Source organism: Cucurbita pepo, chromosome 12 (genome assembly GCF_057944985.1).
Source record: "Cucurbita pepo subsp. pepo isolate OVF chromosome 12, ASM5794498v1, whole genome shotgun sequence".
Classification (NCBI taxonomy): Eukaryota; Viridiplantae; Streptophyta; class Magnoliopsida; order Cucurbitales; family Cucurbitaceae; genus Cucurbita; species Cucurbita pepo.
In genome coordinates, this window is record NC_141809.1 from 641,422 (window position 1) to 912,559 (window position 271,138).

The following is a 271,138-nucleotide window of genomic DNA, read 5'->3' on the forward strand; positions in this document are numbered from 1 at the left end:
AAACTGAGTTTGGATCACTTTCAAACATGCCCTAAATCGAACCCGAAACCTCTTGGAAGTTTTTAATTTCTCATCACTTACATAAATCCACTCATGTTTCAACTTAATTAAAATCAAATAATTGAAATGGGGACATATATAGTTTTTAGCCATATTACCCTTTAATTTTTTTAAAAAGTTTGAAAATACGGTTGTACTTGCTAACTTTAAAAAGTAACATTAATACTTAAAGCCGTTCTAATATATATATATATTATTATTATTATTATTTTTTTTTTTTTATCATTCCTACCCTAAGAATTGAAGATCCAAATAATTTATGAGGTGTAGATAAACGGTTTTGATCTCATCTACCCAGTAAAACCTTTTTAGGATAAAAGGTTAAAATGTTAATATTACTCCTAAAAGTTCTTAGACATTTAATATTGGTAAACACATTTTACATTTTTTTTAAAATTGAAGAGTATTAATGAAGCCTAATTAAGTTCATGATTATGTATGAAACAAAATACTAACATTTTTAGTCCAAAACTAACCGAAATTATATTTTTAATTTAATTTCTTGAAAATTTTAGGACAATGGTTGAAAGTTTAGTTTAGAGTATTTTTAAGACAGAGTACAACTTTATTTTTATTATGTTAGACCTGGTATCCATAACATTTATTGGCTAAACCATGACGTGAATAAAAAGTGTCTCAACCGAACCGACTCGAAAAGCCAATTGAATTCAATATTATTATCGGAGGCGGCGCTCAATTTTGTAACTCTATCACTTTTGGCAGCAACAAAATTGAAAGAGTGGAGGAAAGCATTTCCCTCCCAAGAACCCAAGTCTTTTGCAGAACTCATCACAATTTGGCTCGTCCTCACACTTGCTCCTGCACTCATATCCCGCCATTCCTGCAAAAATACAATACATTTCAACCACGATCCGATCGATATTGTTCGGTAATTACTTCTTTTTCTTGTTTTCCAATTTGAATAACAGATCAACTGTTTGATAACGTTTTCGTTTCTTATTTTTCATTTGTTGAAAATGTTTCGATTTTTAAAACAACACAAAATCTGTTTTGTTGTTTATGTTTCGAGTTCTTTCCAAGAACATAAATTAAAGTATCGTACGATCGTTTTTTACTTAAAAAAAACTAAATGATTATGAAACGAGAAGAAAAAACTTACCGAGCGAAGAAAAGAGGAAGATTGCAAAGATCAAGAGAACCAATCTAAGAGCAATGGAAGGTGCATATCCATAAGCCATTTTAAGTGATTGCTTTTAGAATATTGCAATTGAAAAATGTTGAAAATGGAAGATATATATAAGAAAATGACTATGCCTAAAATGTTGAAAGAAAATCTAACTAATAACAATATTCATTTTTGGGTATTTTTTGTTTTTTGGAAAATGTTAATGATTGGAAATAAATGGTTTGATCCAATTTTAAAATCATTTTTATTATGGGAAGAGATTTAAAATTTTTGGATTAGAAGGAGAAATTGGGGTCAATATTTTTCGACATTATTGTGATAGATGTTCAAATTTCATAATTTTTGACATGTATGATCGGTAGTCAGTATACCCATAAGCGGTTTCGCTCCCGACCAAATTTCGACTGTTTTTCTTCCATATTTTAGGGCAGCTCCCAAAAGCTATTTTCTCTTTCTAATATATTGATATTTACATAGGAAATAGTAGTAGAAATTAAGTTTCGAAGGTATAGAGCCTGTAGCCTTGCATCTATGAGCTTAAAGCTGAAACCATAATTTGAAGAACGCGGTAAAAAAAATTGAGTCGCGTTCAATATTTTTCGACATTATTGTGACGAATATAAATCTCCACATATCTTCATAGCAGTATGAAATCGCAATTACACACCATCTATTTGGAGTGTTCATAGGTGAGTTAGGTTGAGTTGAGACTTTTTTTAAATTCAGTTCAATCTTGGCGCAATCTGGACGACTATTGTTTGTTTTTATTTGCTTATCTATTTACCATTGAAGTATCAATTAAATTTATAGCCACCCAATCAAAATAATTTATTTTATAAGCTGTTCAAATCAACATGATTAGTGTAACGGTCTTAAATTGGTCGCATCATGACATTTGTTTTTTACGGCTATCAAGTGGTCCGAGGGCGCCATTCGCATGTTGTCTTCTTGTCTATCGTGTAGGTCTTCACATACTCTCTTAGATATGACATTTTCTCTCGGAGATCCCACATCCATTAGAAAGGTGAACCAAACATTTTTTATAACGGTGAGAAAAACTATAGCATAAGCGTTTTAAAACTTTGAGGGGAAGCGCGGAAAGGAAAGCCCAACAATAGACAATATCTACCGGCGAATTCGACATTTTAATCAAAAGTACATACTTTATAACAATGGGAATGAGATTATACTCTCGACGATAACCCGATCATAATTTAAATGGTAACTCATTCTCGACGATAAATGTATAATTTAGATAAATTTAAATGTCTAATAAGCTTTTAATCTTACATGATCTTACACGCTCTTTATGTGACCCTTCATCGATCGGAGAGGAGAACAAAATATTCCTCATAAGAGTATCGAAACAGGAGAACAAAACATTCTTTATGAAGGTCTGAAAACCTCTCCCTAGCGCGTTATAAAAACCATAAAGGGAAGACCGAAAGGGAAAGCCCAAAGATGATAATATATGCTAACGGTGAGCTTGAGCCGTTACAAATGGTATCAAAGCTTGATACCGGGCAATGTGTCAACGAGGAGGCTGAACCCCAAAGAGGAGTGGACACGAGGCAGTGTGCATGTAAGGATGTTGGGCCTCGAAGGAGGATGGATTTGGGGGGGAGGAGGGTCCCATATCGATTGCAGAAGGGAACAAGTGCTAGCGAGGACGCTGGGCCCCGAAGGGGGTGGATGTTAAGATCCCACATAGTTGGGGAGGAGAATGAAACATTTTTTAAATGATGTGGAAACAGGAGAACGAAACATTCTTTATACCGGTTTGGAAACCTCTCCCTAGCTGACATGTTTTAAATACCTTGAGGGGAAGCTAGAAACGAAAATACAAAGAGAACAATATCAACTAGCAATGGGCTTAGATAGTTACACTTTATATGGTATGTTCTTACTGCAAATAACATTTAAATGTCCAATAAGAATTATTATTAAATTTATTATTATCATTTTTTTTAATAGAAACTGATTTTTTTTTTTAGTAAAAATTTATTTGAAAAAAAGTTCCTGGTCAAGATCTCCATGAGGAATCTTTTGTCTAATCACATAAAAAAAAATGGAAGATTTCGCAGCAAATCTCCTTAGAAAATCCTCTCACTAATACCTGCAAAAATAAATAGAAGATTTTGCACTCGATCTCCATAGAAAATAATCTCTTTGAACCTCCACGAAAACAAACCGAGAATTTTGCAAGAATAAAAAAATTAACGGAAATCAAGAAAGCTTCCCTAACACAGGCATTATAGACATCTCTAGAAACAATAAACAATAAGTGAAAATGTTATCAAATGATCGATACAGCTCATCATTTATGACAAGAATAGGAATATTGAAACGTCTTAAACATACAATTTCACTTTTGTCTTCCATTACACTATTTATCAATTGTAAAAGTGAAATAAACCAAGCACAAATGAGTTTATATTTATCTCTTTTTCTCTCTCATTTCAATAAAAATAAGTTTACTTTCAACTCTTGGGCTTTCTCTCTTGATGTCATTGTTGATCGCTAACCAATTTTCTATCATCGAAGGATCAATCTTCCATAACCCAGAGATTATGATCAAAATAACAAATGCTTTAAAAGTTCAAAATCAACTCACTGTTTACTGCAAATCAGGGGATGATGACTTGGGAGTCCACAAGCTCACACCTCCGCTATGACTTGAGTTTTCTTCCAAATTTATGGGACTCAACATTGTTTTACTATTCCTTCCAATGGCCTTGCTCGTTTCATTAATTCGATATATACATAGATAAGAGAGATAGAAAGAGTTGCGAAAATGTTCTATGTTCGTGGTCTGTGAGTGAGCAAAATGTGTGTATGTTCAACTATAAAACCAATCATTATGATATTTACCGGTTACATGTATGATCGAACAAATCTTAGTTTCTGCCTAAATTATGTTCGATTAGTGGAAAAGAACCTTGCCTAAGGTCTAACGAAACCACAAAGTCAGTACGAACATTCCATTTATTTTTCCTAACTTTGAGAGAAATTAACAGAAAATATTTCGATTTATATAAGGAAAGGATAATACAAAGATATGATATAAAAGACGTTTTAAAATGTGTCATATATGATAAGGTAATAATATAAACATTTACATTAAGAAATGATATTAGAGGAGGGAAATATGAACATACCACTACAAATCGACATATCAGTCTTTCAAGACCCACAAATTACTGTTAATATAACAAATGTTCTAAAAAGTCACAATCAGCTCATTGTTCACTATAAATCTGGCAATGATGACTTGAGAATCCACTAGCTCCCATCTTTTGGCGGCTAGGCCTTCACCTTTCGACCAAACTTCTGGGGCTCAACACGGTTTTACTGTACTTTTCAGTGCCTTGGCTTTTCGCATTACTTTGATATCTACAAAGATAACAGAGATAGAGCCAAATGCAACAATACTATATGTTTGTGGATTGTGGAAGAACAAGGTCTCCGTATGTTCGACTATAAAACCAAATTGTATGATATTTGCCACACTTAACTGTCTAAATGAAATATGGTAGAGATAATATGAGTTTAAGTTCCTCTCATTGGCTTTGTTCTGGTGATCTTCCCTTATATTATCCAACATTGAGAATGGTTCTTGTTTGAAAGATGAGAATGCCCTTCAACCCAACTCTAAAAAAAAAGACAATAAAATATTTTTCAAAAAAATAAAATAGATAATAACATTTTCCTCATTTATGGAAACGGGATAATTTTTTAAACAATAAAACAAACTCAAATATGGTAAGAATATGGTAAGAATACAGAACAGAATTAACTTTTTTTTAATCCGTTTTTAAATTTAAAATTTGGTTAGCTTTTAATATTTGCCCAATCTTACTTTTAATCTTGCATAATTTTATACTCTTTAAATGGTATGTTCTTTGGACATATAAAATTTAAATGTTATTATGATTATATATATTAATAGAAACGGTATTAGAAAATTAAAGCTTTTGAAAAAAAAAACGTTTGAACAAAAAAAAAATCCTTTTTGGGAATTTGATCTCTAGGAAGAATTCTCTCTCTAATTCACAAAACAAGAATAAATCGAGGATTTTCCACTCAATCTCTATGGAGAATCCTTCCCCACAAAAAGAAATAGAGAATTTTACACCCTACTTCTATGGAAAATCATTTGTCTGATCTCGATGAAAACAAACCCGAGATTTTGCAGGAATAAAAAAAGAACAAATCCAGACAAAAAAAAAATCATCTATCGACATCTCTAGAATCAATAAACAATAAATTAAAATGTTATAAAATGATCAATAAATGTCATTATTTATGGCAAGAATACAAATATTGAATCGTCTTAAAGATACAATAACTTTCAGCTTCTATTTATCGACTATAAAATGAAACAAACCAAGCACAAATGTATTCATGCCTATCTTGTTTTCTCTCCCATTTCAAAAAAATGAGTCTATTTTCAACACTTGCACTTTCTCTCTTAATTTCATTGTTCTTCGTTAACCAATTCACTACTATTGAAGGATTAACCTTCAAAAATCGAGAGATTCACCTCAAGATAACAAATGCTCTGAAAAGTAGAGAGCAGATCACTATTCACTGCAAATCTGGCGACGATGACTTGGGAGTCCACAATCTGACAGCTTGGACCGACTTCGACTTCAAGTTTCGTCCAAACTTCTGGGAAACAACATTGTTTTACTGTTCCTTCCAATTGCCTGACGCGTTTCATTACTTTGATATCTACGTAGATAAGAGAGATAGGAAGAAATGCAATTTAACGGAATGTTTGTGGCTTGTGATGGAGCAATATATGTGTATGTTCAACTATCTAACCCAAAAGTATGATTTTTGCTATGAGTGGTCACCTAAAAAATCCATATACCTATAAATGGAAAGGTTGGATTATAATATTGAAATAAATAAATGTTCTTCATATGTTGTTTGTTTCAGAATTTTTTTTTTTTTTTTTCTTTTTTGAAGCTTGATATGATTAGTATAAGTCAATTATAATTGCTATCGATATAAACTAAGATATTAAGAATTGTTACCTTATTTTGGTGGTGATTGATGATCAAAACATCTATATTGGGCTAGAGTAAAGGTAAGGTCGAGCCTTAGGACTTGGTCGAGAGTAGAGGCAAGTCGGTTAGAATTGCTATCGAGTGAACGTATACACGTATTGGCTACATGTATCATTGAACAAAGTTTAGTTTTTGCATAAGTTATGTTCGATTAGCAAAGAAGCACCTTATTTAAGATCTAACGAAGTAGCCAAATTAAAAAAGGTTCTTCATTTATTTATATAAGGAAAGGATAATACAAAGATATGATATAATAGGCACTTTACAATGTGTCATAAATGATATGGTAATAAAATAAACATTTTCATTATGAAATGACATATATTAGAGGAGAGAATGATCCTGAGATTATACTCTCGACGATATCAGAGGTTTAAATCGCTCTATACTACACGTTTTTAACTCATTTTTATTCCATATTAATGTGATAGCAGGTCTGTTACAAAGGCTCGATGAAGCTTACAAGCAAAAGGGTAATAAACTAGTTTACATACAAAACTGACCTGGAGTCTAATGGCTCTAAACTGCAATTATTTAGAGTATTCTAAGATGTCAAACGTATAGTACTTGTATACAATTAGATATCATTTTGGTAAAGAGTTTATCAAATTGCAACAAAAATAGTCATAGAGTTCTTTCTAGGGTTTCTTCTTCCTCCCGATCATCCTTATCAAAATCGAAGGTTATTATCCTTTCATAGGTGTTTGTGGATGAGTTGGTTGTTGAAGTTCAAGCGAAGAGCTCGACTTTCAACCTCTAAAGTTAACTTTGGTGGATGCGAACTGAACTCTATTTATTTTGACCCATATTAAACAAACGACTTGTTGTATTATGGGTCAAAAAATTATTTAGATACATAACCATTAATATGAATAAGGTATGAACTATCATAAAAGTTATTTAGTAGATACGGTACGAATTAAGATCACAAAGTTTGATATTTCAATTTCTTACTCCTGAAATGTTGAACTAAAAAAATGAAAATTTAGAGATCTATTAGACATTGTCCTAAGTTTATAGACAAAATAGATATAAAGTTGAAAGTTTGCGAGGGACTAAATATATAATTTAGATAAATTTAAATGTCCAATGAGCTTTTAATCTTACGTGATTTCACACACTCTTTATGTGATATTACATCGATTGCAGAGGAGAAAAAAATATTCCTCGTAAGGGTATGTAAACAGGAGAACGAAACATTCTTTATAAAGATGTGAAAATCTCTCCCTAGGGAAATCTGAGAGGGAAATCCCAAAGATGATAATATATGGTAACGGCGAGCTTGAGCCATTACAAATGGTATCAGAGCTTGATACCGGGCAATGTTCCAGCGAGGAGGCTGAACCCCGAAAAGGAGTGGACACGAGGCGGTGTGCATGTAAGGATGTTGGGCCTCAAAAGAGGATGGATTTGGGTGGGAGGAGGGTCCCATATCGATTGCAGAAGGGAACAAGTGCTAGCGAGGACGCTGGGCCCCGAAGGGGGTGGATGTTGAGATCCCACATCAGTTGGGGAGGAGAATGAAACATTCTTTAAATGGTGTGGAAACAAGAGAACGAAACATTCTTTATAACGGTTTGGAAACCTCTCCCTAGCTGACACGTTTTAAATACCTTGAGGGGAAACTAGAAACGAAAAATACAAAGAGGACAATATCAACTAGGAATGGGCTTAGATCGTTACACTTTATATGGTATGATCTTACTGCATCTCCCTCGTATAACATTTAATGTCCAATAAGAATTATTATTAAATTTATTATGATTTTATACATTTTTTTTAATAGAAACGATATTATAAAAGATTTCTTTTAGTAAAAATTTATTTGAAAAGAAATTCCTTGTCTAAATCTGAGGAATCTTCTGTCTAATCACATATAAAAAAAATAGAGGATTTCGCAGCGGATCTCCATGGATAATCCTCTCGTTAATACCGGCAAAAATAAATAGAGGATTTTGCACCCGATCTCCATGAAAAATAATCTCTTTGATCCCCACGAAAACAAACGAAGGATTTTGCAAGAATAAAAAAAATAACGAAAATCGAGAAAGCTTCCCCACCACCGGCATTATAGACATCTCTACAAACAATAAACAATAAGTGAAAATGTTATCCAATGATTGATACATCTCATAATTTACGGCAAGAATAGGAGTATTGAAACGTCTTCAACATACAATTCCACTTTTGTCTTCCATTACACTATTTATCAACTATAAAAGTGAAATAAACCAAGCACAAATGTGTTTATATCTATCTCTTTTTCTCTCTCATTTCAATAAAAATGAGTTTATTTTCAACTCTTGCCCTTTCTCTCTTAATTTCATTGTTCTTAGCTAACCAATTTACTACTGTCCAAGGATCAATCTTCCAAAACCCAGAGATTATGGTCAAGATAACAAATGCTTTGAAAGTTCAAAATCAGCTCACTGTTCACTGCAAATCAGGCGATGATGACTTGGGAGTCCACAAGCTAACACCTTGGGCCCGCTACGACTTCAGCTTTCATCCAAACTTGTGGGGCTCAACATTGTTTTACTGTTCCTTCCAATGGCCTGGCTCGTTTCATTACTTCGATATATACAAAGATAAGAGAGATAGAAAGAATTGCGAAGATGTTCTTTGTTCGTGGTTTGTGAGTGAGCAAAATGTGTGTATGTTCAACTATAAAACCAATCATTATGATATTTGTTATAAGTGGTAAGGTTGGATTTTCATTTTGAAATAAATTAATGTTTTGATATGTTGTTCTTATACACTCTCTCTCTCTCTCTATATATATATATATATACACTCTCTCTCTCTCTCTCTCTATATATATATATATATATTTAGCTTGATATGATTAGTATAAGTGAACTATAAACTGTCGACATAAATTACGATATTAAGAATTGTTAACTTATTTTAGTCGTGATTGATAATCAAAACAAGTATATGAGATAAATATTGCATTTGAAGGATTTAGCCCTGTAGTAATAGTAAGGTCGAGTCTTAGAACTTACTCTAGAGTAGAGGCAAGTCGGTTAGAGTTGCTATCGAGTAAACATATACATAATAGGTTACATGTATGATTGAACAATCTTAATTTCTGCATAAATTATGTTCGATTAGTGGAAAAAAACCTTGTGTAAGGTCTAACGAAACCACAAAGTCAGCACGAACATTCCATTTATTTTTCCTAACTTTGAGATAAATTAACAGAAAATGTTTCGATTTATATAAGGAAAGGATAATACAAAGATATGATACAAAAGATTTACATTAAGATAATAATATAAACATTTACATTAAGAAATGATATTAGAGGAGGGAAATATGAACATACCACTACAAATCGACATATCAATCTTTCAAGACCCACAAATTACCGTTAATATAACAAATGTTCTAAAAAATCACAATCAACTCATTGTTCACTACAAATCTGGCAATGATGACTTGGGAATCCACCAGCTCCCACCTTTAGACGGCTACGCCTTCACCTTTCAACCAAACTTCTGGGGCTCAACACGGTTTTTCTGTACCTCTCAGTGCCTTAGCTTTTCGCATTACTTTGATATCTACAAAGATAACAGAGATAGAACCAAATGCAACAATACTATGTGTTTGTGGATTGTGGGAGAACTAGATATGTGTATGTTGGACTATAAAATGAATAGTGTTTATAAGCATAAAAATCAAAAACAAAAAATCGAACAATTATCAAACGAGCTTTAATGGGTATAAAGATTATGTGAAGCATTATAATTTTTTTTTTTTTTTAGAATGGCATCTCTTTCATCATCATTGGGAGCTCCAACAACCCTCTCTCTTGTATTTATAAAGGAGAGATTGTAACGTCTCAAGCCCACCGCTAACAAATATTGTTCATTTTGGCCTGTTACGTATCGTCGTCAGTCTCACAGTTTTAAAAAAACATTTAATGTAGAAAGGTTTCCACACTCTTATAAGGAATGTTTCGTTCCCTCTACAACCGACGTGAGATTTCACAATCCACCCTCTTAGGGGTCCAACATCCTCACGGGTGTCACAATCGCACTTTTGATGGCAGCAGACTTGCGATTGTGCGGCACTCACTTTCCAACGACAAGTGAGCTAAGCCAATTCGTTCTTACGTCGCCTACGGCCAAGCGACGTATGCTCGAGCCTTTGACCTCGGTTTAAGAGAAGGTTTTAGAAAATGAGGGCAGAGAGAGATTTTTGAAAGAGACGTTGTATAAGCAAACAAGAGAGTAACAACAACAACTCACAGTATATAACCTTGGGTAGAGAGAAGTTGACAACTAGTCATCCCCCTACAGTACATTCATTTCATGTCTGGTAGGCCTAGACATGATTTTTCCGAAACGTCATACTTCCTAGAAATAAAAAAAAGTAAAACATTAGAACATAGAAAGACATAAAGGGTTTGGCTTGTCATGGGCATGCGGCCATGAGCAACATGTCTTGGACGAGCATGACCGTGACAACTAGCACACCACCTAGTGTCTAGCTTTGATACCATTTGTAATGTCTCAAGCCAACCATTAGCATATATTTGTCTGTTTTGGCCCGTTATGTATCGTTGTCAGTCTCACTGTTTTAAAACGCATCTTCTAGGGAGAGGTTTCCACACCCTTATAAGAAATGTTTCGTTCTCCTCTCCAACCCCTTTTAAGCACTAAAATTAGGTCTATCAGATATGGATAGCAAAATAGAGAGCGATAGATTATTCTATATCAATCGTATGCAAAACTATACAAAGAACACTTTATTCAATCCTAAAACAAATGCAAAATCTAAGCAATAGTTGGGTAACATAACCATTACCGCATATGTTACAAACTCTAAAAATATATATTCTACGTTAGAAAAATGCAAGAACTATTCAGTTATCCGAAAACGAAGACTGCCCACCCGGAATTTCACGAGGCTGCGTCGTCCTTTGGGGCTAGAGTATAAGTTAAAGCTGGAATATTATCGTCGTCAGGCTCGGTCGATTCTAAGAGCAAAGATACAACTTCCCGCATCGATGGCCGATGAAAAGGAGACGAACTTGTGCACATTAGAGCGATTTTTAGGACTGTCAGCATGTGATTGACCGTGCCTTGATCTCGAAGATTCAGTCGCTGATCTAGCATTTCATACGACATCGAGTGGTCTCGCATATAGTTTTTGACCCACGTGACGAGATCACCTCCCTGATCGATCGGCTGTACCGGAGTTTTTCCAGTTAGCAGCTCTAGTAATACGACCCCATAGCTGTATATGTCACATTTTTCTGTGACCTTCATGGTGTATGCATATTCTGCAACAAATTAGGTGAGGTGGGAAGATTTAGTATTTCATTCACTAAAAGTCTATAAACGAACAAACGAATGAAACGATTACCAGGAGCGATGTATCCATACGATCCCGCGACTGCTGACATCGACTTAGACTGAGGCATGTCCATTACTTTTGCTAAACCGAAATCACCAACATGAGCCTCGAAGTTATAATCGAGGAGAATGTTATTCGATTTGATATCGCGATGAACGATCCTTGGTTTGCAGCCATGGTGTAGATAATTAAGTCCCTCTGCAGCTCCAACGGCGATTGTAAACCGAGTCGGCCATTCCAAGTTACACGCCGTCCCGTGAAGCAACTCACCCAAACTACCCCTTTCCATGTACTCATAAAGAAGAAGATTTGAGCCTTGATGATTGCAAAAACCGTATAGTTTAACGATATTGCGATGTCGAATCTTTCCTAGTGTCGAAATCTCAGCTCGGAAGCTATTATCGATGTTGCTCCCTTCTCTGTTCGATGCTAACTTCTTGACAGCAATCGTCTGTCCAGAATGCATCACTGCCTTGTATACAGTTCCACATGCACCTTTTCCCAATACGCAGCTCTCGTGAAAACTATTAGTCGCTTCGATTAGATCTTCGAAAGTAAAACCTTCCTTAGGTGGGAAATAGACATCCGAATCCATAGATTGTGTTTCCTTGTTTTGCACGATTTCTGATGGATGTCTCATGCAATATAAGATGATCATAATAAGAACAATCGAAACTCCGCCTATAGCAGCTGCAATCCCGGTTATGATTCTACCTCGACGTGCATTTACGCTCTCGAAAGATGGAATAGATGGAGACGATGAATCTCCATTACAGTTGCCAAGAGGTTCGCCACAGAGCCCCTCGTTGCCAACGAAGCTACTCGTGGGCATATTCTGAAACAAGGGTATCGAAGGGATTGGCCCGTGAAGGTCGTTGTAGGAGACGTTACAGCTCATTAAACTTGAAAGATTCGCAAAGGAGATCGGTATCTCACCGGACAAATCGTTGTTATTAAGCAGGAGATATTCCAATAGATTCAAACTTCCAAGCTCTGGTGGTATTGAACCAGTTAGCATATTGAAACTAAGATTCAAAGCAATTTGTAAGCTTTTCAAGAACCCCAACTCAAAAGGAATGCTACCAGAAAATGAATTGCCACCCATTTGCAATTCAGTCAAATGGGAGAGATTCATGAGCTCTTGAGGTATACTTCCAGAAAATTTATTCTCTGAAACTCTAAGAATCTCCAACTGTAAGAGAGATCCAATCTCCTTTGGCAAAGCGTTTTCGAAGCTATTGTGGCTGAGATCGAGGCGTTGGAGGATCCTACAGTTGACTATCTCAGGTGGAATGGACCCCGTAAACCGATTTGACGAAACATTGAAAGTCACCAGCCGTACGAGGTTTCCGATCTCGTTCGGCAAACTAGACATAAAGTAATTATTTGCAATATGTAGCCTTTGCAACTTATGGCAATTTTGAATCTCTGGAGGAAGAGGACCACTGAATCTATTGTGGTCCAAGTCAATAGCAGTAAGGTTCACCAAGTTACACAGCTCTACCGGAAAGCCACCGGTAAAGCGGTTAGCAACGAGACGAATCTGCGTCAACGGTTTGCAGTTCAAGATCCCGGTAGGTATGTTTCCATAAAGGTTATTGGACTCCAAGTTCAAGATGGAGAGGTTAGAACGATGACATAGATGGGGAGGTATTCGTCCTGTCAAGAAGTTGTCTGAAAAGTCGATATCCGATAGGTAGCTATATCGACCGAGTCCTTTCGGAATGGTACCGCTCAAACTGTTGCTGAAAAGCTGCAATTGAAACAATGCAGGCATATACTGAAACCCGAAGGGAACAGGGCCGGTGAGGGCGTTGATTGAAAGATCAAGTTTAGTCAAGTTAGTCAAGCTACTAAGTTCATTTGGTATAACACCAATCAGCTTATTTTGAAAGAGGTAAAGTAATTGGAGACCTTTTACGTTACCGAGCTCTTTCGGTATCTCACCGGTCAAATAATTCTCGGAGAAGTCTATCTCCGTTGCCAAAGAAAGGTTCCCGATCTCCCTGGGAATAGTTCCGTTCAATGCGGTTCGGTATATATACAAATACTTCAAAGAGATTAGGTTCCCAAACTCTTTGGGTATAGGTCCACCAAGATTGTTCTCATACAGAGCAAGCATAGTTAAACTTGTACAATTCCCAAGCTCTTTTGGTAGAATGCCAGAAAGCTGATTCTCCCAAAGAATCAACTGAGTCAAGTTTGTAAGCATGCCAAGCTCCTTTGGTAACTCCCCTTCTAACTGGTTTTGAGCAAGCCCAAGTATTTCCAAGTTCTCACACCCACCTATTTCACCCGGTAACCTCCCCGAGATCGCGTTTTGTCCTGCTCTAAACGTTCGCAACCTCTTCAGATTCCCAAAAGAACGAGGCAACGAACCCGTGATATTGTTCGTATACGCAACTAACTCATACAACGATTTCAAGTTTCCCATCTCTTCAGGAAAAGAACCACGGATTCGATTATTACATATATTCAACGTAACCAAAGAACTCAGTCGTCCCAATTCATATGGAACTTCACCATCAAATTTATTGTTGTTCAAACCAAGATATTCCAACTCCATACAATTTCCAATCTCTTTTGGTATTCTTCCACTGAATTCATTCCAGGAAAGATTGAGATGAGTCAAGTGGATTAAGCTACCAACGCTCGAGCTTAAAGGACCTGACAGATTCTTTAAGCTCAAGTCAACAGACAAAACCACTCCTTCCTCGCCACAACTACACCTTACACCACTCCATTTACATGGCGTTTCGTCGCTCGAGTTCCAGTTTCTTAGCCAACTAAATGGATCAGAAACAGCGCTTTTCAACTCTAATAGAGAATGCCCTTCTGAATTCAACCCATGTGACATACTAAACACAAGACCCAGTACCACCAAACTCCCCACCACTTTCCAACAATACAACATCTTAACTATCATCCCACCAACCAGAGGTAAGAACACTTCAGTAGCTGCAAAGGATTCAGACATGAAACACTAATACAATGTTGACAATCCTTCAAATCTCATTACATTCTTAAACAGAACAAGAACAAGGGAATTCTTAAACAGAACAAGCACAAGGGAATCCAAACAAACAAACAAACATCAGACAAGTCTTGTCACGGGAATCTATGAAAACCATATACGACAAACTGCTAAAATCTATGAAAAAACCGTAGAAATGAGTGAGGAAAAACAAAAGTACCTGTGGACTAGCGATTAAAATCATCATCAGCCGCCATAAATGAAGCAATAAAAGCATGAAATCCACCACTGTCTCTGTTACAATCAGGTAGAACAGCGAAACAGAGGCGAAACAGAGGCGAAACTTTCAGCTCATGAGCTGAAATCGAGGGCAAGATTTGGCGCCTTTATTTGCGGCTTTTTGGAACCCCAAAAGCTCGCGATTGCGAAAGAATCGCAAAATCAACGCAGAGATTTGAAGTATCTTACGAAGTTAATGAAAACCCATCAAAGAATCAAGAACAGAGACATGGAGTTGAGATCCTTTAAGAATGATGTTAATCGAAATGATGAAGAAAAGGGGTGGTTTCATAAGATGGGTATGATTTGAAGAGCTTATTTAGGTTGATTCTTGAGGGAAGGGTGAGATTAAAGCATAAAATCCTGCTCCGTGGAGTATGATGGAGCTCCTTCTGCTGTGCTGCCATTCATTACTAACCAATTCTTTTTTTGCGTTCTTCACTTTGTGAACAGAAACAACGCTTCGAATTTTCTCGGGATTTTTTTTTTTTTTTTCAATTGTTTCTTCTTTTTCATACTTCTCTGTGATTTTCCATTTCTTTATCAACTCAATTTCTTGTTCTACAAACTGCAAATTTAAACTTCAAATATTTTGATTCTAGATCAAGTTTTTATTTAATTCTTGTGAAATGTGACGTTATCGTCTCGTGTCCACCCTCCTTTGAGGCTCAACCTCATCGTTAGCACATCGTTTAGTATTCTAGTATCATTTGTAATGACCTTAGTCCTCCACCCGTAAATATTATCATATTTGTATTTTCCATTATACGTTTTCCCCCACAAAGTTATTAAAACATGTATGTTAGGCTTGTATTTTTTGTAACGAGGTGTAATAATATTCTTGGAGAAGAAAATAGGTTAATTTATATTAAAAAATCAGGATTAAGTCAATTACGTGTATAATATATCTCAATTATGAATACATTCCGTCTTCAAATTTTTATCGTGGAACAAAAATAAAATATAACTAGTGGAGTGAGAATTAAAAAATATTATTTATATGAGTTTAAAATTTTATACCGTAAATGAACCGAGATTATATTCGAATGAGAGAACGATGGCTTAATCATAGAAACTTGTGTTGGTGTGTGAAGATAACCTTGACTCTCGAGAAGCTAGGAGGTGGAATATTGGGATACTGAATTTGGATCTAGAAATATGATTCAAATGCTGGCTCAATCATAGGAACTCGTGTTGGTCTGTAGAGATAGTCTTCGCTCTTATCCTGGGCATGGGTCGTTTCATCCCCAATTCTCCACCTAAACAAAGTGTAACAGTCCAAGTTCACCCCTAGTAGATATTGTCTGTTTTGGTCCGTTGTGTATCGTCATCTACCTCACGGTTTGAAAACGCGTCTACTAGAGAGAGGTTTCCACACCCGTATGGGGAATGTTTCGTTCATGTCTCTAACTGATATGGGATCTCACACGAAGATTCTTCAATCCATTTGTTTATTGAATAATTTCAAAATTAAATATTGGGAAAAATAAAAATAAAAGAAAAGGAAATAGAAGTTATTCCTTGCAAGGAATTTAATGGAAGAGAATTGTGGAGAGGAGAAGGGAAGGGACAGAAGATTGGACCGGGCCCAAATAGATCAGAGAAATGGGCCCATTATAGGGCCCACAGAATTTGGTGGTGGGCCCACCCAAACCCACTAATAAAAGTATAATATTAAAAATAAAAATAAAAAAAAGCCGACGTCAAAATCAAACGGCTCACATTTGCTTAAGAGTCCAACAAACAATCATTCACCGTTGAAAGAATGGGATAGGATGTGAGAAGTGCCCACTTTGCTGGTACTCACTATAATTATTGGTTTTTTAATTTTTAAATATTATTTTTCTTCCACATTGCTTTTATAAATGTCCAATTTTAATAATTGTATTTTTTTTTTTATTAACTTTAAATTTTATTTTTTTATTTATAAATTTTAATTCGTACTCGTGATCTCACCAAATGTGTATAATTTTATGTTTATACTAAAGTCTCAAACTTTATATTATGTGTATTAATGTAATATAGTTGTTATGCCTAGATGCTTACAAATAAATAAACATGATAGAGACAAAAAGGAGAGTGACATCTTTCTAGAAGCAATGCAAACCCATGTCACCTCTAGTGAAGGTGGTAGGCAAAATTAGGACTAAAGAGAGAAAAATAAATTAAGCTCGAGAGAAGTTAGGTTTATCTGGCTCTGGCTCTCGTGTAAACCACCTTTTTCATGCAAGCTGTGGAACCAAAAATTTAAACAGTGACACTCGAGTAAACGAAAGGTACATGAATCAACTGAGACCGCGTTCGAATGAGAGTAATCATGATGATGGGATGACTAAGAATTGAGGACAATTTTTCTAAGATGCATATGTGTGAGGACAATTCATGTCGTGTTGGTCAGTAGGGAATAATTTTCACTCTTAGAATCGAGGAGTAAGTAACGTAACCATGTCGCAGGGAATGTAGAGAATGTCGAGATCGGAGCCCTTGAGTATAGAATAAAGATTCTAAATCCGAGACATGGGTCGTTACAATATTACAGGTGTTCTAAGTCAAAGCATTATAATTAGAGTTTGAGATAACTCACACTTTTAGGCCTAAAAGTTTAGCATTTGTGGGATATATATATATATATATATTAATAAGCACGTGCATAGCTCATGGTTAGAAGTAATGGTTTGGTATATGCTTCTTTATTTTATTCAATGCAAATGATGCTTGGAATAAAGGAGTAATTCTTTTAGTTTTTTAAGAACAAAAGTTAGTGAAACATATTAAATTATTGTTTTTATTATTAAACTTAGTCTATAAATTTTAAGGTATGATTTTATGTAGTTTTCGAGAGAATAATAGTGTTTATCTATGAAAAAAATATGTTCATTTGACATAAAAATTGAATAATTTAACGAAATAAAGTGAATTTGTATATGCTATGTTGTAATTGAAAAAGAACTCGAACCCACTTCTTGAAACCGATATCAAGTCACTTTTGTAGGTCAGATCTGACTCTGCTTTATTTTGTTAACGCCTCTACAATATGTTGTGGTTGAAAGTTTCGATCTTGAACGTATGTGCTATGTTTTGATTGAAAGAAAACTCGAACCCATTTCTTGAAACGGGATATCTAATCACTTTTGTAAGTTACATCTGACTCCGCTCTATTTTGTGGACGTCTCTACAGTATGTTATTGTTGAAAGTTTCGATCTTGAGTGGAAGTGGACAACGGATTTGTGTATGCTATGCTATGGTTGAAAGAAAACTCGAACCCACTTCTTGAAACGGGATATCTAATCACTTTTGTAAGTTACATCTGACTCCGCTCCATTTTGTGGACGTCTCTACAGTATGTTATTGTTGAAAGTTTCGATCTTGAGTGGAAGTGGACAACGGATTTGTGTATGCTATGCTATGGTTGAAAGAAAACTCGAACCCACTTCTTGAAACGGGATATCTAATCACTTTTGTAAGTTACATCTGACTCCGCTCCATTTTGTGGACGTCTCTACAGTATGTTATTGTTGAAAGTTTCGATCTTGAGTGGAAGTGGACAATGGATTTTGTGTATGCTATGCTATGATTGAAAGAAAACTCGAACCCACTTCTTGAAACGGGATATCTAATCACTTTTATTAGTTACATCTGACTCCGCTCCCTTTTGTGGACGTCTCTACAGTATGTTATTGTTGAAAGTTTCGATCTTGAGTGGAAGTGGACAACGGATTTGTGTATGCTATGCTATGGTTGAAAGAAAACTCGAACCCACTTCTTGAAACGGGATATCTAATCACTTTTGTAAGTTACATCTGACTCCGCTCCATTTTGTGGACGTCTCTACAGTATGTTATTGTTGAAAGTTTCGATCTTGAGTGGAAGTGGACAATGGATTTTGTGTATGCTATGCTATGATTGAAAGAAAACTCGAACCCACTTCTTGAAACGGGATATCTAATCACTTTTATTAGTTACATCTGACTCCGCTCCCTTTTGTGGACGTCTCTACAGTATGTTATTGTTGAAAGTTTCGATCTTGAGTGGAAGTGGACAATGAATTTTGTGTATGTTATGCTATGATTGAAAGAAAACTCTCAACCCACTTCTTGAAATGGGATATCAAATCACTTTTATAAGTAACATCTGACTCTGCTCCATTTCGTTGATGTCTCTACATTATGTTATAGTTGAAAGTTTCGATCATGATTGGAAGTGTAAAACGAAGTTGTGTATACTATACTATGATTGAAAGAAAACTCGAACCCACTTCTTGAAATGGGATATTAAATCACTTTTATAAGTAACATCTGAATCCGCTCCATTACGTTAATGTCTCTACAGTATGCTACAGCTGAAAATTTCGATCTTGAGTGGAAGTGTACAATGAATTTTTGTATGCAATGTTACAATTGAAAGAAAACTCAAACCCACTTCTTGAAACTAGATATCTAATCACTTTTATAAGTTACATCTGACTCCGCTCCATTTTGCGGACATCTCCACTGTCTATTATAGTTGAAAGTTTCGATCTTGAGTGGAAGTGGACAACGAATTTTGTGTATGCTATGCTATGATTGAAAGAAAACTCGAGAGCCCACTTCTTAAAACGGGATATCTAATCACTTTATAAATCACATTTGACTCCGCTCCATTTTGTTGGCGTATCTACAGTATGCTATGGTTGAAATTTTCGATCCCGACTGACCTAAAACGCTAAGAAGAAAGTGTAGCTTTTCAAATCAAACTCCACAAAATACCACAATAGGAAATGGGAATAATAAAGAATGAAAAGTAAGTAAAAAGATGGGGGAAAAGTGAAGAACAACAACACACATTTGATAGCTTTTTTAAGTGTGTGGGGTCTTTTGTCTTTGAATGGGCAGTGGAAAACCCACAAAAAAGAAGACAAACCCTTATCTCAAGCTTGCACCAATGAATGTGGAGGTTTATTATCAATATCACTATAAATACTAATAATAAAATAATATATATACAGATATTCGTCGATATTCGTCGATATCCATCAATATATCGATATCGACATTAATATTCAATGCTCGGTCAAAATTCAAAAGTTTGACTTTCCACACGTAGAGATTAAGAGTCGAAGTTTTGGTGTTTTTTTTTTTTTTCTTATCCGTTCATACTCGTTATGTAACAGCTCAAGCTCACTGTTAGTAGAAATTGTCTACTTTAGTTCGTTACATATCACCATCAACATCACAGTTATAAAACCCGTCTACTAATGTTTTGTTTACCTCTCCAACTAATGTGGGATCTCGTAACCTACTCCTCGCCCAGATATTGTTCATTTTGGCCCATTATATATTGTCATTAGCCTCATGGTTTCAAAACACGGCTACTAAGGAGAGGTTTCCACACGTTATAAGAAATGTTTCATTTCCCTCTCCAAATGCGTCTACTAAATAGAGGTTTTCACAGTAACAAATGTTTCATTTTCCTAGATCTCACAATCCACCCATTTGAGGCCAACATCTTCACTAGCATACCGCCCGATGTCTAGCTCTAATACTATTTGTAACAGCATAAACACACCGCTAGCAAATATTATCCACTTTTTAGCCCATTATATATCACAATCAATCTCACGATTTTAAAACTTGTCTAGATTATGTATCACAATTAATTAAAATATTTTTAAAAAAATTAATTATCAAAATAAAGGCTATTATTAAAACCTCCATGAACTTGGTTAAAACAAATTGGGCCAATACTATTGGGCCGAACCGGGTCGGGTCGGGTCGGGTCTACATTGATTCTCTTTCATTGCGTAACATAATAATTTCTTGAAAAATAATAAATAAAATCGCGACTAATTTAAATTAATAACATTTTTATTTCTCTCAATTTTTAATTAATTTTATGAATGATCGATCACGTGAAATTGAAAAGAAAGAGACTAAAAAAAGAGGATATCCTTTTTACATAAATCTGGACACTGACAAAATTAAATAAAATATTTATAAAAAAAAAAGACACAAATAATAAATAAATAAAAACAAATTATTTAATTACATTAATACACATAAAAATAAAATTTTGATTTGATATTGGAATACCCATTATAACCTCAAACCCAAATAACGAAACACAAAAATCGATTCAATTCTTCAAATTTTTGCACTAAATTTTCCCGCCTGCCAAACACAAAATTCATTGGCAAACATGAATTTTCTCGGGAAAATCAAACCCAGAAAATTTCAAATTTTTACTGAAAAATATGAACAAAAACCCTAAATTTCTATGCATTAAAAGAGCTGTATAATGAATTTTCAGCATCAAACAGAGAAATTTTCCACTAATTTTTAAATCTCTATCCCACATAACAAACAAATGCCTAAAAACTAAGCTAAAATTAAGGGAAAAAAAGAGGATTAATGAAGAACGGAACCAAATGGCTCATTAAACTCAACCAAAAAGAGAAAAATCCCCAAAATTTAAACTTACCCTTTATCCATTGGATTCACCACCATACCAAACTGCTTCTGTTTCCTCATTTCCATCACTTTCCGGTGAGAATTCGAGTGCAGCTCCGGCGAGAACGTCGGACTACTCGCCGGACGGTACTCCGGCACCAGCCGCCCTGATTTGTATCTAACTCCACAAGCATTACAGAGCGTTTTCGGCCCATATGGACCAGCCCGCCATTGCGGCGTTTTTTCTGCTCCACAATGTAGGCATTTTCTCCCAATCGCTGTCTTCGCCGTCGTCACCGCCGCCGCGGTGGTGGCGGTGGCGGTGGTGATGGGTTGTATTTGTTTCACATTTCTCGAACTGGGTTGTTGTTTAAACCAGAGATGGTGGCCGGAAACGTGACGGCCACGACGGCGTTTGCTCCGTGCCTTGCCGGGAACTTTCAGGCCGTCGCAGCAACTCATCAGAATGCTACCATGGGCACTCGGTTTATTTCCGCCGTGGCTACTGATTGAAGTGGTTTCGAGAACCGAAACCGGACTGTTCTGTTTGGAAACGCTCATTAACGACGGCGGCTGCGGGTGGTGGTCGGAGAGAATGTCGACGAACGTCTCAACGGCGGGAAATACATCTTCGTTTGATAGCCACTCGAGTTCTTCCTCAGCGTAATCCTCCTCCTAACACCCAAAAAAAAAAAAAAAAACCAAAAACGAGTTATTTCAGCAACTCGGCCTAAAAAAACCGAGTCAACTCGGTCCGTACTTTGTTTTTGGTCCACCAATAATTATAATAACAGTAGCAAAAATAATAAATAATAATTAAATTATTGCCTTTTTTTTTTCAAAATTAGGATGAGAAAAGGCGTGACTGCGGGAGGCTAAAAGCAAAAGGACGAATAAGCCTAGTCCTATTCGATAAAGGAATGTTGGAGGATAGGGGCAAAAATGTCATTTCACAGGAAGACAGGAGTGGCAATATTAAAGATTGATTGATATTTCCACTCCCTGTCCATCGGATATTATTATTATTTATTATTACAAGCATACAATTCTAAACCTAACGGACGACAGCTCAGAACCACATAAAAAGGACCCCCATTAACAAAATACCCAAAATACCCTCAAGTTTCCTAATTCAACTAGTGTACCCAGGGCCATATCCGTCTTTTCAACTGACCCCCACCCACCCCCACCCACCCAATTAACTTTCTCTTCAACTTTTTCCCAACTCGGGCGAGTCAACTCAGTAACTCACTCCGTGTGAGCCCATTTTTGACAACCCAACCGGAATAACGAAACCCACCGGCGAAAAAAAGGACTTACAGGCAAAACACGGCAAGAGGAGGAATCTTCCGGGTGGAAACCGGCGTTGAACTCCGAGGAGTCAGTCAGCGCCGCCGCCGCCGTCGTCGCCGCCTTGGGCTTAAGGGAAAAGGGTGGAACGGCGTCGTCTTCCTCGTCTTCCCCACCGATGTCGGAAGAGAAATCCAGAAGGTCATCCATGAAAGCCAAAGAAGACTCCATTTTTTTTTTTTTTTTTTGTGCGAGTTTTTAAAAGAGAGAGAAAGAGAACCCGTTTTCTAGAGAGAGAAAGAGTGTTGTTGTGAGTCTATTATTATCGTCAACACGATGTCTTCGTGAGGGTTTTTGGGTGTGGTGGGGGAAACGCAACCAGGGGATGTCAATTTTTTTCTTCTTTTTTTTTTTCTTTTTAATTAATAATAACAATTAAATATTCAAAAATATCCTTTTTCGTGTGCGGGTGGGTGTAGAGTAAGAAAAAACAGAAGAGTGTTTGACTTTGACTTGGAAGTGAAAGGAGGAAGATCAACTGTCGGAGTAAGTGGGGCCCAGTGTGAGTTGGCGAAATACTAAGGGAGAAAGTACACCGTATTTATCGTGGATCAGAGGGGTAGAATGGTATTTTGAGGATTTAGTGAGGGGTAAATTAGGGAGAAGGAAAAAGGGTAATATTGGACGACGTTCACGATGTCGCGCTTCATCCAATGAGATTCGTCCACGTAATTTACCCAATAAGAGTCCGACACGTGGGAGTTTCTTTCTTTATTTATTTTTTTCGTTTCGAGATTTATTTGGAAAAATGTTTGAAGATGGTGGGGCCCGCAGAGACACCGCATGTGGCGGCGATGATAGTGTTTGACTCCACGCGCTGAGTTATCAATTTTTATAGTACGAGTGTAGGGTCCACTCCAGGGGTAATATCGTAAATTCATTGTTAGGATATGGGAATATTAGTGTGTGCATGTGAACGTGAAAGTGGGAGCCTCGACACCCCCACTCCTAAAAAAATGTAAAATTTGAGGCCACCATACAATAATATATATAATTTAATCTATTTACGTTCATTTAAGCCGATAAAATTAATACCACATATTTGTTGTACTAAACAAATGCTCGAACATTTTTGTGTATAACTTACAAGACACGAGATCAACGAATTCGATAGCTTTTTTTCACCTCATACTCCAGATCAGTAGGAGTGCATATGAGTTGAGTTACGGTTGGTTGAGCGGGTGACCTGAACAACTTGAATAGGGTTCACACTCCAACTCAACTCCACCATCTATTTCTGAGTTTGTTATATTAATAATTAAAATGTCATAAAACTCAAATATTCAAGAGTCACAGTGCATCACTACCATTGATTACAAAAATCTAATTTTCATAATCTTCAGAATAACCCATGACCCGACCTTAATTTTTTACTATTTAAAAATTCAATCCAACTTAATCCGAAAAAAAATCTAATGTTAAAGTTTAAATTAGTTAATTCGAGTTCATCAGGTTCTTAGATCATATGAACACCCCTATAGTAGAGATATCCAAAAGATGGGACGGGTACGAGAAGACTTTCCTGTCTTCCTCTTCATCACCCATCTCAATCTCGAGCCCACGAAGTTTCTCAACTAGAGCCATTGGAGGGAATATTCCTCAAAGGAATTTTTCTTACCTTTTTTATTTTTAGGTTATTTTTCAATTATTATTATAATTATTCCAAAGAAAAAATTAAATGGAGACTTCTCAATAAGAATATTTAAAGAAAGAACGGAAAATAAATATTCAATTATAATATATATAAATATATATATTGAAATTTGACTTAATACGTAATTAAGTAGAAATGAAGCCTAAAGACCAAAATTGGAAATTAAATAAATATTTTGAATTTTTTTAAGTATAAAAATCATTAGATTTGAAAAGTCAGATACTAAAAATAGAATTTAAAACAATAAATTTTATATTTTATTTTATTTTATTTATTAAGATTTGAAATGAGAATCTGTTTAAATTAAAAATATGTGATGGAAAACTATAGATTTATATTTTTAATATAAAAAATAAAATAAAAAAAGTCCACAAATTTAGGATTTGAAACAAGATTCCTTACCTAGATTAGGTGAATCTCATTCTCTCACTCTTGATTTGGGGTGGTCCCCACAATTTATAAATTATTTTAATTATTAATACCAACCTAATTAAATTCTACATACAACTTAATTTTCAAAATATTAGTATATATATATATACACATGAAGTAAATGTGAACTGGAAGTAAATATGGTATCCGAATTTAATGTAAAAATATGAAATTTCATTTTTATAAGAAAATTATAATTTAGGTTGGAGAAATTTTTTGGATCAACCCAAGCCGTTAGATTGGTTAGGTTGGTGACCCGAGTAACTGAAATAGAGTTCATAACCCAACCCTGTAAGTTTTAATTGGGTTGTCGGGTTATTTTTTTTTATAATTATTTTTTAAAAATATACTTACTCATAGTATATGTGTGACACTCAAGTAATGGAGATGTACATGAATGAACCGAGATTATATTCGAATGAGAGTGATCTTGTAGATAGTTGGTACCGAATCCAAATTCTAAATCCTAGGCATCGATTAAATACATCACTCAAATGTTTTTTGAAATTCACATAATTTTTAACATATATTAAAAAAATATATATTTACTTTAAGAAATATTTATATATTTATTTTTTACCTAAGTAAGTAAGCGGATTGAGATAACATGTTTGAATCTAGGGGTGTATATGGTCTGAGTTGGGTTGGGTTTAGGAATTTTTTTTATTTTTTTTACCCAAACTAACCCGAAAAACTAATCAATTCGAGGGTTTTGTCCTATGAACCTGAAATCGAACTGAGTCAGCTCAGGTTCAGAAAAAATGAACTCAAGCCAACTCGAAAAGCTAATCCAACCCAACCCAACCATTATAGTTTGGGTTGGGTTGGTTCAGGTTGTCGGATTGAATGTACACCCCTATTTGAATCTCCCACTGTATTCATATTCTTAACGGAATAAATTTATGTTTTAGACCCTAATAGTTATTTATTTATTTTTTAAAATTTAATATTTTTTGGTTTTGAAATTTTCAATTTAGTCCTTCATAATCGATGAAGTTTAATTGAGGGAATAAATTGAAAAAATAGAGCAAACATACATTTAGCCAAAAAAAAAATTGTTATATTTAATTTTCAACTAGGCCCATGGGCCTGTTGGATCCACCACTATCAGCCCAGCTCAGCCCAGCCCAACCCAGCACAGTCCAGCCCACTCTAGCCCAGCTCAGCCCAACCTAGCTCAGCCCAGCCCAGCCCAGCGTAGCCCAGCTCAGGCCCTCCGCCCAGCCCAGCTCAGCCCAGTTCAGCCCAGCCCAGCTCAGCACAGTTCAGCACAGTCCAGCCCAGCCCAGCTCAGCCCAGTTCAGCGCAGCTCAGCCCAGTCCAGCCCATATTTGTTCCGTTCTCCAGGAGACGAAAAAATAAGCAAAAACAATGGATAAGTCGTATCAGTCGTCAGAAATGGTGGTGAACGTTCAGTAGGCTTCTGCCGCCGGGGCTCTTACTGCCGATGGAGTTCCTTTCGAGCTGCGCTTCTTCTTCGTCCTCACAGCGTTTCGCTTTCTTCAATGTCCAGCATCAAAATACTCTTAGTTCTCGCGCCACTGTAAAGGTACTCTTTTCCTCCTCCATCTCTTTGTTTAAACGATCGCCAATGTCTTTTTCCGTCAATTATAGTGCAAAACTTATTCTGCCGGGGAAATTTCCGTCGTTGAATGTGGCGTTAAGAATTTATATTAATGTTTTAGTGGCGTGTTAGATTGAGCTAGCTTTCACAGTCGCAGGTATTGCCATGGAACTTTTCTGTGGTTGGTCTTGGTCGATCGACGAGGCTCAGTGCCGATGGTCGGGAGAGAATTTTGGGCTGTAATTGTGGATCAAATCGTGTTTTGTTGTTTCGCCAGTCTTGGAGATATCGTTCCTGTTTGGCTTCTTCGTTTGATTTGATATCCTTGAATTATCTGTATGTGTTCAATTGGAATATATACCAGGTGAATTTCCGAAGAATCAGGAGTTCTTTGGGAAAATTTAGACAGCGTTTCTCTGTAAAACTTGCTCGAGTGATGGTCTGCGTGATGCTAGTAATGTCAGTTTCTTCTACTTTTGGCGGCACTCCATCACGTAAGTTCAAATTTTCACGTAGTGTTTGCAATTTCTGAGAACCGAATGTTCTTCATTGTTCTTGTCATGATTAAATGTGTTTCTATTATTCAGAGGCCCTCACTGAAGAGAACCTACTGTTTTTGGAGGCGTGGAGGACAATAGATCGTGCATATATTGATAAGACCTTTAATGGGCAAAGTTGGTTTCGTTACAGAGAAAATGCATTGAGAAATGAACCCATGAATACGCGAGAAGAGACCTGTATGAAACTTTTATCTGTTTCTGATCATGCACGGTAGACCGAATATTTTCGTAATTATCATCTAAAAGCATGAATATACACTAAACAGTTCCAATACCCCAGGGTCGTAAATTTGTCCCAGCATTTGAAACTCTGATTTCTTCTTCTTGTTGTGAGAACACTACCTCTGATCCTATTGATTTGTTTATCATGCTTTCTAGTTATTCATGTGCTCTATTGTGAATTTAGCTTTGTGGTTGCTCTGCAAAGTGCCAATGCCAATGTTTTATCATTTACACGGTTTAATCATGCAATAATGTACAAGTTTGGGAAATATAAAAAGCTTATTATAAGTATGACGTCTACAGTAATCATCTTTCCATGAAATCCCAGACGAGAAATTTCTTGCTGATTTAGTATGGCAGACATTTTTACTCATTTTCCTGAAATGTTGCCACTCAGTTGATAATTTTGTTTTCAGATACTGCAATAAAGAAGATGCTCGCGACTCTTGGTGATCCCTTCACTCGATTTTTAGAACCTGAAAAGTTTAAAAGTTTGCAGGTAGGAGATGCAACTTTTTTTTAGGTCGGTTCATTTGTCTATATGGAGAAGAAATTCCATATAAAAATTTAGCTGTGACATTCACTTATAATCTCCTTCTGGGCATAAGAAAGAAATGCTCTAAACTCTAGTAATATCTTCTTTGAAGGCAGTCTGGTACTCAAGGTGCTTTTACAGGTGTAGGACTGTCCATTGGTTATCGCACCAATGTAGATGGACCTGCTGGGCTTGTTGTCATTTCAGCTGCACCAGGGGGCCCTGCAGAAAGAGCTGGTATTACTTCTGGTGATGTTCTTCTGGCAATTGATGATACTACCACAGAATCCATGGGCATATATGATGCGGCAGAGCGATTGCAGTAGGTTTCTCCCCTTACCATAAGATTAAACGGTGTAACATTACGTGTTGTCAGTAGATTAATAGATAAAAATTACTAAGGAGCTCGATATACCCTAAAATTTCTTTGATCTTAAATATTTTTATTCGTTTATGATTCATGTTGGTTAATGAAGTATGAAACATACGGAGTGTTTTGCTTTGTTACTTCATCATAGGCCATCACAATAAGCAACATTGAAGGCACACAATTTGATTATCTGTGAATCTATTTAGAAGCTTTTGATTAAGAAAGACCCAATTTTCTAACTCATATGTGTAGTTGGTTAAAGTTGTTCCTAGAATTTCTTTTGAAGCACTAATTTCTTGGTGTATATTTAATTGTATTTGAATTGACTTCTAACAAGAGTGATTGCAGAGGACCAGAAGGAAGTTCTGTGCAATTGACCGTTCAAAGTGGCCCAAGTGTAAAGCATCTTGATTTAGTGTAAGATTATTTCCACATTTTTTACATCTAAGTGACTATGACTTGATTCCTTCCTCCTTCCAGCAGTAGATTAAATTCTTTTTGTAACGCCTGGTAGTTCTTCGTCGGTATAGAATATTTCAGTTTACTATATTTGTCCTTTTATCTTACGTTTTTTTAACGTGGAGCTGAACTAGGGAGCCAAAAGACCTGTGTTCCTAAAGAACCTCCTGGCATGTTATAGCTTACTTATGAGTTATGCTGCATTAAGTACGTTTTTCCCTCAAATGTTCTGACGGTTCTAGAACTGATAGAATCATACCTTCCAGGCGAGAGAAAGTTGCAATAAATCCAGTGAAGTCCAGAATCTGTGAGTTGCCTGGCTCAGGGGACAACTCCTCTAAGATTGGTTACATCAAGCTTACGTCATTTACTCAAAAGGCATCTGGTAAGAAAGATCATTTGTCCTTTATTGCTGCGGCTCTACATTGTAGTGTGACTCTCAGAGACAATTTCTTCTAATAATTTAAACAAAAAACTTCCTTCATCCATTCTACTTATCTGCACATCATTTGAAAACAACAATATGTTTAGTACATTGTCTTGTATCATTCTCAGTCGTAAAGGGATTCCAAGGGGTAACGTGCTTATCTGGTTATGAGAATTATGTCCTTTGCAGGTGCTGTGAAAGAAGCGATTGATTATTTAAGGAGTAACAAGGTTAATGCCTTCGTACTTGACCTTCGGGATAATAGGTGATTAGTTTTCACTTTTCAGCACTTAAAGTTTTCCTTTTAGCACACCTCTTGAACTGTGGAACTTGTTGCAGTGGTGGTCTTTTTCCAGAAGGAGTTGAGATTGCCAAGATTTGGTACGTGCTATTTGAGTATATTATTTGATGTGTTATTCATGCTGTTCGTTTCATTAATGGTGTAATATGACACAATGGATAATCCAAGTATATTACATCTGTAAAATTATCACTTGGCATTTATGGAAAGGAGGTCTCTTATAGCAATAAAAAGGCTAGACAAGTTTGGAACTTGATGTCGTAAAGAGATTGTCTAAAATGGAAATCAAATTCTATGGGAGGTAGGAAAGTTGCACTTAGAGTTAAAACTGAATCAACTATTACGCCTCTTTTGAAATGTGTGATCAAAGAAGCAAGGGAATAAGATCCAAAGGGAATAAATCAATCCCAAATTTTCTCCAAAAACGAATGCGAGATCCATTTCCAGTTGAGAACTAAAGAACTTGCTTTGTTCAGCAATGAAAAATGGATTCCCATGTGAGATCCCACGTCGGTTAGAGAGGGGAACGAAACATTCTTTATAAGGGTGTAGAAACCTCTCCCTAGTAAACGTGTTTTAAATGTGCTTTTGAGGGGAAGCCTAGAAGGGAAAGTCCAAAGAGGACAATATCTGCTAGCGGTGGTCTTGGGGTGTTACATCCCAGGACTCTCAGATGTGCTTTTAGAAACCGCATGTTCTGTGGACAAACATATTTATCACGATAACCTTGTGGGACAAAGAATCTGACTATTGAAGGGAAAGTTCCATTACCATTTGACTAGGTCAGGTAGTTTCCTATATGTTTGATTCCTTGTTCCTGCCCTCGTTAAACCCCTAGTAGAATGGGCTGTCTTTTTAAGTTTGTTTGGATGTAGTTTAATGAATTGAGTAGACTAATATTATTAGGTGACATTGATGTTGTGCATGTGTGAGATCTATCATTTCCATCTTTTCTCTTTTCCATTAATCATTTCATTTGCGATTTGGTCGGATCTCAATAATTTATCATACTTTTAACATAGTACTTGACATACAAAGATTCAAACGTTGACAGTGAATCATTGTAGCAAGTAGAAATGTCCTCTTAACGCTCTGGAGCCTGGTTTCATATTATCTGTTCTTATTCAGGTTGGACAAAGGCGTTATAGTGTATATTTGCGATAGTCGTGGTGTCCGAGATATATATGATTCAGATGGAAGTAGCTCTATAGCAGCTTCAGAACCTTTAGCTGTGTTGGTAAACTTTCAGCTCCATTCTTTTTCTAAATAGAGGCTCCATCAACTCACATTTAATATTTCTGTGGATTCCTCATTAATATTTCTGTTACAATCACGATTATCCTCTTATTCCCCTCTGCATTCTTATGCTATTGAGTTCATAGCATTTTGTCTTATATCGGGACGTTTGAATTGTAGTGTACGAGTACGAAAAATGTAAGCCTTTTAAACTTTATTATGATCGTTTGAACATAACCCTTATATTAGGTGAACAAGGGAACTGCTAGTGCTAGTGAAATACTCGCCGGAGCATTGAAGGACAACAAGCGTGCTATATTATTTGGAGAACCAACCTACGGGAAAGGGTAAGAACTTTTGGCTGCGCCCAAAACATGATTAGATGTATAATATCCAATTTCCTTACAAGAATTCACATCCTTCTCTGCAGCAAGATTCAGTCAGTCTTTAAACTATCAGACGGTTCTGGCTTGGCTGTGACAGTGGCTCGTTACGAGACACCAGCTCACATCGACATCGACAAGGTCTCTCTATCTCTTATCCCTACGAACACTTCTCAGGAAGACACCGTTCTTAACGCGCCTGGATATTCTGCAGGTAGGAGTGATTCCAGACCGTCCGCTACCAGCATCATTCCCAAAGGATGGAGATGGTTTCTGTAGCTGCTTTGAGGATGCAGCTTCTGCTTGCAATGTCAACAGGTTACAACTATTTTCAAGATGATGTAGGTTTTTTTTCTTTTTTTAATTCTCGAATTGGCATTATTTGATTTGGATGGTCAGTTTATGTTGATTGGTAAAACATTCTTTACATTTATAATCCTATAGATTTCTGTAATAGCAATTATTCACGAGTTAAATACAAGCACAATACGTTTGATTTATATTATAATGAAATCAAGTCACAGGTCAAGATTCTCAATCCCATCTTTTATCGTTTTCCAAAACATAGAATTTATGATTCTTTCCTTGCTTTAATGAACCAAAACTGTAGGGTTCAAACTGCTTCCAACAATGAGCTTCAACCCTGAAAGAACATAAACTAATCAAAGTCGGGGGCCTAGCTTCGAACGAGGTGGAGATTGAAATAAGAGGCAAGAACTGAGAAAACCCTCCTAACGGTCGCCATGGACTTATATCTAATTATAATGATTGGAAATGGAAGACTAGATGAATTCAATTCAGTTTCAAAGGTTTCATCTGCGCTCTACTTCAGTTCTTTAATATTTACATCTTATTTTTTCATAAATATCAATTTGATTATTGTCATTAACATTTTTAATAAATAATTTAATAGAAATATGATATACAAATGAACGTGGTTATGAAGTAATATGCAGTTTCTAAACATAAAATTTCAGACATTTTTTAAGACAAAAAATTCAAAGACTAGATTTCCACCTCCTAAGTCATCAAGTGGTTAAGTTCTTGGGTGGAGTGACCTTTAGAACTGAACGTAGAAAGAAATTCTTGAGGTGGGGCTGTGACAAGAAACCACCATGGCTTTGCTGTATCCTGCAATCTTCCATGCAAAATCATGACAAAAACAAATTACACTTCATCATGTCCACCAATTCAATTCAAACGTCTGGGAATTTTAGGCAAACAAAGCACATACAATAAACTCGACCTTCACTTTTTTTTTTTTTTTTTCTTTTTTTTATATCTCATCTGTATATGTAATTCCAGGTAAAGATCAAATCATCTAAGCACCAGAGCAGTTTTAAAATTACAAACAGAAAAATACAAGCTTGTACAACAATGGTGCGCCATACTGAATTTTAGACATGCCTCTCTATGAGGGAATTTCCAGTAATACTCGGTGGATTAATCTGTTCGCCTTTGCTCCGAGGCTACTTGAAAAGCACACGCAAGCACGTCCACCCTGAATCACAGTTTAGACGTTAGGATTTACAAGTTTGGAGCTAACCCCAAGCCGAAACATATAATAATTGTAGTTTCAGGGAATCTATTGGGGATTTTGGCAGAGTCGAGCATGTACCAACCGAACGAATTATTTGAACTACCCAAAAATTTGCAATTAATTTATAGATGTAAGAAAATGGGAAATAGAAGATAAACAAAGGCTTCTTGAATATCGTTCACGGTGCTTAAACCATTTGGAATCATGTCCCAAATGCAGACCTTAGTACTTGGGGGGACTCCCATGAAAGGTTCGAGTTTTTTATCGGTTGAGTCCAGGAACTAGAATTAGATACTGAGATCAGAATGTTCTCGAAAGTCTATGAGCAAACGTATGGATCGGAGAGTTTCAGGCCTCTCTAGTAGCCTGAATTGTACAGCTGAGAATAAAGTTAATAACTCTTAGTAAATTAGTTTGTGAGTAGTAGCTAAAGGGTTGACTCAAAACATATGGTATCGATTACGAGGAAGCCCTTATTTACCCCACCTAGTCACCGTTGAGCTTGTGCACAAGAAGTTTATAGCGGGTTCAGAGAAAGGTAAGAGTTGGCAATGCATGTATGGGAGAATTTGAGGAACCTCTAATAATAGCCCGAGTTATACGAAGGTAAGGTGTTAGATACCTGACGATGATATACGCAATTTTTTAATAACGGAATATTCCATATGAACTCACTTTCTTTAGTTTGGGAGCTATCTCATGATATAACCTATAATTCATAACGAAGAAGGCTATATGTTTAATATGTTATGTTCGATCCTAACCGAAAGAAGTGATATTAACCAAAATAGATATGAAAAGTATGGTGAATAATAAGAAAAAAAAAACCTTGAGAATGTGAAAGAGACACGAACCGGTCAAGCTGCGCTGAATCTCATGTTGTGATTGACAATTACTAGCATTCTAAGGCATATGTCGGAACCTACAATCGAAAAAAATAAGAGAAACAAAACAAGTTACGACTTACTAGTCTTCTAAGATTATTACACACAGTAACTATATAGTGATCTGCCAGTAACTGAACTCGCCACTAAAAAGTAACATTTCAATGCAGAGAGGCTATGCTGGTACCAAGTACATAATATGTTATGGTAATATGTTCTACCTCAAGCATGTTTTCATCAAGAAAACCACCATATGTTGAATGATTAAAGGCTTGAGAACTATCATATTGAAGGATTCTCAACTTCCCCTCCTGTGTGGACAGCCATAATAATTGTATTAAAAAGGATTAAATAAATAAATAATCAATCTATAAAAAATATTTAGCAGCTGACCTTGGTCCCGTAGACAACACCGCCTCCCACCGAGGGATGAAAACAAGCCACATTTACCTCGTCCTCGGCACTCGGAAGAACTCTCACAAGTTCCATGTCAGAAACTCTGTAAACCTAAGTTGTCAAAGCCAACTTCAGTCAGTTAAGACGAACATTAAATGAACATAAAAAGTCCATATATGCTAAATATTATATATCGCATAATAAAACTATCTTAACCGTGTCGGGATTATCATATCTTAACTGGTGAAAATGGCCTTTGGAACAGTGCATTTTTCATCAGAGCTAAAGAAATATAATACATCTCTTCACTTTGTACACATGATTAAAATAAAATCTAGATCAACAATATGTGGGGCGGGTGATTCGAATATCTGACATTTCGGTCCAAGTTACCTCAATTAAACAAAAGAAATGAACTTTACCTCAAGTATAGTGTATATGGGCACAGTTGTCTCTCCATCTACAACAACACTTTTAAGAAGTGAACTATGGCGACGGCCGTAAGCAAGTAATAGATGTTCTGATGTGGGAGAGAACTGCAATTATTGCAAGTAGAAGCTTCAGTAAACTCAGTAAGTACAACTTATTGCCTCATTTTCACGATGAAAAAATTGGAGCTTTAGGGAAAGAAAGAATAAAAAAGGCCACAAAGAAGCAAGGCCCACTCGATATGGAGAATACGAAGGAAACAAAACAAGAAAGGAAAATCACAGAAAAGAGGCTAATGGGTTGACACAACTAGTTTCTTTGGAGGTTTTCAATTTTATACAAAGCTAAGCCCTCATTTAGATGAATCAAAGAATATACGTTTAAGGTGCACACTCATGATCGTTTAAGGTGCTTGAAGAAAAACAGTCCTTATCATTTACAAACCTGTATAGATGTTAGACAATGAGCAGCTCTTATTGCTCGAGATGCTAGTATCATACCAAACCTATATAAAGAAAACAAGGGTGAGAGATAAATTTAAGTTATAAAAAGGAAAGATATCAAGCCATCTTCAATCATAATGTGAATTGTGAAGAAAGATTACGTTGCCTCCTCCAGAGAGTATATTCGAAGCTCGTACATGACCTGCTGAGCCGAAACTGGGTGTCGTGTAGGTGATGTTGCAGCACCAGTTGCATCATTATTAGCATGGCTTTGGAATCCAGGATCAGCTTCCATATGTGGCAACATACATGCCACACATGCTGCCAAAAATCTCCCACAAGGTGAAAAATGGGCACCCATTTCACTGCAACATGATTGACGGATAAATGTAGAAGGTTAGCGAGACAAGAAACCAAGAATGGATCAAAATAAATTATTCGCAACATTCCATAATGAAAATCTCCCAAACAAGGCGCGTCTATATATTAAAACTAGTGGGAAGATACGGCCATCAGGATTCCAACTCCACAGTTATAGAAGTGTAGAAGTAAAATAGTGAGTTAAAAAACAGATTGATATTGCATGAGACTGCAGAAGAGCATACCTACAAAGAACGGCATGCGGAATGATTAACCGACATCTTTCATCATCCAGTGGAGCACAAGGATTTTTAACATCATGTGACCATATCCTGAGTTTCACAGTACAAGGTAACTCAGCAGCTGCTACTGCTGCCAAAGAGGCAGCAAGCTCAGACTGAATTCTACTGACAATAGGTTGTGGATCACTTTCATCAGGAATTGAGGTACTCATACTAGCACCTTCATCTGACCCACTTACAGGCACGGGCACACGAGAACGTAAAGAACGATTTCTTGAACCAGATCTCCTACCTCTGCTTTGGCTAACACTGCTAGGAATTAACGAAGTAAGTGGAGCATGAATTCCTCCTATATCAGATGCTGCAGAAGAATGTTCACGAACATCATCATTGTGTGGCCGAAGAGCAGGTTGACTAGCTTGACTTTGGCCAATTAACCACCCTTGCAAGAAAGGAAGTTCCCAAGGGTCATTAAAAGGAAAATTTTGATTATTCCTCACTTCGTTCTGCACTTCCATATTCTCTGAAGCATCCACCGCAGTTTCTGAAACTTCTGTTTCCATTTCATTCGAGTAAGGATTGGTTCCAGTTTCTTCTGGAACTGGTGATGAGCTATTAGGATCAATGGGTGACAACACAAGTTCATACTGTCCTGACGGTGTTGAATATGTTAAAAGCCGTACTGAAGCAGACGGATCAACTCTTTGTAATCTCCCTGCACCAGGTTCTGCTTCTGTTCGATGCATCGACATTCTCCTATTTTCTTTAGAAAATGAAGGCCATATCAACAGAGGAAAGGACATCAAAGGTAGGCCATCCACCAAACTAGAACGATCAGAAGATTGTGCATCGGCAAAATATACGGTAGGAGGTGGATATTGCACATATCCAGGAGATGTTGCTAATGTTATGGCAGATTCTGATGTATCAAGATCATTGACCTTCAGAACAGGTTAAGTAGAAAAATTAGGATGAGTGATTGAAATGAGGCAAATTTAAAGGCCATAAAAATAACATACCTCAGCAGTTAAAAGGAATTGGGCTGCATGTGGGTGAAAATGCACCGCACGCAACGATCGCCGTGTCCTTAAAACAATGGTTGGTGAGGGTGTCTCCCCTCTTTTGTTGTAGTGCCAAATGTAAAGCTGCATAAAATTTAAGATCAAGGTTGTAAATTAGAATACACTTACTTGGGTGGTTTGAAGTTCCTTTTTCGACATGTTAGGCTTTTCAAATTGTCAGACACATTGTAATAATGAAAATTATCGAGAAGTCCTTCTCCATCTGCCTTTTTGCAAGGAGAGGATTTAGTGGCAGGCGGGAATTTGTGTTCTGTTATGGGGTTTGCGGGGCGGGATGAATAATAGAACTTTTGGAGGGTTGGAAAGGGATCCTGGCGACGTTTGATCCTTGGTTAGATTTAATGTTTCTCTTCGGATGTTAGTGACTACTTTTTGTAAGTATTCATTCGGTCTCATTTTACTTGCTTGGAGCCCCTTCCTTCAGGTGAAATTGTTTTGTGGGCTTGATTTTTTTATATGCCCTTTTATTCTCAAAAAAGCTTGGTTCTTTATGGGAAAAAAAAAATGCAAAAACAAAGAATGCACTTACTGATTGATATATCTAATTTCCCATTTAAAACCTCACCTTATGACCCGATGCCACAGCAAGAAGCTCTCCTTGGGCATGGAAAGCTATGGATGCAATGGGACGATCTGCATAGGGGGAGAACAATGTTGAGCAATTACACATATAAGGCTATACAAAAAAGTTGGAGAAGGAAATTACAGAAATCACGAGAGCCAATGCATTCTGCCGTGTTTGCATCCCAGAGTCGAACATCATAATCCAAACTTCCACTAGCAAGAATTTCAGGGCGCAGTGGATGGAATCTGACCTGAAAGATTACCGGAAGATGAATAGAAGATTCGAGCAACTTGAGTCACACACAAAGATTTTTATCAACAAAGAGAGAGAGAGAGCTTTCACGCTTACCACCCAAGGGGTTCTCCGATGACCACTCAGCACCTTTAAGCAGGTCCCAGTTTGGCAATCAATGATTTTTACAGTATGATCCCCACTGCAGGCACGAAAACAAAAATAGTAAAGGAACGTCTCACTAAATTAAATTAAAATCGAGCTTCATCACATCACCATAGCAAAAAGAAAACAGGAATCGGCAACTCACTGTGTAGAAGCAAGCGTTCTCCCATCAGGGCTGAATGCTGCTGCAATTGTTGACCTTGGAGGAGGCAAAAGAGGACAATATTTAGCTGAAAGATGGCGTAGTGATTCAGCCTCAACCCTGACAAGATTCCAAGTTTAATACCGCATCCCAGGTAGGCAAAATATACTTCATTATGTTCAGATGCATTATGAGAACAAAATAACTACCATGAGATAAGTCCCTGCTTAGCATCTCTAGCTGCTTCACATCTCGGCCCAACCGAATCACATTGGCGGTCATGAGAATCTCCCCAAAATCTCCTTGATGCACATTTCGTTCGAGGAGAAACCTCCCTCTGGGCTAAAAGTTGAAAAACATTACTGACTCTGTAAAAGTGAGATAAAAGTTACTGTGTAAGATGAATTAGCTTGCAAAAACCAAGAACTCTAAATATTAAATGAACTATATGAATCTAAACTACACCAGTAGAATTAACTATTTACAAGCAGTAATGTTCCGTGTCCCCATGATGATAATCGTAACACTAACAACCATCACAATTAACTATTTACAAGCAATCATGGCTGCTCCCTCCCCTCCACTGACCCGCAAACGCAATGGCAACGATTCCATGCCAACATACCAGTACAGTAAAACAAGAAACTAAAATGAACAAATATATATAAACATTTTCCAAGTTAACTATCAGGCTCGGAGAAACGCATTAAAATCTCAGAAATTGAGACCCAAATTTCAAGAAATCTTGTCGAAATTAAGATCTTCACACGACATAAGAAAGACGGCAATCATCTACATAACCGAAATACGAATATCGCATGAAATAATCGTTCCAGTCGCATCCTCACCTTTGCCTGCTCGAGGGGTAAGCCGGACCAGGCTGAGAAATGCGAGGCGGCAGCGGTGGGGTCGATGTGGAAGGAGAATTAGAATCGTCAAAAGCCCCAAATGAAGCTCTCATCATTTACCAAAGAAAACGTCATGCTCCAAAATTCTCCGACATTTCGATCGGAAAAGAAGAAATTGCGAGGGAATTAATCCCAATTCAAAGTGAAATGGGAAAGGGACGGTGTTGTATTAATTTAGAAGCAATGATCGCCGGAGAAGACGGTGAAATTCAGGCGAGGAGGAGCTTCAAACTGGCTAGAAAAGATCTCCGGCAAGAAGACGAAGAAGAAGAAGAGGGCATTCTTGTGAAAAGGAAAACCTAGACGAACAAGAAACGAAACAGAGATCGAAGACAACACCTCCTCTGAAAATCAAAATGTTTTTGGACATATATGTTCCCCTTTTTTCTTTTTCTTTTATTATTATTTTTTTTATTTCTTTTAATTTTAAATCTTTTTTTCACATTATTTTTTTTTAATCTCATTTAAAATTTTGAAATTCTAATTTTTATTTTAATTTATCCCTATTATTTCCTGTTAATTTTTTAATTAAATATTTTAAACACATAATTTTGTTTTTAATTATGCCTAAATAAAAACATAAACAATAATTTAAAACACCCATTTGTTAAACTAACAATATTATAATAATTATTATTTTTAAAATTATAAACCCTCTTTAAACGATTCCCGTACATGGAAAAACCTTATTTCTTAGTTTCTATTTGCCACACCGATCGGGTATGGCGTAAATGATCTATACTCGTAATGATCCCCATTCTTATCTCGTACGGAATACTCGTACTAAAAATTAGAATTAAGGATTCCTCGATCTGATGCCCTTCAGAATCAAATATACATCCGGATTTACGACTAAATTGATTTAATTATTAATTAGGTGTATAAATAGTTTTTTTTTTCAAATAATATATTTTTGAAAAATGTGTATTTTATGCTCCAAAAAAATTGGAAGGGCCCATATTAGCAAAATTTGGCCCAAATATTAAAAGCTGTCACGGGTTGGCGGTATTGGACGCTAAATGGGCCGGGCCGAAAACACGGCCCAAAGTGTCTACTACCACATTATGTCATATTTATACATAAATTTAAATTTAGGAATCAATCATAAAAATGGGTTAAAATTATAAATATATTTTTTAAAATTTTGAAAATAGGAAAAAAAAAAATAAGCAAAGTGGAAAACCCGAAAACACCCCTCTCAATTGATCGAAATAATGTGTAAGTAATTGGTTGGGTGACTGATCTGAAATTTTGAATGGGTTGAATTAATGACCTGATTAACTTAACTCAGTCTTCTATTTTCGAGTTGGGTTCATTTGAGTTGAATTAAATTTTTTTTTTAATTATTTAAAAAAATTATATTTATTTATATGTTTATATTGGGTTAATAATTAAAATGTAAATCGATTTAAATTCTTCGATTCTCAAAAAATTCAATCCAACCTAAAAAGAAAAAAACTGGATTGAGCAGTCGAGTTGATTAGATCGTCAAATTACCTAAATTTATTTAAATTATTCTTAAATTATTGTTTCTTTAAATATTTGTATTTGGAAATAAAAGGAAAGTCTTGGATTGGACGTTAGCTTTTTTATGCCCTTACGGTACGTTACATTTTTCCACTTACACCTTTATTTATTTATTTTTAATTTTTTAATAAGATATTAATTCTCGTCAATACATGGTTCAATTCGTCATGGGAGAAGTTTCCACACCTTTGTTATAAGGAATGTTTCGTTTTTTTCTCTAACTGATGTAAGATCTCACAATAAACTCCCCTTAGGAAACAACGTCTTCGTTGGCACACTGTTTGATGTCTACTTCTAATACCATTTGTAACAGTCCATACCCACCGCTAACAGATGTTGTCCACTTTGTCCCCCTACCTATCTCTCATCAACCTCACAGTTTTAAAATGCGTCTACTAGAGAGAGGTTTTCAATAAAATATAATAAAATGTAAAATATAGGATTAAAATGTAATTTTAATAAATAATTAAAAAAAAAAAAAAGAAAAAAAAAAAGGGGTTAGTTGGGCATGAGATGAGGACAGGGCACCATAATTGAAGCGGAGCCTTTGAATCTTCCACGCAATGCATTTTGGACACTCATGACGTGTCATGATCCCGCCTTACGTGGCGCTACCTCCCTCCCGCGTTTCACCAGCCATACGATCTCCATAACGACATATCGAAAGACAGAAACCGAACTCCCCGACCCTCACCAACCAACTTTTCCTCTCCACATGTCGTTTAGTTTGTGGCTTTCTAAAGGGGTTTTAGACCTCTTAGTTAAATTATGTATGTATGTGTATACCCCTCGAACCACTTTTTCCCGAGAACAGATTCAATAAAGACGGGGTGGAGCTTGTAACTCAGAGGACTAGAACATGTAGCTACGAACCACAGAGTTCGACAAGATACTTTCTTAACTAGAATGCATCAACAAAACTGACGTTCTATATGGATTATCGAGTCCCATTATTTCAATTTTCATCTAACATTTTTTTAAAAAAACTTACTCTAACGATACAAACGTTTATGAAATATGGTTGATAATTTTGTTTATATTATTTGAATAGCAAAGTACGTGTAGGGGTATTTTTGTCATTTGGCTATCTAAAGACATAATAAGACAATATGAGAATAACCTTATTAGTTATATAACTAAGGAAAAGAAAAACAAAAAGAAAATGTTACTAATTCTCAATCTATTTATTTATGTAATTATTGTAATAAAACGTAATTTGAATTCTTAGCTAAATAAAAAAAAAAAAAAAAAATCACGCAATTTTTTAAAAAATTAGAGATTTATTAAATTTTAAAAATAAAAAAACTCGAATAATTATTAAATGGGTTGGAGAAATTAAAAAAAAAAAAAAAAAAAAAAAAAAAAAAAATCTATTCCAACCCGACCACGTGGCATGAACAATAATTGACATCCAGCTCATCGCATAGGTGGATTAGACTCCAATGGTCAGTTTTGATGCCAACTCTGCCAATGATCAAACCACGTAGGCCCTCATCTCTAATTTGGCCAAATTGTTGAACAAAAGAGATCGCCAACTTAATACACCTCCACTCCACACAAAATCAATCTTTTATCTCCCTTTAAATTACACCCTAATTACTATTAAACGTCCTAACAATCACGTACCAACAAAAATTACGATTTTACCCTTTAAAGTACACCCTAATTACTATTAAACGTCCTAACAATCACGAAACAACAAAAATTACGATTTTACCCCTTAAATTTAACAATTTTTCAAAAATTTATAATAGGTCCTTAAACTTTAAATAATATTATATTTATACGGAACTAATTAAATAGAAAATAAAAAATTAAGAAGCTTATTAAACTCAATAATGAAAGTGAAATATAACTAATTTACTATAAAAGTAATATAATTATTGAGTTTTATTCCATTTATATTTCCCTTATGCCAAACACTACCCAAATATTTAAATATTTTATTTGAATTAAACAAGACCAGGAGTATTAGGGAAAATAAATAAATAAATAATTGAAAACTCCACGTGTACTACACGTGGCCCAATTGTAAGGAAGACAAAAAAATATGGTTGTTTCGCAGTCCGTTTGAAACCTCTATAAATAACGCCGTTACTAATTCAATTTCAAATTCGATTAAAAACAAGAAGAAGAAGAAAATTCGTAAAAAATGGCGCTCAGATCAATGAATCAGATCGGTACTCTGTTTACGGCGGCGAAATGCAACGATCATTCACTTCGAGCGATGGTTCCGGTGAGTACGGCGGCGGTGAGGACGGTCCCAGCGGTGGGGATTTTGCGATCTAGGGTTCAGAATCGCGAAAGAGAGGAGGTGATGATTTCATCGTTTGACAGATTCCGGCGGAGTTTGGCGGTGTCGTGTAGAGCTTCGACGGCGGCTGAGGAGGCGGAGAAGGGAGGGGAAAGGAGAGGAGTGGCGGTGTTTGTGATGATGCCGTTGGACTGTGTGACGATGGAGAATAAGGTGAAGAAGAGGAAGGCGATGGAGGTGAGTTTTCAGGCGATGAAAGGGGCGGGAGTTGAGGGGGTTATGGTGGACGTGTGGTGGGGATTGGTGGAGAAGGAGAGGCCCGGCGAGTACAACTTCGGCGGTTATGAGGAGTTTTTTGCTATGGCGGCGAAATACGGCCTCAAAGTTCAGGCCGTCATGTCGTTCCATCAATGCGGCGGGAACGTCGGCGATTCTTGCACGTAACTACTTCCGCCTCCCATTAATTTGTTTTTGTTTAATTTTAAACGGTAATTAAAGAATCTTAGCCACCGAAATTTGCTTGATTAATTTTTAAATTAAAAAAATAAAAATTTATAAACTTTTAAAAATCTGAAATTTACTTTTTAGTTTTAATTACTTTTAAAAACCTGAAATATTTAATAAATTTATAAACTTTTAATTTTATATTTAAATTTTAGTTTCAAATATTATTAAAAACTTCTCATACATATTTATATTAATTTAGAAAAAATCAACATTATAATTATTTATATTAATTTAAAGAAAATCTAGGTTAGGCAACGACTCTCCACCAATTGAGAGTATTCTTTGTTTTATAAACCCATGATCAATCCCTAGGGGATCATCCAACGCCGATGTGGAACTTTTATCCTCCAACACCTCCCCCGAACAAAGTACACCTCCCCCGAACAAAGTATTCTTTGTTTTATAAACCCATGATCAATCCCTAGGGGATCATCCAACGCCGATGTGGGACTTTTATCCTCCAACACCTCCCCCGAACAAAGTACACCTCCCCCGAACAAAGTACACCTCCCCCGAACAAAGTACACCTCCCCCGAACAAAGTACACCTCCCCCGAACAAAGTACACCTCCCCCGAACAAAGTACACCTCCCCCGAACAAAGTACACCTCCCCCGAACAAAGTACACCTCCCCCGAACAAAGTACACCTCCCCCGAACAAAGTACACCTCCCCTTAATCGAACCTTTGACTCCTGGAGTCTTAGTCATTTTTTACTAAACATTATAGAATTTATAATTTGACAAATTATTGAATATTATTGAATGGTGTTATATAAAACTTATTTTATTAAATTTTTTTTAATATTTTCATTGAAGGTAAAAATTGAAATTAATAAGTTTTATTTCAGGCAAAATTTTATTTTATTAATATTAATTTTTTCATGGAAGGTAAAAATTGGAATATTTATTCAAATACAATCTAATTTAATAAAATTGTAATAAAATTGAAAGTTTTTTACTCTAAATTAATAGGAAAAAATTGTAAATAATTTAAAAAAATAAAAAAAATTAAATTAGTTAATTCATGAATTCAGATAAAATTATTTAATAATTAGTTAGGTAAAATTTATTTTTACGGAGAACTTTATTTTATTGGAGTTCTTGATAATTTCAAAATTATCAAAATTTCAACTGAAAATAAAAAATTAAAATTTTTATTTAAGCGGTTTATTAATACAATAAAAATAAATAATCAGTTAAAAGATATTATTGAAAATTTTGTGATGTGTTGTGACGATCAAATTCCATAAAATCTGTAGAATTCCATTACCGAGATGGGTGGTGGAGGAGATGGAGAAGGATCCGGAGCTTGCATACACAGATCAATGGGGAAGAAGGAACTTCGAATACTTATCTCTCGGATGCGATGATCTTCCTGTCTTGAAGGGCCGAACTCCTGTTCAATGCTACGCCGATTTCATGCGCGCCTTCAAACAAAACTTCGATCACCTTCTCGGCAACACCATTGTCGTAAGTTTCTGCAAATCTTTTGATTCTTTCCTAGCAAATCCTTAGGTTTTAGCGTTTCATCCTTCTCCAGTGGCTATCGATTCCAAGTCTTTTGTTATCATCTGAATTTAGGGCAGGTTGCTAGTGATTTTTAAATGAAGTAGTGGTTGAATCATTCAAAATCGATTTTGATAGATAGTCTAAAAATAGCTTAGAAACATGTTTGAGAACGATTTTGATGAACCTTGAATCACTCCCGAACGGTTCTTTAATCTATGGAGCATAATAGTTGGACTGATGATTAGCGATGATTATGCAATATTCTCTGTTTCATAGAATTGTTTTTTTGAAAATGTGAAATTGATGATGGTTTTTTTGTTTCCATTTCTGATAAAGGAAATCCAAGTTGGAATGGGACCAGCGGGAGAGCTTCGTTATCCATCATATCCAGAACAAAATGGCACATGGAGATTCCCCGGCATTGGAGCCTTTCAATGTTTTGATAAAGTATTCAAAACCTCCATTTCCTCTGTTTCATCACACACATATATATTTAGTTTGTTCTGAAGCTAATCTGCATATTTATTCCTCAATCTCATTACAGTACATGCTCAGTAGCTTAAATGCTGCAGCCAATGCCGCAGGGAAACCCGAATGGGGCTCGACAGGACCGACCGATGCAGGTCATTATAACAACTGGCCAGAAGACACCCGGTTCTTCAAGAAAGAAGGTGGAGGTTGGAACTCCTCTTATGGTGAATTCTTCCTCTCCTGGTACTCCCTAATCCTCCTTGATCATGGGGATACCATACTTTCACATGCTTCCTCAATCTTCAAACCTTCAAGTGTGAAAATCTCGGCGAAGATCGCAGGCATCCATTGGCATTACGGGACTCGGTCTCATGCCCCGGAACTCACTGCAGGTTACTACAACACACGGTACCACGACGGTTACATACCAATCGCGCAAATGTTGGCTCGGCATGGTGCAATCTTCAACTTCACTTGTATAGAAATGCATAACCATGAGCAGCCTCAGAATGCACTATGTGCTCCTGAGAATCTCGTAAGACAAGTCAGCTTGGCAACTCAAAAGGCTCAAGTTCTGCTTGCCGGGGAGAACGCATTGCCACGATACGACGAGCGTGCACACGATCAAATCGTGAGGGCGTCGTTGTTGGAAGGCGATAGAGAGATGTGTGCATTCACATACTTGAGGATGAATCCTCAGTTGTTTGAAGAAGACAATTGGAGAAGGTTTGTGGGATTTGTGCAGAAGATGAAAGGAGGGAAGAACAGCCATAGAAGTTGGGAAGACAAGAAGAAGAAGGAGCAGCAGCAAGTTGAAAAGGTAGTGCCTAATCTACAGAGTGAGAGTAATTTGGTCCAAAGAGTTTAGTTTTAATAGCACAGGTTTTAGTTTCCCACTGCATAGAAACATTAGGAGGGCCCCTTTGTGGAAATTATAGAAGGAAGAAAGTAGGCCTTGTTATTTAGTGTGTGATAGTTGCCCATATAGCCAATTTGGTAAGAAAATAATGGCAAATTTATTCATCAACATATTTAGAATGCTCCAAGTCTTTGGAATTTGAATACAAATTATTTGCTTGTTCTTGTAAATGCACTTTTTAATTTATAATTTCTTTTGCGCCTCTCATTTTCGTGTAATATTTGTTCAATCATGTAGTCTTCTTTTGATCGGATATCACGTGCCCCTCAACTATTTAGATCAATATCGAAATCTATTCTTAATTGCTGAAATAGATCATGGATGAGGCGGTTGTTCTTGTAGCTTTGTTTCTTCCCCTATTAAAATGCCTTCCTCTTACTCTTCTTCTAATTGTGACTATCACATGGGATTCAAATATGTTCTTTGATCCCTTTAAGAAAATAATATGGTATGTTCTTTGATCCCTTTAAGAAAATAATATGGTTGTTGATCGAGTTAAACTTGACGAAATCCCAATGTTGGTAGCTTCTCCTCTCTAATTTGCTTACTACTTTCTTCTATTCCTTTCTTCCACTATTTTTATAACTCTCACTTCTTAAACACTATTTTTATAACTCTCACTTCTTAAACTTTTCTTAAACTTGACTTGATGTTCCATTGATAGTATGTTTTTGATTTTACAATATTTGAGTCTTGAAGTTTACCAAGAAGATCGAAAATATAACAGTTCAAGTCTACCGCTAGCAGATATCTCTCCCTAACAAACGTGATTTAAAACCTTGAGAGGAAGCCTAAAAGGAAAAACCCCTAAAAAGAAAAACCCAAAGAGGAGTTGAGTTGTTACAGAAAATAGCCCTTATAATGATTCGAGAGGTTGAGTTAATCGTTCTCAATAGAGAAAATGCTTTAAATACTAAAAAGGTGTATTATACTCGTAAGTTTGAGTATTAGCGTCTCACGTACACAGCATGTATTAACCTCTGTAATGTCAAACTTTAGAGTATAACGAAATAATGTGATAATTTCATCATTGGGCTCAAAACTCAATCCCTTCAAGGTTCTCATGATGATTACATAAGCAATGGAAGTAAGAGTACAGATGTGCAGAACAACAATCAATAAGTACAACTGAAAAGCCTGTTAATACTAATTACTTCATTTCCTGTCTAAGTATCAAACAGCAATCCCATCAAAATTTGTGTAAGTCAAGAAAAAGGTGAAGCAATTGATGGAACCAGATGCTTTCACTTCCCTTTTTCTCTTCACATCTTCCTTGAGGAAATAACAATTTGGATTGGATTCCCTAAGGCTATCAAAGGCCTCGAAAGGTCGAGGTTAGCCTGCTTCTTTGATATAAAAAAAGAATAACGAACCATGCGTTCGACTCGAAATGTACAGCTTATAATCTCCAATGTATTACCTAGCAACTTGAAGAAAAGAACAATGGAAGCAAAGCTTCAAACATTGACCTTCCATTGACAACTCGACCGCCCCGCATCTTAAAGAAGTTTGCTGGTCCTTCGGCGTGATGGACCGCCAGGAAAGAGCTTCATAATCCATCCCAAGACTCTTTCAACCACCTAAGAATGAGAAGATTTATATGCCTGATCGAACTAATTCCATATTCATTTGCTAAACTAAAAGGAAAGGTAAATGATCAACACAAGCTCTAAACTAGCAGTATTCATTTGTACTTAATCCCCCCAGCCTAAACACACATACACACGCACACAGGACACATGGCAGTAAGCAAGGGTTAATGAAAGATGATAATACCTCGTCGCCTTCATCTGCAAGTAAAATATCTTCATCATGCACGGTGCGAGAATCATGTTGCCTCGCTGGAACAATCTCACCAGCCATACTTTGAGCAGTCAAAAGCTCTAATCTTTGAGTTTGTGTTTCCAGTTTCCTAGACAATTCTTTGTTCAACTCCTTCATGAAGGAAAAAAAAAAAGCAAAGTTGGTTGATTGTGCAATAAATAAAAGAACTGATAGTGTGTACAATATTCAGATTGGACAGAAAAGTTACCCTCAACTTAGAACTGCTAGCCAACTCAGATGCCAAAGCTTGTGTTAATTCATCTTTCTCTACAGCTAACTGCAAATAAATAAAATCCATCATCACAAGTCAATAATATTGGATATATTAAATAACTTATTCATAAGAGACAAACCGTCATATCATTAAGAGAAAAGATAGCAAAAAGAGGGCTATGACATCTCCTATGAGGGCGACAAAAAGGATGCACGATTGGCCTAACGATACTTTTTTCGTGAAAATTTCAAACTACTTTCTTTTAGTGGCTGAATCTTAATCGAAACCTAAATGTATGACAATCGAGAACAAGACCTAAAAGAATTGAAACAATAATCACACTAAAGAGGGAAAGCAAAAAAAAAAAAAAAAAAAAAAAAAAAAAAAAAAGACAACTTCACAGAGAATTCTTGAATCTTGAAACTAGACATAATTGATATTTATTTATTCTTTTTTTCTTGTTTATAACAAGAAAAAGATTCATATTAATTTACCGATGGGTACCTCAGCTATTAGAGCATTGATGTTTTGAATCATCCTCATATGATCTGGAGGAATATTGACCGCTGAAACTTCAGCAGTGGCATTTTCCAGCAGCATGAGAGTTCCAGAGGTATCATCTTCAGTAAGAGATTCTCCATCTTTTACTTCATGTTTAGAAGTACTTGGAGCAGTATCTGTATTTACTGCATAAATTTAACAATGAATACAAAAGTGAATGGAAAATTACTTGGTCATAATCTCATCTTAAGAAAAGGGATGGGAGAAAGGGAGCTCTCTTCACCTAAATCTTCCGTAGATGTCGCGATATCTTTTTTATTTTTAGGATTGCTAATATCAATGGACTTTTCACTTGCAGAAGCTTTGCGTAACTTAGACTGCAACAACTTCTTCTCTGTTAAAAGGAAAGGGATGAAACGAAAGAAAATTATGATATTGTTTAGGAGATGGAAGCCAAAAGGGTCTTAAAGAAGTGTACCAAATAAGGACATCATTACTTCAGAGCAATCATAATAGGAGGAAAACTGCTAAAGTATAATACAGAAGCAGCAAATAAAAAAATGGTCGATCTACTTGTTATCATTTCTAAAAAATACAAAATAAGCAGGGGATTAGTTTCAAGAACCATTACAGTTCCATTTAATTTGATTCATAAAAGAAAAATGTACTGGGGAAGGGGAAATTGTCCTCCTTGAAAGCTATGAATTTGTAATAGCCTAAGTCCACCGCTAGCAGATATTGTCCTCTTTGGGCTTTCCCTTTCGGGCTTCACCTCTAAGTTTTTAAAACGCGTCTGCTAGGGAGAGGTTTCCACATCCTTATAAAGAATGCTGTTCTCCTCCCCAACCGATGTGGGATCTCACAGAATCTGTCCGGGATTGAACATTTTGAAAAATCTGGGATGTTTATGGGAATGTGACACTCGGGTATTATATATTTGAGAATCCAGGGGTTACTATTCTCACGACCATCCACCATCCTCAATTAACAAATAACCAAAATGTATACTGCAAAGCAATCATCTAATTTCTCTTTATACTTTCTTGCATTCACTTGGCCATGCACTTATGGTAAATTAGAGAATTATAAGAAAATAAATAGAAAACATAGTAAAGCATTCAAATTAGCCTATTAAAATTTAAAATATTACTTTTACAACAATCCTCAAATAAGACCTTCTTTGTCACAAAGCCTATAACATATCAACCATGTATCAGTGACTTTTCGCATACTCATAAACTACAATACCGACTACACTTAAGGAATACCACCCTAGTTTTAACGTTCACCATTGACTTGAAATCTGCCAGATTGCGTTCTTATAGCTAAGAAACGATATTCTTAATTAGATTATGTTTACAAAAAACACATAACCATAACCTTTTATATTCTAAATAAAAGCACAAGTCTAATAATAACCATTACCTCTGACGACCCACATTAAGGGATGGGGAAAATTCATATTATCGGACTAATTTAAATTCAAACCATTATGTTTACCTTCCTGAAGAGCATCAATAGTTGATTGAAAATCATGACGTTCTCTCTCCATGCTAGATATTTTCTTCCTGCAAGTTCCAATAAAATTATAATTTAAACTCCAGTTAGTAAAAACAGCTCAAAGCAAGAAGGTATAATTGGATGCGAACCTCTACAATGGATAACTTTTCATTCATTGATTAAATGAGAAGTACAAATAAGGAAAACCAAAAAAAACACTCCCCAAGCGCTATGGAGAATACAATATATTACTCCAAAAGAGGTATTACTAATTACAGGTGAAGAGTAATTAAAAAGGCTAGGGGAAAGACATACAAAGTTGAAGTGGAAAATTAAACAAAGTTGAAGTGGAAAATTAAACAAAACCCAATTTCCTTTCATTATTTGAAAAAAAAAAAAAAAAAAAAAAAAAAAAACTATCATTTCATTCTAACCACAACCCTCGGAGTACAAACTTGAAGCACTCATGCATAAAATAAAATCTGCTTTCAACAGAAGCTTTGACCACAGCAGGACTGATAAATTCTCCCTTACATATGTATGAAGCACCAACGATATTACCGTCACTTTTGTTTTCCTTTTTCTTTTTGTTTGTGGGTGCTTTTGGTTGGTGAGGCTTTTTCCATTGTAGCCTATTCTTGTAATTCTCTCTCTCATACTTGTAATGAAGTGGTCTTTTTTGTCCCAAAAAAAAAAACATAACAAAACATTTTAAACAGATGCAATGCTTAGCCTAGTCATTTCAAAAAACTTGATCCATGAGTAGCCAGCCACTTATAAAACTAACCAAACTAAGACATAACCATGTCTACACATAAGGGATTTAAAGCAGTGATCGGTTTAAGAACCAGAGGTTATTTGTTAACAGCCACAGTATAAGATGACGTACTTGTACGAAGAGATTTCAGCTTCTAAGTTCTCCAATTGCCTCTCCAGCTTTAACTCATTAGACCTTAGTCTTAAGGCCTATATAAATAAATGGGAAGCATAATTTAGAAATCATAAATCGTCCACACAAGATGCAAGTAGGACTCCAACTCCAATCCCCATGATGGAAGGGTCGATGTCATACTTTCCATATGGAAGAGAACAATATAATAATATGTTAAATTCCTCAATTAGTTCCAAACAGAAACATATATATATATATATATATATATATATTCAGTCAAGTGAAGAGAAAATATACAGGCAGTTATTTATTTATTTTTTTTTTATCAATGTACAAAATATGTCTTTGAAAAAAGACAAAATATTTTTGCATTGGGAAAAAGAAACTTAGCAGGTACATTTTTACAAGATAATCATTTTATTTCAATATGAAGAAAAAAGAAAAGAAAGAAATAGCAACGTTCACCGAATAATCTATGTTTGTCAAGATCAAAACTACAAAGGAAAGCTAGAGCCTAATCACCTAGCTACAAAAACAAGTTAGGCAGTCCAAAAGAACAACTAGAAAACATTGTACTGGATTGATGGCCTTTGGAGAGCCACAATTTATTACCTTCTCTTCAAGACCAATTACTTCAGAAGCTATCAGCTTGGCACGTTCATCAGCTGCATTACACTCCAGTTGTACATTTGCATACTCAAGTTTGATAGATTCCAGTTCAACCTGTGGAATCGAAGGAGTTACACACACATACATATATATTGACACGATAATAGGGAAAAACTTTACATTTCAGAAACACATCTATAATATTTCAAAATTATCTGGTTATGGAGCATTGTTGCATCAAAAAGGACTTAGAACGTGAAATCTTCAAGTCCTCAAATTAATGAAAATATCCAGGTGTGAGAATGACATCTGACACAAACTATAACAGGAAGTTTATCAAACATCACACATAATGAAACTAAGGAAAGGTAAAAGAAATTCTATTTCACTAAGAAAACTCCAAAAGGAGTCGAAGGCAACTCATAAAGTCTCTAGACGAAACAGTTCCTCGAATTTATCAGGACAAAATTATTATAAATTATTTCAATCCCAATACTTAATCATGAGTTGAATCTAGAATATGAAACATGATCAAGTCCATTAAGAAGATAGAACTAGATTAGAAACTATTGATTAAAGATTGTATCCAGCCTAGACTGAATATCTGTCCATACTCTTGTACCAAAACTCATTCTTAAACAAATTTCTTACGCGCACACACTTCATGGTCCATTGTAGGAATGAAAACCAGAGTAATAAAGAAGCTGAGAAAGAAAATCAAAGTAACATTCACTGCGGAGGCTAATAACCGCATTCCAATTTGGAAAAATTGATCTTTGGTGAAACCTAACAAAAAGGAAGAAATTAACAGAGGCATAAGAAAAAGACTAACCATCTGGGTCTTCATTTCCTCCTGTAACATCTCCATATCCGATTTTAGTTGGTTGACAACACTTCTCTGAAGAATTACCAAAAGAAAAACGAAAATGGAAATAAAAGAGTTCAATCCAAAGCCATATACATTGAACACATGTTAGCAAAATAGTCACATTCGATGAAACTAGAAATGTCCAAATGATAAAAGTCCCAGATTATTACTTTGTCAGGTCTCAGACCAGGAAAATACAGAACAGTAAACCACGAACAAAAATGTTTGATCATCATACACGCGATAGAATTATATAATACACAAGAAGAATCTATAAACCAACCTGATTATTATAACTATCAGTAAGAGATGAATTTTCAGCAGCTAAGGACTCTGCTAAAGCCCTTGAAGCATCCAAAGCTCTTTGTAACGAGAATTTCTCTTGTGTCAAATCTTCAATATGCTGACCAGGAAGAAAGTTGAAGACCATAAAAATGTCAATGGAATTTAATCTTCACGAGAAAAAGAAAATGCAAAGAAAGCTCACATTGTCAAAATGTCAAATTAGAAGACGAGAAAGACATTTCCTAAGAAGCACAAAAAGGTATGAAGTTCATCATTTATTCAAACAAAATCAACTCTTTGCTAAAATCTTCATTCTATATAGCTCATGGAGTCCAATAAATTGCAATAATAACATCTCACCTTCTGCCATCTATTATGTAATATTTTGTAAATATGAACACTTTATAAGCTTCTGCAAAATTTAAATGATTCTTTTTTCCTTTTATGTATTGGGCCAAGGGTGAATAATATAAATCATGTTATATATATAAGGAAGTCAATTATAAAATTCAACAACAAAGAATTCTTGGAACGTAATTTTCAAAATCAATCGAACTACCAGTAGGACAGTAATATGACTAGACATGCACGATGACTCATCTTAGGATGACATGAACTTAGTAATTTCACGTAATCAATATGGCTCATCTTAGGAAAATTTTCTCCATGTGAAGGCGTGCAACAACTCAAACTTGACATTCTCAAGTTTATGTAACTCGCTCGGAACAGGTTTCACCAGTTTTTGGTAATTTCACATAATCAATGAAATTGTTTGTTACAATAATAATGATTAAGAGTGAGAGATGCTACTCAAGTTTATGTAACTCGCTCGGAACAGGTTTCACCAGTTTTTGGTAATTTCATATAATCAATGAAATTGTTTGTTACAATAATAATGATTAAGAGTGAGAGATGCTACTCAAGTTTACATAAACATCAGAAATAACTGATTCTAAACATGAAAACCAATGGGGGGAAAACCTTAGTACTCCAAGATGTATAGTAGACTAAATGTAAAGTATAACTGCATAATTTCTCTCATTGACTTTTCAAGTTGGAAACACTGTAGAAAGGGTTCGGACTCAACCCATCTCCATTCCAATTGCAACTACAGGAACACACTAAATTATCTTTTAAGTTTTTTATGAACGACTCAAATAAAACATTGAAAAGAAAACTACATGATCCTTCCTAGCAAAGAGGACATTATGGTAGCTTTACATATTGGATGGACCAATTCCAAATTCAATGACCAACACCAAATATAGAAGTACCTGTTCCAGAGCAGCAAAATCTTCATTTTGTTTGGATGAAAAGAGCTCGTGTTTCCTCTCCATAGTATTATCCTCTATTGGCTGGTTCACCTCCTTAACAGGAAAAACTGAAGGAGGAAATGAATTGCTATATGGCACTGGAGTGTTTTGTGAGGCAAAATCTGAGGATGTTCCCACTTTTTTCATATCAATTAGTGGCTTCTGAAGATTTAATGATTCTGAGCCATCAGATTCATCTGTTCTAAACCCATCAGATATTCTGGATCCCTTATCATGTTCAACATGTCCAAGAAAACTCCCTGAAGGAACCTTGGGTACAGTAATAGAATCAAGAAACGATGGGCGAGATCTCCTAAAACTGTTTTCAGATGATGCAGTGTATGGTTGTTCAAAGTTGAAGGGGCCTCTAATATCAGTAATCAAGCCAGCAGATTCAGAGGACTGCACATATACAGGCTTGATTCTAGTTAAATCAGTCACATCAGTGGGCTTTCGTTGCTCAAGAACAGACGTCTGTTTGTCAATCAATTCAAAAATTTTGTTCACATTTTCCCCAACTTCATCGGAACTATATCCTTTTCTAGTTGTACTATTAAAGAGGCCTATAGAACATACAAAACAATATGTTAGCACCAATCCTCTCAAGACAGAACAGGGAAGAGAATAAGAAAAAAAATCATATCATAACAAGATATGAAAATCCAGAGAACACTACCATCATAAGATGACGAGAAAGAATGTTCACTAGCCAAAATATTGTTACTACTGGAATCTGTATCTTGTAAATTGCCAGCAGTATTCTGTGGAGAAGTATTTGCAGAAAATTTATGCAAAGAGCCAGAGCTCTTAATTATAGAATTCTCTCGACCATCTCTTCTGTAGAGTAGTCCATCCACCCCATGCTGTGCAGATTGACTAGAAATGCTATCGATCCCTTCATTAGCTTGTGGGTTTATGCCAAATGCGCTCCCAAATGGAGTTCTATCCTGGGATCCACTGATTACTCCAGAGTCGTTATTTATTTCTGATATTTCATTTCTACTATAATCATCTGTGGTTCCAGCGAGTCTCGAACCTTTGAGTGTCTTAATTTCTTGACTGTTTGACGGTTGTTTCACTGGATACACAGAGAAACCTCCATCAACATTTCTTGTAGATGGATAGCGTGCACGACTTTCATTCAAAGCATTTTGATCAATATTCTGAGAAAAGTTATCTGCATGTCTGACATCTTTGACTAGAGCAGAAGATGATTCAACAGCAGATCTGCCTGTTCCGTTTGTTGTCGTAGCTCCATCAGAATCTGTAATTCGTTGAGCATGTTCAGATTCTAAAGGCTTCTTCTCCTGGGAACCACCATCTGAAATGTGATTTTGGATTGGTGGTGCAGCTTTCTTAACTCGCTCTGCTGCCTTTTTCTTTCTGAACTCCTCTAACTGCATGAAAAAGGAAGTAATCAAATTTTCACGTACAAAAGGAATCAACGAAGTGATTATGAAAGGGCACAAGGAAGAACATCCAATGATAAATTATGTTTTTTTTTTTAAAGGAAAAAAGGGGGTCTTAATGACAAAGCCTTGTGCAGACACACAGGAACAACCAATTTAGTGAGAGAAAGTGAAAGTCATTAGGAGTAATATATCAAACCATCTAAATGCATCTAAAGTATGAGCATCAGGAAGTTTACTATAAAAGCACAGGGCACATGTAACCAAGTGTCCAAGTAAAAGGTTCATCAAACTCATATCAACGACAAAACCTTAGTGTAACTGCACAACTCACAACTTCACTAATTGGAGGTTTTATGTGTGAATTCCTTTAGCTAGAGACCTTTCCACCTGCTTTGAGATGTAGTTCTCTTCGTTCCACTTAGTGAAAAGTCTATCGCTATTCATAAACGAAGCGTCTAGATAAAAACGCTTAGGAAATGTGCTTAAAGCAATCAAACATGCATTCAAATCGTCTGAGAAAGTAACAATACTCCAAATGTAATGCTGAACAAGCACCAGAAGGTGGGTCAATCTCCTATCATAGGTGCAATTGATATCAACCCCACAGCTTAAAACATTTGGTCAAAAGTGCGAGCATAAACAAGTTATAGCCAGATACTTGGCATAGGAAAACATAGGCATTTACGTTTTTCCCCTTCCACTCGAAAAACCTCACCCTTTTGACCATAAGAAGCTCTTTGTGCAGGTTGATAAGTCCAACTTACAATCTTCGTTCAAACCTCAAGTCCAAAGTTATAAACAATATATATAGCTCGAAAAATTACAGCATCCTTAAATCCATGGCTTGTCATAAGTCAGCTTATCAACCTCCATGAAATCATTCATCCAAAGCATTGAGTACAAACATTTTCTAATGAATATAACAGGTATCAGTTCCATGAATGTGAAAATTGAAACCAACGACTTCCCTAGCAGCTCGATCGTGGTCAATTAATCCCAACTCAACCAGCATATTGCATACAGAGTCTCGACATTAATAACCGACACTTCGATATAAAAACGTACAAAGCTACATGCTCAGAAAACATCCAATCCAAATTGAAGATTTGAATTACATTCAAGAGAGAGAGAGAGAGAGAGAGAGAGAGAAGAAAAATCCTTACCCGACGCTTGCCTGCTTCCAAATGCTCTAATTTACGAGTCGAGGCCATCGAATTGGGCAAAACCTGAGCCGAAGCCATCAAAACAACGACCCCCAGCTCAAGAAGACAAACACAAACAAACCCAAAATCCTCATGGTGACACCATTTCCAGGTACAAAAACACAACCCCACAAAACGAACCAAACAAATCAGCCCCGGCTAAATACAATGAATCTAAACCAAACACTGCGAGACTAAAGTAGCAGAAAAACAACCGAAATTGATGATAGCTGTCGGGAAATTGATGGGAAAACCACAGAAAATGAAGAATTGTGAATTGGGGAAGAGGAAAACCAAAAGGGGGCAGATTCCGATCGGATCGGACACGAGGAGATCTGTGGGAAAAATGAACAACAATCTGGCAGATCTCCTCTGCTAACTTCGTTCCCCCGTGTATGCGTTTGTAGATTGTTCCCCCAGAGAAAAATTTTGCGGATTTTGCTCTTGTAATTTCGGTGGGGCGTCAAAAAAAAAAAAATCCGCTACCCGCCGTGAGCCTGTCAACGGTGGTTCCCAAAAATATAATATATGGAAGCGTCAAACGTGTGTTTCATTCTGATTGGGTAGTTCGCGGCGGGTAAAATGTTTGGATTAATTAACTATTTATCTAATTGTTAAAAAAATTGTTATAAATTTTCTACTTTTTATCTTTCAAAAATATTCCTTAAACTTAAAAAAATAAAATAATTTTTTTAAAAAAATATTCTTATAATTAATTTTAAACAGAAATCGTCCGTACTTTAATACAAAAATATTCTTAATTTTTTTAAAAATGTTTTAAAAAAACATCTTAGCATTTAAAATTTCATTAGTTTTTTTTTTTTTTTTTTTTTTTTATAAAAAAAATACTCTTACTATTATGGTTATTATATGAAAATAACTATATGTAGCCAAATTAGTTAATTTTTTTTAATTAGAAAATGCCAATTTAAAAATAAATTTTCGAATATTTAAATTTTCAATATTATAAATTTAGTTTTTAAACTTTCAAAATTAACAAATATATTTGACACGAAATTTTATGATTTGATTGCAAATAAAATTCTAATTTATACCGAATCAATCAATTATTTTTATTATAAAAAAAAATCTTAGAATTTAAATACATAAATGAGTGTTTAAAGATGGGATTATAATTAAATGTTGTTCACCTTTTAAGTTAGCAATTTATTCGAAAGTAGTTTTAAGTTGAAATTCTTATCGTTTAAGGCACGGAACAACAAAGTCTGGGTGGTGTAGTTGGTTATCACGCTAGTCTCACACACTAGAGGTCCCCGGTTCGAACCCGGGCTCAGACATCTTTTTTAGAGTTTACATTTGATATTTATTTTAGAGTTTACTTATCATTTTACATTCATATCAAAATGTAATATTTTTAACAAGCACTTTAAATTATAATATTTATAGTAAAGAATTTAGTTGGTTTCTTGGTCCCTAACATTTTTTTGAGGTTTTATTTGATATCTACTAATATTTTTTTATTTTTGTTTTGTTCACAAATTTAATTTCAAAATTAGACGACTATATTTATAATTTTACCTTCACATAAATATAATTTGAAATATAATATTTATGATAAATATATGATCCGAGTGGTGTATTTGGTTATCACGCAAGTCTCACACACTACAAGTCCTCTGGGGTTCTATCAACTTACACATGCCAATTTCAAGTTCCTTCTAAGCACATTGTAGCTCAAAAGCCTCAACTTACTACGAGTATCGACCGAACCAAAGTCGCAACCGACTAGGGTAAGCATGCTGTTCAGCTTGGCATACAAGAAATAAATAAGAAGAATGAAGATAAATTGATGTCTAATTCCAAGTCCCAACTTTCAGTGAGATACATGGGTAAAAGGAGATGTTTACTGAATAAAGAAGACAGTTTTTGCAAAACATTTGAAGAAATTTTGACATGCTTCTTTTATTTTCATGAGAAGGGCCATGAAGAACCAGCAAATCAGGAAACAAACCCATATGAGGATATAAGTCGCAGCGCATACACAAACAAACTACATGCCAACCTCAAAGAAGTCCGTGTTCGAAACAAAATCACCAGACTTCGGGTCGTAGCTCACCGGTCGCTGGAGGCATCCATTTTCCAGAGTTGTAGACATTTTCACCAACTTTCCAACCAGGCACATCCTTCATAACTTCAGCCTCATATTCAAGGTAACTCTTCCACTCTTTGACGAATCTAGAAAGTTAGAAAGTTAGAACAGACACGATTAGACCAATGATATTAAACTTCGTTAAAACCGTCAAGGATCCAGTAGTTTCAACCAGTGTTACTGTAAGTTTGAGGGCAGCCTACACAAAAAATCATCCATTTACCTTTCATCTTCCTCGGCTTGAAGCACGGGCAATATTGCTCGTCGGGCTGCATATTTCTCTTCCTTTAGTGCCCTATACACATCGTCAATGCTCATTGTGAAATTCATAGTTTGCAACAAAAGAGTAATATAAACTTATTAAACCAATCATAAACAGTAAGAAACGACAGGTCGAATGAAACAGCATGACATCATCTTCACCATTTCCCCCAACCAAATGGGTCACCACTCTCACCTCGTTCAAGCAAAAGGAAAAGAAGGGAACAGAGGAAAGCAGGAAAGACTATTCCTTTAAACTATCTGTAAATACCATAAAAGGCCTTCAATGTACGAAGAAACTATAATCACTCCTCCTTTACAAATAATGTAGACTGATGATCAAGTCTAAACATGAATATGAAATTGAAATCACATTGAGCTCATTCTAGAAATTCTGTTGCAATAATTTAATGCGAGAACAACAGACCAGGCAAATTAAACAAATAAACAAGTAAGGTAGTAATTTAAAATTGAAATTCATGCCAATATATCTACCCAACTATATTTCACGTACCTTGAAAACAAAACAGGTGCATTTGTAACATTATACCAAAGGTTCTCTGATGTTAAATAGAAGCACATAAGACATCTACCTGAGATCTTTGTCCACCTATCAAGTCCTCAAATAACCATTTCTTGCAACAATCAAATAATTAGGGCAAATTTTACTTTTATCACCTATTCTAAACTAAATGAATCAATTTGAATATTTAACTTCCAATTTGCTCAGTTTCTTTGGGATCGTTGGAAATCCTTGTTTGGTGTGCGTTGTGCTCAGGGTCAGGATGGTTGCTTGTTGTTGAGGAGGTGCTTTTGAATCCTCTTTTAAGGAAAGAGGTAAAGTCTTGTGGCAAACTAGCTTCTTTGCTCTTTTGTGGGATATTTGGTTAGAAAAAAACATAACAGAAATTGTGAGGAGTTGAGAGAGTGGGTGAGGTGGTTAAATTTAAAGCCTTCTTTTAGGTCTCGGTCACTATGCCTGATCTTGGCCTTGTTCTTTTGGATTGGAGACATTTTTAAAAATTTGTTTAGGCTCGTTTTTTGTTTGCCTATGTATTCTCTTATTTTCTCAAAGAAAGCGCAATTTCTTACCAAAAAAAAGAAAAAAAAAACCAATGAGTTAAGTTACCCCATTTTGTGTAGTGTGAAATCCCACCTCGGTTGGAGAGAGAAACGAAACATTCCTTATAAAAATGTGAAAACTTCTACCTATAAAGGTAACATGAGGCTGACATCGATACGTAACAGGCAAAAACAGACGTGCGATGTGTCCTCACAATATCATAGCTAGGCACCGGCCAGTGTGCCAACGAGGACCCTGGGCCACCAAAGGGGGTGGATTGTGAGATCCCACATCCGTTGGAGAGGGGAACAAAACATTCTTTATAAGGGTGTGGAAAACTCTCCCTAACAGACACATTTTAAAACCCTGAGGCTTTTTGGCGATAAACAGGCTAACGCTGACAATATCTGCTAGCGGTGGGCTTGGGTTGTTACATGAAGAGAAAAAACTAATTTTGACAACATTTTTGTTGTGAGGACAACCAAAGTCGTAAGATAAGAAGAAGATTGTAAGTATATAAGTAAGAGTAACTATTTCCATTTGCATGATCATCCTTAACAAATGGTAAGAAAGGCATACCCCAAACTTAAACATGTCGATTAAATCCTTCGAATCTAAACATGTGGATAGTGATGAGCCTCAATGACATAGTTACGTGAAGATCAGTGATTAAGCTATATAAGACATGTGGTGTGCTTGAAGAAAGGCTCAGTGGTCCTCCGTTTGAAGATAACATGTATAAATGGGACAATTATCTCCAATGGTATGAGATAATTTTAGTGAAGTCAAAAGCAAAGTCATGAAAGTTTATATTCAAAAGTGGACAATACTATGCCAGTCTGAAATTATGGAGTGGTTCATTGTTCATAAGAATAGTTCTTATGAATGAAAAATGTTATTATGCAAGTATGTAATCTTCTAATTGTATTAAAGAAGAACTCCTTCGTTGGGCAATTTTCAAACTAAGTGTAGTTTTGAAGGTGTTTTAATGTATGTACGAAACTTAAACTTCATCATCAGATTCAAAACGGGATGCAAAAGAGGAATGGAGATGCGGCCTCAAACCACCCTCAATTAAAGTAGCTAAGAAAGTGTTAATTTCTTTTCAAAAAACCAAATGACTTGAAACTGAATCAAATCCAGGTATCAAACCTAAACTCTCAATGGAAATTCGCTTCAAGGCATCTACCCGGCAAATCGGTAAAATCCAAAACAGCCTAGCACAAAGCATGAATCTCGAAAGTCAATAAAAATAATCAAATCCCTAGCAGAAATCCTGGGTCAAGAAGTCTAATACATCCCAAGCTAACTCACCCCTTAATTCGCAGAAATCCTGGGTCAAGAAGTCTAATACATCCCAAGCTAACCCACCCCTTAATTCGCAGAAAAGAGGAAATCCAGATAGAAAAGCAGTAAATCCCATTACTAGTGGAATGATATAAAACAGGAAATGACCATGGATTAAACTAAGATAATGGGAGAGAGAAATCAGACCTTCGGATCTTGTTGCCTTTGCCGACCTGATACATTCCCCAAGAAAACGCACCAAACGCAGTAAGGAAAATCGCCATAGCGCTAGGGCCTTTGGTGGGAATCCGGCGAGCATAACGAACCGGAGCGAATCCACCCGGCGGTGGCCCGTCCTGGAGGATCGGCATGTCTTTGACGCTGGCCATGCCAGGCTTCTTACGAATCGCGGCCTCCGTCATCTCAGAGAGCTGCTTCGATGATCAAGTGAACGAATCAAGAGCTGGCTGTAATGGAGAACTGAGATTTGGGAATTGGGAGGTTTCGAGAACGAAAGAACCCGAAAGAGACGAAGTAAAGAGGCTCAAGTAGAATGCAGAGGGTGGAACCCGAGCGTATGAAAGCCCACTTTGCTGCCAAATAAGAAAACGCCACGTTGCTACCATCATCTCACCCGCAGGTGAACGAGTTATTGCCCGTCACCCAAATGGATGAAATAAAAAAATCAAAAAAACCCCAAAAATTGTTTTTCCATGACTTTCAATTTTATAAGAAAGTGGTATATAGGAATTATTATTCGCCAAACAAATTAAAATTACAATAAAAAAAACATATATATATATATATATAATATTAAATGATAAATGGTGAGAATATAATGCCCTGATAACTCAAGGGTTCTTTCGCAAGGTTCGTCCATAAAGGGTGAGTTATGGTCTAAGTTCAGGTCGAAGGGCGTAGTCGATGGACAACGTATTACCCTTTGTTGGTCTCAAGAGACGGAGGAAGATAAGTTAACTTAAAGATGGTTACCGATTTAAGGACATACGGTGCCCTTATTTTTTAAGGGTAAGAAGGATTGAGAAAATACCTCGAGCCAGCCGTGTTGAATAAAAAGTCAAATAGAATAATTATATAAAAAAAAATAGATATAAAGTTTTATAGGTAGAAAGTTATAGAAACATAATAATTATTAAAGAGAAAAAAAAAAGTTTAAAGTTGAGAGATGATAAAGTCCATTTATTAATTTTAAAATTTTTAATCTTATAAATATTAATTCCATCTACCAGTTTATTTATTATATAATTTAATTTTTAAAACATTATGAAAAATATTAGAAAAATAAACGCAAATTAAAAAAATTAAAAAGAACCGTCAGATAACTCGAGAGAAACTCCACGGTTGGACCCGGTTGGACCCGGTTCGCGCGAGGTGAGGAGTTGGACTTGTAAACCGTCAACCACGTCATCTGAAAAAGATGAGCTGTAATGTTTCCATTTTCTGCTAAACCCTAAACCCTAAACCCTAGAAGGCGCTATGGTTTGAGTTGTTTCTAGAACCTTCTTCTTCCCATTATTAAACCCTTTCAATCTCTTCCATTCATCGCCTTTCCCATTTCCTCCCACTGTTGTTGTTCTTCCTCTTCTCGCTGTTCCCATCTCCTTCGTTTTTGGGTTTCAGTGGACGTCTACAATGCACCGATTCGCCTCAGGCCTCGCTTCCAAAGCCCGGTATGTTTGGTTTGGTCTCCTTTAGATTGATAAGATTTGGAGTCATTTCTGTTCATTTCGTTTCTGTTTATCGGCTGTAATAGCTTGTGAAATGAACTGGTGGCATCAATGGGGTATCGTTCTTTTGAGTTACTGCCACGTTGGCTTTTCTGAATCGATAATTGATGAAGTTTGATGAATTAATAGTGTTTTGTATTCTATCCACTTAAAAATGTTGTTTTTTTCTTTCGTTTGCAGTCTTGCTAGGAACGGTGCCAATCAGGTGAGTTCTTATTATGTTTTGATTACTTTTGGGAGTTTGTTTGATCATTGAACTTCTGATCTATTTTTAACTATGCTCGTGTTTGTGTGTGTTTTTTTTTTTTTTTTTTTTTGGCGTTTTAGATTGCTAGTAGGTCTAACTGGAGCAGAAACTATGCGGCGAAAGACGTTAAATTTGGGGTGGAGGCTCGAGGTCTTATGCTCAAGGGTGTTGAGGATCTTGCTGATGCCGTTAAAGTTACAATGGGTCCGAAGGTACTGTCGACATTCATTTGTTTAATGAATGGCGAATTTAGTAGGTGCAGTATTTACTGATCTTCATTTATTTTTTTTCCTGAATCGAAGGTGGAAGGCTAATTTCCATTGATGATTCACTTTCTTCACTCTTTTAATCTCCGTGCTATATCGTCTTACGCTCTGTTGATAGATTTTGATTCTGTCATGTTGCTGCTGTAGGGGCGCACTGTAGTGATTGAACAAAGTTTTGGGGCTCCCAAAGTTACAAAAGATGGTGTGACCGTCGCCAAAAGTATCGAGTTTAAAGATAAAGTTAAAAATGTTGGTGCCAGTCTTGTGAAGCAGGTTGCTAACGCGACCAATGATGTAGCAGGCGATGGTAAGCTTCTGTTATAGTATAACCACTAAAAGAATGTGTATCAGTTCGTAATGAGTGGTTCTTTTGTCATTTTCTTGAATATTTAACCAGCGATTTGATGACCAACATTACACAATTGTATTACACGCTAAATTACCTAATCAAAGTGACGAGTTTTGGGGCTTTCAGGGACCACTTGTGCTACTATTCTCACAAAAGCAATATTTGCGGAGGGCTGCAAGTCTGTTGCTGCTGGAATGAATGCCATGGATTTAAGACGTGGTATCTCCATGGCTGTTGATTCAGTTGTGACCAACTTGAAGAGTAGAGCACGAATGATAAGCACATCAGAAGAGATAGCACAGGTTCGTTCTTTCGACTAGGATCACTTGGCGGCCTTGAAGTGACTTTGTATTGAAGAATCAGTCATGCAAATTGATTGTATTTCTATAGGTCGGGACAATATCTGCAAATGGTGAAAGAGAAATTGGTGAGTTAATTGCCAAAGCCATGGAGAAAGTTGGCAAGGAGGGCGTGATCACCATCTCTGTAAGTTGGTTACTAATATATTTGTATATTTGCCGCATGTTAATGGATAGCCGCACCCTATGCCTTCTTCTATATGTATGATCATTTTCGTGGCTGAATAAACTTTTGCTACTTGATTGAATGTGATTCTAGACTCCTTCCCTCACCTAACCTGAAATAATAAAAGTCCTCCAACAGAAAAAAACTTGATAGGGGTTTATGACTATATTCATGTGAGATCCTAGCCCCCCAAGGGTGGATTGTCAGATCCCATATCGATTGGAGAGAGGAGAACGATATCTGCTAGCAGTAGGCTTAGGTTGTTACAATTCTACTAGGAATATGATGGTGCAGAACTAGTGGGAAAGAATTTTAGAATCACTTCTTTAAAGTCGCTGCCAACTTGTCGAAGTATTTGTGTATGCTCCAAAGTTGATATCCTTCTTTAAGTTTTATTTTATTGGTCTAGATATCATTTTAGATTTCATCCTTATGCATTATTCATTACTTCAACAATGCTTCTCTGTCACCAGCAATGTGTGTCTCTAGTTTTTGTTAATCTGAAAATGGGATTCTTTTGTAATGTCCTGATTTGACCATTGCCTTTGGTGCTTATTTTGACTGTGTTCAATTTGCTACAGGATGGGAAGACAATGGATAACGAGTTGGAAGTCGTTGAAGGGATGAAGTTAGATAGGGGATATATTTCCCCTTACTTCATTACAAACCAGAAGAACCAGAAATGTGTATGTATCTTTTTTGTTAAAATACATTTCCCAATCTTCTAATCGTAAGCCTTATCATCAATGTTGTCCTGACTTTATCTACCACATGGGATACCTTGGCAGGAATTGGACGATCCTCTTATTATAATCTATGAAAAGAAAATCTCAAGCATAAATGCTGTGGTGAAAGTTTTGGAGTTGGCTCTGAAGGTAGGCTATCTATTAATGGTTGAGAGTTGTTTCTTACATTTGCAAATGGACGATAATATTGTAGTTTTCTTTAATCTCTTCAGAAGCAAAGGCCCCTTCTTATTGTTTCCGAAGATGTTGAAAGTGAGGCACTAGCTACTCTTATCCTGAATAAGCTTCGTGCTGGAATTAAGGTTCGACCCTCATATTCTTCCAACAATTGAAATTTATGGAACATATTAACTTTTGATTTGTTTTGGGCCTTTACTTATTTTCTTACTGTTTCCTGCAGGTCTGTGCCATTAAAGCACCAGGTTTTGGCGAAAATAGGAAGGCCGGACTGCAGGACCTTGCAGTTCTCACGGGTGGTCAAGTAAGTTTTTCATTTGTATTGTAATTCCTTTTGTATAATGTTTTCTGTGATTTCTCAAACTCTTCTGTGTGCTCTATATGTAGGTCATTACTGAAGAGCTTGGAATGAATCTCGAGAAAGTCGATCTGGACATGCTTGGCTCTTGCAAGAAGGTATGAGATGTCCAATAGGTTTGGAAACTAGACATAATTTTTGGGTATTCGACCTATGTTTCTTGGCCAGTTCAAGTTGCAGCTCTTCTTATATCCTGAATGTCAATATTTTCTACGTCTCTTGAAGGTTTCTGCCGCTTGTTGAAAATCTGCATTAACTTAGATTGATATTACAGATCACAATTTCAAAGGATGATACAGTTATTCTTGATGGCGCTGGTGACAAGAAGGCTATTGAGGAAAGATGTGAACAGGTTTGTAGCATTTTGAAACACAAGGTGGTGTAAATGATGAACTTTATTAAATATAGAAGCTAATTAGTGTCATGTTTTCGGTCTCGTGTAATTTACAGATAAGGTCGGGTATTGAAGCGAGCACTTCCGATTACGACAAGGAAAAATTACAGGAGAGATTAGCGAAACTCTCTGGCGGTGTAGCTGTATTGAAGGTCTATACCTTCCTCTGTGATTTTGATTTCTTCGCTCTTTCTTGAAAGATGGCTTGCAACCTTAATATAAACCAATACTTTTTGCAGATTGGAGGAGCAAGTGAAGCAGAAGTGGGCGAGAAGAAGGATAGAGTCACCGATGCTTTGAATGCCACAAAAGCAGCTGTTGAAGAAGGAATAGTACCAGGTAAGTTCATCCTCCATGTGCTAACTTTGATTTTACGTATTGCATCTGAAGGGCATTAACAGAATGGCGCCTTCCACAGGAGGTGGTGTTGCTCTTTTGTATGCATCCAAAGAATTAGATAAACTTCCAACTGCCAACTTTGATCAGAAGATTGGTGTCCAGATTATTCAGAATGCTCTAAAGGTCATAATCTCAAACATGATTGATCACTCACTGACATCAAGAGAATGTTTGGAGGATTTTGAATATACTGTTTGATTCTACTTTAAGTGGTTTTAACCATTGGCTTAGGACGATTTTGTTAGACATGTTTATAAGAAGTCATACTTATTTCTATCTGTAATGTTTTATTCAGACACCTGTACACACGATTGCATCGAATGCGGGAGTCGAGGGAGCCGTTGTGGTTGGTAAGCTCTTGGAGCAGGACGACCCTGATCTTGGTTATGATGCTGCAAAGGGTGAGTTCTACATATATTTCCGGGATGAGTAAAAGAAAAGAAATAAAATAGCCAATGAGTTTCATTTCTGACTAATTCAATGTGATTTGTACATGCACCACCAGGTGAATATGTAGACATGGTCAAAGCTGGCATCATCGACCCTCTGAAAGTAATCAGAACTGCACTAGTTGACGCCGCAAGGTAAGCCGAGCAAATAAAACCTTGCATTCATTAATATTTTGTTCTATAACTCCCCATGTTCTTGGATACTAAGGCCTTATGTTTTCGAATATAGTGTTTCCTCTTTGATGACAACAACCGAAGCGGTCGTAGTCGAACTCCCTAAGGACGAAAAGGAAGTTCCAGCAATGGGTGGTGGCATGGGCGGAATGGATTACTAACCAAAGCAGCCATCAATAGTTATACCTTCCACATATGTCTAGTAGCTCGACATACCGACATGTCGCGACCGATGTTGTTTGAAATTTCCCTGGTTCTTCTTGGTTTAGCTGTTGGAATGCCATTTGTTTCATAATTGGCAGATTTTAATCCCGTGATGATGACATTTTTTTTTCGATGAGTTGGAAAATTATTAGGCAAAAATGAATGTAGCTCAAGTGTTGAATAAAAAAAAAAAATCTTTCACTATTTCCTTCCTCATTCTGTTGTGAATATCTCTAGAGCTAATTCAAACACTTCTTACGAATATTACTGCTGGCGGAGAGAAAGAGACGTAATTAGTTTTATGTGTCCTCCGAGGAATCAATGATTATTGGAACCAAAAGTCAAAATTTTGATAGATAGAGATCCCGTAAAAACTTCTCTCTTTAGGTGACTTTCATATGGGAAGCAGTTAAGCGTGATTCAAACAATAAAAAAAAAATTGGTGCAAAAGTTTCAAACTCGAACACTAGGCTCAAGGCTTAATTGCTTCTAAACATCCGAGATTTCATCTGTCTTTTCTCTTCTTTCACAAGTGAGTGGTGAGCCTTTGAGCTTTTTTCTGTTTGTACTAGCCTTATATGAAGGTTCATCCTTCTAGAGTCGCATATTTTTTTCACACAGCTTCCAAGGAGTATTCTTCTAAAAATTTTGAAAGGGATAGTAGTTTTTTAAAGGATATGTAGTGCGCTGTGAAATCTCTATTTCCTCAACAATTTAGCTTTATTACTATTAATAATATTATTTTTACAATTTTATTAATCAAAAGAATTTATAAGAGCATGAGAAAATGTAAAGAGCATGAGAAAATGTAACTCCTGGAAAGGAAATTTCATAAAAATTTTCCAAAAGTGTTCATGTAACATGCATATTATCATTTTCTGGTTCATAGTCAAAGTTAATCCGGACTGAACTTAGAGAAGCCATATATGCTTATCGACATAGATTACTAGAAAGAAGTCGATAGCTATATGGTATATTAGATATCTTATCCGGTCTCCCGTCTCCCGACAGTATGTCGAGAGCAGTAACACGGTATTTCGGGTCGAAAAGGAAAAAGTGCTGTGAAGATAACAATAAATTTAAACAAGAAACTATGCTGGTTGCGTTCACTACCAAAATCTTCCATCAAACATAATCCAACAACAATTACCCATGTCAAAATTCACTCATTTAACTTCTCAAAGGTAAATGGGACTGTCACAATCGATCCCGTTCATACCGAGAATTTCGTTCCCACTTCCCCATGAGACTCTGGTTTCTTAGTAAGGAGTTCCTCTGAAGCAAACAAACTGCAGCAGCACAGGAAGATTAACTGAAGTCTAAGATCATGAAGAAGACATTTTGATCTGAATTTGGCGGTGTACATGAACAAGAAACTCGATGTATGAAGGGCCATTGGAACTTTTATCTTCTATCATATTCGAAAAGAATAGCATCCCTGAATAAGAGAACACAAAAGGAATATACAATCACCACAAACATCTATACACACAATGAAGCAAAACTAAACTTAGCGCCACATATTTCTTAAACAAGAGAAAGAGACAAAATGGCGGTTCAAAAAGAAAATATGCTCGCTTTATGTTGGCTTAGAAATGGAAAGAGATTATTATTATTATTATTATTCTTTTGGGAGGGGGGGTAGTAATCAAGTCAAAGAATACAAAATTGGGTATAGTTGTAATCTCATACTAGATAATAATAAAATTTGATATAGAACACTGACCTGACTGGTCTCCTTTCTTGCACAGCCTCAAGCTGCAAAAAGGAGGAGGAAAAGGTTAATGAACACTCAAAAAAGTAGATGAAAAAGGAAAATTTAAGCATCTATATAATAATTAATTTGCTCGGAGGCAGTTTTCGGAGCCCATGGAAGTTTTGACCTACTCTCCAGGGACACACCAAGCTAAAAAAAGTAATGGCGAGTCATATTTTGGGAGGAAAGGAGGAAGCTCCCTTATATTTCCATTTCCGACCCAAGCAGGCGACTCCTATGTGTCAAAATCCATTCCTACCTTGTTTGGCAGAGCATTCCTTTTGTATTTATTCATGGTGGTTAAATTTATTTCTCACCCACCACACACACACACACAAACACACAAAGGATCCACAACTTAAAAAAAAAAAGAAAATAAATGTATAATACGAGTCTTACCGAAGGTAGGAACATCTTTGACGTCGTATCTCATTCATCAAGTCATTGAGTTTCTTGGATGCAGGATTGTCATACTGCTGCAGCACAAACTGAACATGCGACGGTATTAGTGACAGATTTCATGCCATATTAGATTCCATCCAGCATATGAGTCCAATTGAGACATTTCATTACATATTTATAAGTTTGTAGCAATTGTATATATCAGAACCATGATAGAAAAAAAAACCCTAGTTTTCTTTTCCTTCTATCATCTCCTTTTTAGAATCAATGGCTTGATATTGTTTTCCTTCATCTATATTTTTGTCTAAAATCAAATAACCTTATATTCTACGCGATTTAAAAATGAAAACCCGGTGTGCACTAGAAATGATAATATGCAATATTTAACCAATTGGAGAAGTTTTAAGTAATTTCCTTTGGATGGGGTTGGCTTACCTCCCTTTTTATAATTTTATTATTCATAAATAACAAGAATGACAATTCTACAGTGTAGCGTAATACCTGGGCAGGAATTTCATCAACTGAGGAAATGCCAAATAACTGCTGCAATATGTCTCTATCAACCAAGTTCCCAACATATATCAAACAATCTTCACCATTCTCAAGAAGATAGATTCCCTCTTCACTCACATGCTCACTAGAAAGAGGAATTGGAGTACCCGGAGTTGAATCACCATCCTGCCAATAGGAGGAAGTAACATAAACTGAGAACAGTCCACCTCTGAGAAAGCAAGCAAGCAAGCAAAATAAATTAAGTCATACCTGTGTGTCAAGGTTATGTATAGCCAACATTCTAGGATATACCAAGGGAACAGCCAGAGGAATTGGAAGGGAAGAAACATGGTTGGCCCAAAAAGATCGATCATCAATTCTTCCTTCAGTTCTCAAACCAGTACTTTTTATTAATGCTGAAAGAAGCCAACAGAATAGTATCACTGACCCTATCTATGTACCACAATTTATCAGCACAAATATGCCGACTCTTCATTTTATGTTTGCTAATATGTAACTGAGTTCTCTCCATTAGATCAATTCCATTAAATTCTAGTAAAATCCCATGTTTTCCAATTTCCATAGGTGATCTAAAGATTATAAACTACTAAATCTTTATAAAGATGTTTCTCTGATAATTATTTATCCGCATAAGAGTTCAGAATTCATGTGAAAAAAAAAAAAAAAAAAAATCTCTAAAAACCTAATGGGGAGAAATTGGGTTTCGAAGGAAAGAAAATTATGGGCAAGAAAATCGTCGACCAATTAGACAGGTTTTGGTATGGATAAAATACACACCAATGGTATAAAGTGGCAGTAGCTTTAGAGCCTCCGGCAGAATAAGCTGTCCAGATGATGATACCGTTGCACAATACTTGCGGTATGAAAGTAAAACATTGACACACAGATTTGTAATACGCTCCCGAATTTGCAGGAGTGGGGATGAAGGAACTTCAGCCGCCGCTATAAAACAGATAAAAGATATATATAAGTATTGAGGCATATAGCATTGAAAGGGCAAAGGATGAGGTTGATGCCAGCGACATTAATAGTTTGTTCGCAGCTAATCGATCATCTGATCACAATGAAATAAACCACAAAGCGGTCCTAAATGTAAATATGAGATCAGTGATAATAACAGCAATCTCGTCTCTTATAAAAAAAACAATACAAAAGAAGCTGATTACAGCAACAAACTGCAAAAGAAAATTATTAAAATAAAAAACAAATACAATAAACCCCGACCAAAGTGAAAATACCTTGCTTTAGAAAACATGCGAACTGAGTGTCCAAGTCAGCTGATCGGAAGAGGTTATTCAGCATACTGGTGCAAGGTAAAGATATAGTGGAGACACGAATTCTCCGCTGACCAAATATTGTAGTGTAGAGTAGCGCACACTACAATAGAAATGAATGTAAAACAAATCATGGATATCAATCTTAACAAGCCGTTTCAATTTAATGGCAGAACACCAGTGCAAACACATCAATGAAATGTTCATGTTTCCTATCAAAAAATAATGGTACTTGTGCAAAAATATCAACCAAGTGTAAGACAGCCACCATCTCAACTACAATTGCAGTCTGGTTTAATTCTGTCCCTTCACTCATTGGGCATGACAAATTAGATGTCTCTTTGAATTTTTCTATTGAAACATCATGAAATTCAGCCCCCTGGGGCAGTTAATCGTTGAAGAAGTGGAATCACAAAGTACAGATAAGTCATGAATTTCTAAGAATGACATGCATTAAACGAGTATGAAATTCTGCGGTAGAGGAATTTTAACAACAAGATAGACCAAGAGGACCCTTCTTGTTTGTATAATGGTTCAATCCAATTTTTCTCAAAAACCTACAAAGTTTTGAGGACTTGGACACTTGTAACACAACCAAATCATACCAAGCAAGCCATTGAAACTAAATGCATAATATGTTTACGTATGTTGCCTATAATTTATAGTATCCTTTTGGCAGGGGCTGGGGGGTGAAGGAAAAAAGAGGGAGGGAGGGAGGGAGGGGGGAGAGAGAGAGAGAGAAACACTACCTGGAAAGCACATTCTGAGCCATCCTGTAACTTGTCATCATGTTTTAAAGTCACCATTATAGTCTTGTCACAATCAATCTGTAACAAAGAAGATCATGGTAAGAACAATCACAAACCAAAAAGCAGTACATAATTTTATGGCAGCAAGGAAATAATAGCATCATGCCATGCTAGTATACAACGACTATAAAGATTTAGTTTTAGCAAAAAAAATCATAACATACAAAAGCCAATGCTAATGGAACCAGTTTGATGAAACTGGAAAGGGAAAAGTACAGGTAATAAATAAATACAAATCAAAAGTTGGCCAAACCATCTAGACACGTGGGAATGATCCTTGATTGAGCTATTTGGTTTTGTCCATGGGATGAAGAGGTGATGGGTGAAAAATAGACGAACAGCCTTTCAGAAATATTGGGTCAAAGTACGAGATATTCCCCCCATCTTTGGATAATTGGGTTGGTTCAGTGATTGCTGGCTCTAGGTGGGGGTCCAACCGAGGGGGCAAAAAGGTTTTGGTTGAAGAGGAAGGGGATGAGGAGATTAGTTTAAAGCTTATAGAAACAACAATGGATTCATTTTGATGGGATGCTTCCTTAATCTAGAGAAAGGGGTTTTTCCCATAAGGTTCATACCCATGGACTGATATCAGGCAGAGATAGGGTTCTGAGATAGGGCTAACTTGAAGAAGTTGTACACTGAGGTGAAGGTCCCCGGCTGCCCAATGCTTCTAGCAAGAGATGACATGGATAATTCTCAACCACGTACAAAAATAGCCCTTTAAGGTAAACTCTCAAATAGAGAACAAGTGTTCATTTTTGGCACTCTTAGAATCCCATGACGTTTGGGCCTCTCCATGACTTGTGCCCAAATTTTCGTAAGAGAAAGGCTAAAGTCTTCCTCCGGTGGGTCGTCTTCTAATTTAGTTGGGCAATATTTTGGGTAGGGTACCTCAGTTTCTGGGTTGGGTACGCCGAATGTTGCAGGCCTTAAAAGAAAAAGGGAAGCAGATTATGTGCGATCAACTCGAGAATTCAATCATTACTTAAGCGGCCTCACAATTCTTTTAAGGTGTTCAGCTTCAGCTTTGTTAGCCCTCGAGTTGCAAGAAGGCGTTTGAGGAGCTTTTCTTCATCCGCTCTTTTGTGATAAAGGGCAGTTTTTGTAACAGGATGGGGTGCACTATTTTGGAGGGGCTTTAGGTTAAGAGAAAACAAACTCTTCAGAGTGCGCAAGAGATCTTCTTGTGATGTTTGGTCCCTTGTTAGATTCATTGTTTCTCTTTGAGTCTCTGTTTCTATGCTCTTTTATAACTTTACATTTGGTCTTATTTCTCTTGATTGGAGTCCCTCCCTGTAGTCTGACTCAAGTTTCTCTAGGCTCTTTTGTAACTATTCATTTGGTCTTATTTCTCTTGATTGGAGTCCCTTTACTGTAGTCTGATTCCTTTTAGTGGACTTTTTTTTTCCCATTTTTCCCTCAACGAAAGTCAAGTTCTTTCATAAAAAAAAGTTGATCCAACCATTTAACAAACCAAGAAATGAAATTTGCAAAATAGTGGTAGCATTGAAATATATAAATGTAGCACACACATGCTCTTGAAATTTTTTACTTTACATGGGAAAATATCATGGACAAGATTGGTTGGGATCAGTCACTATTCTAAAAATTTGCTTATTATTTTAGATAAGTAACAATGTAGAGAATAACTTACTCCCGGTAAGTCAACATCTGTAGGGATGCGTTTACAAAAATTTCCATGGTACTCTTGTACTTGAATTCCCTGCAAAAGGATAAAATTACAGCTGATTTCACAAAAGAGAGAAAATGAAAGCCACCAGATCTTTACTAGTTGAAAGTAAACAAAAATAATCACCTGGCTGCATCTAACACGCATCACAGCCTCAAAGCCTTGAGGCCTTGTGATATTCCATCTAAGATCATTGTAGAGCTTTGCTGGATCTGAAAGCACTGAGAAGGGGTAATAATAATATACCTGTAACACAGTGGATAACCAATTAAGTAGGGGAAATATTTAAGATGAGAATTACACTTTGCTTTAGGAAATTTGAAGGAACTGTTGAAAAGAAAAAAATATTTAAATCAATAACCAATGTATTATTTAATCCTGTTTAAAACTGAAGTTACGAACTCAACCATAAATATGAAACTGCTTTAATTGATGACTCAAAAAGGTAGTATAATTGGAATACAAAAGACATGAAGTAAGAAGAATAAAGGAGGCTGAGACTATTCTTATTTAACATTTGTTGGCTTGTTAACTAAAGGTAAGAAAGAAACTAACTGCCAGATGAGTAACGACAGACGACCACACCATGGCAAGAATACATGAGATTTCTCATCAGCAGAGATGCAGGACTATATTTGAAGTAGTAGTCCAAATGTATATCTCGAGAATTACCAAAAACACACACACATACCTGGCCCCCAGTAGTCCTTGCAATGACAGAAATAGAAGCAATGTCGATGTAACTCTGGGTAGTGAGGAACACGTCAACACAGACCTAGAACAATTGTGGAAGACAAGAATAGATCAGAAAACTCTGACCAGTGCCAGCAGATAAATCCTATCATATATCACCGACAACATGACAAGAAAGATCGCACCCACCTGATACTCCGCCAGTTCAATTGCCATTGTCTTGTAAGCCATATCAGCTGGTTGTAGTAATTTATGAGCCTCCTGAAAAAAAAAGTGTAAAGAAAATGATGGCACTAATTTTAAATTAGTCGTAAAATGATGAACTTCATATTTTTACAGTGAACAACAGTATGCTAATGCCTGAAACAAAGAAAAAAAACTATGAAGTTAACACAACAAAATAACGTAGGTTAGGATTAATCATTGATTGCAGCCTTTATGCGATTGGAAAATATGTTGTACAACATAACAATGATAAAACAAAAATGGGATCCATTGCCACCCAGAAAGGTTCAATTCATAATTAGAAAACCATAAAATTTTAATATGTTGCTGGGCATCTTTATATGCGGCTTGCTGGGCGTAGAATATTATTTACAGGCTAAAGGAAACTATTAACAATGTTCGAACTTCTAAGCTGTAAAGTCATTTACTTTCAAACAATAATTTCCTGCTAAAAATCTGACTTGGAAAAAGGAAGGCCAAGAATAAGACGAAAGAAAGTTTTCTTCCAAGGATAGTTTATCTATCCAACCACATGGTGAAGGATCCTCACACCCAGATCCCAATAGAACATTTGTACAATCGTACATCGGTGACTTTCTTTCAACCTGATAATATTATGCTCCTAAATTTAAATGCAAAAAGTGGCAACACAATCTTCTTAAAAGAAAACATAGACAGCACAAAAGTTCAGAAGAATACCTTGTCCCCAGAAGAAATATTTGTTCTTCCTTCAGCCTCCCTAGCAGAAAGAGCTCCAATTCCAATTGATGGCAAGACTGTATTTCACAAAAAGTAACTAAATTAGATTAGGAAAATAGTCTTTGCAGCATAACCACTAGGTGGTGCTAAATAAGAAAATAGTCATTTTCATTTCTATTTTTAGTTATTTCCTTTGTTTTAGGAGGATGCTCCTCTACGATTGAGTCATGGTTCCATTGATGTAGCAATGATTATTATACAACTTGTATAAATAGTCAAACATCAACGAAGATAGTACCTAAAAATTTACAACTTAGTCTTGAGTACTTTAACTCAGAGGTATTAAGGTTTTCTCTATTTGAGCCTTACAATTATTCGAAATAGGTCAAAAGAAGAATTCTACTTCTTCCCCCCACCACACAAACACCGTCTACCTTAACTCGATCGCGAACTCATCCTATCCACTTCTCACTCTCCAGCCCTACACTATCCTCATCCCTATTCTGTTATAAGCAACTCTTTCACAGTTTATGAGTGGCTTTTATCCAACCTATATCAAATAATGTGTATACCATTGTAGCCTTTTCACCTTGTTTCAATTTAATATAACAAAAATAAAAATATATTTGCATATTGAAATCCAACACTATTCGTCTATTGTCTAACTTGCTCAGGACACTTACTCGAGGTTGTCCATACCAAACGGTGCACAAATAATAGAAATAATTTTCATGCTAAAGAAAAAAATAGCAAAAAAATAAAAATAAAAACAAAATAAAAGACAAACTGCAATACATCCTTGATAAAAGAATATCCATTATGAACTTGCCTGACTGGAATACCAAAATTTTGCCTCCAGTATTTTTCATTGCCATGAAAGCAGCCTAACAAATAGAACAAGCAAACTATTATCACAATGTAAGTATAATTTTATTTTCAAGTGAGAAATTTTCTTTTTTACTGACCTAGAAAGCAAAAAATCAAAAAGGGGTAAAAACAAAATCTAGCTTTTGACCAGTTAAGTAACAGTACAGTCTACATGATGAGTGAATCTCAGCCAATTTTTTTTAATAAAGCTGATCAATATTGAGCAATCAGCACACACATCTACTCTTTGACTAATCTGTTAAATTAGCAACAAAATAAACACAAAGTTCTCTTCATGGAACTGTTTCATCATCAACCTTGGCATACCCTTAGAACACAGAAACATATCAATGCAAAGTACATGGGGTACTTTTTAGGTAATGTTTTTGAGATTCTAAAGCCTAGGACATTCTAAAGCTTTCTAGTTTATCTTTGTTAAGTTTAAAAAAAAAAAAAATCTTTTATTTTATTACTAACAAGTGGAGGGTCTACCTGTAAAAAGCTTTTGTATAGGTGGTTTGTGCTGACTTTTTTCTTCTCTGAAGACTACTATAATTTTGCAGCCGCCCTTTTTTCATTTGAAGGGTATAGAAGGGGTGCTTTTACCACTTGAAGTATATCTAACGTAAATATATAATAACTTAAAGGAATCATATAGCCTTGCCCAACTACTCTTTCTCTTGTTTTCTTGTCTTTTCTTTTTTTCTTGTTCTTTCTTTCTTTTTTCTTTTTTTTTTTTTTTTTTTTCCTTTTTGGCGTTGGAAGGAGGTTTTGATTGGCAAAAAAGAACTATTCTAAGACATTTTTGTTCAGAATATGAACAAGTACAAATTGAAGAGTAGTCAACGATAATAGTGCAACAGAAACATACTTTGATTGCAGCACCAAAGGCTGATTCGGTGGTTCTATTACTCTGAAACATAGTAGGAATACTTTCGAGCAACAACTCCAAATGTTGGCGGCACTATGCCCACAAAAAAGAAGTGACATTATTAAAGAAATAGGAAAGGTAAGAAAAAAATTAAATCTAGTGATCAACCTCATCAAAATCAAATATTTTGGAGAATCTAACCTCTGAAAGTTGAACAATGACATCAGACTCCAGAGGAGTATAAACATCTTGTACATCAGGAACTATGAGCATCAAAGGCTGAAAAGAAATAACAGAACATCAATAAACAAGTAAAAAAATCAGAGACTATCAGTTAGCCTTCTTAACAAAAACCATATGCATTCAAAGAATCTCCCTAATTAATTCCATTGAGGCCAAGGGCAGGGATTGTCCAAAAGTATTAGGAACAAATATCTTCTTTAACAAATTCTGGATGATACCTAAATTAAAAGTTGTACGCCCATTGATGAGCACTTATAGTTCATACTGTTACTGGAATTTGTTACCTAATTTGCAGCTGAAAGTTTATCTTGAATGGAATTTGTGTCGTATTAACCTTGACCAGATCAGGATCACTGGGTTTCAAAAGTTAGTTTTAGCTGTGGAGATTAAAGAAAAAAACCTGCCCTCTCAGTACCTTCTCTCTCCGATAGGATTTTTGTTTTCCTCTTTTGGAAGTTCATCTTCAGTTTCATGCTTATACGGAACTGAAGACCAAATGAACATTTGATACTTTACAGGATTTTCTCTTTTACAGAGGAATGCAGGTTCAAGAAAACGGACCAGATGAAAGCTTAACAACTCAAAATGGGATGCATGAAATAATGCTCATGGCTCACCTCACTAACACTCAAACAGGTTTCAACTATCCAAGGCTAGGTTCGAAAGAACAAAGATGAGTTAAATGTTCCAAAAACAAAATAATTACAAGAATCCGGAAGAGAAACAAGTACAACTAAATTGACAATACTTGTGTATTCGTTCATCTATTTTCTGAAATGATCTGATTTCCTTTCCATCTATCTGACGAATACCAGTTATTACATTCACCATCAAGATGCCTTAGTTTTCTTTTCACCCTCACAACAAAAGAAATGCCTAAAATGGAGATAGATAACAATGATTGAAATGTGACCTGTTGTAGTGCTCGTTTCAGATTGTAAAAGTGAATTGTTGTGTCAAATGTTGCAATCCCGACAAATGTACGAGGACCTTCCTGGAACATCACAGTGTCATCAGTCACTAAGATAGAAAAAATAAAGCTCATATACGGCTAAAAATGGACGAAACAGGGGAAAAAAAATATTTTCCAAGATCGTCAATATAGATCCTATTTGTAAACATCAATATAAGCCAAATCCAACAACCACTCACTAAAACATAAAGGAAAAGGACAGGAAAAATGATAAATAACACTCTAAATAGGGAATAGCAAATTATTCAGAAAAATACAGACAAGCAAAACAAATAAAAGCTTTTGCAAATGGCTAAGTTCCTCAACCTCAAGGTGACATCGTTTTTAGATTTCATACAGGGTCCAATTTATCAAGGGCATTCAAGAACTGAAAGATTTGCAGTAAAAGATTGTTCGATTACGTAGAAAGAATTTTACCAAATTTCGCAGCATTTAGATTGTTACAAAGAGTCAAATTAACAAAAATGGCAATCCATAACAGAAAAGAGAATGTAGTCACTTATAAGAGACAGAACAAACCCTGACAGAATAACATAACAACTATGCATAGGTCACACAAGGTAACTCCATCTGAAGATAGTGAAACAAAAGAGACAGAGGCAAACTTTAGAATGACATCCGTCCAAGGTTTAATTGCATAAACCAGATGTTGAAAGCAAAAAAAGAACAAAAAAAAAAAATGAAGTCTAGCGATAATAAACTGATACAACAGTTCCCAACGCCTAGGATTAAAAATTTTAATGGCAAAATTGAATTGTCAAAAAGAAATGTAATTATATCCAAACCTATTATTATTGCAGTTTCAGTTTATGGAAGACAAGAAAGCAGATTCGCAAGAAGTTTCTCTTCCACAACATACCAACCCAATGCTATTATTTCAGACTAGTTTAAATAGTTATAGAAACAAAAGAAAGGTTAAGGGTCATGTGAAACCAATTTTTTATGGTCATGCATCAAATACCACAAGGAAAAATCATAAACCCTCGTAAAAAAGTATAAATATCACAGAGTATTATCGACAGCTATGAATTATAAACACATACATGCATATATAATGCATCCAGTCAAATGTAGAACTTACTGGAAGATCCGAAATAACTTGACTAATTGCACTGCATGCTGCAGCAGTGGCACCAGTTTGTATAGCATTCATGGACACATCGATGAGGAAAAAATAAACAGCTGGCATTGGATCACGCACCTGGAGTCAAAATGCATCAGAAGCAGTATGTCAATATGTGTCTGTGTGCGCACGTGCATATAGTCAAAATAGCTTGGACTTAACAAACTAAAGAGAGGGAGAGAAAAAAAAAAAAAAAAAAAAAAGACCTAATCCAGCTTAACTCTAGCTCAATTAGTTTGTTTTTTTCTTACATTAGAAACATGATATTTCATAGATCAATGAAATATGCGAGAGAAAACCAACGCCAAAAGCCAAGAGAGGTTAGAAGAAAGCCCTCCAATAAGTCCTGATATCATTTAGTGAGCCTTAATGGCTTAGTTTTTGTTGCCAAGGGCCTCCTCATCCCATTCACTTGAGGCTGTTTCTCTCATATTTTGTTTATTATCAGTTTGTTTCTTATTGGCAAAAAAAGGAAGGTAACTGGTCTCCATCCATTAAAAATCAATAATGACTAAACACCTAAGATAAGAACGAAATTAACGTCCATGCTAATGGACTAACATAAACCAACTACCATACCATATATTCCTTAGAAGCAACAAATTCTACTGTTCCCCTGCACAGTTCGGGCCTTTCATCAGCATCTCTTCTTCTACCATCAGGACCAAGATTACAGTGGTATTCACGAGGAGTCTCATCAGTAAAACCTGAAAAAGGAATGGCACAGGGTTTTAGGTCACCACCTACAAAGGAAAGGAAGAATAGAATTCCACACATGCAAGAAATCCTTTGACATTCGACAAAAGGCAGTATTGTGTATTTTATAACAATAAGGAGGTGACTGAAAGAAATGAAGCCAGATAGGTAATGAGCTTCAAAGTAACGCCCTTAACTAAAAATTACCAAGAGTGACCTCACGAATTCAGAAAATATGCAAAGACAGTAAGTAAACCTAGTTGCAGAAATGATGAATGATAGTCCTATGTCAATCAAACAACAAATTTCCAAGCTTTAAGAGAAACAACATGAAAATATCCCACTAAAAAGGTAACAAACATCTTCACTGACCACATAAGTTACAGATGAATCGCCTTCCCTGATCAATGAACTTCATAAAAGGATTTATATAGCCTTTGCAGCGAGAACATCGGACAGGCCCACTTTCCCCAAAATCCACAACCTATAATATAAAATCCATTGAATAAACAAATGGCATCACTGTCTAATAAAATTCAACCACTTGACAAGATAAAAAACCAAAAGTTTGCAACAATATTCTCCTAATATGTAAAAAATTAAAGAAACAAGAGTGTATTTATAACCATTGCATAACAAATAAATCCATTTGAAGGCTGATGATAGAGTAAGATAAGGGTAATCGTGTAATTTCTGTTAAAGATTGTCGTTCTACTGGATTAGATTCTTCATCGGTTTTGATAGTTGTTTGTATGTTTAATTAGAGTCTAGGCATCATTACAGCCAAAGTAAAAATAAAAAAATAAAAAAATAAAAAAGTCACCTGACTATGATAAACTAACTCTTTGATGAGAAAATAATGAGATGTGAACTAAGTTTACACTCCATTAAAAAAACAACAATACTAACAGAGGAAAAAAAGCTAAATCTACAACCTAACTGTTATTTAAAAAAAATAAAAATAAAAAATAAAAAATAAATTAAAAAAACAAGAAACAACCTCTCATTGATATAATGAGAAGGAAAATGTTCAAAGATACAGTCTAACGATTATCATTGCATCTTTAGTTTATAAAGAATAGCAAAAAAGGGATGCATTACACACTTGGATGGGCTCCTCAGAAGGATGTAGAAGAGCAAATGGTTGGACTAGCAAAGCCAACTGCATGGCTGATGTATTCAAAAGATCAGCTGTGCATGGGATCTGAAAATTGTGAAAAGTCAGAGACCATAAGATATCAAGATACAGAGACTTCGCAAGGCAGCCATCAACGAAGATATGAAGCAAAAGATAAACAGGGAAAATGATGAAATGAAAACTAGTCCTTCACCTGGCCAATGGTGCACCTCATAAAACGTGGACTGCAATTCCCAGTGTCTCTTGCAATAAACTCACTTGATGCAGGCTTCACAAAGTTTAAAGAAGGAAACGATAACATTAAAGCTTGAAAGAAATAAACACCAGCTGAAGTAAATAAATTTGAAATTCATGTTCATGCAACAAGACTATCAGTAATATCCCTAGGACAGGATATCAAAGAAGGGGGAAATAAAAAAGTAGAACATAATTAACACCATGTAGATCGAGAAAGTACCGGGGGAAGAGTCGCCTGGTTGCCTTGACGAGTGTCAAACAGGACAACTGATGAATTTGGAACGGGCCTTGGTATTTGATTAGGATCAATTTTTGATTGTGTGGCTGCAGGAGATCCGGTTTGACCAATAGCAGGTGAGATGGTAGTCATAGATTGGTTAGGTGGAGGTGGCACCATCCCAAACATTCTAGGTGGCTGCAATTGACCAGTAATAGGTGGAGGAGCTGTCGCCTTGTGTTCAAAAAAAGAAAATGATCATATTTTTTTTTCCAAACAAGGAACCTAGCTTTCATGAAAACAAATGAAAAAACAAAAGTATGGGCGAGATGAAAAGGAAGTACTTGAAACATGTGTCTGAAAAACAAAATCGAGAGAAGCTGTACATGACACAATGGGCAACTTCTGCTTTTTTTTTTCTTTTTTTTTTTTTCATGCGTCTTCTGACTTTAAACAAATCAATCAACAAATTATTGACTTTCTGCAGTTCAAGATAAATCTGGAAACTCTCTCCTCACGTCTAAAATTGGGAGTTATGTAGTAGAGTAGGTACCATATGCCTATAAAGCGCATGTCCAAAAACTTGTAAATTCTTTCTCTAATTCAATCCCCAAAAAAGAATATGTATACAAGACACATTTTTTTACAAGTGTATGCAAGCCTGAGCATAGGTTTGCAACTTCACCTAACTACTACATAATGCATAAACTCAACAAGTTAAAAGTGAACGGCTACCTGACCAGCTTGCATTGGCCATGTTGGTGGCCCAAATGGGGAACCTGAAGGTGGCGCTACTCCTTGAGATGCCAACTGAAATGGTGGTGCTGGTTGCCCGGGAGGACCTGATTGAGCCAAGAATCCAGGGCCACCTGGAACAGAATGCATATATGGAGTCTGAACAGATGCTCCCATTGGTGGAGGACCAACGGATGGTGGAGGACCTTGTGGTGCATTGGCTGCTGGAGGAAAACGTGGTCCACCAGGGAAGTTGTTCTGAGCGAATGCTGGAGGGCCATTACTCAATGTACCACTCTGAGCACTTGGTGGAGGCATGCTTGGGCTACTACCAGAAGGGGGAAATGTTGCACTTGGACGTGCACCAAGTGGAGGTGCACCAAGGGGAGGCGCAGCTGAACTACTGGACAAACCTGAGGAAATAACAGTGTTTGAAGGTGGTGGCCTATGAGAGGGTTGGCCAGGACCCCCAACGCCTGGCGGAGGTGGCCTAGATACTAATGGAGATGGTTGTCCAACAGGCGGCCCACTGGGTCTCATTGGAGCCATGTTGGGAGGTAATGCAGATGGTGGAGGCCCTGATGAAGGCATATTAGGTCGGGTAATTGAAGCCGGGGGTGGACCTGGCCGTGAAAATTGAGGTGGCGCACCAGAAATCCCAGTTGGTGGGGGTGCCGACGAAGGAAAAGGTGGCGATTGACCAAATGGAGGCCTGGGAAATGAATTGGGCATTGAAGGAGGTCGATTGAGATTCATATTGTGAAAATTATCAGCTAAAGAACCTGGATTTGTCTGAGAATTGGGGTAGTAATTAGGCGGTGGTGCTGGAGATTGATTGCTGTTGCTTTCATTGGGCCGAGGTGCCCCTGGAGGCACAAGAGCTGCCATTGATCAACCAGATTTCAGGATTTCCTACAATTCAATGGAATCCCTCGATACAAACTCGCTCTGTGGATTCAACAACCCAAGTCAACTCTGCAAGAATACACCAAATCAACAATAAGATCAAGAATCCCAAATCCCCGAATTTCCACAGAAATCTAACACAAACAAGATTCAATTCTCATATTCATCACCCATTTCGCCTTCTTAAAAACCCAAAAGCCGAAAATGAAATCGATGTATGTTCTCTCGATCGACCATCGAGCAGATCAATAATAACGTTCAATCCGAAATTCCAGATTTCCAACAAAAAATCCAACAGAATTAAACAAATTTAAGATTTACAAGAGGAAGTGACATATCAGAATCAAAGATCCACAACATAAATTGGATCCCAGGGCGAGGAAAACGAACCTGGTGGGTTGTTGATGCAGCGGCTAGTCGTAAGAACACGAGACCCGGCACCGGCATACGAGGCCCCAAGTGAAAGAGAAACAGAAACGTATGATGAGCACATGCAACTATCAAATACCCGTTTGTATATTATTTACGGAAATTTTCATTTTTAAACCTATCTTTATTAAATAATATTTTATTTTTTCTCATTCACAAATTAATTTTAATAAATAAGAAAAATAAAGTAAAAATAATTCTGTAAAAATTAATAATTTTCAACCATTTATTTTAAACTTTAATGTCAAACGTTTAATATCTCATTTAATGCATAAGATTAAAAAAAAAAAAAAAAACTTATTTTACTATTTTTAAATAATACCTTAATAAATAGTTAATTTTCTATTTTTTTTTTAATTTAAAGTTATATTAAACTATAAATTTGTAATTTAACATTTACGTTTCTATTTAGTAATTTTTTTTTTTTTTTATAATTATTAGATTGGTCTTTAATCTTTTAAAATTTACAATTTTATCTCTATTAAAAAATAATCCACAATAGATATTGTTTTCATTGGATTGGTGGTTGGTTTGATTTCTCCTCCTCCATACTTTAGGGGAAGGATTCCACACCCTTATAAATAGTGGTTTGTTCTCCTCCAACGAATATGAGACATCACAATCAGTGGTTTGTTCTCCTCCAACGAATATGAGACATCACAATCCACCCCTTCGGGGCCAGCGTTCTCGCTGGCACTCTTTCCTTCCTCTAATCGATGTGGGACTGCCCCCAAATCCACCCCCCTTTAGGCCTAGCTTCCTTACTAGCAAACCGCCTCGTGTCTACCCCCTTTTGGGGAACAGCGAGAAGGCTGACACATCGTCCGGTGTCTGGTTCTAATACCATTTGTAACGGCTCATATCCACCGCTAGCAGATATTGTCCTATTTGGGCTTTCCATTTCAGGCTTCTCCTTAAGGCTTTAAAACGCGTATACTAAAAGAGGTTTCCACACCCTCATAAATGGTGGTTTGTTCTCCTCTCTAACGGACATCACAGTACTATTAGTTAATTATTTCGTTAATTACAATAAATAAATAATAATGTAATTAAGTATATATTAAATGAAAGAAATGTATTTATTTGCTAAAATTATTAATTAATTATCTAACAGGCTACAAGCCCAGTTTTTAATTAAGGCTGTTTCCAGCAAATTATAAGATGGGCCGTCTTACAAGTGGCCCAAGCCCAATTTCATATCAAGATGAAGTGAAAAGACGCCCAACACCTTCCTTCGAAAAAGAAAAGTATAAATAGTAACAGAGCATTAGTTTACTATTTTCCTGCCCTAATTTTTTTGCGTGTTCGTTTGGGAGCAAGTAGAAGGCGAGGTTGAAGATGACTGCGCCAGACTTTGTAGCTTCCTCTTCCCAAGTGAAGGTATAATTCTGTCCTCCTTTTCTCTTTAATGGCGGAAATCGACCTTCTGCACTCTTTCGCGCTTCGTTTTCTGCTTCCTCTTTTTCTTGAGGCTTACTTCGGTCTTCCGTTTTTTGTGGAATTTATTGGCGCTTTGTTTGATTCTAAGGATATGAGTAGTTTGCGCAGTGGCGTGACGGTGTTTGGAATACATTGGTGCTTTGTTTGATTCTGTGGATACGAGTAGTTTACTCAGTGGTGTGCCGATGTTTGGTTTATTCGAATTCTGATATTTTTTTTTGGACTGCAGTTCATAATCCTTGGAAAGATACTTCTACTGATTTTAAGAAATCTAGCTATTTGGTATACACATTAAATAGATTTTGGTTCTACTCTGGGTCTTACTTTTATTTACAGTGCCGTGGTTGTTAATAATAGGCTACTCGTTGAAAGTATTAGTTTTTTTTGTGTACTTCGGATTTGTTCTTACCCTCGCTTGGACTCGGGGTGCTCTTTTTAGTTTCGGTGTTGCTATTGTTGGAAATGATGGATTACGTGGTCCATAAACATTGTTCTGCTCTCATCTACTGAGACCATTCTTCGAACTTCATCTCAGTGAGTTAAACTAGCCGACAAACGAATCCAATTGACCCAAAATAAGTTAGCGTCTTTTCCTTAAAAATACCAAGTGCCAGCTTCCCTCCTTCTTTCTCCTTTAGACCAACGATCGGCTCTCTTTCTCAGAGTTTCACATCGAAAAAGTATCGGAGAAGGGTATGTATCTCATCACATCTCACTTGGTATATGTTCCACTTTGATTTCAACTCGGGACAGTAGGACTGGTTGAGTTTTGCTGGTTTATATTCATGATTTAAAGTCGTAACGTTAATAGATATTATACATTGGAGGCCCCAAAGGGGGTGGTCTGGTCGGCTAGACCAGCGGTATTTGAATCTTCTGGTGGGCCTTAGGTGCACACTTTCTTAAAAGGAAAAAAGATAGACGTAGTAGGTTGGCAGGCAAGTATACTGAGTGTTTTGCACCCGTTTGTTCATTTCCCTAATCTTAGCCCTCTCGCTCCCTCCGTCTCTTCTTCTGTTTTCCCTTTTTAGACTAGCAGTCCAGGATTAAACCCAACTAAACCTAAGCGCTTACACCCTTATTTGAAACTAGGCAGGAAAATCCTTCCTTTTGAGAGTAGAAAGTTCAATGAGTGCTTGTTAACCACACAAGCTTGGATATCTATGAATTTGGAGGAATGTTTAAAATGTTTTGTGATTGCGAATGCGTCTTCGATAAGAAAAAGACAGGTAAAAATCAAAAATTAATTTTACTCTCTACCGATGCCCTATTGCTCACTTGTTTTTATGCAAATGACCCAAGGGAAATTAAAATGGAGAATAATTGCTTTCAGATATTCCCCCCTCATTTTACTTATTCATTTCCCCCCCGTTTTTATTTAATGGTTTCAGGTGAAGAAGAAAAAGCAGAAGATTGCCGCAGTTTCTAATTCCGGCATTGATCTGAAGTCCATTATCCATGGGCATGCTTTGTTCTTTGACAAGTTAGTGGAACTTATCCCAGCGAGGTTCTACTTACCTACTGATGAAAAAGAAAAACCTTGGTTTCAGGGCCTTAGCAAGACGGAAAAGGCAACGGCTAAGAAGGAATCAAAGGAAAACCTTAAGAAAGTACGAAGAGATCGTATGGATCCGGAAAAGTCTTCTAAATCAACCCTTGATTTGCTTAAAGAAAGCTTAGAAAATGAAAAGTTGAAAAATGAGAGTGATGATGATGAAGAGGGTGTTAAGCCAATGGCATCTGGGTTGGGTGGTGACGACCGGTCAGTGACATATGAAGAACTTAGACAACGGCTTCGTCGAAAAATTGAGGAGTTCCGGGGGAATAGAAATACAGGATGTTCAAACAGGGAAAAGAAGAGAAATGAAAGAAACGAGAGAAGGGAACTTTTCCAGAAGAAGCGCAAGAGAGAAAGTGAGTCTGAGGACAAGAAATTAGACACTACCCAGTCGAGGGTCGAAATGGAGAGGAATGTAGAGGAGGCCACCAAAGAACTTGCGTTTGGTCATGTTAAACTAGGAACTGAAGAAGAGGACGGCAAGAATAAGAAGAGAAAACTCTCCAAGCTGAAGGAGCTTGAAAAGGCAAAAAAGTTGGATGAAGCAAAGAAGGACCCTGAAACGGGCGAGATAATATTGAAGAAGCATTCTTGGAAAGCAGCAACAAGTAGAGCTGCTGGGGTTAAAGTTCATGATGATCCTCAGCGTCTGATGAAGAGCTTACGGAAAGAAAAGAAACAGCAACTGAAGAGTATTGAGAAATGGAAAGGAAGGATTGAAACCACCCAAAAGATGAAATCAGAAAGACAACAAAAGAGATCAGGAAACATAGCTCAGAAAATCCATGATAAGAAGATGAAACGTATTGCCAAGAGGGAGAAGAAACTTATGCGCCCTGGGTTCGAAGGTCGCAAGGAAGGTTTTATCAACGAAAGCACCGGATAAAAAGTGGAGAAGTAAGTGCAACCTTTACAATTTCTCTCCCAGTTTTGCTCTCTAGCTTTGAGGTTGGAAATGAAATTTGTTGATTTATTCACATCCTTGATAACCTTCGCCTCATATATATGTTTGGGAACGTCATTTTAACATCAAAATCTGCGGACCCAATTCATCAATCAAATCAGTTACCACCCTAGTTTGAAACTTCCCTTGATCAGCATCAGGTTAAAGATTATTAGTTCGAGAATGTATTGTCTTTGGCAGTGTTCGTATTTAGTTCACAAATTACCAAGCAATGCTCGTTTGAGTAGTACTTAGTACACAAATTTTTGTCTAATATGTAGTTCTCTTACAACCAAAATTTAGACTAGCCAGTGTTCTTAGTTTTAAAGTTCGATTGGTCTATGTATGGGACCGATAAATGTGCTTCATGATTATGATTTTACAACCTTGATTCACCCTAAGATGATATCGCAGGTAATTCTATTTCTCAATCCTTCTAGACTTGAGAAAGTGTTGCAACCGCCTTCAATGGCGTTTTGCATTTTATTAATTAGTGTTCTATAGGCTTATCTTCTTGTTACGAAAATGGCAGTTCATTACTGGTTACATATATTGGTTTAGTGTTGCTCTGTACATATCCTTTGTTTCATTGTGAAACATCCCAATCTCTTATTAAACATCCTACATTGAGGTTTTGAAAGAGATGACAGAACCAGAAACTATGTCCTTACACGAAAACAAAGCAAGAGAAAAAAAAAACCAACTGATATCATACATAATAACCAACCATCTGTTCTAAACCACCCTGGTCCCGGCAGTTCCCTTGGGAGGCTCTCCAGGAACTGCACTTCCTCCGCCCATGCCATAGTCGGTATCCCAATAACCAGGGCCGTAGCGGCGGCTGAAGATCCCAGCGTGGAGCAGGAGCAGATACAGAAGCTGGGTGATTGTCAATATTATTATGAAAGCTTCCACAACTCTCAGCCTCCACCCTCTGTGGCCTCCTATGCTGATTTGCTTGCAGGCCAAGCTGCGGAAAGGGAAATGAAAAGGAATCTTAGAATTACGTCTCTAAATAGAAGAGAAATGGTTGTGGAAGTTATAGAAAGTTACCCAAAAGCTAGAACAGTTACGGCCCAAGTGAGCAATGAAGTTGATCCTGCGCCGGCGAGGCTGTCACTCCTCCAAGCTCTGATATGGTAGAGTCCAGCCAGTTTTGATGCCACTCCCATAACTGCTGTTAGCATTGCAAATGTCAAGAAAAACGGCGTTGCTCCGTTGCCTCCCATACCTTGTGCAGTCCAAAAACAAACGTCAATATCTTTTTTGGGTTAAAAAAAATGAGGCCGAACAATCTAAACATAGCTCATGATTAGCATAATTATGCTTGTAAAAGTTGACAATTTGTGTTCAGGAGAGAGATTTTGCATTTTCTCCCACAAGAACAAACATCGATCTCACGTAATGAAGTAATGAAGCATTCTAAAATCTCTCCCTGAAGTAATGGAGTAACGAAGCATTCCAAAATCTCTCTCAAGCATCTTCCTCCTTAGAAGACATGTTCCCGTGAAAATATCTTCCTCTTTTGAAGACATGTTTTAAAGACCTTGACGCGTCCTAAAATCTCTCCCTAACAGACGTCGTCTGGGAAAATATCTTCCTCCTTAGAGGATATGTTTTAAAGACCTTGAAGAAAAATCTCTCCCTAATCGGATGCGTTCTAAAAACCTTGAGGGAAAGTGTTGGAAGATGTTTTGAAGACCTCGAGGAAAAGCGTGTAAAAATCTCTTCCTAGATGCATTTTAAAGACCTAGAGGAAACGCGTGTGAAAATCTCTTCCTAGAAGCATTTTAAAGACAGGAAAAGCGTGTGACAAACTCTTCATAGCCTCGTTTTAAAGACCTAAGGACCTTGAGGGAAAGCATGTGAAAATCTCTTTCTAAAAGAGTCATTTTTCGTTTTAAAAACTTTGAAGTTAAACTCGAAAACGAGTCCAAAAAGGACAAACATCTACCAACGATGAGTTTGCCAGCGATGACGTTAGACTGTCAAGTACATTCTCAAGGACGGAAAATGATCAAAAAATCAAAAGAAAATGGTTGAAAAGACACCAAGAACTACATAACTTGATGCAAGACTCCAAACATTGAAAAGCAAAACTTACTAGGATGGTAGGTTGTGCCATTGATGTATCTATTAATACACCAACTAGCAAACCCAAGGAGAATAAAATACATGATCAAGTTGAGAAACAGCAATGGAGCTGCCATGTTCCTTCCCATGGTTTGAGCCATCTTCCTGTCTCCAAAAACCAGAAGTAAACAACAGCTGCAAAGATGATGATGATATTATCACAAACCGAAAGCAGATAAGGCAAAAGCTTTTAATACATTCCCACATCGACCAGAACATGTAGTAATGAGACATATATAGGAGAACAAAGGTTTGGACATTACGGACACGTGTGGACCATCTGTGTTGCATGCTTTGTTACAGGCACACGTGTTAGGACACTTGTCAATGGGGTTCCTTTCGAACCCCCTCTGGGAATGCCATCTCGAAGTTGATCAAACGGTGCAGATTTGCTATCCAGTGAGGCTCAAAAGTGGCTTCTTTTGTTGTGTGGTTTGATATGTATGGCAGCAGAAGAAAGAATAAAGAATAAAGAGAATTATGTCTCTCATTAGTGTGGGAGGTGAGGTGAGGTGAGGTGTGAGTTCTCTCTGTTCCCAAGAACACAACTACAAACATAACTGCATCTTATGCTCTTTCCAACTTACTGGAAGGTTTATGATTTGTTAACACTTTAAGATTAGATATGGATTTGTTCATAAATGGTGCAATAGGTATATGATTGGTCCTTCATCTTCATCACATTTTCCCCGTTTTGGCCGATTACGTATTGTCGTTAGCTTCACGATTTTAGGAAAAGGTTTTCTTCCCCTCTCAAATCAATGTGAGATCTCACCATCCATCCCTCAATGGGCCCAACTTCCTCGCTGGCACATTGCTCGATACATAGCTCTGATACCATTTTTCGATTTGTGCGTGTTATCTTTCCGCAGGGCCTACGCTAATCTTCACTGAATCATTCCAATTTTATCGAATGTCTTCGGAGTGTGAGATCTCATATTGATTGGAAAGGGAAACGAAGCCTTATAAGGGTATGGAAACCTCTCTCCAGTAGACACGTTCTGAAACTATAAGGCTGACGACGATACGTAACGGGCCAAAGCAAACAATATTTACTAGTCGAGTTTGTTTGTATGGAGTCTCATTACCGTGGGAGCAGTGAGTTTTCATTTTTTCCTTTTATAAACCCTTTTATATTAGATATGAGTTTCTTAAGACTTTTCTCTTGATGTTTATCATATTTTCCCATTTCATCCCTGCCCTTCACTGAGTGGTGTAGCTACGATGATAAGGTCTAATTTATCTGGACGACACAGTCAAGTCCACTACTAATAAATATTGTCCGCTTTGACCTATTATATATATGGCCGTCAACCTCACGGTTTTAAAACGTGTCTATTAGGGAGAGTTTCATATTCTGATAAGAAATATTTCGTTTTCAAAGTGAAAAAAAAAAAATTAAAAAATAAATAATATAATTATAGGTAATTATTAAAGTTATTTTACGGCTCAAATTAAATATTTGAAAACTTAAAAATAGAAATATAATATTAGCGGTTGCAATTGAATTTATAAACTTTAGTGTTTGACACTGTATTTTTTTTTTAAATTATAATAATTTAATTTATGAATTTTAGTAAATAATAATTTAATTTTCTATCATAAAGAAAATATTAAATTTAATGAAATTTCTTTAAATTAATAGCTTGATGATTAATGGTTATATTTATAAATTATAAACATTAGGTCATTGCGTGAAAAAAATTAACGCTTAATTTAAAATTTTTAATTTTGAGTATATCAAATTGTTATTTTTTTAAAAAATATTTTTAAGAAATAAATGTGTTTTTTTAAAAAACTTTATTTATATATTTATTTTTAAAATAAGAAAATGAAAATCTCTCCTCGAACTCATGGTGGTAACTGAGCGGCTCTCTTCGAATTTCAGTAAGCCGTAAGATAGAGCGGCCGATGTTTCTTTGAGAGAAGCACCCGCGTCGAACTGCGGAAGTTGATCGCGCCGGCGGCAGATTTTCATTTGGGTTAGTCTGGATTTCTTTGAACATCCCCTTTTATTCTCCTGTTCTCATTTCTGCTTGTGAATCTTTGATTGTTTCTATCATTGATATCGTTTTAATTTCTCTGCTGCATTGTTTCGTACCCCGCTTATGATGTGTGCTTCTTAATTTGATTTAAATTGCCTTCAAAGCTTGAAATCTTCATGGGGTTCTTCATTTTTAGCTGTTTTCGTTGATTTGCAGTTGTGTTCTTGAACTGTTTGATGCTGGAAGAAGATTAGGGACTACAGAAATGGCATTTGCAGCAGTGCGATGCATTCGATCTCAATCTTTGTTGCTTCACCCTGCTGCTTTGTTTACTCAAAGGAGGAAAGTTATGTATTTTTCTGTGAAAGCCTCGCAATCCCAAACAGCAACTCAAGGAAAGAAAAGGCCTACAGCGATTTCACCACATTTTGATAAACAGATTATTGATCAAATTTCCAAGAACTATGAAGCAATTATTGGTATTGAAACCCATGTCCAGCTCTCCACTTTCACCAAGGCCTTCTGTAGCTGCCCTTACAATTATGGTTCTTCCCCAAACACTAATATCTGCCCCATTTGTATGGGGCTTCCAGGTGCCTTGCCTGTTTTGAACTCAAAAGTGATTGAGTTTGCGGTGAAGTTGGGTCTTGCACTAAACTGCAGTTTGTCTTTCAGCTCAAAATTTGATAGGAAACAGTACTTTTACCCTGACCTTCCTAAGGGCTACCAAATCTCTCAGTTTGATATTCCAATTGCGAGCAGCGGTTATATTGATCTTGATCTTCCTCTCGAGTATGGTGGCGGGCATAGGCGGTTTGGTATCACCAGGGTTCACATGGAAGAGGATGCAGGAAAGCTGCTTCACTCTGAAAGTGGAAGCTACTCTCAGGAAATAATTTTGAATCTCTCATCTTATGTTTATTATGATCCTAATTTCAAGCAAATATCTTAGCCTATGGTCTTAACAGATTCAATATATGAATTTCATTATGGCGTGCTTTTATGTATATATGTTGAAATAATTGTCCTTGGCTGTTATATTGATTGTTTAAAGTATTTGCAGGTTGACTTAAACAGAGCAGGAGTCCCTTTGCTTGAGATTGTTTCTGAACCTGACATGAGAACTGGGATTGAGGCTGCGGAGTATGCTGCAGAATTGCAGAGGTTGGTTCGATATTTGGGTGTAAGTAATGGAAACATGCAAGAAGGTTCGCTTCGGTGTGATGTGAATGTCTCGGTTCGTCCTATTGGGCAGTCACAGTTCGGAACAAAGGTAGCTTAGTTCTCTCAAAAGTATTGTTTTGAAGACACGTAAGTGTTTCATGATTTGGTATGTAGTCTCAGTAGTATGACCCTGCAAGAATATTGTTGAAACCTTGCAAGTTTTGAAGCATCTTTTGATTGGATGAAATGACTCGATCATCGTCTTTTCCCCTGTCATTAAGTTTTAGTTGGATGAGTGGTTGAGGCTCAATTATTCTTTGGCTTCTTTATAAATATCAACAACCAATGATTACCTACTTTGATTCGATTATTATGGCTGTTGAAAGTGAGAAGTTGTGGGGAAGGAGGTCACACATTGATTTGGGAGGGAACGAAACATTGTTTATAAGGGTGTGGAAACATCTCCCTAGATAGTAGACGCGTTTTAAAAACTGTGTGGGGAAGCTTGAAAGGGCAAGCTCAAAGAGGACAATATCTACTGGCGGTGGGCTTGGGCTGTTACAAATGGTATCAGAGCCAGACACCGGGCGATGTGCCAGTGAGGAGACTGAGCCCCAAAGGGGTTGGACACGAGGCGGTGTGCGAGCAAGGACGCCGGGCCCCGAAGGGGGGTGGATTGGGAGGTCCCACACCGATTGGAGAAGGAAACGAGTGCCAGCGAGGACGCTGGGCCCCGAAGGGGGGTGGAGTGTGAGATCCTACATTGATTGGGGAGGAGAACGAAACATTCTTTATAAGGGCGTGGAAACCTCTCCCTAGATAGTAGACGCATTTTAAAAACCTTAGGGGAAACTCGAAAGGAAAGCCCAAAGAGGACAATATCTACAAGCGGTGGGCTTGGGCCCTTACAAAGGAACTATTTGTGAAGGGGTAGTCTAAATGTGAGGATTCAGGCTTCTCGATCTTTGAGTTTTCTATTAAGTTTATGTCTTTCTTTCAACCAAGAACCAACTGATTGCATTGTGCAGTCTTATTATATATTTAATCACACATTGATTTGCAGGTGGAGATAAAAAACTTGAACTCATTTTCATCAGTGAGCAGAGCAATTGATTTTGAAGTTTCAAGACAAGTGCTTCTCCACAGTCAAGGCCAAAGTGATCAAATTGTACAGGAAACCAGACTCTGGGAAGAAGGCGCTCAGGTTTTTCGTACTTTTTTCGTACACTAGATTATCATCGGCATAACTTATGATGATTTCTTTTTATTATTGTCAACTCATGTGCTCACCTGTGTATTATTGCTTAGAAAACAATTACAATGAGGAAAAAGGAAGGACTTTCTGATTATCGATATTTTCCAGAGCCTGATCTTCCAGAAGTCATCCTCACAAAAGAATACGTTGAGAATATCGGTGATTCTTTGCCTGAACTTCCCGAAACGAAGCGTAGAAGATACGAGAGTATGGGACTGAGCATGCAGGACGTGCTTTTCCTGGCAAATGACATTAGTGTGAGTTACCAGAGAATTTATACACACTCAATAAGTTGGTTTTGGGTATTGCAATGAGGTTATTATAATGGCAACCATTATTTGATTACCTCTAAAAACACCTTGTAGAAAGGTGGGAGAGCAATAGCTTTCACGGGAAGTTTCTGGCTTCAAAGGAATTTTCTTAAAAAGAAGGGAGCAAATGTTCGCAGCAAGTAGATGCAAAAAAAAGTACTTTTTAGTTGAATTAGAAGGAATGCCCTTAGCTGTTACCCGTTCCCTACGTTTGTGAGATCCTATATTGGTTGGAGAGGAGAACAAAACAATCCTTATTAGGGTGTGAAAACCTCTCCCTAGCAAACGCGTTTTAAAACACTAAAGGAAAGCCCGGAAGGGAAAGTCTAAAGAAGACAATATCTACTAGCGGTAGGCCTGAGCTGTTACAAATGGTATTAGAGCCAGATATCGGGCGGTGTGCCAGCGAGGACGCTGGGCCCCCAAGGGGGTGGATTGTGAGTTCCCACATTGGTTGGAGAGGAGAACGAAACATTCCTTATAAGGGTGTGAAACTTCTCCCTAGCAAACACGTTTTAAAACTTTGAAGGGAAGCCCGGGAGGGAAAGTTTAAAGAGGACAATATCTGCTAGTGGTGGGCCTGAGCTGTTACAAATGGTATCAGAGCCAGACATCAGGCAGTGTGCCAGCGAGGACGCTGGGCCCCCAATGGGGTGGATTGCGAGTGCCCACATTGGTTGGAGAGGAGAACGAAACATTCCTTATAAGGGTGTGGAAACCTCTCCATAGCAGACACGTTTTAAAACCTTGAAGGGAAGCCCGGAAGGAAAAGTCCAAAGAGGACAGTATCTGCTAGCGGTGGGCTTGGGCTTGGGCTTGGGCTGTTACGGCCTTTTGTGTCCTTGAGTTATGGAAAGTTATAAGGAAAACAAGCCAAGTTCAAATGAAAATTGATTAGTTTTGCACTTTCTCAGTAACTTTGGCTGCATGACATCGTAGGTGGCTGAGTTTTTTGATGCAACTATTGCAAAGGGGGCCGAAGTGAAGCTGGCTGCCAATTGGATAATGGGTGATATTGCTGCCTACATGAAAAATGAGAAGTTGGCTATAAATGACATAAAGCTCACTCCCCAAGAGCTTGCTGAATTGATCGCTTCGATAAAAGGCGGTACTATTAGCGGAAAGATCGGGAAAGAGGTAAGTTTTTCTTCTTGCATAAGGAGTTCTGTAAAATGTTCTTTAAAGTGTTACTGGTACCTTAAATTTGTTGATTGGTTCTAGTCTAAATGTTAACATCTCTTATTGATGCATTTTCTTTTCATATGCTGTATAGATTCTTTTCGAGTTGCTAGCTAAAGGTGGAACTGTAAAGGGGATGATTAAAGAAAAGGATTTGGTTCAGGTAATTTGCTTAATCTAAAAAATCCATATTCTTGTTATAAGTCCACCACTAGCAAATATTGTCCACTCTGGCCTGTTACAAATCGTCATTAGCCTCACGATTTTAAAACGCGTTTGCTAGGTAGAGGTTTCCATACCTTGTAAGCAATACTTCGTTTCCCTCTCCAACCGATGTGGGATCTCACAATCCACCCCCTTTGGGCGTCCAGCGTTCTTGCTGGCACATTGCCTGGTGTCTGGCTCTGATCCCATAAAAGTAAGTAATCTCACACAACGAGAATTGACGTTGTCCCGGTTGTTCTACATAAAACAATAACAACACACGTGCTCCACTATCAGAGCCAGACACCGGGCGGTGTGCCAACGAGGATGTTGGGTCTAAAGGGGGATGGATTGTGAGATCCCACATTGGTTGGTGAGGGGAATGAATGATTCCTTATAAGGGTGTGGAAACCTCTCCCTGGTAGACGCGTTTTAAAATCGTAAGGCTGATAACAACACGTAACGGGCCAAAGCGGACAATATCTGCTAGCGGTAGGCTTAGGCTGTTACACTTGGCTTCAAGTATCTTTCATGTTATCGTTACTTGAGCTTGCCTCATCGTGTGGCTAAATTGATTGTTTTTTAGACTTTTACTTCCACTCGAGAATAATTCATGTTGTGTAGCATTGCTCAATGAAATTAGTTCATCAATTTTTGCTTTTAACAATGGTATACTGCTGCTCGGTTTCTCTCAAAAGATATACTAGCATAGTAACCTCAGCAAGGTTTATGTAATTCAATAACAAGATTGAGCCTTGGACTAGAATATCTTAGACTAATTGTTAAAAGGAATGAAGGCAATGGATATCTGGTTCATAGTTTTACTTGATAACGACACTAGGATACGAATAACAAACCGAAAGGATCATCGTTTCTGGCTGTTCTGTAAATGGCAGATTGCAGATCCTGCTGAGATAGAAAGAATGGTGGAAAAGGTATTGACAGAGAATCCGAAGCAGCTCGAGCAATATCGCGGTGGCAAAACCAAGCTGCAAGGCTTTTTTGCTGGCCAGGTGAAGGCGAATCCTAGTCGAAACTTAATTTATCACGATCATAAATCTGCCCTTGCTCGTTCGTGTTCTTCCTCGCTCACGTATTTAAACAATAATCTCCTTTTTCAGGTAATGAAAGCATCCAAAGGAAAAGCAAATCCTGGGCTTCTAAATAAGATCCTCCTTGAGAAACTGAATGCCAAAAGCTGATGATTTTGTTCAACGGGTACGTATAATTCGTCGAGTTGCTCGAGACGACGGTTAGTGTGTAAAATATTGAACCAGAATTTGATCTTGTTCTTTCCTTCAAGGTCTTCAGTACTCAAATGAAGAGGAACAGGGAGAGCTGCAGAATTGCTTCAACTCTGATAAATTTTTGCTGAAATTTCCTCTGACGAATTTTTTTTAGAATAAAATATAATTTTTTGCATTTTTTTACTATTTTAAATGTAGAAACGTGTCGGTGTCAATTGGATCGAAAGAGCTAACCCTTCATTCAAACGCTCACTTATTATCCCTTATTTTCTTAGTGAAAAATTGGAAAAGACATCTCTTCATCACGAGATTGATCCGATGATAACTTCTAGCTTAAGTATGATTCAAGCCTCCGTCTTAATGAATATATTAATTGATAATCATTGCAGCTTTCTCTAGACCTCTGAGAAAAGCATGAAAAAAAAAGGCTCAAATTATACGATCCCTTCGTCTTAGAATTTGATTTTCCAATTATTCACTTTAACAAAGAGATAGTGTGATTTTTTTGGAGCCAATCCGAGGCTAGAGTCAGCTTAGAATGAAGAGGACGATCCTAATGTTGTGTTGGCAAAGCCAACTTCTTCGGTTGCGGGCAGGAAAGAGAGGACATGGGGTCTCGAGATGCTGCATCCCCTGCACCTCATTAAAGATCATATTGGCAACTGATTTAACTCCTTTTTCTTTTGTTTTCATCGTCTCCAATCATACTGATTGGAGATTGACATCAAGTACGCATGGCCCTTATGGGCCGGACAACATGCATGCTACAATGACAATTACAATGAAAATTAAGGTATCAAGTATGCATGGCCCTTATAGGCCGGACAACATGCATGTTACAATGACAATTACAATGGAAATTAAGGTTGTAAGGTGCCCTTATGGGCTGGACAATGGAAATTAAGGTTGTAAGGTGGAGCGAATCCATAAACATGGTCTCTGTTCTAATTGTTCTCTACAACTTAGAACATAAAGTTGAAATCATTGAAATCACATATGAGCGTGTCGTCGTGAGTATGTACCCAAGCCCTTATACACACCGCCCGTCTCAGCTAGTGGTGTACATGTACCTAGGCCCTTATACACACCGCCCGTAACCGCCAATCACCAACAATTACATATCAACCAGCAAAACGAAACAAAATTTATTAACGATAATAACTTGAAAGCCACAAACTTCTCATTTAGCAGCAGATTGCAACAAACAAAGCTCCATAGATATCAATCAAAGTGTTGTTCCCTTATGTACAGTATGAGAAAGCATCCACCCAAAGTATACACTTTTGTATGGTAAAATCATATGGCCTATCAAACCTCCCAAAACAAAACCCCAAAACACCAAAACTAAAGCCAACAAAGAAACAAAAAACCACAGCAATCCATTTCTCATTCTCTTTTCTACTTCTTTTCTCTAGTCAAACTGTGCATTTTTCACGTTTGGGTATATCTAGGACGTACCCGAGCCGAGCCATATAGTAGCGGTTTTCAGATAGGCTTGCTCCTTTGTTTCGCTTTCTTGTCTTGAGATCTTGGTGCTGCAATGAAGCTAGATTTAGGAAACATGTAAAACGAGCACAAGATAGGAAATCGAGTGCAGGAAGAGCTTATTGAATACCTAGTCCTTTGGCTTCAGACGTCCTCATTATGCGAAGCCTTCGAACAGAGCTCAAAAACATCCTAATCATGAACATATGGTAAGAACAACGTAAAAGTGGGATTGTAACAACCCAGACCCACGGCTAGCATATATTGTCCTCTTTGAGCTTTCCCTCAAAGCTTTAAAACGCGTATGTTAGGGGAAGGTTTCCACACCGTTATAAAGGATGTTTTGTTCTCCTCCCCAACCAATGTGGGACATCACAGAGACACAGTTCAAATGTTTAAAACATAGCAAGACTTAAGAAACAAGAGCCAACAATACATTGATCTAGACAATTGAGATCAGATACATAAACGTTCCTCTCAAATCTCGAACCGTTTAGTAAGTTATCTTCCTCGTTCGTAAGACATAATAGACTAAACTCCATGAACTAAAGGGAACTAAGCATGCCAATTTTCATCAAACTAGCTCAGCTTTTAGAACCAAGAGTCAAAACCGTGCATCCGGGCATCGATATAGCTGATCATAACCCGACATAGATATTAGATCTAGACTACAAAGAAACATACCTCCAAGGGACATCTCCAACAAGCATCCAATCCCCCTCTCTATCTTCATATGTAAGCACAAACTCAGAGGATCCATCCAAAAGCTTAGACAGTTTCTGTCCTTGTTCTTTGTCTCCACTTTTCCCTGAAGAACAGCATGACAATACAAATAAATCAAAGCAAAAAATGAAGATATTTGTTCCTGGAAATTTCAAGAGCTAACCATTGGACTTGAAGAACATGTCCTCCAGCATAAGGGCCAAGGTCTCATAGCAAGAATGGGCATTGATATCCACTTTCCTCCCTATGACAACCCCATCGACATTCACTTTGACAAATCCTAGGTGCCCTTTTCCATCAACATCACATGTTTTGTTGTCCTTGGACTGCTCATCTTCCTCAGCCCTGGCTGTCTTTGCTTGGTTCACCAAGCTGTTCATCCTGTATGTCCTAATGGGTGGCCATCCCACAACCTGACTGCTTCAATTTTCAAACAAAGATTTACAACAAGCTCATCAGAAAACAGAAAACGACTCAAAAGTCTAAATTAATCCATCGTTTTTTCGGTTAGGAATCACGACTCTTCACAATGGTATGATATTGTCCACTTTGAGCATAAGCTCTCGTGGTTTTGTTTTTGGTTTCTCCAAAATACCTCATACCAATAGCGATATATTCCTAACCATCCTCAACAATCTCCCCTCGAACAAAGTACACGATAGAGCCTCTCCTGAGGTCTATGTAGCTCTCAAAGAGTCTCCCCTTAATCGAGACTCGACTCCTTTCTCTAGAGCTCAAAGTACACCATTTGTTCGACACATGAGTCACTCTTGACTACACCTTCGAGGCTAGCAATTTCTTTGTTTGACACTTGAGAATTCTATTGACATGGCTAAGTTAGATACCATGTTAGAAATCACGAACCTCTACAATGGCATGATATTGTCCACTTTGAGCAATAGCTCTCATGTTTTTGCTTTTGGTTTCCCCAAAAATTCCTCATACTATTGCATATCTATTCCTAATCATTCTTAACAATCCTCCCCTCGAACAAAGTACACCATAGAGCCTTCCCTGAGGTCTATGTAGCCCTCGAACAACCTCCCCTTAATTGAGGCTCGACTCCTTTCTCTAGAGCACTCGAACAAAGTACACCCTTTGTTCGATACATGAGTCACTTTTGACTACACTTTCGAGACTAGCAATTTCTTTGTTCGACACTTGAGGATTCTATTAACATGTCTAAGTTAAGGGCATGACTCTAATACTATGTTAAGAATCACAAACCTCCACAATGGCATGATATTGTCCACTTTGAGCACAAGCTCTCATGCTTTGGACTTCCCAAAAAGTCTCATGCCAATGGAGACGCATTCCTCACTTATAAACCCATGATCGTTACCTAAATTAGCCAACATCGGGCTCCCTTACAACAATCTTAATTTCAGTAAATTTGTAGCTATAAGAACAAACAAAAGGGGATAACCAGAACTAACTTGAGAGCAGTGGGGGATCCTCCATCATTAGGAGCAGAATCAGCAGCTCGTTTAGTCCCAGAAACAGCAACAGAACCATTACCCTCTCTTCCATGGAAGCAAGAAGAGGAAGAACAAGAAGAAACAGAAGAGCCACCAAGAACAGGGAAATCCCGAGCAGTCAAAATCCGACCACGCTCACCCCAAGTACCACCGCTAACCTTCCCGCAGCCGCCAACGGCTAAACCAAGGCCCAATTCAAGGCCAGAGGAGGCAGGACAAGGAGATGGCTCAATCGGAATCTTACCCACAAAATCTCTCTCACAAATCTCCATTCTAGACTCATTTGGATCGTTAATGGCGGACCCAGAAACAGACCCACCAACGCCAGAAGTGCGGAAAAGGCCCAAAGTACATTCCATCGAAGAAACAACGAATTAGAGAGGGACGGTTACAGAGAATGGAAGAAGGCGAGGGGATTAAGAAGGTATTGAAAAACAGAGGAAAGGATGAAAAACAGAGCACAGAGAGAAGAAGCGATGGGGTCAGGATGTCTGGTGGTGCGCCTACCACTCATACCAGTAATCCATGCTTCCTCTTTTCCCCGACAACAATCATATTCCTTTATTCTAACAAACCCATTAATTAATAACAAAACATTTCATTTAATCTTTATATTCCAATAATTAATTTTAAAATTTTCATTTTATCCATCCGAGTTCAAGTCTCGATAGAATCAAATGAATATGCTTATTTAACAATATCGAACCCTCGAGTATGCATATTAATATATTTATATAGTGAATACATCGAGCATAACTTAGCACTTTAGAAGAGTATCAAGTGCAATACCTCGAATCGACCAAAAATTTCAATAATACTCTTAAACTTTCAAAAATACCTCGAATCTGAGATTCGAATCCCGACCTGGTAGGTTATTAACTCCTTTATCGAAAAAAATAAATAAACAAAAATTTTAAAATGGGTGTGGTTCTTATTGTAATCTCTTTTTTTTTTTTTCTATAATAATTAAATTTGGTGTATAATTAGATATAATTGGAGTTTGTCTCATTTTTTATAGGCTTTTGGTCTTAATTAGTATCATGCTAAATCATTTCATTTTTTTAATAAGATAACGAAAAAAAGGACTATTTAGATTTGTTAGAGATTTGTTAGAGTGGGAAACGAATCATTTCTCATCAGAGTGTGGTAACCTCTCTCTCGTATACGCGTTTTAAAATCATGAAATTGACGGCGCTACGTAACGAACAAAAGCGAACAATATTTGCTAGTAGTGGGATTGAACGGTTACAAATTGTATCAGAGCAAGACATTAGGCGGTGTGCCAGCAAAGACTCCAAGCCTCAAAGAAGGTGGATTGTGAGATCACACATCGGTTAGAATGGAAAACGGAACATTCCTTATAAGGGTGTGGAAACCCCTATTAAGTGAACAACGTTTTAAAATCTTGAATACTCGTAGTATTGTAACGCTCGACTTTAGGTTTGAATATGTATTTTTATCGTAAAACCCTATTCAAAATAGAAAATAAATAAATAAATAAATATATATATATTTTAATGACACACATTTCATTGTAATTAATATTAATTATAGTAATAATTAAGGTCTTAAAAAATGTTTTTCTTTTTAGCAGTAAAAAGGCATATTTTAATTATTTGTACTTTATTCTTCTTTGCTTTATACCTTTATGCTGTCTACTATTTTAAAGACAAATAATTATAATAATATTAAAGTTAGATGTCCAAAATAATTTCATTTAAATACCCTTTAAAATAAAAATTATTTCTTTTGTTTTTAAAGCTATTTTTTTAAATTTTAATTGGACAGCTGTTATGGTAAATGGTTATTTAAATTATTTTCATTTGATAAATAAAAGAATAAACTATTTATAAGTTAATTAATTATTTATTTATTTATTAAACGCTAACAAAAAAAATTAATTTTGTGTTTATTTATAATGAATTTACTAGATTAGAATAAAATTAAAATTATATATTCATTAATTAATTTTTTTTAAAATTAGAATTCAGTTAAAGATACATAAAACACAAAATAACAAAAAAAATATATATTAATTACATTTAAAAGTTTATCACCTAAATGGGTAATTTAACATTTTTTTTTATTTATAAAATTAAATTTATAATTTAACTTGGGAGGAAAAATAGTTGGTAAATGGAGGAAAAGCAGGGGACAGGTGGGGGCCAATCACGTGGGCGACTGCTTCCCTGGAGGCCACGTCAGCCGACAGTATTAGAAAGTAGACAGGTGGCACCACTTTTCCCTCTTTCATTTGACACTTTTTTTTTTTAATTAAAAAAATCGCCATTATTTACTCTCTTCTAAAATTAAAAAATAATTAAAAATTAAAAAATTTATTATATATTTTAAAATTTTTAATATCTATTTGATATAAATTAAAATACTGTTATTACATATAAATATAAAATTTAATACTCGTTTTATATTAGTCATAATTTAATTATTTTAATAAATAGTAATTAGATTTATTTATAATTTTTAATCTCTGTTGATTGCTACCGACAAAGCATGAATATGGGAAAAGTATGTTTGGAGTATTTTCGCTTTTATTATTACAATATATTTGACCATAATTATAAAAATTTTAACTGTCGTAATTTCATTAGAAATTAAAGTAAATTCACCTTTTTTTACCTATACCATAGTAATAACCATAAGCATGCAAAGTGAAATTTAAAAATTAAAAAAAAAAAAAAAAAAAAAAAAAAAACATAAATTACTGCCCGTTATTATTAGCGAAAGATTTTTGTTCCCACGAAATTCATTTTTTACAATATAAATATTTTTCGAACCAATAAAAAATTTCGAATTGGTAACTCGAGCAATTGAAATAGAGTTCACAACTCAAACATTTATTTTCGAGTTGGATTATCAAGTTGTTTTATTTTTAATTATTTAAAAAAATTATAACTACTTACAATACATCGAGTTTTAAAAGTAAACTTTAAGTTGGGTTGAGTTGTAATTCTATTTTCAGGTTAGTGGCGTTGACATACTAACAATACGTCAAACCGTCAATTGAACTCAAACTGGAAAAGAAAACTAACTGAGTCGAGCTCTTATAGTTTGAGTTGGATAGTCAAAATTGGTCGGTTTATCGATAAATATGAATGCTTTTAATGAATTTTCCTTAAAAAAAATATAAAATAATATGGAAAATGGGATTTAAATTTATATGGAATTTTATAGACAGCCTTATTTTGCTGCATGATTTCCTCGTACCTCGGGCCTGTGACCCTCCAAACAGGGGTCCTTTGTCTTATTGACCTAAGACATTATATTGGTAGGGATCAAGTGGAATAATATTAATGATTTTAAAAACAAAAGAGTGCCCTAAAAAAAATTAAATAATTGTCCCGGGTTCAAAAGTTTCGTTCCTCTCCAACCGATATGAATTCAGGAATGTTTTGTTCATATGAATCCATGAATGGTTTGTTATCCTCTTCGATGTGGATCTATGCCGGTGTGGATCTATGAATCCAGGAATTCAGGAGGAATTCAGGAAGATGTGGATCTATGCAGGTGTGGATCTATGAATCCAGGAATTGTTTGTTACCATCTCCGATGTGGATCTAGGAATGTTTAGTTATCTTCTCCAACAGATGTAGATGTGGGTCTAGGAATGTTTAGTTATCTTCTCCAACAGATGTAGGGTTCACAGTCCATTTCCTCGATGGGTCCACCATCTCCAACCAATGTGGGTCCACAGTCCATTTCCTCGATGGGTCCAATATCTCCAACCGATGTGGGGTCCACATTCCATTTCCTGGATCCAACAGCCTCATTGGCTCGCCTAATGTCCAACTTTGATATTATTTGTAATAGTCAAATCTTGAGCTTTCCCTTTAAAGATTTAGCTCAAGATTGTGATTAAGGGTAAACCGAGAACATTTTGATTCATATAATAGAACAGTGTTTATCACATTAAATTAAATAAATTCAAAATTTTAAATAAAAATATTCTAGAAATTTCATGATTTTCTTTAATCTAATTTATATTATTTATAAATAATAAAAAAAAATCCCAATTTAACAAATTCACTACTAGAATTTAAAGAAATTAAAATTAATTTGAAAATGGAGGAACACAAGTAGAATTATTTGTTATTATTATTAATATTTATTGAAGAATAATAAAATGAATACACATAAAAATAGAGAGATCATGAATATATGAACAAATGGTTCCATTAAAATAAACAAAAAATTCACAAATCAATCCAATTACATTTATAAGAAATGAAGTAAATTTTCCTTTCCCATTTTGTTTTAGATTTAAAGTATATATTTTTTTTTAAATTTATTAGAAATTTAATAAAAAATAATAATAAATAAATAATCCAAAACAAGTTTAGAGAAAGAATGGCGTATTGTAGATTGACGTGACTGACACTGCCTGGCTGTCTCTCTAAATTGTCTTTCCTCCTTATCCTGTAGGGTCAAACTTGTCTTTTTCAAAAACCAAACGCTGCGTTTCGTTACGTTACGGTTTGATTTTAATTCGGTGCGGGCCGGTTGGGTTCAACCCGACCTTCACCGGTTCGTCTTCTAACCATTTTTTTTTACACGAAGCTCAAATGGCCGGCCGACGGGCTACGCGTAACACGGCCGTTGGCGGGTTTCTTTGGTGTCTTTGGCGATCCGCCGCAGACGATGGAGCATTCGCAGCCGCAAATGTTGCTGAAACAAGAAAATAAACCGCCGCCGTCGCTATGACGACGTTCGGGATGGTCTTCGCTCGGCGGAAAGCTTGTAATCTCCCCGCGGTCGTACACCGGTGGAAGCTCTGTCCGCCACCGCTCCAGCTTCGACTGTAGACCCTCAACGCTGTCGTTTAGGCTCAACCCACCAACAATCGAGCTTTCGTTGCTGTCGTCGGTTTTCTGCGTCGCCATTTGTGCAGCTACCTCCGACGGTGACGGACCAAGCTCCGATTCCGTCAAAAACGCGCCGCCTAAAAATGATTTCCTCGGCGTTGTATAGGTAAATTCGTTGTGTTTATGGTAAGATGATTTCCCGTTCATCGGCGTTGATCTTCTCGGTGTCGCATATTTCTCGTGCATTGGTGTTGCTCTGGCAGTACCACCGCCGCCGCCGCCGCCGCCGCCGGTTAGCCTCTGTGGAGTTCTGAGCGGCGTGGCGTATGGCATTTTATCGAACCTCGAATTCGGCGTTTCTTGACCATATTTCGAAATGGGTTTCTCTTGGGATGGCTTTTTCCATGCCGGAGAGTCGCCGGTGTTCATTTTCTGGACTGGTTTTTCCGGCGGTGGCTCCGGGTAAACTTCAGAGCCGCTTAAAATGCTGGATTGTTTGATTTTTTCCCTCTTGGTTACCATTACAGAGCTTGACCCACTGATCATCGAATTAGCCTTCCTGGGTTTCTCTCTTCTTCTGATCGTAATGGACCCACTGATCATCGAGCTTGATTTGGATCTCCCCTTTCTCTTGTTCTTCTGCGTAATCTCCGACCCATTCACCATAGAACTTGCTCTGGATTTTGTCCCCTTTCCCAGCATTTCCGAGCTTCGAACCGCCGACCCCACCATGGAACTAATATCGCTCTTCGACCGCCGGAACTCCGGCCGAGTGATCACCGTGGGAGTCCCATGGTGATTACGAAATGGGTCCTCCTCCCCCATTAGATTCCGGTACCCAATCGCCGAGGTACTCAAGTGCGAGTACAACGGCATACTCCTCATCGAGCTATGAAGCAGAGCAACCCCAATATTCAAAATCCCCTGCGGCCTCCCGGATGGCCGCCGGACCTGTAAAGCAACAAACCGCATCCCGACTTGCGGCTGCTGACTAAACTGGTTTAATCGCGGCGGAGTAGGGAAGAGATTCCCTACAAGAATCCGAACAGTCCCAACATGAATGTCTTTAAACCAATGCAAGGCGTAGATTTCAATCATCACCGCCGATGTGTCGGAATGTAAGAACTCGTCGTCAACGCGGAACACGAACTTGTCGTTCCACGTTGGGTTGTTGTGGCCGTGAGTGTCGACACGGGTAGAGAGTTTCCGGTCAGGGTGAACCCAGGCGATGGCGTAGGTTCGCATCGAACGAGACACCGGTGCCAAATCCTGAGCGGAAATTAGATTCAGCTCTAGAAGCTGAAATGGGTTCAATATCGACATGGTTCGGAAGGGTTGGGCGTTGGGGAAAGTGGCTAGATCGACGTCGGAGAGTGGTGGGACCGGCTCAACGGCGCCGGCGAGGGGGAGGAGGGTGGAGGGGAGAGCATTAAAGGGGAGAATCCGAAAAAGAGGAAGGAAAGGAAGGAATTTGTGATAACCTCCCCTGTTTTGTTAGGGAAGTAGAAACCAAAAGCAGGGGAGGGCCGACAAGAACGGAGGATTTCGTTTTATTTTTAGTCAAATTTACAGTGATATTAACTAAATTTGGAGGCTGACGTGGCACATTTTGATTGGTCTTATGAATTCCAATTATTTTGTAATTTTTACTCTTTTTTTTTTTTTGTGTAAAATATTTATTTATTTTTTCATTTCATTCCAAAGGTTAAAAATGTTATCGAGAATAAATAATTTATAATAATTTATAAAATTAAATTTATTTAAAATTTGACAAAATTAATTGATTAAATAAATATTTTATTTTAAAAATACCCTTTGCTTTTTATGGGAAGGTTTCAAAAATATTTTTAAAACTTAAAAAAAAAATATTAATACCTTTCAACTTTTTTAAAAAAATAATATTATGTTTAAAAAATATTCATTAAAAAATAAAAAAATTGTCGTAAATATATAGAGAAAACGGTCGACATCTCGTAGATTATTTTTATTTTTAATATTATTTTTGAAAGTTTCTTACTATTTTTAATATTACTACCGAAGTTTTTAAAATATTTTGGAGATATTAATAAGATTTTCTGAGGGTATATTTTAAATATAAGTATTAATCATTTACGTCCCAAATCAAAATAAAGGGTATTTTTGTAATTTTATTTTTTAAAATTAATTTAGACAAAAAATTAATTGTGTAATGGGCCTATCAAGTTTGAAATTGGGCTTCTTGTAGAAATAAGAGATTTTCCCAAATTTTTCTGACATTCATCCAAAACCCTAAATTCATTTGTCGTTTCAATTTTTTCAGCTCTCTCTGTTGAGAAGGCGATCAGTGTATCGATTAGATCACATCGATTCTTCCTTCCACTGCTTCAAATTCCTGTTCGGTATCCTTTCATGGCGTCTCGGGGTAATAAGCGGCCTTCTATTACCGATGGCGATGAGAATTTAGGCGTTCTATCTAGGGTTTCTCGTTCCGTCTCTGATTCCCAAATCGTCCGGCGGGCGAAGAGCACAGCTTCCGACGCTGCCTTCGTTACCCAAAAACTCCTCCGTAGTACTGGTAAAGCTGCGTGGATTGCAGGGACGACTTTTCTCATTTTGGTGGTGCCGCTCATCATTGAGATGGATCGCGAGCAGCAGTTCAATGAGCTCGAGATGCAGCAGGCGAGTCTACTTGGTACTCCGGCCACTGCTGCTCCTAAATGATTTACTTGATGGATTCAGGTTAAGGCTACTCGATGATGTTGTTGCTGTTTAGGGTTTTTTATGGGTTTTGGATGGAATTTGATTGTGGAATGTGGATGGCGTACAATGCCGTTCCTCTTTTCCTTTGAGTGGGTTTAGAGACTTGAGGTTTTAGAGAGTTAGAGTTGTGTTGCAAAATTATATGAATGGAATTCAGAATCAATTGAATTTTCTTCTCATAAAACTCTTGATAGCTGTTGTAAACTTATTTTATGTTTGTTTCCTGTGAGAAATTGCTTGATGCTCAGAAATCAGCAGAAAATAAACATAATTTTTTTCATGCTCTACCAATTGACTGTTTTGCTTCATTATTCGTCTTTCATGAACTGGCGTTGTGGATCTTGTTAGATGTTGCATCCATAAAATGGAGCTACAGATTGATTGGCCAGATTTACTATGTTCTTATGTTCTCAAAAGTTCATTAGGATGATTGAGTTTGGAGTCATTATTTTCCCTCAGACAAGCTGTTGAGTTCTTTTTGTTAGAATTTGGCTCAAAATTAACAGAACAGCTTTTCAAATCCTCTCCTTACTGGGTTACTCTACAACCAATTCTTCCTATTTGTTTGTTTCATACTTAGTCTCTGATTGCCACTTCCATTGCTTAATATGTTTATCAGTTCTATCTGTTGGGTGCTACTTTCTATATATGATTTTGTTGGTTTATCTGCAAACTTTTGTAATTTGAAACCCGATTTCAAACAACATTGACTTTCTGAAATTATAGCATCTCTGAATTGTCTGAACATGGGATGGGACCATATTTCTTTGTTCAATTCTGACAATCCATACATGTTCACTGACTGAGAACAGTGAAACCAGTTTGTTCTAGCAGAATTATGATCTGCCGCTGTTTCCCTTTCCTCCTACCTTAAGCAATTTCTAGTCTTTTTTATGCCTCTGTTTTGAAGTTTGTGCAGAATTGGAGAAATTTGCTCGCTTGTCAAATGTAATGGGCCGAGTTTGAGGTATGCATTTTTTTTTTCAATTGGGTTTCTGCTAAGGATAGCTCTGATTTCTCCAGAAGTTTATACGAACCTTTTAAAAAAAAAGTTTCAAATTTGTAGTTTTGAGCTTGTTTGGAAATGTTCTGAACCGAAGCATAAACAATGATTGTACATGCTCTAATTTCCCAGGTCTTCAATGTTGCATCTTTTTTTTAAGGTGTTAAAAATTCACTAAATTATTAAATATAATAGAAATATTAACTCTTTATAGCTCGACCAAGTAGTCAAAAGTTCCTAGTGATGGTATGGAGATGAAATCCTAAAGGTAGCAGCTTTTTTTAAATAAAAAAAACTATAAGATTTGAGTTAGGAAGAGAAAACCAGATTCTGGAGATAAGAGAAAAGAGACAAAACACCCACATGGCTGAAAAGGAAGCAATAATTATATATTTTTTAAATAAAAAATATATATAACATACACCAAAAAAAAAAGAAAAAAAAAGAAAGAACATTCTTCACTTCTCCTTCAGTTTTGATTTTTTTTTTTTTTTTTGTATCATTCCTTCCATGCATTGATTCCTTGTTCTCTTCTCAGGAAAAGCTTCTGACCCCAGTGGAATGAACAGTCTTTTTCAACCCAAAAAAATCCAAGTCCCCACAAGAACACATTATCTTTCTAAAACAAAAGCAAAAGGAGATCAAAGGGATTTGATTCTTTTTCAAACCTCAGTAGAACATTCACTCTTTCCCCTGTATCAATAATCTGCAGATAGAAGATGAAGTCAATGAATCAATGGAAGTTTTGCGAGCAAAAACGGCACAAAATTGAATCAAACTCATGTTTTGATGCATACCATCATGTTTCTTCTTCAAACCTCTGATGAAAAGCAAGAACATAACCACAAATCCCACTCCTGCTGCTCCTCCTAATATCACTGCCACTGTCTTCCCTGTGTTTTGCCCCATCCCTAACACCAAATGTAACCTTTAATATTACCACAGTTGCAGAAAAGTCTACCGTAACAAGTTTAGTTCAGTTTCAAAAAATGAGAAGAAAACAAAACTCAATGCCCTCTTTTATCAGTAATGAGAATGAGCTCCTTCGGGGAATGTTTCTAGCTCTGGTGGTATAAGTTTATCTAGTCTCTGTTGGAATGGTTGGAATGGTTAGGAATCACGACTCTCTACAATGTTATGATATTATCCATTTTGAGCATAAGCTCTCATGGATTTACTTTTGGTTCCCAAAAAGCCTCGTACCAATGGAGATAGTATTCCTTATTTATAGACTCATGATCGACCCTTAATTAGACAATGTAAGACTCTTTCTCAACAATCATCTCCTCGAACAAAGTATGCCATAGAGCCTCCCCTAAGATCTATGAAGCCCTCGAACAGCCTCTCTCTAATTAGCCAATGTGAGACTCCCACCAACAATCCTCATAAGTAGATTCCTAGAATAATGAGTTGCAGAAACCTGTGCTTAGTTTGAGATTTATAGAGTCAGATGGGGAGTTTCTGGGTTTTTACCTGATGGAGATGAAGAATATGATGAAGAAGAAGAAGACGAGGGAGTGGACGATCTCGTAGGAACCCCATTTGGGTAGTAACTGTAGCTGATGAAGCACCTATACAAATAAACTTGCCCTGAAATTGAGCTCCCACATTCAACCTGAGCTCTCTGGACAGCATGCTTCACACACTCTCCACAATCCGAATCCCCCAAATCTCCCTCACATTGCGCCAACACATACAGAGATTGATAGTTAGTAGTGTAAAATCCATGGCCACTCACCACGCCATTCTCCAACACAGACAAACCCGTGTCCCTCCTCTCCTCAAACCCACTTCCAGCAATGTTCGTAGCCCCACAAGTTTTATACAGCATTTCAAACCCTGAAATCTGAGTAAACCCAGGAAACTCATACACCAAATAGCAGCCCGACAGCTGAACTCTAGCGGCAATGGTTCTGCCGCACAGACTATCAGCCAATTCCGGGAGCTTACTTACACAGTTATAGCAATCAGAGTTCCTGAGGTCCCCTCGACACTGGAAGAGGCCAGTGATGGCAGTTCCGGCGGTGCCGGAAGTGGTTTTGTAAAACTTTGAACCTTTGGCAGATTGTGAAACTAAAGAGCCAAACAGAGCAGCAAGGGCTTGTGAATAAACGCCATTTGGATCTGAGAATCCTTGTTTGGCGCAGCCCTTGTAGACCAAAGTGGTGTAATCAGAACCAGATTCAACCAAACAAGCAACATAAACAAGGAATACAAGGAAGAACAAGAAGAACAAGAAGGGTTTGGAGTAAGAATCCATCTGGGATTTCATTTTTAATGGCTCAAATCATGGGAAGATTTCGATTTCATTGGAACATTTCTCGGATTTGAGAGATGGGTTTTGGTTGAATCTGAAGAAAAATGGATGGTTTTTCAAAGCCTACCTCTCTCTCTCTCTCTCTAAAATGTGCAGATGAGAGAGAGGGGAATCTTTTTCCTCTTCAGTCCCCACTCAGAAACTGAAATTTGGGGAGAAGGAAAAGGTTGGGGGGAAATGTCATTTTTATTGAGATACTGAAATGGTGAACCCAAACCCCATTAAAGTACGGAAGTTTTAAGGTCTCCATGGAGAATGAGAACAAAATGTAGAATTAAAAATACAGAATTCTTGGGTGTTTGTTAAAGGAAGAGTAGTGATTTCCATTATTTTAAGCATTGTTTGTTACATTTGTACCATGTTATGCCAAATTCCATGTGATTAAATGAGTTTAATCCTAAAACGATATTAATATTTTATTTGCATGTGCATTCAACATCAGTGGATACCTAATAACGGTTGCAGATTGGTTTAATAGTTAAATACCGAGATGAGCTTGAAGATTAGTGGATACTTAGTAAATGTTGTGGATCGGTTTAATAGTTAAATATTGAGGTGGGCTCGAAGATTAGTGGACGCCTAGTAACTGTTGTGGATCGGTTTAATAGTTAAATGTCGAGGTGAACTTGAAGATTAGTGGATACCTAGTAACTGTTGTGTATCGATTTAATAGTTAAATATCGAGGTAGGCTTGAAGACTAGTGGATGTCCACCTATGATTGTGGATCGAGGTGGGCTTGAAGATTAGTGGATACCTAGTAACTATTGTGGATCAGTTTAATAGTTAAATACCGAGGTGGGCTTGAAGATTAGTGGAAACTCGGTAATGGTTGTGGATCAGTTTAATAGTTAAATACCAAGGTGGGTTTGAAGCTTAGTTGATAACTAGTAAGTGTTGTGGATCGGTTTAACAATTAAATACTGAGGTGGGCTTATCGAGTTCTTTTCTTCCTATAATTGACATTCTATCCACTAACTTACGATCAGATTGACTTATAAACGAGTGTCATGGTCATGAGTTAGATCTTACGTGCGACAAGCTTAAACAAAAAGAAGTTGCTTACATACGTTTTATGCATGATCATTTTGGATAACGCTTGCATCCTTTATTATAATACTGCGACTGTTGGGATGAAGTTAGCATATACTTATTTTTTCGATATCGTCATTGCTTCTTTTTCACCGAAAATGATTGGAGTCGTTTTTTATGAATCATGGGGGCATAATTATTTGTAGAAATTTTGAAAAGTATGAACAAAAAACTGCTTTTGAAATGATTGATCAATGGTTTTGCGAACAATTCTTTAGTTTTATTCCAATGGTCGAAAATGTTCGAACAGCCAGCTCAGATCCAGCCCGAAGTAGGCCCATATTTTAGTGGGCCCTATTGGCCCATGAAAAATACTAAAGATTCGCCTCTTCACGCATTTTGTGCCAAAAATAAATTAAATTACGCGATAATCAAATAAATATATATTTAATTATATGGTTATTTTTCTTACTACTTTGTTGGAATTTTTCGAACATAATAATTTTATTTATATGGTAACACGAGTAGAGTATTATCTGTGTATATGAACATTTTATATATATGTGTATTTATTCTAACAGCTCAAGTTCACCACGGGCAGATATTGTTCTTTTTTAGTATTGTGATAATCTACATCGGTTGGATATGTGAGCGAAACATTTCTTATAAAGGTGTAGAAACCTCTCCTTACCTTTTTAAAACCGTGAGCTCGACGACGATACATAATGGACAAAAAAACGGAAAATATCTTGTAGTAGTAAGTTTGAGCTGTTACAAATGGTATCAGAGCCAGACACCGGGTGGAAAATATCTTGTAGTAGTAGGTTTGAGTTGTTACAAATGGTACTAGAACCAGATCCCAAGTAGAAAATATCTTGTAGTAGTAGGTTTGAGTTGTTACAAATGGTATCAGAGTCAGACACCAAGTGGAAAATATCTTGTAGTAGTAGGTTTGAGTTGTTACAAATGGTATCAGAGTCAGACATCAAGTGGAAAATATCTTGTAGTAGTAGGTTTGAGTTGTTACAAATGGTACCAGAACCAGATATCGAATGGAAAATATCTTGTAGTAGTAGGTTTGAGTTGTTACAAATGGTACTAGAACCAGATACCGAATGGAAAATATCTTGTAGTAGTAGGTTTGAGTTGTTACAAATAGCACCAGAACGAAATCCCGAATGGAAAATATCTTGTAGTAGTAGGTTTGAGCTATTACAAATGGTATCAGAGCCAGACACCGGGTGAAAAATATCTTGTAGTAGTAGGTTTGAGTTGTTACAAATGGTATCAGAGTCAGACATCAAGTGGAAAATATCTTGTAGGAGTAGGTTTGAGTTGTTACAGATGGTATCAGAGTCAGACACCAAGTGAAAAATATCTTGTAGTAGTAGGTTTGAGTTGTTACAAATGGTATCAGAGCCAGCCAGACACCAAGTAAAAAATATATTGTAGTAGTAGGTTGTTTGAGTGGTTACAAATGGTATCAAAGCCAAGAGAAAAATATATTGTAGTAGTAGGTTTAAGCGGGTTATATTGTAGTACTAGGTTTAAGTTAGTTTGAGCTGTTACAAATGGTATTAGAGCCAAGGTGGTGGCGAGCGAGTATATATATATATATATATATATATATATATATATATATATATATATATATATATAAAATGTAAGATTTAATTTATATTATAAAATTAAAGTTTTTTGTTTTTTATTTTTTAAAACCATTTTAAGTTGGAAAATGTACTAAATATAAAAAATGATAATTTGAGGATCCTAAAGTGGAATATGCGAAAGCGAAATGGCAAAGACGTTTCAAAAACAGCGCGAAACGCCGAGTGTGAAAATCTTTTGACAGAGAATCTCTCGTCTCCTCCTTCCATAATTTATCAGTTCCTTTCTGTCTTCTGCAACCGATTGCGGTTTCGGGAGTGATTCATTACCACACGCCATCCCTCTGTCTCTTCCACCGCCCGCCTTCGCTTCCTTCTATTTATTCTTCGTTTCTTCAAACATGGGGAATCCATACCCAAAGCTTGAACAACACACACAAGCTTGAAGGTCGAAGAAACCCCAGCTTCAAAGTTCAATCGATTACCCTTTTTTCATTTTTGATATTTTTTGTTTGACCAAAAATGCATGCGTTGAGGGAGAAATTCTACGGGAGGTTCTCCAGCCTCTTCTCCTATTCCACTAGCTCGGATCCTTCTAAATCACTGCCGCCTGATCCTCATACTCAGGTTCTTCGTTTTTCTCTTCTGTTTCATAGCTTGTTTGTGCGATTGTTTGTGATTGAATGATATGCTGGAAGGTTTTGTATGCTCTATAGAGATTGTGCGATTTGGCATTCGGCGTTTTGTGAGTTATTTGAAAATGGGATTAATGATTTCATCTAGGGCTTTGCAGAAGGGCTGCCACAGACCACAATGTCTGGGTATTCTTTAGTATTAATGTTGTTATGGGGCCAAGTATTCATAGGAAACGAGATATATGACTCAGGAGGAATTATGTTTGAGGCATTTAAGGCCTTGCGTTTCTCGAAGTGTTCTTGGTATTTGATTCACATTTTGTAGTTTTTTGGGGTTTTTTTTTTTTCCCATACAAAATTGCATTGGCTTGGGTGCTTGAAATGGTAATAGGCCTGAGGCTGAGATAAACAGAATCAAAGGTTTTGTGAATTGTAACCTACAAGTTGCTAGTATATGGCTTAGGCTTAGTTACTTCAGTTCCTCCATCCCCTAATATTGAGCTCTATAACTGCTTGATAGGCGAAACTCGTATATGATTAGAGGTTTTGATCTTCATGCCTTATCTCCTTTTCTTCGACAGATTCATTTGTGAATTTGATTCCATGTTGGCTTGTGACATGGTTTTAATTATGTAGGTTAGGCCGTCGAAAGGAAGAAAATCACTGTCTTCATATTTGTCCTTAATAATCCCTTCCAAACATGGATCTAAACCCACTGATTCTCGTCAAGATACCGATGCTGTTCAAACTCCCTCAGGTCGATATTGTGATGCAAACAACGATTTCCAGGAGGAAGGGTCTGATGCTTTTTTAGAATGTAGTATACTATGCAAGACGGAAGAAATACCTCATAATCAGGGAGAAAATAAGGTTTGTGGTTCAGCACATGAGAAGGTAAAACTGAATGAACCTGGAGTTGATGAGGACCCGCCATCTGGAAACAGCAATTCTAGTTCAGATGTATATGAAGAGGCTATGGAGCGCCCTACCCCAAGAAACCCCTTACCAGACTTCATGGATGAGTCGGCCTTTATCACTGCAGACTTGTATGATTTCCTGGGATGTTGTCTACCCAACATTGTGAAAGGCTGCCAATGGGTCTTACTGTACAGGTAGTTCAGCTGAAATATTTTAGCTTTGTCCCATAATGAATTAACTTTTTAGTTTTATATTTGATCTGTGATGCGATTTATTACATTTCAAATGAAGGGCAGTACGATGAAGCATGGTATATCTCTTCAAACTCTTATTCGCAAGAGCCACGATCTTTCTGGCCCTTGTTTACTGGTATGTTATCCGATGACTGTATGAGTTTCACTGATGATGGCACTTTTACATGCTAAAACTGTAGTAATTTGTTCTAGATTGTTGGAGATACTCGAGGTGCAATATTTGGTGGTCTTCTAGAATGCCCGTTGAAGCCTACAGCCAAAAGAAAATATCAAGTTGGTAGCTTTTTCTTGTAACTCCTCTCCCTTCAAAATGGTAGCACTTTTGATCCTGAGGGAAGGGGAGGCAATTGCCTTTTAAAAGTTCTCCTAGCTGCTTCATTTTAAATTATAACGTTTTCCTCAGTTTCAAGTCAACTTTCTACATGTTAATATAAACTATAAAACGTATGTTGTCTTTAGCCATAAAAAGAGATGAAATACCTTGTTATATTCATGAAAATTCTGTGGTAAAGATGGCTTCTTTTTGCATTAGTTTATTGCTCTGGAATAAATGTGAGGTTGTAATTTAGAATTCTTATGAACTACGTAGGCTTATATTTCTTTATCATTTATATTGTAACTACAATCTAATTATTGTGGTTGTGTATTTGATAGGGAACACACCAGACATTTGTTTTTACAACGAAATATGGCGACCCAAGGCTCTTTCGAGCAACTGGTGAATATTCATTTTTTGCCTGCCACACGTGTTTTTTCTTAGAGGATTCACAGTCATGCTGTTAAATATATCAATCCTATATTATTTGTTGCTCATGTCTATAATTTTTAAAGTTCTCTTCAGTCAACACTAAATTATGATATATTTAGTCAGCTTATAATCAATTTATCTCATTTATACATGTTTTCCTTTGTCTGTGGGTAGATATGAATATATCAATTGAATTTCTTGTGGAACTTCATGGTCTTCATTGTTCGTTTTCCCTTGTGCTTACTATATTCCTACCACAAAAGCAGCATAATATTTCTTCTATATTTCCTTTGTTGGAGGGTTTCCTCCTTGTATTTTCATCTGAGGAGACTTGTCTGATAAGGAGACATGGATGATATGTCCTAGTTTTACCCTTTACAAGGCGTTTATCTTCACTTGGGACATATTGAGTCATATTTATCTCTTTTGAAGTCCCAATGAGTTTTTCTTGTAAATTTGAATCCATTAGAAGATCAAGTTTTTCTCTCATCTGGCTGCTCATGGGAGAATTAACATCAACTTTGTCCAAAGGACTTTATCTATGGTGTTTGTCATCGTTTGGGATTCTCTAAAAATAAGTGTCAAACGATTTGAATCATATTCTATGGATGCGTTACTTTTCTTGAAAATCTAGGACAAATGTTTGGAGATTTTTTGAGTTAGTTTGGCTCCAAGTGGGCATTGTCATGCTCCAATGAGTAGTTGATTTTACTTTCCGGTGTTGTGATCGAGGAAGAGTTTCTTTTACAAAGTTTTTTTCCCTGAACATTTAGTCAGAGAGAAATAGAAGGGTTTTAAAGTGTGTAGAGGGGGGAAGGGTCTGGAGTTTGACACAGTTTTGGTACAATGCATGCTTCCCTTGGGTCTTCCAGCAACGTAATTTGTAATTACTATTCTTAAATTTTTTCAGACGCTCTTTGGTTTTTGACTTTTGCTTTTGTAACTTCATTTTTGTTTACCATTGAAAAACAAGACTCTCCTATCTCTTCCCAGCCAATCTCCTTAAAAGAGGCCATAATTCTGTTCTTCCTTTTTTTTTTTTTTTTTTTATCTGTGCACTGATTCAGGAGCCAACCGCTATTATTATATTTGCTTGAACGATTTACTAGCACTTGGTGGCGGTGGTAGCTTTGCCTTGCGTTTGGATGGTGACTTGTGAGTTTGTTTTCCTTTGGAACTTTTTCCTACCACTCTTGTTTACGGTAGAATTTACTATTTTTTTTTTTTTTTTTTTTTCACGTAACAAGATTAAGTGGAACAAGTGGGCCATGTGACACATTTGATAGCGCATGCTTGGCGCATGACCTAGAGTTTGAGCTAAAGAATGTCGAGGTAAAATTAAATTCCCAAACGTTCAAGGCTTATGCACTGAATATCCACCAATTGAATGGATGATAGATCCATCATTTTAAAATATTGCAAAATTCAATCGGAGGTACCGTTGCTCTATAAGTCACCTGTCATTATATCATGTGCTTTATGTGACACAGTATAGCGATGCACACTCCTTATTCCACTATACCTCTTTACGTAAGCTTTTGTGTTTCTTGCAGTTGTGGGGTTTTGCACATGCGTCAAGATACTTAACCTGAAGACTTGTTCTGATTCTTTTCAGAGTTTGTGCTCATATTTAATAATTTGTGACTATATTCTTCATTATCCGTTTTTATTTTATTTTATCTATTTTATTGATTATTAAATTGAAAGTTATCTATCATTTAAAAGAAGCCTTTACCTTTTTTCTGTGTGTGTGTGTGTAATACGATGTATCAGATTAACAATTCTTTCTTGTTGTACTGTTGAACGCGATTAATCGCTAATTAGTTGTCAGTTGAGTATTGATTGGTGTTCGGAAATTAATGAAGAATTAGTGAATTTGACTGGTGAAATTTCATGCTTCTTATTGAGTATTGATCGGAACATAGTACTGACATTTAGCATTTCCCCTTAATGAAAATCAAAGGACATCAATTTCACTCGGTTCTCATTAACAATACAACAAATAATGAAGAAAAAGAAATTTAGAAGTTCGGAAATTAACTTTGCTTGATCAAATGATGTAAATTAGTTATTATATCAAAGTGTGATGTTGGTCGATCTCTTTAGAAGACTACTTGTAGGTGTTTGTGAGTCCATAATCCTCAGTTTTGAGTGTCAGGGTTCTTTGTTTACTTTATTACCTGATAGCTTTGATGCCAAACTACAAAAGCATCTCTTGATGATAAGGTGCTGCCCCAATGAAGAAAGAAAATACTCTCAACGAGTTTTCTTCCCAAGAGGAAACTCCATCTTGGAGAAGAAGCTTCCGTTGTAGGAGAGAATGGCAAAGATCCCTTCTTTTAGGATTACTCCTTTTTTTCTCCTTTTAGGATGAAAAAGACCTAGGAGGGCACCCTCCTGTGAAGTTACATCCCTCTAATTTGAGGGTTCCCTCCATATGAACGAATGAGAGAGAACTTTGAGTATTTTTATTAAGTGGAGGAAGTATTTTCTGGATTTTTAGAATGATGGATTATTGTTATTATTTTTTTTACTTCAACAATAAGTGGGAGTGGTGAGATTCTTACCTTTATCCTTCTAGTCTATGGTACATGCCTAAACGGGTCAAGCTATGCTCAGGTGACGTGATGCGTGTTAATTTTATGCTATGCTTTGGTTGTTTTACCTAGATGCTGAGCATGGATCTGGTTCTTCCTCATGAGGTTTTGGTTTCACTTAACACTCATGGGTCACTATGTTTCTTGGGTTTTGATGCCCTGGAACGTTGACGAAAGATTCTCAGTATGCTTGAAAAACGCTATGGTACGAATTCTACTTGTTATGGAAGACGCTAAGTCTTCCGGTGCAGTTCATTACTTCCATCACTTGCCAATAGCAGATTGACAGGTAAAAGATCTCCCCTCTCTTGATCATATTGAACTAATATCTGCTGTCTTTTATTCATTGATCCTCTTGTATGCATGCTAATAGAAAATCATGGGCATAAGTGAAAACTAGGCACAATGGACCCCCTCCCGAACGGAAAACGAGAGAGAAACAGGGGAGACAATTGGATATGACAAGCTTGCAGTTATAGAAAAAGTAGCTGCAAGTTTGTTCGAGTATATCATTGAGGAGAGCCATAAACTTAAAAACAGTTGAATATATTCAGGGTATACTCAATAAGGTGCCTTTCAAAATGGGATTCCCTTGTAAGTTCGTAAGCCTTATCCTCCAATTAAGGTGTTTTGATATGATTTTTGGATGCCTTGAATTATCTTTTGCCAAAGCACCCACGTCGCTATTACCGACGGAGAGGGGCAATCGAACAAGAATATGTCGAACTTGCTAAACCAAATCCTGACATGATAGGGGCATTTCAAAAGCAAGACAGCCTCTGTAGGTGTCCTGTAATTTGGTTGCATTGCATTATAGTTTTCTTTTCATTTATTCTCTTCAGCCAGGGCCTCCCTCTTCTTTCCCTTAAAAATGACACATTTCATTTGCTTTTCTGCATTAGCATTTGTAGGCATCATCTTTCTCTAAGAATTTGTTTCCCCTGAAAACAAAACAGGACGATTTGCAAGAGAATGAACACAGGATCCATGATTTTGAGTATAAATCAATGAAATATGCTTCATCTTTAGTAAAGGCAAAAAGTGTTCATAAGATCTTTGGATTGGAACAATATCACTGAACTGCACAACAGCATAAGGTTCAAAACATGAGTTAGGCCACTCTCTCTCTCTCTCTCTCTCTCTCTTATTTGTTTTTTTTATACTTAAAGTAGAAAAAAACATTGGTTGCTCTTTTAGAAGGGAATTTTGTTGCCAAATGTGGCAAATGCTTGAAGATCTACTGAATAATAACAAGCTTCGAGCTTGTTTGTCATTATTATCTTGGATGTTTATCAAATACTTTGGTTTTGCTTTGTTTCGAGTTCCATTAGAACCTTCGTTCATTGTCTCTATACTTAGTTTCAAATGGTAGAATGTTTCCGTTACGTCTTTGAAACATTTATCTCGAGTCTGGCCCAATTTTAGCCGTGTTTTTCTTTCACACTTTGATGAAGGAAGAATACTTGGTTTCTGATGGTAGAATGTTTCTGTTATGTCTTTGAGACATATAGCTCGAGTTTGGCTCAATTTTAGCCGTGTTTTTCTTTCACACTTTGACGAAGGAAGAATACTTGGTTTCTGATGGTAGAATGTTTCTATTACGTCTTTGAAAGATTTAGCTCGAGTTTGGTTCAATTTTTAGCTGTGTCTGACGAAGGAAGAATACTTAGTTTCTGATTGTAGAATGTTTCTATGGCTCAATTTTTAGTTGCTTTTTTATTTCACACTTTGACGAAGAAAGAATACTTAGTTTCAAATGGTAGAATGTTTTTATTACGTCTTTGAAACATTTAGATCGAGTTTCGCCCAATTTTTAGCTGCGTTTTTCCTTCACACTTGACAAAGGAAGCTTCATTGTTCGTTGAAAGTCATAGTCTCGACATTGAAGATGAAGGAAGCCTCATCGTCTAACAAACCTTCGTTTGCCTAATCGATATATTTGATACGTTATTATTGTTTGAACCTCAACGGTTATGAAAAATATAATTACAAATATGTAAATATCACAAATAGTTTTGACTTCAATTGGCTAATCTATTTTAATTAGCTTTAGAAATTGAAAATTTTAGTCGTCAAAATGAACTATTCAATGGATTAACCTCGAATGATTTAAATATCTAATTATGAAAGCAATAATTTCAGATGTTGATCTTGAATTACTATCATTTTATTAAATAAAAATTTATACAATCAACTTGAATATAGTTTAATCGTTTATTCATTCATTTGAGTTCGATATTTGTATTTTAATTATTACGTTTAATTTAAATTTTATTTGATTGGATTCAATATAGTATTTGTTTTCAAACCCAATTTAGAATTATATATATATTCCCGATCAAATCATATCTTACAAAAATGGTAAAATTATATAACAAAAGTTTGTCAAATCAAGACAAGGTTCTCTTTAAATTTGTTCATTAAAAAGTAGCATATAAAATGCATAAAGAATTAGAACTTATGTGACAATTGATCAACATTGCTTAAGAATTTAACCGAAACTTTTTCATATCTTGGCTAATCAACCCGACTCTACAAAAATAAAATCTTATCTTCCTTTTAAATAACAATAATACTTGGATAGGTGTCGTCTTCTCACTTGGGGAACCGAGACTATGGAAATTTCATTCCCTAATATAATTTAGTCAGGTGGTAAAAATAATAATTCCATATCAAAGATAAAATTTTAATTACCAAATGGTTCAAATATGAAGATTATTACGAGCTAAATAACAGTTATTATCATTAAAATAAATAACAATATTTTGTCGAATCAACTGATCGTTTTCAAAGTAAAATTTCTCGGACTTTTACTATTTACCCTAATGCTGACGCAGCTCAACTAGTTAAAACATTAAAAACGTTTCTTTCGTGAATAGTTTGGGCCGTGTAAAGTTGATTGGTTAAAAAAAATTAATCATATTTATTAAAACATAAGTTGTCCACGTGTCATAAGGAGATGAAAAGCACGTTTTAAACCAATTTAGAATGGCCCACCGCGACCATCGCGTTGACCACTCGTGGAATGCTCGGCTGACTGTACCGTCCAGACAGCCCCAAGATTTATATATAAAATAAAACAAAATTGTCCCATAAAAATAACCAACTCTGTCTCCAGAAATAACAACTTTCTCTCTCCTCCCTCTCTCTTTCTCTCTCTAGAAAAATAATTATTTTTCCAGAAAAAAAAAAAAAAAAAAAAGAACTCACTCAGACACAGAAACAAGACGAACAAATTTCCCCTTCTGTCTCTGTTTTTTTTTTTTTTTTTTTTTTCTATAAAAGCTCTGTTTTTCTCTGTTTGGCTTCGCATGGAGCTTTGTTGCAATTCCACTGAAACTTCATCTTTGCTGCTCCAGAATCCATTGTTCTTCCATTCTCTTTAAGTTTTAAGACGACCCGTTTTGTTAATTATCGTTGAGTTATGTTGCACGAGGTGAACGTCGGCGGCAGCGGTTCCGAATCAGAGCAAATGCATCCCACTGTAAGCATTTTACTCTTTAGTGTTTATTTTATTATATTCATGAGTGTTTGAATCAACCGGTTTGATATTGAGTTACCATTTTGATGAATGCCCATAAGGTATTTGATGAAATTCCCAGCTGCCATTTTTAGTTTTTTGTGCTTGAAAATTGGGTTTGAATTCTTTTTCTTGAGAAATCTTGTTGTTAGAGCATTTCTGGGTTGGATTCTTATTCAAGATATCGTGGTTGATGAGCATCTCATATGGATTTGATTTTTAAATTCTGTTTGTTTGTCCAATCTGGGAAGTTTTTACCACTAATTCAAGCAAATTTTGTACTCCATTAGCTTCTTGCTTTTCTTTTTTGCACTCCCACAGAGCACATGAGCATAAATGCACGTCTTTTTCAGCTTTGCACAACAAAAATGGAGCATTAGAGACCATTCTGGTTGGTTTAGATTGTTTTCACACTGTTCTTCTGCTTCTTTTACTGAGCTGCATATTTGAGAAGAAGAGGGGATTTATGTGCTTGTTTGTGTTGTTTTTATGTTTCCAATCTTCATGTTGTGAATATGAAGAATGGTGCGTCTTGCTTGTTCGAAACGAAGGTTGATTTTGGTGTAGTCGTGCCTAAGGGAATATCGGTAGAAGTAGATTCGTTCTTCTCGATCTATAAGAAACACCTCTTGTTCCCGTTTAGTCACCTTTCGTCCATCTTCTGGTTGTGAATATGAAGAATGGTGATTCTTGCTTGTTTGAAACGAAGGTTGATTTTTGTGTGGTCGTGTCGAAGGGAATATTGGTAGAAGTAGATTTGTTTTCTCGATCTATAAGAACCGCCTCTTGTTCCTGTTTAGTCCCGTTTCGTTTTTGGTTTATGTATGCATGATCATGGCGTAGAAGTTGATGTTGGTGTTTGATATTGTGTTTTCAGGAAGAAATCTCGAGTCCAATCAACGCTCAAATATATGATTTTTGTGATTCCGAGTTGTTCTCAGAGATGCTTCAAAACTCCGAGGAGTTCAATTCTTACTCGAATTGTTATTACGACAATAATTCATCATATGCTACAAATCTGCCTCATTCCCCAGATCAAGCAGATAACAATGGCAATGAAAATGGCAACACAGTCGTCGCTGCTCCATCGTTCGTACCGGCTAACGATGCATCGGCTACGACGAACATTACGACCAACAGTAATTTGACTACTATCTTTGATTGCCAAGAAGAACTTGACAATGATATCTCTGCTTCCATAGACTTCTCTCCATCGGATTCGTTTTCGATCGCTCAATATCTCACCATCCAGTCGGGGCAGTTCGACGTTTCTCAAGTGCAGTCTCAGATGCCATTACTAGATCCCATGATTGATGGGCTTCTCCAGTGTCCTATGGCTCCTGGAACTCTCATCGACGAAGAACTACCTTCGATTTACGTCGACGATTGTTTGTCTTCCTTCACTTCCTACATGCCATTGAATCCTTCCTCCCCTTCGTGCTCGTTCGTCGGAGCAACCATGCCAACTTACCTGCCTACGCCACCAATGAACCTCACTGCATCGTCGTCGTCGGTCGAAAATTGCGGTATGTTCCCGCTCCTCAGCGCAGAATTGCAACCACAAGACCTTGACTATCAAGGAGACAACTGTGGACTCTACAGCCAAGACTATATGCAGGGGACTTTCAATCCAGCAGACCTTCAGGTACTTAACTAACTAAAGTCTTTTCGAACATAACACGTCTTCGATAACGACAAACTAAACGATTCGACTCACGATCACGCTACGTTTTTGTTGTATATAGAAGGTACTCAGCGATGAGAATCTCCAACTGGCTGCTGGGGCAATGAACTGCACTTCATTAGCATCAGATCTCTCAAGCTTGAAGGACAGTACTTTCAAAGTTGGCAAACTCTCTGTGGAAGAGAGGAAGCAGAAGATTCATAGGTACATGAAGAAAAGAAATGAGAGGAACTTCAGCAAGAAAATCAAGGTCTTTTTTCCTCTCCATCTCTCCCCTTCCCCTCTTTATATTCAAACTCGAGACGTCGCTAACGATGGAGGCAAATTAACAGTACGCCTGCCGAAAAACGCTAGCAGATAGCCGCCCACGGGTTCGGGGACGGTTCGCCAAGAACGACGAATTGACAGAGACTCACAGGGTTGCTTGTAGCATCCATGAAGGAGAAGAAGAAGAAGAGGTAAAGCTTCTCTCTAAGCCAACTTTTCAAAAATCTCGGTTAGGAATCTCGACTCTCTACAATGGTACGATATTGTCCACTTTGAGCATAAGCTCTCGGGCCTTTGCTTTGGGCTTCCCCAAACGGCCTCATTCCAACGAAAATGTATTCCTTTACTTATAAACCCGACCAATGGCGTTCGTTTTGCAGGTAGTTGTGAAGGAAGAAGATAGCATGGTTGATTCTTCAGACATATTTGCTCATATCAGTGGAGTGAACTCGTTGAAACGCAGCTATCCAATCCAGTCTTGGATTTGATTTTATTTATTTTTTCTTAATTAAAAATAAATTTTTGAAAGAAAAAGAGAAAGAAACAACAATTTTGCAGGACCCAAAATACAAATATGAAGAGATATGTGGTAGAGAAAGAAATAGTGAAAAAGAAGGGTCGTAAATAGAAATAAGTTTTGAGTGAGGCCCCACCTAGCAATTAGAAACTTTTCAATTTGTAGATATTTCCATCAACAAATTCAAAATCCTTCATTTGTACATGTTAGGGGTTTGTGCCCTCAATGTTGCAATAAATTATATGTATATCTCCGAATTTAATTATAAAGCTCGGTCTCGATTTTGTTTCTTTTAAGGTTTCAATTATGTTCGGATTGTAAAATGAATAATCTACCGTTAGTTAAACATCGAGGTTTAACCATTTCGACTCAGTTACAAGAAGAAACCCTTTTTACACTGACCCATGTATTAAAAATCACGAACCTATCAATTTGAGGTAGTAGTTATTTTATCAACTAAATCATGCTCGGATTGCCAAATGGATAATCTACCATTAGTTAAACACGAGACTTTACCATCTCGACTCGATTACAACCAACCCTTTTTATAGTGATCCATGTGTTAGGAACCACGAACCTCCACATGGTATGATATTGTCTACTTTGAACATAAGCTCTTGTGTCTCTCTTAAACAAAAACTGATAATAATTAAAATAAAAGAAGTAAAATTGCTATAAATAAAATTATATATTCAATTTTAAATTTTAATTAAAAAGAAAAGAAAAAAAAAACACAAAAATCATAATTTAGCATAATTTAAAATTAATTGTAATTTTATTCGATTTTTTGGCCGTAAACAAACCCTAGGTCCCATCTGTATATAAATGGCCATGAAAGATCTTCAGTTCCTCTCAGATTCTCGTTTCAGCCGGCGAAAATGTCGAAGCGAGGTAAGCGAACCCTTGTGCCTCTCCTCTTCGTTCTTCGCAGCTTCACCATCTAGATTTTGGGTTTAGGTTTCGTTTTCGTTCTTCCTGTGTTTTTTTCTCGTCGGAAAATCATGTTCTTGTTTCATTTGCTTTGCCATTTTTGGGGGCTTTTTATTGAATCTGTATCGAATCCACAATTTGCTAGTGGAGATTTATTGAACTTTGTGGAGGAGTGATCGATTTGCCATGTGTGAACTCTGGAATGTGTATGATCGATCTGCTTCTTGTGGTGCAGGGCGCGGAGGATCTGCAGGTAACAAGTTTAGGATGTCACTTGGTCTACCGGTGGCAGCGACGGTGAATTGTGCTGACAACACTGGAGCTAAGAACCTGTACATCATCTCAGTGAAGGGTATCAAGGGGCGTTTGAACAGATTGCCATCGGCTTGTGTTGGAGATATGGTGATGGCCACTGTCAAGAAGGGAAAGCCCGATCTCAGGAAGAAGGTTCTTCCTGCTGTCATTGTCAGGCAGCGCAAGCCATGGCGGCGAAAGGATGGGGTTTTCATGTACTTCGAAGGTATATAATACATATGTTTCTCTTGATAGGCTCCAAATTTGCTTGTTTTAGAGTGCACTATGGTACACGTTCGATCTTGACCTGGATTTGCATTTGCCTGTTGACGTTTGCTATCTATCACGTTTTGTGTTTGAACTCTTATTTGTGTCTTCAGGTTTTTGTTATTACTGGTTGCCTTGCTGAATTGTGTTTGCTTGCAATTGTTCGAACCTGAGAATCCCATGATTAACACGTCTGTTGAAGCTAGATAGATGTTTTCATTCCATTTATTCTATATTTCTAATATGGTTCTGTGAGGAATAGATATCAAACATATCCCAGTTTTGAGTTGCATAGATGTATATTTTACTTTTCACTATGGGATGTAGTACCGGCGGCGGTTCATTGGGCTAAAATAACCACAAATGCGGCCCAAAATATGCAATTATAATAGAAACCAAGTTTAGAAAGTAAAATCCAAAGCAACATGTTTTCTGTTAATTTGATTAAAAAGTACCCAAGTTCGTCGTCTGGACCCCATCTATTTTCCAGGCATAAGTCAGCTATCTTCCTTATTGTAATGGTTGAAACTGTTATGGGTCTTGTAATTTGACAGTCTTCATCATTGAAGATGAGTTGAAACTTTCACGCTCATATCCTCTGCTCCTTGTGGACATAACATTGTTGATTCAAAATAATTCCATTCTTGGTCTCATTCTGCCATTTTGTATGATATCATCCGTATAGAAATTTTGTTTTAATATACTTGTGTATATCACATGGGTATTTGATTTCGAAATGTATATTGTGGCTGCAGATAATGCAGGAGTGATTGTGAACCCAAAAGGAGAAATGAAAGGTATGACCCATTCGCCAGATGAAAATGCTCATTCTCCTAGTCTTTTAATCTTGCAAGGTTATGAAGTTCGTTTGTTGCTGCTGTTGCAGGTTCTGCAATCACAGGTCCCATCGGAAAGGAGTGTGCGGATTTATGGCCTAGGATCGCAAGTGCAGCCAATGCTATCGTTTAGTGTACGTCTACTAGAGTTCCATTCTTCTTGATTCTGTGGTTATAACACCTCGTAATTTTTTATATCCTAGTGGTTTCTTTAAATTACTCTCTCTTCCAATGAATTAGATTCTGAACTCGTAAGAAATTTCGTTCTTCATCTCTAATGACTTTGTGTTTTCAAGCTGCCTGATTGAGTGGCCATAGATGTGCCTAACCATTCATTACTAGCAATCATATCATTAATATTTTCCCCTTATGTTCTTGAATGCCCTGCTTATGACTTCGTATGCCCTTGATTGACCCATAAAACTACTAGTTGAAGCACCCAAAACACCATGTTGTTGCATATAAATACCTCAACTAAAGACATATACATATAGATGACATTTAGAAGCCTAGACAAACAAGAAAAGAAATTAACACAACCAAAGCTCTTATTCTGTTGTTCCTTCTTGGTTGCACAATCTATATATCAGTAATTTACAGAGGAAACATGAGCTGAGCTTAGCTGTGCATGAGTTGAGTTGGATAGTAGTAATGAACAGATGAGGAGGTTGAGCTCAATACATCTTGGACTGAGCACTCAGATTCATCTTAGCACAATACTCAAACAAGCTCCCATCATAACATCTCCTTATAGCCTCCTTAGAGAGAAAGCCATCCTCGTCCCTGGCTAGCACGTATAGTATGAACCACTCGAGTTTGGATGCCACCCTGCGCGAGTCAAGAGAGCATGGCATCAGTGACTTAGAACAATAGGAAACTAAAGAGAATTAACTTATGACATAGAAGAAAGAACAGTAAATGCATACCATCCGAAGGGATCGAAAGCTAGACGGTTGGCTTCAGTCATGTCCCATAGCTCACCAAGGGACAGCTTGTCTGGCTGTGTTCTAGCGAACTTACTGAAAATGTTCTCGAAATTCGCCGCCACGTACCGTCCCTCAGTGTCGTAGGTTCCAGTGTCGCTCCCATGCTTGTCTCTGTGAATGTTGTAAATGTAGATCGGGAGAAAGGGTGATGGGATCCATCCCTGCAAATTTCATCACATTATCAAATCTACTCCTTGATTTCTTTGGAGTTGCCATGATTTACTTACTTGTTGAGTACGGTAGCTCATGGCCATATTTATAATAATTGCCATAATTAGGGACGCTAACATGTTGAATCCAATCGCTCTTAGCCCTTCAAAAACAACATTTAACACATTATTAGTATTGTTATTACAAAGCTTAGCGACTCAAAATGATGATAATCACCAACGTAAGTCTCCCAAGGGTAAACGACGCCATTATCATCTTGGTCGAAGAAGGCGACATGCTGCTGAAGAACTGTCATTCCATAGTGATTATGCCCCACCGTCCCTGTCGGGTGGCTGGTGTCCGGCGCCACCAACGCCCTCGCCAAATCTGATCATTTCATAACAAAGAAAAAAACTATGAAACCGGGAGTGTCTAAACTGATTTCAACGAAGTAAGTTTAGTTTTGGGGGCTCACATGGCTTGGGGATTGTGGTTTCGAGGTCGTTGCGGACCCTTCGCTCGCGAGTGACGGGCGCAAATCGAGCCTCGGTGGCGGTGGCTTCGTTTTCCATTGATAAAGCCATGGCGGAGAGATTGCTAGCAGTGGCGGTGGCAATGGTAAGTGAGTTTTTGGGAGATTTTATAAAGAGGGAAATTGATGAGAAGGGGATTGAGGTGGCTTTGTGGTGTGCCAACGTTTTTGTTTGGTGCAGGCCTAGATCGACACGACCCATCTGTCCTTCGCCGCTCTCATTCCTCTTTATCTCTCTCTCTTTTTCGATAAGATCGACGCGAACCTTGAATTTTACGGGCCTTGGGTCCAGAGTTTTGGGCCGAGTCTCTACAGAATCTAACAAGTTTGAAGCCTAAAACTTCGTCGATTCACAAAAAAATTTCCTATTAGTCCAAAGGAAAAGGGGGCATTTCAGCGCCCAAGATATGGCCGGTGAGGTAGCGGTGGAGGGTCCTGCGGCGGCGACAGAAGTAGGCGATTCCATTGAGCAGTCCCATATGTTGGAGAGAAAATGGACCTTTTGGTTCGATAACCAGTCGAGGCCGAAGCAAGGTGCTGAATGGGGCAGCTCTCTGCGCAAGGTCTATACCTTCGACACTGTTGAAGAATTTTGGTGGTACGTCCTTCGATCCCTCTCTTTGCCAATGATTAAACTGGTTCTGTTTTCAGTTTTCTTTGAACGTTGAGCTACGATTTTGTTCATATTCTTTTTCTTCGATTTGTGATTCCGGGCTTTTGTACAGTTTTTACGATCAGATATTGAAGCCGAGCAAGTTGCCGGCTAATGCAGATTTTCACTTGTTCAAAGCTGGAGTTGAACCGAAATGGGAAGATCCTGAGTGTGCTAATGGAGGAAAATGGACTGTCACGAGCAGTAGAAAGACTAACCTCGATACCATGTGGCTGGAAACGGTATACAAAGACTAACCTAATTTCATTGCTGGTTGCATGAATTTGTGGTAATTTCTTGCTTTAATTTGGTCTAAAATTTCATGTCCTTCGTTAGTTGATGGCATTGATTGGGGAACAATTTGAGGAGTCTGATGAGATCTGTGGCGTAGTTGCCAGTGTGCGCCAGAGGCAGGACAAGCTTGCACTGTGGACCAAGACAGCAACAAATGAGGCTGCTCAGGTTAGTCGTTGTTAGTTTTGTAGCTACATTGTAGCGAGACCGTGTCATGGCCAAGATTATTTCGATTTCTCAGCGTACCGTTTGTTCACTATGATCTTGCCAACTATGATCCTTATCTTATATCAGCTCATGAATCTCTGAGAGATGTCCTCTGTTCTCTGCTTATACGAAAATTATAGTTTTTGTTGTGAATCTTATGATGTGTGTGGATTACCGGTTGTGTTTTGCTCCTATTGTTTGCTTATTACTTCGTTTACTCAGTTCTAAAGACCGTCTAACTTATTCTGTACTCTCCGATTGATGCAGATGAGCATCGGTAGGAAATGGAAGGAGATCATCGACGTTACCGACAAGATTTCCTTCAGCTTTCATGTAAACATCAGTTTTATGATTATCAACATTTTTCTCTTCTGTTCGTTCCATTTCATAGATTACATCTCTATTTGTTTTGGTTGGTTGCAGGAGGATCTGAGAAGGGAAAAGTCGGCGAAATCGTCTCGGTACAGTGTCTGATCATTAACTCGATCATGTCGAGCTGCTAAATTTTGAGGCAAGGTATTCTTTTTGCTTTGGTTATGGGAGTGTGTAATTTTGAAAAATGAAGCATTTCCTGTGAGTACTAAAAGAGTGAGTGTTTTGAGTACATAGATGATATTACAGCTGATGAACTGAATGGAATAGAAAACAGGAGAAGGGCATAAGAAGAAGAAGAAGAAGAAGAAGATCTCAGGCAAGGAATCCAAGTCTTTCTCCATTCTTCTTGGCCAGCCTGATTAGCCCTTGTCTTTGTTTTCCATCTGCTCCAATTGATTTGCAAAACTCTGTGATTACCTGACAAACACCAACACACATTCACATCACTTTCAAGATCAACAAGTACTCATATTGGTTAAGTTGGGTTAAGTTCGATTGTTCGGGATTTGAAATTCAGTATCGTTCTCTTTTTTTGGAGGTTGTTTAATCATATCTACAGGAAGGTCCTGAGATTCACTCGAAAAAGAAGAAAGGAAAGAGAGGAGGAGGATGAGTGTGATCTCATGACCTCGAGATAGTTTCGCGCCATGGTGTGAAGCCTAGTGGAGCCATGCCCTAAACTTAGTCGTGCCAATAGATTGGTAATCCTTAAATGTCTAGGGTCTAGCCTCCTCGAATACATAGTAAAAAATGACTTAAGACTCCAAAGGAGTCGAGCCTCGATTAACAGGAGGTGGTACTTTGTTCGAGGGGAGGTGTTGGATGATGAAAGTCCCACATCGGCTAATTTAGGGAATGATCATGGGTTTATAATCAAGGAATACTCTCTCCATTGGTGTGAGACCTTTCGGGGAAACCCAAAGCAAAACCATGAGAGCTTATGCTCAAAGTGGACAATATCATACTATGGAGAGTCATGTTTATCTAACATGGTATCAACGTCAAAACAAGTAAAGAGAGACCTCCTCGTGAGGACTAGAAAGATTCCGGTGCACAAGGTAATGAGCCTAACTATTTGTATAATGTTTAAAAGAGTTTAGTCCATGGGAATTCGACCACAAGGTTAAAATGAGAAAAGAGAGATCAATGAATGAGGACTAGAAAGATTCCCATGCACGAGCCAATGAGCCTAACAATTTATACAATGTTCAAGAGTCAGTTGAAGGTGACGACGTTGCAAGTTCTTTTGAAGTTCTAAAGAATTTCTTACAGTAGTTTTGAAACGATCTTCAAATGCATAGCTTTTCTTTTTCTTCGTGTAGTTTTGAAACAATCCTCAAATGCATAGCTTATTCTTCGAATTCGGGTTTGGGGATATGAAGTTCCAACTTTGATGAAGGAATATATATTGAGTTTTACTAAAATTAGAGTAATATAGCATAGTGTTTAGTATATGAATTTTATGGCCCAACAAATGATTTCTAAACAAGCAAATTGAGATCAATGGGGAAAACAATGAATAACGAATACCTGTGAATGTAAGGCAATTGCTTTGCCCCTAAACTGATTGAAGCGCTTCTTGCCGATGATATTCCGAGTAACCACAACCAACGGCGCAAAAACCCCTTTCCCTTCATTCACGTTCTTCATCATCGGCCGGAACCTGACCGCCTTCCCCCCTCCCACTTGCACCGCGGCCGGCCTCGCCGCCAGCAGCGCGTAATCCTCTCCGGCCACTGAAGACCCCCATCCTCCAATGAAAGAAGACGAACAGCACAATCCAGTCGCAGAGATCGAAGTCGCCGCCATGGAAACAGCTTCTTCCGCTTCTTCTTCTTCTTCCTCAGGTAACAGGTACGGTTCCAACTCCTTCTCCCTCTCAGTGCCTCTTTGCTTGATATTTGGATGTGAAATGGAGGCGAAATGTGGGTGAGGGAAATTGGGGATCGAGAGAGGGGTTATGAGCCACACACTTGGCTAGGGTTTTGGCGTTTTGTTTCAAAAGCAGAGTTGTGAATCCAATTGAATGGAATTGTTCATGCGATTGCTTCCTATGGTCCATAATTACGGGAGAATATGAGCTTGTTGAATTAAATTGGAAAGGGGCCCTGTCTGCTAGCTTATCTCTTCACCGTGGCTCCATCTCCGCCGTGAAGAAGACTAGACGACGACCCCATTTGAGATTCATACCTTAGCATAGTTTTAATATTAATAACATCATGTCACATAAATCCCTTGATCCCTCCCCATTTGACCGAGGATTCACCATCATGTTTAATGTTCCTTGTCTTTCATATTATATTCTTTTAAAAGATGATTTTTAGTAACAATTTAGTATTTTTTATTTCATAATAATTGAGTCATTATGGTTTAAATTCTGAAATAGTTTAATAATCTAGTGATTATAGTATGTTGTTATTGATGAAATCTCATTAAATTTTAATTAAGATCTACAAAGACTAAATTGAAAGATTAAATGTTTGATTTAATTTAATCTATTTTTTCATTAGCAGGCTTCTTACTAAGCCCTTGTCAATGGCGTCACTAGCAACCCACCTCTCTGCCTCCCTCATCCTCGTCCCCATCGGCGTTCGTCGGCTCCTCGGTTCTTCCTCCATTTACCTCAACAACCCATCTCTTTACCGATCAAAAATCTGGTACTTATCCGAACCCAAATGGAAGAATTTCGACTTATATTCCCTCCTCCTCCTCCTCCCCATCGCCGCCTTCTCCGAAATTTTCCTTTTCATCGCGTTTTCCGGTAACCCTACCTACAGATTCGCATTTTTCCAGCAATCAGTCGCCATTTTCTTCTTCTGGGCGCTTGCGATTCTCATCATTTTGCGGGAAAATCTCGACCCTCTTCTTGTAAGTGAGAGTTTCATCTTCGTTTTCGCCGGAGTTGCGTTTCTTGTTGAGTATTCCGTGATTGGTAAGGGGATTACTGGTCTTGGTGGTGATTTGTATCACATTTCTGGAGGATTAACCCTTCTTTGCGCTTGCTCCTGCTTGTTTTTATCTATGAAACCGTCTGCATTTTTCGCTGAATTCCTACTTTCCTCTGGCTTAACGTTTAAGGGCACATGGCTGTTTCAAATTGGCTTGTCTTTGTATACCGATGCATTTGCTTTGAAGGGTTGTCGTGCAATGTTGGTGTTGCCTGCTACTGGTGACGCTTTTGTACAATGTGATCTTGAGGAAGATGGTCTGAGGGGTATTGCTTTGATGAATCTAATATTCATTGGCCATGTTGTTTTAGTTTTGATATTGGGTTTAGGTTTGATTGGCTTGTTGTCCAGCAACAGGAATTTCAGGATCGGCCAGGGAAGTGGCCCATTGTTGGCTGAGCTTGGACAGGAGACTGTGTTGATTCGCTCAGCTCCTGAGCTTGAAATGGAGTGAAGGTGTAGCTACACCTTCTTGACGGTATTCTTCATATCATTATGTCATTATGTTGAAGAACGAATGATTTGTTCACTCATGCTTTAGGCCACAGTAAATGTTTGTAAGTTTCTCTGTTTTTTAATCTTCTTTTTGAAGTATTGATCAATAGAGAATTTAATAGATTAGTTTACCTCGTAGTTCATTATGTCCACTAGCTTCTCATCTTGTTCTTGCTACTTTTTGTCCGAATAAAATTGTGAGATCTTACATTGGTTGAAGAGGGATACGAAGCATTCCTCATAAGGGTATGCAAAAACTCTCCATAACAAACGTATTTTAAAACCTTGAGGGAAATCCCAAAGACGGTGTAGCCAGTCACCGGACGGTGTGCCAATGAGGACGTTGGCCCCTAAGGAGGGTAGATTGTGAGATCCCACGTTGATTGGAGAGGGGAATGAAATATTCCTTATAAGAATGCAGAAACCTCTCCATAACAGATGTTTTAAAACCTTGAGGGGAAGCCCAAAGAAGACAATATCTGCTAGTGGTAGGCTTGGGTTGTTGTTACAAATGGTATCAGAGTCAGTCACCGAAACGATGTGCCAGCGAGGACGTTGGGCCCCCAAGAAGGGTGGATTGTGAGATCCCACATTGGTTGGGAACAAAATTCCTTATAAGAGGAATACACATTTTAAAATTTTGAGGGGAAGTTCGAAAGGGAAAGTCCAAAAAAGACAATATCTGTTAGTAGTGAGCTTGGGCGGTTACTGTACTACTTATCTCTCTATCTCTAAAACCTGCCATTCATCTCCATCAGGCACAAGTAACCAATCGTAATATCGATTTCGGCTGTGCCTAGTTAGGGTGTCTGCTATGCAGGATTATGGTTTTGGCTGCAGTTTAGAATGAAGAAAGTCTTCATCTGTCTATCTGCATAACAGTGGCATCCATTGGATAGCACAATTGTTTCTGCTGTGTTACTTTTGTTTCTAAATCATCTGTCTATCTATATGTTGCGAGGAACATTAAGGTGTTCCTCAGTATCTGTGTTCATAAATTTGAATCTAAAGGGTTTGTTTACTTTGTCATGTGGACCAGACTTCCTTTAGTAGCTCCTTATCACTGGGGTAGGGGCTAACTCAATATGTTCGCCTTAGAATTTGTATCATTCATTGCCATGTTGCTATGTCGTGGAATATCGCGGAATATTCCATCTCAGTTTTTGCGTTCCAAAGAAATAGTTCTTTAGCCTCGTAACCCGTGCTTGGGATGACTTTAGGCTCGATATATTTCCTTTGGCTACACACTACGAATGCAAAGTAGCGAATAAGGATCCTAGTGTCAACCCATTTTTTCTGATTCATCCATAAAAAGGATTCATTTCTTTAGAGGTAGAACCAATTTAGTATGTTCTAGGAGGAAACTTGTAACAACTCAAGTCCATCGGTAGTATATATTGTCTTCGTTGGGTTTTTTCTTCGAGGTTTTAAAACACGTCTACTAGGGAGAGGTTTCCTCATCCTTATAAAGAATGTTTCATTCCCTTCTCCAACCAATGTGAGATCTCAAAATCTACCCCCTTAGGGGCCAGTTTTCTGGTCACCGCTCGATTTCTGGCTCTGATACCATTTGTAATAGTCCAAGTCCACTGCTAGCAAATATTGTCATTTTTTGGGTTTTCTGTTCCGGACTTTCCCTCAAGGTTTTAAAATGCGGTTACTAGAGAGAAGTTTCCACACTCTTGTAAGGAGTGCTTCGTTCCCCCTCCAACCCCTCCAACTAACGTGGGATCTCACAAAATTTGACTCAAGCTTATTTTTGTATCCAAAGTTTGCATCTCTCATTTCATCCAAATAGGTTGATAGTTCGATTTGAGCACATGTTGTGATTGCTACCGTACGAAATTATAGTCTTGAAATGCTTCTTGAATTCGATGTTCGAGGAGATATGGGGATAGCTTTAACTGTGATGGACCGTTCATCGACATTGCTTTCAATGCTTACAAAACCGAAACGAGCAAGAAAACACTCCATTTAGTACGTGCAGAAGCTCAGGAATGGTCCAGTTACAAAGCCAGACAAGAAGGGAAAGGAAATGCTTGGCCCCAGAGTAGTTTGAATAAGGTAAGAATAACGTTGGCGCTTTGTAATGAAAGCAGGGCCAAGCATGTGGGTGCCTACACAGTTTTATTCTCTCTTTTTCTTTTTTCAAATTTTAAGTGTCTTTTTGTCTTTTTAGTTCTCATTTTCTTCTCATTCATACACCTTTTCTCCTATTTTTTACGATCGTGTGTTCATAAGACTCGAGAACCTGACAGGTTCAGACAACTCAACCCAAATCATAAATATAGGGTAAGGTTAGATGTTTTTTGGTTCGGTTGAATTTTTGGTAAACTGTAAATTTGGGTCAACTCGATCGACTTGAAAATAGGATTAGGATACGGCCCTACTTTTAAGATTATTATGAAAATTTAGAACATTTAACAATTATAATTGATGTAAAATTGTATTATAGATAAGTATTAAAAAAACAATCCTACACAACTCAACTCGAAAATAAAAAGTAGGTTGGGTTGGGTTAGGTTATGAACTCGGTTCAGGTTGCTCAAATCACCAACCCAATCAATCCAAAATTTTGGGTTATTCTAAAAGATTTTTTTTAACTCACATCGTGTAAACCCCCCTTAATAATAGCAAAGGGTGATTTTCGAACTTTAACTTTCAAGTTGTTAATATGATATAATTATACGACAATATATGATCATGCACATAAATAGATCATATTTGAAGATATTCACCATACGTAGTCACCACGTGTATTAACAAATATGGTATGGCATAAAAAATTCGCAAAAGTTAAAATTAGTAACGGACAAAAAATCTATCTCGCAAAAGTTAAAATTAGTAACGGACGATTAAAATACTAAATGACTAAAATGATTTATCGTATCAAAAAGTAAAAATACTTTATTTCCTTAATACGACATTATACGAATTAATCAATCATTTTTTAATGAGTCGAAAGATAAAGAACTAGATACCTTTTTTTTGGTATAATATTCGAAAGAATATTATGAAAATGAAATTCAAAGAAGAAATTTACCATTTTTTTAAAATAGAATATTAAATGAAAAAATATATATACATATAAATAAATAATTGGCCACCAATATTGAGACACATTAGATTTCATTCCAACACCATTGGTATTCACTCTCGTGCAGATCACGTGACTACCAAACCAATCCTGACCGTTAATTGAAGTTTCTTGCATTGAAACAAACCAATCTTGAGCGTTGAAATGGCATACCGTCCACTCTCTCAAACCCTACTCCTACAGAGAAAAGCACTCTTTTCATTACCATCAGATTCACCAAAGCTCTTTCTCTCTCCTCATTCCTCTCTCTCTCCTCTCTTTGTTCTTCCTTGAAGCCCCCAGTCGGCTACAAACCCTCTTCTCTCTCCATTTCCCCCCTCCGAAATCCTTTCCCCATAACCCACAAAACGAATTTCAATTTTCAGACCGAAGCTGAGGAACAACACCCGAATCGATTTCTCCATTCATTTGGGTATCTCGTGAAAACCAGGGAAAGGGGCAATGGATTCGGATCAGGGGAAGCTTTTCATTGGTGGAATTTCATGGGAAACCTCCGAGGATAAGCTTAAGGACTACTTCAGCAACTATGGTGAAGTGATGCATACGGTGGTGATGAGGGATAAGATCACTAGCAGACCTAGAGGGTTTGGGTTCGTCGTTTTCTCAGATCCCTCTGTTCTCGATCGAGTTCTTCAGGATAAGCACACCATCGATGGTAAAACGGTGCGTCAGAATCCCTTTCTTTTACTTTCTTCTTTCCATATTTGGAGTTTTGGCCTTTTTTATTTCTGATTTGGCCATTTTTTACGATGATTCTGGTTGGTGCATTGTTTTGTTCATCAGGCGAGGGATTGACAAAAGGGTTGGAGTTGTTCTGTAATTTCATTTCAACGTAGTTTATGTTTCCAATATGATCTTGAAACATCAGAAATGGGTTGCTGTGAATCTGTGGAGTTTATACTTTAATCTTCTGTAGTCATATTTGTTTAGTTACATTTTAGCATTTGTATTTATATTATTTTATAGGTTGAGGCCAAGAGGGCCTTATCACGGGAAGAACAGCAGACCCCTGCTAGAGCAAGCAATTCTAATGCTACTAGGAATTCTGGTGGTGGTGGTGGTGGTGGTGGTGGTGGTGGTGGAGGAAACATGAGAACTAAAAAGATTTTTGTTGGGGGATTGCCTCCAACATTAACTGAAGAAGGATTTAAGGAGTACTTTGAGGCGTATGGCCATGTAACCGATGTTGTAGTCATGTATGATCAAAATACTAGGCGTCCACGGGGATTTGGATTTATATCGTTTGATACTGAAGAAGCTGTTGACAGGGTTTTGCATAAGACATTTCATGATTTGAATGGTAAACAAGTAGAAGTTAAGCGTGCCCTTCCTAAAGATGCTAATCCAGGTGCGGGTGGTCGTTCGATGGGTGGCGGTGGTTATCAAGGTTATGGGTCTTCTGGTGGTGTTAATTCGAATTCTTATGATAGTCGTATGGATTCGAGTAGGTATATGCAATCTCAGGGCTCTGGTGGAGGGTTCCCACCTTATGGTTCCTCTGGATATAGTAATCCTGGGTATGGGTATGGTTCATCGAACAATGGCATGGGATATGGTGGTTATGGAAATTACAGCGGTTCGAATACTGGGTATGGCGCCCCTGCAGCTGTAGCCTATGGTAACCCGAATGCTGCTAATGCTGGTTATGGGAGTGGTCCTCAAGGTGGACCTAGAAGTTCATGGTCCACTCAAGCTCCCTCTGGGTATGGAGCCATGGGATATGGTAATGCTGCTCCTTGGGGTGGTGCTCCTGGAGGCAATGCTGGAGCTGGCAGTGGAGGACCTGGATCTGCACCCACTGGTCATTCTCCTGGTGGAGCTGCTGGGTATGGAAACCAGGGTTATGGATATGGTGGGCTTGGGAATCAAGGTTATGGTTACGGTGGAGGCGATGGCTCGTATGGGAGTCAATCTGGTTATGGTACAGGCGGAGGACGGTCTGGTAGTGCCTCAAATAGCAACGTCGGGGGTGGTCCAAGTGGGGGAGAGATACAAGGGAACAGTGGTGGTTACATGGGAAATGGCTATGGGGATGCTAATGGAAACAACTCTGGTTATGGAAACGCTGCATGGAGATCTGATGGAGGACAAGTAGGTTATACGGGTGGTTATGCTGGTGGACAAGCTCGGCAAGCCCAACAACAGTAATTCGATGATCAAAAGTGAACTGGATCGTGCCATGTTCTGTGTATCCGTGTTTGTTTTATGAGATCGATGTTTTCGAGTTGCTTATGGAAAAAAAGAGGTTTTCTTGCTGCTGACTGAAACGGTGGCCCGATTTGTAACACAATGAGCCTGGTGGGGTTGCTTGAATCCAAGTAGCTTGCAGTATTAATTTTTCTAGTCTAAAATAAGTAGCTGTTTTAGAAGTTTATTCGATGATGCTTCGGTTATTTAGTATTTTGTTGCGGAACGTAGTTAAATTTGGTCTCTTTATGAATGTCTTTTTTAGCTGTCTGTGATCGATTTTCATCTTTTCACTTTGTTTGAGTTGTAACAATTTGTTTCCTACTTATATATTCAGATATTTTTTATGTTCTCTTGTCGTTTAGATCGTCTAGATCGTCAGTCGTAGACGGTATGAAGAACTAGGTGATAGATGTTTCATTCTTTATCTTACATTTCAAGTAGGAATACAAAAGGTGTAGTGTAGTGTAGAGTAGAGAGAGTTGTAGTGATAGATGATAGTGTTGGAGGCCTCGCTATTGGGTCGATCACTTCGTATGGTTAGACCTAATCGTAGTCGTAGTTGGCTCTTTAACAATGGCATAATCATTTTCCCCCTCTATTTCCCCTTGTGTTACAGGAGGGATGCCCGGAGTTGTAAAAGTGGAGTCGAGAGAGTCCACTCATGACTGAACACAGGCTTCGTAGTGAAGGACCGTGTTCGGGATGTGTGTGTTCAGCATTTATGGAACTCGAGGGAGGACCTCTAATCGGTTGAAATATTGGATTTACCCCCCCGGAACCGAATATGTTCTTCTGCAAGGCCTTGCCAACACTATCAAGTATTCCAAATCTCTGGCATTGTGAGTCATTAGTTTATAGTAATTCTTCTCAAGGTTATTGAATCCATTCCTTCAAGACTTGGTTATGTAGGCTACTTGGTATTAATTATGAGTAGGTATTTAAAGCTTCTTACCCATTTCTCTTCTGTCAATAATTAGCTAACAATAGCCTATGTAGATTAGCCTGTATAGAATTGCTTCTGCTGTTACCTTTTTTTCCTGTTGGTAAAGTAGCAACTGGTTCAATATATTCCTTTGCTATTTTGCTTCAAGGTCGACGATTAGTCGTAAAGATCTCGGTTTTAGAACTGCTATTAGGTGAATATAATGATCTTTCTGCTGTTCCTTTGAAGTTTTTTTATCTGCTTTCCGATCCCGTTGGGGTCGATTATGAATCTATTCTTTCTTTTGTAGATGCTAGTTAATGTTCTTTTCTTGTTGGAGGAAAAGTGAGCATTGATATCAAGTTGGCAGGTCATTGATATCAAGTTCAATCTTTCTGCCCTTTCAAGTAGATATCAAAAAGGGAACACTTCCATCAGAAATTGGATCAAAAGTTACAATGAAATGTTGAACTTAATGCATGCATCTTATAGCTGCTGTCTAGCTGAATTACTTAACAAATACAATTTTGTTCATTGACCAAATTGAAAAGAATGATCAAATCAATTTAATGTGCTGGGTTACCTTCGTATGGATTGCTGAATGCTGCTACATTACCAGGCCTTGAATATACAATCTGCCATCCAATTCAATTATCATTTTCTGCTCAATGCTCTAATTACAGTTACAGATGTATATAATCATAGAACTTGGGAGTAATTTTATGATGATATTTGAACTATGTACCTGGTAATTGCCAAGGGTGCGAGATTTAAAACCAGCAGCGCAGTAGTCAAAATAGTATTCCCAAGTCCGTAAGAACCTCTCATCAAAACCAAGTTGCAGAATTTTGCTGAAGAAAAAGAATAAGAACTTCAACTTGAAGAACATTTGATGGCAATGAATCCCCTAAATAAAACTTTTTACCTCTTATTCTCAAAGAAATTCTTTCTCCAACACCTCAAAGTTTGATGGTAATGAATCCCAATGTTTTCCAAATGTTCCACACTGCAAAATGAATTTTATTTGCAAGAAAGAAAAAAAAAAAGAGAGAAATCACAATGAATGTTCTAAGTTAATAAAAGCTGGACTTACCAGAGTCTTGATGCAGTAGCCATGGCTGTTGTTAATCTACTTAGTGATGGTAGGCATCCTCCTGGAAATATATATTCTTTTATGAAGTCTGAACTTAGTCGGTATTCATCGTAACGTTCATCGGGTATCGATATGAACTAATAAAGAATCAAAAGTAGTATCAGGACCAAAGATATGTTAGCATTTAACTTGTATATGCCTATAACAATCAAAGCTTCCAACCTGTATAACAAAAAGGCCATTTTCTGCTAATACTGTTTCACATGAACCAAAAAAGTCTTCCATGAATTCATGGCCAACAGCCTCTATCATCTCACTGAAACAGTACAAAAGAGAATCATCACAGTACCAATTCATACATATGGCAAACAAATTCTCTTTCATATTATGAAACTCACCATGATATGATCCTGTCATATTTTTCGGTACTGGGCAATTTTCGATAGTCACAAAGAAGAAACCGAATGCGATCCTAGAATCGAAGTAAAAACTAGATATAAGAAGTAACATACCATACCACAGATAATGTTTTCATTAACAATAGTTGGGAAGAAGAACAATTTTCAATAAGTTTGGAACTATACCTGAAGGTTGGCATTTTTAACTCTCTTCTCAGCATATTTTAGTTGTTCCTCAGATAAAGTAATACCAGTATAACGACATCCAGTTCGCTTGACAACTTCGATCGCTAAGCTACCCCAACCGCACCCGATTTCCAATATGTGATGGTGTTTATTGATTCTTGCCTAAGAATTAAGACATAAAAAAGTTTGAATACTTAATGAGAGAATGAAAAAAAAAATTCTTAACTTCAGTTCGAATTGTAGCTAAAAGAATCACCTTTTCAATGAGAAGAGAGATTTTTCTCATTTGTGCAACCTTCAAATCTTCATCCTCTCCCTATTAACAAAAACAAGATAAAAAACTAAGATTAGTACATATTTGTAACAATGTATCATAAAAAAGTGTATAGAAAATGGTTTTAAAAACAGACCTTAAAGATGGCACATGAGTATGTCATTGTGTCATCCAAGAATAGAGAAAAAAGTTCATTGCTCTGTAGAACAAAAAGGAAGCAGATATCTTTCAGTCATTCAAGAAAAATGATGCAAAATAACAACGAATCTGAGCTTCTTTTTGAAGGCTAATAAATTTTAATAGCAAAAGGAAAGTGATGATATCAAATGACGGGTCAAGAAACTCAACCTTTCTACCATCCAAAGACAAATGAATTTTCTTATCAAGCTTTCTTAAAAAGGAAGAAAAATAGAAGAGGCAAAAGAGCCCATCGAAAACTATTGAATACCAGGTCATAATGACGGGAGATGTTCCTACGAGCTTGTGTAAGAGTGTTTTGCCTTGAAGCATGCTGAAAAAAATACTTTGCAGATGAAATACAAGCAGTAAATAGCGGCGGTGTCCACCATCCCCTGAAAAATGTAAGTGAATGTTTAGTTCAAAGGAAATGAAACTATGGAGCCAATGGCAGCTCTCCCCATTATATATACCTGTTCTTCTTTAGTTTTGCAATTGAAGAATTTGTATCTCTGCTAGCAATGAGAATCTGCAGAAGAAATCAGCATGACAGAGTCTGTGCAAATTACCGTGAGGATAAACTATCTTGAGATTCAAATCAGAAAAGCTTACCAAGAAAAAATTTAGAAGACCTTCATCTTTATCAACAAAAGAAAAGTCTCCATTGATATATGCATCCGCGAGGCCCAAGTCAGCTCGTGTCGCAATCTGCCAAAATGAATTCTTAAGACTTAGGAACCGTAACAGCCCAAGCCTACCCCTAGCAGATTTGGTCTTCTTTGGGCTTTTCCTTTCGGGCTTCCTCTCAAGATTTTTAAAACACGTCTGCTAGGGAGAGGTTTCCACACCCTTATAAAGGGTATTTCGTTCTCCTCCCAACCGATGTGGGATCTCACAATCCACCCCCTTTGGAGCTCAGCGTCCTCGCTGGCACTCATTCCTTTCTCCAATCGATGTGGGACCTCCACCAAATCTACCCCGCTTCGTGCCTCAGTCTCCTTGCTGACACATCGCTCGGTGTCTGGCTCTGATACCATTTGTAACAACTCAAGCCCACCACTAGCAGATATTGTCCTCTTTGGGCTTCCCCTCAAAGTTTTCAAAACATGTCAGTTTGGGAGAGGTTTCCACACTCTTATAAAGGATGTTTCGTTCTCTTCCCGACCGGTGTGGGATCTCACAGGAACTAAAGGAGAGTACTTCAGGGAGAATGAGCTCCAATCAATCATTTTCTTTGCTAAACTTCATCAGTACAGTTCAAATATATGTCAAGCAGACGTTAGACTTGCATACCTTCCAATAAAATTGGGGACTGTGAACTTTCAAAGCAACTTTTGGAAGGCATTTTTTATCTGTTCCCTCAAAGGTAAATATTGTGCCCCCTTCTTCCATTAAGCTGCGTTGATACAAAACATATCAATTGAGATTACTAGAAATAAAAGAAACACTATGAGAAGCATACGATTATAGTTGTACATAAGCTTACGTTAATGATCCTGAAGTTATATATTGTCCAAGAAATCTAGTTACAAACAAGCGTGCCCCTGTATCTGCTAGCGAAGGCACCATGTGTTTTGGGTTGCTTAAAAGAGTGAAACTATTTCCCAACATATTATGTGCTGCCATAACACCAGCCTGCAAATATTTAGACTTCATTTGTAAATCCATTGAGATATTCAAATTTGAAAAGGCACATGGACACCCTTAAGGAAATTATTATTAGGTCATTACCTTTAGCCCATCCTCGTGGAAGCCATAACCTAAAAAGAAGTAGCATAAATAATAAGATTCCTATTGTAACATTAAAGCATGTCATATTTTAGGATGAGGATGCATGTTGCAGCATTTGAAGCTTAGGGGCATTCATTTATATTCCTGCTAAATCCTATCTTTTAGAATGTGGTTTCATCAGGCATGTTTGATTCAGATATGCACATTATAAAAGGTTAAACTAAATGTACTTTAACTAATCTACCCTGATAATTTATAAAATTGTATGCATGCGCACAAACTAATAGTGCAATAGAAACCACTGCGTTTGGACAAAAATGTATGTGCTCAAATATATTAGTGAGAAAAAGATTGGTATTGTGATAAAGTAAGTGATGAGAGACTTCTTAGTGAAGAAATGTGTAGATTTAATGATTGAGAGTCCGGAAGTTAGAATGAGAGATGTATGAATTATGAAGATAGATTTGTGAGATCCCACGTCGGTTGGGGAGGAGAACGAATCTTTATAAGGGTGTGGAAACTTCTCCCTAGCATATGCATTTTAAAAACCTTGAAGGGAAGCCCGAAAGGGAAAGCCCAAAGAGGACAATATCTGTTAGCGGTAGGCTTGGGCCATTACAAATGGTATCAGAGCAGCGAGGAGGTTGAGCCCTGAAGGGGGTGGACACGATCCGGGGTGCCAGCAAGGATGCTGGCCCCCGAAGGTGGGGGAGGTGGGGGGGGGGGGGTTGGGGGGTCCCACATCGATTGGAGAAGGGAATGAGTGCCAGCGAGGATGCAGGGGTCCGAAAGAGGTGGATTGTGAGATCCCACATCGGTTGGGTAGGAGAACGAAACATTCTTCATAAGAGTGTGGAAGCCTCTCTCTAGCAAACACGTTTTAAAAACTTTGAGGGGAAGTCCGGAACGGTGTTATAAGATTAGTAAGAGAGAAGTTAGAACAAGAAATATGATTGTAAAGAGAAATCAGTGAGAAAATGCGCATGTGGAATGGAACTGGTGATGGGTGAGTCCAAAGATGTTGGTAAAAGAAAATATGTTGAAACTTCAGGCATGAACACCTACTCCAATGTAGCATAATTTGTATTCTCCGAATGATATAACTTTTTATCTTTTCATCATAAATCAATTTTAACAAGACAAGATTCTGATACCTTTCTAAACTTAGAATGCAGTAATCTTACCTTGATATGCTCCACAAAACCAAATTCTTCTCTTTCCTTGAATAGTATCAAGCTCAGTTGAAGCTTTTGATGCAGCTACAGATGGGATTGGGTGACCAGTTGACCACTTAAGCAAGATATTCTCTGGCTCTTTATCTGGATTAAGAGTCACGAGAAAAGGAGGACCAGTTTCACCAAGATTCTGCAAGTTCACAATTAAAGGGAGGTATCAAAGCTACATAACTTCAAATAGGAAACTCTTTTCCATGATTAACAGCCAATTTGCTTTATCCAAGCATTTTCCATCTACAATATTTTCACCCTTTTCCTTTCAGCTAGAAATAATTGGTTCCGGAAAGAATTGAAGTAGCAAACAACAGACATTGAATGTTCATACTCATTTCCTGGAGTGTTTGCATGAGAGGGAACTCTCAGAAGTTAAAATAATTAAGAATGAATCCAATTTTCCCTTGAATAAGAATTGAGATAATGTAACAACCCAAGCCTACTGCTAGCAGATATTGTCTCTTTGGGATTTTCCTTCCGGACTTCCCCTCAAGGTTTTAAAATGTATTTACTAGGGAGATATTCTCACACCTTATAAAGAATGTGTCATTCCTCTCTCCAATTGACGTGGGATCTCACAGAAATGTAGTCTTCAGGAAGTATAACAAATTTACTTTATTGAGTAGATTCTCTACCTTTTATTCGCTGAGAGTTCATAGTTTGTTGCATCCTTTATAAGATCCAGGATTTCTTTAATATTATGGTCCTGTTTACAGCTAGGTTCTCTGGTTTACATGGTGTTAAAGATAGATAAAATATCAGAGTGGAAATATCAAAACTAACCTGAAGTACATTGAGCCAATATGTCAAACATACTTTCTTATCTGTATTTCCAAGAAAGTTCCATGCGCTCCATGCTGCTGGGTTTTGGGGCATTAAAGTTTTGTCACGATGGAGATAAATATCACTGCCAATACAGAGAAAATGGTTGTGCATTTTGATGCAACTAGTTCAGGCATCGGTATATTAACTTTAGCAGTTCATAATCTTAAAATAAATATCAATAGTCTATCATCCACAACACTTTGGAACAAAATTTGCCCATTATAGTCTCAACAAAGGTTCATCTGACAGGAGGAATATATCAAGTTCCTAACAGCAGAAAGCAAGAAATACCAAGTATTCTTTGTAGCAATTCACAACAAAATGAAGTATTAGGATAATATACCACCCTGATTCTAGCTTATTTTACATTATTCCAAGAAGATAAGGAAATGTAGGATAAGCAAAAGAGATTATGATTAATCTTGATTTTGATTTTGAGAATTAAGCTCTAACAGCCCAAGCCCAAACCCACTCCCACGGCTAGCAGATATTGTCCTCTTTGGGTTTTCTCTTTCAGGCTTCTCCTCAAGAGTTTTAAAACGCGTCTACTGGGGATAGGTTTTCACATCCTTATAAAGAATGTTTCCTTCTCCTCTCCAACCGATGTAGGATCTCACAATCCACCCCCTTCGGGGCCCAACGTCCTCGCTGGCATTCGTTCCCCTCTCTAACGGATGTGGGATCTCACAATCCACCCCTCTTCGAGACCCAACGTCCTCGCTAGCACTCGTTCCCCTCTTCGATCGATGTGGGATCTGACAATCTAACACCCTTCGGGGCCCAGCGTGGCACTCATTCCCCTCTCCCAATCAATGTGTGATCTCACAATCTACCCCCTTTGGGGCCCAGCGTCGTCGCTGGCACTCGTTCCTCTCTCCAATCCATGTGGGATCTCACAATTCATCCCCCTTCGAGGCTCAGTGTCCTCGCTGGCACACTGCCCGATGTTCAGCTCTAATACCATTTGTAATAGCCCAAGGTCACCGCTAGGAGATATTGTCCTCTTTGGGCTTTCTCTCAAGATTTTTAAAAGCGTCTGCTTGGAAGAGGTTTCCACACCCTTATAAAGAATGCTCCATTCTCCTCTCCAACCGATGTGGGATCTCACATAAACTAACAATAAAGAGGAGATGAAATAATAATATACCTGTAGGCATATTGGAAAGCACCAAGTACTCTGACTTCTTCCGAGGTTGCTTGACTTCCTAATATTCTTAAAGTATCAGGAGCATGGGTCGCTATTATGCAAGCATCAAACATTTCCTGTGAATCATCTCCATAGCTTACATTACACCCTGATAAAATGTTCAATATCAAATATCAACAACCAATGGTAGAACATTGATATCAAAACTCAATGTCAATGATTTTAAAAAAATGAAGAACTGGACATCTTTTAACCATTTAATTATGCACCTTCATCCATTGTTGATATAGACTTAACTTCACAAGAAGTTCTTATCTGACAGCCTCGACTCTCTAGTACTTCTTGTACCTGATTTTTCAAATAAACTTACATTAACTAATGAGTGTCAAGGAAAACATTCAATTGGCTGCTAAAGTATAAAGGATCAGCTCACCTTCTTCACATAAGAATGAGAACGGCATTTGACAGTAAGCCATTGTGGACGACCAAACAACTGTAAATAAGAGAGTTTCATGGTGAGGAGCTCCAAAATTGCCATGATATTAAGAACATGATGAACAAAGACCAACCTGAAGTAGGTGATGATTTCGACAAAAGGAAAGGACAGAGAAAGCTGAAAAACTGAGAACTCCCTCGGAAGAACAAGACCAAATCGAACCACACATTGGAACCTAGAGCAATAAGATCAATATTCAATCCCTCTCCATACAATCGACATAAACAAACTCAAGAATTCTACAGTAATCTCACAAGATAAGCCTCTTGAAACAATTCGGAGTATCCCCTTGACTTGATGAACTCTCCCAACGTCTCATTTCGATCAATATCTGAATTATTCTCCATAACTTCAAGATAACTATAGAAACAAGAACCAATAGGGCCGATCATAAATTTAAACAAACAAACAAACAAAAACCCCAAATCATTGAAGATAATAGCGATAGAACGTACTTGATAACATCGTCCTTAAACTTGAGTATTTCCCGAATCATTTGCCAGAAATATAGATTAAGAATGTTCTTCTTCTGTGCAAATAGACCTGAAACACCATTTCGACTTCCCCATTCATAGCCTCGTCCTTTGTCTAAGCTGACTGAGAAAGACATATCTGAGACTTCCATTTCCACTCCCAGATTCTCGAAAAACTCCATCATATTTGGATAAGTTACCTGTTCATATTCCAAAAGAATAATAATCATTACCTATTGATTCCTTGGCGTTCTCATCTTTCTACCAGCCCACCATTGATGATGCTTATACAGCTTCAGAAATAACATCCCGCCTCCCATCTAAATTATTTTTTCCCTCTTGAAACTAGTGAGAATTTTATTTAGAGCTTAACATTTATGTTGAATATCAAGAATTTTTATATATTTCTAAATTCATCCATTCTAAAAATATATAATTTTAAATATCGTACTTCCCGTATCAAAAATATTCTTAAAAAAGTTTCAAAAATATCTTAAAATTTTAAAATATATATATTTTTTAAAATATTTTTAAACGTTAAAAAAAAATATTAAAAATATTACTTACAGTTATTTAGATAGTAGCGGTCAATATTTTGGTTCAGAAATATCATTCAACTGCTAAACAGGTTCAAAAATACCCATTAATTTTCAACCGTTTCATTAATAACCTTTAACTTCTTAAAAAACTTCAAAAAAAAATAATTTTTCCTACCACGTTCTAAAAATATTAATAAACTTTCGAGAGTAACATTAAAAATGAAATAACAATTTTTTAAAATTAAATGTTAATGTTAATTTTAAAATTTTAGGAATATTTTTTAAATATAATATTAAAAGTAAAGATATTTTTTTTTAGTTTTTTATTTAATTTTTTAAAAGTTAAGGATATTGATATTTTTTAAACCAAATATTAATGGTCTATATTTTATAGATTTTTTTAATTTAAAATTATTATTGAAACGTTTGGAAGTTTCAGAATACTCCAGATAAAATATAAAATTTACTGATATTTTTTAAACAAAAATATAAATGTTAGGGATATTTTTATTTATTTACTTTAGTAAATATTGGTAGGTGATGAAATAAGATACTACTTCATAAGTTCTATTTTTCAATTTACGTTAATTACATTTATTTTAAAAAATTTGAAATTTTATAATTAAAGAACATTAATATCTTATATAATTAATCGATTGAAAAGAAAAAAAAAAGAAAAAAAAAAGTGAAATTCTAAATATTTTCTTAAATAATAGAAAAAATTGTTATATTTAGACTCACAAGCTTACTCTTGAAACTAGCAATTTCCAATTAGAGTTAAAAATGAAATATTATTTTAAAAAACCCTTCCAATTACTATTTTAACCCAATAATAAAAAAAATTGACTTTTTATTATAAAAAAAAATATATTCTCCATTGTTCTCGACGCAGACAGCCCACTTGTCATTAACCTCCAAAAGATAAGACAGCGCCCAAACTCCAGTTACTTGGCATTGCATATTAATATATTCATTTATTATTTAAATAAAAATATCTTAAAAGATCTAATTAGTATATACTTTTTAATTATAATTCAAATAATAAAGTGGGGTTCGAATCTAGCATGTGACATTATATCCGACTATATAATTCTAATATTTATGATGGACAATATATTTTTTTTATAAAAAAACATTAAATTCAAAAGGACAATAATGTAATTTTATTTAAATGCGTTACATTTTTTTCTAATTCTTAAAAAATAAAAAAAAATAAAAAAAAAAGTTTTAATATTTTATATCTGAGGTAAAAATTTGATTATGATTATAAATATTTAAATTTTACCTTAAAAATTTAGAGAAAAATAATATAATGTCTATATTTTCATATTAATTAAATTATATAGTTAATTTTCTTAATTTAAATTAAGTTATATTGATTTGAACAATTAAATGCCTAATATAACCTTTCATGTTTTATATTAATTTAAAACACCATATATATTTATTAAATATATATATAAAAAATATTTTTGGTTTAAATAAAAAAATAAAAAATAATTAAATTTATGCTGAACCAATGCAACTAAATCGTCAATCGTCGTCTCTAGAACGACAGTCGTTTCAGATTTATGAGATAGAGAGAGAAACGAGAACCAGAAGAGAGAGAAAGAGAGATCGTACTCGATTGAAGACCATAAATCCGAGGTCCAAATCAAGGCCATCGAAGTGCACCGTTTTGGAATGGCCGCCAAGATAATCTTCCTTCTCGAACAGCACAGCCTCCACTCCAGCTTTGGCCAGAACAAACGCCGAAACCAGGCCGCTGATTCCGGCTCCGACCACCGCAACCTTCATTTTCCTCTCTGCATTCAAAATCGAAACGATTCAGTGCTCTGATTTCGTCTCGAAACCAGAAAATGATCGGAAAATGGAGAGAAACGGAAGCGCATTGACATTGCTAGTACCGAGATTTGCGATTGCGAAGAAATTAGGGCGCGGAAAGTACAGAACGTAATCGCTTTTTGCAGAGAGAATGGAGAAGGAAAGGAAGAAGGCGATACTAAAGGAAGCCGCTCACGTCTTTCGTCGCGCTTTGGCTCTGACTTCACGAGCAAGAAGAAGGGATAAGGACCATTTGACCCTCGCTCGAGGCATATGGGAGGGAAATTCACTCCCCATTAAATTACTAAATAGCCCTTCCAACATGGATATACCCACTTGTCGGGCACGGTGCAGTCTCGTCTTGGAAATTATTAAAAATACTTTTAAACTTTTTATTTTATAAAATATATATATATATATATATGAACTTTTAAATTTTTTAATAATATCTTTAATTTATCAACAAAAAAAAAAAAAAATCTCAAAATTACCCTCCAAGTCTCGGTTAAAAATATGATAAATAAATTTTGTATTTAAAATGACACTTTTAAAAAATCTTCTCGATTGGGCTCGAACTTAGCTCACTTTTAACTGTGACTTTAACTCGAGTTTGTATTCGAGTAGAAAATGTAGGAAAAAAAATTGAGGAGAAAAATAAGAAAAATGGTAAATGTCGTAAAAAGTACACGAAAAGTCTGGTTCAATTGGTCCACACGCAAGGAAGAAATTAATTACTTGTTGGAAGCCTCGTGTTTTATTCTCCATTTTGATATTTACTGGATTCATAAATCAAATAAACACCGAGTTAATTTATTTCAAAAACTAATAAAAATTGAAATAATTAATTAAGGTAAAATTTAGAGCTGAAAAATAAATAATTTTAAATTAATACCAAATAAAAATAAATATAGAAGCTTAAATACCCAATAATATCTAAACCTACTTTCAGAATTTTTAATTATAAATTTTATTTTCCGTTTATATATATATATATATATATTCTTGTGTGATAATTTATATATTTACGTGTATTTATTTCATCCGTCTATTATTTTAAATTTTTTTATTGGAGGGTCAAGCTTGGCCATACATTCATGAAGCGACAATGTGATAAAAGTAGTAAAAAGACATTTATTTATTTATTTATTTTATAATAGACATTTAAAATTTTAAAATAATGAGGGATATAAATTATTAACAAATATTTGATTATTATTATTGCGATTATTTATACCGTCATCTTTGTAATTATTTTTTATTATTCTTTTTATTCATAAATTAAAAAAAATTCCATTAGATTCTCGAAAGAACAAAAAATTATAAACAAAAAAAACCCAATAATTATTTGCATAAGATAAAATAATTTTAAATTTTCATATGCTATTTTTATGAAATTTTTATATAGTATTGTTGGGCGTTACAGCCCATATTTTCATATAATATTGATGAAAATATAAATAAAATTAAAACAAGATCAAATAATATATATACCTATAATTAAATGGTGAGGTAGAGCCTATCAAATAATATATACTATAGTTAAATGCGCGAGGTAGGCCTTATTTTTCACATTATGTCATTGCCCATTAATTACATAATTATAAGTATAGATTAATTAATTAACCATTAATTATTCATAATAGATGTATATAATTTTAAATGTTTATGACAGCTATCATCCTTTAAAGTTCATGTAATTAGGATTAAATTGTTAATAGTAAAAAAAAAAAAAAAAAAAAAAATCATGGATGACTTCCTTAGCTTGTTTTGGCATTATTAAACAAGGGTTAAAATTGGCTTATTTTAGATAATAAATAATATTTAACACTAATTAACCTTGATTTTAGGTTAAATTAATAAAAATACTTTAAATATCTTACTTTTACCGCATTTAAAAAATACTCGTGAACTTTACAGAATAACATTAGAACGTTTGGAAATAATTTATGAGGTGTTGATAGACAGTTTTCGTCCATATATTGACAGTACAAAATTTTTTATTTACAAAGGCAGAGGATGTTAATGGTACTTTGAATTTTTATGGATACAATAAAAGTAATTTTTTTTTTTTTTTAAGTTGAGTATTTTTTAAATGTTATTTAACGGAGAAGGCCCATAACTTAGCCGGATAAAACGAAGTGGACCGGAACTATGGGCTAGGAAGTCCTTGGAATTGGGTTCTTTTCGCACGTGGCGCATGCCCCATGAGATGTTATGACGTATCATGTATGATGGACATGTATGACATACCACAACTATGTAAATATGTCATATAGATAATTCATGTAGTAACAAGTATTAAGTATTACGTGCATTGTTATACTAAACCATGATTTTAAATACGATACTTCATGCATTTTGTATGTCACATGAGCATAGATTATTTCTTCAACTATTACGTGCGTTCCATTTTGTATGAGTGTGTGCTGACCCATAGTTAGGCACAAAGATACATATACGAGTTTAACTAATAGATTCATTTTCATACGCATGAACCATGTGTAGAGAATTACTTTGCATCAAACTATATCCAAATATATACACGAGTCTGCCTAGTAGGAGCTCACTTAATTATTGAGGAGTTAGGAAGAGACTCTGTCGAGATGAGTTAGTTGATCACGTTTTACCATAGATAAATAAATTTTTAGAGACAAAGAACAGATTTTTTAACAATATAAATTCAATATAAACAAACAATTGTCTAGATAATCAAATACATAGAGACAATGAAGAACCATTTTTGTCTATGATCTAAATTACTTGACAATGAAATTGACTCCCTACCAATAGTTATATACTGTGAGCTATTGTTGTTACTCTCCTGTTTGCATATATAACACTTCATTCAAAATTTTTCTTTTGAAAATCTCTCTGCCCTCGTTTTCTAAAACTTCTTCTTAAACCGAGGCCAGAGGCTCGAGCACACGTCGCTTGGCCATAGGCGACGTATGAACGAATTGTCTTAGTTCACTTGTTGCTGGAAAGTGAGTGCCAATCGCAAGTATATAACACTTCATTCAAATTTTTTCTTTTGAAAATCTCTCTGCCCTCGTTTTCTAAAACTTCTTCTTAAACCGAGGCCAGAGGCTCGAGCACACGTCGCTTGGCCATAGGCGACGTATGAACGAATTGTCTTAGTTCACTTGTTGCTGGAAAGTGAGTGCCAATCGCAAGTATATAACACTTCATTCAAATTTTTTCTTTTGAAAATCTCTCTGCCCTCGTTTTCTAAAACTTCTTCTTAAACCGAGGCCAGAGGCTCGAGCACACGTCGCTTGGCCATAGGCGACGTATGAACGAATTATGTTAGTTCACTTGTTGCTGGAAAGTGAGTGCCAATCGCAAGTACACTGTCATGAATTGAGTAAATCTTAAATAAATAATTATTTTTTTAAAGTAATAGTATTTCTTATAATAATTAAATGATTAATATTTTGTTGACTAATCAAATGGGTCAGCCCAAGCTCGACCAAACTTTGGATGTAAGAGTTGACCCACGAGCTCGACTATTTTGGTTCAGGTTGAATTTAGAGATTTAATTTTATCTTATTAAACTGTTCGACTTTTAGAACGATAATTAATGTCTTGTCTATCCAATTAGGTTGAATCCGAAAAATAGATATAATTTATAATCCGGAAAATATTTATATTTAAAAAAAAATTGATTTAAACTTGAAAATTAAGTTGTTGAGATAAAAGGATTGAATAATGATTGAAATTGAAAAATATTAAAAGAAATAATAAATTTTATTTATGTTGGAAGGAAAAAGAAATGGGTATTTAAACGATCCACGCGGCGGCAGAGCTGAGGAGGGAGAAATCGTTCCACGACTGCGAGTGACTGGAGAGAAAAATTGCAGAGAAAAAAGCCCTCAAATTTTCTTCACACGCCATTCCAAACCCTCAATTTAGGTTTTTTCTCCTCCTCCATTGCCATTCCAGCTTCTCTCTCTCTATCTCTGCAGGTTGCCTGAGCAGACTGCAACGCCGCGCTTCGCGTTCCTACTGTTCTGTCTAAGGTTATCTGATCGTTTTTTTCTTGATTCTTCTGTTGCTGCTGTTCTTTTAATCCTTCTGAGCTGCCATTGAGTCGTTCTGTTGATGTTGTTTTGTTTCCAGCGCGAGAAATTATGGAGAATGGTGTTACATGTAACATTAGTCATTGTTTTTCTTTCCTGTTAGTGGTTTGTGCATTTTTTTTTAAATGTGTCTGGGCTAATCAGAGGTTTTGGATTTACAGCATGCTAGTTAAGTAGGAAAAGATGGGCTAATTCTCTTGTAAGTGTCTCAAGCTTTGGGTTGTGTTGTGTCTTCTTGTGGTCAATCTGAGTAATAAGCGATCAGGAAGTGAGAAAATAATCGATGTAAACCGTTCTTTTCAAGTAAATTCTGTCTGCATAGTAGCTTGCGAGGTTAAGTTTTGATTCATTCAATGCGTGGTTTTGGTAATTGATGTTATCTTTTGTTTTCTTTTTAAATCGTGTATTTATTGTTTTGTAGGATTATAGAATGTGCTAGTGATTGCATAGCACGGAGGATTTCCACATTGACCAGTTATTGGTCTTTCATGGTTAATGCGGACTTTGTTTGAGAAGACATTATCATAGTATATCGTCCGTTTTAGTAGGGGCCGATGAGCTCGTATAGTTTCTCAAAACATTACTGCAGAAGAAGTAAAAAGCAGACACTGAGCAACTCTAATGATGAAAGTGCAGCTCGGACTAGGCCTCTCAGCTTTGAAGATATTATGCTTAGAAGGAAGAATAAAGGGTCAGCTGATACTGTTGAAGTGGGTGTCACAGGTAGCCATTCAAGGAGGGAAAGCATAGATAAGCTCAGCACCGATAATTGTGCATCTGAAAGGCATTTTCGTCACGGTAAAGGTGCTTCTCTTGATGTGCAAAATCTTTCATTGGAGGAATCGGGCAAGGATAGTTCAAGAAGGAAAAAAGAGGAGACATTGTTGAAGGACAATATGGAGGTTCGAAGTGATAGGAATAATTATGATTCTGAATTGACACTGATGGGTAAGCTGAAATATGATGCAAATGGAAATGATAAAAAACAGGAGTATGGCCAGGAAAATGTTGGTCGGGGAAAAAATAACCAGAGTTCAAGGGTTGATATTGAAAAGGAAACTGGAAAGAGGCATTCAAGAGATAGCAAGGCTAAACGTGAAGATCTCGATAGGGGGAAATTTGAAAGAGGTGGTAAGAGAAAAGATCAAAATGGTGACGACGAAGGGAATAGAGACAAGTATGCTGCAAAGAGACATGATCATTGTAAACACCATGACCCAGAAAATAGAAAAAGAAAGGAAGCTAAATCATTGTTGACTTCAAATTATGAAGATTCAAGATTGAAAAGAAGACGGAAAAGAAGCCAAGATCGTGAAAGTAAACATAGAAGATCTGTGTCACTTTCTCCAAGGCCACACAAGCACTCGTCTAAGTTAGTGAGGCAGAAGGAGTTGCCATTAGATTCTCATGTAAAGAAGTCTGGAAGATGGCGTTCTGATAGTGATAGAACAGGGGATTTGACCAACAGTTCCAATAGCCAATACAGGCGACATTCTGGGTCAACTAGTGGGCTGGGTGGCTATTCACCTAGAAAGAGAAGAACTGAGTCTGCTATCAAGACTCCTTCACCGGTTCAATCACCAGAGAAGAAAGATGAAGGGTTGGATCTTCCTCCAACAGAAAAAATTGGATTATTTTCTAGTTCAATTAATTCCAACTTTCAGCCGTCAAATGCTACAGTTTCCTCGGGCATTATTAATGTTCAATCTGGTGGTGCAATCTTTTCTTCAGTTATAGGGAAATCTTTAACAGGGGTCTCTTCAAATAATATAGAAATGAAGACAAATGTTTCTCTTGATTTGATTCAGCTGACCCAAGCTACCCGGCCAATGAGGAGGCTTTATATTGAAAACTTACCACATTCTGCATCTGAGAAAGCAATCATTGATTGCCTGAATGGTTTTCTTACATCTTCAGGCGTTAATCACATCAAAGGAACACTGCCATGTATTAGTTGTATTGTAAGTGCTTTATTCTATGTTCTAAATGCGTGTCGCTATTTTCTTATGATGCTGTTTGATGAGAGTTTTGGTGCATACCACCACTTGTGCAGATACACAAAGACAGGGGGCAAGCTCTTGTCGAATTTCTAACTCCTGAAGATGCTTCAGCAGCTCTTTCGTTTGACGGAAGTGACTTCTCTGGCTCCATTCTAAAGATTCGGCGCCCAAAAGATTATGTTGAGATTGTAGTAAGAATAAATATCCAGAATTCTTGACCGTCTCCATTCTCATGATACCCTCAAGATATATTACAATTTGCATTTGTTGAATTAATAATTCCATTGATTGGATGAGTAGTATAGTAGTAAGGCAAACCTAAAATTGTTAAACTATGATTTCCTAGGTGTAAACACCCTGCATGACTATCTTCTAATTGTTGGGGACCTTTGTTTGTCTCCCATGACTAAGTTTTTATTTTTTCTTGAAGTTCGATATGCTTTTGTTTTGAATTCTTTGATTCTTTTGTTACAAAAGTATATTGTGCCAGTAAATGAGGACTTAGATGAAGTTGTCTTACATCTTCGTTTTCTGGGATTGGGGAGGTAATCTGTGGTACTTTTTTCCTGCCTGCTCTCTAGAATGTTTGGTTAGAAAAATACAGGAGAATCTCCCTTTAAGTAAGTTCTGCGTCATGTGGATACATGTTTTAGTTTAGTAGGGTGCAAAATGTGGATGCTATGATGGCTTGTAGCGTTGGAGAATGGCATATGTTATATTTAGGCATGCGACTTAGGGATGATCCTATTGAAAACATTTTTTGAATGCAGTGATGGGAAGTGTAGAGAAGGATGAGTAAGTGGGAAATGTGGTTTTTAAGATTTGATTATGTTTATGCTAGTTCTTGGGGGTAGTATTTTGCGCACATGAAGGATAGTCAGGATAGAATTCCTTTTATTTCATGAAGCCCTCTGTTCAAGGGATGTTTGCAAGTGGACGAGATCGGGTTAGATATCTTAGTTGAAGATGGGATTACAAGTACTTATGGATTGAGGGAGACTCAAGTTGTGGAGTGGTGGAGTTGACCAACGGTGTAGAGGAATTTCCCTGAATCTTGAGAATGAGGGATAGTCAGGATAGAATTCCTTTTATTTCATGAAGCCCTCTGTTCAAGGGATGTTTGCAAGTGGACGAGATCGGGTTAGATATCTTAGTTGAAGATGGGATTACAAGTACTTATGGATTGGGGGAGACTCAAGTTGTGGAGTGGTGGAGTTGACCAACGGTGTAGAGGAATTTCCCTGAATCTTGAGAATGAGAATGTAGGGATTGTTGTTTATTGTTGGGGTATTACTGTTAAAATAACTCATCAAGTGCATGGATCAATTGTGGATTTTCCTACAAAAAAAAAGGTTATGCTCGGGCATGTTGTTAACACAATGGGAGGACCTATTATTTAAGGAAGGCTCTAAATGTTTACGAGTGAAGATGTTGTAGTGAACTCCCTCACAATTTTTTAAGGTGCACAAGCCTATAAAAAAATAAGGTTAAAACTTAAAAGTGGTGGATAGTAGGGCTCCTCTAGGGCTAATAAGAGTTTAAAATTAGGACAGACAATGTAACGCCTCAGATCCATCGCTAGCAGATATTGTCCTCTTTGGGCTTTCCCTTTCGGGCTTCCCCTCAAGGCTTTAAAATGCGTCTGCTAGGGGAAGGTTTTCACACCCTTATAAATGGTGGTTTGTTCTCCTCCCAACCAATGTGGGACATCACAATCCACCCCCTTCGGGGCCCAGCGTCCTCGCTGGCACTCTTTCCTTCCTCCCATCGATGTGGGACCGCTCCCAAATCCACCCTCCTTTGGGGCCCAGTGTCCTTACTGGCACACCGCCTCATGTCTACCCCCTCTTCGGGGAAGAGCGAGAAGGCTGACACATAGTCCGGTGTCTGGCTCTGATACCATTTGTAACGCCCTAGATCCACCGCTAGCAGATATTGTCCTCTTTGGGCTTTCCCTTTCGGGCTTTCCCTCAAGGCTTTAAAACGCGTCTGCTAGGGGAAGGTTTCCACACCCTTATAAATGGTGGTTTGTTCTCCTCCCCAACCAATGTAGGACATCACAACTGGAAGAAAATCTCTTGCTACTGATACCATATTAAACCAGAAACATATAGCTCAAGGGTTGGTCTTGAGAGTGGTAAATGATATCTTGTTATGTAGTCACTTGACAAAAATGCCCAACTATGGAATTATTAATTCACATTCAATTTTTTTCCATGCGACAAGGAGGTGTACTTATCCATATTTTTGTCTAGCATGTCTACATTTTAAATTAAGGGATTCAAGAGCAGGATTTGAGGTTATCGCTCCGTACCTTTTTGCCCTAGTCAAACCTCCTTTTCTTTTTCCTTTTCTCGCAACAAATTATTAGCTCAGGTTTCTAAAATTATTTCATGTTTTCTTTAGCGTATATAGAATCTGTTTCTTCATCCATGTTATTTCAGTTTCTGAGGTCTATTGTGGTTACTATCATGTAGCAGGTTTTCAGACAGTTACTATTTTCATGCAGACTGGTGGCCTGGACAAGTCAGTGGCCGTGGTAAATAAAATCATTGATACTGTCGAGGACTCACCAAATAAGGTATGCATTTAAGTTTTTGACACTGAGGAGCAGCATGTTACTTTTTGCTTATGATGAGGAGTGAAGTCTCCAGTTGTTTACTTATTATTATTATTTATTTTTGGTGGGGGGTGGAAAGAGAACAAAAAGGTAAATGAAGTAAGAAATGTCTTTATCTTTCCCCACTTATGCAACTCTTAGTTACCTATCACCTTTTTTGGGATAAAAGTTACCTTTCACCATGTTGGACCAAGAAACTCTGGCTCTTCATAAAATGATCATGTAAAATTTGAACAAGAAAATCACTGAAGATTGCTGGCTGAAGAAGAAAAATGCCGAAATCATCCTTCAGGACCAGCTTGTTAATTAATGTTAATTAGCTTTCGTTTTCAAGTAATTGTAACCATGGAGGTTTCTAATCCCTAGCTGCACCAAACACAACCCAACTAAGGAGGTTGCTTACCATGATGGGCCTTCCCATTACCTTATGGACGGAACCTTTGGACCTACAAGGAAAATAGAGTGATCAATTCTCATTTATTACATCACTACTTGAGCACATTTTTCTTTAAACCATTTTCAAATGCATTCGTTGGTAATTCCAAGTATTACCAATGCCTAGATCCATTAAAGAAATTTTTTTCCCAGAGTGACTGCCCCTTCCTAATTCCTACTCCCAAATGAAGTTTCTGAATGGCATCTCCTTTTTCCACCTTCATAGGGACCCTGAATGAAGAAAAGTATTTATTCCATTTTGAAATTTTATTTTGAACTCTTTCCATAAACTGGTCCAAATAGTTGAGGCTTAGGATTTCTCTGAGGTCGAGTATAAAAAGTATTTGATAGTAACTTTCTTGTTTTCATTTTCATTTCATTTTTTTTTTTTTTCTCTTCTCAGGTCGAGTAAAGCTATTAGAATTCTAGTGTTTTAGCATCATTTGAATATTTACTATTTTGCTGTCTATAGTCTGAATGGTACTCCCTGGTTTATTTAATATACAACTTTTCTGTCATATAGAGGGGGCAATGGGTTGTTTTGATATATTTTGCACCACACATCATCATTAGAGCACTGGATGTGTCTATATCACTGTATTTGACAAACTAAAATTACTCTTGTCCTATTAAGCTATTCTTGTCTAAACTTGAATAAGTTTATTGAGTTATTACTACTCTTAGTGACCTTATTTTCTGCTTTGGCTATGTTGAATTTTGTTGCAGATTTTCATTGCTGGGATCTCAAATAGAATATCATCTGAAATGGTAATTTGAGGAAATAGTAGTTTCACCTTGTAAATGATCTACCTTGTATATGATCTTTACCTTTCACTACTGTTTTCACTTTGTAATATACATTCGGTGATTGTTTCTTTGTTGTTGTTCTCCAGCTTAGAGATATTGTTACTGCATTTGGACCTTTGAAGGCCTTTCACTTTGAGATGAACCATGATCTTAATGAACGTTGTGCCTTTTTGGAGGTAAATTTTCATGTCTTACGTGCTTTACTTCACCATGCTCGTCTCAAGTGCTATTTTATTATTTGTAATGATTTGGAAGGATCTATATTGTTGGGAAGCATCATGTTTACACGAACACTTCCAGTCAGAAAATGATACTCCATAATAATTCTTCAAATACTACATTGGAAGCATATGATATCCTCTAGTATTTTGTTTCTGTACATTAACTTTTTAAGTTCTAGATGTTGTCTCTTTTTGATAAATGCTTCGGACTCAATATTCCTTTTATTATTATTATTTACGATGTATTAATGATATATGTCAATATGGTTACAATTTAAATTGTTCATGAAAGAGTTCAAATCACCTTGTATTTATAGTTTTACTTTGTAAAATTAAAAAATGTAAAGGAAATTGTCTGCACCAGTTCATGACATTTTAAGTGATTCATTTGATTTGACCAATCATTAATATTCACATTATTCTTTATCATCTCTGTCAAGTCTTAGACCTAGAAAACATGTTATCGTTTTACATCATATGCTTAAAGGAAGCTTGAGTAGATAGCACATATAGGATAATAATATCCTTGCATTATTTTTTTGGTAGTATATGCAATCCCTTGAGACTTGATTTAGTGATTTTTCCTTAATGCTTCTTGATCACAGTCTTAGTCCGGGAGTTGGTGACTTCAGTTAGTAGTGTTCTGTCATCCTCCTCAAGAGGGGCAAATATGGGTTGCTTCTTATTACAGTGAAAGATTCAACGTTCAAAGTTTTACTGATTAATGGGCGCTTTAAAATCTTTTGGTTTCTAACCAATGCACATAGAATGCTATTTTCTCTAGGAATCAGCAGACCAATGCAAAGCTGAAGGTAAAAATGCAATGAAGTGTGCTATTTGTCTTTGAACTTGCTTATAACCGCCATAAGTGAGACTCCAGCTATTGTAATACCCAAACATGGGTTTCTTAATAGGTTCAATTTGCTTTCTGGTGGAAATATTGCAGGATAGATTATTGACTTTGGGATTTCTTGTTGACATTTGGTTTCAGACTTTCACATATGAATATATACCTTGGTTCTGATGGATGAACCTTTTGCCACTATAAACTACTATGTTCCGGACATGTTGTATGATCTTTTTAGTGTGTTTACCTTTATGTACTCCGCAGCTCTGTTTTATATCAACATGCTCTAGAACTCTCATTTGTAGACGTATGTTAGGTAATTGTATATTCACCAATGACAAAATACTCAAATGACTCTTCTCAGCTATTTAACTAGGCGAAACTGTTCGCACAATATTCAGAGTGAATGCATGATGAAGTTTCATATTTCTTCGTACCTTTTAGGCAGCAACATCTGTGTTAAAGATATTCACGATGTTCATGTATTGTATTGTAGCCACTGTAGCCGTGGTCCATGGCAACCCTTGATCATTAAATCAAGGCTTTTTGTTTGCTGTTTAACAAGTGTGGTATCAATTAAATTATTAAGTTCTTTTACTTTTGAATAGGTAATAGCACTTCTTATATGCACGTAGAAATGTTGGCCTGTTATTATCTCGAATTTTCTTGATGCTTAATTTATATGTCGTTTCCTAGCCAGAAAGAAAGCATGAATAAGTAAATTCCTCGGGCTTCAATATCATTCCCTCCGTTTAACTTTTGTATTATATGCCATTTATTTGATCAATCTTCTCTTCCCTGACCACAATTCCACTTAATTTAATTATCAGTATGTCGACCAATCAATTGTCTCCAAAGCTTGTGCTGGTCTAAATGGTATGAAGATTGGAGGGGAAGTACTAAAAGTGTTTCCAGCTGTTCCATTTACATCATTGGTATTAATGCTATTATCCTTGTTTTCCTAATTTTTTTGACAATTATTGATCACAATAAGCTTTTTGAAATTTTTATTTTTTATTTCATATACTGGTTTGGTCCTTGCTTATCAAGTAACATTTGTTAGGAACGTAATGAATGTCAACCATGGTATGGGATCCCAGAGCATGTGAAACCTCTTCTTCAACAGCCAACAGTAGTGTTAAAAGTTAATAATGTGGTACGTTAATTTTTTTTTTTTTTGCTTCTGAAACCACTCACCTCCCCCACCCAACAGAAAATGAAAACATAGGCACACACATATACAGTCAGTATGCAGTTTAATGGTCAAAGTGGTTATTTACAATCTTCCGATGAGGCGTTTTCGTTTTGGAACCAGTTTAATGCAGATGTCCTCCCAGTACTCTCTGAGGCAGATATTGATGAAGTTCTTGAAGATATTCGGGTTGAATGTGCTAGGTCCTGAGAATTACTATTAATGTTACTAATAGTGCTATCTTTCCTTTAATGTGATTGTTGTTAAATAATCCATGCAATTTTGTAGGTTTGGGACAGTTAAATCCATGAACTTTGTAAAGCCATGTAATGGCTGTTTCAGTGCTGAAGAAGATTACAAGAACATTAGTGATATCACTGATGTGGAGATCAAGCATGAGATTCAGGAAAACTGCACAATGGCGATTTCAAGAAATGGTAATGATGTCGAAGATAATAACGTTAACCTTGATAATTGCCCCAATGATACCAATCAGAGGCAGGGTAATTGCCCTGGCAATGGTAGACATCAAGACGAAGTTGTGGAGGTCAAATCGTGTCGAATGGGTCAAGATGATGCTACACGTTTTGAAATTGTAGCTTGTGAGAATGCTTCGGAAAGAATCCCTCGCGGACTCTCTGAACAGCAGAGCAGCCCAGGAAACCAACATCAGGATGCAAATGTAGCTGAAACCAATGAAATTAGCCCGGATAAGAAATCAGTGTGTATAGATGATTCAGCTATGGTGAGAACAGATTCCGACACGTCTGAGAAGAACGAGAAGGACGATCCTAGAAATACTCTGGCAAGTTTATTTGTGTTGGGGAGCGTTTTTGTCGAGTTTGGTAGAACGGAAGCCTCATGTATGGCAGCACACTCTTTACATGGAAGGATTTATGATGGACAAGAGATTAGCATTGAGTACATTCCCCATGATCTCTATCGAAAGAGGTTTCCTAAATGATAAGTTAAATACTGAATGTGGTGATTTATCTGGTCGATGAGGTCCTTCGCCATGAAAGGTCCACTTATTAGCAAATTTCATTACTGACGAAGGCATTTGTTGATGGCTCATTTTAGGTCAGCCTCAATCATCTTTTTTGATCATTTAGCTCGACAAGTCATTTCTCGAGCACCGCATCGATGATATACTGAAATGAAAGCCTAGGAGAGTATAACACTCCCCATAGCTTGGAGGAAGCCTTTTAACTAAGCCCCTGTACATTTCTGATAGATTTTCTCTATATGCTCAACAGGTGCAAGGAACTAGGTTATGGACGTGAAAGATTTACGGGTTCTTTTACTGCCGAGCTCTCGACATTCTCTCGAGTCTCTCTCGAGTCTGACCTTTGTTGTTGACGATCTCTCCTTCGTTGTTGAATTAGGTACTTTATTACAAGAGATCATGATCCTTCATCTCTGTTTTGTTTACCTTATATAGTACTACAGTACGTAATGGAGTGGGCCACCCCATAAAGTTCATAAATGATAGACATTTTTAGTAGTAATCTTCTTTTTGCATGTTTTTAAGCCAGATTTATAAGTTTGGTGCGAGGTTCTTATACCATTTGGATGCAACTTTGTTAAGAAGCTGATCATGGGGAACTAAGATTTTGTTCTTTATATGCAGCTTGGTTTTTTGGTTCTCGCATAGCACATTAAGGCGTATAGTCTTCTCGAACTTTAACCATAGGATCATACGTCACAAGCAAAATACAAGAACTTATGGACTCGTGGTTTCTTAAAATGAAGGTATTAATTACCATTTTAAAATTAGATGGTTTAATTTTTTTTTTTTCTGCTGTTGGACTAAAAATTGCGATATAATCTTCGATAACTTGAGCATTAGGGAAATACGAGCATTCTTGAGCATTAGGGAAATACGAGCATTCTTGAGCATTAGGGTTGTAAATTTCGTGAATATTAAGTCAGTCTAATGATTCATGAATTTGTTTTGGTCATACAATGCGAGTGTGGATTTATATAATTTGTATTCGATGAAGAGAAAAGAAATAGAATAACATAACAATATTGATGATAAATATTGACGTAATCTAATGCATGAAAACAATTTCATAGTGCATATTATATTATATGATATGATATATGATGCGAAGTAAAAAGCTTAGTGGTGTCCAATTCCTCCGCCACCACCTCCACCAAAGCCAGAGCCACCGCCGAAGCCCCCTCCGACTCCGCCTCCGCCGCCGCCACCGAACCCACCTCCAAAACCACCACCTGAGCCACCTCCAAAACCTCCGCCTTTTCCAAAGCCACCACCAAAACCTCCGCCCTTTCCAAAGCCACCACCAAAACCTCCTCCTCCTCCTCCTCCACCTCCACCTCCACCACCAAGTCCTCCACCACTCCCTATGCCACCACCAAGTCCACCGCCTTTACCAAACCCGCCTCCTACTCCACCACCAAGGCCTCCACCAGCACCACCTCCTACTCCACCACCTAGGCCTCCACCCTTTCCAATGCCACCGCCAAGTCCACCACCCTTGCCAAACCCTCCACCGGCACCACCACCTAAGCCTCCTCCTTTGCCAATTCCACCGCCCAGTCCTCCACCCTTGCCAAACCCTCCACCGGCACCGCCTCCTAAGCCTCCTCCCTTACCAATTCCACCGCCCAGTCCACCACCCTTACCAATTCCACCGCCCAGTCCACCACCCTTACCAATTCCACCGCCCAGTCCACCACCCTTACCATACCCTCCACCGGCACCACCTCCTAAGCCTCCTCCCTTACCAATTCCACCGCCAAGTCCACCACCTTTACCGATCCCTCCCCCAACACCGCCTCCTACTCCACCACCAAGGCCTCCTCCCTTACCGAATCCTCCACCCTTCCCAATGCCACCACCAAGTCCTCCACCCTTACCATAACCTCCTCCAGCACCACCACCCTTCCCGAACCCTCCTCCAGCGCCACCACCAAGTCCTCCACCTTTGCCAATGCCACCACCAAGCCCTCCTCCCTTACCGTATCCACCACCTAGGCCTCCACCCTTGCCAATGCCACCGCCTAGTCCACCACCAGCACCACCACCTAGGCCTCCACCCTTGCCAATGCCACCGCCTAGTCCTCCACCAGCACCACCACCTAGGCCTCCACCCTTGCCAATGCCACCGCCTAGTCCTCCACCAGCAGCACCACCTAGGCCTCCACCCTTACCAATGCCACCGCCTAGTCCACCACCTTTACCAAACCCGCCACCAGCACCAGCACCTAGTCCGCCACCCTTGCCAAAGCCAGCGCCTCCTCCTACGCCACCTCCAGCTCCACCCCCAATTCCACTTCCACCTCCAAAACCACCGCCGCCGCCGCCGCCGCCGCCACCTCCACCTCCTCCTCCTCCTCCAAATCCGCCTCCAAATCCACTTCCACCACCAAACCCAACCCCTAATCCACCACTCTTGCCAAAGAACAGAAACTTCTCTTCCTCCGCATTACTAACTTCCTTGGCAACCACACTGAACACAAGAACATAAAAGCAGAACAAGGATAACAGAGTCACTCTGTTGCAGCCAGTCGCCATGATTGTGGAGGGCAATGGATGAAGAGCTTTAGGCACACCCACAGGTATTTATATGCCCCATCAAACACCTTTTGGCTTGGCATTAATTTGAACTCAACTACTAACAGTTCGCTTTTTTGTTAGAAACTCTGAGCTCCCACTTCCCCATCACTACTTTTTCTGCCTTTTCCCATAACCAGAAATGTGAGAGAGCCATTTTGTAGCTGTCATGCACGTTATGGTCACACCACCATTCAATTCTTTGGGTCCTTCTAAACTAACAACCAAATACAAACCCTCTTAATTCCTCACAAACCTCCTCTTCATACATTCATTCATTAGGGAACCACTTCTTGTTGCTCCTCAAAAAATCACTTCAAATTACACCCAAATTAACCCAACCCATTTCAGACTTAGATATTCATGTTTAATGTTGTATCAATGAGATGTCCACCCAGTGGGGAGGGACCAAGTCTTCCCCGTCCTTATTTTATGCCCCATGCTCAAGACGAGGAAGCCTTCTCCGTCCTTATTTCACGCCCCATCCTCACATCCTCCATTAATTTTTTGATGGGGTCGAGGTAAAGATTCCTGGTAATTCACTTTTCCCTCCATTTATTGCCCCATTTAGCTAACAAGAAAATATGATCTGGGTGGGATCGAGATGAGAATATAATTCATCCCGACCCCAATTCCATTTATCTAATCAGAAAAAATGTGAGATTCCCACGTCGGTTAGGAGAAGAATGAAACATTCTTATCTAACATGAGAGCAAATACGAAAGAAAAAACCCAAAGAAGATAATATCTACTAGCAATGAGTTTGGACTACTACGGAAAAAAAATCTCTTCCCTCTCTCCCTTTTTTTATTTAAAGAGGGATTCGACGCCCCATTCATGGCGAATTAAAACGCTCTCCATAAATCTCACAAATCACAAAGTGATTATAAGCTTCGAGAAAGTGACGCATATTAATTAGAGCGTGGAGGTTGCAATATCTTATCTCAACATTATGCAACTAAGGATAGGGAGAGTGAAGGAACAATTTTGTTATGAAAAAAAAAAAAAAAAAAAAAAAAAAAGAAATTAAAGAAACATAATTATTTTGTTTTTAGTGATTAATTATTGGAATTATTTGTGTATTAGTGTGTTTTTGATGCTTTTAGGATACCCACCGACAAATCAGCCCCCAAACAAAAAGCTAAAACAGATCACTTTCCTATTATTTCAATGGAGAGTAAATGAATAATTAATTATTTCTTTTTAATTTTTTAAATATTTTTTTAATAAAGCATATTAATTACCACAACAAAATAATAATAAAACTGAGATAGTCTCCTATTTATTTATTTATTAAAATATAATATTTTTTTATTTGTTTATTTTAAGGATATTTTTATGGCTTATCCACCAATGTTTGTGGCACATATTAATTAGAGAAATAAAGAAAATAAAATATAGCTCAAATTTTCATTTATTATTATTTTTATTATTTTATCAAGTATATTACTGTTAAATTTATTAAGTAATTAATTGAATTATATAAGAAATATTATATGGTCTGTAATTTAAAAAAAAAAAAGAAGAGAAATAATATATATATATATATTATGTAATATATTATAAAAGTTAAAAAAATATTTATAAATCATAAAAAAATTTAATAGCTATAATTGCTAAGAAATATGGTTTGAAATTTTATTCGTACAAACTTATTATAATATTTGTTATTGAATTTAATTATTGCATAATATTTTTTGAAAAATTAGGCATATGTATGAACATATTATAAATAGGAATTATAGCCATATTTGTGAATATAATACCATGTGTGACACCTAAGTTTGTTAAATGTCTAATTTATTCCCTATGGTATAAGATTAGTAATAATTTTGGTCACCTTGCCATTATCATATATATTTTTTTTAACGTGCTAATAAATTAATATTTTTTATTTAGCCAATTAGTTAATTACGGTAGGGTAAAAGAAATAGATGTGATAAATAGCAGGTTTTTTCAAGTGAATATTAAAGAAGAGTATAGGAAAGATTTGTGAAGCTTTATCAAACTCTAAGGACTAAATTGAAATTTGTAATACTATAAAAACGACGCATTAGGGAGTAAATTGAAAATTTTAAAACTACAAGGGCCAAATTGAAATTATATTGGAAAGGGTGGGTATAAAAGAAATAGACGTGACAGGTTTTTTCAAGTGGGTATTAAATAAGAGTAAAGAAAAGATTTGCGAGGCTTAATCAAGCTACAAGGACTAAATTGAAACTTGTAATACTATAAAACGACCCATTAGGGAATAAATTGAAAATTCTAAAACTAAAGGGACCAAATTGAAATTATATTGGAGGGGATGGGTATAAAAGAAATAGATTTGACAAACAACAGGTTTTTTCGGGTGGGTATTAAATAAGAGTACAGGAAAGATTTGTGAGACTTAATCAAACTATAAGGACTAAATTGCAATTTGTGATACTATAAAAACGACCTATTAGGGAGTAAATTGAAAATTATAAAACTAAAGGGACCAAATTGAAATTTTATTGGAAAAGATGGGTATAAAAGAAATAAATGTGACAAATAGCAGGTTTTTTCGGGCGAGTATTAAATAAGAGTACAGGAAAGATTCGTGAGGCTTAATCAAACTATAAGGACTAAATTGCAATTTGTGATGCTATAAAAATGACACATTAGGGAGTAAATTGAAAATTTTAAAATTAAAGGGGCCAAATTGAAATTATATTGGAAGGGATGGGTATAAAAGAAATAGATGTGACAAACAACAGGTTTTTTCGGGCGGGTATTAAATAAGAGTATAGAAAAGATTTGTGAAGCTTAATCAAACTATAAGGACTAAATTGCAATTTGTGATAGTATAAAAACGACCCATTAGGGAGTAAATTGAAAATTGTAAAACTCGAGGGACCAAATTGAAATTATATCGAAAATGGGTGGGTTTGATGGTTCCCATGTGATTTGGTAGCTGAAAAAATTGAATGCCATGTTGGGAAGTTGTGTTCTTTTTCTTTGATTGTAGCATTCAATTTTTGTCCAAATCTAAACACATTATGAAGCTTCTTAGCTGTTCCTTTCTTTTTTTTCATCTCTTTTTTGTACACTTTTAATTAATTTTGGAGTCCCTATTATGGATCAACTTACGTTAATACAATAATTTACTAAATAATTGATTAAAGTACACGTTTTATTTTGAAATTTGTAATGCCCCCGACATTTTCTGCAACTTGGTCACGTAATTTACTTTTTGTAACGACCTGAATCACGACTCAAAAGTTGGATGGTCTTGACATTCTCTGCGACGTGATTACGTAACTTACTTTTAGCTTCTAAGAGTGAACATTAGTCCCGACATTCTCTGCAATATGATCATGTAACCTACTTTTTGTAACGAACCCATGTCCAAAATTTGGATCAAGATTCAAAATCTGAATGGTCCCGATATTTCTTATAATATGGTCACGTTATTTACTTCTTGTAGCGACCCATGTCCAAGATTTAGATCGAGATTCAAATTTCGAATGTTCCCGACATTCCCTACGACATAGTCACGTAACCAACTTCTTGTAACGACCCATGTCCAAGCTTTGGATCTAGATTCAAAATTTGAATGGTATCAAGATTCCCTACGACATGCTCATGTAACCTACTTTTTGTAACGACCCATGTCCAAGATTTGGATCAAGATTCAAAATCTAAATGGTCCTGACATTTCCTATGACATGGTCACGTTACCTACTTCTTGTAACGACCCATGTCCTGACATGTCCTACGACATGCTCACGTAACCTACTTTTTGTAGTGACGCATATCTAAGATTTGGATCAAGATTCAAAATCCAAATGGTCCTGACGTTCCCGATAAACTAAAATTTTGAAAGGAATTCAAACATATATCTAATAAATCAATTAATTTATTAATTTGACAATCTAATTTTCAACACAATTTAAAAATATCAATAAAATTTAAAATAATGGAAGACATTTAATTATATACATATTTGATCAAGATTTCAAAAGTATATTAAAAAAAAAAAAAAAAAAAAAAAAAAAAAAAAAAGAGCTTATAAACAAAATGGGAATAAAATATTGCGATGTAATAATAGACTATTATTTTTTTTCTTTATAAAATATATAAACAAGATAATTTATTTTATAATATCCATACAAAAAGTGTTCAAAATCAATTCAATAAATAGCTTTTTTATAAGATTTAATATATATATATATATATATATATATATCATTTTTGGATTTTTCTATTATAACTCTATTTTTAATTTATTAAATATTATTTAGGGTATAAAAATTATTAATAACCTTTTTTATATTATAATTTAATATTCCAAAATTATTAATAGTCGATAAGAAAAGTTAGCTATGGAAATTAATGAAGCATTAAAAACATTAACTAATTTAAGCAAAATTAGCACATGGGAGAACCAACCGACAATTTTGTGAGAGGGAAATAACATGTCCTTTGGTGCTATTTTTCCAAATATGAGAAAATTAGGGCTATTTTTCCAATTTTTTTGAAATTAATGGACTTTTAAGTGACCGAAATTTTAGATGTAATTAAATTAGAAATTTGTCACCATTTTTAAATTGAAATATTATTAATATATCTAGATTTAATTTTAAATTATAAGACTAACTAATAAAAATATTCCTAAATTTTCTTTAAAAAAAAATAAAATGTAGAATTAAAACAATTTTTCTTTATAAGAAAAAAAATCTTATCGTCAATATACGAACGAAAATTATTTATCGATACCTCATAAAATATCTCCAAATTTTTTTAATATTCTCTTAGAAAGTTCGTGAGTATTTTTTAAACGTGGTACTCACGAAATTTTTGAAAACTTAAAGTAATTTTTTAAATATTTTAAAAGTTGTAGGGTATTTTTTAAATTATTTTGAAAATTAAAAGGATATTTTTGAAATAAAATACTAACCCGCACTATTTTTTTAAACCATTTAAAATTTAAGGGTATTTTTTTAAAATAAAAAATTCAATTTTTTTTACGAATTTGAGTTTTCTAAATTTCATTCCTATTTTTATAATTACAAAAAATCATAATAATAATAATAAAAAAATCATAATGTCATAGATGGGCTATATTCGGTTGTGGATCAGTTTGTGTGGGCCGGCCCATCAGCTTCGACCAGAAAAATTTGGATCATCTAAAGCCCATATATTCTGTCGTTTTTCTGAAATACCTTAATTTTCTCAAAACCACGTGAATATAAGGTTAAATTAATAAATTATTTTTTAAAAAAATTCAGAAAATTAAATTTTTAATATTAGAATGAAAATAATTATTCTTAAAAAAAAAAAAAAAAAAAAAAAAAAAAAGTCACGTGGGGCACGGAGGTTCGGAGCCGAGCATAGAAGATGATAAGATGGGGACCTTGACAATTGTAGTAACGATGTTGATTGCCCAACCACCATTTTACCTTAATAATGTTAACAATTATGCAAGCCCTTAATTATACTTACTTCCATTAACATGGATTCTTCGGCGTTGGTGCTCGATCTCTTTCCGATGTACATCTATATCGGGTTCGGGAGCATTTTAAAGGGAACCTTCTACTTTTTCTAATGGATGCACATCGAGATCAATGTCTCACCAAAGACACGAGTTTGAGCTCGATACAAGGCTTTTATCAACGTCCATGAATGATAAGTCATAAATCGACTTACTGGAGTGTCAAGTCGATCTCGTGCTCTTTCACGTGGAATCGTTTAATTTTAATGTAATTTCTAAAAGTATATTAAAAATATATAATTTTTTAAAATAATTATAGAGTGAAAGAAGCCTTAAAATAATTGTTACACACGTAAATATACATAGTTTGGGATGTTTTTCAATCGAGTCATAGCTAAGGGGTATAACATAGTCTAATGGTTTAATTTTTTTGATATATTCAACTAAAAAAGGACATTTTCTTCAACATACATGCTCACACTCGAACTTTTCTCAAAAGATCAAGGTTGGTCGGTGGTGCAACCCATAGAGGGATTCCACCCATAAGCTTCCATGCACCTTACGAGTTTATTTGCTTGTTAATTTCCCCACACGTCAGTTTCTTTGATCCGTCTTTCAAGACAGGTCGAATGGAGAGCCCACAAACTGACGTTAGGAACATGCATATGTCAAAGCACGTCAAAAGGCGCGTGCTACCAACGATGACAACGTTTCAACAGGCGTAACGAGGGCCTTGTTACCATCTCAATCTGGACCGTTCCATGTCCCAAGTCGATTACGAACTAGCTTATTACTTTTCCACATCCAACTGGGGGCATTACCAACCCCCATACGTACGTACGTACATACGTACGAAACCGCGATGTGGAGTTGGACAAGGGGATGAGAGGGAATGGTTTAGAGAATGGGTGACATTTATGGAGCATATTTTAAAAATTTGTTATGGCAGACTTTTTAGGTCAAAAGTGGATGAGTTATTATACAATTATCTGTGCCTCAATGTATTCTATTAATTAAAGTTTCCCAATATCACCATACTTTATTTAGCCTTTATTTTTCTCATCTTACTTTTCACACTTTAATTCATTTAATTATCTTCATTTGGGTTAATCTATGGTTTATCTATTTTATTTTAACTTAATTTATTATTTATAATAATAATAATAATAATAATAAGTTCGACATTAAATTCTTAGAAATTATACTTTGAACTGATATTTATATTTTTACATACGAACAAACGTTTCTAGATCAATGTATTAAAAGAATGGAATGTATTTTATTATGATTAAAAAAAAATTAATTTAAGTATTTTTTATGCTAATATAATAAATAAAAAATATTTGTTTGGTACATCACAATATCATGAATGCTAGCGTGTTAGGTATGGTCATGAAACCTTCGTTCCTTCCTCTTTCCTTCCCCTTCTTTTTTTTTTTCCTTCTTTAGGACAAAATGTTAATATAGGGGAGATTTCGTTTTATATTTTTATTAATTAAGTTGGTTCACTATTTTTTCGGTCATTGTGAGATCCCACATTGGTTGGAGAAGATAATGAAATATTCTTTATAAGCTCAAACACCGGACGATGTGCCAGCAAGGACGCTGGGTCCCGAATAGGGGTGGATTGTGAGATTCCACATTGATTGAAGAGAGGAATGAGTACCAGCGAGAACGCTGGGCCCAAAAAGAAGGTGGATCGTGAGAACCCACATCGATTAGAGAGGGGAATGAGTGCCAGTTGGGTCACAAAGGAGGTGAATTGTGAGATCCCACAATGGGTGAAGAGTGACCAGCGAGGACGCTGGGCCCAAAACGGAGGTGGATCGTGAGAACTCACATTGATTATAGAGGGGAATGAGTGCCAGCAAGGAGACTGGGCCACGAAGGAGGGTGGATTATGAGATCCCACAACGAGTGGAGAGTGATGAAACATAAGGGTGTGGAAATCTCTCCCCAACATGTGCGTTGATAAAAGACAATGTCTGTTATCAGTGGGCTTGAGCGGTTAGAAATGATCAGACCATTATTCTAACCATTTAATTTGTAAAGATATTTGTAAATGATTATTTGCAAAATGTATAACCATTTAATTTGTCATAAATGTTTTTTTTTTTTTTTTTAATTTGAAAGATTGGAAATTAAAAAAGTATATATTGAGGATTTTTAAAATTTAATTGAAAATAGCATTTATATTTTATCGGATTGTTTCCTTCTAACAAGGAACGTGTCTACAAAAGTAAGAATGTTACCACATCGTGGCTGTTGTCTAGGAAACCGTATTTCGACCCAAAACGACGTCGTAAAAGGGCAATTGTGTCCTTTCATACAACCAATGGCAAATCCAGTAATTTTATTAAACAATGAGGCTATTTTCTAAACTTCCCACCCAATATATTCAAGAACCACCATTTCGCCTCATTCCCCTTCCCCATATATATTCTCAAATTTCTCCCCCCTCTCTCTCTCTCTCTTTCCGTTTTTCCTTTTTCGCTCCCTCAATCTCTAACTATCAATCTCAACCCTAGAACCCTCAGTTTTCCTCTCTTCCTCCGCCGTCTACGGAGGCGAGTTTCCAGGACGCCGTCGGTGGATAAATCTGGCCGTACTTTCATCGGTCACCGTCGCAAGGACCGCCGCCTCTCGATCCGATTTCCGTCGTATCGACGTTTCGGATTCGGTTTTTAAACAGACCATTTTCTCTCTCAAAATTTCGGAGAGTTTACGCTTTGATCCTTTTTCGTTGCTGGAGTTACTGACATTCACCGTCTGCATCTTTCTTTAACCGCTCCAAGTTCTTTATTATTATTATTAATTTTTCTTTTTTTTTTTTTTTCATTTCCTCTTATCATTTGCGATTTGAAATTTGTTACGTCCGAAACGTCCAACTCTGGGTGATTTGACGGGTGAACCTTTCTAGGAGTAGGATTTTACGATTTTACCCCTTTGTAGTGCCACGTGGCATGATCTAAGGTTGAGGATGAGTGTTCACTCACGCACCATCACCACCATGTTGCCTCCTAGGGCGTCAAGGAAGCGAAAGGAGGTTGAGCCGTTTGTGAAGCCAAAAGCTACGGGAGTCGACTCAGTCTCGTCGAATCAGCTTCTAGCCGGCTACCTTGCTCACGAGTTTCTCAGTAAAGGCACTTTGTTTGGGGAGAAGTATGAGCCGGCTCGAAGTGAAGCCGTTGGAATGACTAGCTCACAGCCATCTGAGTGTAAGAGGACGAAGCCGGAAGCCGCCGCCGCTGCCGCTCCGAGCGTCAGAAAAGAAAATCATAGCTATGCTGAGGTGGCAAGCATCTTGAAAATGGATGGGGCCCACTTGCCTGGGATTGTTAACCCGGCCCAGCTCGCTCGGTGGATTAAAATGTAACGTCCGGCGTGGTGTCCTTTCATTGGATGTAAATTTTACTTTTTAAGTTTGCGTTGAAATTTCTCATTTCTCATAACAGTTGGAAGGATGGAAGTAGAGACGAGTGCTCTCTCTCTCTCTCTCTCTCTCTAAAATAGCTCTCGGGAATTTTCTCTCTCATTCTCTTTTGTTCTCTCGAATTTCATATGAGTGTAGCGAGATCTGTTGCTGATCAACGTATAGGACTGAGTTCGGAAACGGAGAATCAGTCAGCTTGTTCTAATGCTGTAATCGTACAGTTTCTCCTTCCATGTAAATGATTATATGTTCCTCTTTTTCTTCTGTTTCAGATTTTTTATTGCTCCGATTTATGAAATACAGATCTATAATGGATGCATGCATAAGCTTTCATAAACCGCTAATGTCGAACCGGCATTTGCTTTAGAAATCGGAGCCATGATGATTGAGGTACGTACGCTATTGAAATTTTCTGCACTTTACGAATTTCTTTAGTTATATGTGGATCGATGAATGATTCTTCTCGTTTGCGTCGTAAATGATTGGTTCGATTGTTCCTCTTTTGTTTAGTTGGCACGGCAGCCTTGACCGTCAAAATTCGTTCATCTGTCGTGCCAATTTAGAATTTGTTACGGCATTAGATTTTCACTGCAAAAATTTTCCGTTTCGTCGATATATTGCTTTATTTTCTTCGGAAGAAAATTGCAATTAATTTTTGAAACATTCTTCGAGGAAGAATGTCGGATGATCGGATAATCAAGTTCAAAGAACTTGTTATGGCTTATGGCTTTGGATATCCGTGCGTATTCTCTGTTTCTGCCGTCAGCTTCACTTGGAAGGAAACCGCCTTTAATTTTAGTAACATTCTATCTGCAAGAAACGCTCTATGGTTCGATTCCATTACCACGGCGCAACAAGAAGTATCACGGTAGTTTTCAATCTTCAAAAGTTTTGTGTACTTCAAATATGTCAGACGAACACGTCTCCCCACAATGGTGGTATGATATTGTCCACTTTGAATATGTGGTTATTTTTTCCTCCTATTAAGTTTTTCTTTTCCAAATTTCTCTTTTCCAAATTTCTTGCATCGAAAGAAAAGGGAATTTTGAAAGCGTGTGATACAGTTAAATAACTGTTGTGTTTGAAAACTCTTTTATACTTTACTTTTCCTCTCTCCTTCTCTTCCCTTCACCTGATTCTCCTCCACCATTTCATCTGCCCTCTCCCTCTCCTTCAACTTCAACAAATTTGATGGCCAAAAGATTTGTGCTGGATTGCAACGACAAATATAGACAGTGCCAGCGACACATAACTCAAAATGCTTCAGATCTGGATAAATCAACCAAAATCAAAATATAATATAATAATATAACGCATTACAACGTTTCCGATAATCATTGCCACGTGGAAGTACCCCACTGAGCACAGGCAGTTTGAAACGACGGTTTCTATCGCTGTCCATCAGACGGTTATAAGCATTTGAGATTATCGGAAGGGACATTGAATCTGGCCGAGGAAGAAAAGAGGAAGGAAGGGTTGGATGTGAGATGGAGATGACAGTATTTTTAAAAGGTTAAGAAATTAAATTTATATAAATAAAATTTAAAGGTAACGTGAAGCCCATGGACTTTGGTTTAACCCAATGGTTGCTAAATCCAGGCCTTGAAAATCCCAAATTCTTTATATTCAACCTTTGAACTATAATATGGTTAAAATCAAACTCAAATTCTTTACATCAAGTTTTTTTTTTTTTTTTTTTTAATATAGAAAAACCGAATATGTTTAATGTTTCAATATTATAGTGTTAAAAAATTAAGTGAAAAGTAATGGATTGACAAGATATATTGCCAAGTTTAATTGTATGTTTTTTTAGAAAGGGCAAAACATCTTTTTTATTGGAAGAGTAGAAAGAAAAAAAAAAAAAAAAGGATCGGTGAGAATTGTTGGAAGAGGAATTCTTATATTGGCTAGTTAAGCGAAAGATCATGGGTTTATAAATTAGAAACACGAGGCCTTTTGTGAAAATCAAAAGCAAAGTCGTGAGAGCTTATGCTCAAAGTGGACAATATCGTACCATTGTGGAGGTTTGTGATTCCTAATATGGTATTAGAGTCATACCCTTAACTTAGCCTATGTATGTAGAATCCTCAAGTGTCGAACAAAGAAGTTGTGGTATAGTCAAAAGTGACTCAAGTGTCGAACAAATAGTATTTGTTCGAGAGTTCTAGAGGAGTAAAGCCTCGATTGATGGGAGGTTGTTTGAGGGCTCCATAGACCTCGGGTAAAGCTCTATGGTGTATGTTGTTCAAGGGGAAGATTGTTGAGAGAGGAGTCCCACATGTGGCTACCCAAGTGTCGAACAAATGGAGGAAAGACTATTGTATACTTTGTTTAAGGGGAGGATTGTTGAGGATTATTGAAAGAGGAGGTCACACCTCGGTTATTGACTAATTGAGGGAAAGATCATAGGTTTATAAGTAAGGAATACTAGAGACCTTTTGGGAAAACTAAAATTACGAAAGTTTATGCTTAAAGTGGAGAATATCATACCATTGGGGACGTTCTGAGTGCTTTGCCTCTTACCCTCTTACTTTAATGCTAACCAATAAGGGCAAAGGAAAAAAAAATAGAGACAAGCTTCTTTAGTTTATTCCTTAACTACCCTTGTATTATTCATGGTGCGAGTCAAAACAGAAGATGAGCAATCACAGCTCATATCAAAAGCTAATGGGTTCTACAGATACCAAAGTAAAGAAAGAGAGACTTTAAGGCTTAAATTAGAGAAATGATGATTCAACTTATGCTGCCTTCACCGCAACTGATCTTGCTTTCAGATTCAGAAAGATTCCCCTGAAACCAGAAACCACAATTGTGTTAAGGGGAATATGTACAAGATCAAATCACAATATTCTTTTCCAGATAATATATATATATATATATATGTAGCTTTATATTCTTGTAGGCTAAGTTACAAAGCATACCCCACGACCTTCGTCTTTCGTTAAAAAGTATTCCTATTTTTTTCAGAAGTTGCAACATCACCCATGAGTCGTGACGTTCATGGTCTTTTCAAAACTACTTGAATGTTAGATGAAATTGAGATATGGAATGGTGTGATCGTGACCATGAACGGTAATCGATACTCTATTTTGAAGCATTTATGAAACAATAACAAAATTTAGAGGTGTTTCTTGTAATGTCAGCAGTTTCTTGATCTTCCAGTTTATGGTGAAATGGCCTAATATAAGTAACATTATCAAGCCAGATGGTACAAACATCAAATTCTAATGCTCAGATTAACGTGTAAACAATATTGTTTCTTTCATTTCTTTTGACTCTTTTAGATGTAAGTTATATAGATTTGTAAAATAGTTAATAGCCCAAGCCCACCGCTAGTAGATATTGTCCGCTTTGACCCGTTACCACGGTTTTTAAAACGCATATACTAGAAAGGTTTCTACACTCTTATAAGGAATGTTTCGTTCCCCTCTCCAACCAATGTGGGATCTCACAATCCACCCTCCTTGGGGGCCCAACGTCCTCGTTGACACACCGCCCGATGTTTGGCTCTGATACCATTTATAACCAAGCCCACCACTAGCAGATATTGTCTGCTTTGGCCTGTTACGTACTGTTATCAGCCTCACGGTTTTTAAAACGCATATACTAGGGAGAGGTTTCTACACCCTTATAAGGAATGTTTCGTTCCCTTTTCCAACCGATGTGGGATCTCACAATCCACCCTCGGAGGCCCAACGTCCTCGTTGGCACACCGACCAGTGTCTAACTCTGATACCATTTATAACCAAGCCTACTGCTGGCAGATATTGTCTGCTTTAGCACATTACGTATCGCCGTCAGTCTAAAATCGTGTGTGCTAGGGAGAGGTTTCTACACCCTTATAAGGAATGCTTCGTTCCCCCTCTTCAACCGACGTGGGATCTCACAATATATATTTGTTTTTTTGTTGCAGGAATAGTTGAAAAATAATGAAGGGGTCTCACCAGCATGAAGCAACAAAGCTGTGAAATATGACTCGAAACTGCAGAGGCATGTACTGGTAATTCACCCAACCAACTATAGGCCAGAACTGCAATTCATAAGCATCTCATTCTTATTATCTATTTTACTAAGCTTTCTTCATTTCTAACAGCAACACAAACCCAAATCAAAACAAAACAAAACAACAATAGGTTTCAATTCCATACCCGCCAAGCAGTCAGCTGAATAGTTGGATAATCCTTTCGAACTTTAGCCTTCACCAAACTCCATGGTCTTCCTGCAATTATAGGCTCTAAGTTTGTCAACCTTTTAGCCAACATGACCTTTATGAACATAGTTCATCCATAGAGATTAGAACCAACAGCACTATGGAGGGTTGAATACTTCTGGATAAAACATGAAAAGCTAAGTAACCCATATTTCACCATCGTTTGAAATAGCAAAGATTCTCGAGGATTGTTGGGAGGGAATATCACATTGGCTAATTAAGGAAGCAATGATCATGGGTGGATAAGGAACACATCTCTATTGGCACGAGGTCTTTTGGGGAAACCGAAAGCAAAGCCTATAGAGCTTATATTCAAAGTGGACAATATCATAAGATCGTGGTAAAAGATATAAAAAAACATGACTAATTGCAGCAGATTTGCTTACCTTCAACTACCAAACCATAGTATATCATGAAAAACAAATTGTTCCAAGGAGAGCTGGTCAATTGTTCCAATATCACCTTCAGCCATCAATATAACCACAGAAAACGGCTAAGATTATAAGGAAAGGATTCAGGTTTAGAAACATTTAAAGAAGAAACAGATACTACCTTCTTTGCAACAGTTGTGTTTCCTTTCTTCCCCTTGAAAATTTTATCCATTAACTTATGCAAAAAATGCCCAAACGGTCCAGCATAAGCAAAGCCATAGAGCTACAGAGCAGTAATACAACACATTTTTAGCACCTCACCAGCCATTATCCACAGAGAATCACAGAATTAATAAAGGAACTGTACCATCACAAGAAGTAATCGTCTGATTTGAAGCTTTTTGATCCCAGAAATCTTCTGAGCCACCGTATCGCTGCAACCAGCTAAAACCCCAGCAGTGATCGCCTAAAAAGAAAGCTAGAACATAGTTAGAACAACCCGAAGAAGCCGAATCAGATTCTGAATGAAACAACAGACCTTCGTTCTGAGAGGATTCTTCTGAAGTTGAAGGAGATAGCCTTTCCAGGCATCGGTAACTATGGAAGACATAGTTCTCTTGAGTTGGGGATCTCCAAGATCTTGGGATGAAAATGGAAACAATAAGCGAAGATCGTTGTGATGATCGAGAATAGAATAGGGGTTTTGGAGGAATTTAAGTATTGGAATTAACGAATGTTTGACTTTGATCGCAGGGGGTTGGTTTGCGACGCCGGTAGACCGAGATTGGACGCGTCTCTGTCTCGAACCCTACCATCGAAGGTACTCACTCGATCATTTCGCATGAATTTCCAAACAATTACTTGGCCTTGACATGAATTTCCAAATTTGGGCCTTTTTTTATTTACTTATAAAACTTAAAACAAATTTGAGCTGTTTTTAATTATTAGGTTTAAATATATGTTGTTTTTGTCCTCAATTAAAACTTTTAACAAAATTTCAAGGTTAAATCAATAAAAATAATCTTTTAATTTTGTATTTACGCTCTAAAAATACCTTAAATGTTTCAAAAATTCCAACTTTGTTGGAAAGTTTAAAAATATATTTATTGTTAGTACTGTCAATATATGGACAAAAATAGTCTAAATTTTTTAATGTTAAAAATGTGATATGATGTTTTTTTCTTTTAAGTTTAATTTTTTTATTTGATTATATTGTTTACTTTGAAAAACTATTGTTATTAATTAATTATTGTCCAATTTGATAATTATTTAGTGTTTTTTACGACAGTAAATATTTGAAAATTAAAAGCACATTTTTTTAAAATTACTATTTTTAATGTAAAAAATTTGTTTGGATTTTAAAAACATTTCTAAAAATAGATATCAATAAATGGAAATAATTGTTTATAAATTTAATTTTCAATAACTAAATAATCAAACCGCGTAAATAATTTTGGATATATATTTAATATATTTATGACCGAAAAGTAAAAATGTAAAAGGACGTTTTAAAGGCTTGTTTTTTTCTTCTAGAATGGAAAAATGAAAGTAAAAGGAGGGGCAAAATAGTAAAAGAATAAAGGTTTGACATTTATTATTAAAAAAAAAAAAGGCAAAAGAAAATTGAATTGTCTATGGGTTTTTTGTTTTCATATTTAAATACTCTGAGTCGAAATCGAGAACAAAGTTTTACTGTAACAATTCAAACCTAATTGTCTGCCCGGTTATGTATTGTCTTTAGTCTCACATGTTTAAAATGTGTTGGTAGGGAGAATTTTTCACATCTTTATAAGAAATATTTCATTCCCTCTACGTGAGATCCATTACTTACAAGGAGAGTGAGCCATTTGGTGGTTGTGTCGTTGAGTCAAGGTCAACATGGTCTCGCTTCTACACCATTTCATTTATGATTGTAACATTTATCTAAGTTTAGGGTGAAATTTAATGAAATTAAAAGGGTACGAATATACTTTCTAAATTTTATGTATTTTTCTAAAATTATTTAAATAAATATCTATCAAAAGAATGTATAGTCGTATTTTTCAGCTATATAAAATTGTTGATATTTGAAAATATAGATGTCTGACATCTTTAAATAACCGTACTTATTTTACACGAATTTTTTTAAGAATGTTCGAGAATATTTAGACAGGGAGGTATATTTTCAAATAAGTTATATATAAAATTATATAATTTTTTTATGTCTTTAATAATTTAATATTTTAAATTATGAATTCAGTTTGTATTAATTTTACTTAAAAAAACAAGTTAATGGATATTTTCTCTAATTTTATTTTTATATATTCAATTAAATATAAAATTGATCGGAAAACGCGAAAAGGAAAAATATGGAAGAAAAATAATTAAAAAATTGGACGTTGGGAAGTCGTAACGGCTATATTTTGTTTGAACTTCAAAGCCATACTCCATTTCTCATTTTTTTCCTCATTTCAACGGGTCTTCTTCTTCTTCTTCTTCTTCTTCTTCTTCAATAGCTCTCTGTAATTCCTCATCCTTCCTAAATTAGCTTTCTTCATAATCCAATCTTGAAGTTCCTCGATCAAAAACCCTAGTGATCTGCAAATCAATCTTGTCGAGGTAAATTCTTCTGCACTTCTTTTTTCTTCTGGATCACTGTAATGGCTCCAACGCCGTCTTCGAAATCAAATCAAGGTCACATGAGCCAATTGAGAACTCCTCAAGCAAAACGCCTCAATTTCAACCCCCCTAGGCCACATTTATCCCCTTTCCCCAATTCCGCCATTAAAGACTCTCAATCGGAGCATCCTGTTGAAGTAATCGGCCGGATCCGAGACTATCCGGACAGAAAAGAGAAACCGGCTTCGATTCTTCAGATAAATCCCGACGGACAGAACGTTAGGGTTCGGGCCGATTTCGGATACCGGGATTTCAGTCTCGACGGAATTTCGCTCTCGGAAGAGGAAGATCTGGACACGTTTTACAAGAAGTTCGTTGAAGCGAGGATTCATGGCGTTAAGTTGGGTGAGAAATGTACGATTATGATGTACGGACCTACCGGTGCCGGCAAGAGCCATACGATGTTTGGCTGTGCGAAGCAGCCGGGGATAGTGTATCGATCGCTGAAGGACATTTTAGGCGATGGAGAAGGTGAAGCTGACACCGCTGCCGGCGCAGGTGGCGGCGAACGGTTGAACGTTGGGATGTTTGTACAAGTTACGGTGCTGGAGATTTATAATGAAGAAATATATGATCTTCTATCGAGTAATTCTGGCGGAGGGCTAGGGCTTGGCTGGCCGAAGGGCAGTGCCTCTAAGGTAATATCACTTGACTCCCTACACTTGTTTCTTGAATTAGGTTAAAATAACATTTTGGGCTTCTTGGTCTCTGTACTTCTATGTCAAAGTTTAGTGCAATAGTTTTGGGAAACGCTGAAAGTGGTTCATCCTGTTTGAGCTATTAAGTTATAGGAACAACGACTCTCCGGTCTCCACAATGGTACGAAATTGTCCACTTTGAGCATCAGCTCGCATGTCTTTGCTTTGAGCTTTTCCAAGAGACCTCATAACAATGGAGATGTATTACTTACTTATAACCTCATGATCATTTCCTTAAATTAGTCAATATGTGACTCCCTCCCAACCATCCTCAACAATCCTCCTCTCCATCAAAGTACACCATAGAGCCTACCTACCCTGAGTTCTATGTAGCCCTCGAACAGCCTCCCCTAAATCAAGGATCGACTCCTTTCTCTGGCACCCTCGAACAAACTACACCCTTTGTTCGACACATGAGTCCCTTTTGACTACACCTTCGAGGCTAGCAATTTTTTTATTCAACGCTTAAAAATTCTATTGACAAGGCTAAATTAAGGGCATACTCTCAACAATAGTATGATATTGTCCACTTTGAGTGTAAGCTCTCGTGTCTTTGCTTTGGGCTTATCCAAAAGACTTCATACTGATGGAGATGTATTCTTTACTTATAAACCCATGATCATTTCCTAAATTAGCGTGTGACTCCCTCCCAACAATCCTCGTTGTTCATACAAATATTTTTCATGTAGCTGAGAAAATGTGATCTGTTTTGTTTGCTTGGACTGTGATCTCAAGGGACTGAAAGTTTGAGATCATTTTGTTGTTGCAGGTGAAGCTTGAAGTAATGGGGAAGAAGGCTAAGAATGCTACATATCTATCTGGGAATGAGGCAGGAAAGATCTCCAAAGAGATTCAGAAAGTGGAGAAAAGAAGGATTGTTAAAAGTACACTCTGTAATGAAAGAAGTTCAAGGAGCCATTGCATGGTATGTTTGAAGAACTGTCTTCTTTATCTAGTTCATGAAGTTTTGTAATGCTTATTATGCTCTGGATTTTTCATAGGTAATCCTCGACGTGCCGATGGTCGGCGGGCGGCTAATGCTCGTCGATATGGCTGGTTCTGAAAATATAGAGCAAGCTGGGCAAGTTGGATTTGAGGCAAAAATGCAGGTGAAAATTGTTTCAAGAACAGTCCATCCCCCCCTCCCCCTGTGCTCTTTAAGAACTAAATATTTTCTTTCAATCACAGACAGCAAAGATTAATCAAGGTAACATTGCACTGAAAAGAGTGGTTGAATCAATTGCCAATGGTGATTCTCATGTGCCTTTTAGAGACAGTAAATTGACTATGCTTCTGCAGGTAACTTTCCTCCCCTCGGTGAAATTTCTTAGGCTTAGAATTCTGTGTTCTTGCTCAGATTGTGTTTATAATGGTGATTCTCTGTTTCTTTTGAGTTTTGCTCAGATTGTGACTGAAAGATTGATTTGGTTTGATCCAATTCTTCTGTTTAGGATTCTTTTGAGGATGATAAATCCAAAATTCTGATGATTCTGTGTGCCAGCCCTGATCCAAAGGAACTACACAAGACAATCTCTACGCTCGAATATGGCGCGAAAGCCAAATGCATTGTCCGTGGTCCTCACACGCCGACGAAGGATAAAGGCGGTGCGGACGATTCGGCTTCTGCTGTTATTCTGGGGTCCAGAATTGCAGCCATGGATGATTTCATTTTCAAGTTACAGAAGGAGAACAAACTCAGAGAGAAAGAGAGAAATGAGGCGCATAGAGAGCTCATGAAGAAAGAGGAAGAGGTATCGGAATTGAGAGCTAAGCTCGAGCTAGCGGGGTCGAGAGGATCTGGCCTCGTGAGTGAGGACGAGATCAATTCGAAGGTGAATGAAAGAACTCAACTTCTGAAACTTGAGTTAGAGAGGAAGCTGGAGGAGTGCCAGAGAATGGCCAATGAGTTTGTTGAAGTGGAAAGGAGAAGGATGGAAGAAACAATAATGCAGCAGCAACAAGAAGTTGAAATGTTAAGACGACGTTTAGAAGAGATCGAAACCGAGCTATTGAATTCGAGGGATGCCACGAGTGTCGACGTACACAAATCAAGGGACATGGATGGCTGTAAGCTTGCTAAAAGGCTCTTAGGAGTTTATGCTAGTGCTGATGCAAGTATGGTGAAGTCCATGGACCTTGACATGGATGATCAAGAACCGACTCGCGAAGTAAGACTCATCGGCGGTGTGGATTATCAACCAACAACAATGAACAATGGTATCCAAAGCCTACTAGACAAAGTGAACGAGATAGTTGATCACGATGTGTTTTCGTCGCGATTTGGGGATCGGGATAGAGTATGCCTGAGTACCGTGTTCGAGGAAGAAGAGGTAGAAGAGGAAGAGGAGAAGGAAGTTATAGAAGAAAAGAGAGTAGTGTGTACAGTTGAAGGACACAACGAACTGACACCAAATGGTATGAACAAAGATAACCTTCACAAAGAGAGATCAGAGATCGGTATCGGATTGATGAACGATAACGAACACTCGAAGGACACGGCGTTCTCGAGAAAATTGAGAATTCAAAATATATTTACTCTTTGTGGAAACCATAGAGAGCTTTCTCAACAAGTTGGCTCAATGCCTGAGAAGAAGAGATCAGATGATGCTGAAAATCAGCACCTATCATCTCCATTGAAGCCTGCATCAGATCATTACACTCAAATTCTTTCAGACCTGACGGTAATATTTATCGGTTTCGAAAATTTAGTTTCGTAACGTAAGAACAATCATTTCGACTCGTTTTTGTTTACATTACAGAACAAGAATGGAGCATTGTTGACAGAAAATGAGGAGACAATGCAGGCTGTAAAGCTACAAGTAAAGGGAGGAGTAAACAGCCCTGGTGTTGTACCATTGAGTCCAATTCCATTGTGCTCAAAGGAGAACCAGCTACCCGTCACGCCGAGCGTCGTATCACAGCAACGTGATGGCCTATCGCCGCCGAGGCTCTGCGTTACGCCGTTCATCACTGTAAGAAGACACTGAGGGGAAAGGAAATGGGGGATTTATGTTAGGACTTTTACATATTTTGTTGTGGTTTTGAGTATATAGAGATGAATATACTCTTGTGTTGGACTGAACCCTCAAAAGTTGTTAATAGATTCATGAAATCCTCAATGTATTCAATTATATCTTATACTTTGTTATATATGGAACTTAGTCTTCCTTCCCATTATTGTTCTTCTAAGAAAAAAAAAATTATGTCGGGGATCTTTATTTCACATATCGAGCAAGAACCCACTAATCTGAATAACTCGATTAACCCAGTCCAGCTAGTACTACTTGGGTATGGAAGATTTTGTTGATTTCACATATCGAGCAAGAACCCACTAATATGAATAACTCGATTAACCCAGTCCAGCTAGTACTACTTGGGTATGGAAGATTTTGTTGATTTTATAGCAACCGTGAAATTTTCTCGAGTCGAACCAAATCCATTTGAATTTATGTTTGCTAGTGATGGACTTAAGCTATTACAAATGGTATTAGACCTAGATGCAGGGTGATGTGTCAACGAGGACACTGCCCCTATAAGCCAAAGTGAACAATATTTGCTAGTGGTGGACTTGAGGTGCTATAAATGGTATCAGACCTAGACACTAAGTGGCGTGTCGATGAAACGTTGGCCCCCATCGAGCCAAAGTAGACAATATTTTCCAGTGGTAGAATTAGGCTGGTACAAGTAGTATTAGACATAGACACGGATGATGTGTTAGCCTCATGTCCAGAAAGGTGGAATGTGAAATGTGAGATCCCAACTAACATTTGTTGGAGAGAGGAACGTAACATTTTTTTATAAATATTTGTTCGTTTGTCAAAAAAAAAAAAAAAAAATATTTTATAATTAATTTTGGTTGAATTTATTATTTAATAGAAGTTAATTAGGTTGAAAACTTAATTAAAAATAAATTTATTTAAAATTTAAAAAAGAAACAAGAAAATAAAATGAACGTGGGCCGGAAGAGGCCCAAAAGAAAGCCTTCATTTGGGTCTAAACTTCCTTCGAAGGCCCAATTTGATGAGTATCCAATTAATTTGAGAGCCCTAGAGAAAAGTTATTATAAAATGCAGTAGGACAGCAGCTTCTCCTTCCTTCCTCCATCGGCGCCGCTGCTCTCCACAGTTGTTAAACCTCCCACAAGCCGCAAGAATGGTGAGATTCTCTCTGTAATTCATTTACAGCTCCTTTCTCTTTAACTCTGCTTTGTTTTCCATTGTTTCAACCTGTTCATTTTGGTCTTTGGTTTTGTTTGTTTAGCCGTTCAAGAGGTACGTCGAGATCGGGAGGGTTGCCCTCGTCAACTACGGTGAAGATTACGGAAAGCTTGTTGTAATCGTTGATGTCATTGACCAGAATCGGGTAGGCACTCGCAATATCGTTTTATTCCATTTTTTGTATATGTTATTCTGATGGTCTTTAGCAAGTCTTAGAGGAAAAAGCCGTAATCTTATTCTTTTAATAGCTAGATGGAATAACAGTAATGTTCGTAGCTTCTGTGGAATTTCGTATTATAGGGCGTGGTGATGTAACTGCTGGATATTGAACTAGTTGTGTTTCAGTCTTCATGATGTTTTTTTTTTTTTTTTTTCCCATACAATGTAATCCTTGAACTACTGGATATTGAGTATTTGAAATTTTATAGATATTTTTGTTAGAACTTAAGAATCGATCGATTTGTACACTACTTTATTTCATTTGTAGAGTGTTGATATTGGTGGTTGTCATTTCCAACATTCTTAATTGGTGGATTGAAGTTCTTTTATGCATAGAACTTGGGTTTTTGTTGCTTATCTGCAGAAGTATTAATTTTCTATTCTCTAGTAATTTTGGAACTTTTTGGAATGAGTGAATTTCATGACTAGTTTCTTAATGGAGCCTTTTGTTAAATCATCTGCATGACTAGTTTGATTTTATGTTTGGACAGGCTCTGGTTGATGCCCCTGATATGGAGAGGTCTCAAATGAATTTTAAGAGACTTTCCCTGACAGATATCAAAATTGATATTAAGAGGGTCCCTAAGAAGAAGGAGTTGATTGAAGCAATGAAAGCCGGGGGTATGGAGTAATTCCTTGCAATCTTATCTCCTACTTATATTGTTTTAGTATGTGCTTAATAATTTTTCTATCCAATAATCAGATGTTCAGAAGAAATGGGAGGATAGCTCTTGGGGAAGGAAATTGATTGTTAAGAAGAGAAGAGCCTCTCTCAATGACTTCGACAGGTTCAAGCTTATGTTGGCGAAGATTAAGGTTCGTGCTGATTAGCTAACGATGCACCACATTTTTTTAAGAACAATTGATAACATTTGAACTTATGGGTCTTGGTTTATGCAGAGGGCTGGATTGGTTAGACAAGAGCTCTCCAAGTTGAAGAAGGCCGAGGCTTAGAGGTTCATTTTTTCAACGGATTCTCTCATTTTGCTGTCATCTTTCATTTAAACTACTGTAGGTCTTTGTTTTTTTGTTCCAAACTTTTGGTAGCAGTCTGTGTTCAACTTCTCACATTTAAATTATAGTACGCCAATTTCTTATTTGGATTTCAATTGTCACAGCTTTATCACCCTCTATTTATAAGGTCCTTGTTTAAATTGGCTTGAATGATAGTTCTGGTTTTTCATTTCTTTAAGAAAGTCACTTTACTGTGAGTTAATGTCTCTATGACTTGCCCATTATTCTTCATGGTAGTTGATTAAGTAGCTTTTTTAGTGTATTCACTGAATTTATATGCTGAACATAGAAAGAAAAATTTCTTAATCTTGTATCCAAATGTATATCCTTATTCACAATTCGTGTAGGGTCTCTAGAGATTACTACCAGAATGCACCTTATTGTTGAGTTTGAAGAGTTGATCACCATCTTAGGTTGGTTTGAATTGGGTTTTTTTTTTTTTTTTTCTTCTTCATTTTGAACTGCATAAGAACATTCAAACAAACCATTAGTTATGGATGTTTTATCCTTTCTAACTGAACTATGAAACGTTTTAGTTGGTTTGTTGGTTTGCCTTTGAGTCCTTTACTACTAACTTTAAAGTAGCCTTCTAATTTCATTGGAGATTCGATTTTTGATATGGTTATTGGTATCTTTATCCATTAAGTTGTGTTTGGATTGATGTTGAGCTTTAATTCTTTCTCTTATTTCTTCTATCAAACCAAACCGAGCTTTAATTCTCTTATTTCTTCTAACAACTGAACCTAGAAAAAATGACTTAAAAATTTCTCACTTTTGGAATAAATGTTGCATTTCGGCTTATTGCTCTTAGCCCCACTTTCAATCTTAATGATAATCACAAGATTGTGTCATGATATTCAATTATTCTTTTTTTTTTTTTTTGGTGTGAGATTTGAAAACGTGTTTTAAATAGTTATGACTAGTAATCTAAATGTAATTTTCAAACATTTCAAAATCTAATTTTTTACATTTCAACTTAGTTCAATTAATTTATTCTTTGTAATGTCAAAATGTTTATTTGGGTCCAACCTTTTGACCATTTCTATCAAAATTTTGTCGTAAGGATTTATGATACATGTATAGGGTGTACTCAATGTGTCCGAGTTTGCCCCACAGATATATTAGAAATGATACCTTGGGGTGGATGTAAAGCTAAGCAAATAGCTTCGGCTCCAAGAACAGAAAACTGTGTTGGTTGTAAAAGATGTGAATCTGCCTGTCCGACGGATTTCTTGAGTGTTCGCGTTTATTTGTGGCATGAAACAACTCAAAGCATGAGTCTAACTTATTGATACGTTCTAAAAGCCCCCCCGATTATATTTTAAAAATATAGAGATCGAAGTCTATTATTGTGAAAGTATATGAAAACATATGGATTAAATTGATATTAAAATGAAACTGAAAGCAAACAATTAAATCTATTATGATTGAAGAAACGCAAGCATTGAAACAAGAAGAGGATTGTAGTTTGAAGGACCAAATTTTTAGGAAAAAAACCCATCTGTTTGCTTTGCATTCCCATCTTCTTCTTCACGAGAAATCGTCGAGTCTTGCCAGTCTGAACTGAAAATATACCAAAAAAAGCCGAAACAGACTGTTACTTCACACTAAATTTTTGCTTTTTTTTATTTAATTGACAATTCAAATTCAAATTAATAATTATCTTGCCAATTCATTCAACCCAAAAATGGAGTCTAATTATAATCACTTTTCTCTTTCTCCTTCTACAAATTCCCCCTTTTTTTCAATTCAACTCCTTCACCACTTCAATCACTCCCCACTATTTACAAAAGAAAACATAGAACTTTCCCCCAAGAAAACCCAAACCCCTTCACTCATAAATCCAGGAAAAATCTCTCGTTTTCCCTTGAAAACAAGGGAAACTCCACACACCCATGTGAAAATTTTCACTGGATTTTTCTCCTGTTCATCGAGGGGTCTCATTTCTTTAGATTTCTGAAAATGGGTCTTGAAAATCTTCGTCTCAAACTCAAGGTAAACCCATCTTTATCATCTCATTTCCCTAAGTTTTCAAGAATCTGATTGATGGGATTTTCTTAAACTACTGTTTCATTGCATTCTCGTCCATTTCTTCTCTGTTTTCGTCCCTTTCTTTCATCGAGGTGTATTAATGGCGGATTGTAAAATGGGAATCTCAAAATCTTGAAGATGGTGTACCTTTTTGTAGGCGCTTAGATTGGGAAGGTTTCTGACGAGGAATAGGAGGAGTAAAAGACGGCCGGCGGCGGCGGTGTGTAATCGGACGTGGATAGCGCCGGTGAACCATGGGTATCATATGGTGGCCGATCTGTCGTATTCGAGGAATTGGGAAGAGGAATCGGAGCACGACTCCGTTGTGGTGCAGAGAGAGCAGATGGATGGGATTGAGTTATGTTTTTTTGGGGTTTTTGATACTCAAATTGGCGACAAAGTCATCAAGTTCATGCAAACCCATTTCTTTGATAAGAACTTCAAACAGGTCAAATCTCAACATTCTCTCCATTCTTTTAACCCTTTTAATCTTCAATCTCTTGCAGAATAAATTACCCTTTAAGGGTTGTTTTTTTTGTTCATATTGCATCATAAATGGTAACTAGTAGATGAACACTTTGAAGACTTTTCTTCATCAAACAAAGTTTTCAAATCTATAATTACCAATTTTGTTAATGGGTGATATTGTGAGATCCTACGTCTTGGAACGAAACATTTCTTATAAGGGTGTGAACCTCTGCCTAGCACACGCGTCTCGTCTTAAAATCTTGAGGCTAACGACAATATGTAATGGGTCAAAGCGGATAATATATGTTAGTTGTATGCTTGGACTGTTACGAATAGTATCAGATACAGTCATTAGATGGTGCGAGGCACTAATCTGAGTAGGGCTAGATCCTCTCTCTAGCATACGCATTTTAAAATTGCAAGACTGACGATAATACGTAACAGACCAAAGCGGACATTATCTATCAGTGGACTTGAGCTGTTACCTATAGGAATGTGATTAGGGAATATGAAGGTGGAGAGTTGTTTAGATGGTTTTCATCCTAAGTTAACGTACTCGAGATTCTCAAGTTCTTCGAATACTTTGATTATCTCGTAAGTTATAGGTTATATTGTACTTAAAATCGTTATTCTTCATATGGTATAATTTGCAGTCTCAAGTAAAGGGGAAGGGAAGAGAAGCAATGAAGAAAGCACATGTGAGTGTAAGAAGTAAGGTGAAAGAAGCAAAGGAAGGGAAGGAGGCATGGAATATGGGATCATCTTCAGCATTGGTCGTGGATGGAGATAGATTGGTGATTGCTACCATGGGGAACTATAGAGCCATTGTATGTGAAAACGGTCTGGCTCGTCAAATAAGCTGTGATCAAGATCCAACTAAGCAACGCTGGCATCGTAGATTAATGCTCGGTAATCTTCTTTCTCTACTCACTCGACTCATAGTGTTTTTTCAAGCTCGAATGTCCTTATGTAAGAAAACAACCAAAAAATCCCGTTAAGAGCCTCTAAAATGAAACTTTTGTGATGAAGTAACATGTGAATGACATGAACTTAGATGCCACCAAATCCCGAAGATAACCCAGGCGGGGACGATATCTTGTTGGTTAACATGAAGCGTTTTAGAGGAAGTTGAAAAGTGCACTCTTATAGTATAAAGTGAATAATATCATCTATTGTATAGCTTTTAATTCGAGGGAGTTTCTTCTTAGGAATGAAGCCTCGGAGAAGCTCCGAACTTGTGGTTGCAGCTAAAAGAATCAACTCGGAAACGGAATTTGTGATATTGGGAAGCAATGGCATATGGGAGGTAAGATATGAACTCCAAGAACATTTACATCTTCCGCATGAACAGATCTTGGTCAAATGGATTGAAAGCAACATCATATCTTAACAACATTGCTTTTATGAGTGCATATATAATATATACATATCTTCAAGTTTACTGCATTTTATGTTCATTGTCAAAGAGCTTGCTTCAACTATGGTTTTTAAAGAGAATTTAAAATTTCAAACCAAATGAATCTATATCGTTTTCTATCTCGTTTGAGAGTTTAATCTAATTTCTTTTCATAACTTTTGTAATGGAACGACCACTAACATAAGCTTCTTCCTTTTTCAAAGATAAGGTTTAAGATTTCACATCCATCATAAGTGGAAAGTTTGAAAGCTTTTTTTTTTTTTCTTTTCTTTTCTTTTTTAGACTTCGATAAGATTTTGTTGGATTTTTTTGGTCGGAGACATTTCAATGCATAGGTCACTTGGATATTCCTTTCGGTCTCTGCTTTTTATGTTCGGTGATCAGTCAGGCCGATCCTTTTGTTAGAAATTTCTTCGTTTGGCCATAACTTATTGTAGTGGACATTCAAGAGGTAGTGGTATGCAAGAGAGGAAGCTAGGCTCGGTCTTGCATGTCCGAGTGTATATAACTTTTTTAAAAGAATGATATCTGTGATTAATATTTGAAAAGGAAATTCAGGTAATGAAGAACCAGGAGGCTGTGAATCTGATAAGACACATAGAAGACCCACAAGAAGCAGCAGAGTGTTTGGCGAAGGAGGCCTTCACCAGAATGAGCAAAACTAACATTTCTTGTTTGGTCATTCGTTTCGACTAAATTTAGTCTTTCCTTTTCTTTCTCTTCTTATCTATTCTCTACCTAATCTGTTTACACTTTGGGTCATAATTGCTATGCTGTAAATATGAGCCATACCATTTGGTTTTTCCTGTAATAAATTTTGGACATCTTATTCCTTAAATTTTTCTTCACATATATATTCTTTTAATCCTGTTTCTAAATTTATTGTTAAAAGTTAAGGCTTGTTCAATAAGTCAAGAAAGGCTGTATCATATAATTTATAATTATCTACTTTCTCTTCCATCTGTTTCAAAAGTCAACCTTATCGGTCAGAGTCAACTATCCTTAGGAAAGGCAATCTCACTAGTTGGGTATGTTTATAACATAATCTCACCCATAATCTAAGTTAGTCAATCTAAACAAAATATTTATAAATAATCACTTATAGCATGAAATGATGTATATATGCATGAAATAAAAGAATAAAATGCAATTCAATTGGTTAAAATATATATTCTCGATCAAGATATTTGGTTATCAAAGAAATACATGCAAAGGTACCCGTTAAACATAGAGCTATTCTATAAAATCTACTTTAGAGCTATTCTATAAAATCTACTTTAGAACGGATATTCTCATGTATGGAATCCACTCTAAGAGGATATATCTTAGGGCAGCAGTGAGGATAATCCACTCTAACAAGTGGAGGATTAGTAACAGCTAGTAACTATGATGATGAATTGATGATTGATTATCATATTCATGACAGAAGTACCTATTTCAGACTTGATGCCCGTCCCTCGGCTCGGTGTTTGAACGAGCACATTCGAGAATGACATCGCCTCCAGTCTCTATTCTCCTACAATCATTTAGACAATAAAGGAAACATTGTGTTCTTCCATTCCTTGAGTAGTGTGCGATCCAGTTTTTTTTTTTTTTTTTTTTTCCAGTTTGTGGTCATGGCTGCAACCAGCTAAACAGTAGATCAAATTTTGCATAATTTGAAACTGGTTTTTCATTTAATAAGCCATAATGGACACTACATGGAAATTCATCACTGGAAAAATATGTAAAATATACAATGACCATGCTTAAGATAACGTTACTGAGAATATTTTATAAGAGAACAAAAAACAAACCGTTGTATCCTTCACAACCCAATCAAGGCTTGTGCTGCGCAAAAGACAAGCTTGAACTTTATGGTTCCTCAACTTCACATATTTAAGAGCACCACAAAATTGTGTCGTGTTATGCAGTTCTCTTTTCACTGTTCTTGCTTCGGAAAGGTGATAGCAAGGAAAATGCACGAGAAGCTGTAGCAAGAACAAAAAATACATTTGAATTTGAGACCATAATGATCTTACAAGATGAAGACAATATGGAAAAATAGAAACATATCAAATCATTGGCAATGCTTACACTTCTGAGTTTTGCTGGCAGTGGGGGTTTCATCTTGAGAAATCAGATTTTTCAATGTAGGAACTGCTGGCAAAACAAAGGGTTCAAAGATATATTTGTTTCAAAGTTACATAGTAAGCTCACAAAGCAAGATCAACAGAAACAAACACATGGAAACATCATTGTCATATTTTTGTCAAACATGAACTTTCCATCATCCAACATGATAATTAAAAGTCTAAGAGAACAGAAACCGTGCCATAGTAGTTAGTTAGAGCGATATACGACTTCTGATGTGTTGTTCAGTTCTCCATATATAAAAAATGTACATGTGACTCAGCTAAATGAGTTTCAATTCAAGATGAAATATTGTTATATCTAAAGTGCTTAATTAGATAGTAGAATCACTTTTGTAGCATCATCTTTGAACTCTCAGATTAATGTATCAGATTGTTACTAGAAATATACGCATTTTCGTCATCTGCTCAGCAAGTATCAAGCAACTAATATAATTTTACCTTCATTGTGCGGAGTGGTATTTGTCCCAACATCATTGGCTTCAGAACCAGTTGCGCTGGTATTATCTGATTCATCATTATGCTCATCTGTAGCTGGGCTTTGATTCTTTCTTCCAAACTTCAGAAACAGTCTAAGTCCTTTAGATGATTTTTTTGCCTCGGGTTTCTCTAATGCTTCAGGAATCTTTTCCAATAGTGCGTTTCCATGATCAGGAACATAAGCTTTAGCCGTTTCAGTGCCTGATGCTGCACTCTCCAAATTTGATGGGGTTGCTTTTCCATGCTCCGAAATGCGTGTGCAAGGATCTTCAAAAGACGAAACTCGAGCATGTGGAGCTTTATACAATTTTTCGGTCGTAGTAGGAGATGAGAAGTTTTGTGCTTCCTGATCTGCACCATTCACCGTCACCTGAACAAAGGAGCTTATATGTAAGACTATCTAGGGTTCAACTTGTTCTGTAAGCATCGCACTGTTCAAAGAATTCACTGAAAAACTTTCCACATCTGAGGAAGCAGTCAATCATACCTCACGAGAACTCAACTGACCCTGTGATTGGCGCTTGATGGGTTCTCTATTAACACCGGACACTTTAATTTGGGGATTAAGAGCATTGGTGGCAGAATATTCTGATGGGATATCAGTTTTTCCCTCCATTTTGTGCTTGCTATATGTCCTTCGGTCGCAAAGATTGTCTTGAGAAACAGGACCTGTACGGATGGAGGGCTTCTCACATTCAAGCATTACAACAGTCTTCTCAACAACAGGGTTGTCATCCAGTTCATTATGATGTGAGACTTTGGCAGTGATTTTTTCCATGGAAGCACAAGCAACATCAGAAACTGAAGAACAATTAACGCTCTGCGTCATTTCTTTTGCTAATGAGTTGCCAATTGTAGCACCAGGTCCCTTGGGCGTTCTAATTTTAAGTTCCGGAAGAGTTGCAGCCTTGCTCTTATCCAAATTCATTATAGCAGATATCTTCTTTTTGCTATCAGTCTCATTTACCTTCTTTTTGCTGTCAGTCTCATTAGATATCTTCCTTTTGCTATCATTCTCATTAGATACCTTCTTTTTGCTGTCAGTCTCATTAGATATCTTCTTTTTGCTCTCAGTCTCATTTGTTAGTTTTGCCTTCAAAGCTGGCTCAGTGCTCCGCGTCTTGAAAGAAGAAGAATGATTGCTGATACTCATTTTGGGCTCTGATAATCTTCTAATTCGAGCCATGGATACTTTTTTATCATGTGTAGCCTCACTGTTCTCTTTCTTTAGTTTATTTAATGAAGGTACAGATTGACTTAACCGGTTTCCAGCTGAGTGATTTATACCATTCAATCTGCTGGGTTTTGCAGCACTGTTGGAATCATTGGAACCAATTGAAGCCGTTCTGATGGAGAACCTTTGCAGAGGAGATGATGGTCCTGGATCTGAATCACTAAATTTTGACCCTTTCTGAGAGCTCGGTGACATTTTTGTTGGCAGGAGCTTTCTAGTTTGTTGAGAGGGCAATGATGACTGAGCAGCAGTATTGCTGTTGTTACCTCTTGCTGCAATTCTCTTCTGCCTCTCTAGCTTTAAAGTTTCTATTCTTTTTATTGCCTCCTCCTCCTGCATAGAAGATTTTAGAATAAGTTATATCCTGAACAAACTAGCCAGAAAAAAAAAAAAAAAAAAAAGATTCTGCAACTTTTGAGACATGACTAGCAAAAAAAAATAATTTACATGAAGAAAAACATTTCTAATATGATACCTTCTCCTTCTTCAATTTCTGGAGATCAGCTTTATAACTTCTTAGCTTTTCAGCACGTGCTCGTGCTTCATCTAAAGGACTCAACTTAGATGGCTTTCCCTTCCTTATTGGCCCCCCAGTTTTTCTGTCAGGAGTAACTTTTGGCTTTCGATCATTGTCCAACCTTTTAGTCCCTTGTTTAACATCAGTCACCATTTCCTTCTTTTTATTCACAGCTGGTACACGTCCAGCATGGACTTGCATTTCATATTCTGAAGCAGGATCATAGCCAGCAGGTTCGTTTTCTGTTTCACGCTTTGGCACCAGATTCAGTACATCTGGCTCGTAGTCAGCAACTCTATTGGACAAGTTTTCTGCCTTACGATTTGAAGATGGAAACTCAGAATCCATGTCAACAGCACTTCTACCTTCCTTTCCTACTGCATCCATTGATGTCGATCTTAATGTAACTATGTAAGAATCACCATCCAAATTATTTGACGAACTTTTATCATAACTCATTTTTGTATTATCAAAGCCACCTGCAGCTAATGGATCCGAGTAAGCGTTAGAATGAGTTTGACCTTTTTGTCCATAAACTATAAAATCATCACTACCAGGCCTCCTGTAGCCATTTCTTCCTCCATCTAGTTCTGTAGCCTGCACGTTCAAATGACCATCTCCAGATAGACTATCTCCTCTGGAAGTTAATAATTCATCATTTGATGCCCTTGACATGCGGTTGATTCTTCCACCAACTCGATCAATGTCTGTAGCACCATTTTCTCGGATTTCATTTTTGTTCCATCCTTGAGCAATCAATGGATCATCACCAACTTTATTTTGTTGCCTTTTCTGCTTCGTCTCCCTTTCCAAGGTAAACAGGCTTTGATCAGCATGATGTTTATCCCCATCAGCATCCCGAAGTAAAAGGTTTTGGAATGCCTGCCAATGTCCATCTGCTTCTGGTGAAACAGTTTTTGCAGAAGTATTTGATTGATCTCCAAAATTTAGATGTTTTCCTTTGCTCCTTGACGATCTAGGTGATTTCTTGTGTTTAATTTCCGGATTAATAGCCTGTGAATCTCCATCTTCACCACTTTCACTATCAGACCGTGAATCTGTTTCACTGCCTGATGAGTTGTGCCTCTTCGATGCAATGTAGTTGATGTTGCGGATGACAACCACACTCGACTTCTTTTTACCTGATCGACCAGCTTTTCTTAGATCTTCTGAAGCTTCTTGCTCTGATTCTGCATCATCTGGTGTTCTTGTTTCTGAAGCATTCGACTCCCAGGCCTCTGGTTCCATCGAGTTATCTCCACTATCCATGGAGTGCCGTTTGCCTCCCATTTTTTTACCATCACCCGGGCGAGAATCCTCTGTTACTGGATAATGTGGATGAAAGAATGGGCTACTCCCTGCATAGTTCTGATAGTAAGGCATTCCTTGCATGGGGTATCCTTGAAAGACAGGTAATGCACCTGGAGGAGAATTGATGGGCCAGGGAGGGTAGACATGATGAGGATACTGCCCTTGAAGATACTCCTGGTGGCCTGGTGGTGACTGGTACATCATAGGTGTCCGTGTATTTCCATCTGGGAAAATGAGTCACAAAAAAAATTTTAACCCAAAATTGAAAAGAGTAAAACAAGCAGCATTGTATAAGGCAGACATGTAGTATCGCTAGTGTTTCTTAGTCTATAGATTTGATAAAAAATCAGGAGACTGTAAAAACAACTTCAATTATTGATCGACACTCTATCAGTTAAAATTAGTCCCATGGCTGTTACTTTGTCACAAATATAATGATGTGGCATGGACATTTTAAGTCTAAGACAAAAATTAGGAAAGCTTCATTTTAAGTCCCATATCACACCTGCACTTGCATTCCCCTTATTTGTCGGAGATGGTTCGCTTTGAGATTCAGACAATGCTTCTCTAGATTCTGTCTGCTTGTCAGTCATATTTGTAAGTATAATGCCTGATGCATTCATGGAAGGGGAAAAGTCTGCTCGGCTGGACAGTGCTTCTGCTGCTTCAATTTCGAGCCATTGGCCACTTTCATGCTTTCTTTTCCACAGTTCTTTGAATTTTATGCATGCATCCCTATTTGTTTGCAGCAAATTATTCACACAATGAGTCATCAACTGCAAGAAATATGATGTCAACATTAACATTTTTTAGTTAGCTAGAAATATGAATCATTGCGTACATCAATCGTGAGGCTCCAAAGCTGTTGGCAAATGATATCAAGGGTGACAACCGATCAATGTCAAAACCAGCAGCAACAGCTCGAGCAAAAGCCATTCCTTGCTCCTTTTGCAGCATAGTTTTGCGTGTCTCCAAGACTTTAAGAAGCTGGGCTCTAATGGGATTAAAGGAAATTAAAAATACTCACAGCAAAGTCATGAAATTTCATTGCATAATTATCCTTACCCTAAAGGAGGACAACACCAGACATACTTTAATTTACTTCTTTATTAGCAAACTTATTATTTGTTTGTGTCATGGAAAGGGGAAAAAAATGATAGAAGGAGATTCAACTCTGCAAAATAGTTTGAACAAATAAATCGTGGGAGGACCTTTGCATCCGTGATATGGAAGTGAAGAAGTTCAAAAGAGAGGCAACAACTTTAGAAGAACCTAATTGTGATCAGTCCTTTCTATGCAAGGGATTAGCGGGGGAGAATTACTTTGAAAGATAAGATCAAATTCTCTAATATCAATCATATTAGGTAAAAAAAAAAAAAAAAAAAAAAAAAAGTATTCAAGGCTTGCAATAGGCATACATATGCATATTAGTATTCAAGATTCTAAGTGAGTATTTGCAATTGTTGACTAGGGTAAATTTTATAACAAATCTATTTAAGTTGAGGATGGTATGTACTTTGAGTTCTCCTCTGACATCATATGTCCATTGGCCTCCAATGATTTTGCATCAGGCTGCCAGATTTTTTTAACAAAGAAAATTAAAATAAAGAAGTGAAATTTAGTTAGCTCAAGAGCATAATTGAGTACCACTTACCTTGTATAGAACAATGGCTTTCTCCTCATTACCATCCAGAAGAGGCTTGCTTGCTGTTAAAGACCACATAAATCAATTTAGTTGTTAAATATTGCACGGTATTTAAGGTACATAAATATCGACTTGGTAAACAAAACTTTCGCTTCATATTCAAAGATGGTAGTAACTCATTCTAAAAGAAGATAGAGTAAAACAGAAAAAGACTAAGAAGCAATGACTATTTTGATCCTCCAATACCAGGATATCAAGTCAAATGTAATACATAATCTATGTTAAGAAAATGAAAAAAATATTCTACATGCCTCCATTGATTTTAGAACCTTCGGTGGCGCTTTCGGTAGGCTTTGTAGGCTTTCCTTGCTTGTCATCTACCTGTTGAATGAAACTGAACTGAAAGATGGACCTTTTGGGTGAACATGATGCGTATTAATAATATGTTAGAATATACTTACAACATTTGGTCCCATGTCACTGTTGCCCTGAATCACGATTGCCTCCTCAATTTGTAAGATCTCTGATTCAATAGTGTACACCCGTTCCAAGATTTCAGGGGTGCTTACAAATCGGACAAACCTAAAGGTGGAAATTGATCAGTATAACATGAATTGCCCAGAAAAAAGCTCAATACTAAGGCTGAGTAACACATGGCCGAACCTAAGACGATTTACGCAAATAAATTTTGCTTGCATCTTTTAAACAAAATTTGCAATGGATGTTACTCGTTAGGCACTTAATATGGACACATTTATATTGGTTCCAGAGGCAACAAATGTTAGGAATCACGATCCTCCACAATGGTATGATATTGTCCACTTTGAGCATAAGCTCTCATGGCTTCGCTTTTGGCTTCCCCAAAAGGCCTCATATGAATGGAGATAGTATTCCTTACTTATAAACCCATGATCAACCCCTTAATTAACCGATGTGGGATTCCTCTCCCAACAATCCTCAACAATCCTCCCCTCGAACAAAGTATACCATAGAGTCTCCCCTGAGGCCTATGAAGCCCTCGAACAGCCTCCCCTTAATTGAGGCTCGACTCCTTCTTTGGAGTCATTCCTTACTTATAAACTCATGATCAACCCCTTAATTAGTAATGTGGGACTCCTCTCCCAACAATCCTCAACAATAAATACTATAAGTAGAAACACATACTTGGTGAGAATAATATTGATGTATATTTATGAATGGGAGAAATGTAGGTTCATAATATCAATACTACCTTTCCATGGTACCCTTTGTGAACCATGTTCTATCACTGCGAGGGTCTGGCTCAAGAATAATGGAATAACCACCTCTGGCCATCTGTTCTTGTGCAGTCTTCAAATGGGCAAGAAAAGGATTCAACAAACCCGAAGCTATCTTCTCAGACTTTCCATTCGCAGATAGAATCAAATCACACCTGATTTTAGTGGGAGAAAAAGAGAGATGGTTCACTATCACTAGAGAGTTCAATGATTCAATGTTCACACAAGTAAAAATGCTGCTACAATCTTAACAGATAAATCCTTAAATAAAGAAAGAAAAAAAACTAGAAGAAATTCATAATAGCAGGTCAGAATGCAAACAAAATCCAAATATTATGCACCAAGAACTAATCAAAGCTAAAATACTAAAACCGTGAATTGGCTTCTAAAGCCGAGCGCGGCATAGCAGATCGCTTGAAGCAAAGAAGTTCATCAGAACTATTAACAAGAAATCAAAAGCATGTAAAATCTAATCTAATTCTTCAAACATTGGCAAACAATTGTAAATTAACTCAAATAATAAGGCAAGAACAAAACCTGGTTCGAGTAGGTGTGAGCTGAAAAGTAGCCGAATCAAGCCTAGTCGAAGACTTCATGGCTGCAACAAAAAAAACCTGATCAGAAAAACGAAACTCAACAAGTACAATACAAAAATCAAGGAATTAGCCTTAAAAGAGAGATCAGAACAACAAATAAAAGGAAATGAGAAAGAAACAGAACATACCGAAAGACAGATAAGCAGGTTCGTGCCACCAAAATATGAGCTCGAAACTCCAAGTAAAAAGTTGAAGAAGAAACCTAAAGAAGAAAGAGCATTTAGCTCTAAAGATGAGCTTTAATGGCTGCCGCCATGAGAGAGAGAGAGAGAGAGAAAGCTGCAGCAGCGACCAGCAAAAGAATCCAAGACTAAGAGAGAAGAAAGAGAGTGTAGCTTTTTGGTAGGGCTGAAATGGAAAATAGGGAGAAGATGAGGGGTACATTTGGAAATAAGAATAAAGTTGATAAACAACGGCATGGTCGAACCGCTGCCAGAAAGCGACACAGATAGAGCCGGAAATTTTATATTATTATTATTATAATTATTAATTATTAATTATTAATTATTATATTATTATATTATTATATTAACATAAATATCCATAAAATGTTGTTTTTTTCTTCAAAATTAAGGAATATGGTAGAAAATGCTTTGCAATAATATTCATTTTTCCTTTTATAATGGTAGAAATTAAAATTAAATAAATCTTACAAGCTCATCGAACAAGTTAATTAATGATCGATCCGAGCATAATTTATTGAATAAATACAATAATTATCGTCAATTTTATTATTTTATTGGTATTTAAAAATTAGTTGTAATTGATATGTCATATTAATGGTAGCCTTCTATTTATGAATATATTAGTTAAGAAATTACTTTAAGATGTTAGATGATGAAGTACCACATCGGCTAATTTAGAGAATGATCATCGGTTTATAAATAAAGAATACTTTCTCAATTGGTACGAGGCATTTTGGGAAAGCCCAAAGCAAAGCCATGAGAGCTTATGCTCAAAGTGGACAATATCATACCATTGTGGAGAGTCGTGTTCGTCTAACATAAGATTTACAATAACTTTATCCCGACCTAATTCTTCTTTTTTCCTTTTTCGGGATTCAATTATATCTCTAATTTTTTAAAAAAATTATTTTAATCTTTAAAATTTGAAGATTTAAATAATAAATCTTTAAAAGCTTCTACGATTAAATTACTTTTATGACTACTAACCCATTGTTCACGTAAGCTTGAACAAATTTAAATTTTTTTATATGATTTAAATTTTAAAATATAATCAAATTCTAACTACATAAATCAAAATAAAATTTCAAATATTAAATAAAAAAAAAGAGAATTTTAACATTGAATGAAGACATTAAATGAGTCAATTTTGTCAAACATCACTAATAAATAATAAATCGTTTATTAAAAATGAAAAAAACAAAATATTTTTAAAATTATTGATATATATATATATTAAAAAAATTTAAAAGATAATTGATATATTATATATATGATTTAATTTTATATCTAATAAAATTCAGAATAGTGAATTTAGATTAAAAAAAAAACATGTTTAACATAATTTTACGATGTTTTAAGTGAATTTTATTATTATTATTATTTATTTGCCTTGTTTTTTTTTTTTAATTCAAATGGGACATTTTGATTTTTGGTCTATATTGTCTATAGTATCAAACAACTCCTAATTTAATTTCATTTTTTTAGTATTTATTTTAATTTCATAATTAATGCCCCCAATTATTACTCTATTAACGAATTTCAACCATTTACGAGATTATTTCAGATGGGGTGTACTTTTGTCGGGTTGAAATTTTTTGAACAAACTCTAAATTTCAAGTTGATTGAGTTGGTGACTCGAGCAACCCGAATAGAGCTCACAACCCAATTCAACCCAACTTTCTATTTACGGGTTAGATTGGATTGAGTTGATGAGTTATTTCTTTTTATTATTTTAAAAAAATTATATTTATCTATCCTACGTGCTCATACAACTCAAATATCAAACATTCAGAAGTCAAAACACATTACTAACATCGAATACAAATATCAATTATTTTTAATCTCTATAATAATCTTAAAAGTAGGATAATCGGGTTGAGCTCTTACCCTATTTTTAGGTTGGTTAGAGTGACGGGACAAAAAATGTCAACTTGTGATTAATAATGTAAAGAATATTTGTATAAAGTTTTATTTATTTCATTTAGAGGAGAAAGTTTGGAAATTATTCCCTCCATTATCTTTTTAAAGTTTTCAAATTTTCTGATAAGTCAGAAGGAACACTTTGAAAAGACTAAAATGCCCTTATTCTGTCACTCCTTGGTTTTTTTCATGGACTACTGTCATAACATGTGGGTGGATTTCTGATCTTGACCCTCTAGGGCATGAATGGAATTTCCAAGTAGTAATTATAATATAAATCTGACAAATAAAAAAGGATAATTTTATTTTCACACTTATTTAATCTTGGTTAAAAATTTAGGGTTAAAATTGAAAAGGATGTACGTTCAACAACCCATGAACCGAATCAATTCCATGAAGAAATCATATAGTCTAGAAAAATCGTCTAGAAAAATCATTGAATAGCTACAATACAACGTAAAATAATCAAAGTAAATTATTGCATAACTTGAATGAACAATAATGTACATAAGGAAGGACATTCATTCACTAGCAGCTTATAGGGCATGCAGTGGCCTTGGCCATCTCCTCCCTCTGTCTCCCATTACAACACACCATTTTCATTAATTTTTTGATCTCATTAATGTTGAGGGTTGTTGGTAAGGAGTCCCACGTTAGCTAATTAACGGGATGATCATGAGTTTATAAGTAAGGAATACAAACTAACAATATCATACCATTTTGGAGATTCGTGATTCCTAACAATTAATGGGAGAAAAAAGTACAAGATGTTAGTAAACTCACCACTAGATTGATTCTTCCAAGTTATCAATTATTTGGTAGGAGTACACTAATTCAGCTAACTCATTTAGTAGTTTACTAAATGACATGCATATCATCCATATGATACTCGTGTTATAGTAACTTTATTGAATAATCTGTTTATAGGTTTAAAGTTAGAAAGTCAGAAGAGAAGTTAGAAAATGTCTTGGAGAGGATAAATTATTTGAAGGGACGGTCACAAGTAACTAATAGTTTTGAGAAACTACGGAAGTATCATGAATTTGTAACCATTGATTATTAGGGATATACAGATTCTCGAACTCAAATCTAACCGTTATTAGGAAGAGATTAGATTGTAGCGGTTTCATTGAAGAATACCTTTTGAGGTTGCTTGTCTTCAAGAATGGATGTGTTTGGTCCCTAAACGAAGAAGAAGAGTTGAATGGGATTTTGAGGCCTTACCTAAGCTTGGGAGGCAATGAGAAAGAGGGGAAACTGAAGAAGCCATTGGTGATGAAGTGGAGGTTTCCTGCTAATGAGATTGGTAGGAAAGATAACCACAAATGATGGGCTCATGCCACTCTCTTAGCAATAGAAATCTCAGATGGGAGTTTCAGTTGGAATAAACATAGAACTAGAAGCAATTGACGTAGCCCAGGATCAAAATATGTTGAAACAAGAGGAATAAATCGAGGAAAGAGAGCTTTTGAATAGAGGAACCTTAAGCACTTATATACTTTTCAATTCTGTTTGTTGTTATAAAGAGAACATACATCTAATGAGTATTTATAGCGGAGAAAGCACTAACTAGTTTCCTAAACTTTCTCCTCAAGTTAACAACCACGGACAATCTTCCTAATTAAAGTACTCAACTTCATCCACAATTTGGCAACTACTAACAATTCTCTTAAAAAAGTTAGTAACTTATTATACGAAGTCTACCCACAATTCTCATAAAGTTACTCCATAAAGTCAGTAATTTATTCTACAAAATCAAATTTATTAGCTCAGAGGAGCTCATAAGGTCAATAACTTATTCTACCAAGTCTACTAACAATTCACGTAAAGTTACTCCATAAGTAATTAACTTATTCTACTGAGTCAAGTTTATTAGCTCAGAGAAACTCATAAAGTTAGTAACTTATTCTACTAAATCTACTAACAAAATTCTCGTAAAGTTACTTCATAAGTAAGTAACTTATTCTACTAAGTCAAGCTTATTAGTTCAGAGAAGTTCATAAAGTTAGTAACTTATTTTACTAAATCTACTATCAAAGTTACTCCATTAATTCATATAAAGTTACTCCACATGTAAGTAACTTATTCTACCAAGTTAAGTTTACTAGTTCATAGAAGTTCATAAAATTAGTAACTTATTTTACTAAGTCTACTCAGAATTCCTCGTAAAGTTACTTATAAGTAACTTATTCTAAATCAAGTCTATTAGCTCACAAAAGCTGGATAGGTGAAATGTGGGTCATTGAAAATTCCTTCATTCTTTCAGCCGGTGATCGGAATCCAAAGCCTCTCTGGTCAGAATCGGGCACAAGGTAGAAGTCACGCAAGAACTCGTGTTTAATCGATTTAGGGATATCTTAATTATTTCAAACAAAATCCACTTGGGACATTGTTTTCAATTCAATAAGTCACACAAGCAGCTAAAATGTCTCGTCAGCATTTGATCTTTTAATCCTATTCTTACACATTCTGAGACCAAACAGAAATATTCTTGAAAACTATGGCCATCACCAACAACCCCACTGGTCTTTATAAACAAAACGGCAGTGTCTCTCACAAGCATTACATCAAACAGGTTTCGAACGTCAGCCACACCTACCACAGTACCCACTGGAACTTATAACCCAACAAAAATGGGAAGTGTTTTTCAGAGGCATTATATCAAACAGGTTACGTGCACTCTCAGTCTCAACCCCACTAGTCAGCCCCACAAGTTTTACGAAAAAAAGGGTAAATTATTCTCAGAGGCATTACGTCGAACAGGTTACGGATGTGAAAATAAGCACATTCAAATGAGTGAAAAACAAGATAAAGCGAGAGAGAAAGAGACCCACTTACAATAAATGAGAGTAATGGATGGCAGTTCCTCAGAGTACATTGTCACTACGGAGGGAGAAATGGTTTCATCTTCTTTGATTTTTGCAATTTCAGGGCTCGAAGATCAAAAGGGGACGATTGATGATGGTCTTTTGTGTTGCCTGTGCTCACAGCCGCCACCCGCCAGGGCCCATCGAATCCGATGGGTGGGCTTGGTGGGGTTTTAAAAATTATATAAATGAACCACCATGACGGCGGCCATATGAATATAGAATAATAATAAAAATTTATTTTCATTTTATTTTTGTTCTAGAGAACCCGCTCAATTCTCCATTTATTTTTACAAAAATTGAGTTAGGATACTAACTATCACGATCGTACTTCTTTCAACCATGCCATGTCGTGATCTTGAATATTCACAACCAGTCAGAAATTAAAGTCTCATATATTTTTCGCCCCAATTTTGTTGAATCTTAGGTGAGATTTGTCTTCGTTAACCGAACATCGCTTGTGCGGAATTCAAGCTTGTTCGACCACACACGCTGTATGTGCATGTATGTTCATTCTACTCGACCTTGCCCTTATTTAGGGCCAAGCCCCAAAGTCTGTCCCAATTTTTAATTTTAAAAGATTTAATTAAATTTTTGAAAGAATATTAGGTTATTTTTAATTTTCTTTATAGGAATAATTGTGAATTGAATGTGAAATATGTCACGTTAGGAAAAGAGACAGATTGAGGATTTAATTAATTTTTAAATCCAAGAAAAATTCAAATATTATAATTAATTTAATTTCATTAGGAGAGGAAATTTTGACATTTGTCTTATAATCCATTTTTGTATTTTCAACCATAATTATATTCCATATTTAATCAATATCATATGATAATATTATATTATCTATAAAAAAAAATTAAATACAAATTAATTTTCAAAAATATTGTAATTATTAAAGTTGGGACGTAAGTTTAAATTTCGTTGATAAAATTTAAGTTTTGAATCCATAAATAATTAAATACAAATTAATTCATCTCCTCGTGCATTTTATCTAAAAAAAATACTCCTAAATTTTTAAAAATAATATTCTTAAACTAAATAAAAAAAAAAATTCAAAAATACTGTTGAGATTTAAAAAATGGTTAGTTTTGAAGGCGTAAAAAATACTTTTTAGTTTTCAAAAAGTTTCATTAAATATTTAATTTTTTCAAAAACTTTAAAAACATTGTTAATTTAAAAAAAAATTTGAAAATATCTTTATAATTAGTAAGACGTTTAAAAAATACTCAAAACTTTCCAGAGTAATATTAAAAAGTTTGGAGATAGTCTATAAAGTGTCCGTGTGGACAGACGCTTTTCGTCCATCATAATATTTTTTTTTTTGTATAAATAAAATGTATTAATGTTACTTTTAAAAATTCATAGATATTATTGTTGAAGAGTATTCTTTCAATATTATTATTAAAATTTTAAAATAAATTTGATATTTTAATTTTAAAATAAAGTATTAACGGCTTTCATTTCCTCTAAAAACTAAAAATAAAGATTTTTTTAGATTTTTTTAATATAAAAAATTATTTTTTTAATTTTTTTTTAAAGTTTAAAAATATCAGTACTCACGAACTTTTAGAAGTAATATTAAAAAGTTCGGAGATAATCTATGAGGTGATAGACGCTTTTGGTCCCTAATAATAAATTTTAATTTTAATTTTTTTTAAAAAATAAAAAGTAAATTTCATAGATGGAGTATTTTTTTCAGTATTATTATTAAAATTTTAAAATAAATTTAATATTTTAATTTTAAAATAAAATATTAACGGCTTTTCTTTCATTTAGTAATAAAGATTTTTTTTTAATATGAGAAATTATTATTTTTTAATAAATAAATGGTGAGAAAATAAAGCTAATTTTTTTAAAAAAATCAGCCCTCAAACATGAATATTGTAATAGAAAAGGGATGAAAATAATGAAATTAATCCAAATAATGAGTAAAAATAAAATAAAAATGAACTAGAAATAAAATATTATAATTATAATATAATATATTGAGAAAAAGTTTATTTTTTCTGCCTACATTTTGATTCGATTCCATTTCACAGCCTCAGGGTCAGGTCTAGTTTGCTGAAATACAGTTGACGCCCGTCGTCTTCTTCACCTCCGCCGCCGCCCACTTTCGGTAAGCATTTCTCCAACTGATTTATATAAGGCTTCGTACAATCGCCGCTCGCCTCCTCCGCCGCATTCCAATTCGTAAGGTACTGACCGACAGGCGGCGGATACGACGGCGGTCCTTCTCTAAACAGGCTTCTCGCGAATGGAGAGAGTTGATTCGGCCAAAGCGATTCCGCCGCGTCAAAACCTAGCGAATTAGGAGGCACTGAATATCTACTCGGCAGAAACATCGCCGTCGCTCGCGGCGGACCAGGCGGAAGCCGATGCGTTTGGCTTCGTTGTTGACTCTGTCTTCTAGAAGCTGCAGCAGAGGAGGCGCTTTCATCGGAGACGTGTGCTCCGATATGGTTAATTAGGGCTTGGCTACTGGAAAACACTGCATCGCAGATCCGGCAAGCGACGAGTGGACTACCGGGAATCGGGAGTGGGCGTAGATGGTGGAGATCGGCGGCGGTTGCCCGGCCAAATTCGGCCATAGCGGTGGCGGAGAGAGATTTGGGCGGAAGAAACAGGGGAGGATTGAATTTTGCACCGAGGAATTGATGGATTGGGCGCAATTTATAGGTGAAGGAAAATCCCTTAAAATTATTGTGTTCTTAAAAAGATTTAATGAAAGATATAATTTAATTTAATTGTTTGGAATTAATTATTTGAAGTGTCAATTAACTAAGTTTATGAATAATTAATGGTAGTTAAGTTCTTGTCAAAATTAGTTAGTAATTGGGACACCATTATAAAAATATATGGGAAACAACTTAGTACTTATCGAAATTATCTGGAACTATTAATTAATATTTTTTTTTTATTTAACGAAAATAATTTTTTTAAAAATACTCGTGAACTTTCAAGTTAAAACTTCTAGAAGAACTCTCGATAAAAGACAGGTTAGCTATTTTTGTTATTACTTTCCGAGTCGAAGAGAGGAAAACTAACGTATCTTCAGAGAGAAATATTAAGTACTAAAAATACTCGAGAAGTAACGCATCTAATGTCAATCAGATCAGACATGCATATAAACACACAGTATGTGTGTGATTCCACATCGGTTGGAGAGAGGAACAAAATATTATTTATAAGAGTGTGAAAACCTCTCCCTAGCGTACGTATTTTAAAAACTTTGAGAGCAAGTTCGAATGGAAGAACCCAGAAAAAATACAATATATGCTAGCGGTGGGCTTGGGTCCGGGTATGCGGTATGAACAAGTAGGACCTAAATCGATAGCTAGTCAATGGAGTCGAGCCTCACCCGTCTAGCGCCTCATGATCGTGATATTAAATGAACAATCATCATCATACTTGTCATGATAATACATGTCATTCACATTCATGCATGCAGACTTGTAACAAACTTTTTTTTTTTTTTGTATTCGTAATAATATATGCATTAACATCACATGATACAACGTGCATCATATAATATTCGTATTAGCCCTAATATCATCTATGAGGAAAGTTGCATACTTGCTCAGCAATCAAGCGTAAACAAATCATAAACTTAATTCAACACTACTAAATAATCCATAGGGTATTCGGGAGAGTTGTTAACTCGATCTTATCCAATGTTGCGTCCCAAAAACAACCCTAAACCGAATACAAAATGAATAAAACTGAGTGTGAACTAGAGAAAACATCAGTAGGACCTAAAGAAACCTATTGAAGCAAATTGAAAATCGGACAAAATTTACTAAATCGAGCTGAACAGGACCAAACCAACCTAAAGCAGACCTACGAGGAGATAGAGAAGAAAACGATCGAAAACACGAGACAATGCACAAAGCCAAAGAGAACGAAAGGGGAAGAAAACATGACTATTGTAAGCGGATTACCGATCTGAGGGAGACCTTAGGTGGTCGACACTACTCGATCGAGACAATCATGTGAGAACGCAAGTTGAGCTAGAAATGCAACGTCGATTAGGGTTTTCAACTTTTTTATTTTTCAATTTATTACAAAAACAAATACGATAACATAGTAGAATCAACCAATTAGAGTATAGTTCAGTAGACAAGACATGTTAAAAAAACAAATACGATAACACAGTAGAATCAACCAATTTGAGTATAGTTCAGTAGACAAGACATGTTACAAAAACAAATACGATAACACAGTAGAATCAACCAATTTGAGTATAGTTCAGTAGACAAGAAATGTTACAAAAAACAAATACGATAACATATTAGAATCAACCAATTTGAGTATAGTTCAGTAGACAAGAAATGTTACAAAAACAAATACGATAACACAGTAGAATCAACCAATTTGAGTATAGTTCAGTAGACAAGACATGTTACAAAAACAAATACGATAACATATTAGAATCAACCAATTTGAGTATAGTTCAGTAGACAAGAAATGTTACAAAAACAAATACGATAACACAGTAGAATCAACCAATTTGAGTATAGTTCAGTAGACAAGACATTAATTATCATTTCAAAAGTCGATGATTCAATTTTCGATGCAGCCGAGTTAATCAGCCGGCATTTCATTTATAGCAACTCCATCAAAATTATGCAAAAAAATTTACCTAATTTTTGTTTTTATGCAAAAGGGTTTATTTGTTTGAATGGTAATATTATGAAGCATTAAATGAGTAATTTGGTTTAATGTGTGTGCACAAATTAGGAAGGAGACCTGTCTTCTTTAAATAATAAATTATTACAACAAAAGGGTTATAAATTTTAACAATTTTTCATAGATTTTTCACAACAATTCCAATTAATTCTTTTGGTAATACATTTAATTTTCTTCTAAAATTAATAAAAATACAAAATTTGAGAAACAAATTAATTAAAGTCATTAATAACATTCCATAAATGGGTTTTCTAAATTTCATTAAATTCTATAATTGCATTTATACAACCTAATGAAATGCTGGGTATTTTAATTTATTTTTCTTTCTACAAAATATTATATTATTATTTTTAAAACATTAATGGCAATTAATCCTATAATTTTCTTCTTCTTGATAATGTTTGGAGGTCACAAGATTACATTCCATAATTAAAATTAAGAATTAATTTCTCATTAATGAAGACATTTAAGGAACAAATTGAGTGGCTTGTGAGTGTTCTTTATTTAAAACTATAAATCTAAAATTATTTTTTTTATTTTTAATTGCTAAATTTAATGATTTGAATATGGTTTATGTCACATCAATTTTTTTTTATCATATTTAATATTATTTTGGAAATTTTAATTTTAATTTTTCATTTATTAAAGATTCATCCTCCACGTATTAGCATTTCTTATCTAGTTTTGTTATGGAGATTTATTTAATGTAATGAAGGAAAAAAAGTTAATAAATATGGGGAATGGAGGATATAATTGGAAATAAATATTATTTTGAGCATTTATTCCAATTCAAATTAAAATATATATATATATATATATATATATATTTTTATCCGGGATCTTTAGTTTGTATAGATTTAGCTTTTGTTGTGAAAAATATTATTATAAATGAAGACTAAGCGTTACGTAATAAAATTAACGCTTAGTTTTGATGAAATTCATCAAACGAAAGTCTAAATTGTAACAAAGGGTAAAGTCAGTCACCGACAAAATTAGTTAGAACTAAATTTAAGAGCTAAATTGTTACTTCCATAAAAGTTCGTGTATCAAAAATGTTTTTTTGTACCGACCGTAACGGTTGACAATTTAATAGTTCTTGGTTTAATATTCAAATATACTTTTTCAAGTTGATAGTTTCAAAAAATTCCTTACATGACAAATGTATGTTATATTTTACACTTTTATATATTAACGGAAAAAAAGCAAACTTCGTATATTTTGACATAAAATTTTATTGTGCTAAAATTTTTAAGTGCCTATAAGTTCTATTGGAACAAATGTTAACATCAAAGTAAAAATTAAGTGCAATTGGAGAGGGAAACGGAACATTTGAGGCTGATAACGATCCGTATAGACTAAAGCGGACAATATTTATTAGCGATGAGCTTGTGCAGTTACAAATGATATTAGAGCTATACACCAGATAGTTTGTCAGCAAAGACGCTTGCCTCCAAGAGAAGTGAATTGTGAGATTCTACATCGGTTAGAGAAGAGAAGAGAACGAAACATTTCTTATAAGAGTAGAAACCTCTCCCTAGTAGACACGTTTTAAAACCGTGAGACTAACGGCGATATATAACGGAAAAAACCAACAATATCTACTAGCGCGGGTAGTTAGACAGCTTAAAATAATTCATTCTTTTTCACCTTAGCTTACAATTGAGACTTAGAATTAGTTCACCCTTAACCCTGAACAAAATAAACTTTGATCACAAAAAGGGAGAATAACTTGAAGTCCATTCATATGGATATTAGGATGAAAAAAAAAAAAAAAAGCTAAGTTTCAAAATATACCCATAAATTTCTTTGTTTGAGCAAAAATTGAGATCGAAAACAATGAAAAAGTCTATTAATTTAACAAGTGGAGATAAAAGAACTAGAGAACTAGTGACGTTAGAAAGTAGCTAATAACAGTGGTCTTGAAACATGGCAACTTCTTTTCCACGTGAAAATATAACCTTATACATCCGGAACAATGCAAATTCATGCAACATCTTAAGAAATTTTCCAAGAGACCGAGAAAGTTCTAAAAGAAAGTTTTTTCTTTTTTTTTTTTGGAAGTAGTATTCAACGGACTTTGCCATAAAGAAAAACAGGAAGGAGAAAGTGTCGACGCTATACATTGATTTCGGGATGAAGATTGTGATCGACATACAATTTTAGGTGTGCTAATTTGGCTAGGAATCTAACGAAACAACATCAAATTCGATCGGTAAGAGCTTTAAGCGTTCAATTACAACAGTAACACGAACAACGAAGAAGCAAGAGATATGTGGTGTTGCTGCAAATAAAGAATTGAGCAGAAGAATGGAAAAAGGATATCATGGAAATATGCAAAGCATTGAATTTAGTCTCACATGGCCGGGTGGGCTTACCTAGCCTGCAGGGAAACTTCATGTAATGTACACTTCTTGAGCGGCCAAACTTTGTAGTGGTGCGAAGCACATCTCTCGTCTCACATCCAATATTGCGATCAACCAGAGTACCATTTATGTGTTTACGTCGCCTGCATTTAAAATCACACCAAATGAGAAGCTAATACACAAACAATAAGCTCTTATGTGCTCCTAGCGAGTCGCCTAATACCCCATCTTAGCCATTTTCTTGGCAGTAACCAAGCTTCAAGGCATATTGATTAACTATTATGGAAAGGGTTATGGCTAAACAAAAAAAAAAAAAAAAAAAAAAAATCTTATCCTTTTCACCCAGATAATGTTAGGAATCACGACCTTTACAATGGTATGATATTGTCCACTTTAAGCATAAGCTCTCGTGACTTCGTTTTTTGGTTTTCCCAAAAGGCTTCGTACTAATGAAGATAATGTTGCTTACTTATAAACCCATGATCTTCCTCTTAATTAGTAATTAGCCTTTGTCCATTTTTCCATCTATTTACCCCTGTACTGTTCATGTGGAAAGGAAAGTTCATCTAATCAATTGGAAGGCTGCTTCTCACTGCATTCAGCTAGGTGTCATGGGCATTGGAGAGACATCAGGAGTGGAAATATCTCTGTGATTACTAAATGGCTTTGGAGGCTTTATCTTGAAAGAAAGCTTTTTGGTGAATATGGGACTGAGGACGGGCAGCTTTATAGATGAGCTTCCGCTAGTTCCGTTAGCCCTACGGTTGCAATTGCTAGAACCAAGGAAATTTTGATGGAAAGTGACTTTTTATGTGGCAATGATTCAAATTTTAATTAAGTTTTGGGAAGATTCCAGGAGAGATGGTCCTCCTTTTGTGAGTTCTTCCCTTCTCTGTTACCGATTACTGATAGCATAAGTTAGATTCAAGTTGTTGGGATGAAACCTCTGGTGGTCGAATACTAACGTAAGGTCCCAAGCCTACCGCTATTAGGCTTTCCCTTTCGGACTTCCCCTCAAGGATTTTAAAACACGTCTGTTAGGGAGAGGTTTCCACACCCTCATAAAGAATGTTTCGTTTTCCTCCCCAACCGATGTGAGATCTCACAATCCACCTCCTTTCACGGCCCAGCGTCCTCGCTGGCACTCGTTCCTCTTTTCGATCGACATGGGATCTCACGTCTGATGTCAGAATAAAAAAAATGTTAACAGAGCAAACTCCAAAGAGAACCTTATAAGGAACAATATTCAGTATCTCTTCGAGCTCCCTAAAAGAGTTCCCATTTCTTCTGGGGTGTTCTTTCTCCTCAGCTCATGGCAAGAACTTCCGAGATGCTTTTATTTTCTCTTCTGCCGTCCCTAAGAAAGTTCAGAATTTTTTTTGTATAGATTTGTGTGACTACCCTTTTAAAAAGAAAGCACAAGTTTAGAAGCCTAATGCACTAGAGAGTAATTATTTGGGAATTTTGGTTAAAAGGATATAAGAGAATTGTCCAAGGGAAATATCTTTAGTTGAGATGATGAAGGTTTAGTTCTTGTCCCTCCTGGAATTATATTCACTCTTTATTTCTTTTAAAATCCTTCACCATTTGAGGAGGAGGAGGAGGAGAAGGTTTAACCATCCACCAACTCAGACATCTCCCACTTTCAACTGGAAGCATATTCAACAGTTGAAACTAAAAAAACAAGAAGATGAAGGAAAAAGGAGGAGGAATTGATTACCCATACGTCAAAAAGGAGCCTCAAGTGACTCATCCCAGGCATCACTTGCATTTGAAGCATCTTCAGCTTCTTCTTCCATGGAAAGACGAATATATTCTCTATGTGCAAATCGATCCCATTCCGTCAAAGTTGGATCCTCATGTTCCTAACAAAATAGAATATTAATTTTCTCTTCAGCACTTCAAAGCACAACATAGTTGAAAGCGCAAATCCATTTGCCAGAAATTTGAGGCAAAAACACGACATCTACCTGACGGATTAGGAATGGATCACGACTTTCAAAAGCAACGAACTTGTTGAGATTGAAAAGGATGTTGAAAACATGTCCAGCAAGTTTGCAGTTTTTAATATCTCGCAATGTTATGCATTCCTCATTCTATATATGAAACAAAACGCCAATAAAATTCATACTCAGCTGAAATAAGTTATGAAAATAAAAAAGGAGTGAAGCAATAGTTAGGACAAGGAATTGACCTCTGGTCCGATCATATCAAAAATCTGGCACAAAATGTCCTCAAAAAGCACTGGTTCCTGAGCCATACACTCCATTCGGTGCAACTGCTCTTCAAAAAAATAGTGCATTTCTTTCCTTGTGAGCACTCCATTTCCGTCTAGATCAATGCATTTGAACCTAGAAAAGGGAATCAGGAAGATCAAGCAACACCGTATTTTTGGATTATACATTATACCCCCCAATCCCCAAACCCCAAACAAGATAAAGATATTCCCTCCACTACATCTTAATTGAGACTATGAAAGGATCTCCAATTGATTTTTGCTAGGAAAGAAGAAAAAATAACAAAATAATCAAGATGAGGATCTAAATTGATGAGAGGTCGCAGCTGAAATGATAAAAGAAGATGCAACACAAAATTATTAGAGAGCTCTTTCTATTTGATCTTGCAGTAGATTAGATGATCTGGGTCTGGAATCCTACTTTTTTCCATGCTTTCTTGCATTCAAGGCATTGAGTTTTTTCAAGAAATATTGATTTCGCAAATTTCATTCATGTTCAAACCGTTATTTCTCTGTTCAAATCTAAAATACCTTAAATTGAACTACATTAGAAAGTTCACACAAAACCACCAGACACGAGTAAATATACCAGTACTCGAGGCTAGGTTCAGATGATTTATCCTCTTCAGCCAAAATGAAGAACACAAAGTCTTCATACCCCATCCTCCCTTCAACGTTACAAGTAAATTTTCTTGGAACCTAACAGGAAAAGACGACAAATAAAAAGCTTGTTGGCCCAAGAATAATCCAAGAGAAAAACCAGTCAATAGAGGAATAATCCAAGGGGAAAAATTCAAACCTGAGAAAAGATTCTATCGACAATCCGATATGTTAAAGCATGGTTACCATATTTGATAACATTCTCTTTCTCGATAAAAAAATCATGATCATTGTCAAGCTCCCAAAATTTGCAATATATGACATAGAAGTGTTCGTATGAGAAGTACCTAAACCACACAAGGACAATCGTAATGAAAAAGATCCAAAATCTAAACAATAGCAACATATGTCTTTAGCATATAAAGAAAAAATCAGGTAGAACTTATTTTGAAGAAAGATTAATTTTTTTTTTTTTTTTAAAAAAAGAAATCATTATTTCATAAAATGACAGAAAAAGTAATTTTACTATCTCCTAGACAAAACAACTGAGACATAAGGAGTCTGTTATCATGTTCAAGTTTCCTTTAGAGAATACAACTATGTGATTATTGTGTATCAAGATAACTGCCTCCTATAGATAACATTCTGATTTCCTACAAGAAAACTGAGTGTTGTCAACATATGAGCATACTTCAGGACTTTGTTGATATCTTCTTCCTTGTCCACATGCTGCATTGCAGCAATTAAGTTGCCACGCTTCAACTCCCTGAGGGTAATACGACCGTTACTGGATCTGTTAATATAGTAAAATATCCTGTATATGACTGTTTCAGCTGTTCCATTCGTAAGAGAAAGTACACATCAAATCAGTTTCACATTGCAAGACATTAGATCCATGTGAACATTGGACCCATGTGTTAATTAGACTAGCAAGTAAATTTTGAACCATAAATAAAAAGAGGAAAAACTACTTAAGTTTTCAAAATTTGCCTTGGATTTGGAAACATCTCAAAAAAGTAGATAACGAAAAGAAATCATAGGTGGAAGTAATAATCTTAATTTCAAAAGCTAAAAACAAAAAGTCAGTTATGAGATAAGGCCGGGGTAAATCATGGAAGTAGGGAAAAGTACATGAGGTTGAGAACATGAATAACTTCATAAAATAGAGTTGAATATTTTCCCATAATTAGAATTTTTAAATCAAATGCTCAAAAAATTAACATTGATAATGTTTACTTGGGTTGAAACATTGCATCATCACTAAAACTTCACTGGGAATATTTTAGTCAAAGTTGAAGCCCTTCAGAAGAATGTATTGGCAAATTGACACATGGAAATCACAACCAAATTATATTAGCAAAAGAAACAGTGTGATCAAGGTCTAAATAATATAGAAACAATATATCTATAAAATCAGTTCCTGATTACACATCTGAAAAAGTAGTGTAGCTGTAATCTTCTCACCATATCTTTCCTGGAATTCTGGTGTACTTTGCAAAAATTCCAACCCCGGATGAGTTGCCAGAAGTTCTTGTAAGGCAGGTTTGAAATCATCCTGAATTGAAGATACAAATTTTTACTGAGGAAAGGGAAACAATTTTTCCCTGCGATATTTCTCAGAGAAATGAGCTCAGCCAAACTACAATTTTCAAAAAGTATTTTTGATTGTCATCAATGTTTGAATGTGAAGCACGTATATGCAGCTTTTGATAGAAAACAATACCTGAACAAGGTAATTTCGCTCTGGCTCCTTGAGAATAGTAAATACTTGAGTTGCTAAATCCATAGTTAACATATTGCTCGTAATCCAATAATTGATGAACTGTTCTCTGCAAAATAAGCAACAAAGTCATTACAGATTTCCAGAAAAAAAATCTACAAAACAAATACTCATTCAGTCATCAGGGTTTAATTAATAGTCCCATGTTGCTCAGATTCCAAGGATCATTCAATTATTCAACATATGTGGAAACAGAGCATAGAATCCTAAAAATGCTTTCATTTTAAAGTTCACTTCTAGATATTTTCACTTCCATTCTTAACTGCATACCTCGATACTTTTCCGCTGCAGTTAGCGTCAATCTTCCTAAAAAGAGTAGTGGAGAGATATGAAGGTAACTTGCAGATCTCCTTCGTGACTGATTTAAACTCTGCGTTGAAAAAGGAAAATGAAAAATGATTCCTTAAGAAACTAAAAAAACAAATAGCCACAGGAACTAGCAAGAAAAGAGTATAAATGCATTACAGTTCATTCTCACCCTTTATTTGCACTCCATCCGAACGAGACAGAAAAAATTGATTCACTTTAGATAGAAAATCTTCTGTCGTGGCATTCGGTGCTGGACGACCAGTTGTAAAATAAAACTACAAACATATTATAAGTCTCATGAGACTCTGTGAACTTGTAACATCGCTAATGCAACTTTGAACAGACAAACATACAAGCCCTGCATACTTGGATTAATAATTAGCGAACAATCTACAGTTTCCTTTATACCTGTGGTATAGCCTCTCTTGCTGGCTCACAGACCAACTTAAGTGGAGAGCCTAACGAAGACGGTCCAAACCTCTGTTTCACCATCCGTGGGGAACTGGATGCACTGCGTGGTGAAAGTGGAGGTGTACTGCCACCGGGAAACATGGAAGGTAGAGAATGATTAGAAACACCATCGATTCCAGTAGAGTTCCCGCCAACATTCAAAGAAGCACCGGACTTCGCATCAGTAATCAAAGAATTCACCTAAGTTCAAAACAATAATTGGAGGGAAAAGGGTCGTCAGAAGGAAGCAAAAATCAGCTGAACGTTTACAGTATAAATTCCTATACAATACAAGAACTTCTGCCGAAGGAATCGCTATTCACTGTGTGGCTATGGAGAAGCGCAAGTAATTTCTAAAATTGATTAGTTTTCTCATTTGCCTACTTATAGGAAGCCATAAAGAACACCAATCATGACCTTGAAAGTACAGAACACTCGAGTAACATCGATTTATAGTTTCTAAACAAAGCGTAGTATTAGGATGAATCGAAGAAGTACCAGTCGGCCAGTCCCGGGAAGCGAAAGCCATTGCGAAAACAGCGCCTCAACGACATAAGGATTGGATTTCAGAGCAAAATAAGATACCTCGGGGAGCTGCAACATCTCCAGGTCCAGCGGGAACTCCAAGTCACCTACAGCGTCCATATCCATCACGAATTCAATCCACCTCTCGTACAAACCGCAAATTCAAATCACCACAAACAGAAAACCTAATCCCCACTCTTCATGAACTCCACACTCGACTCTCACTCCACTGCGAAGCACTTTGAAGTAAGATCTCCAAAAGCAAACGACGCAACAACAACTGGTGATCAACAACACATGGAACCAAACCACCACGGATTTAGCTGACTCAGAAGCTCCGAAACCGGAAGAATGGCCAATGGAGGACAGTGACGGAGCTGCATGTGGAAGAAGAGAGGGAATTCGAGTTGGACGGAGGAATACTGCGATAATTGGATCCAAAGGGAAAAGAGGGCTTCAATGGAAGGGAAGCTGAGCCGACTCCGATTGAACTGCGACTGGACTGTAACTGCAGATCGACTGTAGAACAAAGTCGAGAAATCGTACGGATGAAAGTGCCCGTCGTTTTGTAAGTGGAAATGGAAACGGGGGCCGTTGATTTTCTCGACGGAAGCAGTATTAACGAATCAAGTTGGCTTTAGCTTTGCTATGGCCCAATAATTGCTTTTTTTTTTTTTCTTTTTTTTTTTTAAATGGAAATTAATAACTTTTTTTTAAACAAATAATAATAATTTCAAAATTAAAAAAAATATATATATACTTTCAACTTTTATTATGAATTATCTTTTTGTATATTTTTTTTTTTGAAAGTTCATTAATATTTAAAAAATGTGTACTAGTAATAAGATTATTTTTTAAACGTAATAAAATAGAATGGGTTTTTTAATATGTGAATATACTTGTGTGAATGCCTCCTAATAAACACCACAAACAAATAAATTTAAGGAACTTTTACGGTTTTTCATATATATATAAGTGCAAGATCAAAATCAAAATAGTCAATCACATTGAAACAAACTCGTCAAATATATTATTTTGCGTCAATGGAAGGGAGGTGAGAGCGACGAGACATGCAGTACTATAAGCAAATGTTTATCTTGTGTATTGAATTAGACGATCCTATACACTAACCATACTTAATATGGTCGATCTTGATTTTGGTTGAAATGAAGGGAGCCTGTTACTAAATTTAACTCGGGTACCGGGACTAAAATGAAACTTTCAAAGACATAGAATCAAGTGAGTTAGGGAATGTCCAAACGAAAGAAAAGAGAAGATAATCACACAACTTAGAATGTGTTAATATGAATCTAAAATTTCGATATGTAAAATGATACGAGTTATAAACAACACAGTAAGTTAATTACAAGAACAGAAATGCTAGAGAATGGAACAAAGGAGACTTTGCATCTTGCATGAGGGGTTGGAAATAAATAAAAGAAAAGAATAAAGAACTCACAAGTCGGAGTTTGGAAAGAACCTATACCTCCCTCCATGGCGATATTTTACAGTGACCAATGGAAACAGATGATCCAAGAGCCAATCTGTGCTTGTCTTTAATCCCTCACTCACTCACTCCCAACAAATTAGCCAATTTTCCCTCTAAAAACCTTCCAGTCCAAAAATTTACCCTAATATGCAAAGCAACAGTTAAAAAGTAAGGGGTAGTCTCACCAAAAAAGCATGATTGGTTTTTGGAAGCAACTCCGACGACGAGCTAAATCATGAATGCTTCTCACCGGCGCTGATCGGTTTCTCGGGGACTTCTAGTTGGGGAGGCAAGAGTTTCAAAAAGCTGCCTTGAACAGGTTGATTCGTCGCCATTGCAGATTCGTTAGCTGTGGTTGGAGACCAAAGTGACAACTTAAAACGACATTAACGAAGGAAAGATGCTTAAGAAATTCTTCGTGGGGCAATCATTACGGAAACAATGGGCATAATAAAATGCAAATTCAAGACCAAATAATGGAATAGCAGCAAGAAAATTAAGGTTTCCTAAGGGCTTGAAAATTACCGAAAAGAGATTTGATGGAAGGTCTTGTAGATTTTGCGCTCTTCTTCTTCAATTCAGCTGTTAATAAAAGACGCAGACAAGTCATGTAAGATTAGAATATCTCCGATCAAGAAAAGGGAGAATGCGTTTCATGTATTAACAACAAACATTTTAGTTACGTATGAACTAAAGAAACATCTATCTTAACATTAAACGGTATATTAGTTGAATATATTCTGCCATGAAATTGTTCCCGAACATATATAAGATTAAACAAAGATAATATAGTTCATCCTTCGGAACCATATCACATTCTGGATCTGATGAAATAGGATGAATTGAGACGGTATTTTGTAAATACGTAATAATCATGAATATATTAGCTATTTCTTTATTTTCCGATCGCATGGAAGGACAAAAGAAATACATACTAAAGCACTATGGATAAACATGAACCCAATAAATGAAGATAGAAGCCATAAAAGATTTATCAATATAATCTACCTTTTCACGTGTACGACTAGACTAAACAATAGCCTTTTCCCAGAAAATACGATTGAAAGTTGAAATGAGTAACCAAGGCAACCAATACAAAAACCTACATCGCCTCGAGTGGCATTACTACCAGTAATGAAGAAAAACATGCTGTTATTTGGTTTTTGGGTAGTGTGAGAGGGGAAGTGAAAAGCAAAATATATATATATGATGGAATTCTTTCTTCAAATATGCATTAAAAATTGAACCGACTACAAGAGAAAAATATTGTAAGAGGTGTGAAAAGAGATACCTATTCCAGGCAATTGATTATCATCAATGATTTCCAAGTTTTTGTACGTATAACCCACAAAATTGACGTCCTTCGATGATAACATCTGCATTAAACAACAAAAAGATAAGCAAACAGGCAGAGCATGTTTTGTCCTATACATATACCGGTGATTTCCAGATCATCGTCTGTATGTCTTAAATACGAACAACGTCGTAAAAACAATGGCCTAATGCCTCTCCCCAAATGAAAAGAGGAAAAGCAATGGTTCTAGTCGTTAAGAATCAAGAAAAGACGAATTTACTTGAAAAAACCAAAGACAAGACTGAATTTCGCTAGACTCCAGACCTTTTCTCATTACTCATAATAAACTAATTTTCCTCCGGACCAAATAAACCAAAGAATAGCAAGAAAAACAGCCTGCCAAGGAGTCTCCTCCTGTTTCAATTCCCAACACAGTCCAGATTCCAGACCATCTGGTAAATTTAGAAAATAGAGACGATTCCCAATACCATTGACATGCCAAATGTTTGTTTACCACCCCAAAAGCTGATTCCCATATGGCAAGAATCATACTGAAATTCAAGAAATTAGTCATTCATTTTTTTTATAAAAAAAAAGTCAACAGTTGACACGTTAAGTCTCCAACCAGATGACCTTGTTTGACTCAATTAGAAGTTGCCTAGTATTACAAATTTATGGCATTGAAATAAAGCCGCTTCTCCAACTTCAAATCAAACGAGTGACTGACGTCTGAAAAAAACACAGTAATTTTATCGTATATCTTCAGCTAACTCCCTAAAAATGGATTTGATTGAGAAAGCCACAACAGAAAAAGAAAAAAAAATGCCTATCATCCAGCATATTAGGATATTATAGATGCAAGGTATAGAATGGCCACAGTAAATATTTTTGTCACTGTAAAAGTAAAACCCGATTCCAATGGTTCTCAATAAACAAATGATACATGATCAGGAGCCTGACGAACTAACCTTTCTCCATGGACCTGATTTTGATGACGTCTGAATTGCATTTTCAGTCTATCACAACATCCATAATCAGATAGACAGAACAAGTTAGCACAAGGGTAGCAGCAGCAGTTCTGCCGTAGAGACAGAAAATGAATTACTCTGTACCTCTTCAAACTTCTCAAAGTTTTGAGTATCCAATTCGTCATTGACCTCAGGAATAAATGCAGCTTTCATTTGATACAACTTGTCCCATTCAATGCCCTTGAACCACGGGTGTGCCTACAAATAATAAGCCAAATCAACCAATAGTTTAATTGCCACTCTATTATAGGAACTCAATATGTTAATGATTGATCAAAATTTAGAACAGAACACACCACACAACACCTTTATTTCATCTGCACCCTTGGTCCCTAGCCTTTGTTCAACATTGCATAAGAGTTTACTAATTAGATCCTTCGCTTCTGGAGAGAGTTTTGCTTCTTCTGGAAATTTCAAATGAGTTCTCCAATTAACTATCTGCATCATAGGTTAAAGAGAAAAAAAAATTACTCACGAGAGAGAAAACAACATCAAATCACAAGACAAAAGAGTCGATTCCTAAATAATTAACTAAGCTACACAAATTACAGATGGTTTATCCAAATTACACCATGGCCCTATAAGGCCCAGAGCATCCTAAATTTTCCAGTTCACCCTTAATGAAATTAGAAAAATTAAGGCTCTGTTTACATATAAGGAATAACAATGAAGGTTTGAAGATTATTTCCCCATTCTATAATTATTCTTTACCCAAGTTGAAAATAATTAGGTCGCCAAACCTATCCAAAATAGTAGTTAGACTCGTCAGTCTAAATAGCAACATCCTAAACGAAGGTGGAGGACACTTTTCTCATTTATCCATTCTTTTTGTCCATTTCAATTTTTAGTTTAACATTTTGCTTCACTACATAACTAGAGTCTTGTAACAATCTAAAACAATTCAGTAAGCACTAACATTAGAAGTTCTACTCCAATTTTTACCGGTTTTATTTTGATTGGCTTTCATTTTTTATTCATCCACATATTCATTCCCATCCAGTAAGCATAAACCAACATAAATGCGACGTACCCCATGAGATTTAACTTCCATTCATGTTAAGAAATCAAGGGCCATAAACATAATCAGAAACTAGTTCCATATTACCTTCCTACAAGTTGACATTGGCTCATCTGAGTAAAACGGTGGAAATCCCACAAGCATTTCATACATGATGGCACCAAGTGACCACCTGAAGTAGTTTTAGCAAAATAATTAAAAGGTTCTCTTGAAATATAAAAATATACCGAATAGAGCAGAAAGATGCTAACCAATCACATTCCATTCCATATCCTTTCTTCAACAAAACTTCCGGAGCAATATAATCAGGAGTTCCAACTGTAGAATAAGCCTGCATCCCAAATCACCTTGATGTCAAATACAAAAATCGGGGAAGCAACAAAAAGTTTGCAGTAAGAGGAGTGGTTGTTAAAGGTTTAAAATGGGAACTTCACTAAAGAGAGTGGAGAAACCCCCTAGAATAATCAAAATCAAAAGGGAAAACTTTTGGCTCACCAGTACACCAGTTTATAAGTGACTAATGTAAAGTAATTACAGATCTACCATACATGATACTGAACTACTTACAAGCATCCGCCTATTCCTTTGCCAATGCTGTAGTTGTTCCTGTTGTGTGCGTTTTGATGCCACAGGTCGCCCATCACTTTGAAGAGCACCACTGAGGTTATTTCCCTGGGAAAAATCCTTTTCTTGTAGGTTACTACAATCTAATGGTTTACATAATCCAAAATCTGATAATTTCATATGGCCATCCTTGTCAAGAAGCAAGTTATCTGGCTTGATATCTCTGCAAAGCACACAGGGATATAAGGGTTACTCCAAAACAATCCAATGCAATTTATAAACTACAGAATAAATCAGGCAGGAGTTTTCACCTATGAATATAATTATGTTTATGGATTGACTCAATAGCTAAAACTGTTTCACCAACATAAAATTGGGCCTCGTCTTCTGTTAGAGTATCTTTCCTCATAAGCAAAGTCATCATATCTCCACCAGGTAAGTATTCCATAATAAGATACAAATACTCTTCATCTTGGAAAGAGCAGTACAGCTTTACAATACAATTACTGTCAACCTCCGCCAATAGATTCCTTTCAGCTTTCACATGTTCAACCTATAGTCAAATAATACACATTCAATAAAATAGTGACTGAAACCGAAGATAGTGCCGGTAATGCAATCATACCTGGCCTCTTCGAAGCATCTCTGATTTCTTAAGCTTCTTCATGGCATATACATGACCTGTTGCTTTCTCACGACAAACTCTAACCTGTATCTCAATCAAAATGGAAATGTGTCTCATAGAATGTACAATAGGTTAACATTCTGTAAGACAGTGCTCACGAAAAATAATGTATATGGAAACTACAAGCAAGATCCCACTGCCAGCCAGACTGTCCCAAACCAAAAGGAACCCCAAGTGGGGAAGATGCACCGATGCAATAGGAAAAAAGAAAGACGAGTTCACTTTGTCCAGCTCCGGCTATTAACACTTGGTCCTTTTCTTTCAGCTGAATTACTAGACTTAGCAGCCTAGTTAAAAACAGTGTCAAATCATACTTTCAAAGCTAACCAATAGCAGCCGCACAATCAAGTATGAATAGACAAACTTTCATGTAAAAGGAAGTATTCACACCTCTCCGAAAGCACCCCTCCCTATCATTGTTAGAGGCTCAAAATCATCAGCACCCATTTTATGCCTCTGAAGGCGCATATACTCCGTTTCCTTCTTCTCTAGATGCTTAAGCAGGTTGCTCTGCTCTTCTTGAGAGACCTCAGCATCAGCCAACTTCTTTTCTAGTACATGGCGTCTGCAAGAGATGAAAAATTTACTCCATGGTACGAAAAATGAACAAGTACATAGAATATTAACTAAACAGCCAAGGTGACAGAGGACTTCAATCCATATCTGGGAAAAAACCGCGGGCTGACCTAAAAAAAGGCAAGTGCGCAACTGGAATAAAAAAACATCTGTAGAACAAAATGGAGCAAAGAATGATAGCACCTAAGCCAAACAAATTTAGCATGTGTTACACAGTACTTTACAAGAAGATGGAAAGGCAGCAGATAGAGTGAGGAAGGACTATGGAGGAGAGAATACTGTAGAAAACTAAACTAATCCCGCAACTATTTCTTTGTTAGCAGATATTTTATATACATACATAATTTACTAAAATATTCCATTGGGACTTCACCAAAATATAATCTCAAAAAATGAATACGTTAAAGAGTAAAATAAAAGGCATATTCAGACCAGTATATATTTGACTTACAGAGGAAACATTGGTCTCTCAAAGTTGGATATGTACACTTACACCTAACAGCTAATTTAAAAAAGATATGTGTAAACAGAATAGATGCCTTCCCAAAAATAAGTTATATGCATAAGAACGATTTTCCTTCTTTTTTTTTTCTTTTTTTTTTTTTTTTTGATAATAAACCAAAATTTCATTAGAAGAGTGCATAAGGAGAAGAAATGCAAACAGAAAAGTAAAAACATACGCAGGAAAATTAAACAATGAGAGGGACACAAAATCGAAATTTTCTGCCCACGCAACTCCAAAACTATAACAAGTCCAACCTCTCCCTCCTTTCTTCCAAGCTCTTCATTTGATTCTTGTAATGGTTTTCTATATACTGCTTGGCAGCTGCAACCTTCTGCTTGGTGACATTTGAGGGTAACTCTTCACTGGTTGGTGCTTTCGATGCATCTCTAGCATTTCCTGCACTCTCCTTATTTGTTGAGGATTTTGGCTTGTCTTTGGATCTGAACTTATTAAACCAACGCCTAGTAGCTTCCATTATATCATGCAATTAATATGCTAAGTCCTTAACCACACTTCCCAATGCTCATTTTTTTTCAACAATAATGTATGATATATTTCACCCAGCACGAGTGGTACAGCAAATATACATATACTGAGCAGTACGTCTCCAGTAGGTTAGATAGCGCGACTTCCTGCATGGAAAAAAAATATCTAACAATGACAAGATGATAATCAAAAGACATTAAATAAACATATTGATTCCGGCAGTGGAATATAAATAAAAAAAATTATAAAATGTCTTAGATAGTAAAAATTAAATCATTATTTTCCAGGAGACTATAGTTAACGCATTGATAAATGGATAACTTCTTATGGCCTCCAAGCTTTCTGGTGAGCAATTTCCAACAACTTAATGTTACAAAGCAATACACTTCCTGCAGCCAGCAGACTTCAAACTCGGAAATTATTGGCCTCGTGATATATTAACTCAGCTGCTGTTTATATCAGAAGTGAACCCTTCCCTTAGAAGGTAATTAACAAAATTTTAGAGCTGCATACGTAATTCAAGATATAGAAAGGACCAGCAACAAAGATGATGCCTGAGCTAGTATCTACCGTTGGCCGGTCGGATGTCCAATCCAGGGCGTCTGGTTTACTAAAATTCGTCCAAAATTGTAAGAGAGCTTATTAGTCTGTCAGTTATCAGCTCATTATTAATTATTTTTCACAATTGTAATGTTCATTATAATTTTTTCAGTTGTAAAATCATGACGCACAAACAATTATTTGGTCGGAATTTATAGTTTGAAACGCCTGACAAGAGACCAAGTCAAAGTTTCCTCCAAAACTACATCCTCCTCTCTCTCTCTCTCTCTCTCTCTCTCTCTCTCTCTCTCTCTCTCTCTCTCTCTCACGAGCTTCTTATCACTTAAAATCCAGAGAAAAAAAAAAAACAGCACCACCTAATCCTCCCTCAATTTCCGATCAACGAATAACTTCAAGAAACAGAACACATAGCCACCGAACAAGAGAGCATCCATAAATAAATAAAAAAATTACTCCTCGCGTATAAAAACATTTCAAATCAAAATCTCCATGGAATTTGACCAAAAATCAAAACCAAACAAGATCAATCGACTGAAATTAAAAGCAAACAAAGAAGAGAGCAGCAGACGCATCCGACCTCGTAGATCGGATAAAACGAACCAAACAAGTATATAGCTGGAAGAAAGAAACGAAATCAGACAAGAATGAAGGAGAAACAGACATCGGAGCAAAGAAAGGGGAAAGTAAAAAAAGAGAAAGTACCGTACAACTTGGCGGAGAAGAAACAGCAGGAAAGCAATGAGAAGCAAAGCGAAACCCTAGAGAAGAGAGTGAGAGAATGTACGGCCGGCGATTTCGGGTGAAGAAGAAGCAGAAGTGAAGAAGAGGAACACTCTGTCTTCATGATTCGGATGCCCCATTTTCCCTCTTTCTTTCTTTCTTTCTTCTTTTAGCTTTTTTTTTTTTTTTTTTTTTTTTTTTTTTTTTTTTTTTTTTTTGGTGTTGGAAAAAAGCTGACCCAATCTCAAATTCTCTGTATTTTCATTATTATTCTAATTTTCTCCTTTTTAATTATACGATATTCATACGTGGATTATTATTCTATTTTACGGTCCCATTTATTTATATATTTCTTTTCTTTTCTTTTTAAATAATAATTTCTTAAACCGACTCAAATGTTCGAGTGGTAATTTTTTATTGTCGACCCTTATTGATAATTAACTAAATTAAACTCGACCATAAATCAATTATTTGAGTTGTTCGGTTATTTATTAAAAAAAAATTAATATTAAGAGAAATGTCATCAAAAAAACTTGAAATTACGGTCGTGATGTTTTTAACTTCATTAGTTTATTTTACCCATCGTTTTCAAATATATTATAAAATAAACGCATTTCATCACAATCGAGTCCATATTAAATATTTTTTTAATTAAAAATAGAAGTTCATGTTTTTTAAAATATATGTTGTAACTGCCCAAGTTCATTATTAACAAATATTGTCCGCTTTGGAGCCTTACGATTTTAAAATGCATTTGTTAGGTAGAAATTTCCACACACCCTCTCTAATCAACGTGGGATCTCACAATTCACTCTTTTTGGGGACCCAACGTCCTATTTGACACACTGCCCAGAACTTGTCTCTCATACTATTTTAACCGTTTAAGTTCACCGCTGACAAATATTGTATGCTTTGACCCGCTGCGTATTGTCGTTAATCTCACGATTTTAAAACTCGTCTATTAAGGATAAATTTTACACCCCTTTCAAACTCAATTATTTAATAGTAATTTATATAGTCGACGATTTGGCATATAATATTATTTAAGAATTATATATTTTCAAAACCAAATAAATAAATAAAAGTGTTTTATAAAAAGGTATATTGACTTTAGAATGAAAAAAATAAAATAAGATGGACAGTTGGATAGTGAAAGGCACATTCAAAGCCTTGACGTCCGCCGGAGATACAGCGGCCGTGCTGTCAACTGAACCACCGCCACTCTCCGCCGCCACCTCCACTCGCCCCATATTTGATTTAATCCCACTCATTCATTTAATTATTATGCATCATTAAATTATTATTAAAATATGTTAATATATATTATTAACTTTTATAATTTTTATTAATTTATAATAAAAAAAACAAATTATCCCATAAAAATTTCAAAATACTTTTTTTTGGTCTCTATACTTTCGACTTACTTTAAGGTAGCTCACGTCCTTTCAAATATCTATCATTCAAACCCGTTTTCAACACAATTCACCAATATTGAATTAAATATGTCAATCTAAAGATGTCCGAGCCATTTCATTTTAGTTTACATATGTCAATCTAAAGCTTTTTTATATACAACGGTCAGTATATTTCAATAAATTTATTTAATCTAAAATCGTGATTGGTTTTTTAAAGGGACCCACTTAAAAGTACGAATATCGAAATTGATGTTTTGGAAGCACGAGACCTAAAATTACACCTAAATCCGTATAATAGACATTGATTTAGCAACCTTTTGCCCCTTTTTTATAAAAAAAAAATAATAATAATAAATAATAAAGAGAAACACATATTTATAAAGGGAAGAAAGCAAAACTTGCATTATAAGAAAGGAGGAGACATCATAAGAGAAAAGGGAGTGTGGAGGTTGTTATTGAGTAAATGGGGAGGTTCCTTCTCCTTTGGGGCATCTTTGAGGGACCATCATCTCTATTACCATTTGGCTAAGCAACCACCAAATTAATGGATCCAAAACACGGTTTGAAGGCAACGTTCTATCAAACTTTTCATCAACAAGCAACTAGTCTCGTATAATTTGAATATTCATAGAGTTTTCGTGAGTCTAATTTAAACCTAGCCCAACTGGTTAGAAGTTTGAATATCTCATCTCGTCATTAAACCAAGACAGGGTGGTTTTAGTCTATGAATTTTTGGTATGTTTTGTTTTAACAATATCGTTTTATTAGATCTTTATATGAAAATCAGGATTTTAATGTCAAATTGGTAAGAAGTATTGATATTGCTTGTGATGTTAGATGAATACTTCAAAAAAGATAGATTAGATTAACAATCTCATCAACGTAAATATCTTTTGTTTCAATCACATTATTAATGACTTTCTTCAAAAGTCAACCAAAAGTCAACATTATCAATAACTTTCTTCAAAAGTCAACCAAAAGTCAACATTATCAATGACTTTCTTCAAAAGTCAAAGGTCAAATCTTCATTATCAACTCGAGATCAACTAACCAATCCATCTATGATATTAGGTCACAGTACATCATGCTAACAACTATCAAGTTTATGCTTAAGGTTCGTTCTATTACAATTACTTGGTCATCTTTACTTTATCCTTAGCAACCAGGTCTACTCCCACAGGGTAGTAACAAATAATTCATGCCGTTAAGGTTCGAGAGACTAGGTAGTAACAAATAATTCATGCCATCAAGGTTCGAGTTGAAACCCTGTGTGTCTAACAAATGGGACACAAAGCGCTCGAATGCTCACCAACCCAATATTTGTATTTCCATATAATAGGTGTTAGGCAATTTTAACAAGGACGAAATGCTATGAAGTATGAAGATTTAAAAGTATATAGACCAAAATAACCGGAGACCGTAATAAACATCTTGAAAGTATAAGATCCGAATGAACCAAAACCGAATAATGAAAAAGAACTCACAAGGCATGAAAAGGAAAAGGGAAAGTGAAAGTGAAAAAGAAAGAAAGGTCCCCCAGCTATACATAATGCTCATACGCGTTTTGGCCCTGATGTGACAACCTGATAAAACGTGAAGGCTTGTAATTAGCTACAGACAGCCTACAGCCAAGCAGTAATAAAGGCAGGCACGTCGGTCTCATTTGGTTGCCCATTATAACTCATTCATTCATTCAAAGCTCAAGACTTTAGAGAGCCCATTTTGCACCCTTTTCAACATTCTATGAATGAATAACAGCTATGGATGGGAAGAACATTGAAGGGCAAACCCAAAAAAGGAAAATAATGAAGCAAAATTATGTATTCCTATGAGCTTCAGGCCAAATTTTCCAGTCTTCAATTCATAATCAAATAGCTTTAAGTAGAGACAATGGCCCAATGACAGACAACAAAAGTGGAAAAAAATTGATGAAGAATATCCATCGTCTATAGATACTATCAATCAAAGCATTACACTGAGTAAATAAATAGAAATGTGAAATACCTCGCTATTAAACAGCGCTGCTCGGGACTTGCTTGCTGATCCGACCCCTCTGGGCGACGACGGGCACTGGAGAACTTAACAGCAACAGGGGATTGTGAAGAAGACAGCATTTTTGGTCTTATTCTGAATCCCTGACACTCTCACTTGTCAGCCACAGTTTCTTCTGGACGATGAACACGGTCTCGTCCCCGTCCAGTTCTGAATCTGAGCTGGCATTGGCGGTAGCTACTGTTTCCCAGTGTAATGCAGGTAGATACTTCTTTATCAAATCTACAATAGATTGCTTGTCCCTGATAATGACGAAACCTGTGGGTCTGAGCATGCGATCCATCTCGAGCAACAAGTCCTCAATGCTGCATTCTTTCTTCTCGATATCAGAAAAGATGGTCCATGCGTGGAGCAGATCGTATGTACGAGGATATGTCGAGAAGGCTTCGCACCTGTAAAAAATGTATAAAGTGTAATTTGCATATACTATCTTGAATAAACTAGAATTGCATTTCACAGTTTTCGTTGTAGCCATAAAAGGATATGCAAGTGCTTTTTTTCAGCTGCATACCAGTTATTGATAGAGCCTATGAGACCTCGATCATATATCAACTTCAGCGTGTTCGGTCCGTCTTCTGGAACAACATTCATCACCCACACATCCTTGTCCTTCAGAGCAGCTCCAAACGATCCCATATTAGCCTTCATGTCCATCACATTCCTGATAGTGTCCGATTCGATCTTTGGACTCAGTAGATTCCAGTAACTCCCAACTCTACGCTGCCAAATTTCCTGCAACAAGACGATACAAGTTTAGAAACTTCAGAATCCAGATTTGAATCAGCCAAATTCACCATGGTCATAAATTACCGTGTCTTTTTCGAACATTTCATTTGAATAGCCAAAATCCTGAAGTCGTGGAGGAGGTGAAGTTAATCGAGCTGGCCAAGGAGCCAATCCACTGCCCTTGACTTTATGATCATCTGCACCAACAAATCCAGTGTGATCATCGAGAAAGCATGTTCAATTTGCAATAGGACGATATTTCTCAGCACATGCCAATAGGACACAACAGAAACCTTTTACGATCACACGATTCAGAAAATCAATTCCAGTTCAGTTGAAGGCTAGTAGGCTAATTTACAAGAAAAAATTAACACCAAGAATCCCAAAGATGGGATTTCCTCCCCCAAGAATGTCATATTCTCTATGCCACATAGCTTTAAACCCAAAAATTTAAATAATTTCCATTAGATAAGCAGCAACACATGGATACTGATAGTTGGCAAGTTGAAAAGGAGGTACACTTATGCTGGCAAATAATAAATGATGCATTTAGTAGTAAGAAAATAAAATATAAATCGAGCCATTCGATAAGGGACGTACGGTCAGAGTAAGGAGTGATACAAGCTTCCATCTGCACACCCCAAACGGCATCAGGATCATCGTCAGATCGACATAGTGGAGGACGAGTACCAGGTTCTCTTTGCAGATAACAATCATTTGTTAGGGGCTTTTGCCATATTACAGTCTGATTCCTCTTTGCAGCAACTCTCCAACACATACGGCCCACAAGGTCACTCATTTTTCTCCATATTCTCAGATCCTCCTCATCCTGGGCATAAGCTTCTGGAGATGAATAAGCAAAATAACCGCCCGGTCTAAGTAATCTATCTAGCTCAAGAAGAAGAATCCCGTCTCTTTGAAGCCAATCAATACGACAACGAGAACAGTGTGCGAGTTCAAAAGATCTGCTTGGGTAAGGGAGCCTCTTGGTTCCTAAAACACCAAGGTATGCCGGAATTCCTCTTTCCAAGGCAAATTGAATTTGATTTTGATGAACATCATTTGGTGCTAAGGACATTGCTATGATATTAGATGAGAGAAGATATCCTCCAAAACTTGCGACACCACAACCAACATCAAGAACGGTACGCAGTCTTCCTTGATTGTTTAGATTATCATTTGAAAAGTTGAGCATCTGAAAGATGAAGGCCAACGTTTTCAGCTAATCAATTGCTCATAAGAAAACTTGCAGAAATAATAAAATCTCATAAACTTGAGCCAAAACCATGAATGGTAGAGATATAATACGATAAACCCTGCATCTAAAATATTGTTCAAACAGCAAACATTGCATAATCTTCCCTTTCTGGACGATAAAGAAGTGTTCAGAAATCTTACATTTGCAATTGAAGCAATGTACTTATCAGCTCCGTAGTGAAAGTGAGTACCTCCTCCAGGGAACACAATTTTTTCTCCTTTCACAACCATCCAGTTCTGATCGGATTTCTCATGTGCAAGATGAGTATGAGGAATGTTAGCTTTCCACACTTCATCTCTGCTCTTTGGCCACTTAATTGGGACCTGAAGTAACACATCATTAGTAAGTAATCAGCAAAATCTTCAGGTGATGCTCAGTGCTACTAAATTACCTTATATCCTGCTGGAGGAGGAATCAGGCAATTGAACCGTCTCTCAGGTGGTGGGCAGTGTCTTTCGTAGTGTTCCATTAAAGAAAGGTCCAGTTTCAATCTCATTTGGTAAATGAGATGTCTGTCCAAGCATGGAATCAATTCCGAATGCCGGTCATCGCAGACCTTTGAAACAAGAGAAGAAACTACATGAGAAGGCTCCACAGATCACTGCAAGACTAAAAAGTATTAAAAGTTGAAGGAAGAAAAAACAAGGGAACACAGTTACTTACAGGGTAACTTTTTGGTACGACACCATCTTCTGCGTCGTCCTGCTCAGTTGAGGTTGTAGATTCTTCAGAGTCTTCGTTCCCCATCAAATAATGGCTCAATGACTTGCTGCCATGCTGCAGAGCGAACGCACCACGGTCTTGATTGCCAAAAATGGATCCATAATATGCATACAGGAACCCAAGAAATATCGCTACAACACATATGGTAGCGATTAATCGCTTCTTCTGAGTTCCATCAGATCTTCCCCTCGTCATTTATCAATCTTTCGAGTTTTTCTCAACTATATACTTTGACCCAAGTATGAAAACAGTGTTGCACGTATCGCCTAAACAGAAACTGGTTAACCTCCCCTCCTGAAGCTACAGTAGAAAACGATAGCAAGAATCAGGTATATTATAGAACCCAATGCCGAACCTGCCAGGAAAGCATGAAGTTTCGTAACAGAAGAAAAGGCCAGAGACACCAAGAGCCTGATTTGTGGGTTATGAAACCCCGTTCTACTTGAAGTAAGTGAATTCATACTTCAGTCACTTGTGGTCCTAATCTTAGGGACAATACTAAATCAGAAATGGCAAGTGCACTCAATTTCTTGAGTCTTGACTTGTAATCCTTTATGCTTTCTTAAAGAATTCTCTTCTCCAAAGGTCGGTATAGATTAATTTCTTGAGTCTTCTCTCAAGAAATCATCAATTCTCAAACACCATAACACAAGTTCAAGCAACAATTACATTCAATTCAACGTGTAAAAAGAGAAGAAAATAAAACAAAACACATAAAATTCTTAATGCATCCAACGAAACTCTATCAAGTACATTGACAAGCCAACCAACTGAAGAATGGATGAACCGACACTCATAAGCAAGATTCGCCCTAATAGAACATCAGCCCACTCTAAGATCATCTCGACATTAAATCACCGTCAAAATACCAAAACAGCCAAAGATACGAGAGCAATGTGTGTCGGTACATTCAACTAAATCCCCAGATCTGAAAAATCTTCAGAGAAAAAAGAAAAAAAAAATCCATCGACTAACTAATCAACACCTCCATAAATTCCAATCAAACCAAACGCCAAATCCAAATCAAATTTAACTAATTAACAAACGATATCCAGAAACCAAACCAATTTAGATCCAAAAATCAACGAAAACAACTCACAAGCAGAAACCCAAATCACGAGAAATGGAGAAAAACAAGTAGACAGCGGGATCGGAGAGCAAGTGCAGCAACTAAAGATAAACAGCGAGAGCTTCCAGTGAGTAAAGTAACAAGAAATCAAATATGAAACAGACAGAAAGATTAGGAAGAAGAAGAGGAAGGAGAAACCAGATCTACAAGTTTCTGGTTTAATGGAGAAATCATGCTATTTTTGGGAGGGAAGGACCTGACCTGTTGTTAAGTAATACCTCTGCGTCTGCCATTGCCAGAGAAAAGAGGGAAGAGAGTGATGGTTTTATACACTGTATTGAATTTCTCTAATTTTCTGCAATCTTTATTTATTTATTTTATTTAAATATCAGTGAAACTAAATCATTAATCCTCCCAACTACTTGCTAATTAAGATGCTAATCCTTTAATTAAAAATTAATTAATACGTTAATTATTGATTAATTCTATTTTATTCACGGATAACACACTGATTAATAAATTTTAATTTCGAACTTTAATTATACAAAATAATTAAAAATTAAAATTGGCCACTCCAAATAAAAATAGGTATTTATTAAATCAATTCGCTATTAACATTTTTAAATCATCACTTAATTTAATATTTTAGGTTAAAACTTTATTTATTTTTTTTAATTTTAGTTTTAAAATGTTTATTTATTTTATTAAATCTTTTAATAAGAAGGGTCATAATGGTAATTTTAAAAATAAACTGGGTAAATATTAAATATTAGAATAATTTTTGTGTAGATATTAATAAATAAAATAAGTAATTAAAATGGAAAGTTATTTATGAGGGAAATAAAGTTGCATGAGATCTCAAATATGTCCACTTCACATGCCACAGCTGTTGATATGCCTTTTACATAAATAAATTTGACAGCTTTAAATTATTGATTATGACTTTTATCCTATTTATTCAACCTTTTCTTTAAATAAAATAATAATAATAATAATAATAATAATAAAGGTGTATTAGGTGTTATAGACTGTAACATTTCTTTTTATTAAAAAAAGTTAAACGTAGACTAAATATAGTTTTTTTTTTTTTTTTTTTTTTTTTAATTTTAAGGGTATTTTGAAATTTTTATTTATTTTAATGAGGATATATTTTTTTAATTTTATTTTTGTTAATTTTAAGGGTTTTAATGAGTATTTTTTAAGGTAGTATTAAAAATTTAAGGATAATTATGAAATAATCTATAAAGATATGTTTTAAATAAAATAAATAAAATATTAATAATTTCTAATTTTTTAAAAATAGTTAGACTACAATTATAATTTCAAGCATAAGCTCTCATAATTTTGTTTTGGGCTTCTCCAAAAAGGCTTCATTCTAATGTAAAGTGTATTATTTGATTATAAACTCATGACCATTCCCTTCCAATGTAAAGTGTATTATTTGATTATAAACTCATGACCATTCCCTTCCAATGTAAAGTGTATTATTTGATTATAAACTCATGACCATTCCCTAAAATAACCGATGTGGGACACTTTCATCCAACACCTCCCTTTAAACAAAGTATGTCTTCCCTTAATCAAGGCTCGACTCCTTTGGAGTATTTTCTAGTCACTTTTTTACTATGCTTTCTCACAACACTTTGTTTGACATTTGAGGATTATTCCCTAAAATAACCGATGTGAGACACTTTCATCCAACACCTCCCCTCGAACAAAGTATGTCTCCTCTTAATCGAAAGGGAGTGTCTTCTCTAGTCATATTTTATTCGAGGGGAGGTGTTGTCATGGATTTATGAGTTTATAATCAAGTAATAAACTCTCCATTGGGGAAATGAGTTTATAATCAAAGAATAAACCGGAGAAATGAGGTCATAACTACTGCCAAGAGTCAACATTTAACAAAAATAACTATTAAATATATTAATATATTCCCGCGTTTTCAATTTGAAAATAGAATATATATATTATATATATATATATATGCGCGTGGAGTTGGAAGAAAGGGAAACATTATTACTTTTATTATTAAAACTCCGAGAGATTTCTCCATTTTCCCGGCCGACAACGGCTCGTCGGCGAAAGCTCGCTCTTTATTCCCTAAATTACATTACGACTCCATTATATATATATATCTACCATTTCTTCATCTCTTTCAGTCTCTTCTTTCCTGCGACCTTCCTGGGCTGAGAATCCTCATCTCCTGTTGCCCGTACTTCAGCCGCTGTGCCTCCTCCCTTGAAATCCGGTACATGTTCGACAGAACTCCCAGCGGCAACATCCTCATCTCCGAAGCGCGCCCCGCCAGAAGGTTCGTGATAGCGTTGTCGTTCGTCTTGAATGCAATCCACTCGAATCCTTTGTCGCTTGCTTGTTTCATCACCACGAAGTTCTGTGGAATCATCAGTACCTGTCCTTTCCGAACCTCGCCGTTGAACACCGATTGTCCTAAGTCGTTGACGACCTGTACTCTCGCGCTGCCTCTCGTCGCGTATAACACCGTGTGGCTGTTCACTGTGTAGTGCGGTGCTACGAGCGCGTTCTGTTTGTGTTGAAATTAGGGATTTCGAGGTTGTTAGGGTTTTTTTTTTTTTTTTTTTTTTTTTCAAATTGGAGATTTGAAGAAATTTGCGTGTTAGGGTTTCTGAAATTGGAGATATGATGCAATTACTCTACTTACGCTGTAGAGGACTCCTCGTTCGGCGCTGAGGCGGACTTGGCGGAGGAAGGGGAGGTTATGGTAGTTGGCGGTGGAGATGCGGCCGCCGCGTGGGTTGAACACATCGGCGCGCTCAGACCGACCGATGTTGTGCTTCAATCGGAGTGTGCATATGGTTTCTTCGAAGCCATTTTCCGATTCTGATTCGATGTATCTTCCTCTTGATCTCTCCTGTTCATCTCTCTCTGGCAGAAGCACGTCGAAATCTTCATCGACTTGCACGATTCTGTCCCTCTCGTCGTCTTCTCCCTTCAGCCGCCTGACCAATCCACTGTCTACTTTGAAAGCTTCTTCCAGAAGTTCGTCTGCAATTCCACTGAACATATTGCCTGATTTCTCGCCAACGGATCCCCTGCGGCTTCTTCCTTCCATTTCCTCTGCGCCTCTTTCCACCATCTCTGGCCTTCCGGCGAGGAAGAATTTCTGTAACAAATACAACAAAGAATCTTACGACTTCTTGATCAAACAGTAATTACATCGTTATACACTGCCGAATCTGAGGTCGTCTTTTTTTGAATCAGAGATTAAATCGTTATACTCTGTTTTTGCTTAACTTACTCTGAGGTATGGATCGATTTGATTGGCGACATTGCGAGTGTCAGTGAAGACGATCAAGATGAGATCGGACTGTCCTCGATTATAGATCCAGTGAGAAACTCCGGCCGGTACAACGAGGAGATCGCCCTCTCTGAACTGGCGGATCTTCTGATGCTGGTCTCTGAACGCAGATCCAGCCGATTGCGATCTTCGTAAATCGGTCTGGTAAGTTTCCGCACAACCGGGAATTGCAACCCCGCGTATGCCGGTGCCTTGGACTACGAAGATGAGTTTAGGAGCATTAGAGAATCCAGGTAGAAGCAGACCTCTGGGCCGGATTTTATGGCGGAGCATATTTACTCCGGCGCACTGGAACTCCTCGCTGTACTGATCCCACACTTCAGTGGAACCGGCCTCCGCCTCGGCTCTACGAACGGGCTCTTGAGCTCTGAGATTCTCAAGACGACAGGCTCTCGGAGAATGGAATCGGTGCTGCTGCATTGCTTCCCCGTCTTGGAATTCCTGAGGGAAATGCTCAAACTGAGCGAAGCAGACATTGATGAAAACTAGTAAACATGACAAACCATGAAGAGAAGAGCGAGCCATGGTGACGGAGAAAGAGAGGAGAAGGTTACTAGGTGCGTGAGAAACGTAGAGGAAGGTGGCGGAGTATTTATTGGGGGACGGAGGAGGAATGGTGGTGACAAGTGGATGGCGGCGGCGGTGGTAACAGAATACGTGGTGGGAGGGATTCATGTAGAAACCCACCAGCTGCCATTTCGTCTCTGACATGTTGTTACAGAAGGTGCTCCTTCGAGCCTCCACGGACCATTGTTGCACAGGCTAATCCACCTCAATGGTACGTAATTTTATTTGCATGTTTTTTATTTTCATTTTCTTTAACGATTATTCTTTTTAAATTATCCTATTTAATTATGTTAATTATATATGGGCCTGATGGGTCATATCTCTTAGACAGCCCAATAAGTGGAGATATGTGAAGAAGCCCACCTTCTAAATTTATGGGCTTTTTGGCCCACTAACTAGAAATAAAAGTTATTTATTGTTTTCAACAAAATAATAATTTATAATAATTTTGTAAATTTTATCAAAATAGACTAAATCTTATAAAAAATAGCGAAAATGATAAAATTGAGTATTTAAATTTATTATTCATTACCTCATTCCTTGAAGAGTACTCAAACTTGAATATTTTTTTAATTCGTTTATTTTTTCTTTTTTAATTATTAATATTACTTGTGATAGGAATGTGTTATTTATTCTTACCTACTTTGCAATAGGGTAATGTAATATTTGTTTCATAGACTAATAATTTTAAATCTCGTTATATTAAAACGAGCTGAAATATCTAGTTTTTAAATTATTTATGTGAGGATTCATCTTTTTTTTTTTCTTCGTCTTTTTTAATAAATTAGAATTAGATATGTTTAACCTAATGATTAGTGGGCTCTCTGACTTATTTTGAGTTAAGATTATTGTTGTTTGTTTGGCTTAATTTCATCTAGTACGAAAATTAATTCTATCTTATTTCATTCATTAATTTCAAAACAATATTATTGATTATTAGCAGGTTTGATAATACACAAAAATATTTAATAAGTTTGAAAATAAAGTTAAAGAATATGGAATAAGTAAAAGTCATAAAAGTTATGCAAAATTTCTAAATAATAATAGTAGGTGAAGAGCGGTAGAGACAATGTTTCAATCTGCTTTTGTGATGTTGAAACATTAGAGTAGCGTTAAGATATTACAATCATTAATAACGTGATAAAATTAGTTTTGGGCAATATTAGATCTTAGAGGTCATTGTAAGATTAGATAAATTCAAGGCTATCAAATGCAAAAGGGACGAAAAATCAAGTTCAAACTCCACCTTAGAACTCAATCGAGCATGGGGAAAATAAGAATTCAGGCCAAGGACACCCTTACAAAAAGAATGATTAGAAGAAAGGTCATACCAGCCATCTTGGCTTCGACTAAGGTTAAGGTTGAGATCAACCCAATGCTCGACTAAGATCACGAAGAATCTCGAGGTCAATCTGATTCAACTCTCAAATCTAGATCTTAAGATGAATTGGAATTTGATATCAACCGTCATATAGAAAACAGGTCTATTTCTAAACTCTTAAAATTCTAAGCATTTTATACTCTTCTTTTACCCTATAATTTAAGTATCAGACTATGTAATGACAACTAATCCCCTCATCTTTAATTCTAAAAATTCTCTGTTAAAGCACGTAAATATCAAATACATTTTCTATGTTAAAAGTATATATATATAACATTACCAAACAATCATATACTTTACATTAAAAAAAAAATCAATTATTAATACATTTTATTTTGAAAACCATAATATACTAAAAAAAAAAATGTGTTTATGTGAGCGCGGCCTAGTTTTCCATAAATTTCCTAGAACAAAGCAAGACGACGCCGTTTTCACTTAAACGCGTCAATTCCAAGACGCCGAACTTAGCGTTACATTGAAACTACATTTTAAATGCAATATTAATTACGAGAAAAGGACTGATGAGAAATTTCCTGGAAACTCGAAATTAGCCCCTAAATTCTCAGTTATTACATAAACCCCCCAATTTTTTTATTCCTTTCTTCAAACTCCTTACCCGGTAAGGAATCCACTCTCTCAACGCTCAACTCTCGACTCTCAACTCTCAACTCTCCCGCGGATTCATATTTCTACCCCTGAGTTTCCTTATAAATCGAAAAGTGGAACTCCTTTTTGTTTATTTATATTTCAACCCCCCTGCTCTGTTTCGTCAAGCTTTCCATTTATTTTTAGAACTGCCATTTTTGCCACATTCTAAATTCTCAAGATCAAGATACAACCTGACGAACGAGAGATTTGAGACCTTTCAATCCTCTTTTTGTTTGTTTGGTTTTTTTTTTTTTTTTTTTTCGATTCAGTTTTTTTTTCTGGATTTCGTATGGGGCAGCAACCTTCCAAAGATGAGCTTGTGTACCAGCGCGCCAGCAATGGCGATGTGGATGGGATTAAAGCCCTTTCTAACGATGGTGCCGGCCTTGAGGTGATTGGAATTCGTAATTTGTTTATTTATTGATCTCTATTCTTTTGTAGTTTTGTATTCTCGTGGATCATTTTTGGTTTATTTTGGGTTATTGGTGTAGTGGGTTGATAGGGAAGGAAGGACTCCGTTGATTGTTGCCTGTACGAAACCCGAGCCCTACAACGTGGCGAAAACGTTGCTAGAACTCGGCGCCAATGTCAATGCGTTTGGACCAGGTTTGCTATCAACATTTCGGGTTTCCATGGCTTGATTTGGTCGATTAATTGATTTATCAGATTTCCATATACGTTTATTTCAATTTCTGTGACATAATTGATTATTTTATTGCATAGTATCCAATGGATTTAATATTTTATCATTTCGTAGCAGTTTGTTTTTGGAAGATTGGGTTGTAATTGTTTATTCTCTTGTCACCCTTTGAAAGCTGGATTTATGTTATTTTAGGCCGTCATGGTGGAACGCCATTGCACCATGCTGCTAAAAGAGGCTTGGAAAACACTGTTAGATTGCTTCTTTCATACAGAGGTTTGTTTGTTTTTGTTACTCGAAATATTATAACTTGTTCTGCATCCTGCCAATATCGGATAATTCATTTAACCTCCATTTTTGCTGTAAATATTGCTTATTTTTGTTCCAATTTCCAGCAAATACTTCGATAATCAATGATGCTTGCCAAACTCCTTTGGAAGTTGCGAGAGCAGCGGGGCACAAAAATGTTGTTCGTGCCATTGAGGTACTCTATCTTGTATATATTTTTTAAATTCTCCCCACATTTAGGCTTGGATATTAATTTGATTCATACCCACATGTAAATTCTTAATATCAATTGGAGAGAAAATGACAATAGAGAAGTAGGATTTTCTATTCTAATACTACGTCACATTTTTATTAAGGTTGAATGCTTAAATTAATAGGTTTATGTATGTTCTTAACATACAAATGACCTCTTAATATGTCAATTTGAGCATAGATCAACCGATTAAGATATATGCTCTCAACCAAGAGATAAGGGTTCTAGTCTACCCACTTTACATTTGGTTGAACTCAGAAAAATAAAGGAAAACGTTCTTTAAAATGTTGAAGCATCTTTAAACTACACAATGAAACTTCATTTTCATACTATTTTCTGTACTCAGAAGATGTTTCTAATGATGTTTTGTAGAATCATATTTGTTTATTCTCTGGTTGGATGCGGGAATTTTATGGGCCGGAGTTTCTAGAAGTACTTGTTCCTCATCTCCTTTCGAGAAAAGTGTGAGTATTTTTTCCATATGATTTCGGTCATGTTTATCCCCTTTCCCCTCTTTCAATTGACATTGATACTCTGCATTGTATGTTAGTCGTTGAAGACATTAGGGAATCTTTGGCACTATCTTTTGATATTTATTAACCAAGTCTTTTGTCCAGCTTTTCTGTAAAGCCGTGAATAGTTTTATCCTTACATAGTGCATGATATAGCTTGTACGCTAACAATGCAATTTCTGCAGCTGGGTAGTCATTTTACCTTGTGGTTCTCGAAATCCTATGAAGCCTACTAAGTTGGAGCTTGCCTTATACACTAGCTTGGAGGTATTGATTTTTATATATGTCAGCTTTCATTTCCTTCATTTAAATTATGTGTCAGATGTATTAAAACCACTATCCCCTTCATCTGGAAATTTTAGTTCAAATCCTTCGCTCCCGGGTGAAAGATGCCTCTTCGGTTCTTTTCATTTATTACGGTTCTTTTGTAATTGGAATAGTCTTAGTACTTCAATTTCATTTCCTTCGTTCTGTAATTAATAGTTGTTCTTATCCAAGTTATATTGCCTTATCCTGTTTCTAGAAAGTGAATTTGTGAATTGTGTGAAGATCATGCATCCCCCCTTTCCCCCACCCCCACCGCAAGAATAAAGGGGAAAAATAAAAATTGAGAGAGAGAGAGAGAGAGAGGTTCTGACCGTTGGGTCTTGTGCAACTTATGTGACTTTTATGCCATTTCCTTTATCCCATGCCTTTTAAAAATATATAGAACTTCTAGTTACTATCGAATTGTTACAAAAGGTTCCATCAAATTGAGAGAGAAAGAGAGAGAAATAGGGGTTCTGCCCGTTGGATCTTGTGTAACTTATGTGACTTTTATGCCATTTGCTCTATTCCATGCCTTTTAAAGATATGTAGAACTTCTAGTTACTATCTAATTGTTGCAAAAGGTTTCGTCAGTCTTTGAATCCAGAACAAAGGCTTTATCTGATGAATTTTTCTTTTTCTTTGGCTGTTGATTCAAATTGATAATCATTTAATAACGAGTTGATTCAAATTGATAGTCATTTAATAACTGAATCAGCTCTGGTTTATCTAGGTTGTAAGGGAATTTCTTTTTTGGACTGTACAAGTTAGCTTCTATTTGTTCTGAAAAATAGAATGAAATATACTCTGTGGACATTCGGAATAAAATATAAACGTTTGGTTCGTGGGACTGTTCTGGAAATCTGGCTTCTGCTAAACAAATATATTAAGTCTTTAATTGTAGCATACTGCTCTGACTGATGTAATTTAATGTGAATGAGATACTGCAATCTTTCCTTTATGTTGTACTGCTTGTATTGTGAGATTCTATGTTTTCTTGCTCATGTTTGGATTTTTTATTGAATGGACAGGATGCCCAACCTCGTTTAATCATTCCATTGTGGAAGTCATGTTTAGAGGAACATAAGTTGCAGGATCCTGATCCCTCTGTTGTTATTGTCGACAACGCTCCAAGTAATTTCTAATTGCTGGAAAATGCTATTTCAGTAACAGTTATTGACTTCTTCAGTTAAATTTTATTTATTGTCCTTGGTTTTGCTCTCAGACTTAGTCTCAAGAGGAGTAAGGAGGCGAAAACGGAGTTGTCACACCTCCTGGGAAGCCAGATCTCGATTTCGAAAATCAAAGAGACGTAAGAACTAATAAGATCCTGTTCATATACTTGTGTTAAAAAATCAATCATTCAGGTATTTCATGTTTGAAACTATATGAAACAGAAATTAGGGTCTTTCTAGTTTTGTGTTTTAAATGTGAAACGTCTTAGTGTATGCTCACTGTTTTACATCCTCCAAATTGATATGGTCGGGAGTGAATAGATCATTTTGGTCATGTTTAAATCACACTAAAATATGTCATTAATAATTAAAAATCAATTTAATGTTTTATTTTTTCACTTTGTTGCTTTTACAATTGAGATGTGGTAAGTAATTTTGTTTCGTATCTGTGGTTTTTGCAGCTGGACGTCTTAGACTTGCACCTGATAATGAGTATGACAGACAACAACTTCAATGGTTTTGTGATGCTTGCAAAGGGATTCCTCAGCCAAAGGTATTATGCCTTTTCTTTCTTTATTTCTAGAAAGCGACTGAAACAGATCGATTAAAACATGTTGTCTCAAGCTTTCAGTTTCTCACATCCCCATTGTCGCTATTCATGGGAAAACTTTACAGAGAGCTATTGTAACAGTCTAAGTCTACTGCTAGCAGAGATTGTCCTCTTTGGGTTTTCTTTGGGCTTTCCCTTTTGGGTTTCCCCTCAAGGTTTTGAAAACGCTCTGTTAGGGAGAGGTTTCCACGCTCTTGTAAAGAATACTTCTTTCTCCTCCCCAACTAATGTGAGATCTCACAATCCACTCCCTTCGAGACTTAACCACCTCGCTGGCACTCGTTCCCAAAGAGGACAATATCTGCTAGCAGTAGATTTTGGTTGTTACAACTATCTTCAACAAATTCATTATCCAAACGGTTTTTTTATATTAAAATAGAATATTCTCTAAAATCGAGTAATTTTTTAACACCATTTCAAAGAGGTCTCGGCACTATATATAGTACATAGTCTCGATGATTTAGTACTCATTAGTGGAGGCACGAACTGCATATCTACATTTTCCTGTCTTTGAAGTAGTTTTCGCTCAGCCTGCAAGCCCAAGATATTGAATGTCTCTCTTTTGTGGGGCTGATCATAACATCAAGTACTGTTTTGAAATTTCAGATGATGCAATCTACAATCTGGCATAATCACCAGAGCCCGATCAACATTGCCACTGTACCTCCGGGTTCAGAAGATCCGGAGCTTACAATGGCCATAAATGCCTCTATTCAGTCAGCTATGCAGGAAAGTGGACAGCTTCATAATCCCCATTCATCAAGCTCTGAAGCAGGTGCCTCAAGTAGCAGTGCATTACCTCCACCTGCTCCTCCAAGACCAGGCTCTAGCAAATCGGCAATGCATGAAGAAGCAAGCCACGGTTACAATCCAAGCCATTGCGCTCAAGCGCCAATGAACACCGGCATCCAGATTACACACCCTCCAAATGCAGTCCCCACTGCTCCACCAGTTGAAGCCAAAACCTTCGAGGCTAGCACTAGTACGGTTGGCGACTACCCGTTGGTCGATTCCGATCCCACAGACAGCATGGCTTCTTCATCCGTTGGGGACGATGGGAAACAAGGCAGTGGCAACACGACATGTGTGATATGTTTGGATGCACCAGTGGAGGGAGCCTGCGTCCCCTGTGGCCATATGGCTGGATGTATGTCTTGTTTAAGTGAGATCAAAGCCAAGAATTGGGGCTGCCCAGTTTGTCGCACCAAGATCAATCAAGTCATAAAGCTGTATGCTGTCTGAGCCACCCCAATCAACCAAGCATATAACCAGGTGAAACCCCTTGAACTCTGTCTGTATAATTTGCGCTATACATACCCTTCAGCTTTCAGATACTTAAATGTTTAAACTTATACAAATTCTTTCGACTGAAACAACCAGATTGGTACTCCTGCTAAAAGAAAAACTGGGGAGGTAAAACTACTGCGGGAGTATTTGGCTCATAAATTTGGACTTGTGTGTGTACATATTTCGTATATGAATTTGTTTGTTAATCCATGAACTATTTATTGATAATTTTCTTTTCGGTTTTCGAAAATTTTGTTTGTTTTAGGTCGAGTTTTACCTTCCTTTCGAGGAAACATTTTAGTTTATAGCTAAATTCCTATGTGGATATCTATAGGCTTAATTGCAGATCGAGTACAACAAGAAGACCATTTACTTACATTTTACTTCAAAAAATTACACTATAGGTGTAACCGTCCAAACCTATCACTAGTAGATATAGTTCTCTTAGGGCTTTCCCTTACTTAAATTTTACTTAAAAATTAAATGTATATGCTACGAGTGTAATAGTCTAAGCCTGCCGCTAGCAGATATTGTCTTCTTCCGCCTCCTTAAGGTTTTAAAATGCGTTTATTTGATAGAGTTTTTTATCTCTTATAAGGAAGTTGTGTCTATTGGGGGGGGGGGGGGGGGGGGTTTACCGTCTTATAAAGAATTCCCCTCTTTCGAGACCTCACAATTTGTTTGGTCTTGAGTTTTTATTTTAAATTTGAATTTTGCGTATCATTAATATTTTCGGGTTAGTGCTCTTAATAAAAGATAGTTTAGTTTTCGAACCCTTTTAATTTTTGAAATTTAAGCTTATAAATAACACTGTAGCATTATTCTCACTTAATTATGATTATTATTATTATTATTAATTTATTTTTTTGTGATGTTTTTATAGTTTTGAAATTTTCAAAAATATTTAAAATGTCCTTTTTTGTTTTTTGTTTTCTTCTAAATTTAAGTAAAATTAAAAAACAATGACTCCCACTAGATCTAATTTTTTCTATTTAAAAAAAAAAAAATGTTTAGATTTGAAAATAGTGTTAAAAATAATCCACAATTATTTCATTCCAAATTTAGCAATTGTAAGCCAAATAATTACAAAAAAAAAATAAAAAACTGTCAGCCACAAATAAACCTTTTTTCTTTTTCTAAAAATAAGCAGATAAATTAAAGTTAAAGCGACATCTAATAATATCGATATTCGTGACATGATAACCAGAAGCTGATTGGTCCACCGCTACGACATGTAGCTTAATGCCCCACCCTTACGACACGTGGTTTCCCACCGCTTCACAATGTTCCTTTCTCGTTATCGCATCTGAAACAGAATATGCCTCACACGTGTCATCATTACTGGACAAATCCTCTGCACTCGTGTCACCATTACTACAACCACAATAGAATTTGTCTTTTTTTAGTTTTCATATCCACTTTTTAAAAAATATCAAGTCTAAAAAAGGTTTGGAAATTTTCAAAAAATTAAAATGTATTTTTAAAATATTTTTTTATGAACAAAAATTAAACAAAATTTTGAAAAATAAATATAATATTAGCCGTTTTATCTAAAACTAATTATATAATTTTTAAAAATTTTAAAATATTACGTCAACTTTCTATTAGTATAAAAGGGTAAAATGGGAAACTTAATTATTAAAATTTAAAAATTTTAAATGATTTTTTTGTACAAATGTCAGGTTACACGCCGGACAGACACCGTTTTCGCCAGGTCAGCATCGTTAACGACCGTCAAGTCCACCGTCGCAGTGACGGCGTCGTTTGATTGGTGACCAGAAAAATCCGCCCCCCACCCCTTAGGTTTCAGTGTCTTTCTTCTTCACCGCCAATAAATACTCCTTCCTCTGTCTCAGTTTCCTCTTCGGTCTTCCACTCATTCTCTCTCATTTTATCCTCTGCTTCTCCTTCCTGTTCTTCGTTTTCCTCTCCTCGTCGATCTTTGTCAACCATGGCATCAGAACCAGTTAGAGTCCTTGTCACTGGAGCTGCAGGTACTGTACTGAAAACGTTCCATTTCTTTCTTTTCGGTTCTACTTGATCTTAGATCTTGTCTGATTTCCATCGTAACCGCTCTTGGTTTCTTTGTCTTTTTTGAGATCTGATACTGTTGCTTACCGCATCTATTGGTGTTTGGTTTGAGTATTCCATCAGATCTGTTGGTTGTAGTTCATTTCTTAAGTTTATGCTATGATCGTTGTTATTAGTTTGCGTTTTTACTAGCTGTTTTTGGATAAGGTTAAGGAGATTTATCTTTTTCTTTATCGTTTTCTATCAGATGTAGTTCTGTCATGGAAGTGTTTGTGTTTCTTTTGTTGATCATCGAGTTTTCTAATGAATGTTGAAAGATATAGGCGGTGAGCTGATGTGGATCTAGACTGTGAATCTGTTTACCTTGATATAGGCGGAGAGATGATGTGGATCTAGACCAGTACACGTTGATTAGTTCTTTTAACTCGTTACTTTTGTGCTCGTGCTTGTTCATACAGTTCTTGAATCAAGTTTATTTCGATAAAAGGTTTATTGTTGGTCCAGTCTTTTAGAGAAGTCAATTACCAGCTTTTTCTTTTTGCTTATATGGTCCTCTAACGAACTTTATTTCGATATTTTCATACGAACTGGTCTATTTGGCTGGCTCCAATATTTTCATACGAAGTTATGCATTCGCTCCTTGGGTTTCAGGACAAATCGGATACGCTCTCGTGCCTATGATTGCCAGAGGAGTATTGCTAGGATCTAACCAACCTGTCATCTTGCACATGCTTGATATCCCACCTGCTGCAGAGTCTTTGAATGGCGTAAAGATGGAGTTGGTGGATGCTGCTTTCCCACTCCTTAAAGGTATATATATATATATATAAATAATGTTAGAGGGGTATCAGGAGTGAGTCTCACCTTGATTAATTTAGTGGATGATCCTGGGTTTATAAGTGAGAAATACTAACTCCATTGGTATGAGGCCTTTTGGGGAAGCCCAAAGCAAAGCCATAACAACTTATACTCAAAGTGGATAATATCGTACTATTGTGGAAAGCCCATGATTCCTAACATGGTATCAGAGTCATGCCCTAAACTTAGCCATAACAATAGAATTCTCAAATATCGAACAAAGAATTGTGAGCTTGAAAGGTGTAGTCAAAAGTGGAGTCGAGACTCGATTAAGGGGAGACCCTTGAAACTTATCGTACCATTATGGAGATCCATTATTTCTAGCATATAATACCAATTCTTTGCTAATATCGAACAAACTCCTATGGATTTTGTGATTTTCTTACTATTTATGGATGCTTGATGCATTGTTCTAGGTGTTGTTGCTACAACTGATGTGGTGGAGGCATGCACCGGTGTCAACATTGCTATTATGGTTGGTGGATTCCCAAGGAAAGAGGGTATGGAAAGAAAAGACGTGATGTCAAAAAACGTCTCCATTTACAAGGCTCAGGCTTCTGCCCTTGAAAAGCACGCTGCTGCCAACTGTAAGGTAAGTAACTTGCATCAATTTAATTCCATTACGTAATCCAGCAAAACTTGTTTTTTTGAGCACTAACAATGTTTGGTAAGCAATTGTAAGATGTAGGTAACTGCACCCAAACAGCACAAAAAAACAAAAAAAAAAAAACAGAAGTTTATAGAATGAAGAGTTTGACACGTTACGAACTGTAGTTGAACTATTGAACTGGACTAAAAAATGTGCATGCATGCTAATATTTTTGTAACTAATTTTATTGAAAAGTCGTGTTGTTTTATTTCTTTCTATTTCCTTTTAGTCATTATATTTGAATGGTCAGACATCTGACTCTTTGTTTCCTAACTCTTGCAGGTGTTGGTTGTCGCTAACCCGGCAAATACTAATGCATTGATCTTGAAGGAGTTTGCTCCTTCCATCCCGGAGAAAAACATTTCTTGCTTGACGAGATTGGATCATAACAGGGCATTGGGCCAAATTTCAGAGAGATTGAATGTTCAAGTATCCGAAGTTAAGAATGTTATTATCTGGGGTAACCATTCATCAACACAATACCCTGATGTCAACCATGCTACTGTCAAGTTACCATCTGGGGAGGAGAAATCTGTCCGCGAGCTTGTTGCTGATGATGCATGGTAGAGTTTCTGTACAATATCCGTCTCTAAGTTTGATGGGATGCAATTAGATTAATGTATGGTTGTTTCTCATTGAAGGTTGAATGGAGAGTTTATTAGCACTGTTCAACAACGTGGTGCTGCAATCATCAAAGCCCGGAAGCTCTCAAGTGCATTGTCTGCTGCTAGTGCAGCTTGTGATCACATTCGTGATTGGGTTCTTGGAACTCCGGAGGTTGGTGATTTTGCCTTTGCCTTGAACTTTGTGCATTTCAATTGCTGACTCAGAGCGCTCATTAAAACTAAATTTCGTTCCAGGGCACCTGGGTTTCCATGGGAGTTTATTCTGATGGATCATACAATGTACCAGCTGGACTGATGTACTCATTCCCCGTCACGTGCCGTAATGGTGAATGGTCAATTGTGCAAGGTATTGTTTCTTTTTTCTTTTAGTTGATTAATATAGGAAAACCAATTAACTATAAAAAAAAAAAGGGTCTCCAATTAACATAGGACTCCATCATCCCTGTTTCTTTTGACTATAAATTCTAAGTTTATGGTAGATGTTTTGGGTTTTTTTTTTTTTTTTTTTTTTTTTGGGTTTCCCTCAAGATTTTTAAAACCGGTTTCTATGGAGAGTTTTCCACACCCTTATAAAAAGTGTTTTGTTCTCCTCCCCAACTGACGTGCAATCTAACAATCCCATCCCCTTTGGGGGCCAGCGTCCTCTACACGCCAAGTGGATTGACACCCCCTTTTAGAACCCAGCATCCTTGGCACACCGCCTCGTGTCCACTTCCCTTTGGAGCTTAGCCTCCTCTTTGGCACATCGTCTGGTGTCCAGCTTTGATACCATTTGTAACAGTCCAAGCCATTGTTCTCTTTAAACTTTCCCTTTTAGGCTTCCTATCAATGTTTTTAGAACCCTATCTTTAGGAGAGATTTTTACCCCTTATAAAAGTTGTTCTCCTCCCTAACCAAAGTGGGATGGTAAAAAGAACAGGAAAAAAAAAAAAAAAATAGGCAAGGTGAATTTTTTTTTTTTTTTTTTTTTTTTTTTTAATTTCTTATGCTGCAACTCCATGCTGAGATTTCTTCCATTTGTTTGTGATCCTTTGTGGATCCTCTCCAGGCCTTTCCATTGATGAATTCTCAAGGAAGAAACTGGACTTGACCGCCGAGGAGCTGACCGAGGAAAAGGCTTTGGCTTACTCCTGCCTCTCGTAAACAGTTGGTCCCTGGCCCCTTCCCGTTGGTACTAAGAGAGGTGTGGCTCTTAATTTAAGTACTTTGGCTACAGTTTTGATTGAATAATGCCATCATTAAGAACAGCTATGGAGGAAGCAGAGAAACAGGACAATTATCTTCTGCTTTCTGGTCTTTATTATGCATTTCCCTGGTTTCCCTTTTTGTTGAGGATTTTTCATTTCCTTACTGCTTCAACCCATCAACGGCCTGTTTATGTCATGAGTTTTACATGAACTTTTGTTGATCGGATTCATATAATATTACCTATTAGAATAATTCCCTCGAATTTGTCCCGTGATTTTGTTGTTTGTTCTTCAGAATCCACTTCCGAGAAGAATTTAAGATTCAAATAATAAATATTTTTTTAAAAAATTACACTAACTTAGGGTAATTTTGAAACTTTTTCAAGTTTAGTTATATTTTTTTTTTAGAAAAAATTAGATTTATGTGTATTTTGGTAAAAGATTTAGTAAAAAAAAAATTACATATTTGCTTTAAATTATAGACAACAATATAAATTTATGAATATTACAAAAAAGGAAAAAATATATATATGTTCTTGTACTATATGTAACAAGCCTATTACTACAATAGTATACCTCAAAGTAAGTAAATAAAAATAGAAATAAAAACAAAGAAAGACCTTTTATGTAATTTCAAAACCAAAAGCAAATTAATTATAAATAAATAAATAAAAAAAGATAAACCTATTATGTTTATTGCAATTCATTATTTTTTAAATGTAATTTTGTTGAATGTACATTTTATTTCCAAGATTTCTTATTAGCCTATTTTTACTATAAAAAATATTACTAAAAAAACTTAATTAAAACATATATTATTGAAAAACAACTTAATTTAAATGTAATATTAAAACAATGAAATATTTCCTCTATTTATTAAAATAGCATTCTTAGTTGTCAGTTTACCTTAAAGAAAAAGAAAACAAAAAGAAAAAAAAGTAAACAGAGGCCAAAAGAAGAATCTGGAAAAACGATAGCTTCGGAATCGAACCTCAGATGTGGAATTCGAGCCTAAGTCTGAGTCGGAGCCTCGGAAGACTCTAGACCCGAACCGTATGCCCGTAACTGAACTAGCTAGGTTAAGAAATTCAACTCAATTTGCGGTCCAGTAGCATTCAGATCTCGGCCCACAGCCCACACACCGACCCACACACAACTCCAATACCCAGCCCACGACCCGATATAGTACCTGGGTCAACCCAAACTGACTCGCTGACCCGGAAGCCAACCCGAAGTTGTATTCCACATGCGGCGCGCGTGCAGCTTGGATTTTCTACTTGTGTTGGCTTAGCCCAGCCGACTCCTCCATTCGGCGACACGACTTGACGACTCCAGCTTAGTTTCCTCGGTCTAGGCAGCTTGGGTTAAAGTCTGAGGACCCCATTATACCCATTAGATCATTTTGGACCGTTAGTGGTGTTCAAGGCTAGTATGACCACTATATGGTCCATTTAAGTCGTTTTCTAGCCAAAAGTTGAACTAAATAATAATGTTCGATGACGCGAGCCCATATAGGTTGACTTGGACTTTGAGGAGTAGATTCGAAGTAGTTCCAGGAATAATTAGTAACTCTCGTGTATGTCAACCAATTAAGTGACTTTCTCTTGATTTGAGTAGACGACTTGTTTGTTGTATGAATGACACGTGTCTTGTGGCCTCTGCACGTGTCATGTTTTATGATTATTTGATGTGTGCTATGTTATGTTAATGCTGTGATATATGTTATGTTGCGGTACAAGTTATGCTAAGTTATATGTTATACTATAATATGATTATGCTATGTTATGAAATTATGTTGTGTTACCAATGTTGTATGATGCATGAACCTCCATGTGTCATGTTATGTAAAGTATGTTAATAAAACGTTCGCTCTATGCTTATGAGACATTAGAAAGACATGTATGTTAATCAAGAAAGGCATAGTCTCAGAGAAATGTTATATCCAAAAAATGGAGATATGACTTGCATCATAAGTATATGTCATATTTTGATACTACAGGACCTCATGCATTTTATATGTCAAGTGTATCGAGATACTTCTCCGTTAGTACGGATGTGTGCACTACGATTCATGTACATCGTGATATTATTTGCGTTCCTTTTCCTCCATGGTTTCCGACAACGTGAGTCTACGCTAACATGACAGGTAGGCCTAGGGGTACATATATGAGCCCGTTTGGTGGGTCTATACGTGCGTGTGTAGGCGGTGTGTAGAGAAATACTACACATTCAATTCTATCCGGATTGGAAAGTAAAGACTAAAGTCATGATGTTCTATAAAAATATAGGTCTCACTATGATTACACGTGCTTGCATTTTCCAACCCAAAATTGGGGCTACTTATTGAATATTTTTAAATACTCAAGTCACATGCTAATTTTCAAGTAAAGGTAAGATACCCTTATACGGATGATGTCGTTACTGTGCAGGTTAGAACGAAGTCAGGATAGTTACATTTTCTATTTAAGTTGTAGCCCTCAAATTAGATCGTGACGTTTTCATTACTTTGAAAATATTGTTATTTCACTTTCACTATTCCATTGATATTTACTTTTATTTCAAATAAATTTTACAAACATTGAAGTCCTCGAAGTCTGCATGTGAATATTTCTAAACAAATTTTTACACATATTAGGTACGTCATGAACATAGTACCAACTTTATTTTAGTAGTAAAAATAGGGTCGTTACAACTTCCTCATCCCCCTCTCGCCCCGTAGACATCTCTACTTAAATCAACCCTTTGTCTTGTTGATCTCGTACGATATATTGACCCTTAGCTCGTTAATCTTGTTCAAGAGTCGATTGAAGTCTCGATGACTTGTGCACTTGAGATATCTTCATCTTGTCTTTGAAGTTTTTCAGACTTTCGAAACCTTCTACTTCCCGAAGTCTTCTAATCCTCCGAGCGTCTTTAGTTCTCGGGCTTCGAGCGTCGTAAAGATGGAATTAGAAAAAAAGAAAAAAGATGGAGTTTATGATTGCCCTTTTTTTTTTGTTTCCCCAAAAGGTGGAATTATAAAAAATAAAAAAAAATAGAAATAAAGAATTCATTTTTTTCTTTTCACTTGAAAAAGAATATACAAATCCCAATCACTCATTTTGGACTACCTTTCTATTCACATCTCCAAATTTCTCTCAAATTTCTCTCAAATTTCTTCAAATTTCTTCAAATTTCTCTCAAATTTCTTTAAATTTTCTCTTTTTCACCACTTAATTCCCAATATGTCTCAAAATTCTGGCAGTTCTGAAATTCCTCCAGCTTGGACAAAAACGTTGTACCAAAATTCCATGTCATCATCAACAACGCTTTCACCATAGCTCTTATCCATGGAATTTGAGTTCGTCGAATCCTCAGCCACCTCGGACCAAAAGCTCTCGTCGATCGGCGGTGGAGCCTCCAGCATCGCCTCCGTGCCCTCGGCCGGGTAGCTGTAGTACTCATTTTCAGCCATGGAAGCATCTGTGAGTGATGAAGAGATCTCACAGCTTGAAGATTGTTGTGAAGAAGGGGACGTTATTGAGGAATAATTGGCAATTTGGGTTTGATTTGTAATGTTAATAACAATGGATGATGAAGATTCTGATGAAGTTTTTGGTTTTATTTGCTTTTTTCTTTTGTTTTCCGATGTGGGAGCTTTTGTTTTTATGTTCTTTTCTACCCTTTTCTTCAAGTGAGTGTGCCAAACATTCTTGATTTCATTGTCTGTTCGACCCGGCAGCTTCGCTGCTATCGCCGACCATCTATAGTAGCCAAACAAAAATGTTAGGCCAATTTAACGAGATACGAAAATTTAAACCTCTGATAGCAGCAAAACTATCTTTTTACCTATTTCCGAGCAATTCGTGTAGTTTAATAATGGCGTCTTCTTCTTCTTTAGTAAAGTTGCCTCGCTTAATGTCAGGTTTCAAGTAGTTTGTCCACCGAAGTCGGCAACTTTTCCCGCATCTTAAAAGACCTACAAGAAATAGTAAGAAAATCACTAAAAATTCAATCTTTTTTTTTTTTTGGAAATAAGATGAAATTAGTAAATTTAAGACACGGGTATTTCTGGGTTTATGATTTTCTGTTTGGATGCCAAGAAAAACCCCGAGAAAATCACTAAAAATCCAATCTTTTGTTGGAAACAAGATGAAATTAGTAAATTTAAGACATGGGTTTTTCTGGGTTTATGATTTTCTGTTTGGATGCCAAGAAAAACCCATAAAAAATCACTAAAAACTCGATCTTTTTATGAACCCACAAACAAAAAAACTCACCAGCTTGCTTAGGAAGAGCTCGCCAATTGCTATGGCCATGATTCTGAATAAAGTTAGTCAAAATCCTGTCTTCTTCAGGGGACCAAGGCCCCTTCTTCAACCCCATTTTCTCACAGCAAGGAGCTCTCACCATTATCGTTCTTCGTTCTTCGTTCTTCTTCTTCTTCTCTGGTTTATCGTTCGTCTTCGAGCTCTCGAACGGAGTCTGAACTGAGAGACTCGACGAGATTCAAAGAAGATGAATTCAAATCAATATTTATAGAATTTGAGTTAATGAAGAAATGGATGTTTACAAATCCAAAATGTTGTGCTTTGAATAAATAATAGTCTAAGTCGACGAAAACAGCTACGTAGAAATGGATGTTGGGGTAATTTCCACGAAGGGGAGCTTAGATTTATAGAAAGGACCAATCCTAGCCCACCAAAATTAGGGATTTTTTAATATATATATATATATATATATATATATATATATATATATATATAAGTGGACAATAGTGTTTTTTTTTTTTTTTTTTTTGGGGTGATGTCCTTATTTTATTTTATATTTTTTAGTATTGTCTAGTTGTAGGAGTAGTTAAAAATATTTTATTATGATTTGAGGGAAAATTTTAGGGTTTTTTAAAGGGTTGTGGATTGACGTAGCATGAGTATTAGTTGAGGTGGGAATTAAAATAATGATATATTACTCGGGTTCGGGTATTGTTCGTCGATCATTATGTCATGTTTTTTAAATATGGTAAATGGGTTAGGAGTGATTTTGAGCGTTAGGGTTTAAAAGTTGTAGTATGTGTCAATTGTTGTTGAGTTATGTCATTTTTAACGTGTTTATATCGTGTTATGTGAAAGCTGATGTTTAGGTTTGACGTTTTTAAAAGCCATCATTTTTTGGTCTAATTTTGAATATTTTTTCAAATTCTCAACTAATATTAGAGAAATTGTGACGCCGGAGTAAATGAGAGTTACATGAATGAACTGAGATCACATCTGAATCAGAGCGATTATGAAGATAGAATAACTAAGAAAAGCTTAAAAGAATTGAAAGTTACTGTCAGGTGCATCTTCCTTTTCAGTGGCTCAATCTTGCTCAATGGTTTGTTTGTGCGTGAGTGATAACAAAACATGCTAGAATAACTCGAGTTGGTATGTAGGGGTAGTTTTTACTCTTGTAACGGACCATGTCGCACGGGAACGTCAGAGTCATCAATTATCGAGCCTTATCCAAATTTTGAGCTTGGGGCATTACAAAAATTCTCGATCCAACTATCATACATTTAGTTGAGCTGTATACAATTATTTAGAAGACTTTTTTTCTTTTTTTTTTTTTATAAAAAAAAACATTAATTTTCAAACTAAAGTACAAATCTTATTTCAATCAAAGAGACCAACACGTTCAAGATTATTAATTAATATTAAAAATTGGAAAAATTAATATAATTTTAAAAGATTAAACTATTTGACTAAAATACGCGTAACGTCTATATATATATATATATATATATATATATATATATTTATTTATTTATTTATTTATTTGTCTTTTAGTGTGGCTGGTAAAAGCACACGAGGGAGAAACCTAATTGGTCGAAAAATAATAATCAATTTCCCACTATGGTTTTAGTGGTAAATAAAAGCAGCCAAAAAAAAAAGAAAAAGGAAAAATCAAAACGGCGTCGTAGTGAGAACGATCCAGGGAACTGGCTGCTACTGAAGTAGGACGGTTCCAAGTGGGTTCGTGGCACGTGGGGGTTATTATTTAGTTATAAACTCATTAAATTGATTTATTTATTATTATTTTTTGGAAATGAATAACAGTAAGGTTAATTGAATAAGGACCCATTTGAATTAAATCGTTAATTTTAATGATGTGACATTAAACTTATAATTGCTTCAACACCTAACTTAGGATTAATTTTCCAATTAATCAAACTTTATAGTAAACAATAAATCATGACTCATATTCATTTTTCATATGCTTCGTAATTATTATTTTTTAAATAAAAAATAAAATAAATTAAAATGATTATAACTCATTTAGTTAATTTTTTATTATAATTAATAATTCGATATCCGATTGGATCTAAATTGCATAATTAAATAAATTTTAGATTCTCTCTATCTTTTAATTAAAAAAAAAATTAAAGATTCTCTTTAATCATTCCTAATTTGTTCATTTATTCAATTTTGGTTCAATTACTTTATTATTATTTTAATATTTTAATTATTAAAATAATAATAAAGTTATTTGAAATAATGAAAAGATAAATTATTGAGTAATTTAAGGTGGCTAATGTTTTTATTTATTTATTTTGATGGCTAAGATATTTTAATACGTGGCATTATAAATAGAAACAACAGAGACTCCATGCACTAGAGGACATGGCCCACAAATAAATAAATAAATAAATAAAGTAATGTCGGCCTCTTGTAATTTTTTTTTAATAATTATATATTATATTTAAAAAGAAAACTCATTTTAATAAAGCTACTGTGAATAATATATTGTATAGCCGTGGAAACTAAGGTGTAGATATAAATTAATGTTCGTACGAGAATCTAACAATTTATAACTAAATTATTCTTTTATTTTCCTCATAAATATAACAATATTATAATTGGGTTTGAGAATATATTTTCCTAAAACTAAATACAAAAATTATTATTATAATAGTATTTGTATTTATATTATATTAACTAGGTCTATAGATGAACTTATATATGATTTAAGGAATGGTATCAGAGTTAGACACTGGATGATGTTTCAGCCTTCTCATTGTTCCTTGAAGGGGTAGACACAAGGCGGTGTGCCAGTAAGGACGCTAGGCCCCAAAAGGAGGTGGATTTGGGAGCAGTCCCACATCGATTGGAGGAAGGAAATGTGCCAGCGAGGACGCTGGCCCCGAAGGGGGGTGGATTGTGATGTCCCACATTGGTTGGGGAGTAGAACAAACCACCATTTATAAGGGTGTGGAAACCTTCCCTAACAGACGCGTTTTAAAGCTTTGAGGGGAAGCCCGAAATGGAAAAGCCTAAAGAGGACAATATCTGCTAGAGATGGATCTGAGTCGTTACAATCCATCAAACCCTACTTGTTATTAATAAGCCTAAGTTGGAAAACGCACGAGGAGATGCAATTTTGTGTATTTTCATTTCGTGGAAGTCCTCGACAGAGGAAAGAAAGAATTTTTACCAAGAATAACTCTATTTTCGGGTTGGCCAGGTTGAACCAACCAAAAAAATGTTAACACCCGAATTGACGGAAATTTTTGAATTTTTAAAAAATTCAACCCAACCAAATTGAAAAAATGATTAATTATTTGAAAGTTTAAAGACTAAAAAAACTCATAAACACGCTAGATGAGCGATAATCGTACGAGAGATCGAGTTTGTATTAAGCGTACAAAGTGAAGTCAACTCTCCAACGAAGTCAAATGATCAAATAGACATGTATTGAAGTTAATGAATCGCAATTTATTGATGAGTTGAAAAGTCAAAGAACGTGGCCAATAATTTAATTACCAAATTAGTAAGAAAATGGAAAAAAGTAACATGATTGGTCGGACAGTCAACGTTTTACATTGGTCTTTGGTTTGACTTTGACTAATCATTGGGAAGAAGACAAGAAATATAGAGCACACTAACCTATTGTCCAATTTATTCTCTCATTGATTCTTTTTTCATCCAAAATTTCATTCCTTTCGCTTAAAATTTCTCAATTTCATTTTCAGCCAAGAAAAAGGACCCATCCATCATTTTCCCCTTTCCACACCTTATAGAAAACGAGAGCGGTTTAGATCGTATATACATACCCGAATTCTTTTAACATGATTTGAAGTGTTTTTAAGAGTGAAGACTATCCTTATATCCCCACAAATCAACCCGAGTTTTTAAAACATGATTTATCTTAACTCGTGTTTTCTTGTGTGATCCAAGTAAAGGAGAGGTGCATGAATGAACCAATTGTCGATGATTATTGGGAGTGAGCTCCACATTGGTGAGTTTATAAGTGAGAAATACTATCTCCATTGGGATGAGGCCTTTTGGAGAAGCCCAAAGCAAAGCCACGAAAGCTTATACTCAAAGTGGATAATATCATACCATTGTGGAGATCCGTGATTTCTAACATGGTATCAGAGTCATGCCCTAAACTTAGCCATATCAATAGAATCCTCAAATATCAAACAAAGAATTGTGATCCTCGAAGGTGTAATCAAAAGTGACTAAAGTGTCGAACAAATGATGTATTTTGTTCGAGGGCTCCAGAAAAAGGAGTCGAACCTCGATTAAGGGGAGGATTGTTGAGGAGAAAAAGGCGTCGAGCCTCGATTAAGGAGAGCATTGTTAAGGATTATTGGGAGTGATACTATCTCCACTGGGATGAGGACTTTTGGGAAGCCCAAAGCAAAGCCATGAGAGTTTATGCTCAAAGTGGACAATATCATACCATTGTGAAGATCCGTGATTTCTAACACCAATACCACATCTGAATGAGAGCAATCTTGAGAATAGAATGATTAATAAAACCTTAAAAAGAATTGGGAGTCAGTGCATACACTAACAAGATGCACATTCCTTTTCGGTAGCTCAATCATAGGAACTCCTGGTTAAACATGATTTATTTGGAGTAATTCGATGTCAGGTGACCACTTTGAAATTTTTCTAGGATGCACGTGAATGAGGACAAAACATGTTAGAATGACTCGTGTTGGTATAGATAGTAACTATCAATCTTTTAAAAATTTATCTTCATGATAACTCTCATTCAAATATGATATCGATTTATTTACGTACCATTCTTTACGAATTGTATTTTAAAAAATAAAAACAAAAAAACCACTATTGTTAGTTAAATTTTTAATTTTACTTTTAACAACCTTATATTCTATGTTTGACATATGTAACAATATTATAATATATTAATTAAAATAAAGACATGATTTGATGTTTAAATCAAACTTTAATATATATATATATATATATTAATGTGGCCATAAAAGTCTACAAGAGAATATGATATTTGGCATAATGAACTTTGATTATTTTCTTGACCACAATAATAAAGAAATTTTTAAAAAATATGACATCATGATGATGTAATAAATAAAACATTATCAAATGTATAAAAATTTATTAGAAATTATTAGGTTAAATGGATAATGCAAAAGATATTTAATTTATTTAGGGGAAGAATGTGAAAACAATTTCTCTTTGAACTTAATAATAATAATTAATGATTTTAAAGTTGAATTATTCAAAATTTTAATTTTCAAAAAATGAGAAAATAATAAGTTGAAATTCAAAGTTATGCAGCTCAATGCCTCAAACCCCACCAATATACATTTATACATGCATGAATCGAATCGAGTCGAGAATTTTCCAATAATATTTATTTTCTTTATATGACTTTTTTATTTTCTACATTTTTTAATTTTAAAAATTAATTATTTCCGATATAAGTCTATCACACGTTGAGTGTGACAACTTTTTTTTTAAGGTTTATTTCAATATGTCAATTTTAATTTAATGTTTCACTCAAAAAGTACGAATTAGTTAAACCTAATCTACAAATTTGAAAATTCAAATTTACTTCGGTACAACTTGTGACACTGAGTAAAGGAGATGTATATAAATAAACTGAGACCACATATGAATTAAGAGCAATTTTGAGAATAAGATGACTAAAAAAGGCTTGAAGTAAATAAAAATTACTGCATATACTAACATGGTGAACATTTTTTTTCGGTGGTTTAATCATAGAAACTTCATAGTTAAGCATGCTTTGATTGGAGCAATTATAGTTCGTGTTAATTTATGGGGATATAAATAACGTGACTGTGTTGTACGAGAATACCAGGGTATTTAGGTGCTGAATCAGGATTCCGAATCCTGAGCATGTGTCATTACATGACTTATGATATCAACCTCGGCCAAGGAATTTCCATACCTCAAGGTCCAATTACAAGGACGAGAGCCAAGAAGCTATAACAAACCTTATACACTTATATTCAAGTTATGGTGAGCTCATCAAAGGAAATTATAGAAGACGTTGGATACCTCCCTTAAATGTTGTGCAAAGTTGAACTTCAAGAAAGAGATGAATTAAATGCATTTTAAATTGCATTTAATGAACTCAGCCGAATTTATGAAATTAGTCCAAGGATGACTAATAAACACATTTCATTCATTGCACTGTTTAATTATAATTTAATTATTTGTTTATCATATTTGATTTAGTTTAATTATAGAAGTTAAGGTTATATTGTAACTCACGTGAGTTACCATATTCCACCGTTAACTAGCCATTTTAATATGAACGTTATGGGTATTTCTCATCTACTAGCCCATATTTAATTTCGGAGTTATGTATCACATAGGTTAAGGTTGTAAAGACTATATAAAGTCTTCTTTTCTTTGATCAGAGACATCAGATTTTGGAATCAATAATAAAATTTATATTTTAGCTTTGTTGAGAGCTAAGTTTTTTCTTTGTAAATTCTTGTGTTTAGAACTTGCATGCTAGAGTCATTCAAATGGTATTGACCAAACTTCTTGTGGAGTGATTCGAATCACGAGTTTATAAACGAGTTTTCTTTACTCTTGATCTTGATCATCAAGGTAATCCGTTCCAACTTATTGCTAATCTCGAGATTTGCTTCCATACAACTTATTTTAATCTCGAGGTTTGTTGAGTACAGGGTATCATACATTTGTTACATCATATATTTTTAATCTATCTTCTAAAATACATTAATATTATAATAAATAAATATAGATAAAGTTTCATCTAATAATTAATTAATATAACTAATCCAACCCAAAAATTATTTGCATTTGTTATAAATTTCTTGAATATTTATAATGCTAAATATAGAGAGAATTTTGTATATTTTGTTCATATATTCATACAAAATAAATATTAAAAAAGTAATGGTAGTATTAAAAATAAATTATATTCATAAATAATAGGTATAATTTATAAGAAAAATCTTATTATATTTTAAAATTTTCATTTATGTATAAATTATTAAATAAATAAATAAATAAAAGACCAAAGAACATAGAATGTCGGTATTAAATTTAAAAATGTGTTTTATTTATTTATTTCAGAAAAAGATGTGTTTTATTTATTGATAATTGGAATTTCTTGCCACAATATTTGTAATATTCAAAGTCTATTTTTTTTAGGCCAATTGGGTTTATTTTTATTTAAAAAATATTAAAGCAATAATATTTGATTTTACATATTCAAGAAAACTGTTTAATTCAAATTCTATAATGATTTATATTATTATATAAAGTTTTGTTAATTAATTAAAATTCAAGTTTTGGCTCCGTGGGTATAGACGTACCTCAATTTTGACAAAAACTCTAAGAGACCCGACATTCAAATCTTTCAATCCGAACGTGCTGAAATTAAAAAAAATAAATAATAAATTACGCTTATTTACCACACGAATAATAATAAAAAAAAAATCACCTTATTATCTGTTTAAATAGAGATTCTCGGCTCTGGTCTCTGTTTATATTATTAATTATATATTTATTTATTTATTTATTGGGATTTTGTTGGTTTTATTATTATTCGACCTCGTTTTATGTATGTCGACGGCTAATATGGTTTGCATTATTGGCCTAAAATAATAGTTTATGTTTTAAAAATAATTTGTCAATTTTTAGCTTCACTAGTAGGTCAATGCTAATGTGTCCCACATTCCACTTTCATACATTTTAGATAATAAATATTTATAATAAAAATATTTTTAAATAATAATATCACCCGCTTTAATAAATATATAATTTTTTAATTCCGCTCTACATTTAATAAATAAATAAATAAATTATTGAATTCACATCTATTTCCTTATGATAAAGAACACGTCTAATCGTAACACTTACTAATTTAAAAAAAGTCATCCAACGTAAAAATGCTCAAAGTAAAACACGCCTAATCATGAATTTCTATGATTGGACCACTGAAAAAGAAGGTGCACATTGTTGGTATAGATAGTAACTTTTGATTATTTTAAGCTTTTTTTTTTAAGCTATTTTATTTTTAAGATTGCTCTAATTTGGATGTGATATCAGTTCATTCATGCAACCCTTATTTAGTCGAGTGTCACAAAATATATCGGTTCTTTTTTAAAATGAAGAATAGGGTTAGCATTACGTTTCAAATGACTATTAAAAGTTGTAGATCTATTTTTACGAAAGAATTTAGGCATTTTTACAAATGAAAGTCTATTGAATTTTATTCATTTTTAACGTTAATTTAAGAATAACTCAACTAGTTAATACATAGTTTAAAATAAAAATTGCACCATTTATTTAAAAATTTTAAAGTTTTAGTATAAAATTGGTAAATTCACAAAATTATTATATAAAATAGAGATGTTCGACTACACTTAAGTAAATTCGGTCCGGTTTACAAGTTGACATTTTTTTACCAAATAACTCAACTCAACCCGATTTTTGAAAAGATTAAGAATAATTAATGTTCGAAATTAGTATATATAGTGACTTATAAATATTTAATATTTAAATTTTACGTGATTTTAATGAATTTTTTTTAAATAATTAAGAAAATTGATAAATTAATCTAACCAAACCAAAATCAGTAGTCAGTTTTATTTTTTCCCGCCATAATTAACTATAAATTTGAATGGAAATCTCCTTTTCCCTCTTTCGGAGCCTCTGCCGGAGCTGTCGTAAGAGGGGAAGTACGAAGGGTTTTTTGTACGGATGCCGTCAACCTCCGCAGTCCGATCGATCCAATGCGGCTCAACGACAGCCAAGTACGAACACTGGATGGAACCTTGAATCTTAACGACAAAGATAGCGCGTGAAATTGTTGATCTCCTTCTTCTGATGGAGTTCTGCAACTTAATTCTAATGCTCATTCTGCTTGCAAGGAAGGCGAGTTTCATCTGTACAAATCGTTGTTGCAATGCAATCTAAGACGATTGGCCTCCCTTATACCGCCATTTCTACTTCAATTGTTGCGATTTTGGAAGGGATTGAGTTTGTAATACGAGTATGGGCGACCTAATTCATTGTGGAATCAAATTATCTTCGATCTATTTAGCCTCAATTTTGCTCGAGTATAATCTATGGCCACTGCTATGTGGCGAAATCTCGGTCTAATGGCAGGTATGATTTGAACTTATTTCGAAAAATTTGAAGTTTAAATCGTGAAGTGAGAGTTATAAACTAGTGTAATTTGTCTGTAAAGCTTATTTATGCATCTCTGAGTTCGTGCTGATTCAGTATGTAGTTTGAATTGAGTGATTGGCGATTAGGCAAAGGAATGGTGGGTTAAAGATTGAATTAGATCAATGTTTCTAATGCCCCACCCTTGGTTTCAGCTTTCTATCAATCTTTAAAGTTAATTAGCCGACACCACGACACGCCACACCCCACCCTTGTTCATCAGCATGTGGGAATTGCCAATTGGTTGATTGGTTGGTTGTTTGTTTGTCTAGATTTTATCTAATTTTATTGAATGAAGAAATTCGTAGAGAACTGTCAAAATTTCAAACAGGTACGGTGAAATTGACTGTTTATTAACTTTTCCAACTGTAGTTTCCACTTCCTGTACAAGTTCTTTATGATTTTTTTTTGGGAAAACTAGAAGCTCTTGCTTGAATTCTGCAAGTTTTTACTGTTTGTTTTGTGATTAAATATTCCCATTTCTACTTGCATGAACTGTAGAAAACTGGAGAGGCCCAAATGTGAACGAACTGCCAAATCTTTCCTAAATAGGTATAAATGCAAGGACTCAAACATGGTGGGTTTACCGAAAAACTATTGGGGTAAGTCCATTTTGGACTCAAGTGGTTGGCACATGTTGAGGCAAGCCTTATCTCTTTGCCAGTGGGCTCACAATCAATACGACGATAAGAAGTGGTTCCTAACACCGTCATTGTCAGCGACCATGTGAGCTTCAGGAAATTGGATCCTTCAAGTAACTCACGTGAAGGATATTTAGTGATTCACTTAATTAACCTCACAGTCTCCCTGTTTATTTCGAGTTAGGCGAATCCATCGTACGTAAGTATATTTTGAGATCATTTATCTATATCTTGTTCTTTTTTGTTCTTGTTTTTCTTTAATTATTGATTATTTATCTGCTTCAAGTAAAATGATGACCTTGAGATTTCAGCCCCTTTTTTGTTTTCTGGTTGGTAGGGCTAAGTGGGTTTCTGATATCTTACTGAAAAAGTTGTAATCTTGCTAGAATCCTCGATAGATTTCAGATTATGTATAGATTTCGTGTTGATATTTCCTGGTTTCGGTAAATGGTATTCTTGTATGACGATTGTTGGGAAGAGTCATAAGTTTGTCTCAGATCTACTATAATTCTTGAAGCTGCTCCGATCATACTTCAAGAGTTCTTGTGCATTTTTCCCCTGTCTCTCTTTCTATCAGCTTGTGATTGTAAATTGTGCTCGTGATTGGTTTTAAGCTGTTGAGACGGCGTTGGCACCGTGTCCTAATTTGAGAGTGGTCAACTTGATCATCTGGGGTAGTTATGGCCCCCTTTTCCGTTGCCAGACGGTTTACTGCTTATTTCTCTACTGGAATCTTGTAGTTCATATTTTAAATTGGCTTCTTCTTCTGTGGTGTTTCTGATTTGTGATATGATTTGAGTAATTTTTGATCGGTTGTTATGAATTTGGTTGACAGCAATTGGGGGGACCATGGAATCATTGTGGTTCTTCACATAGATTCAGATTTCTGAGATGTTGAGAAGGCTTTAACCTTTCTGTCACTGAAGTGGATGCTGGAAGCTCTGATTCCCCAAATATGGGTTGCAACAAGACCATAGTATGGTTTCGGAGAGACCTCAGGATTGAGGACAACCCTGCTTTAACTGCTGCTGCTAGAGATGGTTTTGTATATCCTGTGTACATATGGTGTCCTAAAGAGGAGGTACAATTCTATCCTGGACGGGTATCAAGGTGGTGGCTGAAGCAATCACTTGCCCATTTAAAACAGTCATTGAAATCCCTTGGTTCGGACCTCGTGCTAATGAAAACTCAGAGTACTATTTTCTCTCTTCTGGAGTGTATCAATGCTATTGGGGCAACAAAAGTAGCATTTAACTGTCTCTACGGTACGTATGTTCCTTTCTAGTTTCCTTCTCTTGCTTGAGATTTGATGCTCTTTTCAATTAGGAATATGCTAATGCACTTACTGATTAAAGTATGTGTATCATTGCCCTTGGGAATTCTGTGTGGTGGAATTGTCATTACATTGTGATGGCATGTCCTGCTCAATGTTCTTTGCAGCTGACTGAGTTGTAGTTTCGTAGTGGATCATCATGCTACTTTGGAATTTCCTGTGCACCTTACTTTGTGTTGGTGAACAAAATATTTGTTTTTTCTACGACAAAAAAGAAACAACTCCTGTAAATTTCTAGTGGCAAACCTTACCAAACTTGGTGTGGATAGATAACTTCATTACTACCCAGTTGGAAGGCTGGGGGATAAAATGTAGGAGAAGAGATTTCTCAAAATATCCATATCACTAACAATTAGTTTGTCATAAAGTCAGCAGTTGGCTTCGCAGCAACACACAATATAAATCACCGTCAGTTCAAGGTAGATATTGTATAAAATACACAAATCATGATACTTAATCATTTTCACTTAACTGGTGGAGAGGAACCTTCGTAAGAACATAATTATCTCATTTTATATCCTCCATGACAAGAGTGTTAGGAATCACGACCCTCCACAATGGTATGATATTGTCCACTTTGAGCATAAGCTCTCATGGTTTTGGTTTTGCTTTTGGCTTCCCCAAAAGGGCTCATACCAGTGAAGATGTATTTCTTACTTATAAATTCATGACCATTCCTTTAATTAGCCGACGTGGGACTCCCTCCCAACCATCCTCAACAAAGAGGTGATTTCATTCTCAAGCAACCACATTTTTAGGACCTAGTAAAATAAGGAGTTTTAGCTTCTGCTTGATGTAAGGCCGAATAATAGTTTTAAAGCAATTCTTCCTGCCTCTGTGGTTGGGAAAGTGCCTGTGTCAAACTACAGAGATACCAAGATCATTCTACTAATGGTTATCTTTTCATCTCAGATCCCATTTCACTTGTCCGAGACCACAATATTAAAGAAAAACTAGTTGAACTTGGAATTTCTGTACAGAGCTACAATGCAGATCTTTTATATGAGCCATGGGACGTATATGATGAAAATGGGAATGCTTTTACGACTTTCAAGGACTATTGGGGTAAATGTCTTCTTTTGCAGAAGGAATTTATTTCAACTCTCCCTCCATGGAAACTACAACATGCTGCAGGTACATTTCTGACAGTATATATGTAATTTCCGAATCATTCATCCTTGAAGATACGTTCTTTGATGCTTCTAGGATTGATATTTGTGATACTTTTGGAAGATAGATAGAAAGAATGAGAAGCTAGGTTGCTATTCTAACAAAATTTTGGAATTAACAGAATAGTACTGAAATACTTGTATAGATATGCATGCAACTGCAAAGGAGCTTGTTGTGAAACTTTTAGAACTGTGTAGAGTATTGTCTTAAGAGCTTCTCTCCTGTTTTAATCTTGACAGGATCAGTGGGAAGTTGTTCCATTGAGGAACTAGGTCTTGAAAATGAATCAGAGAAATCTAGCAATGCATTACTAGCAAGAGCTTGGTCGCCAGGGTGGAGCAACGCTGATAATGCTCTGGCTGAATTTGTTGAAAATCATCTGCTAGAATATGCGAAAAATAGGCAACAGCTTGGCGGTAGCTCGACATCTCTACTGTCCCCATACCTACATTTTGGGGAAGTAAGTGTCTGGAAGGTTTTCCAAAAAGTGAGAATGAAACAGATATTGTGGGCAAGAGAGGAAAACGCTGTAGGGGAACAAAGCACAAATCTGTTTCTCAGAGCTATAGGGCTCAGAGAGTATTCCCGTTATATATGTTTCAACTTTCCATTCACCCATGAGAGATCATTGCTGAGCAGCCTGAAGTTCTTCCCTTGGCATGCTAGCCAGAATAACTTTAAAGCTTGGAGGCAGGGTCGAACTGGCTACCCATTGGTTGATGCTGGAATGAGAGAGCTTTGGGCAACTGGATGGATACACAACAGAATAAGAGTGATTGTTTCTAGCTTTGCAGTTAAGGTTTTGCTTCTTCCTTGGAAATGGGGAATGAAGTATTTCTGGGACACTCTTTTAGATGCAGATTTGGAAAGTGATATCCTTGGTTGGCAATATATTTCTGGGAGTTTGCCAGACGGCCATGAACTTGAGAGATTGGACGACCCACAGGTATGTTTAGTTTCTTTAAACTTAAAAGCACTCAAATGTCTTCAAGATTAAATTTCTAATTGTCAGCTATGCCACAATTGAACTGCACTTAATTTTGGAAGCATGTGGTAGATACTTAATAAAGAACAGTAGGGTAGGAATCACGACTCTCCAGTGTAGCTTTGCTTTGGGCTTCTCCAAAAGGCCTCATACCAATGGAGATGTATTTCTTATTTATAAACCCATGATCATTCCCTATATTAGCCAACGTTGGATTCCCTCCCAACAATTCTCCCCTCCAAACAAAGTACACTACACAGCCTTCCCCGAGGCTTATGGAGCCCTCGAATAGTCTCCTCTTAATCGAGGCTCGACTCCTTCTCTGGAGTCCTCAAACAAAGTACACCCTTTGTTTGACACTTGAGTCACTTTTGACTACACCTTTGAGGCTCACAACTTATTTGTTCGACATTTGAGGATTCTATGGACATGACTAAATTAAGGGCATGACTCTGATATCATGATAGAAATCACGACTCTCCACAATAGTATGATATTGTCCACTTTGAGCATAAACTCTCATGACTTTGCTTTGAGCTAACCGAAAAGGCCTCATACGAATGGAGATGTATTCTTTACTTATAAATCCATGATCATTCCCTAAACTAGCCAATGTAGGACTTCCTCCCAACAATCCTCGACAAATAGAACATGAGATATGCTTGAAATACTTCCTGATATACATTTATCTGACATTTAACAACATCTAAAATAACATATCTGATGCCTTATACCGATAATTAGTTCAGTTTTTTATTCATAATTGAAGTAATAAGAAGATTATTGGCTGGCCAATTACAGTATCTTTATTTATATATTTTTTTTAAAATCTGTTATGATGCCTTGTTGTACCTAAAATTATCAGTTAAACGTTATAGTCTCTACTTATCTCATCATGCTAACTCGACATTCTTGAATTTAGATTCAAGGCTCGAAATACGATCCAGATGGAGAATATATTAGGCATTGGCTGCCTGAGCTAGCACGAATGCCGACCGAGTGGATTCATCATCCTTGGGATGCACCTCAGACTGTCCTGAAAGTTTCAGGAGTTGAGTTAGGCTTAAACTATCCTACACCGATAGTTGACTTAGACTTTGCTGCTAATCGATTGAGAGAAGCCATAATCAAAATGCGGGAGATTGAAGCAGCTGCTGGGGCAAACTCAAATGGTACAAATGAAGTTGTTATGGATAATGCAGATAGGATTCAATCCTTAGGTACTACAAATGTTGTAGCAGAGCCAAAAACCTGTGCTACTTATTCTTCTAATGATCAGAAGGTACCCATGATTCAAACTTCAAAGGTTGATAATCCATTGAGTAGGAAACGGTCTAAGCCTATGGAAGAGAA

General features: G+C 36.2%; 40 protein-coding genes and 2 non-coding genes across 88 annotated transcripts in view; 21 read left to right on the forward strand and 21 right to left on the reverse strand.

Annotated features, from left to right (window-relative positions):
- Positions 1-11,010: 11,010 nt before the first annotated feature.
- LOC111807613 (uncharacterized) lies at positions 11,011-15,410 on the reverse strand. Of its 2 annotated transcripts, XM_023693412.2 has the most exons (3): positions 14,841-15,410; positions 11,656-14,604; positions 11,011-11,572 (listed from the first exon to the last, which is right to left on the reverse strand). In XM_023693412.2, exons 2-3 carry the CDS (start codon positions 14,570-14,572, stop codon positions 11,190-11,192), a joined length of 3,300 nt encoding a protein of 1,099 aa, XP_023549180.2. In that variant the 5' UTR covers positions 14,573-14,604; positions 14,841-15,410; the 3' UTR covers positions 11,011-11,189. The 2 variants fall into 2 exon arrangements, with proteins under 2 accessions (XP_023549180.2, XP_023549178.2); XM_023693410.2 differs by having other exon boundaries at positions 11,656-15,410.
- A 5,720-nt stretch (positions 15,411-21,130) lies between these two features.
- On the reverse strand, positions 21,131-22,916 carry LOC111807734 (GATA transcription factor 1-like). The gene is made up of 2 exons (XM_023693592.2): positions 22,646-22,916; positions 21,131-22,000 (listed from the first exon to the last, which is right to left on the reverse strand). The coding sequence occupies exons 1-2, from the start codon at positions 22,844-22,846 to the stop codon at positions 21,353-21,355; spliced, it is 849 nt and encodes a 282-aa protein (XP_023549360.2). The 5' UTR covers positions 22,847-22,916; the 3' UTR covers positions 21,131-21,352.
- A 3,216-nt stretch (positions 22,917-26,132) lies between these two features.
- Positions 26,133-31,318, forward strand: LOC111807267 (carboxyl-terminal-processing peptidase 2, chloroplastic). 2 transcript variants are annotated; one of them, XM_023692911.2, is made up of 13 exons: positions 26,133-26,310; positions 26,477-26,819; positions 26,913-27,062; positions 27,524-27,606; positions 27,759-27,964; positions 28,361-28,429; positions 28,738-28,856; positions 29,088-29,163; positions 29,238-29,279; positions 30,328-30,436; positions 30,685-30,782; positions 30,866-30,959; positions 31,033-31,318. In XM_023692911.2, the coding sequence occupies exons 1-13, from the start codon at positions 26,209-26,211 to the stop codon at positions 31,156-31,158; spliced, it is 1,617 nt and encodes a 538-aa protein (XP_023548679.1). In that variant the 5' UTR covers positions 26,133-26,208; the 3' UTR covers positions 31,159-31,318. The 2 variants fall into 2 exon arrangements, with proteins under 2 accessions (XP_023548679.1, XP_023548681.1); XM_023692913.2 differs by having other exon boundaries at positions 26,483-26,819.
- A 654-nt stretch (positions 31,319-31,972) lies between these two features.
- LOC111807078 (uncharacterized) lies at positions 31,973-38,563 on the reverse strand. Of its 2 annotated transcripts, none has more exons than XR_002816904.2 (15): positions 38,146-38,563; positions 37,507-37,665; positions 37,301-37,417; positions 37,108-37,192; positions 36,901-37,009; positions 36,760-36,827; positions 36,132-36,257; positions 35,116-36,053; positions 34,672-34,875; positions 34,512-34,572; positions 34,061-34,174; positions 33,636-33,749; positions 33,464-33,553; positions 33,187-33,280; positions 31,973-32,319 (listed from the first exon to the last, which is right to left on the reverse strand). XR_002816904.2 is itself a non-coding variant. In XM_023692655.2 (15 exons), the coding sequence occupies exons 1-14, from the start codon at positions 38,259-38,261 to the stop codon at positions 33,254-33,256; spliced, it is 2,328 nt and encodes a 775-aa protein (XP_023548423.2). In that variant the 5' UTR covers positions 38,262-38,563; the 3' UTR covers positions 31,973-32,319; positions 33,213-33,253. The 2 variants fall into 2 exon arrangements, 1 of the variants encoding a protein (XP_023548423.2); XM_023692655.2 differs by having other exon boundaries at positions 33,213-33,280.
- A 3,296-nt stretch (positions 38,564-41,859) lies between these two features.
- On the forward strand, positions 41,860-45,599 carry LOC111807732 (beta-amylase 1, chloroplastic). Its single transcript, XM_023693591.2, has 4 exons — positions 41,860-42,426; positions 43,753-43,963; positions 44,339-44,449; positions 44,547-45,599. The coding sequence occupies exons 1-4, from the start codon at positions 41,885-41,887 to the stop codon at positions 45,339-45,341; spliced, it is 1,659 nt and encodes a 552-aa protein (XP_023549359.2). The 5' UTR covers positions 41,860-41,884; the 3' UTR covers positions 45,342-45,599.
- Positions 45,600-46,395: 796 nt separating this feature from the next.
- On the reverse strand, positions 46,396-56,511 carry BLI (protein BLISTER). The gene is made up of 13 exons (XM_023692334.2): positions 55,974-56,511; positions 54,075-54,795; positions 53,360-53,961; positions 52,084-52,203; positions 51,765-51,830; positions 50,936-51,046; positions 50,321-50,397; positions 49,432-49,499; positions 48,215-48,325; positions 47,935-48,116; positions 47,425-47,493; positions 47,169-47,327; positions 46,396-46,972 (listed from the first exon to the last, which is right to left on the reverse strand). Exons 1-13 carry the CDS (start codon positions 56,049-56,051, stop codon positions 46,892-46,894), a joined length of 2,445 nt encoding a protein of 814 aa, XP_023548102.2. The 5' UTR covers positions 56,052-56,511; the 3' UTR covers positions 46,396-46,891.
- A 725-nt stretch (positions 56,512-57,236) lies between these two features.
- TRNAV-CAC (transfer RNA valine (anticodon CAC)) lies at positions 57,237-57,310 on the forward strand. Its single transcript has one exon. It is a non-coding gene; the product is annotated as a tRNA-Val (tRNA).
- A 490-nt stretch (positions 57,311-57,800) lies between these two features.
- LOC111807630 (NADH dehydrogenase [ubiquinone] 1 alpha subcomplex subunit 13-B) lies at positions 57,801-61,287 on the reverse strand. The gene is made up of 3 exons (XM_023693433.2): positions 60,941-61,287; positions 58,346-58,417; positions 57,801-58,208 (listed from the first exon to the last, which is right to left on the reverse strand). Exons 1-3 carry the CDS (start codon positions 61,153-61,155, stop codon positions 58,064-58,066), a joined length of 432 nt encoding a protein of 143 aa, XP_023549201.1. The 5' UTR covers positions 61,156-61,287; the 3' UTR covers positions 57,801-58,063.
- Positions 61,288-62,249: 962 nt separating this feature from the next.
- Positions 62,250-66,973, forward strand: LOC111807400 (chaperonin CPN60-1, mitochondrial). Its single transcript, XM_087129379.1, has 18 exons — positions 62,250-62,424; positions 62,662-62,686; positions 62,809-62,940; positions 63,142-63,301; positions 63,470-63,645; positions 63,734-63,829; positions 64,450-64,554; positions 64,657-64,743; positions 64,827-64,916; positions 65,015-65,095; positions 65,179-65,247; positions 65,424-65,501; positions 65,600-65,695; positions 65,783-65,882; positions 65,962-66,065; positions 66,238-66,343; positions 66,448-66,526; positions 66,621-66,973. The coding sequence occupies exons 1-18, from the start codon at positions 62,387-62,389 to the stop codon at positions 66,724-66,726; spliced, it is 1,728 nt and encodes a 575-aa protein (XP_086985505.1). The 5' UTR covers positions 62,250-62,386; the 3' UTR covers positions 66,727-66,973.
- Positions 66,974-67,680: 707 nt separating this feature from the next.
- Positions 67,681-83,351, reverse strand: LOC111807819 (protein transport protein SEC24 C). Its single transcript, XM_023693699.2, has 25 exons — positions 83,227-83,351; positions 81,931-82,905; positions 81,199-81,429; positions 80,935-81,009; positions 80,709-80,807; positions 79,976-80,087; positions 79,487-79,614; positions 78,866-78,985; positions 77,725-77,805; positions 76,770-76,847; positions 76,569-76,661; positions 75,660-75,714; positions 74,831-74,907; positions 74,096-74,167; positions 73,905-73,988; positions 73,340-73,459; positions 73,178-73,246; positions 71,464-71,541; positions 70,679-70,817; positions 70,218-70,382; positions 69,690-69,835; positions 69,429-69,605; positions 68,925-69,013; positions 68,496-68,527; positions 67,681-68,207 (listed from the first exon to the last, which is right to left on the reverse strand). Exons 2-25 carry the CDS (start codon positions 82,816-82,818, stop codon positions 68,095-68,097), a joined length of 3,321 nt encoding a protein of 1,106 aa, XP_023549467.2. The 5' UTR covers positions 82,819-82,905; positions 83,227-83,351; the 3' UTR covers positions 67,681-68,094.
- Positions 83,352-84,507: 1,156 nt separating this feature from the next.
- On the forward strand, positions 84,508-87,347 carry LOC111807820 (uncharacterized). The gene is made up of 2 exons (XM_023693700.2): positions 84,508-84,645; positions 86,097-87,347. Exons 1-2 carry the CDS (start codon positions 84,604-84,606, stop codon positions 87,147-87,149), a joined length of 1,095 nt encoding a protein of 364 aa, XP_023549468.1. The 5' UTR covers positions 84,508-84,603; the 3' UTR covers positions 87,150-87,347.
- Positions 87,348-87,786: 439 nt separating this feature from the next.
- LOC111807821 (AWPM-19-like family protein) lies at positions 87,787-89,556 on the reverse strand. The gene is made up of 3 exons (XM_023693701.2): positions 89,311-89,556; positions 88,260-88,437; positions 87,787-88,176 (listed from the first exon to the last, which is right to left on the reverse strand). The coding sequence occupies exons 1-3, from the start codon at positions 89,438-89,440 to the stop codon at positions 87,942-87,944; spliced, it is 543 nt and encodes a 180-aa protein (XP_023549469.1). The 5' UTR covers positions 89,441-89,556; the 3' UTR covers positions 87,787-87,941.
- Positions 89,557-90,164: 608 nt separating this feature from the next.
- LOC111807846 (U6 spliceosomal RNA) lies at positions 90,165-90,272 on the reverse strand. The gene has a single exon (XR_002816991.1). It is a non-coding gene; the product is annotated as a U6 spliceosomal RNA (small nuclear RNA).
- Positions 90,273-91,176: 904 nt separating this feature from the next.
- On the forward strand, positions 91,177-96,989 carry LOC111807725 (glutamyl-tRNA(Gln) amidotransferase subunit B, chloroplastic/mitochondrial). Of its 3 annotated transcripts, none has more exons than XM_087129172.1 (10): positions 91,177-91,321; positions 91,541-92,210; positions 92,385-92,597; positions 93,552-93,692; positions 93,797-94,000; positions 94,994-95,191; positions 95,328-95,396; positions 96,334-96,450; positions 96,559-96,655; positions 96,741-96,989. In XM_087129172.1, exons 2-9 carry the CDS (start codon positions 91,590-91,592, stop codon positions 96,637-96,639), a joined length of 1,644 nt encoding a protein of 547 aa, XP_086985298.1. In that variant the 5' UTR covers positions 91,177-91,321; positions 91,541-91,589; the 3' UTR covers positions 96,640-96,655; positions 96,741-96,989. The 3 variants fall into 3 exon arrangements, with proteins under 3 accessions (XP_086985298.1, XP_086985299.1, XP_086985297.1); XM_087129173.1 differs by having other exon boundaries at positions 96,749-96,989; XM_087129171.1 differs by having other exon boundaries at positions 96,559-96,989.
- Positions 96,990-97,807: 818 nt separating this feature from the next.
- Positions 97,808-100,907, reverse strand: LOC111807314 (auxin-responsive protein IAA13). Of its 2 annotated transcripts, none has more exons than XM_023692982.2 (5): positions 100,329-100,907; positions 99,056-99,312; positions 98,854-98,977; positions 98,300-98,361; positions 97,808-98,219 (listed from the first exon to the last, which is right to left on the reverse strand). In XM_023692982.2, the coding sequence occupies exons 1-5, from the start codon at positions 100,727-100,729 to the stop codon at positions 98,170-98,172; spliced, it is 894 nt and encodes a 297-aa protein (XP_023548750.1). In that variant the 5' UTR covers positions 100,730-100,907; the 3' UTR covers positions 97,808-98,169. The 2 variants fall into 2 exon arrangements, with proteins under 2 accessions (XP_023548750.1, XP_023548751.1); XM_023692983.2 differs by having other exon boundaries at positions 99,056-99,309; positions 100,329-100,905.
- Positions 100,908-104,543: 3,636 nt separating this feature from the next.
- On the reverse strand, positions 104,544-106,661 carry LOC111786765 (uncharacterized). The gene has a single exon (XM_023666993.2). It carries the CDS (start codon positions 106,511-106,513, stop codon positions 104,936-104,938), a length of 1,578 nt encoding a protein of 525 aa, XP_023522761.2. The 5' UTR covers positions 106,514-106,661; the 3' UTR covers positions 104,544-104,935.
- A 778-nt stretch (positions 106,662-107,439) lies between these two features.
- LOC111807325 (mitochondrial import receptor subunit TOM9-2) lies at positions 107,440-108,216 on the forward strand. The gene has a single exon (XM_023693000.2). The coding sequence runs from the start codon at positions 107,579-107,581 to the stop codon at positions 107,888-107,890; it is 312 nt and encodes a 103-aa protein (XP_023548768.1). The 5' UTR covers positions 107,440-107,578; the 3' UTR covers positions 107,891-108,216.
- A 1,080-nt stretch (positions 108,217-109,296) lies between these two features.
- Positions 109,297-111,339, reverse strand: LOC111807324 (plasmodesmata-located protein 2). 2 transcript variants are annotated; one of them, XM_023692998.2, is made up of 3 exons: positions 110,406-111,337; positions 109,730-109,843; positions 109,297-109,638 (listed from the first exon to the last, which is right to left on the reverse strand). In XM_023692998.2, the coding sequence occupies exons 1-3, from the start codon at positions 111,202-111,204 to the stop codon at positions 109,631-109,633; spliced, it is 921 nt and encodes a 306-aa protein (XP_023548766.2). In that variant the 5' UTR covers positions 111,205-111,337; the 3' UTR covers positions 109,297-109,630. The 2 variants fall into 2 exon arrangements, with proteins under 2 accessions (XP_023548766.2, XP_023548767.2); XM_023692999.2 differs by lacking the exons at positions 109,297-109,638; positions 109,730-109,843 and adding an exon at positions 109,850-110,329 and having other exon boundaries at positions 110,406-111,339.
- A 2,722-nt stretch (positions 111,340-114,061) lies between these two features.
- Positions 114,062-118,184, forward strand: LOC111806341 (uncharacterized). Its single transcript, XM_087129371.1, has 8 exons — positions 114,062-114,513; positions 115,158-115,633; positions 115,736-115,808; positions 115,886-115,966; positions 116,348-116,411; positions 117,509-117,596; positions 117,689-117,773; positions 117,995-118,184. Exons 1-8 carry the CDS (start codon positions 114,409-114,411, stop codon positions 118,031-118,033), a joined length of 1,011 nt encoding a protein of 336 aa, XP_086985497.1. The 5' UTR covers positions 114,062-114,408; the 3' UTR covers positions 118,034-118,184.
- Positions 118,185-122,165: 3,981 nt separating this feature from the next.
- On the forward strand, positions 122,166-125,002 carry LOC111807372 (uncharacterized). Of its 8 annotated transcripts, none has more exons than XM_087128929.1 (5): positions 122,169-122,522; positions 123,436-124,203; positions 124,304-124,492; positions 124,575-124,764; positions 124,890-125,002. In XM_087128929.1, exons 1-5 carry the CDS (start codon positions 122,463-122,465, stop codon positions 124,910-124,912), a joined length of 1,230 nt encoding a protein of 409 aa, XP_086985055.1. In that variant the 5' UTR covers positions 122,169-122,462; the 3' UTR covers positions 124,913-125,002. The 8 variants fall into 8 exon arrangements, with proteins under 8 accessions (XP_086985053.1, XP_086985052.1, XP_086985055.1 ...); XM_087128928.1 differs by having other exon boundaries at positions 122,171-122,522; positions 124,307-124,492; positions 124,575-124,700; XM_023693073.2 differs by having other exon boundaries at positions 122,173-122,522; positions 124,575-124,700.
- An 822-nt stretch (positions 125,003-125,824) lies between these two features.
- LOC111806762 (large ribosomal subunit protein uL14x/uL14z/uL14y) lies at positions 125,825-127,723 on the forward strand. The gene is made up of 4 exons (XM_023692209.2): positions 125,825-125,917; positions 126,192-126,476; positions 127,273-127,314; positions 127,404-127,723. Exons 1-4 carry the CDS (start codon positions 125,905-125,907, stop codon positions 127,484-127,486), a joined length of 423 nt encoding a protein of 140 aa, XP_023547977.1. The 5' UTR covers positions 125,825-125,904; the 3' UTR covers positions 127,487-127,723.
- Positions 127,724-127,783: 60 nt separating this feature from the next.
- Positions 127,784-129,126, reverse strand: LOC111806760 (peroxygenase). Its single transcript, XM_023692200.2, has 5 exons — positions 128,965-129,126; positions 128,727-128,876; positions 128,567-128,652; positions 128,280-128,500; positions 127,784-128,181 (listed from the first exon to the last, which is right to left on the reverse strand). The coding sequence occupies exons 1-5, from the start codon at positions 129,071-129,073 to the stop codon at positions 128,028-128,030; spliced, it is 720 nt and encodes a 239-aa protein (XP_023547968.1). The 5' UTR covers positions 129,074-129,126; the 3' UTR covers positions 127,784-128,027.
- Positions 129,127-129,281: 155 nt separating this feature from the next.
- On the forward strand, positions 129,282-131,065 carry LOC111806761 (eukaryotic translation initiation factor). 6 transcript variants are annotated; one of them, XM_023692204.2, is made up of 6 exons: positions 129,301-129,619; positions 129,747-129,915; positions 130,010-130,135; positions 130,442-130,507; positions 130,598-130,690; positions 130,817-131,065. In XM_023692204.2, exons 1-5 carry the CDS (start codon positions 129,429-129,431, stop codon positions 130,646-130,648), a joined length of 603 nt encoding a protein of 200 aa, XP_023547972.1. In that variant the 5' UTR covers positions 129,301-129,428; the 3' UTR covers positions 130,649-130,690; positions 130,817-131,065. The 6 variants fall into 6 exon arrangements, with proteins under 6 accessions (XP_086985041.1, XP_086985042.1, XP_086985043.1 ...); XM_023692205.2 differs by having other exon boundaries at positions 130,824-131,065; XM_023692208.2 differs by having other exon boundaries at positions 130,598-130,685; positions 130,824-131,065.
- LOC111806759 (uncharacterized) lies at positions 130,598-134,123 on the forward strand. Of its 4 annotated transcripts, XM_087128914.1 has the most exons (3): positions 131,219-132,403; positions 133,060-133,763; positions 133,855-134,123. In XM_087128914.1, exons 1-3 carry the CDS (start codon positions 132,306-132,308, stop codon positions 133,917-133,919), a joined length of 867 nt encoding a protein of 288 aa, XP_086985040.1. In that variant the 5' UTR covers positions 131,219-132,305; the 3' UTR covers positions 133,920-134,123. The 4 variants fall into 4 exon arrangements, with proteins under 4 accessions (XP_086985039.1, XP_086985040.1, XP_086985038.1 ...); XM_087128913.1 differs by lacking the exon at positions 131,219-132,403 and adding an exon at positions 130,598-130,690 and having other exon boundaries at positions 133,063-134,123; XM_087128912.1 differs by having other exon boundaries at positions 133,060-134,123.
- Positions 134,124-137,281: 3,158 nt separating this feature from the next.
- On the forward strand, positions 137,282-140,783 carry LOC111806871 (heterogeneous nuclear ribonucleoprotein 1). Of its 3 annotated transcripts, XR_002816889.2 has the most exons (4): positions 137,282-137,752; positions 138,056-139,387; positions 139,896-140,118; positions 140,512-140,783. XR_002816889.2 is itself a non-coding variant. In XM_023692378.2 (2 exons), exons 1-2 carry the CDS (start codon positions 137,531-137,533, stop codon positions 139,235-139,237), a joined length of 1,404 nt encoding a protein of 467 aa, XP_023548146.1. In that variant the 5' UTR covers positions 137,282-137,530; the 3' UTR covers positions 139,238-139,623. The 3 variants fall into 3 exon arrangements, 1 of the variants encoding a protein (XP_023548146.1); XR_002816888.2 differs by lacking the exon at positions 140,512-140,783 and having other exon boundaries at positions 139,896-140,449; XM_023692378.2 differs by lacking the exons at positions 139,896-140,118; positions 140,512-140,783 and having other exon boundaries at positions 138,056-139,623.
- LOC111806870 (uncharacterized) lies at positions 140,610-150,864 on the reverse strand. 2 transcript variants are annotated; one of them, XM_023692375.2, is made up of 25 exons: positions 150,677-150,864; positions 150,393-150,574; positions 148,213-148,430; positions 148,012-148,117; positions 147,831-147,932; positions 147,695-147,754; positions 147,531-147,609; positions 147,262-147,409; positions 146,073-146,196; positions 145,245-145,425; positions 144,061-144,089; positions 143,816-143,964; positions 143,623-143,725; positions 142,942-143,037; positions 142,803-142,858; positions 142,601-142,724; positions 142,289-142,351; positions 142,135-142,194; positions 141,879-142,040; positions 141,693-141,766; positions 141,517-141,610; positions 141,295-141,431; positions 141,127-141,207; positions 140,947-141,052; positions 140,610-140,836 (listed from the first exon to the last, which is right to left on the reverse strand). In XM_023692375.2, the coding sequence occupies exons 2-25, from the start codon at positions 150,564-150,566 to the stop codon at positions 140,768-140,770; spliced, it is 2,595 nt and encodes an 864-aa protein (XP_023548143.2). In that variant the 5' UTR covers positions 150,567-150,574; positions 150,677-150,864; the 3' UTR covers positions 140,610-140,767. The 2 variants fall into 2 exon arrangements, with proteins under 2 accessions (XP_023548143.2, XP_023548144.2); XM_023692376.2 differs by lacking the exons at positions 150,393-150,574; positions 150,677-150,864 and adding an exon at positions 148,464-148,613 and having other exon boundaries at positions 148,213-148,354.
- A 3,522-nt stretch (positions 150,865-154,386) lies between these two features.
- Positions 154,387-164,302, forward strand: LOC111806869 (uncharacterized). Of its 2 annotated transcripts, XR_002816887.2 has the most exons (11): positions 154,387-154,612; positions 155,094-156,633; positions 156,726-156,863; positions 159,182-159,253; positions 160,454-160,495; positions 160,621-160,710; positions 162,433-162,537; positions 162,666-162,758; positions 162,918-162,997; positions 163,083-163,874; positions 164,051-164,302. XR_002816887.2 is itself a non-coding variant. In XM_023692373.2 (10 exons), exons 2-10 carry the CDS (start codon positions 155,227-155,229, stop codon positions 163,756-163,758), a joined length of 2,703 nt encoding a protein of 900 aa, XP_023548141.2. In that variant the 5' UTR covers positions 154,387-154,612; positions 155,094-155,226; the 3' UTR covers positions 163,759-164,302. The 2 variants fall into 2 exon arrangements, 1 of the variants encoding a protein (XP_023548141.2); XM_023692373.2 differs by having other exon boundaries at positions 163,083-164,302.
- Positions 164,303-164,768: 466 nt separating this feature from the next.
- On the reverse strand, positions 164,769-166,482 carry LOC111806872 (uncharacterized). Of its 3 annotated transcripts, XM_087128995.1 has the most exons (3): positions 165,957-166,482; positions 165,438-165,848; positions 164,769-165,407 (listed from the first exon to the last, which is right to left on the reverse strand). In XM_087128995.1, exons 1-3 carry the CDS (start codon positions 166,336-166,338, stop codon positions 164,920-164,922), a joined length of 1,281 nt encoding a protein of 426 aa, XP_086985121.1. In that variant the 5' UTR covers positions 166,339-166,482; the 3' UTR covers positions 164,769-164,919. The 3 variants fall into 3 exon arrangements, with proteins under 3 accessions (XP_086985121.1, XP_086985120.1, XP_086985119.1); XM_087128994.1 differs by having other exon boundaries at positions 165,468-166,482; XM_087128993.1 differs by having other exon boundaries at positions 165,438-166,482.
- Positions 166,483-174,252: 7,770 nt separating this feature from the next.
- LOC111806520 (uncharacterized) lies at positions 174,253-176,396 on the forward strand. Of its 4 annotated transcripts, none has more exons than XM_087129023.1 (3): positions 174,253-175,480; positions 175,569-175,655; positions 175,942-176,396. In XM_087129023.1, exon 1 carries the CDS (start codon positions 174,813-174,815, stop codon positions 175,206-175,208), a length of 396 nt encoding a protein of 131 aa, XP_086985149.1. In that variant the 5' UTR covers positions 174,253-174,812; the 3' UTR covers positions 175,209-175,480; positions 175,569-175,655; positions 175,942-176,396. The 4 variants fall into 4 exon arrangements, with proteins under 4 accessions (XP_086985149.1, XP_086985150.1, XP_023547636.1 ...); XM_087129024.1 differs by having other exon boundaries at positions 176,083-176,396; XM_023691868.2 differs by having other exon boundaries at positions 174,253-175,474.
- Positions 176,397-177,832: 1,436 nt separating this feature from the next.
- LOC111806519 (Peroxisomal membrane 22 kDa (Mpv17/PMP22) family protein) lies at positions 177,833-180,606 on the reverse strand. Of its 2 annotated transcripts, XM_023691867.2 has the most exons (7): positions 180,385-180,606; positions 180,214-180,312; positions 180,028-180,129; positions 179,862-179,937; positions 179,414-179,484; positions 179,210-179,295; positions 177,833-178,055 (listed from the first exon to the last, which is right to left on the reverse strand). In XM_023691867.2, exons 1-7 carry the CDS (start codon positions 180,454-180,456, stop codon positions 178,004-178,006), a joined length of 558 nt encoding a protein of 185 aa, XP_023547635.1. In that variant the 5' UTR covers positions 180,457-180,606; the 3' UTR covers positions 177,833-178,003. The 2 variants fall into 2 exon arrangements, with proteins under 2 accessions (XP_023547635.1, XP_086985148.1); XM_087129022.1 differs by lacking the exon at positions 179,210-179,295.
- Positions 180,607-182,034: 1,428 nt separating this feature from the next.
- LOC111806518 (kinesin-like protein KIN-10A) lies at positions 182,035-186,374 on the forward strand. Its single transcript, XM_023691866.2, has 6 exons — positions 182,035-183,142; positions 183,972-184,127; positions 184,204-184,311; positions 184,391-184,501; positions 184,654-185,883; positions 185,962-186,374. The coding sequence occupies exons 1-6, from the start codon at positions 182,486-182,488 to the stop codon at positions 186,187-186,189; spliced, it is 2,490 nt and encodes an 829-aa protein (XP_023547634.2). The 5' UTR covers positions 182,035-182,485; the 3' UTR covers positions 186,190-186,374.
- Positions 186,375-187,223: 849 nt separating this feature from the next.
- LOC111806521 (large ribosomal subunit protein eL14y) lies at positions 187,224-188,747 on the forward strand. The gene is made up of 5 exons (XM_023691870.2): positions 187,224-187,357; positions 187,463-187,564; positions 188,130-188,259; positions 188,342-188,454; positions 188,539-188,747. Exons 1-5 carry the CDS (start codon positions 187,355-187,357, stop codon positions 188,590-188,592), a joined length of 402 nt encoding a protein of 133 aa, XP_023547638.1. The 5' UTR covers positions 187,224-187,354; the 3' UTR covers positions 188,593-188,747.
- A 1,590-nt stretch (positions 188,748-190,337) lies between these two features.
- LOC111806629 (putative protein phosphatase 2C-like protein 44) lies at positions 190,338-193,422 on the forward strand. The gene is made up of 5 exons (XM_023692007.2): positions 190,338-190,647; positions 190,841-191,131; positions 191,805-192,060; positions 192,360-192,457; positions 193,127-193,422. The coding sequence occupies exons 1-5, from the start codon at positions 190,615-190,617 to the stop codon at positions 193,262-193,264; spliced, it is 816 nt and encodes a 271-aa protein (XP_023547775.1). The 5' UTR covers positions 190,338-190,614; the 3' UTR covers positions 193,265-193,422.
- A 793-nt stretch (positions 193,423-194,215) lies between these two features.
- LOC111806628 (COP1-interacting protein 7) lies at positions 194,216-202,048 on the reverse strand. Of its 4 annotated transcripts, none has more exons than XM_087129071.1 (14): positions 201,868-202,048; positions 201,681-201,741; positions 201,119-201,298; positions 200,352-200,469; positions 200,199-200,268; positions 199,897-199,949; positions 199,759-199,814; positions 199,084-199,236; positions 198,748-198,977; positions 196,890-198,466; positions 195,668-196,747; positions 195,142-195,550; positions 194,645-194,710; positions 194,216-194,538 (listed from the first exon to the last, which is right to left on the reverse strand). In XM_087129071.1, the coding sequence occupies exons 2-14, from the start codon at positions 201,737-201,739 to the stop codon at positions 194,474-194,476; spliced, it is 4,116 nt and encodes a 1,371-aa protein (XP_086985197.1). In that variant the 5' UTR covers positions 201,740-201,741; positions 201,868-202,048; the 3' UTR covers positions 194,216-194,473. The 4 variants fall into 4 exon arrangements, with proteins under 4 accessions (XP_086985197.1, XP_023547770.1, XP_023547771.1 ...); XM_023692002.2 differs by having other exon boundaries at positions 200,349-200,469; XM_023692003.2 differs by having other exon boundaries at positions 194,645-194,707; positions 200,349-200,469; positions 201,868-202,047.
- An 11,452-nt stretch (positions 202,049-213,500) lies between these two features.
- LOC111806825 (putative serine/threonine protein phosphatase 2A regulatory subunit B''delta) lies at positions 213,501-220,274 on the reverse strand. Of its 4 annotated transcripts, none has more exons than XR_015423170.1 (14): positions 219,640-220,274; positions 219,100-219,342; positions 218,861-218,966; positions 218,653-218,752; positions 218,326-218,431; positions 218,067-218,157; positions 217,294-217,435; positions 216,802-216,949; positions 216,592-216,701; positions 215,961-216,117; positions 215,737-215,862; positions 215,493-215,631; positions 213,779-213,909; positions 213,501-213,684 (listed from the first exon to the last, which is right to left on the reverse strand). XR_015423170.1 is itself a non-coding variant. In XM_023692310.2 (13 exons), the coding sequence occupies exons 1-12, from the start codon at positions 219,790-219,792 to the stop codon at positions 215,494-215,496; spliced, it is 1,620 nt and encodes a 539-aa protein (XP_023548078.2). In that variant the 5' UTR covers positions 219,793-220,274; the 3' UTR covers positions 213,501-213,909; position 215,493. The 4 variants fall into 4 exon arrangements, 2 of the variants coding, with proteins under 2 accessions (XP_023548078.2, XP_023548077.2); XR_002816885.2 differs by having other exon boundaries at positions 215,487-215,631; positions 219,640-220,273; XM_023692310.2 differs by having other exon boundaries at positions 213,501-213,909.
- Positions 220,275-220,961: 687 nt separating this feature from the next.
- On the reverse strand, positions 220,962-228,777 carry LOC111806824 (uncharacterized). The gene is made up of 14 exons (XM_023692306.2): positions 228,575-228,777; positions 227,080-227,457; positions 226,135-226,309; positions 225,685-225,768; positions 225,371-225,612; positions 225,063-225,282; positions 224,747-224,826; positions 224,583-224,667; positions 223,784-223,915; positions 223,562-223,675; positions 223,418-223,465; positions 222,447-222,531; positions 221,681-221,737; positions 220,962-221,504 (listed from the first exon to the last, which is right to left on the reverse strand). The coding sequence occupies exons 2-14, from the start codon at positions 227,298-227,300 to the stop codon at positions 221,389-221,391; spliced, it is 1,659 nt and encodes a 552-aa protein (XP_023548074.2). The 5' UTR covers positions 227,301-227,457; positions 228,575-228,777; the 3' UTR covers positions 220,962-221,388.
- Positions 228,778-231,805: 3,028 nt separating this feature from the next.
- Positions 231,806-236,227, reverse strand: LOC111806826 (putative methyltransferase PMT3). 3 transcript variants are annotated; one of them, XM_023692313.2, is made up of 8 exons: positions 236,097-236,227; positions 234,707-235,060; positions 234,435-234,599; positions 234,184-234,366; positions 233,386-233,980; positions 232,870-232,982; positions 232,571-232,791; positions 231,806-232,451 (listed from the first exon to the last, which is right to left on the reverse strand). In XM_023692313.2, the coding sequence occupies exons 2-8, from the start codon at positions 234,959-234,961 to the stop codon at positions 232,130-232,132; spliced, it is 1,854 nt and encodes a 617-aa protein (XP_023548081.1). In that variant the 5' UTR covers positions 234,962-235,060; positions 236,097-236,227; the 3' UTR covers positions 231,806-232,129. The 3 variants fall into 3 exon arrangements, with proteins under 3 accessions (XP_023548081.1, XP_023548079.1, XP_023548080.1); XM_023692311.2 differs by having other exon boundaries at positions 234,707-235,066; positions 236,097-236,221; XM_023692312.2 differs by lacking the exon at positions 236,097-236,227 and adding an exon at positions 235,866-236,072 and having other exon boundaries at positions 234,707-235,066.
- A 1,610-nt stretch (positions 236,228-237,837) lies between these two features.
- LOC111806828 (11S globulin subunit beta) lies at positions 237,838-239,712 on the reverse strand. The gene is made up of 3 exons (XM_023692314.2): positions 239,113-239,712; positions 238,516-238,977; positions 237,838-238,377 (listed from the first exon to the last, which is right to left on the reverse strand). Exons 1-3 carry the CDS (start codon positions 239,695-239,697, stop codon positions 237,991-237,993), a joined length of 1,434 nt encoding a protein of 477 aa, XP_023548082.2. The 5' UTR covers positions 239,698-239,712; the 3' UTR covers positions 237,838-237,990.
- A 2,009-nt stretch (positions 239,713-241,721) lies between these two features.
- LOC111807494 (putative E3 ubiquitin-protein ligase XBAT35) lies at positions 241,722-247,067 on the forward strand. 2 transcript variants are annotated; one of them, XM_023693238.2, is made up of 11 exons: positions 241,722-242,159; positions 242,260-242,374; positions 242,604-242,684; positions 242,804-242,892; positions 243,322-243,413; positions 243,647-243,728; positions 244,799-244,901; positions 244,993-245,079; positions 245,404-245,495; positions 246,159-246,824; positions 246,933-247,067. In XM_023693238.2, exons 1-10 carry the CDS (start codon positions 242,058-242,060, stop codon positions 246,792-246,794), a joined length of 1,479 nt encoding a protein of 492 aa, XP_023549006.1. In that variant the 5' UTR covers positions 241,722-242,057; the 3' UTR covers positions 246,795-246,824; positions 246,933-247,067. The 2 variants fall into 2 exon arrangements, with proteins under 2 accessions (XP_023549006.1, XP_023549005.1); XM_023693237.2 differs by having other exon boundaries at positions 241,723-242,159; positions 246,159-247,067.
- Positions 247,068-248,671: 1,604 nt separating this feature from the next.
- On the forward strand, positions 248,672-252,453 carry C-NAD-MDH1 (Lactate/malate dehydrogenase family protein). The gene is made up of 7 exons (XM_023692746.2): positions 248,672-248,833; positions 249,522-249,680; positions 250,145-250,320; positions 250,660-250,940; positions 251,019-251,154; positions 251,238-251,349; positions 252,052-252,453. Exons 1-7 carry the CDS (start codon positions 248,791-248,793, stop codon positions 252,144-252,146), a joined length of 1,002 nt encoding a protein of 333 aa, XP_023548514.1. The 5' UTR covers positions 248,672-248,790; the 3' UTR covers positions 252,147-252,453.
- A 2,380-nt stretch (positions 252,454-254,833) lies between these two features.
- Positions 254,834-256,797, reverse strand: LOC111807449 (transcription factor MYB15-like). Its single transcript, XM_023693181.2, has 3 exons — positions 256,450-256,797; positions 256,019-256,148; positions 254,834-255,933 (listed from the first exon to the last, which is right to left on the reverse strand). The coding sequence occupies exons 1-3, from the start codon at positions 256,580-256,582 to the stop codon at positions 255,420-255,422; spliced, it is 777 nt and encodes a 258-aa protein (XP_023548949.1). The 5' UTR covers positions 256,583-256,797; the 3' UTR covers positions 254,834-255,419.
- A 9,537-nt stretch (positions 256,798-266,334) lies between these two features.
- The window catches only part of CRY2 (cryptochrome 2), a 5,728-nt gene continuing 924 nt past the window's right edge, over positions 266,335-271,138 (forward strand). Inside the window, exons 1-5 of one of the 6 annotated variants that reach the window (XM_087128852.1) lie at positions 266,335-266,496; positions 267,133-267,562; positions 268,543-268,764; positions 269,040-269,746; positions 270,708-271,138. The exon at positions 270,708-271,138 is cut by the window's right edge and continues 213 nt beyond it. In XM_087128852.1, the coding sequence (XP_086984978.1) occupies positions 267,253-267,562; positions 268,543-268,764; positions 269,040-269,746; positions 270,708-271,138 (1,670 nt within the window). In that variant the 5' untranslated portion in view covers positions 266,335-266,496; positions 267,133-267,252. Of the gene's footprint in view, positions 266,497-266,522; positions 267,563-268,542; positions 268,765-269,039; positions 269,747-270,707 lie in introns of those variants that run through there. The other 5 variants (XM_087128855.1, XM_087128854.1, XM_087128851.1 and 2 more) reach the window with 5 other exon arrangements.

What these genes read in the sequence shown, in the direction of transcription:
- LOC111806341 (XM_087129371.1), top strand. Translation starts at nt 114,409, where the DNA reads ATGCATGCGTTGAGGGAGAAATTCTACGGGAGGTTCTCCAGCCTCTTC. An exon ending in CAATGGGTCTTACTGTACAG is followed by an intron (nt 115,634 to 115,735) that starts GTAGTTCAGCTG and finishes AATGAAGGGCAG; the next exon opens with TACGATGAAGCATGGTATAT. An exon ending in TTGAGCTAAAGAATGTCGAG is followed by an intron (nt 117,774 to 117,994) that starts GTAAAATTAAAT and finishes TGTTTCTTGCAG; the next exon opens with TTGTGGGGTTTTGCACATGC.
- LOC111806869 (XM_023692373.2), top strand. Translation starts at nt 155,227, where the DNA reads ATGAGCTCGTATAGTTTCTCAAAACATTACTGCAGAAGAAGTAAAAAG. An exon ending in TGCCATGTATTAGTTGTATT is followed by an intron (nt 156,634 to 156,725) that starts GTAAGTGCTTTA and finishes CCACTTGTGCAG; the next exon opens with ATACACAAAGACAGGGGGCA. An exon ending in AAGATTATGTTGAGATTGTA is followed by an intron (nt 156,864 to 159,181) that starts GTAAGAATAAAT and finishes ATTTTCATGCAG; the next exon opens with ACTGGTGGCCTGGACAAGTC.
- LOC111807449 (XM_023693181.2), bottom strand. Translation starts at nt 256,582, where the DNA reads ATGGTGAGAGCTCCTTGCTGTGAGAAAATGGGGTTGAAGAAGGGGCCT. An exon ending in AGCTCTTCCTAAGCAAGCTG is followed by an intron (nt 256,149 to 256,449) that starts GTGAGTTTTTTT and finishes TATTTCTTGTAG; the next exon opens with GTCTTTTAAGATGCGGGAAA. An exon ending in CACGAATTGCTCGGAAATAG is followed by an intron (nt 255,934 to 256,018) that starts GTAAAAAGATAG and finishes TGGCTACTATAG; the next exon opens with ATGGTCGGCGATAGCAGCGA.
- LOC111807400 (XM_087129379.1), top strand. Translation starts at nt 62,387, where the DNA reads ATGCACCGATTCGCCTCAGGCCTCGCTTCCAAAGCCCG. An exon ending in TTTTGGAGTTGGCTCTGAAG is followed by an intron (nt 64,744 to 64,826) that starts GTAGGCTATCTA and finishes TAATCTCTTCAG; the next exon opens with AAGCAAAGGCCCCTTCTTAT. An exon ending in TTATTCAGAATGCTCTAAAG is followed by an intron (nt 66,066 to 66,237) that starts GTCATAATCTCA and finishes TGTTTTATTCAG; the next exon opens with ACACCTGTACACACGATTGC.
- LOC111806521 (XM_023691870.2), top strand. An exon ending in ATGTCATTGACCAGAATCGG is followed by an intron (nt 187,565 to 188,129) that starts GTAGGCACTCGC and finishes ATGTTTGGACAG; the next exon opens with GCTCTGGTTGATGCCCCTGA. An exon ending in TGAAGCAATGAAAGCCGGGG is followed by an intron (nt 188,260 to 188,341) that starts GTATGGAGTAAT and finishes TCCAATAATCAG; the next exon opens with ATGTTCAGAAGAAATGGGAG.
- LOC111806871 (XM_023692378.2), top strand. Translation starts at nt 137,531, where the DNA reads ATGGATTCGGATCAGGGGAAGCTTTTCATTGGTGGAATTTCATGGGAA. An exon ending in ACACCATCGATGGTAAAACG is followed by an intron (nt 137,753 to 138,055) that starts GTGCGTCAGAAT and finishes ATTATTTTATAG; the next exon opens with GTTGAGGCCAAGAGGGCCTT.
- LOC111807820 (XM_023693700.2), top strand. Translation starts at nt 84,604, where the DNA reads ATGACTGCGCCAGACTTTGTAGCTTCCTCTTCCCAAGTGAAG. An exon ending in CTTCCTCTTCCCAAGTGAAG is followed by an intron (nt 84,646 to 86,096) that starts GTATAATTCTGT and finishes TAATGGTTTCAG; the next exon opens with GTGAAGAAGAAAAAGCAGAA.
- LOC111806762 (XM_023692209.2), top strand. An exon ending in GGTTTTCATGTACTTCGAAG is followed by an intron (nt 126,477 to 127,272) that starts GTATATAATACA and finishes TTGTGGCTGCAG; the next exon opens with ATAATGCAGGAGTGATTGTG. An exon ending in CCCAAAAGGAGAAATGAAAG is followed by an intron (nt 127,315 to 127,403) that starts GTATGACCCATT and finishes CTGCTGTTGCAG; the next exon opens with GTTCTGCAATCACAGGTCCC.
- LOC111806520 (XM_087129023.1), top strand. Translation starts at nt 174,813, where the DNA reads ATGAGTGTTCACTCACGCACCATCACCACCATGTTGCCTCCTAGGGCG.
- LOC111807613 (XM_023693410.2), bottom strand. Translation starts at nt 14,623, where the DNA reads ATGTCTGAATCCTTTGCAGCTACTGAAGTGTTCTTACCTCTGGTTGGT. An exon ending in GTATGGATACATCGCTCCTG is followed by an intron (nt 11,573 to 11,655) that starts GTAATCGTTTCA and finishes AATTTGTTGCAG; the next exon opens with AATATGCATACACCATGAAG.
- LOC111807821 (XM_023693701.2), bottom strand. Translation starts at nt 89,440, where the DNA reads ATGGCTCAAACCATGGGAAGGAACATGGCAGCTCCATTGCTGTTTCTC. An exon ending in TGGCACAACCTACCATCCTA is followed by an intron (nt 88,438 to 89,310) that starts GTAAGTTTTGCT and finishes GGACTGCACAAG; the next exon opens with GTATGGGAGGCAACGGAGCA. An exon ending in GTAACTGTTCTAGCTTTTGG is followed by an intron (nt 88,177 to 88,259) that starts GTAACTTTCTAT and finishes CCCTTTCCGCAG; the next exon opens with CTTGGCCTGCAAGCAAATCA.
- LOC111807324 (XM_023692998.2), bottom strand. Translation starts at nt 111,204, where the DNA reads ATGAAATCCCAGATGGATTCTTACTCCAAACCCTTCTTGTTCTTCTTG. An exon ending in ATATTCTTCATCTCCATCAG is followed by an intron (nt 109,844 to 110,405) that starts GTAAAAACCCAG and finishes ATTTGGTGTTAG; the next exon opens with GGATGGGGCAAAACACAGGG.
- LOC111807325 (XM_023693000.2), top strand. Translation starts at nt 107,579, where the DNA reads ATGGCGTCTCGGGGTAATAAGCGGCCTTCTATTACCGATGGCGATGAG.
- LOC111806759 (XM_087128912.1), top strand. Translation starts at nt 132,306, where the DNA reads ATGAAAGAAGACGAACAGCACAATCCAGTCGCAGAGATCGAAGTCGCC. An exon ending in TCTTCTTCCTCAGGTAACAG is followed by an intron (nt 132,404 to 133,059) that starts GTACGGTTCCAA and finishes TTTTTTCATTAG; the next exon opens with CAGGCTTCTTACTAAGCCCT.
- LOC111806824 (XM_023692306.2), bottom strand. Translation starts at nt 227,300, where the DNA reads ATGGAAGCTACTAGGCGTTGGTTTAATAAGTTCAGATCCAAAGACAAG. An exon ending in AGATGCTTCGAAGAGGCCAG is followed by an intron (nt 225,613 to 225,684) that starts GTATGATTGCAT and finishes ATTTGACTATAG; the next exon opens with GTTGAACATGTGAAAGCTGA. An exon ending in CAATGTCAACTTGTAGGAAG is followed by an intron (nt 223,916 to 224,582) that starts GTAATATGGAAC and finishes CCTATGATGCAG; the next exon opens with ATAGTTAATTGGAGAACTCA.
- LOC111806628 (XM_023692002.2), bottom strand. Translation starts at nt 201,739, where the DNA reads ATGAAGTCTTCGACTAGGCTTGATTCGGCTACTTTTCAGCTCACACCT. An exon ending in AAGCCATTGTTCTATACAAG is followed by an intron (nt 199,815 to 199,896) that starts GTAAGTGGTACT and finishes AAAATCTGGCAG; the next exon opens with CCTGATGCAAAATCATTGGA. An exon ending in AGAAATTGAAGAAGGAGAAG is followed by an intron (nt 196,748 to 196,889) that starts GTATCATATTAG and finishes TCTTCTATGCAG; the next exon opens with GAGGAGGAGGCAATAAAAAG.
- LOC111807630 (XM_023693433.2), bottom strand. Translation starts at nt 61,155, where the DNA reads ATGACGGAGGCCGCGATTCGTAAGAAGCCTGGCATGGCCAGCGTCAAA. An exon ending in AAAGGCAACAAGATCCGAAG is followed by an intron (nt 58,418 to 60,940) that starts GTCTGATTTCTC and finishes CGATGTGTATAG; the next exon opens with GGCACTAAAGGAAGAGAAAT. An exon ending in CAAGCCGAGGAAGATGAAAG is followed by an intron (nt 58,209 to 58,345) that starts GTAAATGGATGA and finishes CTAACTTTCTAG; the next exon opens with ATTCGTCAAAGAGTGGAAGA.
- LOC111806518 (XM_023691866.2), top strand. Translation starts at nt 182,486, where the DNA reads ATGGCTCCAACGCCGTCTTCGAAATCAAATCAAGGTCACATGAGCCAA. An exon ending in AATTGACTATGCTTCTGCAG is followed by an intron (nt 184,502 to 184,653) that starts GTAACTTTCCTC and finishes TCTTCTGTTTAG; the next exon opens with GATTCTTTTGAGGATGATAA. An exon ending in AAATTCTTTCAGACCTGACG is followed by an intron (nt 185,884 to 185,961) that starts GTAATATTTATC and finishes TTTACATTACAG; the next exon opens with AACAAGAATGGAGCATTGTT.
- LOC111806826 (XM_023692313.2), bottom strand. Translation starts at nt 234,961, where the DNA reads ATGACGAGGGGAAGATCTGATGGAACTCAGAAGAAGCGATTAATCGCT. An exon ending in AAATGTTCGAAAAAGACACG is followed by an intron (nt 232,792 to 232,869) that starts GTAATTTATGAC and finishes GTCTTGTTGCAG; the next exon opens with GAAATTTGGCAGCGTAGAGT. An exon ending in ATAGGCTCTATCAATAACTG is followed by an intron (nt 232,452 to 232,570) that starts GTATGCAGCTGA and finishes CATTTTTTACAG; the next exon opens with GTGCGAAGCCTTCTCGACAT.
- C-NAD-MDH1 (XM_023692746.2), top strand. Translation starts at nt 248,791, where the DNA reads ATGGCATCAGAACCAGTTAGAGTCCTTGTCACTGGAGCTGCAG. An exon ending in ACGCTGCTGCCAACTGTAAG is followed by an intron (nt 250,321 to 250,659) that starts GTAAGTAACTTG and finishes TAACTCTTGCAG; the next exon opens with GTGTTGGTTGTCGCTAACCC. An exon ending in CTTGTTGCTGATGATGCATG is followed by an intron (nt 250,941 to 251,018) that starts GTAGAGTTTCTG and finishes TTCTCATTGAAG; the next exon opens with GTTGAATGGAGAGTTTATTA.
- LOC111806760 (XM_023692200.2), bottom strand. Translation starts at nt 129,073, where the DNA reads ATGGCTTTATCAATGGAAAACGAAGCCACCGCCACCGAGGCTCGATTT. An exon ending in CCCTTGGGAGACTTACGTTG is followed by an intron (nt 128,653 to 128,726) that starts GTGATTATCATC and finishes TTGTTTTTGAAG; the next exon opens with GGCTAAGAGCGATTGGATTC. An exon ending in GCTTTCGATCCCTTCGGATG is followed by an intron (nt 128,182 to 128,279) that starts GTATGCATTTAC and finishes TGACTCGCGCAG; the next exon opens with GGTGGCATCCAAACTCGAGT.
- LOC111806825 (XM_023692310.2), bottom strand. Translation starts at nt 219,792, where the DNA reads ATGGATATGGACGCTGTAGGTGACTTGGAGTTCCCGCTGGACCTGGAG. An exon ending in TGCAGCGGAAAAGTATCGAG is followed by an intron (nt 218,432 to 218,652) that starts GTATGCAGTTAA and finishes CTTATTTTGCAG; the next exon opens with AGAACAGTTCATCAATTATT. An exon ending in ATCCATTCCTAATCCGTCAG is followed by an intron (nt 215,632 to 215,736) that starts GTAGATGTCGTG and finishes CTATTTTGTTAG; the next exon opens with GAACATGAGGATCCAACTTT.
- LOC111807494 (XM_023693238.2), top strand. Translation starts at nt 242,058, where the DNA reads ATGGGGCAGCAACCTTCCAAAGATGAGCTTGTGTACCAGCGCGCCAGC. An exon ending in TGTCAATGCGTTTGGACCAG is followed by an intron (nt 242,375 to 242,603) that starts GTTTGCTATCAA and finishes ATGTTATTTTAG; the next exon opens with GCCGTCATGGTGGAACGCCA. An exon ending in AAGGGATTCCTCAGCCAAAG is followed by an intron (nt 245,496 to 246,158) that starts GTATTATGCCTT and finishes TTGAAATTTCAG; the next exon opens with ATGATGCAATCTACAATCTG.
- LOC111807725 (XM_087129171.1), top strand. Translation starts at nt 91,590, where the DNA reads ATGGCATTTGCAGCAGTGCGATGCATTCGATCTCAATCTTTGTTGCTT. An exon ending in AGTCACAGTTCGGAACAAAG is followed by an intron (nt 92,598 to 93,551) that starts GTAGCTTAGTTC and finishes ATTGATTTGCAG; the next exon opens with GTGGAGATAAAAAACTTGAA. An exon ending in AAGAAAAGGATTTGGTTCAG is followed by an intron (nt 95,397 to 96,333) that starts GTAATTTGCTTA and finishes TGTAAATGGCAG; the next exon opens with ATTGCAGATCCTGCTGAGAT.
- LOC111807372 (XM_087128926.1), top strand. Translation starts at nt 122,463, where the DNA reads ATGTTGCACGAGGTGAACGTCGGCGGCAGCGGTTCCGAATCAGAGCAA. An exon ending in TCAATCCAGCAGACCTTCAG is followed by an intron (nt 124,204 to 124,303) that starts GTACTTAACTAA and finishes TGTTGTATATAG; the next exon opens with AAGGTACTCAGCGATGAGAA. An exon ending in ACTTCAGCAAGAAAATCAAG is followed by an intron (nt 124,493 to 124,574) that starts GTCTTTTTTCCT and finishes GCAAATTAACAG; the next exon opens with TACGCCTGCCGAAAAACGCT.
- BLI (XM_023692334.2), bottom strand. Translation starts at nt 56,051, where the DNA reads ATGGCTTCGGCTCAGGTTTTGCCCAATTCGATGGCCTCGACTCGTAAA. An exon ending in GCTGAAATCTCTTCGTACAA is followed by an intron (nt 49,500 to 50,320) that starts GTACGTCATCTT and finishes TGGAACTTGCAG; the next exon opens with GAAGAAAATATCTAGCATGG. An exon ending in TTGCAGATGAAGGCGACGAG is followed by an intron (nt 46,973 to 47,168) that starts GTATTATCATCT and finishes TCTCATTCTTAG; the next exon opens with GTGGTTGAAAGAGTCTTGGG.
- LOC111806872 (XM_087128993.1), bottom strand. Translation starts at nt 166,338, where the DNA reads ATGGCGACTGGCTGCAACAGAGTGACTCTGTTATCCTTGTTCTGCTTT. An exon ending in CGGTGGAATTGGTAAGGGTG is followed by an intron (nt 165,408 to 165,437) that starts GTGGACTGGGCG and finishes TTGGTAAGGGAG; the next exon opens with GAGGCTTAGGAGGCGGTGCC.
- LOC111807078 (XM_023692655.2), bottom strand. Translation starts at nt 38,261, where the DNA reads ATGATGAGAGCTTCATTTGGGGCTTTTGACGATTCTAATTCTCCTTCC. An exon ending in AAGCAGGGACTTATCTCATG is followed by an intron (nt 37,418 to 37,506) that starts GTAGTTATTTTG and finishes GAATCTTGTCAG; the next exon opens with GGTTGAGGCTGAATCACTAC. An exon ending in TACTCTCTGGAGGAGGCAAC is followed by an intron (nt 34,573 to 34,671) that starts GTAATCTTTCTT and finishes TTCTTTATATAG; the next exon opens with GTTTGGTATGATACTAGCAT.
- LOC111806761 (XM_087128915.1), top strand. Translation starts at nt 129,429, where the DNA reads ATGGCCGGTGAGGTAGCGGTGGAGGGTCCTGCGGCGGCGACAGAAGTA. An exon ending in ATACCATGTGGCTGGAAACG is followed by an intron (nt 129,916 to 130,009) that starts GTATACAAAGAC and finishes GTCCTTCGTTAG; the next exon opens with TTGATGGCATTGATTGGGGA. An exon ending in CAACAAATGAGGCTGCTCAG is followed by an intron (nt 130,136 to 130,441) that starts GTTAGTCGTTGT and finishes CGATTGATGCAG; the next exon opens with ATGAGCATCGGTAGGAAATG.
- LOC111806828 (XM_023692314.2), bottom strand. Translation starts at nt 239,697, where the DNA reads ATGGCTCGCTCTTCTCTTCATGGTTTGTCATGTTTACTAGTTTTCATC. An exon ending in AAATCGATCCATACCTCAGA is followed by an intron (nt 238,978 to 239,112) that starts GTAAGTTAAGCA and finishes TATTTGTTACAG; the next exon opens with AAATTCTTCCTCGCCGGAAG. An exon ending in AACGAGGAGTCCTCTACAGC is followed by an intron (nt 238,378 to 238,515) that starts GTAAGTAGAGTA and finishes CAACACAAACAG; the next exon opens with AACGCGCTCGTAGCACCGCA.
- LOC111806519 (XM_023691867.2), bottom strand. Translation starts at nt 180,456, where the DNA reads ATGTCTTCCATAGTTACCGATGCCTGGAAAGGCTATCTCCTTCAACTT. An exon ending in CTATGGTTTGGTAGTTGAAG is followed by an intron (nt 179,485 to 179,861) that starts GTAAGCAAATCT and finishes CTATAATTGCAG; the next exon opens with GAAGACCATGGAGTTTGGTG. An exon ending in AGCTTTGTTGCTTCATGCTG is followed by an intron (nt 178,056 to 179,209) that starts GTGAGACCCCTT and finishes TTCTGGTTTCAG; the next exon opens with GGGAATCTTTCTGAATCTGA.
- LOC111807819 (XM_023693699.2), bottom strand. Translation starts at nt 82,818, where the DNA reads ATGGCAGCTCTTGTGCCTCCAGGGGCACCTCGGCCCAATGAAAGCAAC. An exon ending in TGAGGTGCACCATTGGCCAG is followed by an intron (nt 80,808 to 80,934) that starts GTGAAGGACTAG and finishes CACAATTTTCAG; the next exon opens with ATCCCATGCACAGCTGATCT. An exon ending in TTGCTTCTAAGGAATATATG is followed by an intron (nt 78,986 to 79,486) that starts GTATGGTAGTTG and finishes TTTTGACTCCAG; the next exon opens with GTGCGTGATCCAATGCCAGC.
- LOC111807734 (XM_023693592.2), bottom strand. Translation starts at nt 22,846, where the DNA reads ATGGAGTCTTCTTTGGCTTTCATGGATGACCTTCTGGATTTCTCTTCC. An exon ending in CCTCTTGCCGTGTTTTGCCT is followed by an intron (nt 22,001 to 22,645) that starts GTAAGTCCTTTT and finishes TTTGGGTGTTAG; the next exon opens with GAGGAGGATTACGCTGAGGA.
- LOC111806870 (XM_023692375.2), bottom strand. Translation starts at nt 150,566, where the DNA reads ATGAAGGTTGCGGTGGTCGGAGCCGGAATCAGCGGCCTGGTTTCGGCG. An exon ending in TCTCCCGTCATTATGACCTG is followed by an intron (nt 142,352 to 142,600) that starts GTATTCAATAGT and finishes TTTGTTCTACAG; the next exon opens with AGCAATGAACTTTTTTCTCT. An exon ending in ACTCATGTGCCATCTTTAAG is followed by an intron (nt 142,195 to 142,288) that starts GTCTGTTTTTAA and finishes TTTTGTTAATAG; the next exon opens with GGAGAGGATGAAGATTTGAA.
- LOC111807732 (XM_023693591.2), top strand. Translation starts at nt 41,885, where the DNA reads ATGGCGCTCAGATCAATGAATCAGATCGGTACTCTGTTTACGGCGGCG. An exon ending in AACGTCGGCGATTCTTGCAC is followed by an intron (nt 42,427 to 43,752) that starts GTAACTACTTCC and finishes TAAAATCTGTAG; the next exon opens with AATTCCATTACCGAGATGGG. An exon ending in TTCTCGGCAACACCATTGTC is followed by an intron (nt 43,964 to 44,338) that starts GTAAGTTTCTGC and finishes TTTCTGATAAAG; the next exon opens with GAAATCCAAGTTGGAATGGG.
- LOC111807314 (XM_023692982.2), bottom strand. Translation starts at nt 100,729, where the DNA reads ATGGAATGTACTTTGGGCCTTTTCCGCACTTCTGGCGTTGGTGGGTCT. An exon ending in GTTGGAGATGTCCCTTGGAG is followed by an intron (nt 98,362 to 98,853) that starts GTATGTTTCTTT and finishes GTTCATGATTAG; the next exon opens with GATGTTTTTGAGCTCTGTTC. An exon ending in GTCTGAAGCCAAAGGACTAG is followed by an intron (nt 98,220 to 98,299) that starts GTATTCAATAAG and finishes GCTTCATTGCAG; the next exon opens with CACCAAGATCTCAAGACAAG.
- LOC111786765 (XM_023666993.2), bottom strand. Translation starts at nt 106,513, where the DNA reads ATGTCGATATTGAACCCATTTCAGCTTCTAGAGCTGAATCTAATTTCC.
- LOC111806629 (XM_023692007.2), top strand. Translation starts at nt 190,615, where the DNA reads ATGGGTCTTGAAAATCTTCGTCTCAAACTCAAG. An exon ending in TTGATAAGAACTTCAAACAG is followed by an intron (nt 191,132 to 191,804) that starts GTCAAATCTCAA and finishes TATAATTTGCAG; the next exon opens with TCTCAAGTAAAGGGGAAGGG. An exon ending in GAAGCAATGGCATATGGGAG is followed by an intron (nt 192,458 to 193,126) that starts GTAAGATATGAA and finishes AAGGAAATTCAG; the next exon opens with GTAATGAAGAACCAGGAGGC.
- LOC111807267 (XM_023692911.2), top strand. Translation starts at nt 26,209, where the DNA reads ATGGAGTTCCTTTCGAGCTGCGCTTCTTCTTCGTCCTCACAGCGTTTC. An exon ending in GTTGAGATTGCCAAGATTTG is followed by an intron (nt 29,280 to 30,327) that starts GTACGTGCTATT and finishes GTTCTTATTCAG; the next exon opens with GTTGGACAAAGGCGTTATAG. An exon ending in CAGAACCTTTAGCTGTGTTG is followed by an intron (nt 30,437 to 30,684) that starts GTAAACTTTCAG and finishes CCCTTATATTAG; the next exon opens with GTGAACAAGGGAACTGCTAG.